Consider the following 288,358-nt stretch of genomic DNA (forward strand, 5'->3'; position numbering starts at 1 on the left):
TTAAAGGAGTCCTGAAGACTGGAGTCTAACTTACTCACTGCTAACTTATTTATAGACTTTTTTCCTAAATTTCTTTGTGACGTTTAGTAATACATAAAATGAAGTTTTCCTATCTAAATAAAACGGATCACTACTGCCGGCTATATCAAAGAGAACTATTAAACTGTGAATCTTTGCAAAGAGGGGGAGCATTGAGAGCCTGGACATGCAAAACAACATCTAATATTGCATGCTATGAGCAACCAAACACATCTGGGAAAAGAAACCCACTGCCGCTTAAAATACCTGCTCTATTCTCTAGCACATCTGTGGTGCAATTAAAGGACCCGGTGCACAATTAAAATTCAGGTCAGCACACAGCAACAATGGGGCTCTTTGATGTGAGGTCAGCTTTGGTCATTCTCATATACTCATTAAACAGGTTAATCAACTTAGTGCAGGATATAGGACAGGAGTGACCGAAAATCTATTTAATCACCATTACCCTGAAAGCATTGGCAGAAAGATCTGTTTTATTTGACAGAGCAACTACTGTTTCATCGTCACTGCGTGCTTGAGCTAAAGGTGCCACTTCTGGAATCGTGGGCTTTGTTTCCAGCTAACGAAATGCAGATAAAACACAAATATTTGTTTGCATTTATGATTAATATATTATAAAAGCAGATGGTTTGGTGTATGCCTTTCCTTTTTCCGCCTGTCCATTTTTCTCTCTTGGTTAAAGTAAAGCGTGAGTTAAATTTGTGGAGTAGTCTCATGTTCTTTCCATCTGTCTGCCTTACCTTGAGTCAAGAAAGTGCTAATGTGACATATCCAGTCTGGATGAGTAAACTAGATTCGCCTTCTCCTAATGGGTTTTACGCAGCCCCTGCAAGTAAGAACAGGTAATATGAACAAGTAGTGTCTATTGTGAATGCTTTAGTAGAAAGACCTGGACTTTCGGTCAAATAGACTGGGATTTGAATCCAGCTCCCTGATCTGTACTCACTGATGAAATGAGGACAATAAGATCACTCTGCAGCATTGTGGTGATGATACAATAAAATAATGTAATAATGTGTTCAGTGCAGTGTTTGGAATGTGGTAGAACTTAATGGTGACTATTTTTATCATTAAGAAAATGCTTTAGTCACTGAGGAATCTACAACATCATTAATCAGGGTACAATTTTCTTTTCCTTCCTAAAAACAGTGTTCAGTGCATCTCGAAACAAACTAGGTTTTTTAATATTTATTCTTTTCTCAGTAATCTCTACACCCAACATGGGGCTCAAACCCGTGACCGCAAGATCAAGAGTTGTACACTCTTCCAACTGAGCCAGCCAGGCACCCCAACCAGTTTTTTTTTTCAATAATAAAACTGAACATACAATATATAATGTTAAAGGAAATAATAAAAATCCTTCACTAGACTTTCAAATAACAGGATCTAAATGACTTCAAGAGGAAGGCGCTGTGATTAAGTGACATGGGCATCCAAATGCTTCTTGCATCACGCCCAAATAAGATATAGGGAGTCCCATCTTTGGGGAGCAGGAGCTGACATGGAAACACTCAAGTTTAAAAAATCACAAGTAGCCCCAATAATGTATTCCTTAGGAAAGTACTCGTGGTAGTTACGTTCTATAAAGTCGTTATTCGTGGTAGTTACGTTAATGTATTCCTTAGGAAAGTACNAGTCGTTATTCGTGGTAGTTACGTTCTATAAAGTCACTACAAACACTGAATTAGCAAATACTGAGCCATCATTCCCAGGGGGAAATACAGGGTTAGGTTCCTATGAGCCTCTTGTCACAACATTTTTGTCAAGAGATCAATACATAACCTTGTTTTGTGTGTACTTCTGTTTAAAGACACCTTATTTAATATGTACTGTCAGGGCACCTGGGTGGCTCAGTCGGTTGAGCATCAGCCTTCGGCTCAGGTCATGATCTCAGGGTCCTGGGATCCCTCCCACCCCAATCAGGCTCCCTGCTCAGCAGGGAGTCTGTTTCTCCCCCTCCCTCTCCCACCTCATGCTTTCTTGCTAACACTCTGTATCTGAAATAAATAAATAAAATCTTTAAAAAAAAAAAAGAAAAAATATGTACTGGTGATTCATTAACATTGAACTCACAGCCAACAGCACTTCAATTCATGTCTGAACGAAGCTTATCCAATACACGTAGTTTCTCCATAAGGCATGGTAACAGCCCCTTGCACATGGACAGTAATTCAGCATTGTGCTTGGGGGCCATTTTAAATGGCAGAAATACCAACAAAAAGCAAGGCACTAAAATGACCACAAAAGGACACTTTTTTACTGACTGCAAGCAGAAACAAGAATGCAGAGTGTTGCACTGTTCAGCCTCAGCTGAGAAACTTGTGCATTGGGCAACACGAATTTTTCACCCTTCCACCCATGTCTGTGAATGCACATGAAAGTACCACCAATATTGAATTGGGGAGTATAAATAAATTTTAACAAGTAGGTGACCACAAATATAGAATCCATGAATTATGAGGCTTAACTATGTCAACTTGAAAATCAATGTGTCTCCTCTCAATAAGCCCAACATAGCAAGTCTTTTCTTTGGTATTTGATGGAAAGCTCTTTCTTCAGGAAATTACCAGATAAAAGCCATTAGCTTGCATTTGGGGGGCACATTGCATGAAAAACAGTAAAACAAAACTTTAAACACTAGAATCAAAGTCTGGGGAGTTTCAGAGCAAGGAGATCTAACACTATGAGAAGCAAGAGTGAACTGAGCCCCACTGAAGGACCAGTAGGGTTAGGTCTCCCAACACCTATTTATTATGGAATAGATAAATAAAAGAATAACCACAAAGAATGATCATAACTATGTCATGTTCATTATGTGCCAAGTGTAAGTCTAAGTTTAGTTTATTAATTAAATATATATTAATACAGTTATTTGTTAAATACTTTTACTATTATTATTTAATGGTTCAGGTTGTCGTTTCCTCTATTTTTTTCTTTAGAAGAGTTGGTTTGGGTGCCCTGGGAAGGAAGCCATCCCAGGTGGCTGGAAGCAGAAAAGTGTACCGGTAGGAAGCCTAGAAGCCATAGATTTCTTTTTTTTTTTTTTTTTAAGATTTTATCCATTTATTCGACAGAGATAGAGACAGCCAGCAAGAGAGGGAACACAAGCAGGGGGAGAGGGAGAGGGAGAGGGAGAGGAAGAAGCAGGCTCATAGCGGAGGAGCCTGACGTGGGGCTCGATCCCATAACGCCGGGATCACGCCCTGAGCCAAAGGCAGACGCTTAACCGCTGTGCCACCCAGGTGCCCCAGAAGCCATAGATTTCTAGAAGTGTTTTCTCACCCCACCCCTTACATAAGAGCATCCCTTGATTCATGCCGAAAGTAACCACTACTAGGTTCAACAGGGTCAGCCAAGTGGAATCTTCTTCAGACAGCTGGATAATTCTTAGGATGACAAAGTGTTAGACCTGGATGGGAGCCTAATAGTCACCTAACTGAACCTCTTCTTCAGCAGAGAAAAATGAAGCTCACAGATGTTAAGTGATAGATCTAGTTAATAATATGCCTCTGAATTGATCATTTAGGAAAATCATCTGACCATAACAATAAATGGTGAAAGTAACTTGATGAAACCCCATTACTAATTCAGAAGAAGAGAAATGAGGATGGGCACTTGCCCTCTTACAAACTAAAATATGTTATAAAAGCACATTATTTTTAAAAATGTGGCACTGAAGAAGAGATATGAGGACAGACCAGTGGAGTGAAATACATGGCCCACAAATAAAATACTTATATGGATGTATGGGTAACCATCTATAGCATCATTTGAAATTACTTACCAAAATAAGTTATAAAGAACTAAATATTTGTATGAACTAGAAAATACAGATATAGGTTGATTAATTTTACAATACTGGAAGAAATTACAGAAGAAAATATCTACTACCTAAAATATTTAATCCTCTGTTTAAGGAAAGTGACTATAAATTAAAGTAAACAAAATGATGGTTGCCTACCCAATACCCATTCTTTCCTATTTACTTACTAACAGAGCTCCAGTTTTGGCAAAAGAGCAAGGTGTCCAACTAAAAATCCTATGTTGGACATCTTTGCAGCAAGGGGTGCTATGCGAGAAGTCCGGAAAGAAGGAATGCATTGGAGACGTTAAAGAGGGCATCCAGAGAAACTTCATAAGAGAGACAAACTGTAGCAAATGCTTTGTGCTCCACCCAGATCCCCTCAGAAACCCTTTTTCTGCTCTGTGTGCCCACACCCTTGTTTCTGTGGGCTCTGATCCTGACAGCTGGAACCTGTTACTTTCTTTAGCTACCTTTGAGCTATTAGACCATCTTTGTCGCCGTGACTGGGGCAGGAGTCTGAACGTGGGAGCTTCTGGGCCTTGAGAGGGCACAGACCGACCTGATTTATGCTCAGAGTCCAGGGTCAGGCTGCAGCACTCCCTTCCTTGGCTTTACTTTCTTCTCTATGCTACCTCCATTACTCTCTTTATCAATTTCTCCTAGAAATGCTTCCTGAGTAAATCACTAACACAAGAACAGGCCAAGGCCTGCTTCCGGGGAATCTGACCTAAGACATACTCTCAGCTGGCCTACCCATTCATCTTTTGCTCCTTCACACCGCCACTTTTTTCCCTTTTTGGAGCATGAATGAAATGCCTGGAGGTCCTGCAGCCATCTGGCAACTACGAGGCAATAAGCACCAAGTTACAGATCCAGACACTAGGGATGATAGAACAGAAAGATGGAAAAAAGCCAGAATACCTGATGGTTTAATTAAGTTGTCATGTCCTGGAATGACATCCCTAGACTTATTTTTGCATAAAACAAGTAACTACTTTATTTGTCGATATGCCCGGTGTGGCATATAATAACATCCCCCCAAAGATGTCCACATCCTAATGCCTCAGACCTGTAGCTATGCCACGTTACATGACAAAGAGGAATTAAGGGTGCAGATGGAATCAAGGTTGCTACTCTGCTAACCTTAAAGCAGGGAGAGTATCCTGGATTATCCAGGTGGGCCCAGTGTAATCACGAGAGTCTTTAAAAGTGCAAACGGGAAGCAGAAGAGAGATCAGAGCCAAAGATGTGACAGGGGACACCCGGGTGGCTCAGTTGGTTCAGAGTCTGCCTTCAGCTCAGGTCATGATCTCTGGGTCCTGAGATCAAGTCCCAGGCTCCTTGCTCCTTGCTTCTTCCTCTGCCTGCCCTGCCTGCCTCTCCCCCTGCTTGTGCTCTCTCTCTTTCTCTGACAAATACACAAACAAACAAACAAATAGATAAAAGAAGATGTGATGGTGAAAGCAGAGGTGGGAGTGACAGGATGTGAGAACGACCACCCGCCTCTGCGGGCTGTGAAGACGGAGGAAGGGTCACCAGCCAAGGGACGCAGGCAGCCTCTGGAAGCTGAACAAGGCAAGGAAACAGACTCTTTCTCCTACAGCCTCCAGAAGGGAACATAGCCCTGCCAATGCCTTGATTTTACCCCAGGGAGACTCTTTTCGACCTCTGACGTCCAGAACCGTAAGAGAATAAATTTGTGTGGTTTAAGCCCAAGCGTGGTAATTTGTTACAACAACAAGAGAAAACGAATACAGCCGAGCATAAATGATCTCTGCTGAGAGAGTAGATCTTAAGCATTCTCTTCCAAAAACAGGTAACAACGTGAGGTGATGAATACATTAATTAACTTGATTGTGGTAATGATTTCACAACGTATGCATGTACCAAGTCATCGTGTTGTACACTTCTAATATATACAATTTTGTTTATCAATTATTCCTAATAAAGCTGCGGAGGGGGGAAGAAAATTAATATGCCAGGATTTCTGTTATTCATGGACTAATTTAGTCCTAAATGATATTTTTATTTGAAAACAGGTATCTTTTTTTCAAAATTTTATTTAAATTCAAGTTAATTCACATATAGTGCAGTAATAGTTTCAGGGGTAGATTTAGTGATTCATCAGTTGCAAGTAATATTTTTTATATAAGAAAATCTTACACAAATAAAAAACACGGAACCAAGAAGTTGATGGGCAAATAACCCACGTAAACAAAACCCACGGATGAGAAACTGTAGGTGCTAAGAAACAACATGGAAATAGGTTTCCCACAAATATATACGAAATATTTTTAAACATCCAGAAAAAATCATTATGTTATAATATTACATAAAAAGCAAGACACGGAATTTATATCGTGTGTTTGCAAGTATATCTTTAAAATAAGCACTGAAAAAAGACTGAAAGCGAAGAATAAAAGGAAAGATTTTGAGATAGTGAGATTTGAGGTGTCTTTTCCTTCTATTACTTTTTCATATAGACCATACCTAAATGTCTAGCTCTCTCACTTTATTCAGTTCTCTTTAATAGGAAAAAGAAAATAAACTTTGCCTTAAAAAATGATTACAACACAAATACAAAGTAACTACAACCCCAAATGCGATTTGTCATAATACATGGAAGGAAGGGTAAGGCCAAGTGCGGGCACAAAGGAGGGGTGAGGCTTTGTCTGGGAGTCCTGGGAAGGCCTCACAGAGGGGCGGGCAGTTGAGTGGGGTGTCACACAGGCCCACAAGGGGAGAAGAGCACTGCAGACAGAGGAACGCACAAGCCCAAGTGTTGAGTAAGCTGCCAACAGCTGTGACGGCTGGAAGGCAGAGCAGGAAGGAGAGAGCAGTGGAAGATTAGGTCCAACAGGTAGAAGCCCCACCTGAAAGGGTTTACATCCTAAATCCTAGAGTTTGACCTTTACTCTAATGGGGAAGTAACTCTTGGCAGGAAAGAGCCATGATCGTATTGGTATTTTGTATGGATTTTTCTGCCACAGTGTGAGGACTGACAGGGGACCGAAGGCAGTGGAAGGAGTTCGCTCTATTGCAATTGTCTGGTAAGAGGTCTGAACTGAATGCCCCAGACAACTTGAGGAGTTTATGGGCCAAGGGGAATGAGTCAGAGGAAGAAAGGAGGCTGACTCCCACTGTTGACTGAGCCTCTTTCTACTAATATTTCCCTGGTTTTTTAAATGAGAGCTAACATGCATACAGCAAGCCACGGATATAAATGCATGGCATGTACAGCTCCACGGATTATCACAAAGGGAGCCCACTCATGTAATCACCATGCAATGGATCATAGCAGGGACTAGAGGGGGCTCAAAGAAAGGCCCACTTGCTTGGGCCAAAAACCTAGAAGTCATCTTTTATTCTTTTCTACCCCTTATATCACACATCTAAGCCATCAGCAAATCCTGTCAGCTCTGCCTTCAAAATACATCCAGAACTCAACCTGTTCTCACCATCTCCACCGCTGTTCCCCTACTGCGAGCCACTGTCATTTCCAGCCTGGACTGTTGCCATAGCCTCCTGCCTGTTCTCTTACTCCGTTCTTGCTCCCCATGGTCTATTGTCCACACAGCTACTGGCATGGTCCTTTTAATATGGGGTTCACCTCACGTTACTCCCTGTGTCAGATCACCTTTTGTGACCCTAATTCTTCACCCCTCTCTGCACTGATGCCCTTTGCCAAGTAACTTGGGAGTGAACTGCCTCACCCCCTTTAATTCTGGGCTCAGCTTTGTGTTTTGCGGAGTAGATATGACATAAGTCGATGCTTCAACTGGGTTTAAGCATTAAGGTTTTTTTCTTTTGCAAAACTGTGCCAAAGTCAATGCGTCTCCCAACTTAAGTCAGGTCTCTTAAATTGAAGTCTCACAAGATGCATCAATCGGGAGAACCTAATTCACATCCAGAACTCCAGCTATTATGGTGTCTATGATTAGTGGGTTCTGCAACATAGGAAGGAGCCAAAAATCAGATTACCATCAACGGGGAAGGATGACTTCATGGTATCACCATATCACTCTGCTCCGATGTGCCTTTCCGGATTGCCTTGCACAGTCATGCCCCTGTACTTGCCCGTCACCCCAGGCTCCCCTGCTTTACACTCTGGCTAAGGGTCCTGGTCAGAATCCCACCTTTCCCCTGTGCCCTTCCCCATCCTCACTGGCTCGTGTTGGTCTCCGTCCCACCCTGCACAGTGAGTTTTAGCAATCTCTTCCCAAACTCCACAATTGGCATCAGATAAAAGGGAATCTCTGGTCTCGCTCACTGTGCACCTGTCCCCCTTCCTTCCCACTGCACTCTGGACTTTATTCAGCTGCCCATTCCATCTTTGCCTTGTCCTGGAAACTGACCACTTAGCATCATCTTTTTGGCTAACTTCGAATCCCCAGAGTCATAGTTCAGATCAAAACAATCTCTTTCTCCTGATTTTTTTTCTCACTGTATCACTTATTTGGAAACAGGACCAACTTATCCACAAGGTACTTCATAGTATCTATAGGCCCACAAAAATGTTTTAATGTTACTTTTTTTTCTTTTATTATCTTATGTTAGTCACATATTGTACATCATTAGTTTTTGATGCGGTGTTCCATGATTCATTGTTTGTGTATAACACCCAGTGCTCCATGCAATACGTGCCCTCCTTACTACCCTTCACCGGGCTAGCCCATCCCCCACTCCCCTTCCCTCTAAAACCCTCAGTTTGTTTCCCAGAGTCCATAGTCTCTCATGATTCATCTCCCTCTCTGACTTCTTTTAAAAATAGAAGAAAGGGGTATCGGGGTGGCTCAATCGGTTAAGCATCTGCCTTCAGCTCAGGTCATGATCTCTGGGTCCTGGGATCAAGCTCCACATCAGGCTCCCTACTCAGCAAGGAGTCTGCTACTGTCTCTCTCTCTCTCTCTCCCTCTGCCCCTCCCCCCTCCTCACTCTCTCACCCTCTCTCTCTCTCAAATAAATAAANTCAGCAAGGAGTCTGCTACTGTCTCTCTCTCTCTCTCTCCCTCTGCCCCTCCCCCCTCCTCACTCTCTCACCTTCTCTCTCTCAAATAAATAAAATCTTTTTTTTTTAAAGATTTTTATTTATTTATTCGACAGAGATAGAGACAGCCAGCGAGAGAGGGAACACAAGCAGGGAGATTGGGAGAGGAAGAAGCAGGCTCATAGTGGAGGAGCCTGATGTGGGGCTCGATCCCATAATGCTGGGATCACGCCCTGAGCCAAGGCAGACACTTAACTGCTGTGCCACCCAGGTGCCCCCAAATAAATAAAATCCTTAAAAATAAATAAAATTAGAAGAAAAAAGAAAATAATAATAATGAAGATATACTAATCCAACCTGTATTATATTCATCTTTGTACCCTTTATTTGCAAAATTTCATACCATATTTTTTATCTTATTTTATTTCATTTTATTACTTTTAAGTGAAGGAAGGGATCCACAAAGGTGAAAGCTGCTAAGGTCAGCAAGAGTCATAATAGGATCCTGGCTGCTTTTGAGTATGTTGCTATCTTTTGTGGGTATATATGTGCTTCAACTTAACTATAAACTCCTTCAAATTTTGTATAATCTTTTTTACATATTTATTTTCCCTAGAGAAACTGTCTCTTTTTAGAAACCTGTTTTGGGGCGCCTGGGTGGCTCAGTCAGTTAAGTGGCTGGCTCTTGATTTCCGCTCAGGTCATGATCTCAGAGTCTTGGGATTGAGCCCCTCAGGCTCAGTAGGGAGTTGGCTTCAGGATTCCCCCTCTCCCCCCCACGCCCTCCGCCATAAATATGCTCCTGTGCACACTCTCTCTCTCTCCCCCTCTGAAATAAATAAATACATCTTTAAAAAAAAAGAAATTTGTTTTAATTGGCTGACCAAGTGTAGCATGCTCCCCACAATACAAAAAGCTCAGTAGTTGCATTTTTCTTTCTCCATTGTAGGGTCAAAGTCACAGATGGTAGACTGAGTGAGGCCCACAGAGTTNTCCCCCTCCCCCCCCCACGCCCCCCCCCATAAACATGCTCCTGTGCACACTCTCTCTCTCTCTCTCTTTCTCTCCCCCTCTGAAATAAATAAATACATCTTAAAAAAAAAAGAAATTTGTTTTAATTGGCTGACCAAGTGTAGCATGCTCCCCACAATACAAAAAGCTCAGTAGTTGCATTTTTCTTTCTCCATTGTAGGGTCAAAGTCACAGATGGTAGACTGAGTGAGGCCCACAGAGTTTCTTAATCTACATGAAGACAGTAGAGATGATCCATTGTCTTTCAATCTATTGTCTTTCTTTTTTGTTTTTTGTTTTGTTTTTTTAAAGTTTTTATTTATTTATTTGTCAGAGAGAGAGGGTGAGAGCAAGCACAAGCAGGGGGAGCAGTAGAGGGAGAAGCAGGCTCCCTACTGAGCAGGGAGCCTGATGTGGGGCTTGATCCCAGGACCCTGGTCTCTTGACCTGAGCCAAAGGCAGCTGCTTAACTGACTGAGCCACCCAGGGGTCCCTCTACTGTCTTTCAAACACTCTTGTGATTGAAAGCTCACGATTAGGTAAGCATTCCCACAGGTTATTGGAGGCAAATGAGAGGAAGCAGTACGTTTTGCTCATTCTCTGATTCATTTGTTCATATAGTGGAATTCTGGCTCCTTTTCTCACACTAGTTACGTGCCCTTGGCAAGTAGTTTGAACTCTCTCTGCCTCAGCTTTCTGTTCTAGAAACTGGAAAATAAATAACTACTAGCTTCAGAGAGCCATGATGAAGAATAAATGAGATCATCTACACCCAGACCTACAATGGCACCTGATAAGCACTTTAGAAATGGTGGCTGTCAAAAATTTGAGTGCCAATATATTTATTGAATTGACAAAAATTTGAGTGCCAATATATTTATTGAATTGATGCATATCAATGGAATGAACCAATAGTNAATGGCACCTGATAAGCACTTTAGAAATGGTGGCTGTCAAAAATTTGAGTGCCAATATATTTATTGAATTGATGCATATCAATGGAATGAACCAATAGTGATCAAACATCCAAGGGCCTTGTCTCTGGGTTCTGTTTCTCCCCAGCTCTCCTCTGGTGAGCACACAGGCTACTGAAACCTTAGCTCATTCTCACCCAGCTGCATAAATCAAGCACATTTGTCTTCACTGGCCTTTGGTTGGAATGTAGGCACCGCAAACGTATCTTACCCTGCCCGGTGTTGGCTGACCAATGAGAGCATTTGTCAGCATCCCTATGGGGTCACAAAAGAAGCCACCCTCTGGTCTCCCCAGTCCCACTTTTGCCTCCACTTAACAGACATTCTCCACAGAGCAGCAGACCAATCTTTTTGAAGCCATGCATTAAATCACATCACTTCCCTGATTATCTCTTTAAAGGCATCTCTTTGAGTTTAAAGTACAAACTCAATGGCTTGGCAAGCCCTCCCCTCCACATCATCGTTTCCATTGACCCTCCAAAGCCACACTCTAGACTTGACCTTAGTTTTTCAGTTCCTTAAGCAGCATGTTCTCTTCATTCCACAGACTTCCTACCTGCCTCCCCTTTGGAGTTCCCTCTGCCAATAGCCATTTTCTCTTTTCTCTTCATTGGCTAAATCCCACCCTACCACTGGGAAATGACTCTGACCCCTATAGCAGATTAGATCCCGTGGCTTTGCTCTCCTGTAGCACCTAAGGTTTCCCCAAACAGCACTGGAGTCTATTGTGATTATCTGTTTAATGTCTGCTTTCCCCAACAGAGTGTAAGCTTTTTTTTTTTTTTTTTAAGATTTTATTTATTTGTCAGAGAGAGAGAGCGCGCACACACAAGCAGGGGAAGCGGCAGGCAGAGAGAGAAGCAGGACCCTGGGATCATGACCTGAGCTGAAGGCAGACTTTTTTTTTTTTTTTAAGATTTTATTTATTTATTTGACAGAGAGAGACAGCAAGAGAGGGAACACAAGCAGGGGGAGTGTGAGAGGGAAAAGCAGGCTTCCTGTCTAGCAGGGAGCCCAATGTGGGGCTGGATCCCAGGACCTTGGGATCATGACCTGAGTCGAAGGCAGACGCTTAACCAACTGAGCCATCCAGGCGTCCCATAAGCTTTTTTTTTTTTTTCGTAATATTTGACTTTTTTTAGGTCATCTCTACACCCAACGTGGGGCTCAAACTCATAACCCCAAGATCAAAAGTCACATGCTGCACCAACTGAGCCACTGCTCAGCATGTAGCCTTTATGGGGCCACTGTTACACCTGTCTTGTTCATGACTGTATCCTCAGCACCTAACCCTGGGCTTGGTCCATAGTATCTCTGAACACAGAACTGCTGACTGAAAGAAAGAATTAACAAATTAAAGAATAAAGTCCCAAGGGAGCAAAACAAAAATGAATCTCAATGCCAAGAATCAGCCTGCATCCATTAAAGCAACATAAGGTTGGGGCCAGAGAATAAGAGAGGTATATGAGTAAGCCCTCTATACCTCAGTTTCCTCATCTGTAAATCAGGGCTACTAAAAAGCCTATCTTAGGGATTATGAGGATTAAGTGAGTTAATAGAAATAAAGCTGCCATTGCATGTGATTATTATTTTTACTATTCACAAGGGCATGTTTCCTGGGTAATGTACCTCATTCCACACAGTGAAGACAGAGGCAGTTTATTGAAACAAGCCTGCTCAGGAAGGGATGTTTGTAGCCTGGCAATGAATGTCCAGGGCCCCATCCTAGAAGGGCATACAGCAAGAATGGCTGAGGTTGCTACTCCCTGGAGGGTCCTGTTATCTACAACGCGATACAAATTAGAAAGTTATGACCCTGCTCTGTGGAAATGCATATAACCCACCGCTGCATTTTCAGCCCGTCTGGAGAACTAGGCCCAATGAGTATTCCATCTTTATCCTCTCTAGTCCTCGAGAATAACACATCAAAGAGCACGTTTGCATCCCTGCAACAGATAACAGCACTGCCATAAGCTTCAGGGTCCACACATGCTACAGATAGAATGAATTAATAATTCCACATATTTATAAAATATGAATTAATCTAAGAAATATATAACTCCAAGTAAAATTTCTGCTTTTTAAAACCGAGCAGAGAAAGACACTTTGATAAATGAAAGGCTAGTACATTTCATTATATAGTATCACCAAATTGCCATTTATCACAAGAAACACATCACTCGGATCTACAGATGTTGACACCAGAGAAGCGTCAGGTTATTGTAGGGGCGGGGGCAGGGGAGAATCCGGACAACGGACTTTTTAAATTATATTTGATTATTATTTTTTTTTTAGCAATAGAAAAGCAGGTAATATGATCAGTAAGAATTCTAGAGGCTCCTGTGCATTCATATAAGCACAGTAAATTACACAAAAAGACCGTGGAGAATTTACCTTCGTCTTGTGTACTATCCCATGTCTGTGTGGAAGCCGGTTCGCTTTGACGGGGCACAGCTATTCTCTCTGAAACCCTGCCTTCTCTCGCTCTGCTCCTTGTTGAGAGCTTCCCTTAATAGCCTAACTGGTTTTCCTGGAAGAAGAAAAAGAAAGCAGTGTGAGAAATGTATGTGTTACACTTCTTCCTTTTCCATAATACTGTAGTGATCATTTACATTCATATTCAAAGGTGGAAAGATCCATACATCAGCTTTGTAAACAAGTGGTAAAAATGTAAAGCAGTATCCTATATTAAAAATACCACAGCGAAGGAAAAATTTGCCGGTCTACTCTACAAGGACATAATATACTAAAAATCGACCTTCTTTCTCCTCATGTCTTTGATCCTGAAACAGTACCTATATCTGCAAGAATGCTGTAAGCATAGTGGATTATTTATTACTGGGTTTGGGCATTATTTTGTTGCTAAATAGGCTTGAGGAGGGCTATGTATTATCTATGAGATGTTTCCAAACATTATTAAGGACACGCCGTTAGAAAAGAGAGCAACTTTGTACCTTAGTGTTCTACTACCTTATAATTTTCCAATCAGAACCTGAAATACTATATTATTATATATAATAATCCACACATATAAATATATATAAGTATATGTAAATACACACACACACACACTCAGGATCTATAACCACAATAGAAAAAATAAGATTTTAAAAAGAAGAAAGTATTAGCATTACCCCAGGTAAAGAAATATGTGAGTTGAGATGGAAGGCCTTTATATGCAAAGCCAAGAATACGTATTTCCATATTGCAAAATGTGTCAAGTTTTGCAGAGGTAATAGCACTGGCTGAAAAATGTTAATTACCATAAATCTCCCAGAAACTCTCTGACAAGAATCTCTCTCTCTAGTTCAGGATGGTCTGTAGAGCAGACCAGGGAGCTGGCTCCTGCCTTCCTCTCCTGTCCTCTAGCCTTTTCTGAATGCTCCCAAGTAAACTAAAAAATTTCCTTGTGGCATCTAGAAGGACCCAAAGTTACCCTTAGTGGAAACTCCCTAAGGACCCCCGCAGCCACAGCCTTGAACAACCAGTCAGAGCTTCACCCAGAATCAGCCTTGAGAGCTCCGTCACAGCTGGCCTCTTGGCAATGCCCCCCTGGGCAGACACTCGAGTGCTGCACCCACACACAGAGCCACCTGAGAGAAGGGATGAGATTCTTCCTGCTCCGCACTCCTCCAACCTCCACGTGGATCTGAGCCAATTTCACTAGCACACTTGGGGAAAACGTGTTGCGTACAGAATAAAACAGCAGCGCATAGAAAGAGGAGAGGCTGGAACCGTGTGTGGTATTGGTACTTGCCAGAACCCTTATTACTGAAACCTCTTCCATACCTGTTCTTTCACAGCATCAAGAATTACATTGCTGAATTCCCAGCTACGATCCTGAAGGGTATGTTGCATATAAAGCTTATCTGAAAACAGGGAGGAAAGGGAGATGGCCAATGTATAAAAACTACCTTGAAAAAAAATAAAAAATAGAAACTACCTTTTATTAGAAATTTCTATTGTCCTAAGGGCTCTGCATGCATTATCTCTAGAAGTTTCTATGATCCTTCCATTCTACAGAGGATGAAACTGAAGCTCAGCAACATTAAATAACTTGCCTAAGATTACATAGCTGGTAACATCTGAGTTAGGTTTGAAACCAGATTTTTAAGACCCCATGCTTTTAATCACTAAACCAAACCATACTGCTTATCTTTACAGATTAGGCAAATGTGGATGGTATGAAAAAGAACCAATTTATTGATTTAACAAGCAAGACTTTTTATCAAAATACATGACAAGCTTATCAATAGTGTTTGAAGGAAAACATTACCAAGGCATAAAGAAATGTTAGTTTCTCTCTATATAGTACACACACAAACATACACGTGGTTAAATTAATGGAACAGTGCAAATACAGGAAGGCACATGTAGGGCAGAAAGGCTGTATCATGTGATCAAATGATCTGATTCTGTGGTCATCAGGGTTTTCCTCCAGCCATATGACAAGAACCTACATGGTTAACCCCAGAGGCGGCAAAGAGCAAGGTTGCTGCCTCCTTCTGCGGGTTAATCAAAGAGCAATACTAAGTGCAGTGTAGTTTGGATCCGAGAACAGAAAAATGACATGAATGGGAAAACTAGTGAGACCTGAGTTTAGCTAGAAGTAACGTAACCAATGTTAATTCCTCAGTTTTGACAAATGCCCATGGTTATTTAAAATATTAACATTAGGACAAACTGGGTGAAGGGAACACAGGAACATTATACTATCTTTGGAATTCTTCCATAAATCTAAAATTCCTTCAAAATAAAAAATTTTGTTTAAAAGCTAAGTAAAATTTAAATGTAAAAATAAGAGAGAAAGAGTGAGCACAATGCTAGAGGACAGGAAATCATCTTTTCCCGTCATATCCAAACAGAAAAACCATGCAGGATAATTTTGCAAATGTTACTAATATGGTCACACAGATGCAAAATTATTGGCTGTATATTTAAATAGAGAGAAGATGATTCTCAAAGATTAGAAATATGTATCAGTTAAGCCAAAAATCTTGCTTTATCTGAGTAACTCTCTGGCAAGCTTACCCTCTTGCTAGTACTTCGCTAGGAGAGATTCTCTTTACTGGAGTAAGTGTTAAAAGAATCTGCTACTAGACACAAAAGAAGACTGGAAGAAAATAGCAAAAATTACCATGTTCTTGGTCAAAGACTTAATATCCTAAAATTCAATTCTCCCTATGTCAATCTGTAAACTTGACATGTTTCCAACAAAAAAAAATTAACTATTTTTGTGGGGGAACTGGACAAGCTGGTTTCAATGTCCATAAGCAAGAGAATAGCTATGAAAATCTGGGGGTAAAAGAGTACTCAGAGAGTGAGAACAAGCCAGATTTTAAAATACATTGTAAAACTATAGTTTTAATTTTTCTTTTCTTTTTTTTTTTTTAAGATTTTATTTATTTATTTGACAGAGAGAGAGGCAGCCAGCGAGAGAGGGAACACAAGCAGGGGGAGTGGGAGAGGAAGAAGCAGGCTCATAGCGGAGAAGCCTGATGTGGGGCTTCATCCCAGAACTCCAGGATCACACCCTGAGCCGAAGGCAGATGCTTAACGACTGAGCCACCCAGGCGCCCTATAGAGTTTTAATTTTTCTTAAGTAGGCTCCACACCCAGCGTGGAGTCCAACATGGGACTTGAACTCAGGACCCTGAGATCAAGACCTGAGCTGAGATCAAGAGTCAGACACTTGACTGACTGAGCCACCCAGGCGCCCCTAAAAGTATAGTTTTAAAAACAAAGTGGTACTGGTGCACGATAGGTCAAACTGATCAATGAAATAAAACAACGTTCATAAAAGACTTAAATTCTTGGGGTGCCTGGGTGGCTCAGTCAGTTAAGCAGCTGCCTTCGCTCAGGTCATGATCCTGGAGTCCCTGGATCAAGCCCCCACCGGCCTCCCCACTCAGCGGGGAGCCTGCTTCTCCCTCTGCTCCTCCCCTGCTCCTCCCCTGCTCCTCCCCTGCTCGTGCTTGCTTGTGCTCACTCTCTCTCTCAAATAAATAAATAAATAAATAAAATCTTTTTTGAGAAAAGACCTAAATTCTTGAGGTAAGTTAATACATAACACTAACTCTTCAAACCATTAATGAAAGGATGTATCACTCAATAAACGGCACGGAGGCAAGCAAGTGGCCATGTGGAAAATGTTAGTAAGGCTGGTCTTTTACCTTGTACCTCCCAACAGAAATAAACTCCCAGATGTATCAAATATGAACTAATAAGCAAATAGATGAAAACCTGGAAGGATTTTTTAAATAACCTATTTTGGGGAAAGCCTCTTATAAAATAAAATCTCTAAGACATAAAAGGTAAAAACCTGGATATTTGACTACATAAAAATAAAATTTTCTGCGTGGGGTAGGGAGTGAAGAGACGAAATTAAATAAAACACGAACAGCAAACTGGTAAATATGTGTGATTCCTATCTCAGGAAAAAAGACTAGCATTATTAATATATAAAGATCTATAAGAAATCAATAAGAAAAAGAATAAAACCCAGTAGAAAAGTGGGCAAAGGATGTGAACACACAGTTCACAGAATAAGAAATATGAACAGCTCTTTAAACTTAAGCTAAGACGTTCATCCTTACCAACAAGATAGGTATACATTAAACTACACAAAGGCACTATTTCATCTCCCAAACCGGCAAAGATCCAGACGTTTGACGTCACACTGTGTTCCCAAGGATGTGAGGAAACAGGCATTCTCATGTACGGCTGGCGCGGGTGTACATTGATATGATTGTTATGGGAAGCAAGCAAATACAATTTCAAACAAAACCACCAGCGCTCGGACCTCCCAACCTAGCAATTCCAATTCGAGTTATTTACCCTCCAGGCACACTCGCACACTTGCAAAATCCCACAACTACGAGAATATTAATAGCCACATTGTTGTTGGTAGCAAAATATTAGTAATCACCTAAATACCATCAAGAGCCGACAGGTGAAATAAACCAGGTAACATCTGTGTAATGGAATACTGTGCCACAGATGCACTATAGGGGCTGAGAGGGGAAGTCCTCCAGATCCACTGAGTAAAAAAGGGAACAATGAATAACATGCCGTCATGTGGGGGGGTGTTTATACATGGATATAGGGGCACAGTTGGCGGAGGGTACCAATGGAGGAAGAGACTTGGGGGCAGAATTTTGTAGGTTTTCTCCGTTGGCCTCACTATTTTATAATGAACATCAATTCCATTTTAAATAAGGAAAATAAGGAAAGTTAATTTTATAAGAAACTCAATCAAATGTTGTGTGGCTACTCAAAATCATTTCTGAGAAAAAGTGAAAATAAATAAAACCACCTGGTTCTTGAGGCCCCTCTCGCTGATCCAGAGCAGTCCCCACCCTCTCCCTAGGAAAACAATGCAGTGTTAAACCCTCAAAGCCTAGCAGCTCAGTTGTTAAGGTAATTGTGTTTACTCTTTTCCAAACAAAGTAATTTGAATCAGAAAAGTAAATGTGCTGGGTCTTCAAGCTCTTTGATGTCATCTTCCTCCTTGCCCTAGAGTGTGAGACACCGCCCACAACACGGCTGCCCAGAGCATGACACACAAATTCTATAAGCATTGCCATAGCTACACCATTTTGCTTGTGATAATGATGTAAAACAAATAAAACATAAGGAAAATCACATTTGAAATAAAATAATAGGCCTGAAAAAACACAAGCTGTGGGTTTTTCCTGCCCTTTGAACACTTGTGGAGATGATGAAACTTTGGAGTACTTTTAAATTTCAGAACAATTTTTAGTGTCGCAGAGTCCCAGATACAAGACTATTTTCTTTCCTGAAAATAACGTCTGATCAAGGCAAATGGTATGTTTGAAACATTGAGAGCCGGCATCAGTAGCTTGGGAGCCTGTCAGTTGCTTTCGCTGTAGATGACCCCTGTTAAACATCACACCAGCTCTAAATGTGATTTTAGGATTTTAGGTTTCTAAGACTCTGAAGCTGGTGGCTGTTTAGTCATGCAGGCTGGAACTCTGCAGGCCAAGGACAGAGCCATCCATGCTGTATTAGATGAACTATCCGAGTCATCCAAATAAAATCCTCTCGCCAATGAGACACCTACCATCTCCTCCACCCCAAAGCGCTCAGCTATCAGTCCTCTCTGCTCACGTTGTGGAGTCCTGGGTCTACTAGCCTGGAGCTCCAGTTTCTTTTAACTGTTCTTTTTCCCCCCTTTTCCTTATAAAAACAAATCTGAAGTTGGAAGGTATTTAAGAAGAAAAAAGAATAGAAAAAGGTTCAAAAGAAATCTGCTAGAATATCCTTTGCTCATTTAACACTCTAAGGTTAAGCTTCTCTAATGGCATTTAAATCCTTGGGTTTGGGTTGTTTTTTTTTTTTTCTTTTTTTCATTACTTTATGTACTTGCAATAAAAACATTCTTTAGACTTTAGAAATTCTAAATAAAACAAGAACAAAAGAGTGTTCCTTCTTTTCAGCTCTCCACCCAAATGTTACCATTATAAATCAAGGTAAGAAAGTAAATTAACTGCTGGCATTTAAATGTTTGCTGTCCCAAATATTTATTCCTTTCCACTCCCCTAAATTTGTTTCATACAAAACAATGCTCATAAAAACAATAAATATTCATTCTTTATCTACTAAAATTTTTAGATCAAAGTACTGTGCGGCCCAAATCCTCAATAGCAAAAAAGTAGCATGTTTGTTCAGCAGGAAGCCTTCAACTTCCCAATAGCAACCTGACCAAGTGTGGTTCCCATTTATCTCTTAAGTGCTGCTGGGCTACGTACAGACATAATAATATGATTTCAAATCCATATTTGCATATACACTTTGCAAATAGAATTTCACTTACCCTTTAAATGCACACTGCGCTAGCCGGCCTGCCCATGGTTGCACACACCACACCAAGCTGTCTTTCTGTTTGCATGTTTGCTTCCCGCTGCTAGAGTGTAAACTCTAGGGAGGAAGTCAGTCTCTTCTACCACTGGAGCCTCAGGGCAGGTTATGCCTTCTGGAGGGTTACGGGGGAGTCCTTCACAGAAGAGGAGACACAACCTGAGTCTTGAAGAACGTTCTAGCACAGGGAAACCACATGACCAAAGGCCTAGAAAACTGCACAAAGTTCAGAATACTGGACTCCCTCATACTGGAGCCTACAGTATGAACTTGGGCCATAGGGCGTAAGACTGCTGTACGGAAGAAGAAAGTCCTAGGGACAGTCCACGGTGGAGCACAGGGGCTTTTGTCCCCTGCTGTAAGAAACAGGGGGTGTTCACTGAACATGTTTTCCTCTTGAAAGTCTTTATCTTTATTCACGTGAATTGGGAAAAAAAAAAAAATCAAACCCGTATTTCATTGTTAAGAAAAACCAAGTAGTAAAAAAGTGCATAGAATAAAAAGCAAATGATCCTGTCCCATTCCACAGAAGTAACACTTTAGTGTTTATCATAGACTTGGACTTTTCATTGAAGTGTGTTTTAAGTAAAAAAGTGTTATGATCAGATTTTGTACCAAAAAAATCACTTTGGATATAAGGTAGTGTAACTGAAGGCAGGGAGACTCTCCGAGTGACCGGGGCAGTTCTTTCAGAGAGAATGAGAGCCAGCACAGGGGCAGTGCCAAGGGGTGGAGACAAGGACAGTTAGGTCCTCATCATTCACAAGGGTGACTAAGGGGGGGAGTCAAGGTAACACCTTGATTTTGTCTTCAGCTACTGAGTTGGGAAATACAGAAGAAACGCGAGTTTGTGGGAGGAAAGTAGGAGTATAATTTTGGACCTGATGAGTTTGATGTGGCCGTGGGCCAGCCAGGAAAGGATGTCCTGGATCTGGGGCTGAGGAGAGAGATACGGAGTAAATTTTGTGTGATGGTGAGATCACTCAGGTACAACCATGGGAAGGCCTGTATTTAAGAAACAAGCAGAGATGGGGGCCTTTACAAGGAGATGGAGAAGGAGCAGACCTAGAGGGGAAGAAAGGAGAATAGAGTCACAGTCAATAAGGCAGGACAGAACTTCAGGAAGGATCAGCAGTGTCAAATGTGGTGGCGGGAACAAGAAATTTGACTCAAGTGAACACAAGATTTGTTCTTAGCGGTCATCGGGGAGCTTAATGGGAAGGGTTCAGCACATCATTTATATACATTATTAGAAAAGGACAGGAAGGAAATATAACAACACAATGTTAATAGTAATTATTTGTGGGCATTGAGATTATGGGTGATTGATACTTCCTTCTGTTCCTAGAAAAGAGCTGAGGGGTCAAGAGAGGAAGAAGAAGGTGCAACATTCCAAAAAGAAAAACATTTAAAAATTATATGGATGAAACAAAATTATTTAACATGTTCAAACTTTTACAGGCCCAAGGGGAGATACCAAGTTTATAGGGAAGATGGCATAAAATAACATTGCTGCTACGTATCACTGCTTGCTGTTGTACAATGGTGCCACAGGAAGCGGAGTGGGAAACTCTCTGCTCTCCCCAGAGACCCCACAAAGCCAGCTCAGGAACCCATAGCAGCACGTTCCCCAAACTTCGCTAATTATGTCCATGACTTTACCACCATCCTGTTATTTAGTAAACATTATATTTAAACCAACTCACTTTTTAAATTTAAAGGGATCCATTTATATCACAACCGTAAATGGAAAATCATTATCATAGTAAATGGAAAGTAACTGAAAAAGAAGTATAATGAAAATAAAACCACTGCCAGTGAGTCTGGCAAGATGATTTCAACAACCCAAAGTTTCCAGCCTGAGGCCTGAACTGGCTCTGTGGTAGGAAGGAAGCTCTAGAAGCACTAGAAGGAGTTAAAGCCTTACTGGTATTGTTTTAGTGTGGATTTCGCCAGAAGCAAACCCTGTAACAAGAATTCAGTCGCAAGTCGCAAGTCGTTTACTTCAAAAGGTGGAGGAAACAGAACACAAATCAGAGGGTTGGGAAGTGAGATAGAAAAGGGAAGAAAGCCAATAAATGATATGCTATCAAGCCAGCAATCACTCTGGACAACTGAAGCTTAATTCCTCTGGGGAAACTCTGGAAGCCAGTGCAGAAGACACCTCGGAATTAGCTCACACAAAGCACGAGAGAGTTGGGGTATTGATACACCAGCCGTTGTTGAAGGCTGATCCTGGGCACGTTAATTCCCCAACAATCCTGGGCCACTTTGTGGGCATCACAGCAGGCCCCAGAGGAAAGAGAAGACCTCAGGCAAAGAACACCAATGCTGCAGTTGCAAGGCTGGCAGGAGTACACTGGCTTGATAAAGGCTAAGAGACTCACAGAGTTTGCTAGATACTAGACTGGGATTGAAAGAGAACAGAAAATGAAATAGCTTTCTCCTTATTTGAGTCAAGGGAATTTATTCTGGGCCTGTCAATCACTCAAAATCCTCTCCCATACAACCAAGCTAAGGTTCCAGCACCCTGGGAAACTTTCAGATACCCTGGGAGGCCCGGAGGGGCACAGGAGGGGCAGAGTCTAACCCCACAACTATCCTGAGGGGCCTGGCTGAGTCTCATCCAAACCTGGCCACTGAAAAACAGATCCTTTAAACTATGTTAAAATTTAAAGTATTTTCCTCCTTGTCAATTCGAAATGGCCTCATCGTATCTGCTTGCCTAATAGAGTCATCAAAGATTCCTCCCTATGGAAGAAAGCCATTACAATAAAATTGACCACATAGACAAATGAGAATATGAATGGTCATCTTAAAAAGGAATTTTTACTCTTATAAAAGAACCATCAAATTCCTCCAAGTAATAGCTTCCCTGATTCACTTAAAATACGGTTTATTTACAAATATCAAACTATCCACCCACCCATAGCTCACAACTATTATAATGGATAACGTATACAGGTACCATGTGCTACCAAACTGTGTGTAGGTATTTTTCTTAGATGTTCTTTCATTCAACAAATATTTATTGGACTATATATGAGAAACCATTCTAGGTGCATTGAGATATAGCAGTGAAGGAAACAAAAATCCCTTCCCTTCAGGGAACTACATTCTGGTGGGGAAGACAGGCAATAAATAAATAAAAGGTACAGGATGTCAGCTGGCAAGAAGTGATACAACTAAAGCAGGAAAGGAGGACAGGGAGTACCAATGGCTGCAGAGGGGTTATCATTTTAAAGAGGGTGATCAGAGGAGACCTTCCTGACAAGGGATATTTGGAAAGACCCAGAGAAGGTGAGGGAGTAAGCCATGCAAAGAACTAGAGAAAGATTACTACAGTGAGAGGAAATAGCCTGTGTAAAGATCCTGGGGCAGAGGCATGTCTGAGATTTGAGAAGCAGCAAGGAAACTTCAGGTGAGGCTGATATAGAGTAAGCAAGGGGAAAAGCAGGAGTGAGGCCAGAAAGTCAGGGGTGAGCTCAGATCATGAAGAATCATGTAGGCCATTGTGAAATGGAGCATTCTGAGCAGAAGAAAGACTGGAACTGACTTGGGCTTCAGGGGATCATTCTGGCAGTTTTGGAGACAGCAGGCAGTTGAAGCAAAGGCAGAAATAGGGGGACCAGTTGGGAGGCTATAGTCAAAATCCGGATGAATGATGACAGCAGCTTGAACAGGGTTGGTGAATAGTTGGCTCTGGTTGTATTTTGCAGGTAAAGGATTTGTAGATAGATTAGATGTGGGGAGTAAGAGAAAAAGAAGGGTTAATGATGGCTCAAAGGTTTTTAGCCTGAGTGGCAGACGAACAGACCTCCCATTTCCTGAGATAGAGAACACTACAGAGGTGCAGACTTGGGGGGAAGATCAGAAGTTGGATTTTCAACACCTTAAGTTTCAGATAACAACTAGACATCCAAATGGAAAGGTCTGTAAGCAATTGGATATGCAAGATGGTATGCCAGACTTTCAGCCAAGGGTAGAGATAGAACTCTGGGAGTTGTTAGCACCTACAGTGTGTTTAAGGGCATGAGACCAGATGAGGTCATCAAGGGAACAAATAGAAGAGAAAGGCTGAGAGGCTGAGCGTAGGAGCACTCCAGCAACTAGCAGTCAGGGTAAAGACGGCAACAAGCAAAGGTAACTGAGGGGTGGCCCAGGAGACCGGGAAAGAACCAGAAGTTAATGACATCCTGGAAGCAAGGGAAGAAAGTGTTTGAAGAAAGAGTAATGAACTGTGACAAATGCTGATGATGGGTGAAATAAAAAGACTGAGAATTGACCACCAGATTTAGCAGTTTGTGGGGAGAGCTAGGACCAAAAGCCTGTCCAGAGCGTGTTCAAGAAAAAACAAGAGAAGAGGAACGTACGCTGCTTCCTTTGAGTGGGTGATTTTAGCATTGTTTGGAACCTGATATCTGATTTTTTTAAGATTTTATGTATTTGAGAGAGAGAGAGTGTTCATGTGTGCGTGAGTGCAGGGACAGGCAGAGGGAGAAGGAGAAGCAGACTCCCTGCTGAGCAGGGAGCCCCCAGCGCAGAACTCAGTCCCAGACGTTGGGATCATGACCTGAGCCGAAGGCAGACACTTAACCAACTGAGCCACCCAGGGACCCCTCTGATTTTTATCCCCAACAAAATAACATATAATTGAATATTAGTTTTGTTTAATTGATTAACTGATTAATTCGGGTTTAAAAAACCAAATTTTTTTTGGTTTCCTTTTTTTCTTTTGCCAAAGGTATGTAATGATTGGTTTAATTTCTGCTTTACTTTTTACCTGAACAAAATATGCTACAAACTATAACATGTATAATATATATGATGAGTATTCTGCATATGTAGTCTCTGTAGTGACTTGTAGTACATAAGCCAGTAAGTTTCTCCTTCTCTCTTTTCCCTCTGGTGAAGTACCAATGATCTGGAAGATAGGAAAAAGGAGATAGTTGAAGAAAAAGAGGAGCAAGCTGATGATGGAGTTGGTTCCATTTAAATCCAGTTATCAACGTAATGAACACAAATTCACATTCGTCAGTGTTCTCAGTAAGGCTGGCAGCATAATTATTGACTCATGTACAATGAGAAATGAGTTACCAAAATAAAAAGAGAAGTTGCTCCTCTTTCCTTTTTTTTTTAAAGATTTTATTTATTTATTTGACAGAGACAGCCAGCGAGAGAGGGAACATAAGCAGGGGGAGTGAGAGAGGAAGAAGCAGGCTCCCAGCAGAGGAGCCTGATGTGGGGCTCGATCCCAGAACGCGGGGATCATGCCCTGAGCCGAAGGCAGACGCTTAAGACTGCACTACCCAGGCACCCCTCCTCTTTCCTTTTAAATTAAATCTTGTGTCATGCTGATCTGAATACAATCCTGAGTTTTTAACTATATAAATTAGTTGTAATGTCTGCAGTACCATTTTTATTTGATTGTAAATTCCTGAGACTAGAAGAAACTGAGGAAATAGGATATCACTTACCCTCATGCATAACCAGAGTGAGGGCAGTTTTATCCAAAGGATCATAGTCTTAGGCCAGAAATATAATTATTGTTGTTTTATTTATTTTTCATCTCCTTTTTTTTCCCCTTCAGTAAAAAAGGAACAGAAAAGAGACAGTACAGCTGAAATAGAGTTATTTCCGTGAAATGTTTCTTCCATAGTGCTGGGAACCCTAAGATAACAGTTTTGTATTCAAATGTGAGAGGCAGAAAATGTAATTTACTTGAAGCATTACGTGAAACAGAATAGACTTTTTTTAATCAACCATAGTAAGTGGAATACTCACCGTATGTAATGTACAATGTCTATTTGATTTTCAACCTTTTTTCACTTTTAGTAATCAAAAAATAGATGCAATGACAATGATTATCATTTAAAAATCATTTTTGCTGTTACTGTTGTTGGACTTATGCATATAATTAATTATAAGCATTAGCTCTTGCCCGGAAAACAAGCAAATAAATACCACCTTGGTTTGCAAGTGAAGGGGAGAGACTAAAGAAAATAGTTATTAAGTAAACTTCCTCTCTTGCTTCTTTTTCTCAGATTATAATTTAACTTTTATTATTGTTCTCTGTCCAACTGGCCTTCTCATAGAAATAAATCTTTTTTATAATCTTACTTTTCAGCTCACTTATTATTTCTTACCTAAATAGCCACAATGCAAGAGTGTTTCTTACCTAGGTGAGTTTTTCTAGTGACCAGTTCACCACCTTGGGCACCAAATCATCTTTCCTACCAGTTCTTAATTCCCTTCATTTTCAGGGGTCAAACTATGAAATTCTCATAGCTCACCAGTGGAAACAGTTTATCAAGTGATTTCACACCCCACATGCTTCAGGGTCCATGAAGAAAGGGGGACAGATGAAAGGCATCAGGGAGCAAGACAGCAGCTCAGAAGCGTTTTGCCGTCCATACTTGGAGTAAATTCTGAATGTTGTTTTCACATTACTGTTTTTATTTCGCTCACAGCATGCAATGTCTTTCTGGACTACCAGGATAGCAATCCAAGAAGTTCTGACACTTAGCTAAGAAATCATCTGACCTGAACCATACTGCAATCCATTCCACAGTCCTCTTTTGGACAATTCTGACCTGCTTATTGATCAGATTGTTCTGGCATGGGCCTTTGTACCCATATTTAAGTTGGTTAAATTTTCCCCTTCCTGGAAGTCCTGGTTTGTCTTCATGTTAGAGGCAAAGAGACAGAGAGACAGAGAAAAGACAAGAACGTCAACTATTTCACAATTAGGGGAAAAAACATCAGACTACATCCCGTCTGTATTTTTTAGCACTTCCCATAAGAGAAATCCAGGAAATGTTGTGTTGTTGTTTTTTTTTTTTCCACATTGAGTACAATTTTGTGCTACAGCCAGAAGCCCCTCCTGTTTGCTGTATTCAACTGTATGTATGCAGTAGACTGCATCAGATGAGCCCAGAAGAATGTGAAAAGCCCAGGAGGCATGTGCTGGAGGCATGCACATATCCTCTGTGTTGCTCTCCTGTGTTTCTACACCCACCAAAGATCCTCACATTCCCCAGTCTCTGGGATGCAGCTGTCTAGGGAAATCACCCATCACTTCCTTCTCAGTTTACCCCCTGTGGCTCCTCCCCCCCAAACATCCCTGTCTGTAGCAACCAAGACCTCTCCTGAGGTTTGTTGAGACCACAGACATCACTTCATCTACAACACTGAAAAAAATTTACAATACAAATATTTCACTGAATTTACTTGGTTGGTGTTCCAATTCAACTCTTCAATAGCTAACCCAATACTATGAGTTCCATTTCTGCTCTTCCGATAAAGTACATTACTAGCACGTTTTCTGGAAAGGCATATTTTAATCTGACAGGTTTTTCAGATGGAAAAATTAAACCACAGAAACCTTAAGGGACATAACCAAAGCAGCGGGTAAGAAAAGAACAATCTAACAGCACATGACATTTCACCGAAAGTGTAGCTGAAAAAGTTGCTTCAAAATAAGTTCATTCTCTAGGGGAACTTCCAGGGTAATTGAAATGTTCTGTATTTTGATTGGAGTGACTGTTTCACAGGTGTATGTATGTATCAAAACTTACAATAAAGACGTTTCTAAAAAGTACTTGCAAGTTGCATTCAATACAGTGTTCCTTTAGTGAACGGAAGTGATACTCATTCTGTAATGCATGTAATGAAATGTTTTTAAAAATTGTTGACTTATACACTTGGGACCTGTGCATTTCACTGTGTTTAAACTTTGCCTTAAAATTAAAAAGTCTTTTTTAAAAAAAATTTTTTTTAAGATTTGAGAGAGAGAACACACCTGAGCATTGGAGGGAGGGGGAAAGGGAGAAGGAGAGGGACTCCGTGCTGAGCAAAGAGTCTGATGTGCAGCTCAATCTCACGACCTTGAGATCACAACCCTGAGATCACCACCTGTACTGAAACCAAGAGTAGGACAGTTAACCCACTGACTGCATCACCCAGGCATCCCAAAAGCCCCCTGCCTTTTTTATAAATTGCTAAAAATGGTCAGAGCCCCTTTGTATTAACTTCTCCATGCCCACAATTTCAGTGGGCCCTGAAATTGTGTCTGCTGTGATGCATTGGCTCCAACACTGCCACTAGTGCCTCATCCTCTTCTTTTCCTTGGTGATTTATTAATTTCTTTTGGTTGTTGCTGTTACTATTGTTAAAATTTCCTAGCACCAGCTCTTTTATTTCTTAAATCTTTTTTTTATCATATTACATGTTAACATTTTTTATCTTCGTCCTTTAATGTTGATTCATTGCATATAAATGTTTTTAAAAGCCCAAAGTTGAAACTAAAAACCACCCAAGCCTCCACTACCCAGAGAAAACTACTATCCACATTTTAGTGTCTATCTTTCTACATATATTGAAAGATATTGACTGAGTGACCACTTTGTGGCAGGAGTTGTTCTAGGTACAGGGTAAACTGTAGTAAACAAGACAGTGCCCTTGCCCTCATAGAGCTTACATGCTAATAAATGCTATGGAGATGAGGATTTGTTTTTTAATGAGGCAGGACTGTATTTGCTCTTTTATAATCTGCTTTTCCCACTTTTTTCTACATAGCACTAATATCTTTTCTTCCAGTGAATAAAAATAATTATATGATTTCATTTCATATCTGCATTGTGCACCACTGTATGGCTTTTTAGAATGTATTTAATAAAGCCCCTAGTTTAAATGACCAGACCTTTCACCTCAATGAACATCTCATTGACAGTCTTTTGAATATATTTTTATTTATTTATTTTTTTAAGAGTGAATTTTTTAACCAGGGACACCTGGGTGGCTCAGCCAGTTAAGCATCCGCCTTCCCCTCAGGTCATGATCCCAGGGTTCTGGGATCAAGTCCCACATCGGGCTCCTTACTGGGTGGGGAACCTGCTTCTCCCTCTGTCTGCTCTGCCTGCCATTCCCCCTACTTGTCCTCTCTCTGTCAAATAAACAAATAAATTCTTTAAAAAAAAAAAAAAAGATTTTATCCAATCATCTGTCAGAGAGAAAGAGTGAGACAGAGAGAGAGCCGAAGGTGGGGAGTGGCAGGCAGAGGGAGAAGCTGGCTCTCGGTTGAGCAAGGAGCTTGATGCAGGAGCGATTCCAGGGCCCTGGGTTCGTGACCTGAGCTGAAGGTAGAGGCTTAACTGATTGAGCCACCCAGGCATCCCGTTAAATATATTTTTGGTGATCTCCTCGCTGGCAAAATAATTTCAGTTTACTTTCTTTATTGCATCAGGGTTTAAATCTCTGAAATGGGTGAAATGATTCTGCAGCTGTAAAGCATCTGCTTAAGACTAAGTCCTCATTAAGGTATTTTGGTTGAAAGCTCCAGGCTGAAGACAGAGATTTCGTACCTGGCCCATGAGTGGTTGAAAAGCAGTTGAGGAAGTGTAGCTGACAATGAAGTCGGGGTGGGAGTGGGAGCTCTCCCTGTTATCTATCTCCTGAGAAGCCTGTGATCTTAGGTGACTTGTAGGGAACTCTGAGCCGAGCAGCTTGGCCAGGGAGGAGAGAGTTATTCAAGAAGATCTGCTTCAAGGAATCTTCAGCTTCTCTATTTCCTAAAGTTCAGTGGTAAATCCACTATGTAGAATGTGAAAACACACTGAAAGAAACAATTCAACAATACACTCGAACCACAACTATTTGTTGAACCCCTCTTATGTGCAAAGCACTATTACAATGTATTTAGAGTGACAATTACAATCTCCAGCTAGTTCAGCCTTATTTCACTCTCCAGTAAAGTTGAAAATCTGTATTTGCCATGAAAAATGGTATATAACAACATATAGTTATGATACTCTTTGATGCATTTTTCATCGCCTACCATGGTAAGGGAATTGTGCAAGGTACTATGGTAGCAAGGGGGCTACCAAGATGAATCAAACAAACTCTCGCCACTAAAGAGTTGAGCGAAATACGGCTACAGAGTCTAATATGGTGGCCCTTAGCCACACGTGCTGCTGGGCCCTCAAATTGGGGCTGGTCTGCACTGCCAGTGCTGTAAATAAACAAAACACCAAATTTCAAAGAGTTAATATCAAATACAGAACGTGAAACCTTCCATTAATAAGTTTTTATAATGATTACATGTTAAAATGGTAATATTTTGGGTATTTGGGTTAAATAAAATAGATTATTACAATTAATTTAACCTTTCCCTTTCCAGCTTCTTAATTTAAAATGACCTATGGGACTTGCACTGTGTTTCTATTGGCAGTGCTGGTCTCCACAGCTATAGTTACTACCTACTCAGTGCACCAGGGCATTTTATAGCAAATATATGTAATCTTCCACAAAGGAAGCATTACATTTAAGGAAACCGAGGGTTCAAAAGCTGTATTAATTCATTATTCGACATGTTTCTCGTAGATTTTCTGTGCACCAAGGACTGTTGTAGGCAGTAGGGATATAAGAAAACAAAGTGCCCACTCTCGTGGAATTTATGCTCTAGAGGGAGAGGAAGGTAACAAATAAATAAGTATTAAAAAAAAAAAAGTCAGGAAGTGACAGGTGAGGAAAGATAAACCTGTAGAAGAATAGACAGTGCCCAGACCTGGGATGAGGTGGCAGTGAGAAAGCACTGTCATCTCAGCAGGGACATGAAGAATGAGTCCTATGAATATCTACCCAGCCAGGAGTTTCTGGGCAGAGTCAGCAGCAAATAAAGGACTGCGGTGTGTGTGTGTGTGTGTGTGTGTGTGTGTGTGTGAGAGAGAGAGAGAGAGCACGTGCACTTTACACACTGGAGGAACAGCAGGAAAGCCAGGTGCTGGAGAGCCGTGAAGAGGAGTAGGAGAGGAAGCCAGGAACCAGTCCACATAGCAACTTGGAAGCCTCCTCCCCACACTAGGAACTGTTCGAGGATGACTTTGACTGCCTCATGATGCGTGGACTGTTGTGGGGTATGCATGGAACCCAGCAAGAATGGAAGCCAGACACCAGCTGGAGGCTGCTGAAGTCGTACATGAGAGATCTTACAAGGTCTGTGTGACTCAGCCCCTGGAGATTTGCTGTTCCTGCAATGTAAAGTAAAATAATCTAAAAATTATTCAGAGAATTTGAACAGCAAAGGTCAAATGTCTGGATAATTCAAGCCACAAACTATATTTGGGATTCCGTACAGTTATCTGAACTAGCAGTCAGAAATCATTGTCTAACTTCATAGCACCGTCATTTATCTCTGCCCCTTGCTTTCTGCCAATTTAACCTAAGGCAAGTGGACTTGAGATCTGTAATTGGCAGAGTGGGATTGTAGGACCTTTAAATCAAACTCAGATCAGGCAAATTAGCTTTATTTCTACCAGAGAAAAGTGTTCAGTTGAGCCAAATGACAATTTTGTAGCCTAAACTATTTGCATTGGCTCTGCCTACCTTCTGAATTACTCCCATAATTGCTAATTCTCGGTTTAAGCATAACTGCGCATGCAAGACAGAGGTAAGAACTAGAAGTTGTGTCTTGGATAACTGTATATGTTAGCCTGGATAACTCCACTCAATGAGTCTGTTTTTATGGGCAGAAGTACTTCAAAAAAGAAAGCATCCCCAAGGTCAAATGTTACATAGGCCAAGTCCCTTCTCCTCTGAGGCAAATGAAGGTTTAAAGTAGGGACACAGTTTCAAATGGAAACAAATACAAATCAATCACAAGGACCCCTAAAAGTCATATCATGACAAAAAGGAAGCTCCATCCTGACCCTCCAGGTTGGTTTATTTACTTTGATGAAACTCCCTGGAAAATTGCTCAACGTGCTTCATTGTGCCTGTGTAGATGTGTTTTCTGGGCTTTGGATGTCGTTCCTGTCAGTCAGGTACTTCCCTGGAGCACCAAAATGTATAGATTACACTCAATCAAAGACAGACTGCCCCCACTGTAGCAGACATTTACACAAATCTGTGCTGTGAGTAACTGGATCAACAACAAGACTAACGACCTTGTTCTGCATTAATCTCCATATGGCTCTGTTGGTACTGCCCTTGCCTTCAGGCAAGAAGGTTGTAGCTTTGGCTTCTCGCCTCAGACCAGGGATTAGACTCTGGCTCAATGCTGACAGAGCCCAGGGCCCTGCTTCTACAGTCCAGGAGGCCTGAGCAGGCTACACAGGCCATCCGTCTGATGAGGTGAATTTACCTCAATTCAAGAAACACCTTGTTATCACGTCCACTGAGGAAATAGGTTTATAAAAGTAAGGAAAATCCTTTAACCATACCTCCCCATTTGGAAAGTTTATTTTCTCCCACAGAGGACCCCAAGTTTTGAGTATTTTCAGGCCCTCCCCGCTGCCCTCCAAAACAAGACAAAACCCTCACTGCCTTGGTCCATGTTCTTTTTCCAGCCGAAAATAAATTTCAAAATGGCTGCATCTATAAAGAAGGGTGAAAGGAAGGACTGAAGTTGACAGTGAACTTGATCAGCCTTCACTTCTAACCTGGGGCATCTCAGGAAAGATAAATTAAAAATAGAAGGTACTCCCTAAGTGCCCCCCCATTGCTATAGAGTCCCTTCAACACCATCTGTAAAATCTGAGTGTTGCTGCTAGCAGGAGGCAGCCAAAAGAGATGGAGCGTCTCAGGAAGGCTACCTGGGCAGCCTTGGGCCACAGTAGAAGGAGACTGCACCAGAACCCTGGAAACTACCCCCTACTCCTGCTTTCACCACTTTGTACACAGGTCTCACTGAAAAGCTTATACCGGGAGGTGGAGCCCAGGAAATGACTCCATCCAAGGAGTTACCTTAAGTTAGAAAGGATCACACATGAAGCACCTCAGCTCAATGTCCAAAATGCTACACATGTGGCAGCCCCGTCACTTCACACCCAGCCCTAGCCATAACCTTTATTGCCTTGTAAACTTGAGATGCCTCAGCCTGAGATATGTAATAGCATTCTATTCTGAAACATAAATTCTGATGGTATTTACAGTCCCAAGAAACTCCTTACACACCTTTCTAGTCACTCCCTGCTGTGTTAACATTGTTGTTGTTTGAGTGTTTTATCTGTATACACTACATGTTAACCCTTTCATAGGGTTCTCAGGTTCTCATCCTACTACTAAGGCTGTTATTACAAGCTGCGTCAAATGCCTCACAAAATAATATTCTATTTTCAGTGTCATTTTTCTACATTCATTTATCTGTTCTTTAAGATCCCACCATAAGGGTGCCTGGGTGGCTCAGTCAGTTAAGCATCTGCCTTCGGCTCAGGTCAGGATTCCAGAGTCCTGGGATCAAGTCTCAGGTCAGTCTCCACAGGGAGTCTGCTTCTCCCTCTGCCCCTCTCCCCACTTGTTCTCTCAATCTCTCTGTCTGTCTCTCTCTCTCTCAAAGAAATAAAATCTTAAAAAAAAAAAAAAAAGAAAGAAAGAGCCCATCATAAGCATGAGGCAGAATTAAGGCACATTCCTTCTCTCCCTGGTATGTTTTTTTTCTCATCAGACTCTAGGGCTAACAAATGCTAAGATATGATTTCTGACACAACTGTTGCAGACCTGGTGATGGTCGTAGCACGTGTGCGTGTGTGGAATCATCCCCATTTACTCCTGTGGTAGAGTTCCTAGTGCCTCGGAAGTTTTGTTTTGCCACTTACAGGTCTCCTGCAGAATCACCTTTGTTTCACGGACTAATAATACCTTACATTTGTACATACTTTCACATGCATTATCTCACTGAATTCTTACAACAATCTTGTCAAGGAGACCACTATTACACCCATTCTGCAGAAAGGAAACTGAGTCTGGGAGAGTTTAAATGGCTTGCCCGAGGTCAGCGCAGCATGACAGGAGCGGCAGAGCCCACCTCAGACCCAGGATTTCCGACTCTGCATTACACTATTTCAAAGCGGTGTCTTCATATCGGTTGCTTGTGAAACAACAGAATACTGCTCTAGAAATGGATTCCGAAGGGGCCTTGTGGTTTTCTAAACTATAAAGACAAAATTTCTAGCCAGGCGCCTGTAGGAAAAGATTTCAGAATTCTGTCAATAAGAGGATTTCAAACCATAGACACCAGATAGTGAGTGCTTTGATAACAAATAATATTAACGCTGGTTTTGCAGGATCTGACTTCTGCGGGAGAAAATATGCGGTGCACCACATCGCGCGTAGCAAAAGCAGCACTATACGCAGTGAACACACACGCGTGTGTCAACGTTCTCTTCCCAAATGCGGCTACAAAAGAAAGTGTGAAGCATACTGAAATAAGACAATATTTATGGCTCAAGAAATTCGGCTTCACATAACAGTAATTATGAACAAGATACTTTCCCTAATAAAATTACTGCAAGACAAAATCTGGAGGAACTAAGTGTTTCCCTATGTCCTCTTTATTTTATTCCATGCTCAAGAATGGTTGCGGGAAAGAAAGGGAGAGAAGAGTAAAAAAGAGCAGAAGGAGAAAGAGAGTCATAGCGAGACGGCCTCTGCTAAGGGTTGGTTTTGCTTTAGAAACTGGAATGTGTCCAGGCTTGATTTTTATTTTCAATTCGCATTTCAGATCCAGCTCCCCAAACTCTTTGATCTTTCTCCCTGTCTCCTTACCCGGAAGAGAACCCTTGGCCTTCTCAGCTGGGAGCTGGGAGCACACGTGGAAACACTGGCTCGGATCCATATTCTTGCCAAATTTAGTCACACAAAGGGGCCTGCAAGGGAAAAAAGAAAGGATGAAAGCTGCAGCCGCCTGGACTTCAAAGGCCACGCCGCCGAGCAGGGCCCTGCGCAGGCGCCGCCCTCCGAGGATATAAGGCGCGGCCGCCCCGCGCGCGTCCCCGGCCCGAGAGCGGGTGAGGGGGAACCAGCTGCGGAAGGAGGGGTCGAAGGGGCGGGCCGCCGCGTCCCTGCGATCCGCCGGCGGCCGGAGGCCGGTCCCCACGCCAAGTTAAGGCTCCTGAGAAAAGTTTTCAGACAGGAGGGAAAGGAATTTTACGTCCAGCCCATTAGGCGAGCTGCCCCGTGGCCTGCAGATTTATCCAAGGTCGCACATGCATTCCACTCCATTCTAGGGATTCCGCCTTCCAGACGCAGCGCCGGCTCGGAAGCCGGGGTCCCCGTGGCTGGGGGAGGGAGGGTTGACAGGGGTTCCCGTCGCGGAGCCCAGCCGTGAGGATGGGTGGCGGGGCTCTTTCTGGCCCATTCTGCCCCTCCGAACGCGCCCCTCGTCCCACGGTTCCTGTCCGCAATCACCCCGGCTGGACTCCTCTCGCTCTGGGAGGCCCCGGGATGGGAGCCCTCGCTTCCCGGTTGACAGAGAATCGGCTGGTCCCAGATGGGATGGGATGTGGCCCTCCTTCGCCGGCCGTGGGAGGACGCAGCCCCCTGAACGGGCGCGCCTCGGGCCCCCAATCAGCCAGCTGCGGGCGCCGAGCTCCGCCCGCACCCGCGCGAGCGCGGGAGAAGCCACCGGAGGGCTCCGTGGGCAACCCCGCGAGGCTGTCTGTGCAGAGCTGAGGATGCCGACGGGCGCCGGCCCCGCGGAAGCCCGGCGTCTGCACGCGGCGGAATTTGGGAACGACATTTTCACGGTGCTAGGAGTTCTGTTACCTCGGCGAGTAGGGGGTTGAGTTTGTTTGTCTTAGGAGACAAGAAGAGGCGGAAGAACCCCTGGGACACAAACTGCCATTTACCTCCCCCCTTCTCTTGTCTGTGAAGTCCGTTAACCGAAGGTGCCCACAGCTTTAGTCTCCTGGCGAAGCTGGGGTGGGAAATGGAGGGTGCCGGAGTTCTGTCCGTCTCTGCAATCAACATTATTCGTTTTGCTAGTTCTTCAGCCTTCTTGCTCTGTCCTCCAGCATCCTCTTGCGTAGGCCCCCGCCACCTCCTTCCTTTGGGATCCCACCAAAGTTGTAGCTGGAGGAGAGTCCAGGCCACACAAAGGGGAAGACCCGGAGTCTGGGCGGGGGGTTAGGACCGAGGGGGCGGAGAGGGCTCTGAAGGGCACCGCACTTTTCTCTCCTCCCTGTAATTAAGGACTCACTTGAGTGTCTGTAGCCGAGTCGACTTGGCAGCAAAATCGCCGGGGGGAGGGGTCTCTGCAGGGGGTGGAGGTCATTCTCCTAGTTCCCCTGCCCGCACCCGCGGGGGGCTGGGCCCCGTTTACCCTGCGGACTGCGAGGCCCGTCTCCGCTCCCCCCTCCTCGGTTCCGGCTCGGGGTGGGCGCCTGGTCCCCCACGCGCAGCGCCGGCGACGGCGCCCGGCACTGAGGGAAGTGTTGATATAAAACAAGTCTCTGTTCGCTCCCAAACTAAACCCAAACCAACCAAAGCCACCAAGAGGGGAAAAACCAACAGCAATCCAGCCAGCCCCTAGCAATTGTTTCACGGTCGGAATTAAATCACATCAAAACGCCCCCTGAAACCCACATCCTGAAGGAGTGAACCTGCAACAGCCAACCTCCAGTCGTTCGCTCGAGTTCACACGAACAACCCGCCTCAACATCCGAAGGAAGGGGGCGGCGGGCGGCGGCGTTTCTCCCGCGCCGCACCCACCACATCCCGGACTGGGCACCCAAAGAGGCGGCTGCATATGTAATAGCAGCCCCCACATGATTTCGAAAAGACCTCCCGGCGACAGAGATGCCTTTGCCTGGAACATCGCCGAACCTGTCAAAGAAGAAGGAACGTCTTCCCAGGGTTACTTCACCCCTCCCGAGTGCCCCTGCTTCCCAACCTCCCTCCCCGCTCTCCCTCCCCACCCCGGTAAAGACAGACTTCACGTGGAAATGTCAACCTCCTTCCCAGACAAAGCTCTAAATAAACTTGGGTGAATGTTTTCTCGCCTCGTAAAGCCCCCTTTAAGTTCAGCCCATCTCAAGATTTGCAACAATGCTGAGGATAATCAGTCAACACCCGCAAGCCACGAGGAGGACGCAGAAACAGAGCAAAGCGCTGGTGATTTCGTTAGAAAGTGTTTCCACAGGAGAGGGTTACCGAAAAATACCAAACATAGCCACCTACCCTCGGCCCTTCTAGTGAACAGTTCCTACTAGTTATTATTCCCCAAATTCCCATCTTCTCCAGCTCCTAATCTCCAGGACACCTGGAGCTGAGCTCCAAAAGACTCCGGGAGTCCAGATAATTAACATGAAGGAGAAAATGGGATTCGAATTAGTTGTAACACTTAAACAGGGAGATGTATGAGTTGTCATTTAATCTCCTTTTGGCTTCCAGAAAATATTCTCTGGCAGTTCTGTGTGCCCCCCCATTCCTCTCCCCCCCTCAACATTTTGATGAAAAGGAACCTTTACTCCGGCTACCTTGGTGAAACTGCATTTCCCAGTTCTTTTCCTATCAGCCAAACTGGCACATTTATGGGAGGACTTTTGACTTTGCTTTCCCATATTTCTTTTAGAACAGAGGGTATTAATGTCTAACATAGCTATATGCTCACATGGCTAGTACTTTACACTCACATTGGTACATAACTTCAGGGGAAGTTGACTCCTGCCACCAATAAAAAAAAAATTGGTTTCTTTCCAATCTTTTTAGTATTGTCTTATAGACACATTGTAGCAGAATATTCTTTTTGTTTTTCTTCTCTAAAGCTTTGCTGTGGGCTATTTAAAATGTATTTAATGTTTTACTCTTCCTGGCTTCCATCACTAGATCCTTAATTTTGCTCCAATCTCCCAGATAGAATATGTGTGACAACTGACCATGAGGCATGTGACCAACTGAACTCTCTGATAGTTTTTTAATTGCTTTTTAGTAAATTTCCCGACCCTAGCCAAAGCATTAAGTGCTCATTCGGAGCACAGTTAAGGTCTTTACTTATAGAATGCCCAGCAGCATGCAATTTTTTTCCCTAGGAAAAGAGGGATCTTTGCATGACTATTCCTATAAAATAGAGCTAAAGTCTGATTCTGTAGAGTTTTCCTTATTTTCAATTTAAGGTAGATGGAGACACATTTTTCCTGCCTCTTGTTTACTGTTCTGAGGTTTTACAGATGGCTAGTGTATTAGGTATAATAATTTTGCCTGGATTTTTAACTGAGGGGGTTTAGAGCCAAGGAACAAAATGTAATGTGTTTTCAAACTTCAGCTTCGCTTATACTGTAACTTTCACAAAGCATCTCCTTAAAAGTCCTGTCCTTGTACAAAATGCATCAAAGAGATGGTGGAGGCTGGGGAATTTTTGAGGTTGGTTTCGGATTTGCATCTTCAAGGGTCCCTTTGAGTGCACAGTCCCAGGTGCCAGAGACTGCCCGGTCCTCCCTCCCTCTACTGGCATCCCTCTCCTGGGTCTTTTTGCCTTCTTCTCTCTCCCTCCTTGGGTTGATTTTTCATTCTCAATGAGGTTCCCATACATCGTGGCGTATATCTCCTAAAATCCACGAGAGACCTAGAGCAACTTTCTCTGTACATTCCATGGTGAGGATGTACAGAAAGAGATCTTTTTTAAAAAGGCGGTAATTAAGACCCAGTCTTCAGTTTTTTCTTCTTTGTCCTATTTTTCTCGGTGAGACTGGAGATTTAATTTTTGCTAGCATGTGCTCCCTTGTCCTTTGACATTATATTTTAGGGAAGCCACAACTCTTTTCCTTGTCCTTCTTGTTTCCGTTTTCTTAGTTGAGCAATCTGTTATATTTTCCCCTTTTCCTTCTCTCTGTCCCCAATTCCCGCCTCATCCGCTCTGTCAGAGCATCTATCAATGTGGTGTCGATCACAGCTGCGGCGGCTTCTCTTTCATCTTCGTTGCCCAGCCAAAGGGAGGGAGGGAGGGAGAGAGAGAGGGAGGCGGGAAGGGGGGGGCGGGAGAGACTGGCAGAAGAAGGTGTGGGGGGTACAAGAGAAGAGATACTTAGATGATGAAGTTAAACCATTCCGGCAGTTTCTTGTCAATTTCACGCGGGCAAAGGGCGCTTCTCCGTGGGTTACAGGAAGCGCCCGGTCCTTCCTTCTCTCAGCGAGTTGCTTGATCCTTTCCTCTAGGCGCGCGCGCACACACACACACACACACACACACACACACACACACACACACACACACACACACACACCACACACACACACAACTAGGACCCGTCCTACAGGCTCTGGGAAAAGAAAAAAAAAGTCCTCAATCACCACCTCCTTCTTGCCGCGCCCCCCCCCCAGCGGGCGGCCAAGGAGAGCTGGAGGCGGGGGAGGGGAGGGGGAGGAGAAGCGACGCAAGTGGGTAGCTTTTCAGCGCCAGCGAGGCGCGGGAGGAGGAGAAGCGGTGGGGAGGCGCAGCCGCTCACCTGCGGGGCAGGGTGCGGAGGAGGGACCTGGGCTGAGCACTCCGGTCCGAGGAGCCGGGACGCGCCCGGAGCCTCGAACGCGGCCAAGCTCGGGGCACCACCCCCTCCCCACGGCCAGGCGAACCCGAAGGGTGCAGCTCTTTGCTTTGACAGAGCGGCCCGGCGGAGGCGTGGAGAGCGGCGAGCAAGAGCGCCAGGCTGAGAAACTCGAGCTGGGAACAAAGAGGGGTCGGGCTGTGTGTGTGTGTCGGCTAGAGCTCCCCGCAGAAGCATTTGGGTCCGAGGCCCCTGCTGTGACTCCCCGAGACCCCGCCGTACCCTCCACTGCCGACTCCCAGCGCTCGCCGGCACAAACTTTATTCTTGGCAAACTTCTTCTCTTTCTCTTCCCTCCTCCTCCTCCCCCACCTTCTCCTCCTTCTCCAGCAGATTAAACGCGCCTGGAGAAGGAAAACTGAAGCGAAAGGAAGGAAATAAGAAGCTCTAAAACGGACATCTCAACCCGGGTGGCTCTTTAATTTTTTTTTTTTTACCCTCCAGGAAGTGGACATTTCGTTATTTTCTGATTCTCCTTGCACCTTCTCTGCTGAGGCAAACGGACCCTTTTTGCCCAGCTTGCCTCCTTTCTCGGAAAACTAACTCCCAAATCGGCCACCGGGGAAGTTAGGGTGGAGAGGTTTGCGTAGAGACGCGCCGACGGACCCTCCTCTGCACTTGGGAGAGTCGTGCCTCCTCCGGAACCGGCGTCCTCCGCGCGCAGACCCTGGAGACGCTGGAGGCGTGGGGTGGCCGCCGGGGCAGCCTAGCCTAGCACGCGCCTCGCAGCTCAGACGCCCCCAGAGGCGCCGGCTGTGGCGGCCTTAGCAGCCCCGTGCCCTTCGGCCTCGAGGGCGGACGCCGGCGCCGGTCTCCGCGGAGAGGGAAGGCGCGGGCGGCTGCCTGGGCTCGGGCACCGCCGCAGCTGCTCGGGCCGCGGGCCGCTGGCCCGGTTTCCGCCTGCTCTTCTCCCTCACGCATCCTTCCAGTTCTCCTTTTCCTCCTCCCTCTATCGTTGACCCCCTGTCTTTCCTGCTGTCGCCTCGGGTGCTCCTCCAGCGGAGCGGAGATTATAGAGTGGTCGGGATGCCCCAACTCTCCGGGGCCGGCGGCGGCGGTGGGGGAGACCCGGAACTCTGCGCCACCGACGAGATGATCCCCTTCAAAGATGAGGGCGATCCTCAGAAGGAGAAAATCTTCGCAGAAATCAGTCACCCTGAAGAGGAAGGCGACTTAGCCGACATCAAGTCTTCCTTGGTTAACGAGTCTGAAATCATCCCGGCCAGCAACGGACACGAGGTGAGCGGGCCGCTGCCCGGAGGTCGGAGAGGCGTGGCGGGCCCCGGGGAAGAGCAGAGAAGGAGGGAAGACGCCGGGGAGCCTCGACTGACGGGTCCGGAGCAGGTCCCTCGGTTGCTGGGGTGGGGGTGGGGGGAGTTGGATGGGCCCCCGGTCAACATTTTTCCTGAGTGTGTGCCTGCGCGCGTGTGTGTGTTGGTGTCGGTGGGAGGTGGGGTGTGCAGGGAAGGTTATTCCAAGTGGATCAGTTCTGAGGTTCGATGACTGAATTGTTGGTTTGTGGGTAGAAGCCGCCCTTAACCCATAACGTTTCGCCTGCGGACTTTTTAGTGGGGTTGAGAGGGCGCGACGCATTAAAGTCAGGATGTTTGAACAACACTGAGAAGTCCTTCCGTGGAACGGAAAACAAAGCGCACCCGCTATCTCTCTCGGTAGATGTCTCTGCGAAAGTGTGTTAAACCACCAAAGGCTTAGGTAGAGAGCAGCAGCGCGGCTGGCTGAGAGGAAGGGGAGGCGGGCGTGGGCCGGGGCAGGCGGGGCGGTCCCAACCGCCGCGGAGCGGGGTTCGCGCGGAGCCGGCCAGCCGAGGGGCGCGCGCCGGATCTCTGCGGCTGCCAGAGTCCCAGCGCGCGGGCGGGCCGCTGGGAGCCGTGGGCGCACCGAGCCGAGCCACCCCCTGGGGGGGGGGTGCCCTCCGGGTCCCGCCGGCAACGCTAGTTTTCTCCAACCCCGGCCGCTAAAAGTAAAAAAGCGCTTGTATTTGGGGTAGGTTTGGGCTGGGATCAGGCCTTAAATCTTTGCAGAAGAAAGGAGAGTCGGAGTGGAGGTGTGGCGGAAGCCAGGGCACCCACTCAGGGGAGGGTGGAAAGCGCTTTATCTGATCTCCTGGCCGGCTGCGGGCGATAGCGCAGGTAACCCAAGCAGAGTAAATAGAGACACGTGCGTGCCGGCGAGAGAAAGCTGCCAGCAGGACCGCGCGGAAGGGCTATTTCAGGCGGTGGAGAGTTTCGGGGGGGGGGGGAGGTGGGCGGATGGACCCTGATACCCGACACTCCACTGGCCACCCTCCTTTAACAACTGGGAAACGCTTTGGAAGAAATCCGGTAGAAAAGTCCTGACGCTCAAATGATTTCACCAACGCTTTTTCCCTCCAAAGAAACTTGGAGGGTATACCCTTTTCCCTTAAATGGCATCCTTCTGCCCCCAAAAAGAAAGCGTGTGGTTTTGGGGGCGGGGACATTTTGGGTTTTAAACAACATGTTTAAGAACACTTCAGAGTTACCTTCTTTATACCAATGGCAGGGGTGAGTACACATTTGGAAGGCTGGGGGCCTGGGTTCTAAGGAGAACACACGGGTGTTCGTTATCCTCGAATCTTTCATCCCAACGTGCCAATTTGAAGGGGACTGGGGTGGGGGGGCTAGGGTGCACCCAAACCCACTTAAAAGGTTTGTGAATATGTATTGGGGGGAGGAGGTTACCTGGAGGACCTATGTCCAAGGAACCAAATAGCATCCAAAACAGAGGCCAAACTCTTACATTTGTACAGCGGCCTCTTTTTCTTCTCATTTTGCTTGTCCTTCCTTATTCCGTAAATAAATTTGCCACCCACTTCACATTTTCCGTTTTTGCTCAGGGAAGAAGGGTCCTGCAGCTTGAAGCATAGAACCTAGGGATTAGGGCTCTGTTAATCTTTGCCGAGGTGGTAAGTGGGCATGGGGCAGACCAGGGAAGATAGTGAATGGGTAATACCACTGATTTGCACGTGGTTGAGTCTGGGTGGATGGTGGTTACCAGAACTGATATTAGCTTGGCTACCTTTTAGATGTTTATAACCCAACTCTCAAATTTTCCTCCCTTTAACCACAGAATAGTTCACTTTTTTTTGTCAGCTTGGGCCCAGCCAGCCATGGTAGGTTATAAGGAGGGGGATCCTGCTGGGACTGGCTTGGGACAGTTCCTTAAGACCCCTAAATTTAAAAAATGTAGTTTTTTATTTAAAATGTCCTTACAGTTACAAAGGGCTATTTCTGCCCGACTTTAATCATCGCTGGTTGACCGTGAACAGTGGTTTAAAGGAGCTATCAAAATGATAAACCCCATTAAATCAAACTCCTATCATACTAGGTATCCAAGTAGCCTTGCAGCATTGTAGCGATCAGCAGTCAGAACAGCGCGTGGATATTTCCCAAATTTACTATACTGTTATTGTTTTTGTTGTTATTTATGCTATCTAGTCCTGGGTACGTAAGAATCACTCAAAAGTACATGTTGAAAAGAAAAAGCAAAAGATTTCCAGGTTCTCAACCCTAGCCTACCCCTCTTAGATTAATAAAATAGGTAGACTGAGTTGCACCCAGTCCTCGTCCTTTGAATTACCAGTGGACATACACTTAGTCACAAACTCAAAGTTGATTTTCTTTCTTTCGGGGATGGGGATTCTTGCTGTTAGGTGGCCAGACAAGCACAAACCTCCCAGGAGTCCTACCACGACAAGGCCAGAGAACACCCTGATGACGGTAAGACGCTAATTCTATTTCTCCCAAGTTTATCACTTCATATGTACAGTTTGCGAATATAGGTATATTTATGATTTTTATTTGAGTCCAAGAAATGGGGATCAGATGTGATAAGACCGTGTCGACTACTTTAACAAGATGGGAAAGAAAACTCAGGAAACTTACTGCCTATTTCTCTTGTATATTTACATAATTTAAAAACTGTCTTTGAATGTGTTAGGGGCCTTTGGATTTTAGTTGGCTTCCAGATTCTATGTGGAAGAGGAAATGTCTATAATAAGTTTTCCTCGTTTCCTTATTTTAGCCCAAGTTCTAATTGGCTTAGACCTTTAGTATTTTTTTCTGCATTGTTACAGAGCGACAGTCTACACCAATTTATTTTCCAACAAGAATAGTTTCAAATGGATTTTCATTTGTAAAGTTCCTGTTTCTTACTGTAGTGAGAAGGCAGGCAGTGAGTGCACAGACTAAATATGACTCAGTAAATCAGAATCTAATTTGTAAAAGTATAAAACTTTATTTTTTTTATTTTTTTTTTTTTAAAGATTTTATTTATTTATTCGACAGAGATAGAGACAGCCAGCGAGAAAGGGAACACAAGCAGGGGGGAGTGGGAGAGGAAGAAGCAGGCTCATAGCAGAGGAGCCTGATGTGGGGCTCGATCCTATAACGCCGGGATCACGCCCTGAGCTGAAGGCAGATGCTTAACCGCTGTGCCGCCCAGGCGCCCCATAAAACTTTATTCTTAAAATTAGGAACTTTACATATGGAAAACGATAGACTTTCTCCCCATTTCTAATTCTTGCTCAAAACTTTAAAAATTGCATATATTATGTAGATTTAAGTAGAACTCCCTGTGACTTTAAAATAATCAAATAATCTGTAGGGTTTTCTTGTCGAATCGTCTGCATTTCTGTTCTCCTTTACTTACAATTGGCTTGACCAGAATGAAGTATTCATACATACCTACAATATGTCAGCCAGGAGAAGAAGGGAAGAGGACTATAGTATCAGACTTCCTTCTGAGCTGCAAAGTAGTTATACAGGTTAAAGAGAAGAAAGGTATATATTAAACACACAAATTTCTTTGGCAGAATGGTATAGTATGTAAAATTAAGTCTCCTGCAGTTAATTCTTCATAAATGTGGTCGTTGCCCATATATACTAGATACAACTCTTACCCTCGGTAAAATCTAGAAATTTTCTGGAAATCTAGAAGCACAGGTAGAATTTTTGAGTTTGCTGATAAGGTGGAGCATAACTTCAGGTGTGTAAATATGTATGAGCGTGAGTATAGCTAGATGGCCTAATATGTTTATAATATAGTGTTAGGTTTGTGTGTGTTCTTTCATGTGTCTGTACTTCTTGGTCCAGTTTGTTAGTTTTAGAACAAATTAAGTTAGATGAATAACACTTATTTCTGTAAAAACACCACTCAGTAGTGGAAGTAAATTGAACCACATGTTTCTGAAACATCTGTTTCACTGCTAAGCCATTTAAGAGAATAAATACTGTCAATCCAAAATAGAGCATAATAATTCAGTTACAGTATTTTGTAAACAAATCTTTTATGTAAGGTCTGATTTGTAATGGAACTTAGATTTTCAGATGAAAAATGCAGTGATATAAAAAGGAAGTCAATGCATCATTGATCGTTGTTTGGGTTCTCCCAGGAAAGCATCCAGATGGCGGCCTCTACAATAAGGGACCCTCCTACTCGAGTTATTCCGGGTACATAATGATGCCAAATATGAATAATGACCCATACATGTCAAATGGATCTCTCTCTCCACCCATCCCAAGAACAGTGAGTAACACGCTGATGGTGGCAAATTATTTTCAGAAGTGCAAGTTAATTTCTGTTGTAGCAAAATAGTTGTTTTTTAGAACACATCGGAAATATTTTCATTATATGTAACCAGTCATTACTAAATAAGACCTGCTGTGAGGAATGGCTGCCTTAGAAGAGTGCTACCTTTGATGTCTTACACTTGGAATTTAGCTTTTGGCTTATTGGTTAAGATTAATAAATAACAGATCATCAGTTATGAAATCAAGCAAAGTCAACAAATTCATGATTTTATGAGTATTGTGCTGTTCATGCTGATGAGAGGAAAAAATTGATTTAATTTTTCAGTTAACTAAGTGTTGTATAGCTTTCACTGCCCACAAGCTATCTAGAATCAGAACTACTTTACCTAATTTGGGGCTGAACATTTAGAATGTTACTTAAGCTTTTAAGACCGGGTCTTGTTTTATTGTATTACCTGATGTTTTTTATAAATCAGTTGCTTGTGGGGTGGGAGTGCCTGGGTGGCTCAGTCAGTTAAGGGACTGACTGGTGGTTTCACCTCAGGGTCATGAGACGGAGCCCTTCGTCAGGCTCTGTGCTTAGTACAGAATCTGCTTGGGACTCTCCCTCTGCCCTGCTTTCTCTCGCTCGCTCTCTCTCTCAAATAAATAAATCTTATAAAAAAATCAGTTGAGGGGAGTTGGGGATGAGTTATTTTTACTTTATTGTCAATTGTTGAGGAAATATCACTTCAAGATAGCCCTAATGAAAATTGTTCTTTTTATCTCATGGCTCAGTTAACTTTTAAAGTTCTCAAAAGGCAGTGGCAACATAACGCCATCATCCAAATGTTTAGCACTGTTTCAGCCTTTTTCTCCCTCTACCATCTCACCCCCAGTGAAGAACATGTATGTATGCAGGGTCTTGGGGATTAGGGTTTCAGTCTGACTGCCCTTTAGGGAGACAAATCCAGGATTGTGAAGATGGAACCTATGGTCTTTGACGTATTAGCCCAGTGCTTCCACTAAGTGGAAAAAAAAAAAAAAATCAGTCACAGTCATCTGGGGAAAGTACTGTCATTAATACCTCAATGAACGGAATCTGGATCTAGAAGATTCACCACAGTAGCAGAGAGGAGTTGATTATGAACAAGAGTATTTGTGTGATTCTTTGTAGTCTTCAACTGTTAGAATGATAGGTTTAGGAAATATAATCACTTTATGTGGGCACTGTGATTTAGAAGTTCCTGTAATTATTTTTCCATAAATTTCAAAAAGATATTTGAACTTTCAAGTAGGGAATGAGATATTTCTGATTTTCATGTAGCAGTTAAAATGGTGATCTTGGAGGTCTTATGATGGTTGTTATAGAAAATAGCCTTTTCACATTTTATTTTAAAAGGCTTTTCAGATATTTAATGATAGAGATATCTGTGTGGTACATAGGAATCGCCTGCCTAAAAAGTGATTAATCAAAGCAAATACAGTTTAATATTTAGGGACTACCCCCAAATAAATGCTTCTGAGTTTTCAAATTTGTAGATTTTTATATTTTTTGAACTAAATATGCAAACATCTCAGATACTTCTTTTATAGTTGGGCTGTTTTGTTGGGGTTTTTTTTTAATGGTGAGGAGGAGAGTCTGTTTTAGATAAGGAATAATTGAAGATTTCTGTTGAAAGGCTTTTGAGAACAACAAATAATCTTTCTAACAAATCTAAATTATAGTCTCTGACTTGGTAACAATAGAAAATAACCCCTAAAACGATCTTAAACACTTTTCAGCTGTAAACACAGTTAATGCTTAATAAGTATTTGTGGGATTTATTCCTTAGTTCAGCCACTTCTCCTTTCAAAACAATAATTTATTAAAAGTCAATGTAATAAAAATCTGGTATTCGTATATTATCCCTAAGCATCTTGAAAATTAAGCATCTCTTTTTTAAATCAGCATTTGTCTCTCCAGCCACGCCCCCCAATACTAATCATTTTGAAATTTTGATAGAATAGAAGGTATTTATTGTTAGTACATATATTAAAATTTTGAGGTCAGTGCATTGAACAGTCACTCATTGTTTAGGAAAGATTTGTGGCCACAGAATAAATGTTGGTGGGTGTAGAGTGGAGGAAAGGGGTGTGGTCAGGAAACAGTTACCTTACCCTGTTATCTGCTGCTTTGGTTTATTCTGTTACATTTTAGGATGTATTTATTTTAGACATATTTTCTTGCGATATTTTGCAGTTTGCACAATTACAGAAGCTTTTCAGTTTTTAACTACAAGGCTATGTCCATTTTTCTTTTTAAGGGTCCGACTGAAGTAAGTTGCGGTGTTTGGTTTTTAATACCCAACAGCTGTCTTTAATGTGTCTGAGATCCAAAACACTTTAACCGGAAGGCAGCCTCTCTCTTTTTCACCCCTAACCATGCTTATGCCTTCTTGCTCTTTAACTCTGTCCTTAGCAGGACTTAGTGTTTGTGTAACTGACATCCTCAGTGATAAGTTTTCGTCTAAGGTGTCAGGAGCAGGGTGACCATTTGTGTTTGAGCTTAAGGTGGGAGCAGCCCCGAGGAATCCTTGTTACTTGAATTTGCATTACAGACAACTGCTTGTTTACTGCATCTGTTGCCCGCAGGTGTTAGAACTAGAAAAACATCTGGGGGTGGGGGAGGGCCCTGACCTCCCCTTCCTCACAAAGAATCTTCCCTTTGTATGTAACTGCATATAAATTCAGCAACCTGCAGCTCGGGCCAACCGGCATGCACAGAAATGTTTCCTTTGGTAGCTCATTTTAACAATTCTACATGCTTTTGCTCTGCTTTAGACAAACCCTGACGTGTGCTTGCCCAGCTTTTACCTATTACCTACTCAAGAGAACCGAACCACCTTTGCCAATCCAGCTATTTTCCTTCTGAAGGGAAATTTTAATTGGCTAATTACATCCTTCAGAACTGGAATTCTTAGAGGTGTGTTTATACCGGAAATTTTATGAATGAGTGTCTCACAGAATTTTAAATAAGAATTCTTAGTTCAGATAAATCAGGCCTAACAAGAAAGCTCCTGTAATAATAACACATTTGGTGTCAGTTCCTAAGGCACAGTGAAGCTTGGCTTGAGTTGGAGTAAGAAGATGCCGAAGCTTGTTAAATATTTCAGAGCAAGGACCCTAGAGAGTTTATTTAAAAGCATCCTCCCAAGCCTTTCTTTCTGTGAATCTTATTTGTTGTCAGTCCCTGTTGGCCAATGGTAAAGTATTAAAAGAAAAAAATAGTTTGTTACTGCCATTGGATCCTGGCACTTGGGTGCCTGAATACCCTGTGAGCCGTGAGTTTGTCTGGCTTCAACATAGTGAAAGTTCCCACTGGCCTAATGCGCTGTGGTTGTTAATCTTAGGCGTCAAACTTACATCTGTCCTTTAGGCAACCCAAGTTTTTAACACCTCTGAAGAGAAACATCTCATTTCTCTTCAGATGCTCGGGGAGGGCAGAGCAGCCGACTTGGTGCAGGAAGCTACAGCAAACGTTGCAGCTGGGTCACGGCGACCGCAGTGACACCTGGTCAGCATGGTGCTGCTGACTTCATCGTGTTTGCTGCTTTGTGCTCTTTCTCAGGATGGCTTTTTAGGTGGGAAAGGAAGACGCTTGTATTTCATCTTCCCTTTTTTCCTTATTTTTAGTAGACATTGCTATTTAGATGTTTCAAGGGTTCTTTTTTCGTTATTTTGAGCATCTCAGTTCTACTGTATGGTTTTTACCTTAAGGGAATCATCATTTTGATTTCTGATGAACAGAATTATACCTATTATAACTTCGTCTTAATCTACCCCCGTGTTTGTATTTGCTTACAAACAGCTTAAATTTGATATTTGCCATTGTCACATCTCGCATTAGGAACTAAGTATGCTTACGCTTATCAGTAAGCTTATTTTTATACCAGTGCACATCACACCGCTGCATAGCTTTGAAAATACAGAAATAATAATTCAAGAGTAGAGGGAGACTATGGCTTATATTTTGAGCAAGATTTTTAAGATGGAGTGTGTTCACCTTTCTACAAGAAGGTACTTAACTTGACTTAGTGATAAATTATTTTAAATTTTCTAGTCTAACTTGCATACTTCCTGAAGCTAAGTATATTAAAATTTTCCTCTTTACCCCAAGTGCAGGAGAACCTAAATTTTAGAAGGTATGTTTTATCTCAAATTTGAATGTGGCTATCAGGAGAACGTGTGGGGAAATTCCTCAGGGCCCTCAAACTCTCTGTTTGATTCATTTTTAATTGTGCTGCTATAAAGTTGGGAAGGATCTCAGTCAGAATAATTGGAAGCTGTTGCCACCCCTTCTCCCCCAATTTCATATATCTCAGGTATCTCATGACCAAACGGTTTGCTTATTCACGTGTCCTGGGGAGCCATACTACCTACATAGGACCTTTCAGGAGCTAACACTGAACTTGCATGACTTGTGCGGCCAAAGTATGATCCTTATTCAGCTATGTTTTTTTTTGAAATGACTCTAGAAATTTCTTGTTCGTTCATAAAAACATGAGTATAACCCAGTTTCACAAAAACAAGACCATTGAGCCAATCTGCAGAAAATCTTACTCTTTGAAGTACCCTCCCCCTGCTCCCATACGGGTCCGGTACTTGCTCTCATCAACCCCAGTATTTTGATCCAGTTTCTGTTGTGGTCAAAGACTCCTGTGATTTAATAGGACAGAGATAGGACCTCACGGATGGGTTCATCTGGACTTGAACTTGTAGCGTCACATGTATTCTTTCGTAATATCAGTTGAGAAAAATTTCCAGCTTTTGAGTCTTGTTTTGTTGTTGTATGTTTTTAACTAATCTTGTTAGGTCTTTGAGCAGAACCATTTTTGGTTAATGTGACTGACATTTCTTTAGTCAAATCATTCGGTTCCTGTCTGACTCCTTTGTTCCTCATTTATGTATTATAGACATGATTGGAATTTTATAAAACTGTTTTCCCTTTGATTTCAAGATAGACTCAGAATTTAAAGCGAATATAAGCCAGCACTCTCCATAGGTTAGCAGAAAACCGCATGTTTTATTCCCAGGCCAAAGTAGAGCTCAGCATTATATAGGCGCTGCTGTCATGGGAGTCAAGTTTTTTAAAAAGAAGAAATTCATTTAAAACTTGTGTATCTTTAAAATTATTACTTTAGGGGCACCTGGGTGGCTTAGTCTATTAAGCAACCTACTTTTGATCTTAGCTCAGGTCTTGATCTCAGAGTTGTGAGTTCAAGCCCCCGGCTACTTAAATAAAATAAAATGATTACTTAAGTGATTATGCCAAACTGAGAGAGTCTATAGAAAGCTAATACTGTAGTAATCAAGAAACTTGTACTGCTTTGTACTGTCCTGACATGTCCTTACTCATTTGGAAAAGGCAGCCATTGGACTTTGTTTAAATAATTTAAAAAATATATTTGAGATCATGATTACTTTTTCCTTTTCTTTTTTTCTTAATTTTTTAAAAAAAGATTTTATTTATTTATTTGACAGAGAGAAAGGGAACACAAGCAGGGGGAATGAGAAAGGGAGAGGCAGGCTTCCCACTAAGCGGGGAGCCTGAAGCGGCCGGGGCTCCATCCCAGGACTCTGGGATCAAGACCTGAGCCAAAGGCAGACGCTTAGCGACTGAGCCACCCAGGCACCTCAGTCATGATTACTTTTTCAATATTAATTATGACCTTATGAAGTCACAGCATAAGACCTGTAGGCTTTGCTACAAGCTCTTAAGTCATTTTAGGCACATAGATGATTCAATCTTTATCATATTTGGAGATGCAAAGCCAGAAAATGACCTAGAGACCAACCACAAAGGTTGAGTGGGATGTAGGGATAGACAAGTAGAAGTATTAAAATACACTGAAGGGGAGAATGGGGAGTTGAGTGGAGGATGAATAGGAAATAGGGATTGCTAATTCCAGAGATCTGATAATGTAGACAGTCTAGCCGGGACTATTTGCAGAGTATTAATGGGATGTTCAGGGGATTTTAAAGTCTCTGTGAAATGACACATTTACACACAATACCCACTCCAGCTAAATTTGTAAACCTGCTGAAATTAGCTGCTTGCTGTATGTAGATCAGTCATAAAGCTCACTGAGAATTTGCGTTGGGAATGTTGCAAGGGCATTACAGAGCAAACAAGAATTTTGCTTACCTGTCCCGTTTTTCCCATCTGTAGGAGAAATATGACTGGAAGAGATGTTGCATCACAGAGAGCCTAGAAATGTCTTTTATTTTTGTAGCTAACTAGGGGCAAGTAGACTCCAAAAAAGTTTGATTGTTGACCATTGTTTCTAGTTATGCCCACAAATAATTCTGTGTGCAACTCGATGATAGTTTTTCAGAATCAGGTTTTGATCTTCATCACAGTAATTCATTGTTGATGTCATGTTCACTTTAAGAAAGAGGCCTATTGCTTCTTTCCTCTACAAAGAGAAAGGTTGTATGAGGGTTAGATAAAGGGAAGTCTCTGTAATATAAAAAGAAGAGTGGCTCTGGTGTAGCTTTAATTTTCCTTTATTATTGTCAACTTTTGAATGAAACGGTTACCAAAACAAAACAAAAAAATTTTTTTTAAGTGGGCTCCACACTATGCAGGGCTTGAACTCAAGACTCTGAGATCAAGACCTGAGCTGAGATCGAGAGTCAGATGCATAACAGACTGAGCCACCCAGGTGCCCACCAAAACAAATTTTTAAATCCTGACAACTAAGATATTTTTATAAGTCCTTTTTTTTTTCAATCCTGCAAAATTTTACAGTAAAACCTATCAACTGTTGATGATAGTTGATCATCTGGTCAATTGATCAGGGCTTACTGATGAATTTTGAGACAGTTCCATTCAACCTAGCACAGAACAGACACTTCAGTAGATTTGCTGAGTAAAAAATGTACTAGAAATTTTTCATGTATGTTTTTTGGGCATTTCCAAGTGATCCCTCTTTATCAAACCAAATGCTATGTGAAAAGCAAAATCTGACAGTGTCTGCTAAATAATCTTAGTATTTTATTATTTTACTTTTTCTCCGATTTGTTGCATCAGTGAAAAGAGAGAGAGAACATTAGACTAGAGTCTTTAATGAGAAAGTCAAAGTTGCTCCTTACAGACTGTTACGTTTCCAAATAACAGGTAAAAACAGTCAGCCAGGTGCTCGCTGCAATAATGAAAAAAGAACAGGACTGGACCCTCATATGAGGACTGGTTATAAGAAGTACTTTCTTTCTTAGTCCTAGAAACCTGACTGAAGAAAAGGAGGTGATAGAAACACTGTCTTCCAAAGGGTGCTTGCGATGCAAATATAATAGTAATAAAAAGAAAACCACTTTCTATTATGTTTTAGTATCATATGGTTAATGCTTTTCAGTTTATTTTTATTCTTTTCCAAATAGAAAGGACATTTTTTTTTCCAGTAACATGAGATATTTTCAGCTATTAAAAAATTCTTTGTGTTCTAAGTAGATGTGGCAATATCAGTGCTGACTTTTCTAGGCCAATGTGTACTATAAATTGTGTCCCTCCGCAGTGTTGAGAGCATGTTTGAGTCCTGGGTAGGTGGAGTAGGCAGTCCCCTGTGATGGGGAGCCTGTGGAGAAGAGCAGTACTGAGTGAGATGTCAGAGACCTGGGGCTAGTCCCTAAGTCCATCATTCTTCCTCAAAGCTATAGGGAGGTATTTAACTTCCATCAGCCTTTGTTTCCTCATTTATAAGATAGCCTATTAATATCTCACTTGCATACTTTACATGGTGGATGTGAAATTCAGATGGCACGAAGCCTGTAAAAGTATTCCGTTTTCTAGCTTAGGGAGCAAAGCACAAGTGTCAGATGGTGTGAGCCAGTGTGCGGCCCCCACCTGGTGGGAATTGTGTAACCACAAGAGGTGTTTGGCTCTACCCAGAGAACTACTGAGAAAGGGAAGAAGGTTTTGGTATTTACTGTGCCATCATGCTGACCTGGATTTTGGACGCTGTGTGAAGGCCTTACATTCACCTTTAGAAAGTACTTGCACAAATTAGTTTGGAGATTGTCATTACGTCCTTTACAGAGGTGGCTTTCTTCTCTCGAGCTCCTTTTTCTCTCCAGTCATGTTAGGAGAGACCTGATTTTTCTCCTTAGCACCATAGGGAATGAGATGTGTGAAGGAATAGATTTCTAAATCTCATATTCGTGAAAAATCTCATGTCCTTCTAATACTTGATATGAAATTGCCAGATGACTCTTAACTCCTTGGCTGGAGGTAAGAATATTTGTTTTGTTAGGAGACTTTTCTCCTTAATCCTTTAGGAGCCGAGCCTCTTCTCTCCACTGCAAAAATTATATAGACAGGAGCTCCAAGAGCCATGTGAACGTAGAGGATGACAGGCAAGTTATTTTTGCCCCCTTTGAATTTTCTTCTAACTTTAATCTTTCCAGCTTTTCTGGCACCTACAAGGATCAGGTCCAAGGGGTATGTTGGCCCAGCAGCAAGGAGAAATCAGTGGTTTTCTAGCTTTGTGGAAAATTCCAGGTTCCATCCTTTCAAGACTTCACTTTTTCTCTCAATAAAACCCAGTGAATGTTAAATATATTTCAATATGGAGTCAACTTTCTTGGCAAAGAATTCTTCCATTTTAAACAGTATGTATATATCTCATAATAATTATGATCACCTATCATCCTGGTGCACTGGTTCAGATGACTTGGATCCAGAAAATGTACTGTGATCTTATCTCAAGTGTGCTAGACTTTGTCTTTGACTCCAACACTTAGATTTTTTAAAAGTCTGGAATAAACCCAAAAGTAGTGAAGTAAAAAATTGTTTACTGTTTACTGCAAATTGAGCTAGCCAGTTAGCTGGCTGGCAGGGTTGGGAAAAGAATTAAGTCTCCCAAACATTGCTTGAATTGGTTTTTGCTCATTTGTGTGTATGCATTAAAACTCAAGATTTTGTTTTTTTGAAAGGGAAAACAACTACCTTTTTTATTTATTTTTTTTAAGAAACTACTACTTCGAGCTAGATACTGTTCCTTAATTTAATCCTAACTGAAAACTGTGGGTGAGTTTTATAGTCCCCATGTTAGAGATAAGAGGCCATCGCCAGGGACAGCAGTAACCTGCCTCAGTTTCATAAGTTGTAGAGTTAGTGCCCTTCCTTAACGCATAAAGATGTGTTTATTTTCATTAAAAATAACCACATTTGCCATTCAGAACATAAAACACTAAATGAATCATAATGTTGATTAAAATGTAAAACAGAAAAGTAGTCATTATTTTGATGATTTTGTTAGAAATCTCAGTAATGCTTAACTATTTTTGTGAAAATAAAAAGAATACTTTTATTTTAAAAAGTAATACATGGTCACTAGAGAAATTAGAAAACTCAGATAAGCAAGAGGAATAACTGTCAGAGATGATCACTCCTAAAACTAGCTATGTAGCCTTTTAGACCTCTTCCTATGCACATACAGAAATATACATAAGTATACATTTTATACATTCATAGCAATGGGAACACGATACACCATTACATAACTTGATTTTTTTCCCACCAAGATACAGTGGATATCTCTTTCACTCTTTTGTAACATCATTTTTAATGATTGCCTAACTTATGTAATCAGTCTTTTGTTGAAGACATTCAGATGAAGTCACATTTTTCCCTGTCTTAGGCAACGTTGTGATAAAATGCATATTTTATAACTAAATCTTTGCACAGATTCTATTTCCTTGGAATAAATTGCTAGAAGTAGAATTTGCAGAGTCAAAGGCAGTAAATGACCTTATTTTTAAGTTGGGATTAACCCAACATTGCAATTTAACCTTTAAAAAAAACACATTTATTTAAAATCAGTATTTAAAAGTATGTACTTGACAAACGTTCAAGTTTGGTTATGGTTGGTGTTTTAAGACTGATAATTTTCATGCCTCTCCAGTCAAGAATCAGTCCAGCGCTAGAGAAGAAGTCAGACAGATGGAGAGCAGAGTATCAGTTTATTTATTAATGAGGCTGGATTGAAGAATGTCGCTTGAACCATGACATGAATTTGGACTTCTTTGACTTCCCCAAAATGAACACATCAGCAAGCCACAGGCTTCCCCAGCAGAGGTAGGGAACTTACATCCTGGAGAACTGGAGGTGAGAACAAATCCATGCTTGGACAAGCTGGCCCCCAAAGAGAGAACAAAGAGTCAGTCTATCCTTGCTCATTTTCTTCTCCAAATCACCAGAGATGAGTAGCTCTCCCTTGTGAAGAGTGAATGAGGGGAGGGGAGAGGAAAAGGCTACAGCAGCTGCCCGGAGACCAGAAGTTGTACTTTATTGGCCAAGCTAGGGAGGAGGGCAGAAGGACAGAGTGGCTGTCCCCTTAGTCATAATCCTTGATGGACTGCTCAGACTGTGGGCCAGAGACAGTAATGGTAAAATACAGACACACACCCGATGGGAGTCGCGGCACAGTGCTGCTGGGGGAGTCTGAAGATCTAGACCCCAGTGGTCTGTAACTGGCTGTCTGTGTGTTCTTCAGCCAGTTACTTATTCTTTCTGGACCTTGGTTTGTTCACCTATAACATAGATGGCCACCTGTTCTATTTGCAGAAATACACAGTACTCTGTGTTAGAGCAAGTGTTCCTAGAACAGGGGCTGACTTCATCGGAATTACTAGTGTTCTTGTTAAAAAGACAGATAACCTGGGCCCCTCAGATGTCCTGAACCAGAAGCCACAGGCAGGTCATGCTTATAGACTTTTCACATGCTACTTTATTGATTCTTACCTAAAGTAAGGTTTGGAAGAATCCTGACCCGGTAGGTGCTTAATAATTTAACTGGGATTCAGAATACCTCTGTGACTTGCACAGGTCTCAAACCAAGAAAGCAGTAGAGCGCTCTGGGCACTTCAGCCCCAGAGCTCACATTCTCTCCGCTCAGCCCTGTCTAGCCCTATCCTCTGTAGAGACCACTGGCACTCAGTTCCCTTCTAGTCAGCTCAGGTTTCCTCCTCGAGTGCCCTGCTCCATTGGCTATGGAATAAAACCCACATTCTTTAGCATTACTTTCAAAGCTTTCCACAGTATGGAACCATCTACCTTTCAAGGTTTGTCTCCTCACTGCCCTACCCTGCAGCTTACCATTCAGCTGCATTTCCAGACCTGCACCCTAAACCCTTTCCCAAATCTCCCATCTTCAGTTTCTTATCTTGGTCTCCCTGAAATGCCCTGCTCCCTCTTCCCTGCCAGCACGATCTTGTTCATCCTGAAAGGTCCAGGCTAAATGATACCTCCTTCGTGAAGCCCCTCCTGATTCTACCACCAGATAAAACTAAGTGCTGTCTCCTGAGGGTTCCCACAGGACTTTCGTAACATTACCATGTCTTATAATAGTTGGTTGTCTCTGTGTCTGTATTTCTCTCTAGTGGTTAGTTCCTTCAGGGTAGGGCACATGTTTTATTCGTCTCTGTTGCCCAGAACCTGTTACACTACCTGGCATAGGGAAGGTTACTTCCCAGATGATTAAAATTCAGAAAATTTTAATTTCCACCAACACAGGGCAATAATATCAGATGTCATTCCATATTTAAATGGAGACTCTTAAAAAAAATAAGCTCATACATATCACAGAGCTGGAACTGCGCTTAGAAATTCTCTGAGCTTTCAACATGGAGTCTATAGACTAGACATTAGCTATCAGTTTTGAGTATATCCTACATAGAAACTGTTCTAAGTAGTTTGTATGTATTTGCTCATCCTCAGAAAAACCTGATAATATTCCTAATATCCCAGTTTTACAAATGAGACTGGGGCATAAAGAGGGTTGAGAAACTGAGGCATAGAGGCTGTAGACAGGACTAAGGACCACTGTAAAACAGATCAAGAAGTGGGAAGTCAAAGTAGGACATTTGCTCCGATCACACAGCTAGTAAGTAGTGGTACCATAATTGGGGCCCAGGTCTTGACTCCTACTGCTGGGTACCTTCTGTACCTCCAGTGTCTTATTATCATCACTGCCACTGGCACACAGAAGATGCCAGGGGACCGTGCAATCAGTCAGCTGCTCACCAGTAAGATGTAGCTGATTCTTATAAAGGTTTTGTGAATATACAATGAGATCATATATGAAATTATAAATTTCTTTAACGGTATATTTAGCTGCTGTGCTAATGGAGAACATGGAATTCAGAGGAAAACCAGTTAGCTGCCCCGGGAGGGGATATGTATAAAAGATGGCAAAAGTTCTAGCTCGATGATGAGGGGACAGCATTAGTGGAAATAATCAATTTAGAAAGAGCAGCAAGTTTCAGGACAGACATTCCTGAGTTTGGCTTAAGGATTATCCTGTGTTTCTCTTGCATGCTAAGAAAACAAAAATTAACCAATATCTGGAACCAAAGATTTTATATTATGGCCATCATTTTGGTCTGTGATTGATTGATTTTTTTTAAAGGATTTATTTATTTGACAGAAAGAGAAAGCTTGCACTAGTGAGAGGGGCAGAGGGGGAGGGAGAGAGAATCTCAGGCAGACTCCATGCTGAGTGCTGAGCCTGATGTGGGGCTCGATGCCAGGACCCTGAGATCATGACCTGAGCCAAAACCAAGAGTTGGACGCTTAACCCCTGTGCCACCCAGGCGCCCCTTGGTCCATGATTTATTTAAATCAGCAGTGCCTCACAAAATCATTTCATTTACTCTGAAGCTGCCTGGATTTTGACCAGAAGCCTCTGTAGGATTATGAGACATAGAACTGCATTTTGCCCAGAGGTGAGGATAGTAGTAGTATTAATATACTAGTATGTATGTGATATCTAATGAATGCATTTACATGCATTTTTCTTATTAAATCCTTGAAGTGACTATTACTAGTCTTTCCAAGTTTCCAGTAAAGAAACTGGGGCACAGAGAAGTTATTTGATTGCTGTAGTCACAAAGTTTAGTAAGTGGTAGAACTTGGATTCAAAGCCAGGTATCCCTGATTCAGGAGCCGGGACCCAATCCATAAATTAGTTACTCGCTTGGAAATGTATTGAGAAGAATCCGTAGTCAATGTCAGTAAACTACTTTGAGGATTAAAATGTCTGTTATACGTGTGTTTTATTAAACAGTGGAAACAGTTCAACTTTAGTGGTGGCTTAAATAACAGGTTCCCAGAATACTTAGAAATTGTCTTCTGGTTCATTCAACATATAACCATGTGATTGCTTTAATGTGTTCTTGAAAATTCCTGGGAAATATTTGTTCTTTGGGTGTATCAGACTCATTTTGATAAATGTCTCATTTTTATGGGAATACTTATTGCTCACTTCTGGGGCCCAGTGTCCCCAAGTCTGAGGGACTAAACAGATTAATCAGTAGCTGGGTGGCCAAGGGTTTTGTGACTCTTGGAATCTCTTTGATAAATGATGTTGCCTCTTTATTGCGTAAGAACTGAGCATTTACAGGCAAAAATCTACTGCTAAAATGTTCTTTGCACAATAAGCAATTAAAATGTGGTATGAGCTTCATTTTTAGGAGCTGTTAGTGGTGATTTTGTGATATCATGATGTTAGGTTAAGTAAGAGAAATTAGTTTAGAATTAACTGGAATGGTGATCGTTCCTGAGAAGTTGCAACAGTGGGTTTCCTTTAAAAAGTGAAGAAACTTTTCTTATTATGGAGATACTTATTAGGAGTAATCTTTTCTCTCAAAAAAAAATGTCTTTTATTTCTTGGTTGTTTTTTAAAAAGTAATATTTTTTTTCTTAAAAAATTGTGGGAACTCATTAAAGAATAGAAAAAAGTAAAACTATCATCATTCAGATACAATGGTTTGTTTATATATATGTACACATACATACATTCAGATTTCTTTCTGCATTTATACTTAGAATACAAATGATTTTTATAAATGGGCTCATAAGATTATTTTTTTATTGTAATCATATGCTCATCTTTTCATGTGAGTAAATATAGGTTTGTATCATAGGTTGTTATGGTTGGATGCTATCCAGTTATAAGAATATTTCAATTTTTTTATTATATCCTCAGTTAAGGATGTTAAAGTATTTTGTTTTTGTTTTAAACAATGCTAAAATGAAACCCTCTTAAAAATACACATAAGCAGGGGCGCCTGGGTGGCTCAGGTGTTAAGCATCTGCCTTTGGCTCAGGGCGTGATCCCAGGGTTCTGGGATCGAGCCCCACATCAGGCTCCTCCGCTGGAAGCCTGCTTCTTCCTCTCCCACTCCCCCTGCTTGTGTTCCTTCTCTCACTGGCTGTCTCTCTCTCTCTGTCAAATAAATAAATAAAATCTTAAAAAAAAAAATACACATAAGCGGGTGCCTGGGTGGCTCAGTCGGTTAAGTGTCTGCCTTCAGCTCAGGTCCTGATCCCAGAGTCCCGCATCAGGCTCCCTGCTCAGTGGGGAGTCTGCTTCTCCTTCTACCCCTCACCCCTGCTCTCTCTCTCTCTCTCTTTCACTCTCTTTCAAATAAATAAATAAAATCTTTAAAAAAATTACACATGACCTATAATCTACTTTTTATAGGTTATCTAGATTTAAGTAGATTTCTAAGGTTAGGTTTTCTCTGGTTATATAGATTTAAATAAAAATCTAATTAAATAGATTATAGATAAATATGTATTTACATATTTATGTTTATATGTCTATATATTTATGTGGTTTACATGTTTATGTGAATTGCTTATTCATACCCTGATGGATTTATGGGAGCTTTTTATATACAAAGCATGTTAATTATTTTGATCAACTACTCTTGAAATAATAATGGTTCAAAATAATTCACCAAAATTATGAGTATTTTTCTGTTTCTTCATAACCACACAGTTAAGATCTACCCGCTGATTATTGTATGAACAACTAGCTATTTCATTAAAGAAAATGCTTTCCAGCATTAGCTTGGCTCATTTCTTGTATTTTATTTCAGGAAAGGAGATGCTATTAAAACTCTTTTGTCCCTGGTATGATGGTACAATAACCAAAAAGGACATTTTATCTCATCTCAGTATTCAGAAGAAGATATCTGTTGTTTTACCTGTCTTAGTTGTCTCTGAACTAACCCTCAAATTTAGGGTTAAGCAAGCATCCTGGTAGAATGAAGACAGACACCAGAGAATGTTTATTTCAGGAGTGATTTATCATTCATCCTACGAGTATTCATTGAAGGTATACTTATTTTGAAAGTCATTGTGCTGAGCCGTACTGTGGGTATACGTCCATGAAGACGGTCAGCACCCTTAGGGAGCTTACGGTTTAAGTAAACTTGCACAGACACCTACAGCTTAACACAGAGAGTGAGCGGGATCAACATGAGTGGGACAGACCCTGGGGTAAAGGCGGGGCAAGAACGAGCCAGGTCTCCCGGAGGGGTGCTGCTAGTCTTAGTAGAGCGGTTCCACATGACTGCGCTGTTTGCATGTGCCATTCTTTCTTTACCTGCTTGCAGTTCAACGTGGCCCATTCCAAGTGTGATAGTATTTGGTTTACGTGTTTAAAAATGGTTGCGTAGACAGCTCTGTTCTGATCAGGCCAGGAAAGTTACTTAATAAATACTTCTTAAATTAAAAGGTCATGCTTATGAAGTAACCTAGACAAAGAAGTATTTCTAGAGCCCTTTATTTTTTAAATTTATTTTGAAAGTAAATTTAGTTTAACACATCCATCCTAAAACATTTTAAATGAAAGGGTTTATAAGACACAGCTGCCAAGTGAACTGGTGATTGGCAGGAACGAAGGCTAGACCTTCTTCTGTTTCACGTCCTTGGTACTGTGGCACCGGAAACCTTCACTTGTAAGACATTTGCTCTGTGTGCTCTTTCACCATATTTTCAATAGTAATTGTCAGATTTGACTACAGTTGGAATTAGGCAAACAGAATCTCATGAAAATAGACAGGTTTCCATTTATTTATATCATGTAGTGATAATCCAAGATCAACCGCTTGCTAGGTGTCTAATGGGAAAATTACTCATAAGTTTTGTTTTGTTTCTGTTTCTTTATTCACGATTTGAAACATTGCATGATGGTTGCAAACACAGCTTTGAAAATGATGTCACCTAGTTAATGTAGGAAATATTTGGTCAAAATCTATGGTGGGGAATCACTGCCTGCTAGGAATAAGGTGCTAAGATATATCTGTGCATTGTAAGCCTAAGGATGTTTGTTTTCATGCCTTATACGCCATTTATCACATAATTCTAAGCTAAAAACCAAAATTAAATAAAGCAAGACCACGTTAACTAGATTTTATGAGGGATACTTATGTATCTAATTGGGGAGATTAGAGATTAAATTTTTCAGAAAGAAACGTTTCCTCCCAAGATGGCTGGGTATCAGAAAAGAACAGAGGTCTCTGTGTAGTGGCAAGAGAAATAAGACCGTTAACTTACAAATGAGAAAACAGTTAATAATTCAGGGACATCTGAGATGTTTATTTTGTGTTTAATACAGAGGGAGAGGGAGAAGCAGGCTCCCCGCTGAGCAAGGAGCCTGATGTAGGACTCGATTCCAGGACCCTGAGATCATGACCTGAGCCAAAGGCAGACAGTTAACCGACTGAGCCACCCAGGCGTCCCTGTTTACTAGTTTGTTGTTGTTGTTGTTTTTAAGATTTTATTTATTTGAGATAGAGCAAGTATGTGAGTGAGAGAGAGAGAGAGAACAAGCAGGGGGAGCAGCAGGCAGAGGGAGAAGAAAGCTCTCCACTAAGCAGGAAGCCTGACACGAGGCTCGATCCCAGGACTCCAGGACCATGACCCGAGCAGAAGGCAGACGCTTGACTGACTGAGCCACCCAGGTGCCCACGTTTAATAGTTTTTGAGAGAACTCAATAATGTGTATGCAATGTGAGGTTTGAAAATACTTGGCTACCTGAGGAAAAACGAATTTTAGAGGGCTTTTTATTTTTTTTTAAGTTTCGTTGATAATTGCATGGTGGGGCAAAATTACTGATGTGGAGTTAGACAAGTCATTCACTAGCTCTGTGTCTTTAAACATGTCCCTAATGCACTCAAGCATTAGTTTTCTTGTCTGGAAGTGGTAATAACTAATTGTCGTGTGGACTAAAGGCACAGTCATGTTAGTGAGCTTTCCTGGTTTAAAAGCTCCGGGGCCACTTGGTGCCAGACCTTTGAGCTGGAGCAGAGACGGAAGCGCATTTGCATTTCTCTCTAGTTGTTTTATCAGTACTGAAAGCCTCTGAATTGACTTCATTGCTTTGGCAAAGGAGGTTTTTCTGCTGTAGGAGTAAAGCAAGGTCTGATGATATGAGAAAGGTAGAAAACTAGCCCAGTACTGCTTTTGCCTGGCCCTGGGAGGGCATCTTGTGTGATAGTAACTTTTCGGGGCACTGCAGACTTAATTACCAGGTGAGATCTGGACATCGAACTTGAGTAAATCCTTGGGTTGAGTTGTTTACCATGAAAGGGCCACCTTCCGAGAACCAGCCCCTACCTGTGTTTTGCTTTCCTCCTCTGCTCACACCCCAACAGATGTCTAGAATTCCTTGCACACAGTTGTCATCCAGATGCCGCATCTTCACGCGTAAACATTTTGTTGTTTCAAAGTCACAGGGTACCCTGTGGACAAGGACTAAGCCAAACAGTAGTTTTGCTTGGGGAGATCACATCCAGGAGGCTTTTCCCCTGATTTTTTTTTTTTAAACTGTCTTCGGCAGGGGGTATTTATTTATTCAGCAAACATTTATTCAGTGGTCATGTATCTTTTAAATGGCTTTATTGAGATATAACTCATGTTACCATACAGTTCACCCATTTAAAGCGTACAGTTTAATGGTTTTTAGTACCTTCATGGATGTGTGCAACCATAACCACAGTCCGTTTTGGAACATTTTCATTACCTCAGAGAGTAACCTCATACCCTTGAGCTCTCACCCCCACGTCTCCCCATTCCCTCACCTCCACCCCAGATCTAAGCCCCTTCTGATCTGTTGTTTGTCTCAGTAGATTTACCTGTTTGGGACATTTTATAAGAATGGAATCATAATATGTGGTCCTTTGCAACTGACTTCTTTCACTTACTATTTTCAAGGTTCCTCCATGTTGTAGTATCGCTACTTTGGTCCTTCTTCCTTCTGGCTTTTCATAGCTCTGTCTTACCTCCCTAAGGTTAGATCCTTTCCCTGATGCAGGTACAAGCATCAATGCAGTGAGAAAAGGAGTTGGGTTAGTCTATTTGGAGAGGAAGGAAAGTCAAAGTTAATTGATAATTCAGATATATAAATCAGTGGTGAGAATTTTTTTGATTGCAGGTCCCTATCAGCTAACAAATGTGACCATTTTATAATTATTTATGGATTAAATACCCAAATTACGTAATTATCTACCATCTCAGATTACCGTGTACACTTAGGGTGATGTTTATGGTCATTGATGGAAGCTGCAAATCCTCATATCAAATAAAATTGATAATTTCTCATTATTTCGGTCAGCTCCATATTAGATCTTACAGATTTTAGCTCTAATGCAAGCTCTTAAAGAGTTGGTATTAGAAGGAGGATAACTGTTTTGCCATTTTCTTGATGTTTGCTTGTGGTTGCATTATTAGCATTATTTTCAATCCACTTGGCACTCTTGCCTATCTGACATACAGAGCAAATGGGGGGGGGTCCCAGTGACAATCTGTATGTTAAATATTTTTGTAAAACTTTAACTTTTTAACATACAAACATATATTGACATTGTAGTGTTTTCTTCCTATAACCCAGTGGATGATGCTGTGTACTCTCTGTACAGTACGTTAGGACCCACTGCTGTAGATGGATGGGGAAAGTAAATTGGAACTACATTCCTATTTGTTCCAATAAGATACTTCTGACAAACTGGCTGCTGTGTGTTTCATGTGAAGGTTTTTATGAGACCAGCAGATTATGCAGCACTATGAAAATACTTCTCTTTTTGTCTGGTTGTGTCAGTTCTTTGCTATGTAGGTTACTTGCAGACTGCCCAGAATCACCTGGATTTGCTGCACGCCCGGCTCTGGGCTGAGGCTGTGTGTGACCCTGGTGTGGCCCAGCTAAATTACATCATTTGAGGTTGTGCTTCATGCTGACCTTGTGTTGTCTCCTGCTTACCCTTCTTGTGGCCCTGCCCTCCAGCAGCTGTGTGGGAATTCTGCTGCCTTCCTTTCCCTAGATTAGATGTCTGTGCTAGGGTGTTTGCTATTTTAAACCAAAAATGCACTATGTGTGCAAGTGATGAAACCGCTTGGAAAGAAAGCTCTGTGCTGAGACAGTTCTCAGGCCTGACAAGCAGGTTAAAAATTGGGTACTGTCCAAATCTTGACAAATTCTTGTGGATCTTGACGGCAGACCTCTTTGCTAGTCCCCACAGAGATTTGCCTGATAAGAAGCTGGTCATTTGACTTGGAGAAGGCAGGAGGGCAGTTTGAAACCTCTTAGTAGAAGACTGTTTCTTCAGCACAAGTTTGTGACCAGCTTTGTTCTTTGCTGAAGAAATATCCAAAGGAGATGGGCTTAAATTGTTGAAAGAATTTAGGTTGGAAGTATTACTTTAGAGGGAGGGATTAATAAACATTGGAATGGTTTATCAAAGGAAAGCATGGAATCTGATTATTTAAGGTTTGAAGAATAAATGTTTATTTGTATGAAGCGATTTAAATGCGTCACCTGGAGGGATCCCAGCCCTTGGGCTGTGCCTGTTGGTCCTTTTTCTTACGCAGCTCCCCCTACCCCCTCCAAGTCCTCACTTCTGAGGCAGTTTGATTTTCTTTTCAGTAAGCAGCATATAAACCCTCCAGGTCCTGGAAGAGATTATAGTCCTTCCTGAAGGGAAAAATAAATAGGCCAGCATATAGATTATGCTATATAACGAGTCTCCTGTGTATTATTATAGTGTTGTCACCGCAATTCTCAATTATGGCAATTTTTGCTGAGGGGTAGTCTTCGGAGCATGTGGGGCCCAGGGCTAGTGAGGCTGCTGAGATTCCGTATGCTTCCATGTGTGTCTGCCTCACCGCCGAGGTGTCTGTCTGGAGGTTGGTGGCTGAGCACATGGTGCTGCTGTATTACCTCGCACAGTTCACACGACTGAAAGTCTAAAAGTCCAAATTCAGGTTTTTCTGAGGAGGCTCTTGGAGAATGTTGCCCTCACTGGAACTGAGCCAAAGAGGAACGCTTGTCTGTGAGGAGGGGGCCTGGGTTCAGTGAGCCTCGACTGTACTGACTTGCTAGGTGTGAGTGAGAAGCCTGGGATGCTTCCGGTGGTGGTTTCACTTGTCAGTTTGCTGGGGAAGGCTCGTGATAGAATCATGAAAGAAAGGGCTTTTGCCTGATAATCTCACATTCGGTTGGGGCCCTGGGATATGGAAAATGTGATAAGCTTATTAGGAATGCAACCTAGAGAAAAATATTTAATAACTGGAACTTATTTCTGGCATTTTCTGAAAATGGTAAAATTAAGGAAAGACAGCATTTTTCTAAAAGAAAAAAAAATCTAGACTCTGAAATGTTATTATTCCTATTTTCTTGCCAAATTTTGCTGTTGCAATTCCAAATTCATGTAGTTGGCACCCCTTCCTCCAAAACAAAAACAACAACAAAATGAATCCTAAATAAAACAGATATTGGAACTGTAATACAGTAAACTGAGGTAGGCAAGCTGTTCAGTTTTCCAGGTCAGCACAGTTTCAGACAAATTTTTCCGAGAAAACTTACAGTTTGGTACCTTACAGCCAGGCCTGTTGATTCAAAATCCTATTGAACAGACAAAGGCAGCTTTTGTTCACCAATTACTTGGTGTTTCAGAACTAAGAGATTTTGTACAAAATGAAGAGAGGCAGTTCTTTCAGAATCAGTTCTTCGATGTCAGTGAATTTCAGAACTTTGTAGACGAGGACAAGTAAAAAACTGATAGTTCATTGACTAATATTTATATACGCAATATTAAATCTTTGTGAAAAGGGGCTTTAATAAATGTGATGCATTCAATTTCGTAGATTCTTTAAAAATTCTTCTGTGTTCCCAGTCTCTTCATCTTAAAGCCTTGTCGTTTATTAATTTGGAGTTTCTGTATAGAGCTACATTATTAATTGGGGCAGACATTTTCAAAAATAAGCAGTGTAAGTGTTGGAATTGGAATATCGGAGGGTCTTCTGATAGCTAGGGAGCGCAGATCACTTGACATACATAGCACTGTATGTAACCCTAGAGATGCAGTATAATGATACATAGTTGACCTGCTTGCTTTCTGTGATTTTTAAATGCAATATTGGATATATTTACACAATGTGCTTAACAATAGCAACCAAAATGTCTTTTATTTATTTATTTATTTTTTGATATCAGAAATACCTTCATTCTTATTTGCTATTTTAAGAAAGAGTAGTATATTGGCACTGATATATTTAGGCTACTGTATCCTTAAGAATTTTTCTGCCTTCTTTGGTGACTTCAGGTTTTGATTGAACTATCAGGGCATACTGAGTTGTGCCTGTGTGTCTGGGGCTGGAATTAAAAACCTCTTTTGACTTTTCTGTTCTTGCCTCTCTTATTAATAAGGAATTTTGCATTTGCAATTTCCCAAATAGCCTGTGATTTATTACAAATGCAAATTTTAGCTCTGCTTAATTGACTGAAAGGGCGGGGGTGGGGGTGGGGGGATGTTCTTGAGCGGCAACACCAGTGGCTCACCTTGCATCAGGTGTCTGCAAAGTCTTCAGACTGAAAGCATGTTAGAGTCCCTTTCCCAATTGGAATCACTTACCCCATCATTTTCGTTTTACCCTTTAGGCTTGAAAAAGTGTGTATTTAACCATCAGTTCATTTTGTGTGGTCTGAGTTATAAAAATGCCCCTGCTGGTTTTTCCATATGAAAGACATGTTTTTCATTTGTGGAAACTTATATAATTTTTTTTTTTTTTTTGCTGGCTTTCTTTTGTGCTGCTTTAAATTAAAAGCAAATGTACTTCCCTCCCCTTCATTCTTGCTTCCCCACCCCCATCTTTGCATGTTCCAATTACAGAGTTGTGAAAATAAGTCATCTTTCGGCTTTTGTTACTTTAAAACAGCTATCGGTGATGTCAGAGTCAATACTAAAAGCATTAAGAATGCTGGCAGAATGTAATGCAGCTGCAATCCAACATGATGCTGGAAATGGGGTTGAGAGCATAAAGGCTTTCCATATTCCCAGGGCGCACAACTGCTTGCGGCCTTGGCTTTGATCTCTTCAAAGGCTGCTGCCTCCTCCTAGATGGAGAGACTTGGCTGCCACTCGCATGCATTGAAAAAAGGCAGAGGTCTCTATTCAGGCAGAAATCAATCACTGTGCAGAAACAATTATGTGTAATTCAACCATCATGAAAACAGGACGAGATTACGGGTTTGTTACCTGAGTGACTGTGTGGAGACGGGGAGCAGAGAACACTGGAGTCCTGCTGACATGCCACATCTCGATGACAATTATAGACATATGAATGATGTGGCAGGCGGGGGAGGCATGATGACAAATGCTGGTCACGCTGTCCAGCAGAGCAGAAAATGAGGTTACAATTGGGAGATAATGTTTGCATATGTAACCATATTTCAGCAAGCTGAACAACTTCAGGGAACAGACCCTCAGAAACTCTTGTGGGTATTTGTATCTATCTATGTATACTAGCATTTGAATTTGATATTAGCTGAATTAAGGCAAAAATAATCCTAGTGATTTGATAATTATACTGGAAGAGAGAAAGACCGTGAACTTCTGGTTAATACATTTGCTAATTTGGAGTATAACCTCCTGACACCAAACTGAAAGCACAAAGTTTCTACCCTCAGATGTGGGAGTCTTTCTAAACATCTTCTGGTTCAAGAGTAACGTTTTTGTCTTGAGTTCATTAATCTGCCTCAAAAAAAATTGTTTTTGTCATCTTGATTTAAGCCCTTTGGAAAAATGATTTTGTCAGTTGTACTATCTTCCCTTGTTTTCAAATGTTATTTTTCTAAAGCAAGCTTCTGAAATGCGTTGAAGTTTCCTTTCATTGTGCATAAAAGCAGGGCCTTTTTTCTAGGTAGGAAATAACTTTTTGCTTTAAGTAGAAGTGTATTTAATCTCAGAGCCCTGGCACGCAAAGCTGTCGAGGCATTTATTTTTATTTTAACTTGCTCTTGTCACCTAACAAAGGCATAGGAGTAACCTCACACTTTGCCAGCTAGCCTGGCTACGGGGGTGGAGGGGGGGGCAGGCAAAATAAGATGAAAACCTAGATGGCTGATTATAAAATGGTATTGCTGCCGCTCAGCTTGCTATCCAGGCCTGGGTTTACCTTTCATGCTGCTCCAGCGTAGACATCAGAGGCGTGAGAGCTGCTTTGAGTTACAGATCTTCAAACAATAAGTCAAAACAAAAAATCAATCCCCTCCGGTCCCTGGGTGCAGTTATCGAAAGATAAAAGAGAAAAATAAAGTTATGCTAAAGCAGATAGAGGAAAGGAGCAGAGATGCCAAGGAAACTCGGAGGACAAGTGCAGAGTCGAAGTGGGCCTCATGTGAGCCGACATCAATGGATTTTTATCTTATCAAAAAGTTTTAGGGTTGCCAGTTCTTTTCAGACTGGATCCAGTCTGCTCCAGGGCTGCCCAGCATGGGCTTCAATAAAGTTGCCCCCCCCCCAATATAACCACATAGGAATTAGATTGCATTTCACTCAAGGTATAAAACTTGCCACAGACTTCAACAGCAAATTAGAGGTTTCAATAATCCCTCGATATTTTGAATATAAATTGAGGAGAGGGTTTTTTTTTTTAATGTTTATTGAAAGCTGTAGATTTACATGAAAAGTAAGGCAAATCTCGATAGTGTGTGTTCTTTCTTCAAGCCAAATTTCTAAGGAGAGCAGGAAAACCCCCAGGAATTCTTTTTGAGGTAAGAAATCTGTGCTTTTCCCTCTGTTTCTTGTGGGTAATGTCAGATATTTTTGGAGATTAACCTTAACTATCTGTCTGAAGCATTTTTGTTAGCATTTTGATATATGAGCCAGCATGCATTTTTATGAATCCAAGTTACAGAAAAAAATGGGGGGTCGTGCTTTTAGATATTTGTTACTGTGAACATTTTTTAGATTATTCAAGATCTGTTTCCTTCATTAGCTTCCCTAGAGGTCTTTCATAAAATGGCAGCTCAGCTCTCATTCTTACCCTTCCCTTGCTTTCTCCTTATTTTCCTCACTGATCGTGTGCCTGGGCTTCTGTCGAGGGAGGCTGCTTGGACATCCATCCCCCTAACCACTGTGCAGCCCAGTCTGCCCCTTCCTGGGTAATCAGTTTCCACATTTGAAAGGAGAAGGGGTAGTTAGCTTGGCATGGTAGAACTGGACACCCTGCTATTTAAAGAAACTTGTTTTATGTATAAACTATAGTTAATCATTTGAGTAAAACCATCATAGCTTTCATTTGCATAGTTCAGATGACTCACTGTTTTGAAAATTAAATAAACTCAAATGGAAAACAACCGCACACTGTGGGTTGCAACTTTTATTTCCTAGTAGAGAGTTAATGAGCAGAAAGACGGCGGAGCCGTTTCCACACATCTAAGGCTAAATTTTTTTTTGAACTATTAATGAATGTACTCTATTATAAACATTGAAGCTTAGGGTGTGTGCTGCAGACCCTGAGAGAAGAAGTGGAATGAAGATTCTTTCTAGTTTCTGGTAATTAAGCAATGGTAGAAAATCACACTCTGTATTTTTAGGCCTTTGTCCTCTGACTCTCCTTCAGGCTGGGTTCAGCTAGCATTTCCACTCCAGTCTCTCTCTCTGCCATTTCCTATCTTTAATCCCTCCTTGTCATCCTTCCAGGCGACTTAGAGGATGTAGTTAGAAGTGGCTTCATGTTTACATCCGAGGAAGGAAAGAAGGCAGGGGAGGAAAATGGGGCAAGGTGGTGAATGCCACACAGAGGTACCGTGCCCCAGCAAGCTCCGGTCTGGCCTGCGTGGAAGAACCTTTGAATTCCTGGGATCCCAGCCCTACCTTCTGAACTCTTTTACTCTCATACAGCCAGCAGCAGCTGCGAGGGCTTTGTTGGGAAGTGGGGTGGCCGGGGGGGGGGGCAGCCTCCATAATCTCCAGCAATAATATCCTTCACCACCCCAAATAAATACCTACGCTAAGTAAAACATTCTTCAGGATAGAACCTCTAATCTTTTCTTCCAACCAGATTGCTGTTCCTAAACCCCTTTTACTTAGAAATATATATGCTAGGTGAACTGTCAGGCGTATTCACCCGTGCGTGGACACCTGTCTCTCTGGTGCAGTGTATCCGGCTCATGAGTCTGACCGCTTGGGTTTGAATCCTAGCTCCACCACTCAATGGCTGTGGGACCTTAAGCACGTTGCTGTTCCAATCCTCCTTTTCCTTATGTGTATAAGGAGAGTAAGAGCAGTAGGTACCTACGAGCTCTGTGTAAAGGCAATGCCAATGAAAAGCAGACTGGACATTCAGGTGCTAATAAATGTTAGCTGTTATTGTTGTTGCCGGAAAAGAACAGTCTGTTCTGCACTAAATTAAAACATTATTTGCATTTTCTTACTAACTTTTGAGATGTACTGTGTTACCTATTTATGCACTTTTGATATTTGAATTTCTACATGTCCCGTTCCCGGAGTAGAGTCCAGGCTCTGGAGGGAAATGTTGAGTCCAGCCTGTTTTATCTAAGGCTCAGTTTCTGATGCAAAAATAGGAGGTTTTGGTGTGCTGGTCTTAAGGGCTGCATAATTGTGGCAGAAAATATATGGTTAATAATTCCTTAAACTCTAGGTATCATGTAATTTGGAATTTAGGGAAAAAATAATTTATATTTTTCTAGACTTTTTAATATACTAAAGGAAAATGCTTATCTCTTTCAAAGGAAGAAAATTTTTAAATTTCATGAGTGGCGTATCCTATTTAGTTGGATATATTCTGTAGGACAATATTAAGTTATTATAAAGTATGTGTATATGTAATTCACTAGCATTTGGAATGGTAAAAAGGAAAGCCATATTTCAAATATTTTGAATCAAAATATGGGTTAAGGATCTAAAATTTATCATCTCCAGGGATATGGTGGATGCCACAAGCAGGATTCAGGTTACTAGATGGGTACAGTCCTTCAGGATAAAAGCAGACTCTGGGCAGTGTAGTAAGTAACTAATATCTCCCCTTCCTACGTTCACACTGCTCCCCTTCCCTGCCAGCACACCCATCTCACGCCATCAGACAGGCCATGCCACTTTACCGTTCTCTCCTCAGGTCTTCAAGGGCAGTTTTATCACATGCAAACTCCAAACTGAAAATCTGAGTAGTAGCATGAAGATAACTTGGTTATATAAACTATTACTTGGCACTCCTATTGTAATAGGAAATTTCTAAGTTTGAGATGCTTTGTGTTGTTTTTGTAAAAATAGTTTTAAAAAACCCATTTAACTAATTTGCCCCTTTCTGCACTGTTTGAAGAATAATTATTTAGAGGAGGGACACCAAAATATATTTTAATGAGTATTAATTAAAGTTAATGTAAAAGTATTTAAAGTGAAAACACTGAAATTTTGACAAGCCAAAAGAAACTTGCTCTAAGTAGCTTTTTCCTTAGTAGAAATGATCAGATAACTTTTTCAGATTTTTTCCCAGCTTTATTGAGGTAGAATTGACAAATAATTACATATATTGAAGGTGTACAATGTGATATTTTAATCAACCTTTTAGAACTTTAAAGGAACACACAGAGCTCTTATTGGGGGCTATTTAATTTTCAGTTATTACATACTCTGGATAGATAACTTCATAAAAATTATTGGAAAGTATCTCTCATTTTACTCTTGGCTATTTGGAGTTAGAACCTTATTTCAAAATCTTACAAGCAAAGTAAATAATCACAAACATTTATGCTTTTGAAAGAAAAAATATTAATCTTATTGGAGGGCACATGACAATGATTTTCAGGCATGATAAAATATACGTCATAAAATATGTAAATCGTAATTCTAATTCTGCAGGTATGAGTCCTCGAAGGCACATTGCCGGCATTCCATCCTATATGCAGTGCTGAGCTCTGGAGATTTGTGTGGGGTATCCAAACCTAGAATGTTATGATGTGGCATAAGTATCTAAAGGTTAAAAACAGAAACGGGTGCCTGGGTGGCACAGTCGTTAAGCGTCTGCCTTCGGCTCAGGGCGTGATCCCAGCGTTCTGGGATCGAGCCCCACATCAGGCTCCTCCGCTAGGAGCCTGCTTCTCCCTCTTCCACTCCCCCTGCTTGTGTTCCCTCTCTCGCTGGCTGTCTCTGTCAAATAAATAAATAAAATCTTTAAAAAAAAAAAACAAAACCAGAAACAGGCTTAACTGGCTGGCTCAGCAGCTAGAGCATGTGACGCTTGGTCTTGGGGTTGTGAGTTTGAGCCCCATGTTGGCTGTAGAGTTGGGTTGTAGAGATTACATAAAAATAAAAACCTTTAAAAAAGCTTATAAAAGCAAAACCAAAAAAAAAAAAAAAGAAAATTCAAGGAGATACATTTCATTAGATGTATTTGAACTGGCAATTTAGCATAGGCATATTTCCATAAAGATTAATCCTTTGATTTTAGAATACCTGGTTGGATAGCCAGTGCAACTGAAGTATTGAAGGCTCGGGGGGGGATATATAGTAGAAGACCAAAGCAGAAATGATAGAAAGATATAAATTTTATAAAAGGCTAAGCTAACATCATACGGAAATTTTAAAGAGTTCTTCATAGTATTTGTAGTACTTATGCATCTTAGAAAAGATGAACTGTGCTTTATAATTTTTAAGTTTTTAATATAATCCTCTGGAAATTATTTTGCATTTCAGTTCAGAGGGGTTTTTTTTCCCCTCCTCTTGTCTATCATGTTTTGTCTTTCTACCTGAATTTTAACCTTTGAAAGATTTAATTAATTCTTTTTGCCTCAGATCCTCACTTTCCTATGAGCGGTTGCCCTGCTTCTACGTAAAATGAAGCCAATTTTTGTTCAGTTTGCCTATTTGTCTAATAATTTTGTGACTGGTTTTCTTTATGGATGGGTAAAGAAGAAGTCAGCCTAAGGAATTTTAAAGGATGTATTTAATCACACATATTGTTTTGATGTACATTTGGGGGTTGGAGGTGGCTTGTGATGAAGCCAAAAAGAAGAGATTCCTTGGAGTGGGTTGGGGTGAGTGGGAGGAGGGCAGAAGGAATTGCAGGCTCCAAGCTGGGTTAGCCCCTGAAGGATTCAGAATAGATAATTACCTACACTGTAGGGCTTGAGGAGGGCTACAAGTCAGTGCTTGCCTAAAAATCTCTCCCCTGCTGGCAGTCCATTGAAGTGTCACTCAGCCAGCCTTCTTGTTCCCAATTCCCTCTGTTAGAGGTTTTCTACAAAGGAGGGGCGTTGTTGCCTACAGGCCCCTGTTCAAGGCCTGTAACGTAGACACTGGGAGGGGGGAGGCTGTAGAGGGGGCCTGGCCTAACTTTCTGGCTGGTAGACACAGCATTGTAGCTTTCCCCAGGTGAGGCCAACCTTCTGCAGGAGTAATTCCCGCACTTCTCACTCTCCCACCATCCTCCCACCCCTGATGGGAGGGGCCCCTGCAATTAAGGGCCATCACTGAAAATAAATGGAATCACTCTTTCATATGTATTTGATACTGCTGTGATTGCCTTCCTCCCACCCCTTTTTTACTCTTCCAGGGACCCAAACACCTCATTCGTCAGGCCTTTGGTTTTGAAAGTTTTGCCCTTCTGATCCCCCTTATCCCCCTCCTATTACATGTTTTGCTTTGATTCCATAAAGGCTTGAGGTTCGAACCACTCGGTACTTCAGATTGGGTTTGACTGCTACAACATGGCGATGAGGATCTGTGTGGCATCTTTCCTTCTGGATGTCAGAGTCCTATTAACGTAGCCACAGGTTTTAGAGTTTTAATCACCTCTTGACACCTGGACTCAAAGTTAATTTTGAACAACTGAAACTTCTGTCTTCTTCCAACATGTTGGTGTCAGAACCTATCAATTTGCAAAGTTTTACATTAAATCTCCTCAATGTCACTTGAACATTTTTAGCCACTTTAGATCCAGTGATCACATCTTTTTTTTTTTTTTTAGATTTTATGTATTTATTTGTCAGAGAGAGAGAGCACACAAGCAGGGGGAGTGGCAAGCAGAGGCAGAAGCAGGCTCCCAGCTGAGCAAGGAGCCTGATTGCAGGTCTCCATCCCAGGACCCCAAGATCATGACCTGAGCTGAAGGCAGACACTTAACCAACTGAGACACCCAGGCGCCCCGGATCCCATCTTTTTTATTCTTCCCATCTCCTTGTCTTACTGGAATATGCAAGGCAGGCATCTTCATCCTCCCTAAAGTCATCAATTAAAATGTACGTAGAGGCAGGGCTAAGGACAGACTTACTGAGCGGTTTGGGTATTTTGGAAGTATCTTGTTTAGACTTGGAATCTTGGTTTTACTGTTGGCTTGCTGTATGACCTTGAGTAATTCAACTTCTCAAGGTGTTAATTCCTTCATATATAAAACGATGATACCTCCTACTTTGTAGAGCATTGGAAGGTTTGGAGATCAGGTATGTAAATCCTCAAAAATAGTGCCCAACACATAAGTTGTGATCCACAAAGATAAGTTCTCCTCTTTGCTTTGGAATTACAGAGGTAAAATTTAATCCTTCAACCCTATATCTTGAATTAATTGAATCATCTCGCCCATCAGCTTCACAAATCTTTTCTTCTAAAATTGAGTGCCATTTCTCTTGACTGCTCCTCCTGTGCTCTCCATGACTGCACATTTGAACTTTAAAGAACAAAGTAAGGCTGCTTTGGGTTGACTTTTCCCCTACTCCTCTTTCATTACACTGAATTAATTTATCAGTTGATAATTTAGAAGACGGCGACATGGAGGAGGAGGAGGCACAGTGAGCGAGGGGAATGGGATAGTGGTCTTCAGATCGTTGAAGGACCACCTACTGTGGAAGAAGAAGTAGACGTGCTTTGTGTAATCACAGAGAACAAAATTATACAGGTCCACAGTCCTTTATTCATAAAGTTGGAATTGAAAAATATCTGAAAATTGAGATTTTTGGTAAACTTGGTGGCAAAATTTGGCCCTAATGTGAAGTTATTTATAGTCTTTAATCCACTAAGCATGAATATTCATGTGCCTCACTAAAAAAATAAAAATGTGTTTGATTATAGAGTACTGCCCTGGACCCCACCGAAGGAAATATGTCACATACAGTGTGTGTCCTATATTATTTTTCTACTTCTGAAAAATTAAGTTATAAAATATATGGCCCCAAGAGATTGTGGGCCTCTACCAGTGGGAAGATAGAAGTCTTGGAAAGACAAATACCAGCCTACTTTAAGGAAGGCTTTTTCACATAGTTGATGATAAAGTGAGATTATTTTTCACCGTAATGACATCTCAAACACAGATCATTTATGGTGGGGGTGGGGAGGTGCTATGCCACCATTTCTTAAGGATGTTGTCAGAGGAGTTTATTGAATAGAAGACTGGACCTCTGAAGCCTCTTTCAACTCTACATCAACTCTACCTTTATTAACTTAAAAGACACAGTTGAGGGGTGCCTGGCTGGCTCAGTCAGAAGAGCATGCGACTCTTGATCTTGGTTCGGGGTTCTGAGTTTGAGCTGCATGCTGGGTGTGGAGATTACTAAAGAAGATAAACTTAAAGAAGACACAGTTGATTTACCCTTAGGAGGATGAGTTCCAACAGAAGTTTCTCTGGGAGAATGAGCCCGTAGCCCCAGCTCATTCTGCGAATTAGGATGTCAGCTAATGGGGTGCCATGCCATGAGCACAGGCACTGATGACAGAGGAGACTGAAATTGCTTTACATTTATTGCTTATGTCTCATGATTACATAGAGTGCTATAGTCATTGTAAGGTTTAAATTATAAATAAAAGTTGTATGATAAACTTCTTTTTCATGAGGTTGAGCCAACCCAGAGGTTTTCAAAGTGTGGTCCCTGGATTGGTAGCATCAGCATCATTTGAAAACTTTTTAGAAATGTTAAATTTCTACTCCCACATCTACTGAGAACTCTTTACATGAGGTCCAGAAACCTGTTTTTATTAAGCCCTCCAGGTGATTTAGATGCATGCTAATCAGTAAACATCACTGAGTATTTTTCATGAAGAAAACACCTGGAAGAGACCATGGTGTGTGCACTCTAGGCCTCAAAGTATGGTTGATAGATCCATGTTACTCTATGCCAAGGTACTATTTTAGAAGGACTGTAAATGAAACTCAAAATGCAGAAGGAGAATAGGGGAGGAGTGAAGGGATTCTAACTGGGGCAGTGAAAAAATCTCAATGGGAACAGTGTGCTTTGAGACAGGTATAAGACTTGGTGCTATAGAGTGGGATAGCGTTCCTGGCAGGGGAAAGAACAGTTAACCTCCCTATTGAGGAACTCATTTATCTCTAGAATGTCAGTAGAGATATAGCACCAACAAAGAAGAATTAAGACAACACCATCAGCCAGACTACTGGATTACATTTTTCACATACTTTGGATATGAAATAAATTCTTTTTGGACCCAACTGCCTTACCTTACTTATCCTTGTTAAATTTCATCTTGCTTGAATAGGCACATCAGTCTAGTCCTATAATGTTTTGGATTCCTGAATCTGTCAACCCCATTACCTAATTAAATCATCATCCAAGTCATCAATAAAAACTTTAAACTTGCATTTGAAATTTCTCTCCCATTAGACCTAAATCTTAACGCCATTTCAGTGCGCTTTCTGAACTAGAAAGAAATAATCCTGATTTCTTGTGTGGTTTGTAAAAAAAAAAAGTCTCACTCTGTCATCATACCATATACAAAACACCCCTTTATTTTTTTTGCTGGGAACTTTTTACATCTTAAGCTTTTTGTAAGATATGCTTTATATGATAAACTGTACAAGGGCAGGATTTGTCTGATTTTTAGCCTGTCAGAAATTTTAAAATTTTATTTATGTTCCCAAAAAGCCCATGCCCACAGAATCCATAATTGTGACTCGTAGCATATATTGGCTTTTGCCAGAATACCACCCAAAACAAAGGGTCAGTCTTCAACAATCTCCTTTTTTAGACCACTTAGGCAATTTGTGGAAATAGACTTGGTGCTGTTGCTTGAGAAATCAGTGTGTCCAAATGTCTTTCTTTTGACCAAAATTATGTCTAATGATATATGGAAGTCTATTTTTATGATAGCCTCATGCATAATTGTGTAGGCATTGCCTAGGGAATTTGAATGGTTTAAATTAGGGAAGACGATTTCTATATAGCACCCACCACCACCATGTAATACTTTAATATTGTTTAAGATTTAAAAAATGTATACCTTATTAATTTTCTTTTCTTCATTAGCTAGGGACGAGGCTAAATTCCAGGAAGCAACTTGGGAAGGGTGAGGAAGGGAACATGTTATTTTTACTTCATAGAAAATTAACTGGAAAGCCTTTTGATGAACTGTAAAGAGTTAATATAATCCTAGGCTGACAACACAGCATTATAGGACTGTCCAGTAACATAAAAGAGTATTCTTTGCCTTTAAGGATCTCATCAGCATTATCCAGAGAGATAGTTATCTGTCAAGCTCTTAATGGCTTCATTTAAAGAGAATCATATAAGCAGTCTTAATAACTGGTTCTGGTCACCTGTGTTTCAGGCTGTCCTTCCTCTTTTCTTAACCTGAATTCCAGCTGTGCTCTAAAAATCCTTGTATGAAGGGAGAGATTTGAAGGACTATTTCAACTCAAAGGAAAGCGTGTGAAGTACTGTTTTTCTGTAAATGATCATTGGGACTGATGATGTTATGGAAGAAAGAAATGGAAAATGGGATCACCGTTGAATAAATTGGTGACTCCTCACTCTGGAAATAGCATTACCTCCCATAACATGGCTTACAAGAACCATATTTTTTTCCTAAATAGATACTATTTATTATCAGTACTTCAGACAGGCTAAGAAAATTATTCACAACGAATACACAATGTTGACTCCTAGGGTTGTACACTAGTAAGTAACCAATGTTGACATGACATTTTTGTGCCTCGGATTTGCAACTAGTTTTTACTAAAATAAAATTAAGTATTTCTAACTTTATGAAAGAATTAGAATACCAAGATACGACCTGAATTAATTGGGAATATTTTGTTGTTGCATAGACTTATGGAGAATGAGGAGAAAAGCCATACATAGTTTTGTTGTTTGTTTCTTAGGTGGAACACCCAGGGTAGGGTTTGTTCTATATCTGGAACTTCCTCAGAATCTAGAAAAATGCTGTTTTACTTAGATTGTTCTCTCTCCTTCTGCCTCTCTATTATTCATGAACGGCCATGTTTTTCAGAACAGACCATTCAAAATTCATGCAATCCATATGTGGTTTGAACTTCTAACTACTCCTTACCAAAAAAAGTTATGATTCTGAGGCTTAGAGAAACTATGATTCAGAGATATTTTTTCCTCCAAAAATTATATAACTTTCTTTGGAATTCTAGTGCTCTTAGAATGTTAGAGGCAAAGAGAGCATTTTAATTGACCAGTGGTCCTTGGGAATGGAAAAGGTTTGTATGTTTCTTTTTCTTTCTAGCCAGCTGGTTGGCTAATCTAAACAGTTTGGAATTGACCGGAGTTCCATATGATCAGCAAGACTCTGACGTGGCCAGAATCCTGTAAAGGTGTTCAGGAAACTTGGTTTTCTGCCTTCTCTTCTTTTTCCCTTAGGAGTAGCAGGTTTGGTAATGTCAGGAATTAGTGAAAGAGCAGAAGCAGAAGAAACGTCCTGATTCCCTTTTGAGGGGTTGGAGGAGGAGGGAGTGGTGAAGATGGAACCCAGGTTTTACCTGGCCTTATTTTCCAAAATGAAAGTGTTGTGTATGATTTAGTAGTTTTGGAAGTGCTCATTTATTTTTATCTGTGATAATATTTATGTGATTGCTATAAACAACCTTTAATGATAGGCGTTTTTATGGATTTTCTCTTTTTAATTTCAATCTGTATTAAAGCAACAACAAAAGAAATAAATGAGCTAAGTTATACACAGCCTTACCACCCTAATAAATAACTTTTTATTATTCATGATCTTTTCTAGTCCTTGCCCATACACATGCGTATCTTTTACATTTTTGTAATCTCATCTCTTTAGATATTTATACGTGTACGTGCTGTATCTTAACTGTATATTTTTTATTTAAAGTGAACATACCTCCTAATTTATAAAAGGACTTCTTTAGAGTCAGCTTTAAAATAAGTAATATCTTTCCAAAGGGTAAAAAAAAAGTCTTAACTCTACTTTCAGTCATCAGTTTATCCTTTAAAAAAAAAAAAAAGAAAAACCCGTCTTTTTTTAATCCTTCCTTGATTTTCTAACAGTGACTGATCTCTTGCCAAGCTTTTATGGATACAGTTTTTTAAAAGACAACTAAATACTTTTGCTTATATTTTAAACATTGATATTTAGAGGTCCTGCTCCAGTTCCGTTCATCTTTTTACTCTTTTTCTTGAACCTTTCACTTGTCTTTGGAGAGCTACACTCCAGGTCTTTGTGAAGGTCCTGACTGCTGGTCTCTGTCTCCATTTAGTAGAAGCTCCTTTGTGGGAATTTCACAACAGGTGAATAAGCTCACTTTTGTAATACGGTTTGCATACGTGTTGATTTTTGAAAGTGGTACTCCCTCCTCAGAATGGTACATGATTCATTTGCTGTTTTTTCCCCCTGCAGTTATATATTATGAGAATAGTCTTTGCATGTGTTACATTAGCAAACCTCCAGTGACTGGAGAATTAGAGAAATAAGGTATGTGGGATTGAAATGTCCAACACAGAACCCACAGAGCTAAGATTCAGGGCCAAGGTGGATGTCTCCAGAAAAAAGAGATGAAAGGACACACACCCAGTCTTTGACCTGGTTCTCTTTGCTTGACTCAAAACACCTGAAACCTTAATTTCTGTTTCCTACCAGGCAGCCTTTACTATCTTATACAAGTTATACTTCCTATATCCATAAGTTCTCTGTGACTTGCTTTTTCACCACTGTTTATATTCCTAAAATCTCTGGTTCCTTATAGTGGCAAAGTGCTATAATTTTCTGCTCAAATAGGTGAGATGTGCTGCAAGACCAGCTGAGGAGACTACCTACTGTAGTCTCACTGAGGTGGTCCGACAGGTAGTTTTCAAACACATGGAAAGAAAGAGAACAAAAAATTTGTGACAACACAGTAGTGATCATAAATAATTTCTTATCATTAGTGAACTCCTGAGCTTGCTTCTTTCCAGCCACCATTCCCTTCTGCTCTGCAGCCTACCTCTCTCTGGAGGATCACATAAGATTTAGCGTCAGCGATTTATATAGCAGTCCTCAAGTGGTCAACATTTGCTTAGGAACACAGCTTTATAAGTGAAATAAGTAATTTTTAGATATCTTCCATTTCTTTAATAGTCCCTCAAATTTAGAGGGCTTTGAAATAACAAGGATAGGATAGGATTTCCCAAAAAATTGACTTGTCAGGTGGGAAGTCCCAAGTGTAGTTGTGAGCCTATCCCGGGTTTCAGCGTGCTGTTCTGGATGCTTCTTGTGCTATTCTTTTTGTCAAAATGCTCCCCCCACAAGGAAAACTTCTACTGGGCCACTGACTCAACTTATATGTCACCTTCCCCAAAAAGCCCTCTGAGCCCTAGTTGGCCTTAATTACTCCTGTAGTATTTTTCTCATACCTCAATTAATAGCACTTTCCACATTGTGTTAAGAGTTACTAATTCACATCTCATCCTCCTCATTAGACCGTGCACAAGTTCTTCAAGTCTGGGGCCACCTTTATATGAGTAGCTCCGAAAATAGGGCCCCCTATAAACAAATCAGTGAAAAATGGAGTAAATAAATGGCACTTTCTACCTCTTTTTTTTTTTAAGATTAAAAAATCAGGAGATAAATATGCTAAGAAACTATTAAAATGCAGTCATGATTATCTATTTGTGATTTGTCTTAAATTTGATCTTTTTACCCACTTTGCTTCACCCCTATCATCCCTTTATGTACATACCAAAAGGTACAGGAAGGTCAGATTCAAACTAATCAGTTTAAAATCCTGGTTAGGAACTTAGATGAAAAATATTGACTAGGGGAATTGACATCAGTGACTAAAATAACTTCTGACCACTTACTAAAAATATTCATGATATCTGGGGGTTTTTTGTTGTCAGAATTCTAGAATTCTTAGTGGAAATGCGAGAGTTTCAGAACATAGTTAAGACCAGTGGACTCTGGGATAGGAACATTTCTTGAAACAAACAACAAAAAGTACCTCATTCCAGTAAGGTGGTTTTATGTCCATCTAAGAACTTAAACATTCAAACTTGGTAGATTATGGGTAGCGTTGTGGGTTTTGGTGGTAAAAATAAATGATCAGTGTTCACACTGTTATTTTCATAACTTTTTGAACTTACAGTTTTAAGTAATACAACATAATACATTTAGGCTCATCTCACACATGAATCACAATGGATTTGACCAACCTTTATGAATTACATTGAATTCAAGTCTGGCAAGTCATGGCCTCTCTTCTTTGGTCGAAGACCGCACATTCATACTGCTGCTCCTGAAACATCTGTTGTGGGTCAGTTGTTTCCCAAATTTGACTACTATTTTCTAAACTCAGGTGCTTTAAAAAAAAAAAAAAAAAAGAGTCTAATGTATTCAGTAGTAAACAAATGATTTTTTGGGAAAGCCTCAAAGTTTCAAAATCTCACTAATACCATATGAATTATCAATAATGTCTGCATATCTCCTGAACTTACACAAATTTTCACTAGTTTATCAAGTAAATTCTAAGATTAAACATTGCACCTGTAACAGTGGAAATTTAAAAATGGTAACGTGTGGAGGGACATATTTAAAAGCACTGAAGTCTTACCATTGTAAGTAGTTTTGGCCTGATAATGGCTGAGTTATATTGAATTGATAAGTGCAATGAATACTCAGTGAACTAGTCCAGAGAAAAATAAGTGCCGGTCTATAATGAGAAAATAAGTTAGTGTGTTAGAATTCTAAGTTGGGAGGAGCTAAATTCTATATGATTAGCCTTCAGTAAAGAATTCATTTCAGATTTAACAAGTAAAAATTAATGTTTCCCACAGTTTGGTACCAGTAATGCTACATTAAAGTATATGGAAAAATCTGGTGATACCTAAAAAGGGATCACCTAGAAAGGTAAAAAACCTAGGTTTTAATCCTAGGTCCAAGTTGGACTCTGGACTCTGGATGAGCTCACAGATAAAAGAATGTGGAAATCTGAAAAGGATCTGAACTCTGAAAATGTTTTCATAGCCAAAGCTGAACAACATTGTTGTGAGACTTTTTATAGCCTTTATCTACCCACTCAGTATGACTCTTGTTGAGTTTTGTTGAAGAAAATGTTCATGTATCTGGTTAAAGGGTGCTGCCCCAGACTCTGCTGGGGCTGTTATATATTGTGCAGTATTCATCCTACGGTACTTTTCATACACATGAAAATTCTGAAAACCCAAAAACGTTTGACCCCACAGGTTTTATATAAGTAGTACATTGTGGACGATTACCTCATGTAAATTAAGGTGATAATAGCATACTATTTTGCTAACAGAACAGATTTTGATGTTAGACCCAGATTTGAATCTAGGTCTGCCTCTTATTGTGAGACCAAGGACAGGTTATTTAACCTCTAAAAGGATAATTCTTAGTTTGTAGGGTTGTTTTGAAAGTTTCTAAAACACTCTGTTTGATAGGTGATAAATCAAGATACTCCATAAATGGTGGCTTTGGTTAGTAATGTTATATTTAAAACTGATGTTAGGCATCTTCAAAATTGGTGTGGTCTTCTAATTCTGGCATCATGGTAGATGAGATACTCTAACCCTTCTATGAAATGAGCTGAAATTATAAAGATGTGTTTTACTTAAACACACTCGTATACACAAATATGTGTACCTTCATAATATATGCACACAAACGTGCACATACACATCCAGTCTGTAAAAGTTTTTTAAAAGTATCCATTTTGAATGCATCCTTGAGTGACCAGAAACTTAGGGGATACAATGAGACCAGTCAAAAGTATAAGTGGGTTGGGAACCCAGTGATGTAAGAGGCTCATGGAAGCTGGCTTTTGTTGAATGTAGTGAATCAAGCTTCATTTTACATCTTGCAAGGTTCACAGGACAAAGAGTAGAGTCTAATAGGAGAAAAATCCCAACCATAGCAGAAAGCTGGATCCCAAAGGCTGTATCTTCAGTGTAAAGTTGAACTAGAAATAATCCCAATTTCCCAGGGAACTGCAAAGAAAATTTGTCATCTCAAATACTGGCACTGACTAGAAGAGGATAAACACCCTGCCTGAGAATTGTAACCACAGCTGGCTTTCACTGAGTTCACATTATCCAGGTGGACTGAAAGATCTTAAATATATAAAGGAGTCCTAATACAATGCTTCCCAATACATGGCAGAAGCAAAGACAGATCCCCTCTGGAAGCACTTACCTTCAATATAGGCCTCAAAGAATTTCTGTAGATAAATTTATAAGAAATGGACTCTCACAGTAGAAGAAAGAAAAGAAAGAAAGAAAGTCACAACACTTAGGGAAACATGGGTCCGTCCATGAGTCATAGTCAACAGATTCAGTTGAGTCAGACACCAGAGTCTTTAAATCAGTGTTGTTGCATGTGTTATCCAATGTGGTAGTCACTTAGCTGTGCGTGGCTTTCAAGCATTTAACTAGTGCAACTGAGAAACTGGATTTTTCCTTTAATTTAAATTTAAGTAGCCACGTAAAAGTAGTGACTACTATATTGGACAGTACAGCTTTAGAAAATAGAATTATTACACACTTAGTTTAATATGTTTAGGAAGTAGGAAAGGGAACTAAAAAATATAAGTAAAGATCAAGAGAATATATAAAAATGATAACATAGTTTTTTTTTTAAAAAGATTTTGTTTCTTTTGAGAGAGAGTGTGTGTGTGTGCATGAGCCAGTGGCGGGGCGGGGGGGCAGTGGGCAGAGGGAGAGAGAGCATGGAGCCCAACGTGGGGCTCAGTCCCACAACCCTAAGATCATGACCTGAGCCAAAATCAAGAGTTGGTCACTTAACCAACTGAGGCACCCAAGCACCCTGATAACATAGTTTTGAAAAAGAATCAAATGATTTCTAGAAAGGAAAAAGAATATTTCAAGTCAAAAAGCTAAAATGGAGGGGCGCCTGAGTGGCTCAGTCATTTAAGTGTCTGCCTTTGGCTCAGGTCATCACTTCAGGGTCCTGGGATTGAGACCTGTGTCAGGCTCTCTGCTCAACAGGGAGTGTGCTTCTCCCTCTCACTCTCCCTCTGTGCTTGCTCTCTCTCTCTTTCTCTATCTCAAATAAATAAGATCTTTTAAAAAAAAAATAGCTAAAATGGATGTGTTTAAGAACAGCTTAGATTTAGCTGCAGGTGGAATTAATGAAATGGAAGAACGATCTGAAGAAATTTTACAGAATATATATGGAAAGACAAAAAAGAAAATTATGACAGTAAGGGTATGAAAAATACATTACATGCAAAGACCAATCCAGAATAAGCTGATGGAACTATGATAATATCAGACAAAGGAAAGTAGAATTCTAAGCTGTTATGTTTATAATATAGCTCCAAAATCCATAAAGGAAAAACTGAGCACAAGGAAACATAAACAGACTTACATTCTAGTAAAGGATTTCAACATATCCAGGTGGTTGATAAATCACTAGACACTCCCTTTCTGCCCAAAATAATTAATCTATAAAATATTTGAATAACGCAATTAACAAGCTTGTTCAAATGGATTATGTGGATTATATTCAGCAACTCCACATTATAAAATATTGGGCCAAGAACCAAGTGTTACCAAACTTTAGAGGATTAATTATCATACAAATGTATTCTCTGATTACAAAGACATTAATTTAGAAGAAGATAAATAAGAAAAACTCTCTTTTATCAATAAGGAAAACTTTTTAAAATTCCTCAAGGGTCAAAGACGTATTTAAGACTGAATAGTAATAAAAAGTTTACATATAAAAATCAGTGGTGTGCAGCCAAAAGGACACTTAGAAGGAAATTTGTGGCCTTAAATGCTAATAAGAGCAAACAAAAACTAAAGATACAGTAAGTATGTGGTGAATCAAAGAATGAGGCATGAGAAATGATTTAACACAGTATAGGCAGAAGGCTACTCATCTGCTAGCAGTCATTAACACCTATATTCATAACTTTATTAGAAGTCTTCTAAGATCTCAGCCAGAAAATGTTATACAGGTTATAGGAAATAGATTGTCTAGAGGGAGAAAAAGGGGAAGTGGTAACTCTGTAATGCCTAAAAGTACTAGGGCATGCTTGGTTATGCTTTGGTATTTCTGTTCTTTGCCCAGAGCAAACATAAAACCAGCTCCTTTACTTGAGTGGATCATATCAGCAGGTTTGGTTCTCAACTCATCAGCAGTAGATAGGTTCTCAAAGTAAGGTCTCTGAACCCTTGAGTCATTAAGGTACTTTGGAGGAATCCAGGAGATCAAAACTGTTTCCATGATAATATTGTCTTTTTTTTTTTTTTCCTGTTTTCACTGTTACATTTGCACCAGTGGTATGAAAGCAATGGTGAGTAAAATTGGTGGCAACTTAGGATAAGTCAAGACGTTGGAATCCACTGTACTAGAAGTCATTATATTCTTTACTATCATGTACTTGGTTAATAAAATGCCAGTGTCACTTGATAAAGCAGTTAAAAGTTATTTTATTAAATTTAAGCCCTTGAGTACATGTCTTTCTAATATTCAGGTGATGAAAATGACTATGTGATTAAGTGTTTACTTTATAGAATAATTGACAGGACAAATATGGCTCTTCAGACTTGGTTATTTGGTAAACCTTTTATCAAAACTAAATGAAGTGAGCCTGTCACTTGAATGAAAAAAACTGTATTTGTTACCAATGATAAAATTCAGACTTTCTGGGGAAATTAGAATCTTAGAAATCTTGTTTCCCTCACCATAAGATTGAAGCTTGAATCCTTAAAGACTGTTGATGAGATCATTGGTCATTTTGATGTGATTTTGATATTGTATAAGAAATGTGTCATGTTTGGAAGATCTGCATAACTCAGTAAACTGGCATTCTCCAAATTGTCGGTGCTTGTTACAAAATCATACATAAGTGAAAGATCCATTCATTCAGTTTGTAAGATAAACTTTTAATAGAACAGCAAAGTTTACTGATATGATTTCAAATTCCATATTGCAGCTATACTTTAAGGAACCATCATTGTGTCCAGTGCAGTATCAAGAGAGAACAGTCATAATTATCTCTAATGGCTATTAAAATAATTCTCTTTTCTGGCTATATATCTGTGTGAGGCCAGGTTTTCTGCATAAATTAAAATAAAACAACATATCATGGGGACGCCTAGGTGGCTCAGTCGGTTAAGTGTCTGCCTTCTGCTCAGGTTATGACCTCAGGGTGCTGGGGTTGACACCTGCATCGGGCTCCCTGCTCAGTGGGGAGCCTGCTTCTCCCTTTCCCTCTGCTTGCTGCTCCCTCTGCTTGTGCTCTCTCTCCCAAATAAATAAATAAAATCTTAAATAAATAAATAAATAAATAAAACACATTACAGATTTTATGTAGAAGCAGATATGAGAATACAGCTGTTTTCTACTAAAAGCCAGATGCTAAAAGGATTTTCAAAAATGCAGAGTAGTACTACTAATTTTCCATAAAAATATGATTTATGTTCCTATATACTGAATTTACTGTGGTTTTTATAAATTAATAAATGTTCTCAGTTTTCATTTCTAATATGGTAAATGTTGATAGATATATTCCATATAAACAAAAGCTCTTTGGGATTCTCAATAACTATTAAGAGTAAAGAGACCCAGAAAACAAAAATCTGAGAACCATTTACTTATTAGTAAGTCAAACTTTTAGGCTGTTTCATAGGAAAGGCTTGAGACTGCCAAATGGAGAGCACAGATACATACATAGTGTTTTTGTAACAGGCTATTAATGATGAACCACACCATTCAACATAATCCCAGATACAGTACGGTACAAAAGATTGTAAGACCTTTTATTGAGCATTTGAGTTATTTTGTGTGTGTGTTATGGTGGGATTTTGTTTAAAAGTATGGGTAATTCTCAGTGTTATTTTGTACATGACTGTAATATTCTTAAATGACATTTTGACCACCATAAATCTGAACCCTACTACATACTTAAAGGAGACTCAGCTTCCCTGGGTGAAAGTTTATGATGAGAATTGGTCATGTCCTTAGCTTTTACTTAATTATAATAAAACAAAACTTCAGTATATGTGTTCAGAGTAGATCAAGAATAGAAATGATCTATTCTAAATGAAAGAAAAAGAGAACTTACCCGTGATAACAGAAAACGGAGACAAAAGATTTAGAACCCAAACACTTGCTTTTTTTCCTCCGTCTGTGGTGTTTGAGCCTTCATCCCTAATGTGGGAGTTGGCCTTCTCCTCTTTACGACAGAGCTGTGATCACAACCTTTCCTCTTGGCCTTTAGACCTCAGAATTCCACAAGCACAATTAAGAGAGAGGGGAGGAGTGGGAGAGAAAGAAACCATCTTGCCATGTTTCCATGCAGTATTCCAGAAAGTGGAAAAGAGAAACTCACCCTTCTGCAGTTTGCGCCTCTGAACTACATAGCCGACCTACTGGGAAGGCAGTGAAATTGAATAAAGTCCTCCTTTTAAAAGTTTACTTTTTCTTTGTTTGGTAGAGGTTACTTCAGTGTATTTGACCACAGACCTCATGCCGTGCAGTGTAGCTCCCTCACAAAGATGCGTAGCTGTCCTGTATGTGTTTGAAAAATACGGAGTTACAATTTTCTTTCAACCAAAAAGCAGCTCAAGAACAGATTAGAACCATCACGACAAATGTATGTCAAACAAAACCCAGAAGACAGGTCGGGTGGATGTTGTGTTATACTGTCTCATTAAAGAAAATGAGTCAAGATTGATCTAATTAACTCACACGGACTCAGCACATTTACCCACTAGCCGGGGCTGCAGTGGCCGGCTCCTGCCACAGCTGTTTGTTTAAATTACTCGCATGAGTCATTCTGAGAAGAGACTCTGCCTTTTAAAAAATAAGTAAACAAACTATTTGAAATCTTTGTCTCCTACCTGATAATCATCTAAGAGAAGCATTGTAATTATGTACTTGGGAGAGTCCCTGGCCTGAGGCCTTTCCAAGCCTGAAATGGCCTCACAGAGAAATTTAGAAGAAATGTCTTTTTATTCGTCATTCACTGGAGCCATGGTGTTTATCAAGTCTGTCACCTTCCTGCTAGTTAACCGTCCCTTTATCATTGGCACTACTTACGTAGCCTAAACTTGACACTCAAGCAGTTATCAAAACCATTATCCTATAAACTATGTGGAAGTTGACTACCAGCAAATTGATCTGTTGAGTGTTTCTATGTCACTGTTTAGCAAATGCAGAAAGTAGATTTGTGAAAAGGTGACTAGAGAAATGAAAACATGAATTCTTTGCCACCTTCTAAATTAGCAGGGAGTACTAATAAGCCCATCTTTTAAAAGACAGTGCAGTAGAACTAAAAATCATTATTCACTTTTACAGCGTGCTTGGAAGGAGCCTGTACGGTGGTGTCAGATCTAGATTTGACTCTCTACCTCTACTCTGTACTAGCTGTGGGATCTTGGGCAACTAAGTTGGCCTTTCCAACCCTCATCACTCCCCCCTCCCTAAGATGGGGATAATTATAGCAATCTCACAGGGTTGTTGTTGGGATTAAACATTTGTTTTAGCACAGTACCTGGTGCATAGTAAATGTTCCAACTGGTAGTAATTGTGGCTGTTATCATTGCTAATATTAAGTTGTATTTCACAAGTCTAATTAAGTCCTGTTATCTTCTGAGCTTTGGTTCTCTTATCTCTAAAATGGGGAGTTGGTAGGTGAGCTCCAAGAATCTTCCAGCTAGACATTCTGAGTTGTGTTCTGGACGTTGGCGAGCTGCCCATTGGAGGGTCCTCCCCTCCGCCCCTGCTCCCCTCCCCCATCTTCCTTCCCTCCCTGCGGCCACCCTGGCCAGTTAGCGCCTGGCAGGAGGTTGCTAGATCAAAGCCCTGGGAAAGGTCAGGCATTCCTGGAGCAGAGAGACGCTCAGCTGGCTGAAGGACTGCCCTTTCCTAATCTAGCACCGCAGTGCTCCAGCCCCTAAATGGAGAGGCTTTTCTAGAAGCCACTTTCTGAACATGGGGGGTTCAGCTGAGCTGGGAAGAAACTTAAAGGAGAATACATGTTTCGTGTTTCGGGGTTGCCATCAAAAGCTTTCATTGTTGTGCTTTTGTTTTCTTTTGGGATGCATGAAAGGTGACAGTAGGAAGGTGGAGGTCAAGTCTCTTGATAAAGACTCTACCAAGTGGTACGTTACAGTGTAGTGCAACAGTGCGACCATTGAAAATGGTGTCGTAAAACCTATAATCAACAAGGAGAAATAGTCCCGATATAGTGAGTAAAAAACTAGATTAAAACATCATAGGTTTTTTTAAATGTGTATGTGTGAAACTGTAATAGAGAAAAAAGTTTGGAAAGAAATTCATCTCAAAGTTTTTCTCTGGGTGGCCGTTACCAGGTAATTTTTTGTTTAACTTTTATTTGGATTTTCTGAATGTTTTACATGAGTTAAGAATCTTATAAGGAGAAACAAAGCTGGTTTATTTTAAAGAAAGAAACCAAATCGTCTTTCAAATGAAAAGGTTAACCGTTTCAGAGAAAAGACGATGTGTGAATGTGAATTGTGTGTAGTGACTGACGCCTTGAAGTGACTGTAGCCCGTGTTCACATGTTGCCACCCTCAGAGGCTTGTGGGCTTGAAGCCAGGGAATGTAACCAGTGCCTTTATTGGTGAGCACGCATGCAGTGCTTACCGCATGCCGGCCCTGCTCCCAGCACTCATGAAGTCCGTTAACTGCACGGAGTAGATCCCGTTGTCCTTCTGTGGGAAGCTGAGCTCGGGGAGGTCAGCGCAGCCTGGCTCCCACAGACGGCGAGGGGGAGAGCCGACCTCAGAATCCCACTTCAGCCGCACGCTGTTGCGGTCGCCCTGAGCTGAGACTCTGACAGCCATCCTGGCAAGCAGTTTCCAAGTCAGAGCTTATACGTGCAGCCACGGGGAGGTGAACTGCCGTGCTGGGGACAAATTCATGCATAGGTGGGTGCAGAGGGCGCCTTGGACCCTTTTCTCTTGCTGCTGCTTTCTCCTGTCAGCTGAGGCCAGCCCATGTCCCTTTGCCCTCCTCACTGGGTCCCAGTCTTAATCCCTCACAACCCCGGTCATCAGGTTCCACTACTTACTTTACTTGAGAGTCAAAATCGTCCCTGAGTGTGAGCCAGTAGTGAGTCTGTAGCTTCCCTCAGAATTGAAACGACCGTTTCTTTTCCTTCTGCCGTGGTGGCTTCTATTGTCCCTACAAAAATAACTTTTCCGTAACTGCTTCTCAGTAGAGGGAGGAAAGCAAGGTAGAGAGGAAAGTGCACCCTTAGCCTGGGGTCTTCAAACCGCAGGAATGCCTAAGCCGTCTCTGCGTGTGAGGTAGACCCCTTAACCTCTCTGGGCCCCAGTTTCCCGATTGGAAAAATGCAACGACAGAATTAAAGTACTTTCAAGGTCTCTCACTGCTATGATTCTTTGAAAAGCTTCTGTACAATCTTTCAACATTTTCTGTTACAGATTGTTTTTTTCTAGCATATTCCAGAAGCAGAGAGATTAGAGTCATAGAGTGTATTTCTACAAGAGCCACAGAACTCTTTTCTCTCTGACTTCGTCCAGTGTGATTAGTACCGCAGCTGCGCCCTATTGATTCCATAGCAGTTAGCTGTACTGTGGCATTTGTTACTAATTCACTTTTTGATGAAGAGCTCAGTTACCAATTCTTGGGCATTAGCAAAACTCTTTCTTGAAAGTCCATTATCTCTTCAAAGTGAATCACTTTAAACTAATATTTATGTAATAAATTAATATTTATTTACATATTTTTAAAATAATATTTAAATAGGTTATAAAGCAGAGGAATGACATGGGCTCACCATAGCCACTAAGAGAGGAGATAGTTTAAATATTAAGCCAATTCTATCTAAGTTCTCTTTATCAGGTCAGCATAGTGTTTCTACTTACTCCTGGTTCTTGTGCTCAGGTTGGCCCTTGTGTTAAGCTGTGCCTATTGGACTGATGTATTTGGACAGCTCATTTCTGATATATAAAATTGGGTGTTCACACAGCCAGTAGAGACCTTCTGTCTCTAGCAGAGCAATGTACCAGTTATAGCAGTGCGTTTATGTATGTGAATGATCCGTTCCATTCAGACCCTGGATGGGCTCTTCTCTCAAATATTGTAGATGGGCTTCAGTTTGCTGTCATTCGAGGTGACAAATTATATGTCTCATGACATGTGCCTCTGACAGTGGTCCTAACTTCTCCCCTTCTCTGTTTTTTTAAAGATTTTATTTATTTATTAGAGAGAGGGAGAAAGAGCACAAGGAGAGGGAGAAGCAGACCCCTCGCTCAGCAGGGAGCCTGATGCAGGGCTCAGTCTTGGGACTCCAGGATCATGACCTGAGCCAAAGGCAGACGCTTAACTGACTGAGCCACCCAGGCGCTCCGTTTCTCCCCTTTTTCTAGAATGCAAGGTGTTTTCCTTGCCCTTCGGCTGCTGCTCACTATATTCCGTTTTCTCCCTAAATGTTAAATCTCATCTCTTCAGCTCATGGTGTTTGCTCACCAAAATCATCTCCACATTTCATACTACTTTGCACTGTTTATCCAAACTGCGTATCTTTTCACCTCTGTACCATTGCTGCTCTCATTTTGACCTTTCCCCTTTAGTGCAGGACCCTCAGGGTGGTAGTGGTGATGAAAGTCTTCTTTCTGCAATAACCACTTTCTGGAAGGGCTCAGTTGATAATACTTTTCATCTGCTGTATCAACAACAGCGACAATGACGACGACGATGACGATAGCAGCATTCGTAGGCCCTTGGTCTACAGAATGCTCTAGATCTGTCATTGAGGCAAGCCTGGTCCTCCTCCCTGGCTTCTTTTTACGGATTTCTTTGCTTAACTCTGAAAATATTTTTTAGGTTAGTTTGCTTACCAAATGGGTAAAGGAGAGAGAAACTCTCTGAAGGACAGTTTTTCTTCATGCTTCTTGTTTTGCTTGAATGCTAAATACTCTGGGCTATTTGGAGTCCAGAGTCTTTGAATGCTTGTGATTACCTAAATATGCTAAATTTCTACAATGAAAAAAATGGAATTTCGATAACTTTTAATGAAATAGGTGAAGTTTTGAGTAATTGAAACTTCCTAAAGTTTTCCTAACATATTTGCCTTTAAAAAAAAAAAAAAGAAATTCAGATTGCTTTAAACTTGTTGCCTTTCTTTTATTCTTTGTCTTCACGTAGTGGTTTTTAATGAGTTTAGTGTCCAGAGCTAAATCTTTTAGAACTGAAAGTTGAATAAACCAGCTTTCAGTTTGAATCTGTCCTGTCTTTTATTCAAAATGATGATTATAAGCAATGAGGACAATGGCTGGCCAAATGGTAGAAATAGCTATATATTTCTTTGTCTTCCCTGCCTCCTCTTCTCTCTCAACACACATACCTGCAGTTTATTCATGGCCTCAACCTCCCAACATGGTTATTACTGTTTTGCATTTGCCCTCCCTCCCATTTTAAAGAGTGCCAGGGAAATCTTGTTGAATTCTTCGAAGAGCAGATTTGTAGATGTCTTATGTTTTGATATTTTGATAGCGCTAGGTGCAGGGTTGGGTTTAAGGTGCTTGTGATCTGCGGCAAAAACAGGATGTTTTAGGTGAGCCTGACTGTAGAGGCGGTAGGCTTGTGGCAGGGTGGGTGCTCCCTGACTTGGTCCCCGTTTCCCCCTCCACACCCACAACAATTCTATATCTTCGGTGCATATTAGTTTCAGGGACCTGTCAAGGGGCAGTCATTCAGCAGATGCTCCCTTCTCCCTTTTAACACAGCTCCACTGGTGCCCCGTTCCCTGATGCGAGCCCAATGGCTTTCTTCCCCTTCTCTTGGTCAACAACAGCAACACCAAGCCCTGTGGACCTCTTTTACCTGCCTTCTTTCGGCCTTCACCAGAACCTCTCTGACCCATGTACTTTCTAATTTTTAAATTGAAAATTCTTGGTTACTGGATTTACTGGCTTACTGTATTTTTTAAAAGATTTTATTTATTTATTTAAGAGAGCATAAGCAGGGGGAGCAGGAGAGGGAGAAACAGGCTCCCCGCTGAGCAGGGAGCCCAAAGTGGGGCTCGATCCCAGGACCCTGGGATCATGACCTGAGTCGAAGTCAGACACTCAACTGACTGAGCCACCCAGGCACCCCTGGCTTAATGTATTTATTCCTCTCTGGTCATATATGACATTAAACAAAGAGCATGGTTCACTGGGTGTTATACGCAACTAATGGAGCATCGAACTTTACATCGGAATCCGGGGATGTACTGTAAGGTGACTAACATAATATAATAAAAAATCATTAAAAAAAAAAAGCATGGTTTCCATTGGTGTCATTAATTTAACACATGGTATATTTTTCACTTCAATAGTATCTCAACTTTGGATAGCATTCTCTGGTTACAGAATCCTGGCTATGGCAGCACCATGCTTGCATTTCTGGGCTCCTGCCTCTTCTAGTGTTGCTTCCACTCCAACAAGGCAGTTTCTGACCATGCTTTCTTGATGTTACCTAATGATATACTTTATGGGTCGTTGGGGGACATCTTAGGGACAGAGAACACTTTACCCTGTGGAGTGAGACCCTGCCTTGACCCTGCCTTTTTTTTTTTTTTTTTTTTTTTTTTTTTTTTTTACTTTAGAAGGGAATAGTATTTATTTATTTTTTTTTTATTTAATGATTTTTTTTTATTATATTATGTTGGTCACCATACAGTACATCCCCGGATTCCGATGCAAAGTTCAATGCTTCATTAGTTGCACATAACACCCAGTGCACCATGCAATACGTGCCCTCCTTACTACCCATCACCAGCCTATCCCATTCCCCCACCCCCGCCCCTCTTAAGTCTTCAGTTTGCTTCTCATAGTCCATAGTCTCTCGTGTTTCATTCCCCCTTCTTACTACCCCCCCTTTCTTTATCCCTTTCTTCCCCTACCGATCATCCTAGTTCTTACGTTCCATAGATGAGAGAAATCATATGATAATTGTCTTTCTCTGCTTGACTTATTTCACTTAGCATTATCTCCTCCAGTGCCGTCCATGTTGCAGCAAATGTTGAGAATTCGTTCTTTCTTATAGCTGAGTAATATTCCATTGTATATATGGACCACAGCTTCTTAATCCTTGACTCTGCCTTTTTTGAGAGGGCTAGTTCTCTGAAAGGATTTAGGTTTAAAATGAGAAGCACATATTAATCATATTCATGCTAAGACATTTGTACGAGGCACAAATGACATTTGTTGACTGTGAAGCAGCTATTGATTTATTTTTACATTTTTACGAGCCAGGTACTGGATCAAAAACTTAACTAACAGTAGCTCACTTAATCCTTAACCCTATGAACAAGAACTTGTTATCATGATCCTTATTTTCAAATGAGGGACAGAGAGACAAGTAACTTGCCCAGAGTCATATAATAAGTGGCAGCGTTGAGATTCAGACTTTGGCAGTCTGCTTTAGACACTGTCCCTTTCATCACTATTCTACTATGGCTGTGAGCCTCCAGGTGGTGGAGTGGCCAACATAGTCCTGGGTACCATTTCAAGAGACACATCCTCTTTGCCTGTGAGAAACCGAGATCAGAATACTCTATATGGAGGATTGGGGCACGCGGTGAAAAACTGACCCTCAGTCCAGGGAGCTCTTTGTGCTGGCATTGGCCCTTCTTGGGCCTCTTCTCATGGAGTAGATATCTCAGGCTCTCATCTGACCACACCAAAACTATCATAGGCTCACAGAGTAGGGCTCTAAAGATGAGAGTTTCTAAAGCCCCAACAGCTATACATTGCATACCAGTTCCTGACATGTCAACATGGTCTAGGTTGGCTGGTGCCAATCCACTATTCCAGCACACTGAGCCACTGTTTCACGTATATCTCCATACAACCCAGCTTTTTGCCTACTCTGACCACTAGCTGCTGACCTCTGAAGGGGGAGTTAGGGCGCGGCTTGATTTCGTGGATGAGAAGATATAGCATGAACGGTCCTCGTTAGGCTGTCCGCCACTCCGGCATGCCAACAAGTGTCTTGCTCATCTTGTTTTCTTCCACTTCATCCTTTCTTAATGTGCCTGCTTCTAAAGAAGGTGGTGGGGGTAAATGACAGAGTCAGGGCTAATAATTTATGTGGTAGTTGCAAAAGGGAAGGAATCTCTTTTTGTAGCCTCTCTTGTTTTTTCCTCCTCTCCTCCCCTCCAGCAGGAGTTTTGGGACTGTACAGCATGGCCTGGTTGATGCAAGGCAACTTAGACAACAGTGCAGTTCGCCAGCTGGGTCCCCAAGCACACTCAGCAGGTGGGGCTTTCAGAAACTAGTTATAATCTGGTGTGCTGGGAATTGTGATGAAGATACATATCTTGTGAAGTCATCAAAGCTTTCAATACATTTAGGAGAAAACAGTGGGAATGGAAGGAAGGTAAAGAGTCCTGTCTGCATGGGTGCATCTCACAGGGGAGCGTTCTTCATTTACCTTCATAGGGGTTCCATTCAGATTATGATCATGAATAATCTTCTTCCTTTTGTGACTCACGTGTTCTTTTTTTTTTTAAGATTTTGTTTATTTGAGATAAAGAGAACAGTGGGCAGAGGGGCAGAGGGAGAGGGAGGGGGAGAAGCAGACTCCCCGCTGAGCAGGGAGCCCAACACAGGGCTCTATCCCAGGACCCTGGGATCATGACCTGTCCAAAGGCAGATGCTTAACCAACTGAGGCACCCAGGCGCCCCCACAACTCACATTCTTTGGTGTATTATGAGGAAATATTGAGGCGAGGGGGAGGTGAGGTGTTAACAAGCCATATATTCTGCTTAGGAGAAACTTGGAGGAAATTATTTGCCTGAATATGTCCAGTTGTTAGGAAACTGGGCATATAAAATGATGATCCATCTTTCTCTCAATTTAACAAATGCTCGGTCCAGACATTTCAGAGACCGTATGGTTAGAGGACCCATCCAAGGTTTGAAACAATATGAAAGATGGCCATGTACTTAGCAGCCACTAGGACCATGAATTCTATATATTGTCCCCTAAGCCTTACTATAACGCCTTACTATAACGCAATATTAACATTTCCATTTTATAGTAGAAAAAACAGAGAGATTAAGCAAGTAGACCAGAATTATGAAGGGTGCAGAGTCAAGATTCGAATCCAGATCTGTCAGTCTTGCACTGTACCAGGAGACCTGCATGGAGAGCCTATGCTAGAGGAGGGGCATAGATGAGCCGGGATGATTTCCTGAGAGAAGCGGAAGGGGGAGCATTCTTAGGAGGGTGAAGACATAAAGGACATTGATGTGTCTCTCTCTTTGTTGGAAAATAACCTCCTGTGTTGTTTTGTTATAAAATGTCGGTAGCACAAGTGTCAATCTCAAAGACAATTATAATCATCCTATTAGCAACCTTCTAGGCAACAGACAAATCCTTGTATCACCAGGGACAGATTGAAGCTATTAAACTGTAGAGATAGCAAATGCCTACACTGTATGATGTTTGGAAGAAATTCTGACTTCAGAGAAATGAGTATAAAATAATGAAATGTGTTAATTTTAGAAAGTGAAAACAGGCCCCATAAGGAAATGATTAGAATACTTAGTGACCCCTGTTGCTGTACTCAAAATAGCAGACAGAAAAATTTAACAAGTATTGTTTGGAGGATGTTAATTTTCTACCTGGAATACTGTTTAGCCAACATTGCCATCTGCCTTTCTTCCCCATCTCCCCTCCCCGTTGGAGGCTACTTGCCCTTGCTGAATACAAACAATTGAAGGGAAAAGCAGTTCTAATACAAATCCTCATTACTTTCTCTTTCACACCCCTCCCCCACTAGACTTTAAAAGTGATAATTGCTTGAAATACTGGGAGAAAGTAATTTGTATTGTTAAAGCTCCGGTGAACTTCAAACAAATCTGTGTTCTGTAATGGTGACTTCTTTTTAATTATGGGGCTGGGCAGATGGGTATTTCTGTGGCCCTACTGCACCTGACCCCCCTCCCCATCCCAAAGCTTGGGGTTTGATGATGCAAGCTAACTTATCTGGATTTTTAAAAATCTGTGTGCATACAACAGGAGGTCATAGTTTAGAACCTCAGGGAATGTCTTTGTATTCAGGACCCTAAACGTTTGGGCTCTGTTTTCTAGATTAAGATTTATATTAGATAAGAGTAATGATACCTAATATTTATCGGCCACCATTCTAAGCATGTCACGTACATTTATTTTTGTCTAACACTTACATAGTACTTACAGTGTGCCAAGCACTCTTCTAAGTGGTTTGCAGATATTAACACCTGTCTCCCCACATAGTCCTTCAAGGGTACTCCTGTTCTTCCCCATTGTTCAAAAGAGGAATCTGGGGCACATGCTGCTGGAGTGAACTTGCCAAAGTCATCCAGCTGGTAAGTGGTAGGAGTGACATTCAAACCCAGGCAACCTAGGCAGTCTGGCTCCAGAGTTCATGCCTAATCATCAGACTCTCCTGGAAGACAACTTGTGCCCTCTTTGGAGACAGGTCTAGATGACAGCCTCCAGCAAGTCAACAACATTTAGTTTTCATCTGTTAATCATTGAAACAAATTGAGGAAGTGCTCAGGCTAAAACACTAAGGAGGGAGAGTGGATGGCCTTACAGGAAATGGATTTTTCTTTCATTGAATTTAATTAGTTCTTCCACACAGGTACTAACTCAAATATGCTAAAAGATGGCATGCCCACAGCAGATAAGTAGCTTCTAGAAGATTTAACGAATTTCCTTTTGTCTGCCAAGCCCCTTTGTTATCAAAACATCCCTAGGTAGAAATGTAAGTTTTTACAGATCAAAGTTTGCCTCCTAAACTGGGGACAAGGAAGGACCTATTGAATTTGATGCTCCGTCTGGGTCCAATCCTGTATTCCTGGTTGCAGATAGAGAATGAAAAACACACATAAGTCAGCTCTAATTATTAGTAAGATCTTTACTCCAGATCCTTTTAATGTAATTAAGAGGGTTAATAGGGGCATGAGTGCAGCTCAACAGGAAGGGCTTGTTTGCTTGTTTTCTGTTTATTTTTAAACCCAATATTTAACTGTTAATCCTGACCTCATGCAAGTGTACCTTATAAATAAGGAAATTGAGAAGGTAGTGATTTGTATGGGTTTCATGGGTGATCCTGTTTACCTCCTAGAAATGATCTGGTAGGATGAAGTGGGACACCTTTCCAGCACTTGACCTCAGTTTCTCCTGACCATGTGGCTGCTTGTATTTTGCTGAAAGTGTTGCCAGGTCCAAGACCATTGGGTATTTCCTTTGTTTTAATATGATTGATTGTACACATTCAGAAGGGAAATACCGATTTTTATGCTTGTCATTGCTTTAATTCGGATAGGAAAAAACCAAGTCCAGTGAAACGTCAGTGCTGCGTCCCTTAACCAGGTCAGGTTGCAAGGAGAAAGGGTATACTATGAGTGAGTCAAATCTAGAAGAAGCCGAAAGTAAGAAAGAGGTGCTATGGCAAACTGATCACAGATAAGAAGACCTTTTCATTACCAGCACAATGTTATGGCTTGTTACAAAACTGTCATCTCTTGCAAAGTACCTGAAGGTTGATGTGGAAAATCTGAGCCATTTGGAGAGGAAACCTCAAAGTTGAAGCACACTGTTATAAAGCCACATATCAAGTTTGAGGTCCCTTGCAGCTGTACACTTTCCAAAATGATTGAAGATATGGTTGGGCCTTGCTGATACGTCTGTCTGTCTCTTGAGTTCAACCGAAGAGTTTCATTTCATGGCTTTCATCTCTGCCCAGAGGACCTGCCCCTTTCTAGCCAGCTTTGTGCTGTGGGTATCTGGCTATGGGTCATCAGAGTGGTGTTTTCTGAGGATATCCGGGCTCCCGTTGTAAGACCTTCATGTGTTAATTGTCCCCCACGAGATATGTGCCTGTACTAGGTTTTCTGTGTCTTGGTCCTTCCTCCATGATGGGAGAAATGGCACTGAGGCAGCAGAGTGGACTTGGGTAAAGAGTGTTGTACTCGCTCATGGAGGGCACGATGCCCAGATGTTCTGCCTCAGTGGACCTAATAAAATGTTATCAAAGTGTGTGTGTGTGTGTGTGTGTGTGTGTGTGAAGATAATCATTTACTTGGTGGAAACATAGGGGGAAATTTTGTAAAAAACCTAAAAATTTATGTGTGAGCCTGACTTCAGTGGCTGCCTGAAATAAAATTCATAACATACAACTTCCTTCATACTAGAGAGCTCAAGTAGCACTAAAATTTCCCTTTTTTATAGAGTAAAATTTTTCTTTGATTTTAAGGCTAATGTATAACATTCTTGGTAAAAATTTTGGAATATACGGAAAAGCACTAGAGACAAAAATCACCTCCAGTCTTACAAGTTAACATAGTGGTTAACATTTCAGTGCATATATTTACATTCTTTTCTGTTTGTAGACATTATATGAAATTTCATTTTTCCCAGAACTGAGACTGCTACATCTATGTGATCTTTTCAGAAAATGCTTTTCCCTTTCTGTGCCTGTGAACTCCATCATGTTTAACTGCAGAGGTCACTGACCTCAATCCTTCTTCCAGGCATGAGTGTGTAAACTTTCATGCAGAATAAAAATGGTGAAGGGCAGAGGGAGGAGGCTGTTTAAAGACCTAGTCAGCCTGTCCACCAATACCAATGGGCCTTTCATCTTACAAGGCATGAGAAATGTGGGGTTGGTTTTTTTCCTATTTTCCAGTGGGACTCAAGTTACCAGCCCACCGTTGGGCTCTGGGTGACACACTATCTCTGGTGGCCTGCTGTCTGATTTCTACTTGTCCCTTTGCCATTACCCATTTCTCAGCCTGTCTACTTCCTCACCTACATGCGTTTCCTCTCAGCATTCACAAAAATCGAAAGAGAATAGAAATATGTATAAACTGACTTTCGTCGTTGGGTGTTTTTTTGATGATCATGTGATGTCACTTTTTCTTATATAGTTTTTACCAGTATGACTGGGCTTTGGAAAAATAATTTCTCTTTCTGCAACCGATCTTTAAAGCTTACCCATGGTAAGAGGTAGCATTATGGAGTCCGCAGGATGGCCAGAAGGGACCTGGGGTCTGCAGGCACCAAAAGAAGTCAGGCCTTGGAGTCTGGCGTGAGCTCTGCAACTTTCTAGCCCAGTAACCTCCTGTAGGTCACTTTGTTCATTGTGTTGCACAAAACAACAACAGAAATAACCCTGGTCAGTGCTTGAATGTGTGGCATTATACTGTTGCGGTTTGTTTTCAGCAAAAGCGGGGAACCTGGCCTGTTACCATTCCTCGTCCACCTCCCTTTCCCGCTCTGGCCCACAAAGGCAGCCTCATGCTCTCTGAGTCTTCTGTAGTTTGGAAATCTTTAAGTGTTTGTCTCCTGGCCCTTCTCTTCACCCCCACACCCCGTCTGTCACCCCAGTCAGCTCATTGTCCTCTGCCTCCCCTACAGCACTCCCATTTGGGACCATTCCCTCTGTCACTGCCATCCCTCATCCTGCCGCTGGACTTGGTCCTCTCCCGTCCGGTGTAGTATTGCTTTGAACATTCCGTGTTCTAGTTACTTGCGTGTGTGCCTTACCCCCTGAGTTAGATACGAAGGTCCTTGAGCCCAGTGATGAGCTGCTACTTATCTCTGTCCCCGCGGCCATGCTTCCTTGCCTGGCCCTGTGCCAGCACGGGAGGTGCTCACCGGAAAGTTTAATGAAGGGAACTGAATCGATTGGATTGTTTAATCTCTCAGAGCCAGACTTGGGCTCACTTTTGAGCACTTTTGCCAAACCTGGTAGTAGCACTGTGTCTGAGGTGGAGCCCTGGATCCCAGAGCGGGAAGATCCGCAGTCTGGCTGCAAATGAGCAGCTACCTAACTTCTCTGGAAGTTGCTTTCCTCATTGGACCCTGAGCGTAGTCAGACTCATGGGCCCTCAGGCTCCTTCCAGCTCTCAAATTCCACGTTCATAAACTGCTTTGCACTCGATCACTTTGAAGTGGCAATTTTCCCCCTCTTGTATGAGATAAAATGAATATTTCATCTCAAGCCCAGAAGTCATTTTGCACATTCCCTAGGATGAGAGGCTAATGAAACCCTGATAGAGACTTTGCAAGAGATGGGATCGTTGTCACTGCTCTATCATAAGAATTTGGCCAGATCTTCTATAGAGAAATGAAATAGAAGGCTTAAAAAGTTCATTCATAACAGTAAAAATCGTCTTTTGAAACATTATTGAAGTTAATTTTGAAACCCGTTGGGAAAATGGAGATATTTGGAGTAAAAACCATGTTTAAAATTCTGAGAGAGTAGCCTTTAAGCTTTTTATTCCAACCGTTGTAGTTCTCTTAAGGAGTAGACATCAAATTGAGGTTGACTCTCCAGGTACTTCTAAGTCTTAAAAATTGTTGCGTTTTTAAATATAGAAAAAAATATAAAGCACAGTAGCACTCCAAGTTAAGTATGGATAGTTTTCAGGTTATTGGTAACTAAAAACCTGGCTTGGTGACTGGGCCAGCAGAATGCCCTTGAGCCTTTCCGCGCATGCCTTGCTTCAGAGGCTAAGGAACGGTCCCCTTAGCTCCCGTGGCACCTGCCCGTCTGTCCATCTGGCAGCCGAGAGCAAGCCGACAGGGCCAGTTCCCAGAAGGTTTGTGCACCCTAATCTTCTCCCGCGGGTTGGAGAGTACCTGAAAAGGCACATCTCCAGTTCACAACTGTCTGTTCACTGGCAGTGCCCACAGAAAATCGGACCGATGCTGTTTGTGGAACAACTCCAGAGAGCACTCCTGGAAGCGCAAGGGCAGAGAAGGGCTAATAACAGCCTTAGTGCCGTCACTGTGACATAGGCCGGGGATTGTGTCTGTGTGGGAAGGTGGGAGGCTAGCTGCTAGTTAGGTCTTAATATGATAATGTGGTATCGTCCGTGTCCCTAAATACACACAGTATGTCATTCTTTTGCTGTGGGCTGGGCTTTGGTTATATATAATCCCAAGTTTGGCCTTCTGAGATTCCCCTGCCATGGCTGCCAGCAAAATTACTAGGTTCAGAGATACAAAAGACATACACAGTAGGATTTCACTTCAATTTGCCTTACATACGAAGTAAAATTAGCTTCCATTCAGTGCAAATCAGTTTTTGTGCCTTTAGTTTGTTTTTTAAATTTAAAGCGTAATTCAGATAACATAAAATTCAACATTTAAATTATACAGTTCAGTGGTTTTTAGTATATTCACTAAGCTGTGGAACTATCACTCCTAATTCCAGAACTTTTCTATCACTCCCAAAAGAAACCCTTTACCTATTAGCAGTTAGTCCCAAATTTCCCTCTCCCATCAGGTTCTTAAAACCACTCATCTACCTTCTGTCTTCATGGATTTGCCAATTCTGGACATCTCATACAAATGGAATCCTACAATATGTTACCTTTTTTGGTCTGGTTTATTTCACTTAGCATCGTTTTTAAGGTTCATCCATGTTCTAGCACGTATCAGTTCATTCCTTTTTATGGCTGGATGATGTTGCACTGTAGGGATATTCCATACTCTAGTTATCCATTCATCAGTTGATAGGCATTTGGGTTGTTTTCAGTTTTTAGCTATTATGAGTAATGCTGCTGTGAACATTTGTGTACAAGTATTTATGTGAACACACACTTTCAGTTCTCTTGGGTGTAATACTCGGGAGTGGAATTGCTAGGTCATGTGATAATTCTCTGTTTAGCTTTTTGAGGAACTGAAAAGCTATTTTCCTATTTCTTTTAAATACTTTTAAAGCCCTAAGTTTTACCTCGTTAAAAATTTTAGAGAGAGGTAGCAGTTAAACAGAACGTATTTAGTTAGAGAAAACACAACTGAATTAGTAATAAACTGAGGAGGAAAATTCCCGGTTTTGTTAAAAAAAATGTGTTATTTACAATGATTTATGTTATCTGCACATTTAGACATTAAAATGGGCTTAAATAGGGTTGGAGAAAATGGAAATGACCGTTACTGACATAAACTGGAAAATTAAAGGGAAAGTAAAAAATAGCACGTAGATTTCTCAAAATGATGATTCTTTGTTCTATGGATAGGAATTCTCTAAATAGAATGATAGTTTTACATTCCTTCTTGACATTCCATTCATCAGCTTTGCTTGGGAATCATGACACTTGTGAATAATTTATTGATTATACTATTCGTTAGCATGTTAAGATGATTTCAAAAACATGAATACAGATGATGATAGCAATGAGAGCATTTTAAGAGGAAGGGAATGTTCTGCGGTGGTTTCTTGTTTGGCTGTGCATTTCTAGTTTGACATTTCTCATGCCTGCCTCTGAGACCCTGTTGGCTGCTCCAGGTCAACTTTTCAGACCAACCTAAGAGGGGCTGTTGGCCACTGAATAGTGAGAAAATGGCTGGGTAAGACAATACAGAAAATGGAAATATATATACTGGGCCGCCACATCAAGGTTTGGTAAAAGGAAACAGGAATGAGTCCAGCCTTTTCTACTTCCTGTGTGGTGTTGGATTTTCCGGAGCTTTTGTGTCCTTACCTGAAACATGGGGTTGTTGACAGTACTTTCCTTGCAGGGGAGTGGTGAGGCCCAAATGAGATAAGGAATGTGAAAACACTTTGTAAACTAATGTTAATTTGGTTTTGTTATAGTTCAATTCTGGCTTTCCCCCCCAAGACCTCAGCCTTTCCTGGAGTGGCTTATGCATAGCTGGACCAGACTGCCAACGCTGCATCCCCTGGAGTGCCGTACTCCAGGGAGACCTGGAAGTGAGACTCCCGAAATAAAGCTGACTCTTCTTCCACATCTGCTGTTGTGTAGGACCATAGCTCCGTCATCATGCAAGTCATAGAGCCAGGGGCACCCGGGTGGCTCAGTCGGTTAAGCGTCTGTCTTCGGCTCAGGTCATGATCCCAGGGTCCTGGGATGGAGCCCCACATCAGGCCGTCTTCCTCAGTGGGAAGCCTGCTTCTCCCTCTCCCTCTGTGATCTCTCTCTCCTTCTCTCCAGTAAATAAAATCTTAAAAAAAAGAATTCGTAGAGCTACAAGTACTAAGGGTTAGCTCACTTGTCAGTGGAGACGTTGGGCAGACCTTCTTGTGTGTGTTCAGTAAACTCTAGGTGGCTGCAATCTTCCTACCCTTCTGGTAGGGGAGTGCCACCTCCCTGACCACAGACTTGTCCACTTGGGTTTGTCTCTGTAGGTTAATTTAGTGTTGGAGATTCAAGGTAGATTTGGGGTACAGGAATACCCAGGAGATCCAGGCTTTGCTGCAGAAAGGGAGAAGCCCTTAATGGAGTTTTGGCAGTATGACCCATCGTCTCATCTGGGGGTTTTGTCCTGAGATCATGATTAGCACAACCTTACAGGTCCTTGCACTGGGAGAAAGGTTTAAGGACAACTCAAACGCTCCTGCTTTCTGTAAGCTTTATTGGTGTTCCTTGGCAGTATGCTGCCATTGAACTGCACCCCATCAGCAGCGTGGCAGTCTAATGTCTTTAAAATGTCCAGGTAAATAAGTCATCTCTAGTTGTGCACAGGTCTTTTTTTGTTCTGTTTTGTTTTGTTTTTTGCCTTCCTTTTTTTTTTCCCATAGCTGCTACTAGAAAAATCATAAGTACAGGATATTAGACTATTGGAATTCAAAACTTTAGAACCTTTGGGATCACGAGGTCATCCTTGCTGGAAAGGGCATTGGATATAGTCAGGCCCACGTGTTTATCATTTGTTGATGGCAGGAATCCAACCCTCAAGGTCACATTCAAGTTGTTAGACTAAGGTTCTGGCCTACCCACTCCTCTCCCTTGCATTTACCTTTCTCCCTGCTTCCTGTGTTTGTGGACCATCTGTGGTGCTTCCTGGCTGCCCCGTATGTATATTTCCATTTTCTGTATTGTCTCACCCAGGCAATCACTCCTTCATCTGTCTTCACTCAAACATCATTCAAATGTTGGTATTCAGATGGAGCAGGCGGTACATACTAAGAAGTTGAATTAAAATATCCTCCATGGGGTGCCTGGGTGGCTCAGTCAGTTAAGCGTCTGCCTTTAGCTCAGTTCAAGATCCCAGAGTCCTGGGATCAAGCCCCACATTGGGTTCTCTGCTCAGCAGGGAGTCTGCTTCTTTTTTTTCTCTCTCTCTCCCTCTGCCCCTCCCTACCGCGTGTTCTCTCTCTCTCAAATAAATAAAATCTTTTAAAAAATAAAATATCCTCCATGCATTTAGGTGAACTATATTGCAACATATTTGCATCATAGAAAAAACATTCTTAGGTGAAGACATTATCCTAGGAGGGCTACAAGTAGAGGCTACAAAGCAGTAGTGAAACAGTGACTGAGAGGATGCTTTGAGGCCATTACCGTTTCAGCAAATTTCAACGTTAGCTTTATTTGGTTTTCACCGAACTCGTACGTGTTGGTTCGGGTAATAACTTTCTCAGTGTAGGAAATGAGCGTAATGACTTCGTTATCCCAAAGTGGAATTAATATGGTGTTTACATGGTGTTTTACTATTTGCAAAGTGTTTTTCTGTGCATGATCTCATCTGATTCTTACACAGACTTAGCCAGGGAAAATATTAACCTCATTTAATAAGGAATCTGAAACAGAGAAGGGGTAAGTCTTTTGCCTAAGTTCACACAGCAGATAGCAGGTAGAACGAGGAATATTAAGTAACTAGGCCTTTTGACTTCAAATCCAATATGTTATTATTTTTGCCTGAGAACTGACCCCTACTGACAACCTTGGTATCAAAACTTGGGCAAAAGCATTGTTAATGCAAAAGGTTGAGTGTCTTAAAGGATGTTCGTTAATTAGCCCTTTAATTATTTTTGCTTCTTTATAACTCTCCCTAAAATTCATAATTATTTTCAGATATCCCTGCAAGAATTTATGTCACATTTCCTGAATGTATGTGCCGCAAGGATGGCAGCCACTCATCTCCTTTTTTAATATTTAGTCCCACGCCTGATTCTGTGCGGGTGGCCTGGATAATTGCACTCTGATATACCACCCTCCTGTCAAAAGCTGCATCCTTTGATGCATATATGGCATAGTTTCAATTGTTTCCTTTTCTGCATAAGATTCATTTGTTATGCAAAACTATAAAAAATAAGTATATTAAGCATTTTTACACTTTTTTGAATACATTAATTGTTTCCTTGAGAAGAGGGGGGAAAATGCTCGTGAATCTTCCACAAGTCTCTTCTCATTTCTGTGCAGTGGAGCTCCTTCAATCTAGTGACTCAGACCCTGTGCTGTTGAGGCCCAGACGTAAGGAACCAGGCCGAGTAATTAATGACCACATGATGGCCACACGTTCCCCTGGTGTTAGCAGGACCTGGTTGGGAGCATGGATCAGGTCATCCTAGATCATGTCAAAGGATGCTCTTATGAAATTTCTTATTCTGGAATGGTTTCAGACAAAGATCAAAATTGTGTTCCTGTTGTTTGTCAAAGAGAAATAAAGGAAGAAAAGTTTGTTTCACCTGGTAATTTAGGAAGGGTTTCAGTGTTTGCTGGTGGTGTGCTGTTACATGTTTAACAACCAGCTTCAGGGGAAGTGACACTGATTTTTCACATTTGCCAATTTCCATGGTGTAAATAATCCCACCATGGCCAATCCCTAGCTACCAACATATTACCAGGCTCTCAAAATTCCTGAAAATGTAGCAATTCGCTCTAGAGAGTTAGTACAAGTCAGCTCCAACATACTACTGTAAATTAAAGGCAACCAAGTTGCTCTTAGGAAGGATTTGTAGATGGGGCTTTCAGTATCTGCCCTGAGTTCATCAGCACGCACCCTCCCCCGAAAAGAGGCAAAAAAAATTCAGGGAGAAATTTCCTATTCACAATAAATGGTACAAAATGGAGTTTATCTTTGATTTTATGTTTGCAGAAGTATCCTTTTTCGCTGGTGGAGAATAGCCGTTTCCATCTTCGCTGCTATGATTTCCCAGTAGCTATAGAACGCTTCTATTTCATTATATACAAGTAGAATGGAGAGTCTTTTCAAAGGTCTTTACGTTTTCCTTCCTCACATTGAAGCCAATGTTTTCAAGGAAAGTTTTCTATTCTAGTTTGACTTACTTGGAGCTTTAAGATGAATCAGAATGTGCAGAATTACATAAAACCTAATTTGTGTAATCTGTATTTGTCATTTAAGTCTGCTGCCTCCATTCTGCCGCAACTCATTTCAGGATTTTGTTTTTAAATCCAAAACAAAAGGTTCTTTTTCCTTGACTCATACAAGTATATCCTATGCATAGTGATGTCTGTGGCATCATTTCACTCAAGATAAGCCGTGGGGCTTTTTCAGGCAGTCTGCTCTGATGTGAGATGGAAAAGATGGTTACCCATCAAGGAATGAGTTGATCATTAACTTGTAATGAATCTGAAAATGTGTATTAGGTGTTTTAAAAAGTAATCTGAACTGACTGACAAGCTGAAGAAGTTATATAAAACTGCTGTGCAATAAAACCATTTATTCAGAAGGCTCACTCTAGCCTATGAAAGATGTAATTTAATAATTTTTTCATACCATTATATGAAATACTAGAGTTTTATACTACTTATCATGTAAATATTTGGTGTTAAACTTCACCTGGCCCTCAGTATGGGATATTGAAATCTAATGTTGGCCAGCTCCTCCACTAAACTTCTCTGATTTTCAGTTTCCTTATCTATAAGTTTCCTTTTCCAAAAGGAACTTTTCTCAGTCAATATGCCTACTCTTTTGTTGTTTAAGTCAAATTGGAGTATAGTAGGAAAAAGGGCAATCTTAGGTAAAGATTTTCAAACTCTAAAGCAGACCTGCCTGATAGAGATATAATGTGAGTCACAAATGCAAATGATATATATAATTTTGAATTTTCTAGTAGCCACATGAAAAAAGTAAGGAGAAAGAGGTAAAGTTAATTTTAGTAATAACTTTATTTAATGCAAGACAAAGTGTTATTTCAACCTGTAGTCAGTATTAAGAAAGAGATACTAAGATTTTTTACATTGTTTGAAATTCAGTGTATGTTTCACACTTACAGCATTTACAGCCACATTTCAAGGGCTCAAAGCCAGTGACTAAAGGCTACCGTTTTGGACAGCACAGCTCTGTAGAAAAGCTTTAGTGCTTATATTACGGAGCAGACACCACATTTATACATTCATAGGAAATGACTTGAATTTCCTAATAAACTTTACCTCAGAGTTTTAGTGTTAGTAGCTGAATGCAAAATAATTTATTCATTGTATTTTTCTCTTCGTTTCTGAAAGAGTCTTAAGTAAAATCTGTAGAAAAATGAGGATCCCCACAAACATAGATGCTACTCCTTTCACTTTTTAAAGCACCCAGTTTTTTGTTTTTGTTTTCGGGTTTGTTTTTTTTTTTAAGAGTGTGAGTGGGGGGTGGGGGTGTTGGGTAGGGGCAGAGGGGGAGAGAGAGAGAGAATGAGAATCCCAAGTAGGCTCCATGCCCAGTTCAGAGACCCATGCAGGGATCGATCCCAGGCCCTGAGATCATGACCTGAGCCGAAACCAAGAGTTGGACATTCAACCGACTGAGCCACCCAGGAGCCCCTGAAACACCCAGTTTTAAGCAGAGACTCTTTTTATACTTATGACATTTATTAAAATCAGAGATAGCGTGCTGGGACAAATTGGCACAGAAGCCTTCTTATTACTGTTTTGTGATTGCTTCACACCTGATCTTGAAATAAAAATCGATTTTATTTAAGATAAGGCAGATTCTTTGCATAGTTACTAAGTGTGAAAGGTGCCTTTCCAATATGAAATTATTAGGTTTAAGTCTGTTGCCTTTGCTCCTGTAGAATTGTGCACCATGCATTTGCAGTCTGAACATATAAACAGCTCATCCACACTCCCCCTCCTGGTAGCTGTGGGACTTCCCTGATCTTGACCCCAAGCAGGCTCCAGTCACCCCCCACCCCGAGGGGAGAGCTACATTCATCCAGTTTCTTGGGTCATTGAACATCCTGGGTGCCAAGGGGAGATCTCTGAGCCCTCTGAAACTGGGTAGTAGAGAGGTGCTGCTGTGGTGGCCGCGGGCAGACTTTGCCTCTCTTCAGGTATGCCGTCCCCGGGCAGGGGGTTGAGAGAGCCCTTCTAACCAACATGTGCCCAGACGACCATCAGAAAACCTGATTGAATCTTTTCAGGAATAATGGCCGATAAGATTCAGAGGAGAATGTCTGGGAATCCATTCACCCCAAAGCAGTGAACTCCCTCTGTTGTTCTGGAGCTCCTGGAGAGACCTCATTCTGTCCTTTTCTATTGCCCATTGTCATCACACAGCCTTGTCACTGGGTTATAGAGGAAGATGGAGCCTGCTGCCGCTGCTCTGAGCTCCTCGTGGCTAGACGAAGAAGGCTCTTGCTGACTTTTCACCCAGCTTCGCTGACTTGTTTACCTTCCATTATTTCCCAGTGACCTACACAAATACTACTTTGGACAAGCAGATTAAACTCCAGCTTATTAATAATAATATTATGCAGTGATTGCTTAAGCTCTTCATTCTTGGAAAACGGCCGCAGTTTTTAATAGAGTCCAGAACCATTGGAATCTTGCCCTACCCCATGTCCTTCTACTGTAAAATTTTACATACATAGGGCGCCTGGGTGGCACAGTCAGTTAAGCCGCTGGCTCTTGGTTTCTGCTGGAGTCATGATATCAGGGTGGTGAGATCAAGCCCTGCATCAGGCTCCATGCTCAGCACAGAGTCTGCTTGAGACTCTCTGCCCCTCCTCCACACTCGTATTTTCTCTCTCTCCTTCTCTCTCAAATAAAATAAATGAGTCTTTTAAAAAATTTTACATACACATATGTCCCCCAGAGAACCTGCACTCGTACAGCTGGTGGTCCAGGCAGACTCATTCTCCTCCTGTCCTGCCTCCTGGGTGTCTAGGGAGCCTTTCTTTCACTTAGGCCTTTATTTGACCTAATTCACCACTGTATGACCTGATTTGTAATATTTCACCACTAGCCCAGTATATCTCAAACCTGTTTGTTTTGTTCTTCGGTTTGTTAATCTTGAATGTCTCTGGTTCTTTCTCTTCACTTTCAAAGGACCGTCTTAACATGGACAAAGAACAGTCTTTAACACAAAAAATAAAAATGCACACACGTGGGGGATTAGGGATGTTGTAAAGGTATGATATCAATCAGATAATAGGATGTGGCAACTTTACATAATTAGAAGTCATTTTCCCTTTTACTCTGATCTTCTCTCAGCTTCCAGTCTCAACCCCAGTCCCTCTTATCTAGGGACACTAGTTACTGAAAAGTGTAGGTCTCCTTTTGGCTCCCAGAATGAGTTACTCCCTTTTGTTGCCATTCTTTTTAGCCATTCACAGTGAAAAGTTTAGCTCTTTGGGATAGAACAACTCTGTATTTGATCCACATTCAACCATCACAGGCTAGCCTGTGTGACCTGGGGCAAAACTTGGCCTGTCTGAGCCTTCGTTTGTGTCCTCATTTGAAAATGGGGAAATAAATTTGAGCACAAGTGTAAAAGCAATCGCTCATAGTTTCTAGAATATAGTAATTACTCAGTGAACGTCCCTTCTCTTGTCTTTCTCACTCAGGCATCCAGGTTTTAGCTGTTGCAGCCTATACTTTCTCTCTTTTTAATGATCTTTTCTTGATTTATTTCACTTTTACCATGTTTGTTTCATACAGCATTTAGTGCATTACTAATGATTAATAAATGGTAAGACAATTATATGACTCTTTAGTCACCCTAAAGGGTGAGATAATTAAGTTAAAATAAAGCTACATAACCTTGTAATGGAAGAGTTGCACTTAAATATAAATTGATTTTTCTAAAAGTTTTCTTAAAAGGTAAATGATTGGCCAAAATCTGACCTGTTGATTTTGGAGAGAAAACAAAATCTCTTTTAAATTTCTTCAAAATAAATTTATTTACACCCTCAATTCTGTTTAGTGATTGCCCTTTTCCATTTCTTAAGCCGTGACCCTGTAGTTAATGTGGAACTTTCCTTGCACATAGTTCTCTCTGATTTCCCTGATAGTAGGAGGAGGAAAGGGGAGGATGTGTTAATCCTAACTCTTGCCCCTTCCCTGATGAACAGCAACAGCTGTCAATTCTGATATGTGTGAGTAACATACTCTTGTCACTGTGGCTCCTGGATTAAAAAAAAAAGAAAAGAAAAACACAAAACTAACTGAACCTCGGAACTTTACAGTGTAATCGGAATAACTATAACAACAAATAATGTTTGTAAAGACACTTCATTTTTATTTGCTGAAGATTAATTGGCAATAATGTTTTGTAAACAAGAGGAAAAATGAGGTTAAATGGGTTATCTTTGTCTTAATGGATGATACAGGCCTGGCAACACCCTGAGCTTATCCTAGCTGCCCCTCCAGCCTCTCCCACTCTCACTGGTCACTTGAGGAAACAGATTATGAGCCCTTAAAAAGCAGAAAGGTTTCTCCACTGCATAGGAGAGGAAGTCAGAGATTCAAAACAAGAAACATTTAGGATGCCTGGGTGGCTCAGTTGGTTAAGCTTCTGCCTTCAGCTCAGGTCATGATCTCTCAGGGTCCTGGCATTGAGTCCCATATCGGGCTCCTTGCTTCTCCCTCTGCCTGCCGCTCCCCCTGATTCTCTCTCTCTCTGACAAATAAATAAAATCTTTAAAAAAAAGAAACAAACAGACATTTGATGCAGCATTGCTGGCTTGAAGATGGGGGCGGGTACTTGTCAGGGAATGTGAGTGGTCCCCACCTGACAACTAGCAAGGAAATGGGGACAACTGCAAGGAACTGAAGTCTACTAAACACAAAAGTGAGCTTGCCGAGTCTGCAGACAGGAGTTCAGTCCAGCCTGAACTGTGAGATCCTGAGCAGAGAACCCGGTGCCACCTTGCTGGAACCCTGTCCCGTGGAGACTGTGAGATAATAAATTGTGGTATGTCAAGCTGCTGAAAGCTTTGTGGTAATTTTTCATGCAGCAGTAGAAAATGCAAGGATCAATTCCTGTTTAAAATGTAAGGGTATGAACTCTTTCTTGAAAGGAGTTGACTTCTTAGGTTGAAATGCCTCATTCAGACAGTTAGCTATAGGAAATAGGCACTGACTATCTCTGCTTTGCTGGGACCTGCGCTAGATGCTGGGGAGAATCACCAAGGTGTGAGCTCTAGTGAGAGAAAACAGATGCTTCTCTCAAATGAACAGTAATGGTACAGTGTGATAAGTACATAAAGAGTCAGACCCTACGGGCTGTAAGTACAGTGCGAACAATGAGTGTAACTGAGGGAAGAAGAAGGCTTCTTAGCACCAAAGGGTGCAAATCCATATTCCTAGCTACTGTATATCTAGAATCCCTTTGAAGAAAATAATTCAAAATTGATGAAAGAGCCCAAGTCTGGGGTTCTATACTGGGAGTCAAAGGAGTTTAAAAATTTTTAAATATAATTTAAAAGGATGTGGCGTACATTATTTTTGTTTGCTTTTCAAATTTCTCTTGATTTGGTACATTTAGAATACTAGCAAATGAGGAAAATGATAGCTTAGTATATCACAAAAGCATTCCATATTTATAAGCCATAAATCAATTTCTCTCTGCATTCAACTTAGTTGAAATAATACTCTTCACTTTATTAGCCTCAATCGTCTACAGTCAACGACTATTTCTGTAGTATTCTTTACTCTAGGCAGCGGTTCTCAAAGTGTAGTCTGTGGGCCCTTGGGACTCCCTGAGATAGTTTGACACATAAGGTCAAAAGTATTCTCACGATGACACTAACACATTATTTGTCTTTTCCTCTGTGTTGACGTTTGCATTAATGGTGAAGAAGCAATGGTGGTTAAGCTAGTACTTGTAAGTATTGAATGCTGTACCACAACATCCTCCCATGGGGAAGAAAAATGGCAGTGTCATCTAAGAATATCCTGACGTAGCAGGAAAAATTAATAATTTTTTAAATCTTGACCCTTGATCACATACCTGACAAACTATGGTTCTTCCGACTTTGGTATTTGGCAGGTATTTTCTCACAAATGAGCAAAATGAGTCTGTCTTTAGTGAAAACAATTGACTGTTGCCAGTTATAGAATTTGAGCTTTTGAGGAAGAATTAGAATTTTAGAAAACTTGCATCTACTACTATGGGCCAGTTAGCTTCCCAAATCCTTAAAGCTTTTCTAATGAGATCGGTGATGATATTAATGAATGTGATTTTTATATTATGTAACAAAATACATCAACTCAGTTAACCAGTATTTTCTAAATAGCCAGGTTAAATTCAAAATTCAATATAGATCAGTGGATTTTATTGTGGGAGTAGGAAAAGTATCTTGGTACTGTTTTTGACTGTACATTGCAGCTAGCCTCTTTTTTTTTTTTTAAGATTTTATTTTTTAGTAATCTCTGCATTCAACATGGGGCTCAAATTTATAACCCCAAGATCAAGAGTCACCTTTCCACCAACTAAGCCAGCCAGGAGCCCTAACATTGCAATTATCCTTTAGGAAATTACCACTTGTCAAGTTTTGGTATAATACCAAAGAAGAAGTTCCACAATAATCTGAAAAAAACCACTAAAATAATCCTCCCCTTTCAAAAACAAATCTGTGTGAGATTGGATTTTCTTCATGTACTTCAACCAAAATAACATAACAAAATGAAGATTTGAATGCAAAAACAGATCAGAGAATCCAGTTGTCTTCTGTTAAACCAGATGCTAAAGAGATTTGCAAAAAAATGTAAAACAATGCCACCCTTATTTTTTTGTAAATTAGAAAATGGTCACTTTTCATAAGAATGCTTTTTATGTTAACGTGCAACAAACTTGGGTTTGTTGTTTTTAAATGAATTCATAAATACTTTTAAATTTCTCATTTTAATTTCTTATGTGGTGAGTATAGATAAACCTACACAAACAAAAACTCAGTGGGATCTTCAGTGATTTTTAAGAGTGTTAAGTGCCCTGAAAGCAGAAGTTTGAGAACTAGTGCTGTGAGAGATTTTTCAAATGCAGGAACTAAGATTATATAGTCTATAAGTCATAATCTAGAAGGGGAAATAAAGCAAGCACATAGAAAACCTGTGTGTACATGTATGCCCCAGCAAGGTCCAAGCCAGGCTAAACTCTAAAGTTTACTGTGTTGTAGAGATGAGCAATTTGAGCTTTTGGGAGCCAGAGTCATTCATTTATTGGGCCTTTTTTTCCTTTCTTCTTTCCTTTATCCATTCCACAAATATTTATTGAACATATATTACATTCCAGGATCTGATGTTTTATTTGCATTGTTCACTAATCCTCACCTTAATTCTGTGAGGTATTATTTCCACCCATTTTACATATGAGGAAACTGAGATTCTGAGTAATTAAGTGAATTACCTAAGCATAGCAACTAAGTGCGTATGAATGTTTGGCATCTGAGCTCTGTGTCTCCACGGCCCATGTACTTGAATATTAAATTATAGGAGTACTCATCTCTTCCGCTTGGAAACCAGAGGATGGCAGGACTGTCCGCTTTTGGGTCTTTGGGATACAAGCTGTGGACTTGAGAGTCGCCACTGTGGGTTCCAGTCCTGTCTGTGCTACTTATCCTGTGTGATCTTATACGGATTACTTAACGCTCTCAAAAGCTTGGTTTTCTTCTCGGTAAAACAGAAATTATAACACCTAATTTAGGGTGATTTCAGGATTACGTGATGTAACGTATGGAAATCATCACTGTAAAGAGAACCAGGAGCACAGTGGGTGCAGACCTGCTGGTGACATCAGGGTTCTCCAAGTGGCCAGTGGTTCCTGTCCAGATGCTTCATTGCAGTGGAGCCCATGGCAGGCCGCACTCGCCTGCAGAGCGGTTTGGAACAGAGGTGGGGAGAGGAGCTGAGGAGCGAGCAGCGTGGACCAGGAGGAGCAGAGACTTGGGTGTCAAACTAATGCCAGCACAAGTCCTTTCTCAGCTAATTATTACTTAGCTCTCTGTCCGAAAGAACTCTGCCTTCTCATCCATAAATATAGAGGTGATACTGCCCACGTATGTGGATGAGTGCCAGAGAATATAAAGGCATGGCCATAATGACTAGCACTTACTGGGTGTCTAATCCATATTAATTCCTTTCCCTATGACACGTTCCTTCTGCTCTTAGGAAAACATTCTGGGTGTCCAATAGAGACCATCCCTTTGCCTCCAGACGTAGGCTCAGAATATTTGTCCTGCAAACCTTAGAATCGATCAGTTCCTGCTCAGGAAGTCTTCAGAGCCTAGGCTGCAATTGTTTTGTTAAAAAGCTGCTACGTCACAGCTGGTGGTGGTCTTTGGTTTGAAGGCCACATCAGACCAGAATCAGGTATTTAGCTTTGGTGGATCTCAGGAGATTTCCAGTACAAAATGTTATTTTTGAGGTCTAGTTGGTACAAGAATCATTCTATCTTTTCGGAGTAAATTAAATCTGCTCCTCTTCGTGGGAAGGCTTGAGAAGCTCAGATTCTCAGAAGAGGAGGGGAAGACACAATATAAAATTACATGGCTTCTCTTTCATGAGTACCGGATTCCTAAGAGTTTAATAAAAAGTAAAATGGCACCGTAAAAATTGAGGCCAGATGAACTTCCTCATCTCAGTGAGTTGTGGAGTGTTAATATTCCCTGGATTTGGTTGTTACAGGGAGGATTACTGATAAAATGCACAGCCAGTTGAAATGGAACTCAAGGCCTTTATGCGCAGCCAGACCCTGCACTGTGGGTGTAGCTGGAATCTGGAGATGTGCAGGATGGGGACTAGCTAATAGACCAGCAGGTTTCTCCCCCAATTACTGCACTTAGCAGCAGGCCCATGGCCTTAGACAGGAGGGCGCTGAACCGCTTTTTAGTCCTTCCCAGAACCACATCCTTGGAGGCTGACAACATTCATGACAGCTGGAATTACTGCCAGCGGTGAGTGGATCATTTCTGGGAACTCTGCTTCAGGGGTGGCTCTCAGGATCCCTAAGTGGCACCCACTTGGTGTCCACAGGAGGTGTGGGTTTTATTGGCTGTGATGCTAAAGAGGTCCTTACCTGCAGGGACCAGCCTGGGTGGCAGCCAAGCTAGCTTCCTTGGGATGTTTTCCAGGCCTGCAGAGAAAGGCGCCAGTTGAGTCTCTGCAGCTCTAACCACTTCTGCTGAGGTGCCTCTTTGTCTAATGTGATTCCTGTGCCTGGGACAGAGACCACACAGTCATTTCATCGATGTCACATACTGTCAGGTATGGCCCAGATGGTCAACTCAGTGCCCAAGATTTTATGAACTTGGCTTTTCAGGGAGGCTGCATGGTATGCTGGTAATGAATGTGGTCTCCAGAGCGAGAGTTTGCATTAGAACCTAGCTTTGCCACTTACTAGCTCTGTGCCTTTGGGAAAGTTACTTGACTTCTCCATGCCTCAGTTTCCTCATCTGTAAAAGGAGGATAATAATAGTACCTGCCTCAAAGGTACTATAAAATGCTGAGCACACACTAAGCCCTTGGTAAGTCTTAGTTGCTATAATTATTATGCACCATGTGGGTAGGGTGGCCTGATGCCTTTTCAAGCTTGGGAAAAGATTGCAGGCTTCCTACTGAATAGCCATGTGTGGGTGCTGAGTTGTAGATGATAGGGTGTCCTCTAGAGTCTACCCCCCCCTTATATTTTCTGTCCCTCTTCGAGTACCTGCTCTTTCCATCTTTCTTACTTTTTCTTTGCTCACCTGCCTGAGATTAAAGAATATAGAGTTGCAAGATCAGGGTCTGTGGTCTGGCTCAGCCACTTACTGCCACGTGAGCTTAGATAAGTCTCTGAACCTCTCTGAGCAGCAGTGAAAGATTTGGGATGTGTTAAGGCTGTCAGGCATCTCATAAAAGTAGAATAATAGTGGGCGCTATCACCCTGGGATAATGAAACAAGGTACACACATTGGGAATACCTCATGATTCTCCACTGGAAGCTAAGACTGCACCTGTGAATGTGCCTGTGTACCAGTGACTGCACCTGTGAATGTGCCTGTGTACCAGTGACTGCACCTGTGAATGTGCCTGTGTACCAATGACCGCACCTGTGAATGTGCCTGTGTACCAATGACTGCACCTGTGAATGTGCCTGTGTACCAATGACTGCACCTGTGAATGTACTTGGCTGTGTGTATGAATGAAAAAAGAATCAATGTGATTTTTACCAACTTCCTCTCTCCCTTATGGGGAGATATGTAGTAGGGAAAAGCATGAGAATGGGAGTCAGGAGACTTGGGTTCTGTTAAGTGAGGTACTGGGTGTCCAATAGGAGCCAAAAAGATGTATTTCTCTACTTGGTTCCACTGTATTGAGTCACCCCGGGGGTTTTCATTCCCATTTTATCCGCAGTGACCCCGTATCACCGGAGTTGCGCAGTGAGCAGGCTGTGTTAGCAGAAGTGCTGGCAGCAGTCACGGTGTGACCATCCATTTCCTGGTGACTCTGTTTCTCAGCTTCCTGTTTTAGAAAACAAGAATCTTAAACTAAATGAAATTTCAGTGTCTTATAGCTTTAATGGGATAGGAAGGCATATAATTAGATACACACTTTCTCTCCTATCAGCCAGTTCCTTTTCTTTTTTCTTTTTTTTTTTTTTTAAAGATTTTTTATTTATTTGACAGAGATAGAGACAGCCAGCGAGAGAGGGAACACAAGCAGGGGGAGTGGGAGAGGAAGAAGCAGGCTCATAGCAGAGGAGCCCGATGTGGGGCTCGATCCCAGAACGCTGGGATCACGCCCTGAGCCGAAGGCAGACGCTTAACCGCTGTGCCACCCAGGCGCCCCATCCAGTTCCTTTTCTTCATAGTACCTGATGCCATCGTTTTGTTTTGGTTTGGTTTTTGTTTTTTTACATACTTATTCTCTGTCTTCAATACTCCCATCACACTTCCAGGACCCTCGAAAGGAAACTACGTGAGAATAGGGACCTTGTCTGTTTTGGCCTTCAGTGCTAGAAGAGTGCTTGGCGCATTTTCGGTGTCTAATGAATATATACATATGCCCTCATATACAGGTATAATTGTGCATTATAATGTAATTACATAAATTTGTCCATGGTAGACACATTTGACCAGGTAGTCAGTTGGTTGTTCCTCCCCTCCCCTACTCCCCACCACAACATATACCACACTGTTATTTGGAGATTAAAGGACTAGAACTAAGAATGGTTATATTGTCTGTCATAAAAATTACACAAAGGAGCAGTGCCTAGGTTCTTGCCTTGTGTGTGCGTATAATATCAAAGGACAATAAATCCTGATCTCAAAGGAAGCCCACAGTTTAGGGCTGCAGCCACTTGGCCACTTGACCATGATGGCCACGAATGGGTAGCATAGGGTTGGATACGTTTATATACATAGTGGAGGTGGTTGGCAGGAGGCAAAATATAAACCTCAGAATTGGGCTCATACATATTATTGAGATTTCAGATTGCTTTTATTATTTGGCCACAAAAATGGACATAATCCTTGTTGGCTTTAACACTCCTACTAGTACTGCTTTCAGTATCCATCTTGCAGAATATAAGACAAGGCCAGAGCTTAAATTAAAATCCTCAGCTTCTTATCTCCTTCCCACAGGAAAGCAAATCTGTGTTGAAAACCGTAAAATTAAGAGGAGAGCAAGGATAGCATAATTTAGCAAAAATTCATGGCACCAGATTCTGAGCTATATGACTGGAGGGATAGGTCAGACATTAAGAAGATGCTGCCTGCTAATGCAGTTTCCTTAAGGTGGTGCTCTGGAAATAAGAAAGGCATGTGAAATATATATGTATTTCCAGAAGGTTTCTGCGATGCTTACTCTTTATAAGCACTCTAAGAAAATACCTTTGTAGATTGCTTGGCAGTTATGCTTCTTATGAGACTTTTGAAATGAAACTCAAAGCAGTTTAGTGGAGTTGATATATATTCATTTTAGCATTTGGGTGTTGAGATTTTTGTTTCCATTTTAAAAAGGGTTTGTAGTAATATCCTCCTATCCCCACCCCCACCCCCACCTCCTCTAGCATTCTAAATTCCTTGTATTTAAGAAGCTCATTCTGTGTATTTGGCAAACTGCGTCATTAACACGTGAAAAGCATTGAAACATTTTTTTAACCTTTTAGACATTTATATGCATAGATGTCTGTGCTGAGGTATATAGAGAAAAGGCTGGGGCTCTGATAATGGTGCTCTGTTTAATAAATGCCCGGGGCTATATGAGCTGTGCAAGTTCTGCCATTAGAGAGGAGCTGATCATTATTAAAAGAGGGAAAATCTAGTATGGAAATTATATCATTGTCTTAAAAAGGATGATTTTGTTCCCCTTCCTTTTTTTTTTTTTTTTAATAAGTTTTTTGGGTAGAGGCTGTAATGATAGGGTATAGAGAATTAGTATTACTAGCTGTAAAGAGAATTAAGTGTTACTAGGATAATTGTTCCTAATTTTCCTGAGGGTAGTCCTACCCATTGGAGCAACAGACTTTTTATATCTAATTCGTAAAGAAAAAAAAATCAAATTTAAATTAGAATGTATGTCATGGGTGCCACCACCAATACACAAGAGTGTTACAGGGCCCTCAACCATTCAGATATGGACCTACATTTTAAGCAGTTTATACTGTGCAGATGTCAGGTACTTCCTCTTTTTTTTTTTTTTTTTAATACAGATATTTGCTTCTGGAAAAACAGATTTCACAAGCATTTTAGTTTATAGCACAGTAAAAGTCTCACTAATTCAAACTAATTATGGTGAAGACATTTCTAAACTAGTTAATTAGTGAATATTCAAAATTCATTGTATTTTATTCTTTCTAAATTCACAAGTTAACTTATTACTGTAGTGTTTGTAAATAGAGATCTACCTGGGACTGCTGTAATTAGTAGGTGAGTTTAAAATCAGATACATATTTTGCATGTATATAATTGTGTTGAATTTACTTTCTTTTTGCAGGGGGGGAGTGTAGAGTTTATAAAAAACAATCTCCCTAATCGGGTTAAACTGCCTGAGTCTTGTTTATGTTACTTGATTTGCTTAGCAACCACTTTTGGGGGGTAGAAGGGAGAAAAAAATTCAACTTTAACCAAATTAAGAGATTCTGGATTTCAGATTGATAAAGTCTAAAAAATATAACCTGAACCTTTAAAAGTACTATTATTATGTAATTTTAGACTTCCAAATTCAATAATAAAATTTGTGTTTAAACTAATATAAGACCTATAAAATGTCAAAATATATAAAATGTTAACAACTTAAAGTGTTTTTACGAGCCATATTTCATATAATGCAGTTAAACTCAAGATTAGAAATTCCTTTTTATCAGTTAAGACTTCTAGAAACTAGAGAACCTGAAGATGAACTGAGTAGTGCTAAAGCATAATGGATGGTCATGTTTGATTGACAAAGCTATAAGACATGGAAAAAAAATGCTGTAACATGGTTCTTAAAGATGTACAACTATAGAATTACGAATTCTATAAGGGGATATCAGTAGAGCAGATTTCTATTTATTGGGTTGTTTAAAAATTTGACCTTCAAATTGGTAATATTCATTCATTTGTTCATTGAACAGTTAAATAAATGCCTTTTTATTGCCAGACATATGTAATGAATAAAAAGAGCTTATAAAATATTTGTAACTTTTGCTCCAGTAACTCCTGGTTGAACATAACTTGAGGAGATAATCCAAAAGGAAGTATAAATATGTACGTACAATCGTTCATGTCATATGAAATAATAGTAATCAACCTAAATCTCCAAAGGACACTGATTAAATAACTGATAGTCTCTTGTTGGGCTATTCATGTACTTGAGGAGTATTTAACATGGAAAAATTCTGAAGATGTAATGAGTATAGCAGATGAGTTCAGTTTTCCAGGTGTAGAGATGATTCTTGGGTTATGCCAATGTCCAGTTACTGCTATTGTGTGACTTTTTCTTTGGGAGAGTAGACAGGAACGGGATGTTCCTATTAACCATTGACCTTGTGGTTACTTTGCAGTCAAATAAGGTGCCCGTGGTGCAGCCATCGCATGCAGTCCATCCTCTCACCCCCCTCATCACGTACAGCGACGAGCACTTTTCTCCAGGATCACATCCCTCACACCTCCCATCAGATGTCAACTCCAAACAAGGTGAGAGATCCTGCCTTCCTAGGCCTTTCTCAATAAGTGAGGAGCTACATCTCATCAGTCTGATGCCTTTACGGGTGTCTTTGCTGTATGTCACTGTGTGGATCAAAATGTATTTGTAGGAAATGAGTAATTGATAGCAGTTTTTTATAAGCCCACAAGAACTGTTGTTGCTTCTCTTATTTCTCAGGATTTACCAAAAAAAAAAAAAAAAAAAGAAGAAGAAGAAAAATATTAAATGGTTATTTTCAAAGTGACAGCTTTGAAAATCTAGGATCCACAGTATAAACCAGTATGTTGTACAGATACACTAAAAATTCAACCCTCAGGGGCGCCTGGGTGGCACAGCGGTTAAGTGTCTGCCTTCGGCTCAGGGCGTGATCCCGGCGTTATGGGATCGATGCTGTATGTCACTGTGTGGATCAAAATGTATTTGTAGGAAATCCCACTCCCCCTGCTTGTGTTCCCTCTCTCACTGGCTATCTCTATCTCTGTTGAATAAATAAATAAAATCTTAAAAAAAAAAAATTCAACCCTCAGTGCCCCCTACAATCTTCATTTATTGCATGCATGAAGTGTTGATGGTAGTGGTAGCAAAATGTTAGAAAAGGGAAAACATAGGAGATTTTTACTTTAGAGATTTTTGTGATTTCTTTTCATTTCAGTCCTTATGGTTTATCCTCTTTTTGTTATTTACCAACACCAACTTAGATATAATAATAATTAAAGTACAAAACCATCTCTGTTTAAAGTCAAAGTAACATGAATCCTATTTTACTTCTCTTCATTATTACTCAGTTCTTCTTCTTTATCATTTACAGAAGAACATATAGCATAAGAGGTCTGAAAAATCAAAATGCCCGGTTTCTCTAACCTGATGGGTATGGGTGTGGGTTGGTTGTGGGACTCAGAGCCCAGGTTCTCCAAGCCTTCTGGTCCATTCTGCTTACAGCACACTTTGAGGATGAGTTTGTTCACAGGATGGTCTTTTTTCTTTCCATGTACATACACACTTCGACCTCAACAGGATCTTTAGAAGTTCAAAATAAAAGATCCTATAGACCTGTGTGAAGTCAGATAATGTAAAGGTGTAAAATCTGTCATCACCAGCATTTCACCCTTTTGTCCAGCCCTATCTTTGACCTACAGCGGACAATAAAATTTTCAAATGTAAAAAAAGAGTAGAGTTCAGAGGCTGGGTGTTTTTTCCACTACCGTGAGCTCTTGTAGGTTAAATCCATGATGCCTTCCTCTCCATCCGTTGTTGAAGCAGATAGCTTATTTAAGGACTTCGTCACTGTTGGACTTTGGCTTGAGTGGAGCTATGTACCTTTACGTAGGGAAGGTGAGAATCACCTGTGCGGAAATGTCTAGGTTTGCCTCTGTCTCATTCCTCATTCCCAGTCCTTCCTCTGCTTCCCTATTATTGAGGGTCTCCAAAGAATAAAAAATATCGAAGACAGATCAGAGGACATATGGTGAGAAGGGGAACTAAGATAAGGTATTTAGGACGAAGATGCAGTTTGAGAGTGAAGATCATGACCTTGGTGATTTTGATTTCAAGTGCCTCATAGATATCCGGAGGGAGAGAAGGGGTAGATAATTTACGGGTCACCGTCCCAGAGCAGTATCTCAGCTAGAGTTACATATCTGGGAAAATTAAAACTGTAGATGACAGTTAAAGATAGATATAAAAGCCTCAAACAAGCTATTAGCAAAAAGAATTTAAGAGTGTTTTTTACTTGTTTTTAAACGTTTAATAATTGCATAGTGCTTTCTATGCCCTAGGCCCTGTTCTAAGCACTTTGAAAAAATAACCCATGATGGTTCAGGAGTTTTTTCTTTCAAGAATTCTAGGACGGTTCTATTTTTTAAAAAGACAAGTTTTTGACTAGCTACCAATTACATTTGTATTTTCTCTTCTATTTCCATCTCTTCTGCTGCCCTACCTTGTTTTGCCTTGCTAATTATAAGGCAATTAGTTCTTGCTTCTCAAAAAAAAATTTTTTTTCTTAATTTTTAAACAAACTCTCTAGAACTAGAGAAAGAACAAGTGGGCTTGATCAGAAAATTGCATATTCTTTGAAGTCCTTATTTTGTCCTAAAAACTTGTGTGATTATTCCATTCTACTATGTTTGTTTTAATATAAAGTCCTGTTTTTAATTACCTTTTTAATTACCTTTTTTAAACAAAGACTTTACATACCTTGTCACCATTTATCTCTGGGGATATGTAAACCTTGGTTTGAAAAGAACTAATTTACATGATTTGGGGTTTATGTCATTCCACTTGGTCATATTCATCACCAAAAAATAAGTAAAAAGCTCACTAGGTCTCGTGCTTTTACTCTCTTTCCCTCTTACTGGGGCCTTTTTAGTTATATCGTGTAGCTAAACTAGTAAGAACGTGGTGGTACTGAGGTCAGAGTTACTAATTTCAAAGTTCCTAGGAGGCTGGTTAGTTTTATTTTTAAAAAATGGTATCATGTCCATACTCTGATGGTAGATAGAACTATTGAATAAATGTAAACTGTCAGCAGAGCTCATTCTCATTTGTAGGAAGATAACTAGGTTGATTTCACAGTAGGCGGCCCATTCATTTTTACCTTCCTCCCAGTGTGTTGGTGGGAGGTATGTGTGCAGGTGTAGGAAAGGGAAAGGAAGCTAATGCCAATCATTTTCTTCTCATTATGGTCTGATAAAAATATTAAAAATAAAGAGCTTTTAGGAAATACTAGGTTTATATATTTGTTTATGTCTTTGTATTACCCAGTATATCCTTATAAATAACCACAAACACACAGCACTTTTCTGTATTACATGTATTATTGCATTTATTCCTCACAACAACCCCATTCCATTTTTATACTGATTTTAAAGAACAGTAATGATTAAGTAGCTTCCTCAAAGAGATGTAGCTTGTGAGTGGCAGAATTGATAGAAACATACAAGTCTGACTCCAGAATCATTTCATCCATAATTATCAAAGTTACTTATAAAAGCTTAAAAATCGTTAAGGCTGTGCTGTGTCTAGCCTCTAGTACATAGTAAGTATTCAGTAAGTACTAGTTAAATGAATGATGTGAAACGTGTCTTCAGTAGCATAGCAGTTGGTGGAGAAGCACCCGCTTCTAGGATCTTAATGTAACAATAAGCCATGTAAAAAACACAGATCCATTTTCTGCTCATGTCGTGACGTAAGCCACATAACGTACTTGTATGTACATGCAAGTATATACATGCAAAATGGCTGGTGATATTGACCCAGAATGAAGAATGGGGCTGTTTAAACACTTGTAATTCACTCATTCATTTGTTCAGTCATTCAAAAGTATGTATTGAGAACCTCTTGTGGAGACAACCATAGTTCGATAACCAGACTGGTAAAACTTAGTCTCTTTTTTCCAAGCAGTATATAAGCTCATGCAGGAAATCATTTGCACAAACTGACTATAAAACCAAATGAAGAACATCTTAAGTACCGTGTTAAAAGTACAAATAAAACACTGTAGATTCAAACAAGGAAGAAGGAACTCTCAGAGCCATAAGCATTAGAGAAGAGTATGTGAAATGTGAGTAGAAATTTATTTAATAGAAACTGTCAGACTAAACAGCCAGCGTAGGAACTGGAACGTAGCAGGTGCTAAGTAGATGGTAGTTTCCTCTTTCCTCGTTGAGCAGTAAAACCAACTCCAGCTAGTTTGTTTGTGTTCCGATGTATCACTCCTGCTCCGGCTCCTGCCCAGAACCACTGCTACAGGATTCCAGGCTTACCTGGAACACAGACGAGAGTGGAGAGCAAGATTTTAGGCTTGTCTGCATCGATATGTGATTGCAATCAAGTTACCTGGCTGTGTCCCAGTGATAAAACTCCAGGAAAATACATATTTTCTGTGTACCCAGACAGGATGCCCGAGTAGTCACTTAATCATTCCAGACCTTGGTTTCTCCATTTGCAAAACAAAGGGATTAAAGTAGACCAATTTTGGTAGTCTGTGACCTGTAGTCACAGTTTTCAAATTCAAATTTCCAAGTTCCCAAAGTTCTTCGAGTTAGTCTGGTTTTTCTTTTTAAACTGAGCAGTCTCCCTGCAGACCCTGAGGTTTGGGGAGGTTTCTCAATCTCAAAGGTAGGGGAGGCAGCAGGTTGGCCCCAGTGATTCTGGTATGTCAAGAATCATTACTGTAAGCTCCCTTAGACTCACCCCTACTGCCCAAACCTCCCCAGACCCAAGAAAAAAAATCCCAGATTATGAAATTTGGGGTCCACTGTGACCCAAAAGTAGTGGTATTTCTAGCCAAAAAGACAGGGGAGGGGATTTGAGACAATCTTTTAAAAACAGCAAAACATGAGTTAATCTCATGTAAGCTCTCTCTTGGGAGATTAAAACCCTTCATCCTACCTGCTTCCTATGAGAGTTGAGTGATAGTTCGTCCTAACTTCAGAGTCGAATTAACACCAACTTTGAAGGCCACACTTCTTAAGTCATTCCCATATGTTCAAGACCTTAAATATAAGACCCAGATGAACCCATAGGCATTTTAAACAGTAAGAAAGCAGAATTACTAAAGAACATCTTTCATAGGCTCACTTGATTCCACATACTGGTCAGTATATAATCATTGAATGCATATTTCAGGTGTAAACCTGGAAATGCGTGCTCATATATGGAAGTTATATGGAAGTGGCCTTTTAAGGCCAGATTAGCTATATAAGGAAACTTTGTGGCTTTTTTCTAATCATAATCACTTTCCCCCAAATCTAAGTTTTTGTATTTTCCATTTATATGCATGTGTCCCTTCTTTTCTGTACCCAAGGTAAAATATAAACAGAGAGATGCATTTGGGACTAGGATTAGGTATAATCTTTAGGTGGTTTTTACAGTTATAGGGCAGTGTGCCCCAGGGAGTGTGAGCTCAAGAAACAATTTGGTGGCATTCTCATTTTCTGTGGAATACAACTAATCCAGAACAGCTTGACCTTGGAGCCCAGAGGACTCAACTTGATGAAGAGCTTAGTTGGAGCTGAAGTGGCAGAGACCAAATGAATCATATCAAGTGTGACCATTATGGGGCTGAAGATGATTCCTAATTAATCTTTGATCCTCTGAGGTATCATATTTCCCAAATCTATGTGTCCATGAGGGAGCCAGTGAAAATATGAAAGTGGCAGTTTACCTAATCCTTGAGCACCATGGCAGGCCATCTACTTATGAAGTCTGTCATTTTCCATTCTACACAAAAACAACTGTCTACCATTTTCTTTTTTTTTTTTTTTAAGATTTTATTTATTTATTTGACAGAGACAGACAGCCAGCGAGAGGGAACACAAGCAGGGGGAGTGGGAGAGGAAGAAGCAGGCTCCCAGCGGAGGAGCCTGATGTGGGGCTGGATCCCAGAATGCTGGGATCACACCCTGAGCCAAAGGCAGACGCTTAATGACTGAGCCACCCAGGCGCCCCTGTCTACCATTTTCTTAACCAAAGTGAAATAATGAGGGCAAACTAAATAATTTAAAAATCTTACTATGGTCATTGTTTTACTAGCGGCATATTTACTCTTTTAAGAGTTCTTCAAGATGTCCAAAGACCTATTTTTTCATATTTTGAAATCTTGAGAAAGACTAACAAACTGACTGCAGTTAAATGCATCCAATAACATTGTTTCATGCTAGACCTTAAGTATTAATGGCATAAAACATTCTACTGCTTTTATTTTCTGCTTATAGTCCGATGTCCTGTGAATCTGAAAACTCTGCTTCTCCATTGTTCTTTTGAACAGGCATGTCCAGACATCCTCCAGCTCCTGAGATCCCCACCTTTTATCCCCTGTCTCCAGGTGGTGTTGGACAGATTACCCCACCTCTTGGCTGGTAAGATCCTTCCTGCAGCCTTCAGTCAGGCATTTGAGCATATGTTCTTCTTTCCATTCATAGAAATTAGCTTTATGAATGATAACACTTGTGGAGTTGAAGAAATTTCACATCAACAAGCAAGGTGCTAACTTTATTTCATTTCAGTTTGAAAGATTAAAAAATATACAGACTTTGAAATGGATTGAATCCCTTTGCTAATATGTGTAGAAACTGTGCAGCATTTGCTCTGAAGCTTATAGTCTTACGGATTCAGTTCGTGGCTTTGGGCATTTGCTCTGCCCATACAGAATGCTCAGTGTGGTTCTTGTCTAGTTTTTTATGAACAACTTATTCTTGAAACAAACCGAAACACACTGCTTATAAAATGAGCAAGTGAAGGAAATGACAACTAGAAATTCAAAAATACAAAGCATCCTTTGAATGTTAATAAAGTAAGCACCAGTTTGAGTTCAGACAGGTGGAAACCTGATGTTTGAGCTTCCTTTCTTCAGAATCCAAACACTCTCTATTTTGTTGTTTGTTTCTAAAAAAAATTCTTACCACAGTTTTGAAATCTTTTTAAATTATAAAGGTAAAGGAAAGGAAATATATTTTTGGAAGAAAGACTTACATAGTGCAGCCTATTTTTATCATGTTATTGTTAGCACACAGTTTACCCCCATCCCACTCCCATTCCTTCTCCAGCCCTCCCTCCCCACTGCTCACTCCATGGAAACACTGCTTCAGCTTTAGCAGAGGACCCGTCTTTCTTTATCTGGCCCTCTGTCCCCAGAGTCCCCTATCACGGCCCCACTCTCCCTACCTTGTCATCCTTACATTATCTCTTCTTCAACTCTCTCTCTCTCTCTCTCTCTCACTTAATCTCCCAGCCAACTGTTTGAGTTTAATTGATTATGCATACACTTTCAAATCTATATCAATTATTCCGTCTGAACTTAGTACTTAGGGGCAGTAATCCTGTGCTGAGTGGCAGCTGGAAATAGATTGTGTAAATGAGAAATGTGAGATGTAGGGAAAAACAGAGAGAGATGGAATTCTCAGAGCGGAGACGGAGTAATTCCAATGAATTGATCTTTTATTTCTTGACTATAGCATGGGTATATAAAGGGGTGGGGGAATGCAGCATTTTTAAAAATATTTGTTCATTTTTATGTAAATTTGTTTCCCTTCTATCTTTCCTTCCCCGAAGTTCTCAAAGATTCTGAAAGGAGTATTTCAGCATTCTCATGGTTCTGTTATATTCAGTACACATGTGTTATATGCCTATTTTGCTCAAAGCGTTAGTGGGGTCAGGAGAGAGGAAGGGATAAAAGGGAATTCATGGGCTGGTTTGCTTTTCAAGTTGAGGGTGGGAGATTTTTTTCCAGGTAAATGGTGCTTTGATTGGGTGGAGGGTAAGAAGGGAGGCAGTTGGATAACTGAAGAAATCCTGTGCTCTGTAATTACCCCCACGCAGTTCCTTTTGAATACCTCCCTCTTCTCCCCTCATCAAACTCTTATTGCTGGTTGGTAACTCGTGTTTCGTCATTGATGGCTTCCTTTCTTCTGTGACCTCAGGCAAGGTCAGCCTGTCTATCCCATCACGGGAGGATTCAGGCAACCCTATCCATCCTCACTGTCAGTCGACACTTCCATGTCCAGGTAGGTGGAGGTGGAAACCGGGCACCCAGGACAAGCTGCCCCTCTTGCGCTTGCATTTTGTGCGACACTGCTTGCCTCTCGGTGGGCTAGGAGGGTGCATAACTCAGCCACGCGTCTGTCTGTGCAGTGTGCCTGGCTCCCACACTAGGTGTCGCAGAGATTCCTGGGCAGGAGCCAAACGCTGCACCCCAGCAGGCCCAGCCCCAGCCCTCAGGGAGGTGGACTCGGCCACCCCCCGGAGACTGCATCCAAAAGAACTCACTGCCACCCGACTGTGGGATGTGAAATGCCCCGAGAGCAGACATTCTGAGAAGAGCTTGTTTGACTCACACTATGCCGGGAGTGGGGTGCAGGGGAGGGTAAAGACTGGTTTGGTCTGAGTTCTGTCATCTGCTTTCTTTGAGGAAGGTTGTATCCGTTTAATGCGACAGTGTTTGAAAATGCCCGGATAGTCGAGAGCCTTCCTGGACCAAGGCTGTCAGAAGAGAAAGACGGTGCTGCTTGGCTGTCAGGCCCCGCGGGGGGTGTGTCCTAGTGTGTGAATCAGGCCCTGTGTGGACACGTGTTAGTTGGAGCGAAGCTCTGTGAGAGCGGCCGTGCCACACTGCTCTGTGTCATGCTTTTGCTTCTGGAGAGGATGGCCCTGTGCTTGACGTACACACACATTTGTTGTGCGTCACCTGTGTGTTCGGTGTGGCTTCTTCGAGGGGGCTAGCGTCATCGTGCTGCAAGTCCAACTGTCGGGCTAGTGATTGCTTGTGAATCTTCACTTTTTATTACATAGCTATGAAATTTGCAATTTCTGTGGAGAATTTCAGCTTTTAAAAAAATCATTATGTGCTCAGCAAATTGTAAATCTAGCTGGTTGGAGGGGATGAAATTAATATCCTTCCCCCGAAATATATTTTTGCACCTTTGAACACTGTGAGAACCCTCGGGTGACAGGATTTTGTCCCATGCAAATGTAACCAGCATCACGTATCTTTGCAAGCGGTGCATGTGGCAGAGCTTCATTACGTGATCAGCATAGCTGCATTTTTCCCATGCCTCCTTAATTTTTAAAAATTTGTCTCTGATCCAAGCAGAGTTCCTTCTTTCCTTCTCAGGTGAAGGAATTAATTGTGCTGGCTATGATAAAAGACCTGAGAACATTGTTGTTGCTGAATTAAATGTTCACTTTAAAACAGTTTGAAAAGCAGGGCACCTGGTTGGCCCAGTCAGTAAAGCACACAACTCTTGATCTCAGGGTCGTGAGTTCAAGCCCCTCGTTGGGCATGGAGCTTGCTAATAAGTAAATAAGTAAGTAAATAAGTAAGTAAAACCATTTGAAAAGCACAGATTTCTAAAGCATATTCAAATTTATCCAAAGCATTTATTGAAAGTACTTTTATTTTTCTTGCATGGCAGTTGCCCTCCTTTGTGTTGTATGGTGGTGGATATTTTAAGATTTTTTTTAATGCTCTACCAAGTGTACTCGGGAGAAAAGCCTTTAGCGTGTGTGGTTTTTACCTGGTGCAGAACTGTACCCTTCCCTTAATTTTATTATCAGTTTTCCATAAGACTAGATCTTTCAAGTAGTACTTTCTTTCTGTATAAATTATTTTAGAAGATACTGATGGCAGCTTTATTAAATTGGGGACTGAAAACAAACTTCCTGTCCCTTATTTTCGAAATTGTTCTCTCCAGATATCAATAAAGAAGGCAACCGTATGAGAAGACTTAATATGACGGTGTGCTTAGGGATGTAGGCAGAGATATTTTAATGTGGTGTCTTTAGCTTTCATTTAAAAATCATTTAAAAAGCTAAATCCTAATAAAGTGTTATGTTTCCAGCAATTACACTTGTTGAAATTCTTCTTTGAAAACTGCTTTGCAAGAAAATTGACTTTTTTTTTTAATTCTACGACCTAGAGCCCTCCCAGTAAAAATGTCTGATTCTGTTAGTTGAAAAAAATTCTGTTATACACGGAATAAGTATAAATATTTCCACTTGCAAACAGAGAGAAATTAATTATTGGCCACTCGAATTCCTAGTTAATGTTCCCGTGTGTAAAAATGTGTTTTCACTTTCAGCCAATAGCAGTTAGTGGATTGTTTCAGAATTCTGCCTCCTTTTGCTACACCGCCACTAGTACATATGTTTTCCTTTCTTTCCTTCTTCAGGTTTTCCCATCATATGATTCCTGGTCCTCCTGGTCCCCACACAACTGGCATCCCTCATCCAGCTATCGTAACGCCTCAGGTCAAACAGGAGCACCCCCACACTGACAGTGACCTAATGCACGTGTGAGTCTGCAGTCTGGTTTCACCTGGGAGTGCCTTAACGAACTGAGGATTTAACACAGTTTCTTCTTGCTGTTGTTGAACATTACCTCTCTCTCTTTTATTATGAAAATCACTGTGTCTCTGCCTTGAAAGTTCTGCCCCTGAGGACTTTAAGCAGCTTGATTCTCACTGCACTGATTTTAAGATTGGAATGGAGCACAGGCCTCAAAAGATCAAGGGAGCCTCACCAAAACGGAGTAATCTTCAAAGTGTGGGCATGGAATAATCTTGAGCCGTTTAGCAATTCACTACGAGGTTTTAATTGGGTTCTCATTGTTGCACTGATGGTCCCTGAGGGCAATAGACTGGAGGGCCCATGCATTTCCTTCTGGACATGCACTTCACCCTGCTCCAAGCTTCAGAAACACAGAATCCAAGGGAAAGGGACAAACCAACCCTATCAGGCCAGGGTTGTCTCAGGCTGTTACAGCAGGACTAAATTCCCTGAAGAGATTCGTAATTGAATTCCTTAATCTAGGGTCTGTAGCCTGGGACGGGAGGATGGGGAAGCAGGGAGCATGTGACAGTGCGTGAAACCCCTGCACATTCAGGCAAAGCCAACATGCATTTGTTTGGGGGGGGGGGTCTAAAGTTTCATTAGCTTCTCCAAGGGGGCCTTGACCCAAAGCGTTAACCTCAGTTCTGAAAGAGGAATAACCACCCTACTATGTGTTCGGCTTTTCCTAAGGTAACCAAGGAGCTCAGGCTCAGGGCCCGTTTTGTGTCAAACACTTCTATAGCTATCGGTAAACTTCCTCAAACCAAAGGGACCTTACTGCTCCTGAGTTGTTTTTCTAATCTGATGCTGTTCTGGGAGCTCCTGGAGGGTTGTCCGGGCCTGAGTTTGGTGACATGAACGCATGCTCTGCTTCTCTCCTCCCATGTCCTCCTTCCCCTGTCCCTCCCTCCCCCACCCCACACCATCCCAACCACCTTTTAGGAAGCCTCAGCATGAACAGAGAAAGGAACAGGAGCCAAAAAGACCTCACATTAAGAAGCCTCTGAATGCTTTTATGTTATACATGAAAGAAATGAGAGCGAATGTCGTAGCTGAGTGTACTTTAAAAGAAAGTGCAGCTATCAACCAGATTCTAGGCAGAAGGGTAAGTAGTGGGGTGGGATGTAAATGTTTACGGTGACCTTGGAACTGTTTCATTAAAGGTGATCATAGAATGTGTTTGTATAATCACCAGCCACTTTGGGAAGTAACAGAAGATAGGATAATAATCTTTAGGAGGATTAAATGATAGAATGCATTGTTAACAACTTAGATTGTACCTAGCAATAGAAAACCTCCTGTAAATGTTAACTGTTTTCCCTGTTATCATTTTTTGGGTTTCTTTTATGTGCCAGGTACTCTGGTAGGCATTAGATAATAATTGCTGAATAAAATAGGGTCCTTGTCTTCATGGAGCTTAACGTTTTGTGACAGGATACAGATGCTAGACAGATAACTACCCAGTGTATAATTAAAATTGTGATAAATACTGTGAATGTAAAGAGTAAGATTCTGTGAGAAAGAATCACAGGGGGCCAGGGAAGGGCCTCTCTAAGAAAATGGTATTTAAGCTGAGACCTGAATGAGTAGAAATTAACCACGTGATTAGTGGGAAGAGGTGGCTCCTCCCCAGATGGAGTGACAGGTGTGTGCACTCATGTCTGAAGCAAGAAAGCGCTTAGCCCACATAGGGACCTATAGAAAGGCCTTGCAGTACCAGCCACGCTTATGGAAGAAGCCAGGCAAACACAGTAGCCACTCCTTCCGAGACAGAAGTAGATCTGTTCTACTCAGAAACTTTAACTGGAAGAATTTAGATGGGCCAGAGAAGTCTTTATTCTAGAGAAATTGCTCTCTGGGTCTTTCTTAAAGTGTATTATGTGCATGGTTTCTGCATGACCCCTTTCCTTTTCGTTCCTTCTTTTACTCATGCCAAGATACTTTTCTGATCACCTACTATATATCAGGCACTAGGCTACAACTAGGACAGACACTCCAAGATTTCTTTATCCAGCCACCAGCCCAGAGGCTAGGAAGTCTGTCCAGGTGCTTTTCTCAGGATTGAAATAGTTTTAAAACATTAGGTATCTGAGGAGTGGTGGAAAAAATTGGAATTTTTCTAATATTACATTATAATTTTAGAAATGCTACATTTTAATTTGTTGATAGTCTTCATATATGTGTGATAGGTACTTAAATTATGATCTTATGTATTTGTTTTTGCAACCTCTCAAATTCATGATTTGTAAATGAACATTTAGGCAAGGAAGGTCTAACAACCTTTGTAAAACTTAGATGATCATGTTTTAGCTGTTGTGGGTAATTTTTACCATGTTTGATACAAACTTAATAAATTTCAACATTCGTAATGGAAGACATGCAGGAGATTTCCAGGCCATGTGAACAGATGAAGGGAAGTAAGCTTTCTCACATTATCGATTCCTGTTGGATAGAATAAAAATGCAGTTATTTCCAACTGCAGGACACCGGGGTTTCAGGGGTGGGGTGTGGTGGCAGATTATAGCTCTCTTGGTGCCCCATGTACAATACTCTCCTTCCCTGTGGATTCTTAAACACTTAATAACAATAATTACAGTGATTTCCCAAGCAGAGCATAGCAGATAAATGATTCCCATCATCTTTGGGGAACTTCGCCTTAAAAGCTTAAAGGCTGGTGACCATTCTCCCTGACCCTTTAAAAGAAGAAACCAGAGGGAAAGAAGGGTTGATGCTCTTTTTTCAGTTTATATAAAACTCTTAGCTTTTTTCCTTTTTTGAGTTAAAGGTCCTCTGGCCCTCCAGTGGGAATTATTTTCCTGCTCAAGAGAGTAAGTAAGGATATGATACGGAGATATGCTTCCTATTTTTAATGCACGTTTCCAACAATTGCTACTTTCTCAGCTCCCTTAATGATCCCCAGATCAGAGCGTGTGTCCTAAAAGATGGTTCTCATTTGGGATCTCTCTCTGTCTTTGATTTGGACACCTGTTTCTATTTATAGGTCTCTGAGATCTTTGATTAAGATCAGGTTTTCTGTCCTTTCATAACTCCCCTCTGGCAGGGTAGTCCTTGCTAGTTCTTTAAAGTTCCTGCTTTAAAATCACGAAGTTTTACACCAGGATATTTAGAATTCTTTAAAGTAGACCTTAAATCCATTCTGGAACATTTTATCTTTTTTATTTTATTCGTCTATACTGTATCTCTGAAAAGAAATGTTCAGTCTTATGAATTAATAGTTTTCTCCTTCATGTTACAAATAATAACAGCACAGATCTTACTTGAAAAGAAGACTTTTCAGACCTTCCAGGCTGTTAAAGTCCATTTGTCGCAAATTTACTGTCAGAATTTTTTTTGTCCTGGACCGTATATGTTTTCTAAAGTTAAATTGGTATTTTCCCAACAACTTGGGAAATGTTGACAATGAAATCTGATTAAAAAGAAAAAAAAATTCAGTTTTCAGTAAGCAAGAGATAGAAAAGTTGTTTAAAAGCCCATTGTGTTTCAGAAATTCCTATAAAGAGGGGCGCCTGGGTGGCACAGCGGTTAAGCGTCTGCCTTTGGCTCAGGGCGTGATCCCGGTGTTGTGGGATCGAGCCCCACATCAGGCTCCTCCGCTATGAGCCTGCTTCTTCCTCTCCCACTCCCCCTGCTTGTGTTCCCTCTCTCGCTGGCTGTCTCTATCTCTGTTGAATAAATAAATAAAATCTTTAAAAAAAAAAAAAAAAAGAAATTCCTATAAAGAAAGACCATCTTTCTAGTTTGTACCAGACTCTTTGTTCTCATTTACAAGGCTATAATACCATTGTTTTACCTACTGTTTTACTCTGGTAAATGGTCTTTTATTTGTGGGTAGATTTTGTGCATTAGAAATATCAGGGAACTAAAAGCAATTTAAAATTCAAGTAAATAGATTGCGGCCCGCTTTTTCTCCTTGCATTTTGCTCAGTTTTGTTAGCTGGGATCATTTTGTCAACCTAAATGTCCCATTTTAACTCAAAAATAACTGGTTGTTTGGGCAGAAGACCTAACCTCCATACATATTTTGAGAGATAAGTTTTATAAAACTTACTGCAGGTTTTCTCAGCAAATTATAAAGCTGCCAGAAACTATGTAAAATTATACCGTTGAGTATCGCATTAGTTTAAGAGAGCTCCGACTTGTCCAATGAATAAACACATTTACAAAAGTCATAATTCTTTTTTTTTTCCTTTTTATCTCCCTGCTTGTTCCTTTTTGGTGACATTTCGCCTGTTGCCGATCACATTTAGCACCAGAAGTGTGTAAATATTAATGATCAGTCTTTTCTTAAAAAACAAAACAAAAAACCCAAACAAGCAAACAAGCGCATCTTTTCCACTGTGTCCAGCTTGTTTCCCGCCCTGTGGCAGTCTCTAGCACTGGGTCAGTGTTCCAGATTGAGGGAGGCCAGTGGTTAGCAGAAGCCTGGTTTAAACTCTCAGTACTGGGGCGCCTGGGTGGCACAGCGGTTAAGCGTCTGCCTTCGGCTCAGGGCGTGATCCCGGTGTTATGGGTTCGAGCCCCACATCAGGCTCCGCTGCTATGAGCCTGCTTCTTCCTCTCCCACTCCCCCTGCTTGTGTTCCCTCTCTTGCTGGCTGTCTCTATCTCTGTCAAATAAATAAATAAATAAATAAATAAAATCTTTAAAAAAAAAATTTTTTTTTAAATAAAAAAATAAAAAAAAAAATAAACTCTCAGTACTGCCCCAGACATGCCTCCTTCTTAGGCTTGATTTCCCTGATTGTGTTCCCTCTGCGGGTACAAAGCACTGTCTCTCAGGTAACTTTCTTCAGGGTTTTTTTTCCTGCCACCTCCCCAGTGTCTGCCCCCCCCCCATCATTTTTTAAAAGAAAAGCATATTGCCTGATTAGCCTTCAGTTCAGACCTGAGTCCTGCTGTGGCGTGCCCTGCTTCTTAACTACTTGATACTCTGCACTTCTAAAGCGATTTAAACACAGGCCCTCTGTCCTACCCCGCGTAGAGGCCCGGGCCGTTCCGGGACTTTGGGAGGAGCTGAACCCGCTGCCCTGCCCTTGGGCACTGCCTGTGCTGGAAGCTGCAGTCAGAGGGCGGGGTGTGACCGCTCTCCTTGAGATCAGGTCCCTTGCCCTGGAACAAATGGGGGCAGCAGGGGTCTGTGTCCTTGAGGAAAGCTGCCTAGCCATACCTCAGGAGCCTCCCCCAGGAGAACTTTTTCTCTCTCATCATCTCTCTCCCTCACTCCTCTGTCCTTTCTCCACCCCAGTTCAGTCACACCTTTCTTTTCTTTTCCTTATTTTGTAAAACTAGGACAGGGAAATTAAAATCAATTAGGCAGCGCAGCCAGGAATGAGCAGGAGTCTCCTAGCACCCTAGAGCTGGGGCAAGCAGGAGTGGGCAGGTGGGAGCCGACCCAGAGTGTGGGAGTTCGTGTGGTGTGGGTCAGGTCTGCCCCTCCCATGGCTGGGCCTCCGTGCCAACCCCTCTGGCTAGTTGGTCCCCCAGAGTCCAGCTAGTTCTCCTGGAAGGTTCCTAGCATTGAAGAAGTGGGGAAAATACTTGAAAACCGCCTGTTAGGGCACCTAGAGCGAGTCCTGTGCAAACCTATGCAAAACAATGTGCAAATGTAAGCTGCTTAAATTCCCAAATGGATGCCTTGCGTACATAAGCTATTTTGCTGTATATGCGACATAATTTGTGTCCGTTATTAAAAGGGAAATGGAAAGTTCGCAGGGTATCAGCCACTGCATTCTCCAGATTAGATACTACAGGCCCAGATTCTAGATGGCAAAATAAACCTAGACCACGTTCCTTGCTTTCCATCCGAAGGAAGCTAAAAACCATAGCCATAAAGAGTGCACGTGTGATTAGACAGTGTTGTCGGTGTGCTCCCTCTAGACACGTAGCGTGAGGGGAGGGTGATGGGACTGAGACAGACTGACTTGAGGTCTTGCTTTATAGACAGAATCATAGGAAGAAGGTTTCAGACTCTTCATGTGACAGAGTGGGAGACTGTCCATGTGAGGTGAGGACGCATCTGTATGGAAAAGACATCTGGAAATGATCCCATTTTGCATAAAAAAATGGTGCTTGGTCTCAAATATCAGAATATGGTACAGACTGAAAAAGCACTAAGTTGGGTGTTGAGGTTCACCAGCGAAAGTTCTGTCTAATTTCTACTGGAAAAGAGAAAGGGTGGGTGACAGATCATTTTACTTCGGGTATTTGATTGCCTTTGACGTGTTCATGCGATATGGGAGACCAGGACAGAGACCGACGTCTGAGCTTCACTCTCGCTGCCAGGCTCCGAGTGGATTTCTGCGGCGCTCGCTCCTCTGCGTTTAGAAATAAGTCAGTGCTTACGTGCTTAATATTTTCATTCCTTAATGTTTGAAACATGAAGTCTGTAATATTGTTGCTCTTTTGCGGACGTGGATTTGACTTGTTTTCCTCCCTCTGCCTGTTTTAGTGGCATGCCCTCTCCCGTGAAGAGCAGGCAAAATACTACGAATTAGCCCGGAAGGAAAGACAGCTACATATGCAGCTCTACCCAGGCTGGTCGGCAAGAGACAATTACGTAAGCTCCTTCCGCGTCCCAACAGCTCTCTCCTTTCGCTCAGTCTTTCTTTCTGTTACTTTCTTTCTGTTACTTTTGTTTTGTTTTGTTTTGGTTAAGATTTTATTTATTTCTTTGACAGCAGGGGGTGTGTCAGGTAGAAGGAGAGGGAGAAGCAGACTCCCTGCTGAGCAGGGAGCCCAATGTGGGGCTCGATCCCAGGACCCCAGGATCATGACCTGAGCCGAAGGCAGACGCTTAACCAACTGAGCCACCCAGGCGCCCTCTTTCTGCTACTTTTCTGCTTTAGAGGACAGTAGCTTCCATCCTCCCTCATTCACTGGGGATACGTTTCAGGACTCCCAGTGGATTCCTGAAACCAGCCATAGTACTGAACCCTATATGCACTGTTTTTTCCTGTTCGTACATACCTATGATAAAGTTTATAAAGTGGACACCCTAAGCGTAACAACAACAATATAGAACAGTCATAACAATATACTGTACCAAAAGTTATGTCAATGTAGTCTGTCTCTCTCAAAATATCTTATGGTACTGTACTCACCTCTCTTTGTGATGCTGTGAGATGATAACATGATGGCATGAAGTGAGGTGACTGACTGACGTAGGCACTGTGATTCTGTGTTAGGCTGTTGGTTACCTCCTGACACCATGTCAGGGGGAGGATTGTCTGCTTCCAGACCCTGGTTGACCAAAGGTAACTGAAACTGTGGAAAACAAAGTTACGGATAAGGGAGGACTATTGTATATGTAATGCTGGTGTGATTTCCTATTTTTGGAAGTTAATGAACTTTATAATAGATTTCATGGATATATTGCATTTTGAAAGCTCTGAGCTGTCATAATTTTTTTCCTCTGATTATATAATACCTTTTTTAGGTAAAACTTTAATCCAAAAAAATCCATTAAAATGTTGGCAAAAAATTTCTTTAAAAAGCCTGTAGTCTTGGGGCATCTGCGTGGTCCAGTCAGCTAAGCAGCCAACTCTTGATTTCAGCGTGGGTCATGGTCTCAGAGTGGTGGGATCAAGCCCTGAATTGTGCTCTGTGCTCAGCAGGGAGTCGGCTTGAGGTTCTCCCTCCTGCTCTTTCTCTCTCTCTCATATAAGTACATCTTTAAAAATTAAAAGCCCCTAATCTCATCATGTAAAGGTGACTAGTAATAACTAGTTACATTATCTTCCAGGTATTTTTTCTTTGTATATGGTTTTTTAACTTGGATGTATGTGATGTGTGTGTGTATACATAGACTTTTGTGTCATGCTCTTATATATAAGCATTTTTCTGTTATGGCATAGTGTTTCTATACATCAATTTTAATGGCTATATTATAGTATTTTGAGTGAATGTCACAATTAACCATTTTTTTCTTGTTTTTTAGACATTTAAGTTACTTTTTTTTTTTTTTACAATTGGAAATAATCCTACAATGAAGATATTGATGCATAACAATTTTTTTTTCTGTGTTTAGGGCTATTACTTCTGTAGGATAGATTCACGGTAGTGGAATTGAGTTAAAGGATGTCAGTATTATAAAGGCTCTTTGATACTTACTGTCAGATTTCTTTCTGAAAGGATATTATCTAACTCTTTAAATTTTTTTTTTAAAGATTTTATTTATTTATTTGACAGAGATAGAGACAGCCAGCGAGAGAGGGAACACAAGCAGGGGGAGTGGGAGAGGAAGAAGCAGGCTCCCAGCGGAGGAGCCTGATGTGGGGCTCGATCCCATAACGCCGGGATCACGCCCTGAGCCGAAGGCAGACGCTTAAACGCTGTGCCACCCATGCGCCCCTATCTAACTCTGAAAAAAAGAATGCATTCGAGTGACTGTTTTGCCACAGACTAATTAAAGCTGGATTTAAAAATTTGTTTCATGTTACTGTACCTTGATGTCTGTTATGTGTTTTATTCAGATGGAGTAGGTATTATATTTTTTAAGTTGTACTAATTGGCCAGAATACCCCACTTATAAGGCCCATTATTTTATTACTTTAGAATTTGTAGATTTTACTAACGTGGTCTTGATACAGCAAAGACTATTACTGAGAAAAAGTGTATTATAAATTATATATTTCACTTTTATATTTTATGGAAGAAACAATGTTGATTATTTAAGCTGCTAATTTAAAATTTAAAGATCATTTTCAGTGTTCCGTGCGCACCTGGCATTAGAAAAGCCAACTTAGGGGCGCCTGGGTGGCATAGCGGTTAAGCGTCTGCCTTCGGCTCAGGGCGTGATCCCAGCGTCATGGGATCGAGCCCCACATCAGGCTCCTCTGCTATGAGCCTGCTTCTTCCTCTCCCACTCCCCCTGCTTGTGTTCCCTCTCTCGCTGGCTGTCTCTATCTCTGTCAAATAAATAAATAAAATCTTTAAAAAAAAAAAAAAAGAAAAAAGAAAAGCCAACTTAGGGCAGCCTCAGTATTAGGTGGAATCGTCCCTTTTAAAAAGGGCGAGGGCGACGCCATTAATCAATATATAATTTAGTGTGTGACCACTGCTGTTGATGGTCCTGTGGGGCCCCGCGTCTGAGTTCCTACATCCCATATAATGGAACACCAGGACGTTTGGAACACATTTGTTTCCTGTAACGTGCTCTGAAGAAAGTCGTTACTGGTCAGGGTTTGAAGCTTGAACTCTGGCCACAACTACGGCACAGGAAGGAGGAGCCAAGGGTGCCGGCTGGGGAGCAGCAGCTCTTGGACTCTCCTGAGCTCTTGTTTGGTTGTTTTAATAACTACCACATGCCTATTGTCAAGAGCTGTCTTAAATGTTTTCTGTGGTATTTTCTAATCTTTGTAATAATTTAGGGTCATAAATAGTATTATTGCATTTTAATGCAATATCGGGGAAATGGAGGGGTCAGGCAGATTAGGTAATTAGTCCAAGGCCATGTAGTGGCTAAATGGCAGTTGTACCCGGGTCTCCCTGACTTTCAAAGTCTGTGCAGTTCGCCTTCTCTGCAGCAGACTAGCACAGTCTTTCCAGCACCTTCTTAAGCAGACTGCTTTAATTCAAGAGTTTTCTCCCTTGAGCTGTGCTTCTGTTCTCTGGGCAATAATTAGCATCTTTCTGGATAGATTTGACCCATGGAAGAGATGTGCTGTGCATTTGTAGAGACAGATTTAGCATTGCTTGTTGAATGTCTCTGAGGGAAGTTTCTGTTTCTGAATCTTAGATAGAGGATAAAACTTTAAAAAGAGCTAAACACATATTCTGTCCCCCTCTCCTTTTCTCCATGTGGGAAGAGGAGAACAAAGTTTCGAGGAAAGCCAGTATAATGTGAATTTACCTTTAAAGATGTTCTTCTGCACAATTTTTAAAGGAAATCGTTTTGCGTAACTTGATTGTGGAAGCCCCTGGAATGAAGGGAAAACCCAGCTTTGTCACATATGATTTTTATAACAACAAAAAAAGCCTATTAATTACTAAGGCAAACAGAAGTCAATCAAGTGATAGCACTTTAGCAAAAGAGATTATTCTTAAAGTAACCGCATAGGAATGGAGTCTAAACAAGATACATGCCTTGTATCTTAGCAGTTAGTGTCAGATCGCTATTCTTAGCCTCATCATATTAAATATTACATCTCAATTATTTAATATTAAAATGCTCCATTCTGTAGCATCATAGATTTTATAACTTCGGTTCTTATCATTTTTATTTTTTATAACTTTTATAACCGAAGTTTTCATAAATCAACAGTACACATTTTCTTAGGTGAGATCAGCCAGATATTTGTATTATTAGAGATTTTAAAATTTAATGCTTAATATCCCCAGTATTACATATAATTGTAATGAAGAATATTTTTGTATTTACCACACACAAATGAGTTTTTGGTCTAAGTTGACATCAGTACATCCAAACTACTTAGGTCTTTTTTTGTCTACCATAAAATGTTGGTTCTCTTGAAACGCTGGTTCATACCTAGAGTATAATGCAGGTTATTTCACAAAGGCACTAGCGGTCCAACACGTCAGGTCACGGTCACGTATGCTGGGCATGCACAAAGTGGCAGAGATGTGCTGAGAGGCTCAGGCCGTGCTCTTAGGAGCCGAGGGCCATGTGGTGAGGGGCTCAGGGACACAGCCTGCTTACAGCAGCGGGGAGGAGTTGGGTTCTGGCGGTGAGGTCGGCCTGAGAGTGGGGTGGGGAAGGACCCAGCCGTAGGGGATGGGAGGTGAGTGGGGCTGAGAAGGTTCCTGGAAGAGCAGGCACTTGAGATGAGTGTTGAAGGGCAAGTGGGAGCTAGGAGGAGAAAGTGAGGAGAAGTTCATGACACATGAAACAACCTCATAGCATGTTCTGAAAACCACAGTTATGCCATTTGAAAGGAAGATAGGGGAAGCCCTTGAGAAGCACGCTCTCCCTCTGTCTGCTTCCCTCCCCCCAGGGTGCTTTTAATAGTAGTGTTGAAGATGGCTCCATTCTCTTTGATATGCCATTTCCCAGGGTCAAGGATATCTGCTGTTTGGGAGGATAGTTTAAGTCAACCTTCCAAAGCTTTAAAGCTTCAGCGGTCAGGTCATGTGACATGTAGAAAAGCTATTCTGAGGTGCATAAAAATAGAGACTTTTATATATTCACACAGTATCTTCAATGTCATCATATAGTTTGTGTTTTGTTCTTTGTTAATGTGATTATTACAGCAGACATAAGATAGAACTATTGGGTGTGATATGTGTTCTGTTATAGTTATTTAAAAATACCGTCCTAGGGGCGCCTGGGTGGCACAGCAGTTGAGCGTCTGCCTTTGGCTCAGGGCGTGATCCCGGTGTTATGGGATCGAGCCCCACATCAGGCTCCTCTGCTATGAGCCTGCTTCTTCCTCTCCCACTCCCCCTGCTTGTGTTCCCTCTCTCACTGGCTGTCTCTATCTCTGTCAAATAAATAAATAAAATCTTAAAAAATAAATAAAATAAAAAATAAAAATACTGTCCTAATCCAGGTCGGCCATTTACTAAACATATAAACTGAATATGTACTGTGTCTATGCCCTATTATAATTATTTTTTAGGGGAAATTATGAAGAAAAATAGAAAATTAGACCACTGTAAACGGGACTTAAAATTATAAATCTGTGCTAGAGTTGATTTTGAGATGTGTGTAAGATAGCATGAGTATTCGTGTTATTGTGTGTTTTAGGAAGTAAAGTCCAAATTTGCCAGAAATGTCTTTGAAATTACCTTTCAGTTTCTCAGGTTCAATCTTACCTTTCTGCCGCTATCCTTGATGATGTCATGCCTGTGCCATGGGGGCTAAGAGTCTTCACCTACTATCGTGAATTTTTAATTACATGGTGGAATTGACAGGAAGGAAGGTTTATCATGAACCCTACCAGAAGTGGGTCTAAGCATGGGGGTTGATAACAGAATGCCTCCATAAGTGGGCTTGGTTTGAACAGGCATCCATGGCCACAGGTCTAGGACATCCTTACCCTAGTGTGTGTGTGGGAGACCACTTCCACTGCCAGTACTGACCGTAAAGTGTGCAGCGGTAGAGACAAAGGTCTCTTTCTCTCGCTCTGTTTCTGGGTATAGATGGTAAAGAGAGCGAGAACGAGGCCCTTCTCTTTGTTGCCTGCCTGCGTTTTGTACTGTTGCGTCACACTCATGCCTGTGTTCACAGTCCAGTCTGTAACGTGACCACGTGCCCATCGTCTTCCAGGGTAAGAAGAAGAAGAGGAAGAGAGAGAAACTCCAGGAGTCGACATCAGGTAGGCACCACGGGACTTGCGGTTGGTTCTGCTGCTTGTGATAAACACCTTTAAAGTAGCCTGCACCTCATTCTGCAACTATAACCTGTGATTTCCTAAACTCTGATTTCCTTCCTGAGATTCTTTAAAAATATTTAAAAGACCTTTCTTTTAAATGTGACTATGTGAAGGTATGTCTGAACACTCTTTGCCTAACCCTGTCCCCTGGACTCCTGGTTGTTAACTGGTGGTTTTTGTCTTGTTTTTGCTTTCGTGGTCTGTATCCTCTGTAACACGTCTGCTGTGCTTGTGTCTGCACAATTCCTCACAGTAACAATGCCTATTCTGATTTGATAATATGCAACCTTATGTGTCCTTGAGAATCTTTTCTGTGGTTTGGGTTTTCTGAAAATAGAAAACATGGCAATAGGGTTTATCTTTCCTGGACATTAATTCAAGGCATCAACCAGTGAGGTCCTATTTATTTTCCCTTTTTCTTTCATTAAAAGCAAGGCCACTACTTGTACTGCACAAATAAAAACGGCTGGTATAAGAACCATGAAAAGTAAAGCAAACAAGTCCACGTGATGTTGTAGCTACTACGTATTTGGAATGTACAAAAACCTCTTCAATAAAAATTTGTTAAAGACACAATTTTCTGCAGGTACAGGTCCAAGAATGACAGCTGCCTACATCTGAAACATGGTAAGAACGACTCTCTGGTCCTACTGCTGACATTAGTTATGAACAGAGGCAACTTGCTTGTGAATCTTCTTGCTCATGCTGATGCATTCAACTGCTCCTTTAAAGAGGAAACTCCACCAAAATCAAATTAGTGCTTTAAAAAAATCGGATGGTTTTTATACCGGCTATGTTTTTGCAATCTAGTATGCGTTTTTCTCTTTTCCTTCCTTCCCCTTTTGCCCCTTTAATATTCCTTCTTTCCCTTTCTCCTAACTCTTCTCAACCATTCCCTACTGACCAGTCACAAATCTGCCTGCTGAAGAAACAAATGAGAAAGTCAGCGAGCAAAGCGCCCTCTTAACTCTGCAGGCCCAGGGCTTGCGCGTGAGGCGCCCAGGCCCGTTCCAGCCCAGGACTCGGAAGTTTTTGCTCCGTAGAGACGTCTTCTCAGTAGAGATGATATGTAGATACTTACAAGTAATCTATTTCTAGTGAGAAAGTGGGGCTTGACGTACTTTTTTCTGTTATTTAAAAATCAGTATGGCCTGGGACTTGATTACTGCATCCTGCTATCAGGCTCTTGTCTTTACAAGTAACCATTGCTAGATCCCAGTCAAGTGTTTATGGGTGATGTTTAGTTGTTGCTGTTGTTGTTTTACTGTAGTGACCGTGGTTTTGGCCAATTGGCCACCAGCCCTGGTGGGAGTCTGGCTTTGTAAGTTGACTTAGTTTAGCTAAGCTTTGAATTCACAGTGCACTGACATCTTTCCCAGTGACAACCTGTTTCCAAAGGGGCTACCTCTGTTCCGCTCCCTCTCCAGCAGCCCACGTCCAGGTCCCATCAGGTCTGTCCTCTGTGGCCTGTGTGGGTTGAATCTTTCCTCTCATCATGGCCACAGCCCGCGCTCAGAGGCTCAGACTTTCTCTGGATTATTGGAATAGCCTTTGGATAGTTTTCCCACCTCCAGCTGCTTTTCTGCCCGTTGATCCTCCGTGTTGCTCCCAGAGGGATTTGCTAAAATACAATCGATTGTGCCACCTCCCAACTTAAAAACAGTGGGTGCTTTTTGTTGTCTGGAAAGTAAAATGCAAACCACTTAGTGTGGATCTATCTACCTGTCAGCTCTCCTGGGCTCTCCCTTCGGTCTGGTCTTTCTTGCTCGCCTCCATCCTCACCCTTAGGAGTCCTGCTGTCACTCCAAGCAAGATTATGAGCAGTTCCCCCCCCACACCACGGCCGCCACCCATGCCGTTCCCCTGCTTGCAAAGCCCGTTTCCTCTGCCGAGGAAGGAGGGGGTAGGGTAGGTCTTTGGTGTTTCTCGGTAGACAGCATAGCCTGCAGATCATTTATTTGGTTCTTAGCTAGAACCAGACGACCCTGCTTAATATTTTAGAACTTCGTTTTGGTGCTGAAATTTCAATGGACTTTCCCAGAGAAGCCTGTAGACATTTTGGTACCAGATAGTTAGGAATTTTCAATCAGCTGTTTGCCTGAGCAGTCTACCTAAGCTTTTCACTCTTCGCTTTCCTCAGCTGTGAAACGGGAGTGACACCCCCCACCTACGGTTGTTTGTGTAACATATGCCTTCCTTCTTCCCTCCACCCCTCCCTGAGACCTGACCTAGTTGCCCTCTCATCTGTGAAACTTTCCTGATCTTTATTCAGATTGCCCAAGTTCTTCAAAATGCCATCGTTATAATTTTATGATATCAGAAGTCTTCTAAACTGAGTGGCAGCCTCTTCTATGGTGACAAGAGGACCCTCCCTTCATACAGATGACCGACAAGATACCTGAAAGCTGGTATCACAGACGGTATCCATGTTTAAGGCAATTTAATGGCTACTAATGGAGGACCTCTTCTGAGCTGGCCTCCTGGATGGGTCATTAGGAACACAGAGGGGACAGTCACAGGCCCTGCATCGCAGAAGTAATTCTAGTAGCAAGCATGTACACGTGCTTTTGTATTTGATTCTTGCATTGTTTTTTTTTAAACAATGTCCTTTTAATTACTGAACGCTTAGGTGTGGACAGCAGCTGGCGGGCTCCGCCTCTCCGTGGAAACCCTCGCAAGTGCAGCACGCTTAGGACCCACATCCATTGATATACTCTGTCTTCTGTTTGCTCCAAAATCTTTAACACGATTTCTGCTAAAAATCATGCAGAAACATGTTTCTGTACTTCAGAGTTTGGCATTTGGTTTTGTGTTCTTAATGACCAATGTTATGTAGTGTTTCAGACTAGAAGATAAGGCGAAGTGTATTTTTGTCCTATAATGTATCTCAAACATCTTTTTTTAATGTCACAGCCATCATTGTGCTTTGTCACTTACGTTTTTCCTGAAAGTCAAGGTGTTTTTTCTACCCTATCCCAGAAAGACAAAGTGTCTCGCCCTGTGCTCCCCGCCCCCCCGCCGATCTCAACAGCTGCCCCAGTTGGTTGGTGTCCTTCACTTTATCAGAGTCTGTAGTGCTTCTCTCGCTGTCATGGCTGGCTGATGCTGCAGCCTTTGAAGTCCCTGGCCTCCGTTCCGAGGGCAGCACTGGCAGCCCTTTGATAAGAACTGCGGAGAGGAGCTTCTGATCTGCATTCATACAACTTTCCGTGAACTAGGAGTGGTTCCTGACATCTCCCCTCCCCTTTGTGTTGGGAATTCAGGAACTTCTGTACATACGGTAGTTGATTGTCCCGCCTGTTCGGCACTGAGCACCTGACAGATGCCAGGCAGCGTCGTAGGACCTGGAAACGCGGTGCTGAGTGAGGCCCGGAAAGTCTCTGCTGTTGTGGCGCTACCCTGGCCGCGGGCGGTCACCACATACACAGGACAGCGTGAGTGCGGTAGTAAGAACGGGACAGAACAGGGGCTGACTTGGGGGTCTGCTGTAGGTGGGGTGGTCAGGAAAGGCCCTTCTGAGAAAGTGACATCGGTAGCAGCCGGTTATCCCTGAAAAACAGAGTATTCTGTGTATGGTTCTGGAACAGAGAAGGTGGCAGAGAAACAAAAGACAGTGAAAGACGTGGGGAGCCGAGCCTTGTGCTGCGGAAAGCGCTTAGACTGGGAACAAGGCCACGCAGGCTCTCGGGTGTCCCTCTCCGCCCTCCCCAACCACGCGTGGCCTAGGGTAGGTCCTTTAAAACCGGGAGACCTCAGGTTCCTCGCACCAGTGAAAGAGCTGGGTCCTGAGGCCTCTGAGATCCCCCCTGCCTGCACCCTACTTCCTGGGCTGCTTAGCTCTCCCGTGGTCTGCACTGCCTCCCAGTGTTGTCAGAGAGACTCAAGTCTCTTTTGTATTTACTGATTTGTGGTCCTCGTTCTGCGAGTGGTTCCGTAGGACTATGCAAGCACCAGTATGATCTGGAAAATGACATGTGGACAGTGTGGCTGTTCTTCAGTTCCAGTATAGATCATCGCCTGCCTCCCCTTCTCCCCGCCGGCACAGGCGCCTCGGAAGCACTGCCTCTAGTTTGGGGATTGGATTCCCCACTGCTGTGAGCATACAGTTCCTTGTTTGCCAGACTGCAGCCACACTAGTGCTGGCTTCGCCTTAGAGACAAGCCAACCACAGATGAAATGTTCGATTAGAGCTGATCCTGCCAACAACGGGGAGTGGAATCTCCCACGGCTGGTTTCAGTTCTGGAGGGAAGTGGCTGAGGATTAGCTGAATCCCTCCCGATCTCCTCCTCCGGGAGCTAGAGCCAATGGAACCTCATGCCCAGGAGGGGAAGATACCATGACCCCAACATAAAGAGATTTTGTGAGAGGGTTTATTTCTCTGCGTACACAATGAAACCTGATACTGTCTTGTGCCCTATGAGAAAAGTCCACTTGCATTAGCTCTTTGAGCTCAGACGGCCACGCACGTAGCACAAAGGCTAGAGAATTCTCATTCCTCTGAACTAGTGTAGGACGAGTCACAGTAAGGAAAATAACCCCCATTTGATAAGGAAAGGCTCTCCTCGGTGAACAAAAACGCCCTCTAAAAACTTGTATTTCTGCTCCTTAAAAGATACATGTTTCATCTAATGCTTTCATTTTTTGGGTGGGAAATACCACTGCAGGTGCCTCATGCAGCCGAACATAGAAACTAGCCCGTAACAGTTCCTCATACGCCCAGCAGTGTTCCTGTCTCTCCGTATGTTTCCACCTCCACGCTTATAAACATACCCGCTCTGAAATCCGGTTGGAACAGATGAGCAGTACCCTGGTCCCAGCACTCCGCACCAGCTTTCGGAGCATCAGAAATGGGCTCCGTAAAAGACATTCTTTCAGGTTAGAGATTCCCAAGCTGTGCGGTCTTTCAAGAAAGCCACATTCATCCTGAGCTTTTAGGACTAACTTGTCACCTGTCGGAATGCTGGAAGCCCGGGGCCCTGGGGAAGGAGCCTGCACACATTTTCGGTGTCGGCCTGGAAGGCCACTATTGTGAATGCCAGTCATTTCTCTCTTGGTTCTTCAAACATCCATGGGAACCATGTGCAAGTCAGGAACTGCACGAGGCTTTGGGGGTACTTGTTCAGTGGACTCTGTCCATGGACTTTTCCTGGAGCAGCTTTCAATTTAAGAATATAAAGACATAAAAATAGGTAATTATAAAATAGTACATTTTATGCTATAAAGCAGAGGGATGCATTTTGTTAAAATAGAAGTATCTAAATCAGAAAGAGATCAAGGATGTCTTCCTGGAGTAACACTTGAGCTGTCTAGTCATGAGGGGAATTCTTGGGTTTGATAGAACAGTGATCAAGTTGCTGGGAGTTTCCAGTGTCTCAGTATAAGTTTATTTGGAATATGAAATATCTCAAGAGTTTGTCAGAAGTCCGAGATCGTCATCAAATACTGAACTTTCCTTTCTTCTTGACTTAATCAAGATTTATAAGGAGTTAAAGAAGCAAAGAATTAGAGTTTTTGAAAAGCTGGAGAGAATTATCACTCCCAAGTTTATAACTTAAAAACATAACTGGCTTATTGATATTTACGTTAAAACAAATACAAAAATCCCATCTTAAAATTACATAGACTGAAAAGATATTTTTATGGCCTCTCAACATATTTCTTTTGATTATATAACATCAATGAGCCAGTTTAAAAGAAAGAACGAGCTGTCTAAAATACAAACCTTTAGTTATACACACAGGCACCCACATACAAACATACTTGCAAAAACATAGGTTTTTGACTTTGGGGTAAGCTCTACCTTGTGTACTTGATAAACTGAGAAAAACGTGTTTTTTACTTCAGCTTTACTTCCCTGGGGCCAGGAGGTGCGTGGGAGAGGTCATGTCTGGGGCAGTACAGAATGCAGTCCATTGTGCAGTCTTGGATTTACATCTTCTAAAAAACTCTGACTTCCCATTTGAGGGTGATGTTGGGGAGCCCGAGGAGCTCTTCATTCAGGGCTGGGGACCTGGGGCCGGGGGCTGAGGCAGCCTCCCTACAGAGCTTCGGAGTGGGGCTGGAGCCGCCTTCAGCACTGTCCAGGGGACTGAGGCCTGAAGAAGGTCTTCCAGAACGCGTGCCCTATTGGAGTCAGGGAGCGGGCTGTGTTCGGTAGTCTCACTGAGAAGAATGTTTCATACGGTTTTTGATGCTCACCCTGGTGAGGTCGCCGCTTCTGCTCATCGTTGCTCTGAATTCTGTGCCACAAGAGCGGATGTAGTCATTAGGTATCAGTAAGCCTCCAGGTATCTGCTTCTGGTTGACCCCTCCAGCTCTTACAAAATACTGAGGTCAGAAACAGAGGAATCTTAGCCTTGTCCAAGTCTCAAAGTAAAATTAAGGCTTTGAAAATAGGAAAGTGAAAAAATGACATCCTGCTTTCCATATTTCTTCTCTTTGTCACACGCTTAGGTACCAAGTCTGTCAAGCACTTAGAATTGTCACTGAACAAGCAGGAGAAATGCAGGGGTTAAGGGCTCTGAGGAAGGGAGCTGAAGGCCTGGAGGTGGGTGGCTGTCGGATCGGGAAGACCCCCGTAGGACACAGCAGCAGTGGCAGGGCATGGCTGTGCCGCCTCCATTGGGCCCCAGGCGGCACCCTGCTCACGCTGGCCCTATGCTCCCCTGCAGCAGGCCCGGCCCAGCAAGGGGGGGCGCGGAAGACCTCCTGCCTGACGTTTTGCCAAGCGGCCACTGGTGTGACATTTGTCTTGTCAGGGTTGGCAGGCTGCTGTCCTAGGAGATGGAGATCTTGGCGGCCTGGAGAGGCTCCCACATGGCACCTTCTCTGTCGGAGGCAGTGGCCTTCTCGTGACTTCCTTCCTTGTAGGTTTGTCCACAAATTCTTGCTAAATGTGTCACAGATTTGTAGAAACCTTGCAGAGGATTCACAAGGCAACGACACTTGATTACAACGTCTCTTACTAGGAACTCTGTAGTAAGAACATTCAGGAAGGAAAATCCAGACGTCTTGCAGGAGGGGCAGGCTGGGGCACATTGTCCTGAAGAGAGCGATGGCGGCATGATGACACTGTGGCTAGACTAACTGGTGTGTGGAATGCAGGTTTTCAAATTCTAACCATTCTCCAGCTACTTTACACTGACTCATGACGGGAGCCTTTGATGGCAAGAAGAGAGAGCCCATGTTGGAGTAAGGAGAATGGGGACGTCCACTTTAAGGATATAGGAGCATCTTGAGGGACCAAAGACAACAGTGCGCATGGCCCCAGGAGAGGACTGGAAGATGGCCTTTTCCTGTTCTTACATCTGTCCCCCAAAATTGCGTCCTTCTCCTTTCTGTAGACTGACTTTCTCAGTTTTTTGAGCCACATATCCAGAACTCCCAAGCTTACACATTGTTTGTGTCAGTGTCCCAAAGAGAGGATTCAAATTCCAGAGAAGGGACTCCGGTCAGCCCAGCATGGGTCACACTTTGGCCTTAGCCCATAATCAGCTGTGGCCACAGGGGACGGTCGTGCCGTACAAAATCACTACTGGGACACATCACTCTCATTGTGGGCATATTGGCGTGGGGACAGTCAAGAGGGGAGCAACCTAACGTGTCTGCTACTGCTCACCAGGAAGCGGCTGGCTGGGGCCTGTTAGAGCAGCAGACAGGGTGACGGTCTCTGGCCACCGTGCCTTAGTGAAGACACAGGTGAAAGCTTGTAAAATCTCTCCTGTGCCACAGTGTCCTTCCTGTCACTTCCTTTCCCCTCTTTAATGGTCAGAAGAGCTAGAATTGTGTTTAAGTTGCCTTGGGAAACTGAAACAGGGCTTTGGACCCTTAGCTACGAAGGCTGATCGTGCGCCATTAACAGTAAGAGGGAGAGGCTCGTTTCAACCCTCTTGAGACGTGCACTATTTAGTATTGTTCATGAAAGAGCATGAAATTGAATTGAGATCAGTGCACTTAAGAACAGTTTATAGAATAAGAAAATTATTTTGGACAAATTTGGTTTAAAAAGAATGTTCTTCTCAGTGAGCCATCTGGAACTGTTGAGGAAATGAGCCCTTCTGGATAATGGTTTCCCAGAGAACTCTAGGTTTACTTCTTTAAGTTTGAAAACATGTCATCTGTTTAACTCTTGGGTGCAACCTCCATCTCTTTCAACAGAGTACACGCAAATTAAGTATGTCTTGCTATTCCGTTATTCTACAGAGCGTATGGTATATGCTAACAGGGAATGGGTGCTGTTTGCCACCGTGCTCAATGACCCCAAGTAACGTGGGATTTCAAGAAATCCGCTCTTTGTAATTTCTGTGTCTTCGTTATACGTCAGGGACTGTGCCCTCCCCTAAAGTAATATGTCCTTCTGGTCTGTTGTGTAGGTTCAGGAACCAGGAAAAGCAGCTTATTTGCATAATTTGTAAGTTAAAAGTGAATGGGCTCCGAGCTGGTATGTAGGGCAAGTGCCCTTCTAAGGAAGGCTCAGACTCGCTGGTTTGCGCATGAATGTCTTGACGGCAGTGTCATAGCTGAGGCTTTTTTTGCTTTCTTCTCCTGCCGTCGTAATCGTTAGAACTGAGGCGATCCCGCCTTACTCCATCGGTGAGCTTTGTTCTTTTTGGCAGAATGAGAGGGAAGTGAGAGCATTTCAGTGGGACAGTACTGCTCACCTTTTTGCTTAAGTTTTTAATTCATACTAGCCTGAAACTTTCTACAATTTTAGGCATGTTCTTCAAAAATATAACAAATTTGTGCTGCCCTTTTGGGATTACTTTTCTCAACTGTGTTGCTGGAGGTACTCTGTTCCATAAGAGATTCTGCAGAATTCTCTACTGGTCTTAATTTTCCGCCAGCAGTTCTATAAATAGTATGACTCGTGCTTGCCACCTCAAACATGTTGAGGTTGGAGCAGCAGAAGGGGAACGGACATTTCTGGACCACATACTGTGTCCTAGGTGATCTGCTTGGGGTACTTTGTGCTGCTCTTGGGGGAGCCCTGGGCAGGGTAGAGCTCTGGCCTGTAGGCCGGGTGAGAAAACACCAGGAACTCGTCCCAGGTCATGTGGCTGCGTGCAGCAGGGTCACACACTGGGTCTGTCTGTAACTCCCAGTCTCCAGCTGCAGTAACCAACCTTTATGTCCTTCAGGTCCCGGGCACTTGGCCGTTCACCACACACGTGATCTCCTTTTTTCCCCTCGACACACTTTATGAGGGGTGGGAACTTATTATTTCCATTTTGCAGATAAGGAACCTGGGGTTTGGTAGATTCCAGTACCTTGAGCAAGATGACCCTGGTAGTCCGAGGGAGCCGGTGTTCAGCCCCAGCCTCGAGCTGTCCTCGGAGCTCTGCTCTGAGCCCACAACGCGCTGTGCCTCCCCGTACCCCCTGTGCTGAGACACCCAGACGCACGCACACACGCACAGGTGTTTAACAGGGAAAATCTGGGTTTGAAAAGAAAAGCAAGGATGGGCTGCTCCTGTTGCTTCATGTTTAGAAGGTGAAAGCATCTTTGTGGTGTGGGAGAATTTAGAGAAATGTGAATTGGGTAAAGAATTTGGAGATGGGGGGCGCCTGGGTGGCACAGCGGTTAAGCGTCTGCCTTCGGCTCAGGGCGTGATCCCGATGTTATGGGATCGAGCCCCACATCAGGCTCCTCTGCTGAGAGCCTGCTTCTTCCTCTCCCACTCCCTCTGCTTGTGTTCCCTCTCTCGCTGGCTGTCTCTCTCTCTGTCAAATAAATAAATAAAATCTTTAAAAAAAAAAAAAAAAAAAAGAATTTGGAGATGGGTGGATAAGGTGGGCCTATGTAGTTACTGTCTTCCTGAAGCACTTCAGTTGATAGAACTAAAATGAAATTTTGAGGCTCTCCTACTCCACCCCTTCTTCGAGAATATTTCTGTATTGTTTCCAGAAGTAGCAAGGCTCTGGTGGACCTGCCCCCAGAGGAGGCACAAAGGGGAACGGATCGCAGTAACTAGAGGCTAGAAATCCCCCTAGAGCAAGTTAGTTATGGTTCCAGGCCTGCCTCAGAGGGCTCTCAACATCGCCAAAGTCGGCTTTCACGGAGAACTCACTTTGAATAACCCAGGGGAGGCAACCGCATGGATTCAGTACCCCTGCCTCCGTCTCTAGAACCTGGATCAAGCATGGGCCCAAACACCCCTCCTCGCACTGATCCCTTCCTCCAACCCCTTCCTCCGGGCTCTGGGAATCGGCCCGCTTCAGACCTTGTGGCAGGCAGACTGACTGGCCTCCGACGCTGGGACTGGAGCCGACCTCAGCTGCAGGAAGGACACTCCGTGCCAGCCTCTCATCATGCATTATCATTCTCCCTTTCTCCAAAACCCGGGCAGTGTTTGCTTGCAGGGAGCTGGAGTTGGCTTTTGTAGGCTCTCCTTTCCATCTCAGAGGAGATTGAAATTTCAGAGTTAACTTCTTATGCCTTTTGTTCTCTTTAGCGTCCTGATTTCTAGCAGAGCGGAGTGTCTTGGGGTGGGCAGTGGTCTCCGTGTGGACCACCTCCGCAGGGTTGTGGACTGGGGATGGACGGATGGTTGGAAGGTAGGCAGGAGAGAAGAAGAAAGTGAATGATAATTTAGCTCCAGGATATGGTACAGAGAACATATGTTTAGGGCTGAAAAGCGAATCCTGCCATCCATAGGTTGGGTGACCTTAGGCCAGTTGTTGAACCTCACACGGTCCCCGATTTCCTTATCTGTGAACAGGCGGGAATTCAGGGAGCCGTTGTGATGACGTGACGCTGTGTGCGCCCGGTACGTGTCCTAGCGCCTGGCACATCAGGGCTCAGCGGACGTCGCTTTTCTCCCTTCTCCCTCACCAGCTTGCAGACAAGGCCACCTCCAAGTTAGGAGAAGAGTCATGAGGCTGTGACCCGCGTGGAAGCAGGAGGCACGGGTACTCTCTAGAGGCCACCTTGGACCGATCACTTAATGACCCCGTGCCTCCGTGTCCTCTGCGCTCCTAGGGCCAGATGAGCTCGGGCCTGCTGGCGTCGCGCTCTAGCAGTCCGTGCCTCTCTCCTTCCCAGACACGACAGTGTGCGACAGAAGAGCTCGCGCCCTGGAGGAACAGGCTGCTGTCAGTTTGCCCCGAGGCCAGACTGCTGGCGTGAGGTGTGCGGCCTGCTGCTCTGAGACAGCTTTTGCAATTAAAGTCTACCTCTGTTCACCTCTTGCAAAACTTACCTCTGATATTCTCTCCTCACATTTCATGTAATAACTAAAAACGTTTTAAAGTCTTGCTCCTTACTAGTAACATTTGGGAGGGGGAGGAAAGAAGGATCTAGAATTCCAGCCCATCTTTTTGGGTTCCTCAGCATTTCTGAACAAGGAAATGAGATCCCTTGATACACAGGGGGTGGGGTGGGGTCTTCCCTGTTGTTCCTACAGGCCAGCTCAGCTACCCCCAGCTTGGCTGCCCCCAGCTGCCCCCAGCTTGGCCCGGACAGCTTGGCCCAACGCTCCTGTCCTCCAGCTCGGCCTGACTAAAGGGTTTGTTTCCTTGGCCTCTCCTGTGGGGGGACAGCCTGGGGCAGCAGGGCTGGGCTGTGCACCCCCAGGACGGGACTGGTGAAGCACACAGCTTCCAGTAGCATCTACGTTTGAGCTTATGGAGAAGGAATCTCCCTCCTGCCCTCCCTTCACTACTTTGGCATCAAGGCCTAGACATTCCTAATGCCTCGGCGTTAGTGCTGTTTTCCTCCCAGAAACAGATCTATTCATGAAGTTGTCTTCAGCTCCCCTTTCTGCTTGGGCTCTTCATAGGTGACTCTGCCCATTTGAGTTCCAGGTTCCATTTGGCTGGTGGAATATTTTTGTCAAGGTTGGAGCTTGGTCCAAGAGAACTTCACAGGTTGCAGCTGGATGGTAGGGGCGGGTGGCAGAGGGAGTGTCTTATGCCACCTCCAAACCACTCTATGACTGGGCCACGCAGTGACTGCTGGCAGAGGGAGCCCAAGCCTTCCCATGTGTAAGCTGGGCCTCGCTGTGCTGCCTTTGAAGCGGGAGCCGTAATTGCCGGCTTTGATTGCACGGACCTCACTGGTGGGTTGGGCTGCGCTGGGGCTCGCCCGGCCCAGCCACAGCCCCCCAGTGAAGCCTTAGATGTGGGAAGTCTCCAGTCTCCGGAGCCTCATGCCTGTGGTTTCTTGAAAAGAATCTTGACTTGACCTGTTTTATATCTCTAGAGCAACTCTGTCAGGCCCCCAGTTTTCCCATTTGGAGGTGAGCCTTGGTCGGCGTGATGGTCCTGTATTTTAAAGAAGCAACCACGTTTGGTCTGTCTTGTGTGATAGACAAATTCTTTGCCAATTTATTTTAATGCTAGTCATGCTATTAGGATTTGTAAGAGGACGCTGAAATAATGAAATAACAGTGGGAAGATGGGAGGCTGTAGGAAGAAATGGCTTTATTAGGAGATGCGGAGATACTCCCCAGGGAATCCATGCAGTAAACCGCCACTCCGGACAGGCAGGTTTGGTTAGTGATCACGTGACTGCTCAGTTCAGGAAAGCGGGAGGGAAGGACAGGACAGCTTGGAGAGCCAGAGGTGCCGGCCTGCTAGAGCGTGGGGGCCGCGGTCCTCGGCTCACGCCCGAGAGGCAGCCTGCAGCAGGGGCTCCCTCAGCAAGCAGTCCGCTCTGATCACAGCGCTCGTCTGCAGCTGCCGGGCGCTCCGAGCCCAGGCCTCAAGGCCATTCCTCAGCCGAAGAGCAGCCGGGACCAAACTTTGAAAATCTGTGCTGCAAAAGTACACGTACATAGAGAACCCGGGGTGCCTTCCACACTGGTCCAGGCTTTGCTCCCTTGTGCTTGGAAAGGTAGGGTCCTCCTCGGCTTTGATTCTCCTGTGTGAAGGCTCTATCCCGACCCCCCCACCCAGTGCTGTAGCAGGTGAGTCCCTGCTAAACAGGGAAAGGTTAGTTTTACAGACACTAGGAATTGGAATCCGCATTGCAGGCCTCCTCAGTCGACAGCATTTTGTGGCTGATCTGCTCCCGTTCTGTTTTTTTCAGTAGTAGCAGCCTACGTACATAGATCATTTCTTCACGGTTCCCATCAGCCCTCTCAAGGGACAGTGTCGAGAGTAGTTGCGTTAACCCTAAGAATAGCTGCGGGTCACTGGACTGCTGACGGCCCTAACCCTGCTCGGCACGCACCAAGCCCGTTCTCAGCGCCCGAGGGTTAAACACGTCCCCCATCCTCATGCACACACATATGTGCCTGGAACCAAAGCAAACTGTGAGTGAGCTAAGACTTACTCTCTAACACAGTCCAAGGATTTGGGGCCACCATGGGGCTACCATTTTAGCCATCACCACATCAACAAAGCGGACTGTTACATGCAGAGATCTTAAGACACGTGCTGTGTGCCGGAGAGGCTGAAGGCCTATGACAAAGGCACATTAACAACATTTCATTTGTTCCTTCTTGAGGTGGAAAACGAAGCTCCTTCCCAACGTGCAAAGCCAAGGCAGCGACCCCGGGACCTCTGCTGGAGATGGAAGCTTGTTGAAAACCCAGACCGTCTCCAGGGCTTGCCCAGTCGACCCCAGTGGAGAACTGACACCGCCTTCACCCTGAGGTCAATGCTAGAGACGCTGATCCATAAAGACAATCACTGCCAAACCCCCTTTCATCTACTGCGAGAGCCAAGTTCCAAAATAACGCATAAAGGTTTCCTCCAGGAGAAGTACAAAGCCCCTGCGAATGCTAGCAGGCCGAGCCGCTCCTCCCTCCTCTCCGCGTGCACTTCCCAGAGCGTCTTGCGTCCATACCTGTAACCTTTCGGCAAGGACAGTGACTTGGCTACGTTCGCCTGCCAGGAGCAGCCGGAGCCGGCAGCGGGCACATCGGCCATCAGCATCCCGGTGGGGGACTTTGGGGAAGAGATCCCTCTTTGTTTCTGTCTTCATTTTTCCCCCTCCTCCTTTCTCCTAAAGCTTTTATTTAACAGTGCAAAAGGATCAATCTTATGTTTGCTTTTTTTTTTTAAACTTGAATTTTTTAAATTTTCCCTTTTTAGTTTAAACTTTCTTGTTGTATATTTTGCTAGCTATGAGCTTTTGAGTAAAATTCAAAGATCTGGAAAAGAAGTTTGAAATAAAAAATGAAAAGAAGCCGCCCTTTTTGAGCGGTATCTTGTCGGACAAGTGGCTTCTCTGTGAATTACTTGTAACAAACAGTAGGCTCTCGTCTTTGTAAGGTGTTTGATTGCTAGAGCTGAGTAAATGGGACAGCCGGACCCGCCCTGTTGGCCGCAGTTGGCAGTCCTATCTCATTTTATTTTTCTTCTGATCTCCTTTGTTTAACGGTAAACCTTAACCCGTACTTTCAGCAGGCCGGTTTGCAGTGAATTTTCATTTCTTTCCTTTTCACCCCCTTGTTGTAAAAAGCCCAGCACTTGAATTGTTATTACTTTAAATGTTCTGTATTTGTATCTGTTTTTATTAGCCAATTAGTGGGATTTTATGCCAGTTGTTAAAATGAGCATTGATGTACCCATTTTTTTTTTTTAAGTAACAAGGCACAGCCTTTGCCCCAAACTGCCATCTAACGTTTGTCATTCCAGTTTGAGTTAACGTGCTGAGCATTTTTTAAAAGAAGCTTTGTAATAAAACATTTTAAAACAACACGTCCTTGCTTTAAAGAGTGAAGTTCTTGATACTCCGGAGCTGGGGGTGGCGAACCAAATCCACGGGCGGGCGCCAGCTGGCCTGGCCACGTGGGGGGCCACCATGCAGCCCTCTCCGGCACCTGCTGTGGAAGGGTGACTCCCCCTGTCGCCAGGCCATGTGGGCCTCAAAGGTGTAGACAGAAAAGGGGGCCGGTGGGAAGAAGACTGTCACCAGGATTCAGATAGGAATGAGTCTCTTCTTCCCCAGCACCGCAGAGCGGCCTCGTGGGCTCCAGCTGTCAGCAGGCATGTGGGCCCTTCTCCGTCGTCAGAGCTCATCCATTCTCAAAACGGGGCTCCCCAAAGCCAGGTGTCCCTGTGCTGGAGGTAGGTTTTAACTCCCACTCATCTCCCGAAAGTCAACATTTTCCCAATTTTCAGTTTATGTTCCATAATTTTCTCTTAAGCTTTTATGAGGCTAGTATATGTCAGTATCTGATTTAGCAAAAAGTATATTCTAAGTTTAAAAACCCATATTTTATGGGTTTCCATCTCTTGAACTAGTTTGAGAACCATTGATACCCCTGGTCTAACTTAAATCTCTTGCTGAAATTGTAGTCGGTTTCCCTTTCCCAATCTCCGGTACAGCTGGGGAACAGCTGGCTGCCATACTTGTAATAACCCTCCACGGACTGTACTTGAAGATTGCCATTAAATCACCCCTCCAATTTCTCTTCTCCAGGCTAAGTGATCCCAACTCCTTGAACCTTTCATCATCAGTCCTTTAATCAATCATTTTCATTACTATCCTCTGGAGCCTCTCCAATTCCTCATCATTTAATCCTAAACTTGAACCAGGGAAAACTATTATGTTCAGGAGACCTACTTGTTAGAAAGGTTTCATATTCATTTGAAAATCATCTGACTTTTCATAATGTACATGAGCCAAACCTTCGAACGCTGCCATTCAAGCTCTTTCTGGGAGTTAACTAGAAAATCCAAACAAAATGGTATAGGGGGTGATAGTTATGTGTTACTTTTGGGGGAGGGAGAAAAAGCTTCTACCAACACAGTGATCGGCTCCCCTGGATCTTAGAAGGAAACTGATTATAGTCTCTTCAAAAAAAAAGATAAAAGTAAGAATCTGTTCACCAGGTATGAGCAAGGACAGGAAGCTGAGAATGGAAGGCCACCAACGCCCACTCAAGTCCTCTCTCCCTCAGTGGTTCTACATTTTCATGACCTAAAACATGAGCACACAATGTTGAAGAAAGGAATTGTTTGGGTCTTTGGGTCCTCTGAGCCAGTCATTCCTTCTACCAACTTGGTTCCCGTCTAGTTTTTTTATGCTCCTTCTAGAATAACAGGCTTCTCCCAGGTATCTTAGACGTCACAGCTCGGTGCTCATGCCTGGCCCCCTCTACCGAAATGCGGCCTTGGGCAGGCAGCAGTGTGGGCAAGGAGAGTTAGGAGTCCCCGAGGGGTGCAGCCCAAGGGAAGTCATCCTGGGGCATCTCTGGGCCGGACGATGTGCGTCTGGCTCCCCGTCGTTTGATCTGGGAGCGATTTGGCTCTGTTCCCCACAAGCTCAGAGCCGAACTGTGTGCCAAGAGGAGGAGGATGGGTCAGCCTCCCTCGAAGCCCAGCCTTGCTCCGAGGTCACAGCTGACACGCTGGTCCTTCTGAAGGGGTGTTTTCCTCCTGGTTTTAGTTCGGGTGTTTGCTAAGGCTGCTGGCAACGACCTGCTGCGCCGTTCAGAGGGGCCTGCGAACTGCTTCGTGACTACAGCTGTCCTAAGTACAATAATTTTTCCCTCCAGAGTTTGGTCTCAGGCTGCGACAACATGGAAACCTCTAATCAAGGGCCTGTGAGCAATAACAAGATGTCAGTGTGGCTTTCCTTTTAAAGGAGAAAAATGCTGAGGGAGTAATGCGTGGTTCTGACAGAGAAGAGAAACTGGAATGTTCTACATGACATAGTCGTTCTACAAATTACATTACTGCTTCTGCCACAGGAGATTAGCTTCCATACATAAAAACCTGGGCAATGTCAAGAGCTGCCCTGTGAAACCTAATTTCTGACTTCTTATGAAGGGTCACTATCCAAACTATATAAAGAACTCTTACAAGGCTATAGGAAAAAAACCCAAACACTCTGATTAAAAAACAGGCAGAGTATCTGAATAGGCATTTTCCAAAGAAGACATACAAATGGCCGACAGGTCCACGAGAAGATGCTATCATCACTCGTCAGGGAAATGCGGATCAAACCACAAAGATACCACGTCACACCTGTTAGAATGGGGGGTATCAAAGAGACAAGAAATCACACTTTGGTAAGGATGTGGAGCCCTCGTGCACTGTTGGCGGGAATGTAATTTGGCGCAGCCACTGTGGAAAACGGTGTGGACGTTCCTCAAAAAATTAAACGAAGAACTACCAGACTGGATCTGGCAGTTCCACTTCTGGGTATTTATCTAAAGATGACAAAAACAAAAAAAAATACATGCACCCCCATATCCATTGCAGCACTACTTACAATAACCCACCTATGAAAGCAACTGAACCATCCATCGATGGAGACGTGAAGAAAATATGGCATAATATACACAACGGAATACTAGTCAACCGTAAGAAAAAGTGAAGTCCTGACATTTGCAACAGCTTGGACAGAACCTGTGAGGGCATTATGCTAACGGAAAGAAGTCAGACAATTACTGCATGGTCTCACTTATATGTGGAATCTCAAACAAAACCAAGAAGAGCTCACAGGTACGGAGAACGGACTGGTGGTTGCCTGGGGATGGGGAGGAGGCGAGGGATGGTGGCAAGAAGGGGTGAAGAGGGTCAAAAGGTACAGTTATAAGTCCTGGGTGGGGGGGACACCGGGTGGCTCAGTCGGTAAAGCATCTGCCTTTGGCTCAAGTCATGGGATTCAGCCCCACCTCGGCTCCTGCTTCTCCCTCTCCCCCTGCTTGTGCTCTCCAATAAATAAAATCTGCAAAAAAGTAAGCCCTGGGGATGCAAAGTACAGCATGGTGACTACAGTTACTCACACTGCATTGCATATTTGAAAGTTGCTAAGAAAGTCTTAAAAGTTCCCAAGAAAGTCTTAAAAGTTCCCATAGGAAAAAAAAACTTTTGTAACTATGGGGATGGTGATGTGAACTAGGCTTATGGTGATCATCTCACAATATATACATAGATCATTATACACACAACAATAATCCGTTACGTGTTAATTATATTTCAAAAAAACCCCACCTGAGTTCTTGGGACACATGCATACACAAAAATCTGAACTGCTTTTTAGTGAAAACTGAATAGTTTGACCACAGCTGAGCATCTTAATATGAATAGAAAGCTGTGATTCTAGATCTTTTGTGGCGGAAGAAGATCCTTGGCGGGTGGGCCGTCCCTGAGCAGGCACCGTCTGGGAAGCGGCTGTTCCACCCCGGGGCCACTCGGTCGGAGAGCTGCTACGGGAGATACGCGGTGCTGGCGTGAATCCACCAAGCGAAGGCAATACGGTTGGTCATTTTTAGTCAAACTTGAGTGAAAACCGGCTGTTGACTTGCTCTTGACAAACCGCGCTAATGGTATCGTCAGCGGGCCTGTGGGCGGCAGTGATAACCTGGTAGGACAAAGAAATGATCGATGCGCCCGTTGCAACGCATCCTTCCTGAGCCCCTGCCGATGGGCGAGGCGGTAGAAACGAGGTTTTGCACTTGGTAAGGCTGTTGGGCACCCGCAGGTGTTCCCCTGCTCTCAGGTACAAGCGTCCTCTCCTGGAGTGGCGATCTGGACTTTACAAAACAAGTTTTGTTTTGTTTTTTTCCTCTTGTTTGTTCTCAGATGTGAACACGCAGGGGTGCATGTGATCATTTATCTCAATGTCTGGTTCTCTCATCTTCACCTTCTCGAAGGACTTACTGAAGGAAGGGAAAGGACATAATGACCGTCGGGGGCCCTCAGGCAACTTCACAGGTGGCCTCTCGGGGCTGCCCTGACAAGGGGCGCGTTAGTCAGGAAAGCCCCCGTTGCTGACTGCCGAGCGTTCTAGCAGCTCCAGCCCCGCGGATGGGATCGCACCCATGGCGAGGAAACAGGGTCTCCCACTGGGACAGAGGGGGCCCGGCAGGGGAAGCCTGGCCTGGACCACGAGGTCGCTGACCTCCACAGGCTACGGGGCCGGGGGCCGGAAATGAGCGCGCCGCCTGGCCTGCACACAGGAAATGACTCACCCATGCATTTGCCTTTGAATGGGCTGAGAATTTGTTATTAAATATGTTTGGTCCGGTACGAAGTATGTTTTTGGATCCCCTGTAGCCATAGAACATGCAAGCATTATTTGCTGCTTTCGGTGGAAGCCGTCGGTAACCAGGATTAACCAATCCTGTCTTGGACCAAAGATCAAGAAAATACTTCTCCCCGAAGGGCAGAATCTGGATGGTACTGGGCCATCCGCACTGACGGGCTCAGTCAGCACTGCTCTTCACCTGTCAGAGCTTGAGAGGTGACCGGCTGCATTAAGTTTCTGCACCCTCTTACTGCATGGAGGGTATCGGTAGGGAAGGTCTTCCTTGCCACATGGAACGAGAACACTGCATCCAAGTAGCAGACTTAGTCTCACAACTGCTTTTTCTTTGTGGTCACAGTGGAATTTGTAGATGAGTCACTGTCTTCTCCATCTGCAGCCTGTCCCAGTATTTGAACTCACGGAATCACTGAATCACGTTCTATGCTGTAATGGTATTTTCTACCATAGAAAGAAGGCATGAGGCAACCCAAGTAAAATGGAGTCCTACAAATTGGCCTGTTTGCTGTTATAGGATTTTTTTTCCCCAAGAATTTATTTATTTGAGAGCGAGCGAGCATGAGCACATGAGCGGTGGCGAGGGGCAGAGGGACAAGCAGACCCTCCCTGAGCAGGGAGCCCTGACGCAGGACTCGATCCCAGGACCCTGAGACCATGACCTGAGCCGAAGGCAGACACTTAACTGACTGAGCCACCCAGGGCTTTTTAAGATTTTCTTTTTGAACCATCTCTACACCCAACATGGGCCTCGAACTCACAACCCAGAGACCAAGAGTCACACACTCCACGGACTGAGCCAGCCAGGCGCCCCTGTTGTTGCAGGTCTGTTCAGTTAGCTCAGATACACGTGCCCACGCGGTTTTAACATCTAGCTCGCCCTCCGTGCCCAGCTCTGGAGAGACCCCTCGTGCCCCCGCAGGGGCGCACAAAAGCCCGAAGTGCCTGACAGTCCCAGCTCTTTTCCGCATGCTGGCGTCCGGCACACGCCCCACCTGCGTTCAGACTCCAGGGAGCCAGGACTCTTCCCCCCTCGGGGTCTGGTCCAAGGGAACGCGAACCCTCCAGGCAGCCCTTGCCAAAGTGGGCCCGTTTCCGTGAGCTTTCAACCTGAATTCCACACTCAATACCACGGCCATTCCAACGTATCGAGACTTTAGGGTGACGGGCTCAGTTCTTTCCTTCAGGCTTCCCACCCCGCACCAGCGGCTCCATCAGCAGGCCAGGGGATCGCAAGGGGTAGTCAGAGACCCTGGAACGCAGAGGCCCAAGGAGGCTGCGCTTCACTGGGGGGGGGGCCTGCAAACTACAAGTCTCGGGAGGGAGGTGTGCTGTCCCTCCCTGGCCTCCCAGCATTTGGGATGAGCTGTGATTTTTAAAAAAGGCCACTGTCAACTAGTTCTCTCCCAGCAAAAGGCAACCCCCAACACACCCCACCCTTAACAAGAAAGGNCGGGGGGGGGGGGGGGGGCGGGGCCTGCAAACTACAAGTCTCGGGAGGGAGGTGTGCTGTCCCTCCCTGGCCTCCCAGCATTTGGGATGAGCTGTGATTTTTAAAAAAGGCCACTGTCAACTAGTTCTCTCCCAGCAAAAGGCAACCCCCAACACACCCCACCCTTAACAAGAAAGGGAGGACAACAGAGAAAATCGAGATACAAGCATGAATGGCCTACCATAGGCCGAGGACTCAAGAGCGCCGTGCCAGCTACCGGCAGAATCTACCCTGAGACGGTGCTGAAAGGGGCAGGTGTCCCCTGGACCTGCCCACACGCCGCTGGTTCCCGGCCCAGGCCGTGTGTGTGTGTGTGTGTGTGTGTGTGTGTGTGTGTGTGTAAGCTCCAGCGGCCGCCAGCCATGCGGACTTCAAGGGCGGGGGCAGCCCTGGGCTGTTCCCCTCCCCTGCGCCTCACACCCCCACCTGACGCGAGTTAAGCCGGAGCGGCTCACGTGTTGGAGCCTCAGGCTGTCCCCCGGGGCTCGAACCAGAGTGGGGCTGGGCAGCACCCGACAGTGACTTCCCACCCCGCCTGCCGGCCCCACCACCGGTCCATGCGCAGAGGGGACGCTTGCTCTGCACCCTCTCCCTTCTCCAGAACTGTACCACTGACACTAAAAGGCTCTGGAAATCTGCCTTCCCACAAGTATATGCCAAAACCTCCACGCGGCTCCAGAAGGAGGCATTTAGGGCTCAGTCCTTCCAACCGCCCCAAGCAGAAGATTTCGTTCACACATGGTCTTCCTCCCCCCAGGACTGTTTTTGGAGACTTCTGCGTTTTCTGGCGTCTACACCTGGGATTTCTGAGTCCAGTGGCTGTTGACAAGGAGGTAGCAGGAAGCGCTTCTTATTCTGGGCTTTCCTTCCTAATATCCACCTGCCCAAGAACGGCTGACATTTTCTGGCGGAACATTCCAGTAAGTGCATCTACAGAAATGAGACTGAGGTGTCACGCTGAGAAACACCCAGAAAAAAATACCCCCCACACTCAGGTTACGTTAAGTACAGCGGAGCCCAGCACCAGAACCCAAGTCCGCTTAATCCGCAAACCCAGGGTACTCGTCATTTACCCCGACTCGCTCTGCAAGGGCTGCGGGGGTGAGACCCACAGGCGGAGGCCTGCTCGTGACTCCGGCCTGCGGAGGGGCTCTGCCAGGACAACCCACACGATGGTAGGGCGGAGCGCAAGTTCTCTCCCGTTCGTCCGCCACGGCTTCTCCACCGCGAGCGTTAGGAGAACCTTGGGCACTCTCTCCGGGGCACTTGGCTTTTTTTCTGGGACTTAAGTCACCGGCGGCCTCTCGCTTCCACGGTAAAACGGAACTTACCTGAGCGGCAGCCGCCTCCCCCAGGTCGCCGGACGCTTCCCCACGTGCTCCTGCCTCCGAGCGGCCACGACCGGCCGGCGCCTGTCCCAGGGCCTGAAAAGGCCTCCCGGAGCGGCCGAGGGCGGAGTATGGGGCTCCGACCCTCGTCTTTTTACCCAGGTGGCCCAGCAGCTTAACTGCCAAAAGAATTGGGCCTGTTCTCAGTCTCCAGCCCTCTCCCCCCAGGTGTAAAATGTTCAGGACTCTGTATGCCAATCGGTTTTCAGGAACTTTCCCTTCCAATCGGTCAGAAAGGAGGGAGGCGGGTCACAATTAGCCTATCTGCCAGGTGCAGTGCTTGACATTTGCAATCCACCATCGATGCATTTAGTCCTCAACCCCCCCCCCCCCNNAACCCCCCCCCCCCCAGTTCCATCCCTTTGCCGGTCCTACCAGATACGCCCAGGAGACAAATTCCTCCCCCCACCGCCGGGTCACCCAGGTGAAGCAGGGTGGGGCTGAGCACTAGAACCCAAGTCTGTTTAACCCCAAAGCCCATGCTAGTCATCATTTATGCTGATCAATTCTGCAACAGATACTGTTGGTGATTTTAAATAAAACACGTAATAGAATTAGTATTCCTGATGGGATTTTCTGTCTTTCAGTAGTTGAAATCTGTTCTGCCATAGACTGATTTTAAAAATAGAATTTACACAACCAAATGCGTTGGGAGCACAGCAATGCTTCCATTGTTCAAAGCTTTAGATTACTATTGGTGTGGCATCAATACCTATTGCCAAGAAAACGAGCCCCACAGAATTACAGCCGCACCTTGTACCACTGGTAGACTTAGTTGGTTCCTTAGGTTGAAATGTTATGGGGATTAAAATCGAGGTGAGACAAGACAAAAGCTTATTTCAAATGTGTCAAAAGTATACCTCGCAGCCCAAGAGAGAAAGCGTACTTAGCACGTGCCGTCTGTGCCGTCTGAGCCGGGGCCTCACAGTAGTGCTACCCTCTCCCAGGGTGAGTGGCTAAGCCTCCAGTGAGCGTCTGGAAGCTGACATGTGACAGAGCCAGAAAGCTCACCGTACGACAGCGCCCGGGGGGCCATTGTTTTGTACCGCCGGGATCAAGGACAGAAGTTTCTCAGTTCCCAGGTCCGGTCCCAGCTCTCCCTCATACCCGCCATTCAACAGCCCCGGACTGGAAACATACCTTAGGGTGATGGCCAAGAGTTCGCCAACCGTCCCCGACCCCCCGCGAGATTAACAGTGAATCTTACAGACGGTAAAGGGCCACGGCTTGGACTTTACGAAGACCTCCTCCATACGCGCGGCAACTCCGTCCCGCTGCACGGAGCGGCCGGCCAGGCTGGCGGCTAAGCTCCGCGCGCTGAGGCTCTTCTCGGCCGCCATTGCATCCACCGTGCGCTTTTCTTTCTCATCTCACATGTTCATTTCTAGTGTAGGAATGAAAATATCACTAGGAGGGGTACAGGAGAGAGGGGGAAACAAGCCTCCCCTTGACCACAAACCTGGTGGCTCCTTTCCAGATGCCATCAGAGGTCCCTGCTTGCTGAGTGGAGGAAGGGCCGGGCCCTGCGGCTCCCCCCGGACTCGGCCCCTGTCCCACACATGTGCGGCCAAGCAGCAGAGGCCACGCTTGACGCCCGGGTCCCCGCGGAGGCGCAGGCTGGAAGCATGGTGGGCGCCGGGAGGCAGAGAACCCCGAGCACGGCGGCTGGGCCAGCGGGGGGACCCGGAGACAGGAGCCCCAGCCTGAGGCAGCGGTCCTGCCCGCCACGGTCCCCGGGATGCTCACAGCTCCTGCCCGGCCCCAGACGTGACGGAGAGAGCGGCCAAGCCTGCGGACGTTTTGGTAAAGCTCAAAGTGCGCTTAAACAAACACCTCTGCCGGGGAAAGACGTCCGGCAGGGCGGTGAGCACATCAGGGGCTTCTCTCTCCCCGGGAATTCCATGCTGGGGAGCGAGCCCTGCGGCCCCCCCGACAAGGGCCCCAGAGCTCGGGCACTGCAGTCAGAGCGGGAAGGAAACAGTGCCCTGCTGGGCCCAGGGCTCCCAGCAGAGGTCAAGCGGCAGCCTGACGGGAGCAGGGCCCGTGCGACCACAAGCGGACTGGGTGATGCTGGCCTCACAGGTGCTTCCTTTCTTTCGTTAGGAAATGTTTTATAAGAATAACCTAAAAGTTTCCTAACCCAGGTTCTATGTGGGGTAGAAATGTAACGTATTTCCTTATTTTCCCAGGATGCTATAGTTAGAGTCAGTAAGAAGGTTAACAAGCTCCCTTTTATCCACCATGACATGGGAGGGGGGAATCTCTCCACCATTTAAACTGCGACCCAGGACACCACACAAGGATGGCCGTGTTGGGGACAGTCCTGTGTGAAAGTTCGGCTCGGAGATGCTCTGTGTGCTATTTTGCTCTGACCCGGTTCGGCTCCCTTGGGCGCGTCACTTAAGCGCTCGGTTCCTGCACCCGCTGGACTTGGAGGCTTCCGATGTCTTTCCTGCTTCAAAATTCTATCTTGGAAGACACTTTCTCCAGCCAATGATTAAAAGAAGCTTATGTTACACTATTTCTCTTTGTTGGCAAAGAAGAAACAGATGTCCCTTAGAAATTGTTTTCTGTGCCCTTATGACTGCTCTACTGGTGAGAAGCCTACGGAGTGCCAGTGCAGACTGGCTCTACAGAAATGCCTCCCGCCGCTGCCACCTCAGAAAAGTAACAACAGGCCGAAGAAGATGGGGCGCGGCTTTTGCCTAAATTACCAACCTTTACTTCTGCAACCATTCAAGCATGTGACACTTTTAAATTATACACGTTTATTTCAGTTCAAATTTTCACAGATTAAAAGATTGCATTTTATTAGAATCCATTTACAGGCAGTCTGCAGCATGATTTCTCATGGGGGAAAAAAAAGAGAAACAGACAATCATCACTGAGATTCTGGATGTGAATGAAACCTCTTCCTGCAAACCGAGCACGTGGAGATAGGCCCACCAACAGCCTGAGCTCAATTAAGTCATGACACGACAGGTCGCGCCCCAGACGTAGGGTAAGGCTTGAAGCTGCAGGGAGCAAATGTTCTCAGCAAGGCGAGACGCAGGCACCGCTCACCGTGGCACTTCCCTGACACGCCACCGACGTGGCCGACGGCTCGCCACTCTCCCGTGTGGCCGAGACGAACGCAGCCGTACTCGCAGCAGATGCTGGCCCCTTCACAAGTGAATGAATCCAGACAATTCATTATGAAAATGGTAAGGTTCAAAAGATGTGTTTGCTCCAAGGCACCAAGGGTGTAAAGCTTTTTAGAAAATACAGAAAAATGAACAGACTAAAACAGGGAAATTAGTTCTCAATGAGGAATCTGGCATTCTGATAACTATGTAAGTAATTACTTCAGAGAGGTTACAATCAAAATGCACATGGAACAGACGGAGCTGTGTGAGGGCACGTCCGACCACAGAACGGTCCCGTGGGCACTTGGGGGAGCTGCTGGTGCGTGCCTACGGGGGCCCCTGCCGGAGCAGGGAAGCCGCGCCTCACTTGTACTTGTAATAGCCTTCTCCGGTCTTCTTGCCCAGCTTGTTCTCCGCCACCAGCTTATTCAAGGACGGGATGGGCTGAAACAGGGGGTTCTTCGCATCCATTTCATACCACCCTACAGAGAGGAGGGAAAAGGTTTAGGATGAAGTGCTGGCATTATTCCCACACCTCAGCATTCCCAGGGCAAGGCGGGGGGGGCCCAGCTCAGGACAGGGGTCCCCACTAGGATGGGCCAGAGGCAGGAGGCAGCTGAGCCGACGCGGCCGGACGGGCCCTACAGCGGACAAGCCGTTGCACCAGCGGCTCCCCCGCAGCCCGGCTCCCCCGCGGCCTGCCCCGCTCATCCAGTCTCCTCCTCGAAACAGCTATGCCAGTGGTCCAAGGACGAAAACAGAACCAGTTCACCTGCCGGCTGGACCCTCCGTGGCACCGTGAAACGACGTTTGGAACACATGTTAAAAATCTGAATTTGCTGCCACTGGTACTTTGCATCCTCATAAAATACAAAAGTTCAGGCTTCATTTAGAACCCTCTTTGCTCCCCACAAATACTTAGGTATTCCTTGTGAAACGTGGAAGCATGAGCTATACTCAACTTCAGGAGTCCGATTTTCCTAACTATCTTTACTGTCCTCAGAGCCACGAAGTAAACTAGACACATTACTATCTTTAAAGGGCTGCAGATCTCCACTAACGCGGAGGTTACACAAGTCCGCACTTATGACGGAATGACGCAGTGTACCAATGTCCGCTTCCAGTGTGACCCTGTCCTGCGGAACCATTAGGCAAAACCACATAAGCGGCACACAGGACCAGTCTGTGCTGTATTCGAAACTTCCGATGAATCTACAATGACTTCAAAACAAAAAGTTTTAAAAATAAGTTACCCTGTGAGCACACTGTTCCTGTTAACTTGAATCTTTAAGCTGGAAGGTCTACTAAGACCCCTTGAGGTTTCGGTTTTTTGTTTTTTGTTTTTGTTTTTTTTTTTTAAAGATTTTATTTATTTATTCGACAGAGATAGAGACAGCCAGCAAGAGAGGGAACACAAGCAGGGGGAGTGGGAGAGGAAGAAGCAGGCTCATAGCGGAAGAGCCTGATGTGGGGCTCGATTCCAGAACGCCGGGATCACGCCCTGAGCTGAAGGCAGATGCTTAACCGCTGTGCCACCCAGGCGCCCCTGAAGTTTCGGTTTTAAACGGGTCGTAATGCATAGTTAAAAGAGACTACCTCAAGTCCACTACAGAAAGACGAGAGAGAAGTCCAATTCCTACCGTCTAAGATGAACTTCGTAGTATCCAGCCCCACGTAATCGAGAAGCTCAAATGGGCCCATGGGGTACCCAGCTCCCAGCTTCATGGCGGTGTCGATGTCTTCCTTGGATGCATCACCTGAGGACAAGAGGGCAGCACGGAGCCGTCACCGTCTTCCCCGCGGTTCTCCTGCTCATACTGTCAGTCCCAGAATTCAGAGTTTTACAAATTTGCACATTCAAAAACCATCCAGAGTCAGGATTTCTGGCTATGGTTAGATTGCATCTCAGAGGTACATGCCAAATATACTACAAGATTTTCAAAGCTATTCCACCAAGCTATCCTGTGAGGTGAATTCTAGAGCACTGCTACGGTGTTCGTGTAGAGAGAAGGCCCCAGTGGCCTGGAAACATTAGTTATTTTTAATGGGTTGGGATTTTCCAACTCTGGAATAATTTATTACATCACTTAAAGCCAGAGTATATTTTTTATTGATAAATAAGACTTTTTTAAAACAGAAAAAAAATAAGCTTTGTATTTTTATATGTATTGTATACATATTTTTCCTTTCCAGCTTTCTTGGTTTTACAAGTAATGAGTATTCCTCTGGAATTGCACTCACATCAACCCTTTAGTCAAGATAAAATTTAAAAAGAAGCCCAAATCTGATTTAGAACTGCCACTCAAGTTTCAAAGTGTGCTTAGTAGATTAAGACAAAAGCAAATGTGCTCTTTCCCTGGAATTTTACCCTTAACTATTATGGTCCTTGGGCCATAAGAAGTCTTTCAGAGAACCTATTCCCTTTCTCCACATCAGGAATGGGAATAGTCTACGACAGGTGATCATCTAGAATTTTGTTCCAAAGTATAAAGAAATGGTCAATCACACCAAAGCTAAATAAAAGGAGAAAAACGTTCAAATACTCAAAGAGAATTTTATACCTAAACATGTTTCAGATTTTTAGGCATGAGGAATAGGAACTACTTAAACATCTATAAAGACCATATATATATATGGTCTTTTTTTTTTTTTTTTAAAGATTCGTTTATTTACTTGAGAGAGAGAAAGAGTGCAGTGGGAGAGGGAAAGAGAATGAGAATCCCAAGCAGGGGGCTCTGTGCTGAGCACGGAGCCCAACGCGGGCCTTGATCTCATGACCCTGAGATCACAACCTGAGCTGAGAGAGTCGAATACTTAACCGACTGCACCACCCAGGTGCCCCAAGACTGTATGTTTAAAAAGTATATGAAGTACAGTTGACGGTGATTAAAATACGGATTATTTCTACGGGAGATATTATTCGTGCTTTCCTAATTAGTCAACCAGGGGATGCTGGGAATCGCAGCTTGGAGTTTTAGGCCATAAGAAAGCAAAAAAGCAAAAATCACCTGCATCAGCCTCAGGCGGCATCCTTCCCTCACTCAACTAGTAGTGTATCTGTTCCATACCACGCACCGGAGACTTAGAATGAGACAGAGAAAAACCAAACAAGCCCTCAAGTACTCACGAAACAGTGGGAGGACTCAGGATGTGTAAAACAAAAAATTCACCAGCCACTGCTGAAGATTCATGAAGACTGACACGCCTCTGTGCGTGCAAGGCGGAGAGACTTACAGTGCCAACATTTCACCAACACCCACCCACTGAGGCCCAGGTCCTGAAGGATAAAGAGAATCCCAAGGGACGAACGGCCAGGAAGGGCATGCCAGGCAGCAGGAACAGTGTGTGCAAAGGAGAAATGAGCAGGACCATAGCAGCTGATAAATGGATTCTGCTCAGAGGCCTTCATCTGACCCTGAGGCTTCTCTGGTGTTAGAAACAGACGGCTAACTGACCTCCCACCCACCCTCCAGTCCAGCACCTGCTGCCCCCTGGGCTTGGTGCCCCGCCCCCTCCCACATCTGACATCTGCTTCCCGCAGGCCTCTGCTCAGATGTCCTCTCATCAGAGCACCCTGCCCCCTCCCTGCACATAAACTAGCAACTGTAACAACTCCAGGCTAGGCCTCCCGCCACCCTCTTCACTTTGTCTTTCTCCGGATTACTGGTCACCACCTAACGCAGTATCTACTGTTTCATTCACTGTGGACGCCTCCCTTCATTAGAATATCGGCTCCTGGGGACAGAAATCTCATAGCATAACGGTTAAAAATGACCTAAAGCCATTTAATCAAATCTATATTCAAAGACAAATAATGAGCCCTAGAGGCAGTTCTGTAATTCCAGATTCAGCAACTCACTTGAAGACTATTTTATTTCAAAAAATAATACGAAAATAAAGCATATCAAAGAAAAAAATCTAACTGTTACAAAGTCAGCAACTCTAAAAATTCTCAGTAATACAGAGCAAAAGAGGCAAAAAGAGGGAGAAGTAAAACACGCAGACTGGTGCGCCAAGCGGGAGGTAAATATGGAACTGTGTTCTAGACCAGTAACTCCGGAACTTGTAAAGAGTCAAGCACTCCACCGAGAACAGGACACCTGCCCCAAATAAGACGCACCCACAAAACCTGACATCCACTTCAGGAGGTTCATGGGGCCTCCCACCTCTCCCCGGTTAAGAACCCCTAACTCTAGACAAGCAACAATGAAAAGCTTCCTCCTGCAGACGGGGACCTGGGAGCGGCCCACTTGTTTCTCTGGCTGGCTCGTCAGCGCCACCTACCAACCATTCTGGGCACTGACGACAAGCCCGTCGCCAGCAACACCACACAGCCCCGCTCCTTTCATCAACAGCTCCCGAGTGCCTGTCCTGTCCCGTACAAGCACTCAGGGGAGGATGAAGAAGAGACACTTCCCAGACACTGCAAGGAAAACAGTGTCACAGCAACAGAAGGACACGCCCTGCCACGGGGAGGAGAGCCGAAGCATAAAGAGGGTTAAATTAACACACATGCGTCCAGCTGGGAACACTGCGGACATTAGGCGGGGCCTTGTAATAGCAGGGGGAGTAATGTCTGTGGCGATGGCAGCAGGGGCAGAGGGGAAGATGAGGGCGGCTTCCCTGGGAAGGGAACTGTATTCCGTAGTGTACAACAGAAACACTGAAAAGGTCTTGAGCAGAGGAATGACAGGGTGCAGGATGTCACACAGTGATGGGGGACAGGCAGTGACACTCCCAGGGCCTGCCACCAGCCCAGCCCTCCCAGAAGAGCTGCCTGGGACCTGTTGGGAGGGCTGGGGGGGGGGGCATCTGACAGGTGTGGTGGTCTGCTACTGGGCGCCAGCCTGCTCAAAGATCTGGAGAGAAAGCCACAGGGATGAGGGGGACCAACTGCACCCACCAGGCTCCCATTAAGAGCGTGAACAAATGGGAGCCACACAGCAAGGATGGAAGCTGAGGACTGAGAAGGCAAGCCCACAGCGAAGCCATGAGGCCGAAAGCATCAGAGCAGTGGCGAGGGGGCAATGCAGTGTCAGCAGGTGCCCCGGGGAGCTGGCAAGCAGCACCGGTGCGGGGCCCCCAGTCACCCAGGGGGCCCGAGTGGTGATGACGGAGATGACTCTGCTCTAATGTCAACACATCGTCCCGATGGGCCTCCCCTGCTCGGGGCGGCACTTGGCCAAGCTCTGCGTGTAGCACGCACACCCTGGGCTGACAGGGTTTGTGAGGGACCGAATGTGTGTGTCCCCAGAGTTCGTGTTAACACCCCCCCCGACATGTAGGGTTAGATGAGGTCATGAGGGCAGAGGCCCAGGCGGGATGAGAGCCCTCCCAAGAGTCAGGAGAGCTTTTCTCCCCTCTCTGCTCCCCGCCACGTGAAGATACGAGAAGTCAGCCGTGTGCCTCCGGGAAAAGGCCCTCACCAGAATCCCAGCATCGGGCACCCTGGCCTTGGACTTGCAGCCTCCAGAACTGTGAGAAATACATGGCTGCTGTTTATACGCCACCCAGTCTGTGGTATTTGTGTCACCGGAGCCCACACGGTCAAGATGGTATCGCACAGAGAAGTTCTCCCCAGAGAAGGCTGGAAGAGGCTGAGCAAACCAAAGTCACAGTGTGTCTTCACTGCACGCCTCTGCTGCCGGGTCCGAGACTCCCCCCGCCGTGTGGGAGCATGAACAGTATGCAGCGTCTCCTCACCGTCCTGGACAGCACGACAAACGGACAGACAGACAGGGCAGGCAAGAGAGGAAGAATCCAAACCAGCTTCAGGTTTCACGGTGGAACTGCCGCGGCTCAGCCAGCTGCTGAGAGCGGCCCATGGAGACACGGTGGCGGGGGGCACGTAAGCACCCCTCAGTGGGCCAGAATGGGGGAGGGGCGGCGACGCGGCAAGGGACATGGTGAGCAGCCCGAGGTATGACATGTGGAGTCCGGACCGCAGTGCGCTGGCTGGGCCACGACACCCACCCCAGACACGACAGCTGCCCCCAAGGCCAAGGCTCCAGCTCCCAGGCTCCGAGCAGTGGGGAGAGAGGCCACGGGACGAGCAGTGGGGGGAGAGGCCACGGGGCGAGCAGTGGGCTGCCGTCCAGGCCAGCGCCGTGGGCAGCCTCCAAGAACAACCCCCGGCGCTCAGACCCTCTCTCCGGCCTCACCTCACAGGGGGCGCACGATGGGGAGGGCCAAAGGGACCCCTGCCGGGGGAGGGGAGCAAAAGACAAGAAAAGGCCTTTCCCACTTACAATCAGATACAAGGTACATCTGAAAATATATCAACGTGACAGGATGTTTCAGTGAGGAAAAAACATGAAGAGGTGCATTACCCAATGCGACATTCTACGACGTTACATTAAAACAAAACCAAAAACCTGCCTTTCAAAGTAGGGTAAAACGCTTCACGCATTCTTTGAGGTGTAATTAGGCATATTTGTTGATAGATAAACACAGAAGTGTTGGTTTGATCTTGGAGCAAAAGTGTGGCAAATGCTTCCATAAAACAGAGAAAAGTTTTAATATTTAAAGCAGATTTTGAGGAAGCAAATGTGCTTTCATCTCTCTGGAAGAGCTGGTGTAAATATTTTGTTTCAAAAATGACATTCTCAGGAGCAAGCATTTGTGAATGAAGTAACTGAAAACAATTACACTTGCTTTTTATCCAGTCCTATTAAGGCCTATTTGCCTTTGAAGCAGACAGATAGTTACCTTTCCAGAAATGTGGTAGGAAAGGGAGGCAGGAGGATGCACGCCAGTTTATAACCTTGGACCATGTCCCAAGTTTTGTAATTTTACAACAGGGGAAATCATTCTTTGTAAATCAACAAGTATCAAGAAAAGCATTTGAAACCATTCTTAAGGTTTAAAAAAAAAAATTATCATGGCATCATTTAGTAAGGATGGGGAAGGCTCTTAGAAATAGTCATCGTCCCCTATCAGCCTTGTCACTTACCTCCCATCACCTGTCACAGACTCACAAATTTTAGAACTTTAAGGAACTTTAGAGGTCCCTTAGTCCAGTGATTTTTACATTGTTACTATTTTAAGCAGGAAACTCTTTCATCAAAAGCAGGGATTCAGGATATATATCTGGGCTGGCCATGCGACTGCTCTGGCTGAGACCTTAATTGGGTGTGGGGGAAGGCGGGGGAGGGAGTTCCAGAGCCCCATCTCGGAAGCTCGGAGGCCTCACAGGGAACCCAGGGGACCAGGGGACACAATGACAAAGGTCTCAAGGTCCAGGGTGAGGCTGATTCACAAAGCTAAAACAACAGAAGCTCCTCCTGTAATCTGCACGGCCCAGCCATTCCTACAGGGCCTGCTCGAGGACCACTGAGCAGTGCCAAGAACTAAGACTTGGCGTTCCCAGCCCAGGTCAGGACAGCTACCTCGTTCATACAGCCTGACCGCTTCCAGAAGGTACGGCACCAGGAGACGGTTCACAATAAACCCCGGAGTGTCCTGTTTTAAGAGAGAAAAAAACAAGACAAGTGAATTTTCGCTGAACTCCATCTGTGAAGTCACCAGACTGCCCCTTCTCACTCTGCATCGTATCACCCACACTGATTTATGCAGCTCTGCGTTTTCAAGATTTCTTCTGAAGTTCCAGCACAGCTCTGCTTCTATGGCACGTGACAATCTGTCCAACAACTGTAATACTCAAAAAAAATCCAATCCAATCAAACCTAGATGCCCCCACTGCAGGAATCCTGAACTAAAAGGAAGACCGAGGCAGAGAGGTCACTGGAAAGAACACAGCTTTGAGGGCAGGCAGTCCGGGCTCAAATTCCAATAGTTTCTGACATTGTGACATTCTGAAACCAGGTTCATCACTGGTGAAATGAGGGTAATAAATCCACAAGTTGTGAAGACAACTCAGAAACACACAACATGCTGTGTACATAGCCCGACACTCAAAGGGTAGCCTTTACTCCTCCTCCCACACCTCTTTCAGGGATCTGGAACAAGCGCACTCTACCTTGACCCATCTTCACTGCCCGGGCGCCCTGGAGCCGTTTCTGGGCTACTCGGGACGTTCTCACGTTCCAGTGCACAGTGTAGGGCGGTCCAACTGGGGCCAGGGGCAGAGCAGGTCCCTGCACCCCAGATGACCCCCTCGTACTGCACACCCCTTTCATCGATTTCATCCTCGTTACCACGCTTCATTGTCTCTCCTGGAGGCCTCCTGTGGGATTTCGATTCTACCGACTGGTCGTTCTGGGGGAATTTGTGGGGTAGGCTGGCTTGGTGATTTTTTTTGCTGGTATTTATGTGAAGCTGATTTCCGCTAAGTAAATGGCGTAAATTTCAACAAAAGGCTGTGATGTCCCTGCAGGCAGAACCCCTCACTCTAGCCCTGGGCCTGTGTCCCTTTCTAGCACACACAAGCCCTCCCTAAACATACGAATGAAAGCCGGCCTGCCCCCTGCGTTACTCCTACAGCTACCCTGAGTGCACGCTGTGTGAACTGGGCAATAAAGCCATGGGATCTGTACCTCCCTTGACTCTGGACAAGCAGAAACCATGTCCTACTCCTAGCTCCCCAGGAACACAGAGATGAGCAAAACAGCTTTATCAGCTTAACCACAAATGTATTAATGAAATGACGCTGACTTTGTAAGTAGGGCAAAAGTGCTTTTCAACTTCAAAAAGTTTATCATAAAAACTCAGGACAGGGTAGGTGAAACACACATATACAAGGTTAGAAGTCAGAAAGTACTCTGGGGAAAATATTTGCTCCAATCAGAATACACGGAGTTTTACACAGTTAGTATCATCCACATAAAGAGGTCACAGAGCTCAGCAATGAAAAAGTGCTAAACTCACAAAAAAACTCACTCGTAATCAAAGTACTCATCAGAATAAAATAGCATTTTGCCAATAAGATTAGTGGCAAATAGGTTTTTTCTCCATTATACTAATATTCAATGCTATTGATGGTTCAGAGACACACGTACTCTCATGATGTTGGTATGTAAATTGTGATGTAAAGAGCACAGTCCCTTAATAAAGCAATGTAATTTTATGTAATTGTATACCTTACACTACTACACTCATTTACCAATATACTTTATTTACTGTACTGTGCCAAGCACCGTTCTATGTACTCTACAAACATTAGTCCATTTACTCCTTATGATAACCCCGTGAGACAAGCACTATCATCACCTTCACAGCGGGGAGAGGACACGGGCCAGATGGGGTAAGTAACTTGCCCAAGATCACAAAGCTAATGAGTGCCAGAGCCAGGATGTGGTCCCAATCACGCTGGCTCCAGGGTCCCCGGTCTCACCCTTCTCAGACCGCGCTCTCCTCAAGAAGTCTCGCCGTGAAGAGAGTCGCGTTCCGGGCGCCTCAGTGTCATCTGCTGTGCGGCATGCTGGCCACTGCAATCCTACAGGCCGAATCCAGCCCCCCGGCTTCTGCACTGCTCCATGACCGCGGCCCCCCACCAACAGGAGGGCCAAGCAGTTAAAGCAGACCGGACACCCAAAAACACGGACTATCTGGCCTTCTACAGGACAGCGTGCTGACCCCTGTTCTTTGTGCTTGCCTTACATCATCCGGACGCTTCATCAAGAGCCTGAAAAACTGACCCACGAAGCTAGTATGAGCCAGGAGAGGGTTCCAAAATGATGTAGCAAGGCAGTTTTATGAGGTCAGGGAGTCCCCACTCCTGCCTGTGCTGGGACCACGCCAGTGCAAGAAGGGATCCGACCCTCTGTGAAGGAATGATCACACAGCTAAGACCACCGCCCGTCCCCGCATTTCCACCTGTGCTGGGACCACGCCAGTGCAAGAAGGGATCCGACCCTCTGTGAATGAACGATCATGCAGCTAAGACCGCCGCCCGTCCCCCATTTCTGCCTTCTTATCCAGCTCGTGATTCGCTACACACAGACGCTCTTTCTCGAGCCATCACTATGTTCTGCCGAACAAAACATAACCCAGGGAGAAAGTGCAACATCTGGTTATTAATGTGACTTTTTAAAAAATCCAGACAATTTAAAACCACAAAACAAAACAAAGAAAAGAATGAGCGCTAAAAAAAGAGACTTCCTCCAACACCACCCTCCTGGACCGGGGGGATCGGCACGTGAGTCTGCTCTCTCCAGCTATGGGGGCCGCGCCGACACGTGACTTAGAGGATTCCTGAGCAACAGGCGTTTCCACAGTTACTACAATATATTGAGTTCAAGCTGAAGAACATTTTAGAAAGCAAAAGCATACTGTAAGGAGAACCACAATGATAGAAAAGATTATGGTCAAAAAAGTAGATGCATACTTAGAAAAATTTGTAACGGTATCGCACAGCTGCCCATTTAGAAAAACTGCCAAGTCACACAGAAGTGTGGTCCTAAGTTTTGGGAGGACTGAAGAGGAGCGACAGCCAACGGAGACTGAAGGAGAGCAACACCATAGGTGACAGCAGCTGGGGTCACTTCACATAAAATATCGCAGTATCACAAGAAGGGAAGAAAGCCGGGAGGCATGCTTCCCAATGGGCCATGCTTCTCAATGAAAACCAAGACACAAAACAAAACCACAAGGCCGCACTCGCTGAGAAACAGCTTCACTAATCCCACCTGGGGAAGTGGGCTCCTCCCCTCTCTCATCACTTCCCCAGCCACCTGTTGTGCTCTTTCCCAAAGTGAGGTGCTGGTTTTCAGCTCGGCACGCACGTGTCTACCACGTTGTCCCTGACACGCAGGCTCCCTGGCTCCCCCAGGCCCAGCAGAGGCTAAAGCCAACGGGGTCACAAAAACTATGGAAACACAGCAGCCCATCAACAGACAAAAGCCAAGACCCGTAGAGAAGTTCTCTACTCAGCTGAAGTTCTGGCTCTCTTCAGATCTCGAAGGATCCACCTGATAGCCTTGGGCAAGGCTTAGGGTCTGGCTCCCCAGCCGGCGGCCCCCAGACAGGTGTGAGGTGAGAGTGCCCCATCTCTCACGTCTTTCTACAGAAGAATTCTACCCCAAATACATCCATTCTAAGGAAAACCACCCCCTCCCCAAGGTACCTATACTCTACCTTGCAAGAAACAGGATGCTTTCCCAGAGCTTTGGTGAAGTCTATCAGAGATTCGTAAGTCTTCTGGCTGGTCATTGGTGTTTTAATGACCTGGAAATGTAAAGCAGAGAATTATGACCAGAGAGTCAGCAAACAATTGCAACAGAACGATTCAAGAAAACACTGATGTAAAGTGTCTACACAGAAGGTGGCAAAAATAGTTTTAGTTCCAGAATACACGAATCTCAAGCCAGAAACAAAGAGTTTACCAAAATGTCCACTTTAAGACAGTGAAGTACTAGGGGCGCCTGGGGGGCTCAGTCAGTTATGCATCTGCCTTCGGCTCAGGTCATGAGCCCAGAGTCCTGGGATCGAGTCCCACATGGGGCTCCCTGCTCAGCGGGAAGCCTGCTCTCCCTCTCCTTCTGCTCATGTGCTCTCTCTCTCCCTCACTCTCTCTCCTTCAAATAAATAAAATCTTAAAAAAAAAAAAAAAAGACAATGAAGAATGTACAAAATCAAAGCTTAAAATATAAATGTGTACGTGTGTAGGAGAGCTTTACAGGCTTTCTCCCTGAGACGGACCTGTGTTCAAACGTCCCTCACACCACTTAATGGCTCTGGGACCCTGGGCACGTTTCTTGAAACCACAGTGACACTGAACTCACTCTCCCCACCTCGAGCAGCTGAGGTGACAGCGGAATTCGAGGAGGAGGCGAAGCATTAAATGCAGCTGCTAGAGGTACGACGTGCTCAGTAAACGCGGGCTCCTGTTACTGTTTTACTTGCTGCTGTTCCTTTACTTCAGGGAGGTAACTGGATGTCTACTGATGACAACTGCCCTTGAAGTACTCTGCCTGGAGTGCCACCTTCTCCTGGCCCAGATGAGGAGAATGTGTCCCCGGAAAACAGGGTGACTTGCCCAAGTCACAGGTCTCTTGGACACTGAGATGAGGATCCCGATACTCTGCCCTCCCCCACACAGATGCCCCAAAGCCCACCGGCTCCCTTCGCATCAGAACAGGCTTATCCCACAGAGGAAGGTTTTCATTTCCAGCACACGGGGGCCCCAGGCTGGGCCTACCACCTGCCAGGCACCTGGGGAAGGCTCCTGGCAGCCCGACGGACCCATGAGGAGCGTGCAAGCAAGCAAGGGGCCAGCTGCTACCCCGCTCACGGAGGCCCGCTGGCACTCCACTCGCACGAAGCACCTCGCCTGGCAGCCCCCAGGACACACACAGTTCACCTGTCGGGAACCAGATCTGGCAAATGGATAGAGACCCAGGTGAACTGAAACTAGAATTTAAATGCCAGTTAAGGCACTTCAATGAGAGCAAAGCAAACAGGCTTGGCTTCTACAGTAGACCCTTTATATGAGGTTAGACAACTCCATCCACCTCCGTGCCTCACCTCTCTACTATGAAATGGGGATAATGATACTCGACACGTCCTCCGTCTTGCGAGAGGGCCGTGGGGCTTAATGAGCTAGGGTCTGTGCAGGATGAAAGGTGCGGTATACATGCAGAGAATTATCATCCTCCGTCTTTCAATGTGACCACGGTTTGGGGTGTGGTAGTATGTGACGACACTAAGGGAAGTGAATGAGTAGCGCCGAAAAAAGCACGATGTAGACGGGGATGAGGAATGGGAGGAGATGGACCAGAAACCAGAAACTGCTCCGCGAACACCATAAATAAAGAGCAATCCAAGAGTTACTCAAAAGGAAGTGTGAAAAGGTCTCCAGCAGAACCCCACAGATTGAACGAGGACAAAGGCTGCTAATTATAGAGTTTCAAACATAATTTGTTGATTTAAAGGAGTCAACAGTAAAGATTTTTTAACAGGAGGATGGACGTTTATTCATCCATTCAACAAAGAGCAACGTGCTACAGATACTCTGTTTATAGTTCCAATAGTCTGAAAACAACACGCGCACACCTATGCATGGAGTCCCGTCCCAAGCAAGCAAAGGAGAGCTGCTCAACGTAGGACACGACCCACTTTCGTGCTCACTGCCAGCGACACATGTGAACACCCACGAATAAAAACTGAATAAAGAGTACTTTTATAAAACATTTTCTAGAAAATGGTAATATTTACTAAGCATTAGCTGTTAACAACCAACACGCTGCCTTTCCAAAGACAGAGACGGACCCTGCTATGTAAACGCAGTGAAAGAGCAGCAGTCTGAAGTAGGCGTGTACCGTGTGTCCTTCTCTCCACACACAGGTACCTGACACAGTCACCAGGGGAAGCGATTAGTCCTCAAGCGCTGAAATGTTGAAAATGCCATTCCACTCCTCGCTCTTTTCTGCATAAGGAAACATGTGGTTTCTTTTATTCCCGCCCCCCTCCGCTCCTCAACTTCTTCGAAAACACCCTTAGGACGCGAGAGTACAGCGGAAGAAGCTGGGACGCAGTGTTAGCCGAACAGATAAACTCCCACCTCAGCCGGGTCAGAGCTGTCTTTGAGAGAAAACTACGGAAACACAGTCATCATTCAACTAGAGGTGAGTGCGTACGCGGTGGGATGGGGGTAAGGGCATGTGAGAGGTAGGACAGAAAGAGCTGGCGGAAGGCACCAGTGGAGAAAGCAAACCCCGAGACTCTCCGGGAGCCCCGGCCAACCCCCGGAGGTCTGCCTGGCTCCGCGTCCCCCACACTTCCCATGGCAATAACTCTTCAAGCCCAGAACAAATGCTACTTTAATAGCGGCTGCTCCTCAGACCCTGTAATTAGCCCCCTGTAAAAGGCAAGTTGCCACATTTCAGGTGCAAATTGTCTACTGTGACTCGTCTCCCTATACGCAAGTCTCCAAGCAAGCAAGCAAGCGAGCGGAAGCGACCCAAACAGGATTACTGGGGGCCTGCTCCCCTCCATCTCAAAGGTCTGCGCTCAGGACGCGCAGGCTACGGGGAGCTGCTTTAACAGCTGGGATCAAAACCCACGGGACATGTGCTCATCTGGGGACAATAGTAAGGCCCGGTTACCTGGGCCAGAATTCACCCCAGCGAGTGGACAAGGGGGTACAGTGGCTCCTGTGTAAAACCAGGCTGATAAAATTCCATTTACAGCCTGGAGCACACTGACCTCACCGAGACCGTATAACACGTGTGGCTATGCCCTCTGCGGTCTCAGCGAGCCAGTGGTCTGCAGTGCTGCCTTCCCAGTCAGATGCCTCTCTCTGCACTGCCTGTCCCACATGGCACAAATAAGTAAATGACATTCCACAGACTGAGCAGCCGTCCTGCCCATCACCGGTCAGACCACTGGGCTGCGAAGAAACAAAGCACGACGCCTCCCTAGACGTCAGGTGCTCCTTCTTCTGGCTCCGAAGGACAGACTGTGGCCCGAGAAACCTCGCACCCTCCCGTTAAAATCCACCCAGAGCACCCCCTGATGGCAGCAGCAGTATGAGTCAGACAGCAGGACTGGCAGAGCTGATCGGGCAAGCAGACACCCACTGACCTCCACCAGCTTCATCAAGGGCACTGGGTTGAAGAAATGGAGCCCGGCGAATCGGTCCTGTCTTGTGGTGGCGTTGGCTATGTTTGTGATCTGCAGAGACGAAGTGTTGCTGGCAAAGATTGTGTGTCTGCGGAGAGAAAGACGGTGGAGTATCGGCATGAGTCCCATCTTTAGAAACAAACAGGACTGCCCTCGGTGCAGCGCACGAGGCGCCCGCCTGCTGCCCAGGTCTGTTGTCCAGAGCTCTGCAGGAGGTCAGGGGAGAGAGCTTCACGCGAGAAGCCGAAATAAGTGACCAGTTTCATCTCAAGTTTGAAACTTTAAATTCGACAATTTAAACTTACCTGTTTCAAAGGTGTATTTGATCTTTACCAATCTTTCATTTACTTCCAGCAGGAACATTTCTCTGTCCACTTGTATTAGTTAATTTTCATGGTATGTGGGGGAACACTGAGGTTAAGTACCAGCCTCCACCACAAAATGAAACCTAAGTGAGCGAGACTAATGACGGTAAGGATACGCCACAGACGCTCAAAGTCAACAAAATACTGTAAAGAACTAAGATCTTTTCCCCTCAATGAAAAGCTTTAATTTTCCACTGAATGGGAATTAAAATGAAAACAGAAGAAAACCAACATGGTCCAAAAAGAGTTTTAAGCTTACATAGGCAGGTCTGGGGAAGGAAGGACACACGTGCATCTACGATAAATGTAGTTCAAGGTATTCTGCTTATAAAATCTCCTTAAAAAGCAGGGCACCTGGGTGGCTCAGCCGGTTGAGCGTCCGACTCTTGATTTCAGCTCAGGTCATGATCTCAGGTTGTGAGATTGAGCCCCACATGGAGGTTAAAGATTCTCCCCCTCTGTCCCTTTCCTCCAGCCACTCAAAAGAGGAAAGAAAAGAAAAGAAAGGAAAGGGAAAAGGGAAAAGAAATTTCCTAAAGAACCGTACCATCTTTGTGTGTGTGTATAATATTAATTCTTAAAAATCCATATTGACTTAAACCAAGTTCAATTTTTAAAGACCATCATAGGCGCCTGAGTGGCTCAGTCTTTAAGCGTCTGCCTTCAGCTCAGGGCGTGATCCCGGCATTATGGGATCGAGCCCCACATCAGGCTCCTCCACTAGGAGCCTGCTTCTTCCTCTCCCACTCCCCCTGCTTGTGTTCCCTCTCTCGCTGGCTGTCTCTCTCTCTGTTCTCTGTCAGATAAATAAATAAAATCTTTAAAAAAAAAATTAAAAAAAAAAAAGACCACCATAACATGGGGTGCCAAAGACATTACGGCAAATCTTTAAGCAAAGACAAGCAAGACTTCTAGGCTTTCCTATAGCGCCACCTTGTGGGTACACATACATAAAAGTAAATGACATATAGCCTAATGCTAGTTAGAACCATAATGGCCCAGTCGGTGCAGGAAGCAGAGTCCCTTACTGATCAGATTTGGGGGTTCTAGCTTACCCAAAAGGCAATACTACAATCTGAGTGAAATGAGGGGTGAGTGGGAGAGGAGGGGTTGGGAGAAGAAACGTGAGTGTGGCTGACACAAGCACCGTTAGGCTGCACACCACGAACCCCAGCAGCAGGGCCATGGCGCCCCACAGCTGTGCTGGCAGGGGCTGCTGCACTCATAATGCGCTACCATCTTATAGGACAAAGGAAGGGCGACCTGCCTGCAGAAAGGACAGATGGAAGCACTCTGGAGAGCACATTTTGTCACAGGGTGAAGTTACATCAGAGCCCTGTCCCGAGTGTCTCCAGTCCAAGGTGCTCCCAGCGAACATTCTACCGGCAGGGGAAAGATGCGTCTTCCTCACAGACCTCCGCCTGCCCCTCTCCCAGTCGGCTGGGCTGGCTCTGCTCCTAACAGCTCTCACACTGCCTTCTTTCGACACAAACACCACGTGCTGACATATTCAGCTTACGGGGTGCCTTACCTTCCACAAAAAAGTACACCCTCACGTCTTCCTGGGAACACTGGACTCTCGGACACGCTTTGGTTTTTCCCTTTCTGACACTCAGGTACCCCAAACACTATTTTCCTCTTAAATGTACCAACAGAAAATCGGCACACCCCAAGCCCTGGTGCAGAAAAGACAAGAGGGGGTGGTGGGGCCCGTGGTGACTGGAGAGGGGGAGGACAGGACTCGGCTGGGGCTCCCCGAGGGCTGTGGCCACCTCGTCATCTGCACTTCTTACACCACAGCCGAGGCGGTCGTGCTCTTTTCCAGGGTGCATCGGGCGCCACTGGGACCTTCGCCACTAGAACACATTCTCCTCTCCTGTTACAGGAGTCACTGCAGAACTTCAGAGTCAAGGATATCTGATTCGAGCTACTTAGAAAAACAAAACACAAAACTTAGTGGGTGTTCAATAAAGGTGGTGATCTAAAATGAAAACAAGACTGTAGAGAAGGCCAGCCGATGGCCAGAAGCAAGGTCACATCTACGATGTGCCTCCTCCGAAGTGCCTTTCCACGTGTCGCATCTGTGGGATATGAACCTAAGTGAAAGAGCCCAGTACGGTGCCTGACACACAGGAGGCAATCGGGAAACTGAGCCAAATTAAATTAATACCCTAATCAACCCTCTGCTATAGGTACCACTACCCCTACTTTGCAGATTACTAGGGAAACTAGTCTTCAGAGAGTTAGAACTGGGAAGGTCTTGGAAATGACTTACTCCTAATCCCTCAGTCCAATTACAGATGATAAAAACCGAGGACCAGAAAGGCTTCATGACTGTCCAAAGACAGAGAGGGAAGAGGGTGACATAGCCCCAGGCCACCTGACTTTGCCCTAACAGTCCTTCCGTGACTCACACTGACGGGAGAGGGCAATCAGACCTGTCACTGTCCCTGAGAATGACCAGCATCTCGGTAAAGGCCAAACTACCTGGGGTGGGGGGGTTATTATTTCCGAGGGCTCCCCGCTCACTCGGGAGCCAAGCCCTGCACCAGAGTCTCTTCCACCTCTGCAGGCCCTAACCATCAGCACAAAGGGCGTGAGCACACTCCACAGCAGAGTGACGTCCAGGCGACAGACAGGGCTCTCCTCTCTGGCAGGGGCAGGGTTTCTCCGGCACTAGGGCTGATGTTCAGCATGCTGGCGTGCCAGCGTCCCTCTTCAGCCACTGCCCACTGGCTAAGAATTACTTCTGTCCTATCATCTCATTCTGACTTTCAATTCTAACCAGAAAGGGTGAAGCGTGGCCACACAAGCCCCAGGGAGAGCAGGAATAAGTCAGCCAGGTGTCACATTGGCCAAAAGCCAAACACGAATGAAGGTTCCAGGTTCTGAGAAAGAGAGCTGACTGTGTGCAAAAGCTTGCTGACGCTCGTTGGCACTGCCAGTCCCAAGCCCCAGGCACGCATATGCCTGACCTGCGTGGGGCTGACTCCCCCTCCCGCCCTGTGCCAAGACGCCTGGTAAGAACTCAATGCTCCTGTGGTGCTCCCAGTGTTTTGACTTATCCACATAAAGCTCCAAACAGGAAGCCCAGGGAACTTTGTGCAGACAGACAGGCACTCCCTTCAACTGCACCATTCTGTATGTTCCACTCAAAAAAAGGGGGACACACAAACAACTCTGAGATTCCTCAGCAGACATCTGAGGATGCAGCCCAAGCCTCTTCATCCTCTGGCCCGGGAGGGCCCATGGCTCAGACACTGCAAGAGACAGAGGACTGTCCATGAAAGGACCTTCCCCTTTACGGTGGGAAATCCCACCACCATTTGGGGACAAAGATCAGACAAAGGCAGCCCAAGCCTTGGGAAGCAGACTGGGAGTGGGAGGAGGGAGGACAGCGGAAACAGTGCCAGGTCTTCTGGAATCAGCTTTGGGGTAGTAGAAAGAGAAGCGGGCTTGCTGTCACAAGACTCCCTCCTGGGAGAAGAGCCCACGTCCAGGGTGGGAGCCCTCAGACCCAACAAGAACAGCCACGGTCACATACTCAGAGGCAAACTTGTCCAGCCTCGTGAAGAGCTCGCTCTTCACCTTCAGGTTCTCCACGATGGCCTCCACCACCAGGTCCGTGCTGTGGACTACGGATGCTGCGTCCGTGCTGGTCGATATGCTGCTCAGGGTCTTCTCCACAAACTCGTCGCCCGCCTGACAGGGGGAGGAAGGAGAAGAGAGCGTTCACTGGACCCACCGGAAAACAGTGTGTGATCGGCCACTGAGACAGGAGGAGACAGGAGGGTGAGGACAGGTGCACTGGCAACCTGAATACGCCCGGGAATTCTAAGCAATAAAACTCCCTTCACGTCTGCTTAGGGACGATGGCATCTCAGGAACTTCTAGACACCAGCGCAAGAATCAGCCTGGGACCATGCCAACCGCTGGTCAACAATCACTGTGGTGTGCGGGTCGTGGCCCTTCACGCAGCCCATCGGCTCTGCTCAGTTACCACGCGGCCCTCTCGCAGCACCTGTCTGGGCCTGCTGTCTCTCTGTTCTTGCCGTGAGCAGACTGCCATGCACTGTGGCAGGAAACAGGTCCTGAGATACGACCTTCCGGAGAAGAGGACAAGGCCAGCTCAGCACCATTCATTAGTCTGAGGGGTGCTGCTGACTGTTCATCGCTAACAGAGGCAGAGAAGAGCTGAGAAAGGGCAAGAGAGGGTAAGCGCACCGGACTTAGTCGTCCTGCAAGTAATCAGCGCCCATCACAGGCCAGCTTACTGGGGTTGCACAAACACGCCAGACACAGCCTCTGCTCACGAACAGCTCGCAGTCCCACCTTCGTCTCATCTGTGCCTCCAGGTTTCCACAAACAGACCTCAGTTAGGGCCGAAGGCAGCGCCTCTATCAACTACCATTTTTTTTTAAAGATTTTATTTATTTATTCGACAGAGAAAGAGACAGCCAGCGAGAGAGGGAACACAAGCAGGGGGAATGGGAAAGGAAGAAGCAGGCTCACAGCAGAAGAGCCTGATGTGGGGCTCGATCCCAGAACGCCGGGATCACGCCCTGAGCCGAAGGCAGACGCTTAACCGCTGTGACCCAGGCGCCCCTATCAACTACCATTTTATCTCAAGACCGACTGTCCCTGGGGCATCAAAGTGGTCACAATCAGCGAAGGCGTCCAAAACCACCAGGAATAAAACACCTCTCAGAGCTGTTCCACAGAAACACACTGCGAGAGGACAGGCGATTTTCAATTTTCTATTGGCTGCGTTATAAAAAGTGAACAGGTAAAATTAATTTTGTCTAACCCAATCCATCTAAAGTATTATCATCTCAACCTGTAATCAATATAGAAAGCACTGAGATGTCTTATATTCTTTTCTCCTAGTAAGTCTTTGAATTCCAGGGTCTGTCTCACACAGCGTGCCCCACATCACGCGCTCCCCGGCCCCTCCTGGCCCACGGCCGCTGTGCCGATCGGCGCCGGTCAGGCCCAGAGAAGTGGACACGTCCCTCCTCCACGCACCTGCCGGGCGCAGATGAGAAACCCCAAGCGCCGAGCCCCCGAGGACTCACTCAGCAGGAGCCGTGCATCTTGAGCACAAGCACCTTGGTTTGTTTGTTTTTGACCCTCTGAGTGGGGCCCAGAGCCTGTGCACAAAGGGGACAAGCAGCACAAGTTTACAGAGTAAACACATGAAAAATGCAGATTACCTGGGTTCACACTCACTCTGTCCTCGACTCCGACCTCCAGCCCAGGGCTCTTAAAATCCCGCCTGCCTCGTCACAACAAGCCCTATCTCAGGTCCCCCCCGTCGTGGAGAATATGGGGGACAGGTGACAGAGATGTTAATCTGCCTGGGATGTTTACTGTTAGGATTTCTTCAGGGGGAGGGTGAAAATCAACTCCACTCCTGCCCCTCCCCTCTGAGTCCTGAAAGGAGACTACGTGATAAGAAAACACAAGCCAAAACCACAGCGAGGTACCACCTCACCCCTCCTGTGACGACTACGAAGAAGAAATGGAAAACCAAAGTGCTGGCCGGGGTGTGGAGAAACTGGAACGTTCATACACTGCCTGCAGGAATGTAAGATGGTTTAGCCACGATGGAAAACAGTTTGGTGGTTCCTCAAAAAGCCAAACACAGGACGGTCTCATGACCCAGCAGCTCTACTGCCAGCACATACACGGAAGAGCTGAAGAAGGACCGGGACAGACGGTGTATCAACGTTCACTGCAGCATCATTCACAAGGAGCAGAACGTGAGAACGACCCAAGTATCACTGACAGATGAATGGCTAAACAAAATGTGGTCTATACACACAGTGGAATATTATTCAGTCAGGAAAAAGAATGAAGTTCTGACACGTGCTGCCACCTGGATGAACCCTGAAGACAGTAGACCAAAGGAAATTAATCCGTCACAAAAGGACAAATATCCTATGATTCCACTTACATGCAGTCCCTAGAAGAGGCAAATTTAGAGACACAGAAAGTAGATTTGAGGTCACCAGGGGTTGGAAGGAGGAGAGGATGAGGAGTTACTGCTTAACGGGTACAGTTTCTCTTTGGAAAGATGAAAAAGTTTTGTAAAGAGTGGTGACGATGGGGCGCCTGGATGGCTCAGCCATTAAGCATCTGCCTTCAGCTCCGGTCATGATCCCAGGGGCCTGGGATGGAGCCCTGTATCGGGTTCCCTGCTCCCTGGGAACCTGCTTCTCCCTCTCCTGCTCCCCCTGCTTGTGCCCCTTCTCTCTCTCTCTCTGACAAATAAATAAATAAAATCTTAAAAAAAAAAGTGGTGATGTCTGCACAATAGCGTCAATGTAGTCACGAAATCGTACCCTTATAAACAGTTAAAATGGCAAATTTTATGTTACATATATTTTACTATACAAAATTCCAAAAGGGAAGAGCCACACCACTGTACATGCCGAGGTGACAAACACAACAAAAGCCCCCCTTGCCCTCTTCTCTGCCCGTATATGAAGTGAAATTCCATCCAAGCCCTGAAGAGATCGATCTTAAGCAACTTTAAGAAGGTGGCAAAGGTAAACAAAAATTCACTTGAGTGCTTCCTGCAGTATTTCTAAATAAACGTGAAGGTCCAAGGAGAAAGGGTCAGTAAACCAGAGTTCTGGGCGTACTAGGAGTTCCTCAAGCTCTCGTACCCCCCTCTGTGGCTGGGAAGTGAGAACAACACTCTCTGTATCTTTCTCTCCAGTAACTATATTATAAATGTGCCTAAGATATTACCTAAGCAATCAAGATTTTCTACCTAAATGCAATGTTTATTACATCATTCTCTTTTTAACTTGCAAGTACCAAAATTCTCTTCCTGTTTTGGTCTCTGCCATCCGTATGTCAGAATAGGTGTTTGTCAATTAGGTGGACAAAACAGGTGGACAGAATGAGTTCACCACCTGCAGAAACCTTCTCCCCAATCTCCAAACCTACCCGATAATATGGTTATTTACTTCTCCTGTTTTGTACTCAGTCCTCACCGAACGTTCAGCGATTATGTCATTTATATTGGTCTAAAGTTATGGGAAAATGAGCTTTACTCAACAAATAAAAAAGCAAGCAAAGGCCACCAAATGTATTATGTTCAGAGGACAGGTCTTGAGGTATATAAAACAAAACATTACCTTGGGGTTTTCTGCAAACTTCTTCTTGGCCACTTTCCTAAGGCTTTCCTCAATCCCCTTTTTAGATTTTGCCAGTATGTCCTCTGTCTGGTCTACCAACACTACTGTGTGGCCAGTTGCAGCAGCGACCTAGGGCAAAGAAAGAAAGAAAGAAAGGAAACATAAAAGTTAAAAAAGAGTTCCATATGAACTCTGCCACCATTCTCTTCAAAATACCCAGTAAACATCCTAATAAGGCGGCATCAACTAAACACACCCTTCCTGCCAGGCACTGCTCTAAAGCCTGTACACGGACGGTGAACGATGAATTCTCAGAAACACCTTAGTAGGTTAAGAAGTATGTGCACCATCACAAGACAGGCAGGCAGCGGAGCTGAGACGCGCATCAAGGCTCCGAAGGCCACCCCAGAGCTACTTCCCAACCGACCCACAAGGCAGTCACCGAACACAGGTGGCTATTTAAATAAACTGAAACTGAATAAAATGAAAAACGCACTTCCTCAATGGCACTAGCCATGTTCCAAGCGCTCCACAGCCCATTCACAGAGCACTTACTCCCCACCCACCATCTTTTTTCCTTAGAATTGGAGAATCCTGTGCAGCTCAACTGCTTAGCTCACCTCTTCTGTAGTCCTTAAATCAGTAACAAGACCTTCAAAATGGTAGCAAAAAGATTCCAAGGGCCAGGACGCCTGGGGGCTCAGTTGGTTAGGTGTCAGACTCTTGGTTTTGGGTCAAGTCATGATCTCACGGTTGTGAGATCGAGCCCCATGTAGGGCTTCACGTGGAGTCTGCCTGAGATTCTCTCTCTCCCCCTCTGCCCCGCCCCCCACTCATGCATGTGCTCACTCTCACACGCTCTCTCTCTCAAATAAATTAATTTAAAAAAAAAAAAGATTCTGAGGGCTATTTAAAGACACGGCTCCCGTGAAAGCAGATCTCTGGTACCCAGCCAATTTAGGAGGGCAATTCCCATCCCACCTTGGCTGAAATTCAGACGGTACATTTAGTGCAGCTGCCCCAAAGTCCACCTGGAGCCAGCTTAGTTTAGCCACGGTGACAAATCAATCCCTTTTTCATCACGATTTGCCAATATCTTTTACAAGGGCTGTGGAACAGGTAAGTGTGGCTAAAAGTAGGTCACTGGGTCACATTACAGGTAGGCATTGTACTCAGTTCAAGCCACAAGCAAGAGGACATGCGGCCTACCACAAACATAAGTGATACAAGATGCCAGCATGACTGAGATGTCCCTCGGGGTCCGAGAAGGCCCCTGCGCAATCACCGCTCTGGAATGTCTGTGGGTCAGCAGTGTGTAGGAGAGGGGACAGTTAGCTGACATGAACCTGCCAGTAAGAACAGTTCTAACCCAACGTCATGATGCAAGGTTTTTGAAACTGGGCAACTAAAATCCCAAACTGAAAGCCGAGAGGAATAGTAACCCAAGAGCAAAACGCGAAGGCAAAGAGGTCCAAACCCGAGCCAAGATTCCCAAAGAACACGGTAAAAAATGGTAAGACAGGTTTGGAATGGAAGTTAATTACAAGGGCACCTCAGGCTTGTCCCTGAGCGAGCTTCCGACAGAGGCTGCAAGCCTGAGCCTGCCGGACCTGTGGGCAGGAGAGGCAAGGCTGCCGGCGCCCCAAGCCTACCTGGGGACCTGGACAAGGAAGCACTGCCAGGACAGGAAGGTCTGATCAGCCCTGCTGGGTAACGGCGGTAACAAGAGCTATCCTGATAAAAGGACAGAGGCAAGCAGTGACCTTGCCCTGCTGGCGGAAACACAGGCTGCAGGCAGGCAGCGCAGCCCAAGAACAACACCCAGGCTTTCTCCGTGAAGAACGAGAGACCGAGACTCAGCTTGCCAACATCTCAAATCACGTGACACGAGTTGGGCCCTCTCACGCATTCAGAGTAAAAAAAGCAAGAGCACATTAGAAATTGAGCAGAAAAGGCAACCCAGCAGGCCCCTGGCTGGCCCCTGGAAACTCAGCCTCGTTGAGAGCCCCCATCCTTCCCTGAGAAGAATGGCTCGCTGTGCCTGAACTGCTTAGGCGCTGTGGTCTCTGCTGCACACCTGCTTTCCTCGGAGGGGGCAGGAATTTGGGTATGTGCCAGGCAGAGGGTACCTGTGTGACCAACCCCAAGAAAAGCCCAGGGCCCTGGGTCTCCGACGAGTGTCCCTCGTAGACCCTTCACATGTGTCATCACAACTTGCTGCCGGAGGAACTGTGTGTGTCCTGTGTGACTGCACACGGAGGGGACTCTGGAAACGGTCCCTGCTCTCCTCCGGACTTTGCCCCTTGCCCCTTTCCCTCTGTTGCTTTTGTTTTGCACCCTTTTGCTGAAATAAACTGTAGCCATGACTATCATTACATACTGAGTCTTGTGACTACATCACCAAGCCTGGAGGAGTGGGGGGAGGACTTGATGGAGGATCCTGACACAGAAACTAAGAAAATAGGGGCGCCTGGGTGGCACAGCGGTTGAGCGTCTGCCTTCGGCTCAGGGCGTGATCCCGGCGTTATGGGATCGGAGCCCCACATCAGGCTCCTCTGCTATGAGCCTGCTTCTTCCTCTCCCACTCCCCTTGCTTGTGTTCCCTCTCTCGCTGGCTGTCTCTATCTCTGTCAAGTAAATAAATAAAATCTTAAAAAAAAAAAAAAAAGAAACTAAGAAAATAAATCTCAAAGTCCAGATGCAGTTGGAGATGAAATTACTTTGTGGCAGGCACCCCTGGGCAGCAGCAGCTGAAGGGCGGCGTGATGACCACTGATGGGGCACCCTGCCTGCAAGGCAGGGGCGAGCAGAGGCGCTAGCTTTAGGGACCTTCCATTTTCATTCTGGCTCCTCTGAGAGTCCCTCTGGAATGACACAAATATTTTCACTTTGTCCCTCTTAACCTCTGACCTAGATTGTCCTTCAAATAGGCCAGAAAGGACCCCCCAGATTTCTACCTGACTAGGTCCCGATCTGCTTTCCCCCTCTTCAGCTCCAGCAGGCATCACTTGGATTTTTCTGCTCCTCAAGGAGTTGGAGAAGAAAATTCAAGTATATTTGCACAAGATAATACCAAAGCTGAAGGGAACAGAGATAAAGAAAAATGAGGGCAGTGTCCTTTTGCTTAGGTACTTTATAATCACACAGAGAATACACAGGGGAGAAAACTAAGTACATAAGGTTCCATACGTGGGAAGTCAAATTAAAAAAAAAAAAACTGCCATCGTGAAGAATCCTGTCAGGCACTGAACTCAGAAGGCTGGATAAAAGGAGGACATCTAGAATGGGCCAACTTTCCAAGGAATAAAGGATTAACCATAGAGAAGTGAGGGGTGAGGGACAAGTGAGGAATGATTTCACACCTTTTCTCTAGAAACCCACTTTCAAAGGTATTATAGTACCGCTTGATTGTGATAGTCATGGGGCATTTTTGGTTATATAACAGATAAGCCACAATGCTTTCCTTAGACAGCTGACCCCTGAACAACTTGGGGTTAGGGGTGCTGACCCCCACTCCCTGCACTATTGAAAATCCACATACAACTTTTTGGTTTGTTTTGTTTTGGTTTTGGCTTTTTTAAAAATTTTTTATTATGTTACGTTAGTCACCATACAGTACACATCATTAGTTTTTGATGTAGTCCACATACAACTTTTGACTCCCTCAAAACTTAACTATTAATAGCCTACTGTTGACCACAGGCCTTACCAATAACAATGAATTCATACGTATATTGTATGCTTCATGTATTATAAACTGTATTCTTAAAATAAAGCAAGCTAAAGAAAATGTTAAGAAAATCATAAGGAAAATATATTTACAATACTGTAAAAAATAGGGGCGCCTGGGTGGCTCAATCAGTTAAGCATCTGACTCTTGATTTCAGCTCAGGTCATGATCTCAGGGTCGTGAGATCAAGCCCCACGTCAGGCTCCAGTCTCAGCATGGAGTCTGCTGGAGATTCTCTCTCTCCCTCTTCCCCTACCGCTGCTTACTCACTCTCTCTCTCTCTCAAAATAAATAAAATCTTTTTTAAAAAAATACTGTAAAAAAATCCGTGTATAAGTGGATCCCCACAGTTCAAGCCCATGTTATTCAAGGATCAACTATAACTGCTTTTTTTTTAAACTCCAAGCAGAACCAAACCTAGAGGGGAAGTGCCCCCAAATACTCAACCCAGAGACATATGTGTTACAAAAACACTAAAATTCAACCAGGAAAAACCATGGCCAGAAAAGCATTTTCAGCCTTCATGCTGACCTTGTCTCATCCAAAGTCCTCCCATAAACTCCCCCAGCCACTCCCTGCCCCCATTGCAAGAAGTCACTGGGCAATCGGTCCCTGCCTTGCTTCAGCCGGGTTTCTGACTGAGCACACTGGAGACAACACGTGTGTAGACATTGGCCAAAAACAGCTGTTGAGACAAGGCTCTCCAGACGACGCTCCAGGACAGCAAAGCATGCATGTCAAATGACCGTATCAAAGTGACTAAGTGTGTCCCATTTAGCTTCCCTCCCCCAGAAGACGCAGGAGGTGCAAGGCGGGGCCAAACCTGACAGAGGAAGAACACAGATCTCTCCCCGTGTGTTCTTGATCATATTCTCGCTCGGCAAAATTTCCCTCAGCTCCACCGTGCCCCACTGGTCTCAAAAAGCTCAATGTCATCTCTCTCCTTCAAGTGACTAGAGCATTTTCTATGCTCCAAAATGCCTCTACCAGTATTTCTGGTCCAGTGAGAAGGCAACAATTGTATACTCTAAACAGTTATCGCCAGCAGTCTTGTTTTGTTTGTTTTTGTAGATACTTTCTACTTCAGCTTTTCCTTCTTTGATTAATTCACAAACTTCAGGAAAATATGAAGGCAATCTTATGGTAGAGACACAGGTAGAAAGGACATTCCCACTTAAACCCAAGTGGGTATGGTTAGGTCCGAATAAAGGAAATACAGGCAAAAAAGAGACAATTAAACTCTCCTTGAAATATTTTCCATTTTATAAAGAAGCTCTTTAGAGCAGGTCACATTTGCGCAGGAACAAATGAACGTTACAACATAACCTGGGTGATTTCAAGTTACGGCAACATTTTCATTCTACCCACCCGCAGAGAGCAACCCATCCAATGCTCTAGTTCCTTGCAATCATGTCTTGCAGAAATAGAAATACCCTAGGGACACCAGGTCAGCAATCTCTTGAGGGTACTTCAAGCCCTATTTGTCTTTGCACCCCAAAGTGCCTGGCCCACAGCCAGCACTCAATGTTTACTTGTTAAATAAATGAACAAACAGGTGCTTAGCAGAATTTCCACGGGATGAGTCCAGTGTTCTCTGACTGTATTAATCTACTCCTCCTGCTGTGTGTCTCAAGTGTCCAGCACTGGGACGGACTCAGGATGCAAGCGGTCTGTCCCCTGTCCCATGCATTCCATGTCAGGCTCACTTCCCTGCTGCCTGACCCTCATCCCAGATTGGCTCCGTAAGCTGAGGCAGTCTTAAGCATGGCTAGACAGCCACAGGCCACTTAATAAAGGCCAGCTTGCTTCTTTCTAAATTATGAATGCACTTGTCTTATTTCTCCTATGAGATCCCTAAGAGCTGGGAGAGCTAAATGAGGCAAAATTAAGAAAGGCAATGTACTGAGCATTTACTATGTGCCAGGCACACACTCTGCGTTTTCCAAGACTACTTCTGATCAATCCAACAACCTTGCTGAAGCAGACATCATCCCTGTTTTGCAAAAAAAAAAAAAAAAAAGGAATGATGAGGTTGAGTCACTCGGCCCAGTATCACTCAGCTGCTAAGCTGTGAAGCCAGAGTTCAAATTCCAAGGCTGCCTGGCTCCGGAACTTTTCTTGTAATCTAGTTAGAGGAGTACAAGGAAAGCTATCCTATTTGCTGAGACAACCAGCTTTCCAGATACAGTAAATACTATCATTTTACAAAAATTTCATGCTATTGACCTTTTGTACTCTCTGTCCCCCATGCCTTCCTTAGTAACTATTATGGACTTGGTGACATCTACAAAAATTCCTCTTAAATCACACGTCAGTTCTTCCCCGAACCGGAGTCCTAACACACGTTCACAGCACACAGGAAATCGGCAGCACCATTGCACTTTGTAGATGAGGTACACTGGGGCTGACGGAGGTTCCGTGACGTGTACACTGCCCCGTGGTGAGGGCTATTAGCAAGGGCTCTAACAACACACAGAAGCAGCTTCAGTTCAATCAAATCACAGTCCATTCACAGCATATAGGGCTTGATAACCAAGAACATCTTTCCAGACAAATGACATCTGCCATGTGAGCAGGAAAGCCTCAAAAGACACCTGAAACAGCCTGTGGTTCCAGGACAGCCGTTCTCAAGCTGTGGGGCCTGGACCGGCAGCATCAACCTCATCTGGGGACTTGTCAGAAATACGAATTCTCAGACTCCACTCCCAGCCCAATAAATCAGAAACTCTGGGTTGGGGCCAGAATGTTAACAAAGCCTTCCTGGTGATTCTGACGCTCTAAGATCTGTGCTCAAATCGGGCTGCAGGTTAGAATCACCTGGGCAACACTTCAACGGACCAACGTCCAAACCGCATCTGAGAGACTCTGATTTATTCAGTCTGAAGGCACTGGCATTTTAAAAACAACCCAAAATGATCTTTTTTTAAGATTTATTTATGTGAGAGAGAGAGAGAAAGAGAGGGAAGGGGAAAAAGGAGAGGGAGAAAAAGAGTCTTAAACAGACTCTCAGCTGAGTGCAGAGCCCAACAAGGAGCTCGATCTCACAACCCTGGTATCATGACCTGAGCCAAAACCAAGACTCGGACGCTTAACTGACTGAGCCACCCAGACGACCTACCCCCTCCCCGCTTTTTAAGATTTATTTATTTTAAGAGAGAAAGAGAGAGAGAAAGAGAAACATCCCCAGGCGACTCTAATGTGCAGCCCAAATACTAAAGCATCACTCAAAAATAAAGAACCTGTCTGCCCTGATTACTATCCAACCTACTCCAGCCCTTCTGGGTTGCCAATTATCTCAAACCACTGAGAGGCCAGCAAATCCCTGTCCCAAAATCAGTAGGGTTCCTATGTCTTCCTGCTGTCCTGTGTTCATGAGAAAGTTCTGGAGGTTATCTAGAAGATACTACCTGGAAGACTCCTCTCCTCTAAATTCTCCCCAAATTCCTCAATGAAAAGTCAGGCCCCACCAAGCCCCTACTTCTGCCCAGGCCTCTTGAACATCAAGGTCTTGCTATAGCTCCCCTAAAGAGAACTTGCTTCTTAATTCCTTTCTTGAAAGTCAGGCCCCGCACACGTGTGTCCCAGTTATGTTCCAGTCCCTTCCCTTGATATGGCTGTCTTCTGGCCTTGATCTCTGCCCACATTTGCATCTATACTGATCTTTGACTATTTACTGCTGGCTCCTGGCTAACCCCTAACAACCTTAAGCTAGCCACTCCCTTTCTTTCTTCTCCACAGGTCACAATGCCAGGAAAAATCCTGAGCTCCCTAGAGAAGAAATCCCTTGAAAAACTCCACAACAAACTGAAACCCGAGTCCCCAGAGGTTTGCCATCCCTAGTAACAACTACAGTTTAAAGTACTTCCTATGTGCCAGACATCGGGCCTATCTCATTCAATTTTATTTAACCAATTCTCAAGTATTATCAAATGCCAATTTTAATGTGTCACTTTACAGTTCTGTAGTTCATTCTCTTGCAGACGATGAGATTAAAACCTGCAATAAAAGAGCATATAATTATTTATTATTTTTATTACTTTTGACGTCTGGAACAGGAAAATTCATTACGCAGTTAACACTACTCCCACAGCTAATCACTGGTCCCAGGACAGGATCCGGGTAATACAAGAATCTATACCGTGAGCACCATGGTACCCGCTGGGAGGCTCGTCGGCTCTTCAGCATTCAGAGTTCCTACATCTTTACCAAGTGTCAGGAACTGTTCTAGTCTCCCATTTCTTTTCTTTCTTCAATTTACAGCAAAAGGTTCTTGGAGGAGGTACTGTGTCTTCCCTTGGCACGAATTAACATTATGAATGTAAATGTACACACTGGCATTGATGCCTCAGGTCTCATCGATGATACAATAAAAACACTCACATCATCCAGAAGATGCTGAAAACTGCAGGATCTTCAATGAGACGAAAACACAGAATTTTTTAAATTTCTTATAGAACTCTCAGAGCCTCAAAATCCTCTTTTCATAAAGACTTTAGTTGGAAAAACAATGACCTCATTTAATCTTTCTGGTAACCAGAAGATCAAATGTTAAGAAGGTGTGTATGCTGAGTTACGAGGATCAGAAAAAAAAAAAAAAAGCCACACACTTAAACTGAAACACAGTGCTGACACTTGGTTCAACAGCATTCCTCTTTGAGTCCCACATAATCACACACTAGTGTAGGGACACACACTTCAACAGCAAAAGCCTCCCAACTGAGTTTCCCCACATTAAGCTCATCTCTCCCAACCTTAACAGATGTTTGTTTCATTTTCTTACAGTGCAAGTCAGAAGTCTCCATGTGGTCACATTCCTTCCTCCAGTAACCACCCAGGTCTAAAAATGTCAATATCAGAACTCCTAAGACCATCCTACACAGTTCTTTAGTTTCTTCTTTTTGAACTTAAAATCTCTTTCCCATCTAATTTCTCACTTTCTTCACTTTTTCTTGCAAGCATCATACCTAACTGCTGCTGAGGCCCACTTCTCTCCTATGATAGAGATGGTGGCTCATGGTTATGGCTTTTGGGTGACTCCTCCCCAGTGAAATCCAGAGTCCTTCAAGTGGTTGGGTCTTCATTCATGGCTTTCTGTTACACTCTGGTTTGAAGGCTAAGAGCAGAACAAGATCACTGTGCTGTTCTTGGAAGCCAAATAATTGTACTGGGCTTCACAATCTGGACAGTGGGGAAGCCTTTGAGAACAGTTTGGGTAAAAAATGCAGGGATTGGGGCGCCTGGGTGGCGCAGTCCTTAAGCGTCTGCCTTCGGCTCAGGGCGTGATCCTGGATCGAGCCCCGCATCAGGCTCCTCCGCTGGGAGCCTGCTTCTTCCTCTCCCACTCCCCCTGCTTGTGGTCCCTCTCTCCCTGGCTGTCTTTCTGTCAAATAAATAAATAAAATCTTAAAAAAAAAAAAAAACGCAGGTATTTTTAGAAAATGCTTCCAACAAATGATCAAAAGTCACAGACAAAACCTTGGNAAAAAAAAAACCTTGGCTTCTTAGAAGCGAGCATTCTTGATCCCCTCCCCAACCCCTGTGCTCCCCTATGAATGGAGGGGAACTACCACTTAGAGTATCATGCTGGCCACATCTCTACATTCATTCCTTCAACTTCTGCCTACCACTAACTCAACATCTATGTCCTTCGTGCCTCTTCCAGGGTCTGGGATGAGGTAGTGAACAAAACAAACCCCCTGCTCTCAGAGAGCGTTCACTCCTCATAGATTACCCAATTACATCTTCATAATAGCCTCTGGGGGAGGCGCTGTAACAATAAGCTATCTGAAGGTCTGGAGATGACTCGGATTTGAAGGTAGGGCTGTCTGCCTCTGGAGCTCATGTGCTGGCTATTCTTGACCCAAAAGGCATGGCTGGGTCTGAGGGGAACAGCCAAGACCATTCTGAGCTGGGCAAGAGCTAGCCCACCTGGAGCTCAATTACCAGCCGTGAGATGGGAAACATTCCATGACCTCTGTGGGCCATGGGGAGCAGCAGGTTGCTGAAAGGATTAAACAAGTTAATACATGTTAAACGCCCACAGTGGTGCCTGGCATGTCACAGAGCTTATAATTTTTATTCTAGGCAGCTCCCTTCCTCCTTGTTTGAGGGTCTGAGGCCTGATACTGGATCCGGGTACAGCCTCCTAAGGTAAATCATTTTATTTTGCTTTTGTTCTTACACCTTCTGATCCCAACACTTGTTCCCTTTCTGGTTTTCATTTTCAGGTTTTCCTTTCTTTGATCTTCCATTTTTACAGACTGGGATCTATCTTCATTTAAAAAGAAAGTAAGGGGCACCTGGGAGGCTCAGTCGGTTAAGCATCCGACTCTTGGTTTCGGCTCAGGTCATGGTCTCAGTGCTGTGGGACTGAGTCCAGCATCAGGAACCACGCTCACAGAGCGTCTGCTGAAGATTTTGTCTCTCTTCCCCTCCCTACCACTTGTGAGTGTGAGCTCTCTCTCTCTCTCTAAAATAAATCTTTTTAAAAAGTAAGGAAAAGGTGAGGAGGGGGCACCCACAAACTTCCTTAACTGCCTGAAGCTGGCCTTCGCTTCACCACTAAAGTCCTTCGATTACTGTGTGGCAGAGTGGTATGCGGAACACCCCGGCTTAGCCACTTACTGCATGACTTCGGGCAAGTTATGCAGCCTTTCTGCCTATGGTTTTCTGATGTGTTACAAGGGATAACACAGTTCCCATCTCACTGGATTGCTGTGAAGACTAAAGAAGCGAATGTCTTTCAAGTGCTTACCAATGCCAGGCACATAGGCGGTGCAATGGTGCTTGTTAGATGACACTCTGGTCACCGCGCTTGGTGCTTCCACTCTCTGCCCGGCCACGCAGTTCCTAAACCCTAGCAATATGGTTTCGTCCACCAGCACTGCTGTGGGGTCACGCGTAACTTCTCCGTGGTCCTCCGACTGCTAATGCCAGCGCCTGATCTTTGACTTCCTCTTCTGCTTTTCCTCAGCCGGGCACACCGCCAACTAGAGCTCACTTTTTTGAAACTCTCTCTTCAATTTCTTATCTCTATTTCTTATCTCTGCTCTCCTAGCCATGCTGACTTTTTTTTAAGATTATTTATGTATTTATTTGTCCGAGAGAGAGAGCGCACACGCATGCGTGCACAAGCAAGGGGAGCAGCAGGCAGAAGGAGAAGCAGACTCCTCCCCGAGCAATGAGCCCGACTCGGGACTTGATGCCAGGACCCTGGGGTCATGACCCCAGCCAAAGGCAGACACTTAACCAACTGAGCCACCTAGGCGTCCCCATATTGACTTCTCTGAGTCTTCTCAACCTCTAAACAAAGGTATCCTTCAAAATTCTGCTTTCAATATTCTTTTCTTCTGTCTCTGTATCTTTTTCTTCTGGATTCTCAATCATTCTCATAATTCCAACTGTGCCTGAAACTAACATATTCCGTCCTCAGTCATCATCTTGATGTCCTCAGTCATCATCTCGACCCTAAAACCAGTTCTCTTTGACCTTCATTATGGTACCACTATTCCGATGGTCACAATTTGCTACACAACACTTTTTTCTTAATCTTAACCCTTCATTTCTGTGCAAAAAAAATCCTACCCATTATCCAAGACCCACTTTAAATGCTACCCTCTCCATGAAGCCTTTTTCAAAATGAATGTGCTCTTTTCTCTGTTTTGAAACCTCAGAGCCAGATTTTTACTGGTCTTATTCTGCTACTTTACATCAAAGTAAACTGTATCATTTGGCTCTTTGTCTAGCAACCTCTACTCCCGGACTTAAATTCCTTATGGCACAGAGGCGCCTGGGTGGCGCAGTCGTTAAGCACCTGCCTTCGGCTCAGGGCGTGATCCCGGCGTTATGAGATGGAGCCCCACTTCAGGCTCCTCCGCTGGGAGCCTGCTTCTTCCTCTCCCACTCCCCCTGCTTGTGTTCCCTCTCTCGCTGGCTGTCAGTCTCTGTCAAATAAATAAATAAAATCTTAAAAATAAATAAATAAATAAATTCCTTATGGCATAAACTGATTTGATCTTTATATCTTCTAGTACTTAGCACATGCCTTGCACATGGCGGCTGTCCCCTAAGTAACTGCTAAATACCAAATGCTTCGGAGCACAGTAACCTGAGCCTGTGCTCTTCTCCAGCCACACCCCGCTTCCTCCTCCTCCATACCACTTCCCAACTTCACACCCCAGCCCAGGTGGTTCCCTCCACCAGGAAGCCCCTTCTCCCTCACTGTTGCTTGGGGGACTCCAATCATCTTTTAGAATTCAACACAGAGGCCACTTCTCCTTTAGTGAAATCTCTCCCAACCTTTAACAGAGGTGGTCACTTCTTGGCACCTCTACTCATTTTACAGATACAAAAAATCTTTCATAAGGGATCTAAATACTGAAGGAAAAAAAATAGGGCTGGTGTGAGCCACTAGCTATCACTGGCTGCCCCATTATGTAATGGCAGTGCAATCACCAGCATATGAACACAACAGATGAATCAAAAACAAATTGGTCATAGGCTATTTTATGTTGTAAAAATCTCACAAATTCAGAATAGTCACTAACCAATCAGTATGTAGAAGAAAGTCAAGGTCTGAAAGATAAAAGATAAATTAGACATGGGAAAGTTGACCAACACCAACTTTTAAAGATGAACGCAAGATAACACCTAGAGACCTTTCCAAAAGAGCTGTTGCATCATCCACTTCGGAGTCTGAATTTGCTGTTACCCCAAATACCAACACAGGGTGGTCCCGACACACTCTTAGTTGCTGTCCAAGCAGAATTTCCAGTAGGGGCACTGGGAGGCTCAGCTGGTTAAGCGCCTGACTCTCGATTTCAGCTCAGGCTGTGATCTCAAGATCTTGAGCAGGCCCCATGTCAGGCTCCATGCTCAGAGAGATGTCTGCTTGAGATTCTCTCTCTCCTCCCTCTGCCCCTCCACCTGCTTGCTCTCTAAATAAAGTCTTTGAAAAAACTTTCCAGTAAATATAAATTGCATATACATACAGGTAGTACAATATATACATATGTCTTTTTTTTTTTTTTTAAGAGCAAAAGAATGTGCAAGCTGAGGGCTGGAAGAAACAGAGGGACAGACTCTGAAGCAGGCTCCATGCCCAGCATGGAGCGCAACTCAGGGCTTGATTTCACGACCCTGAGATCACGACCTGAGCCGAAATCAAGAGTCAGACGCTTAACTGACTGAGCCACCCAGGCGCCCCCATACATATGCTTTTTTACATACACCTTTTAAATGTCCCTTTTTCCTTAATGTGTGATAGAGCATATAGATCAGATCAGATCTTATGTATTTAGAAGTCTTACCTTAAGGTATTTTTTTAAGATTTATTTATTTCAGAGAGAGAACTTGCGCACAAGCAAGCAATGAGCGGGGTGAGGGGCAGAGGGAGAAGCAGACTCCCAGGTGAGCGGGGACCCCTCCATGTGCAGCCTGACCCCAAGACCCCGAGATCATGACCTGAGCCAAAACCAAGAGTCAGACGCTTAACCAACTGAGGCACTCAGGTGCCCCCCTGACCTTAAGGTATTTAAACCACCAAAATTTTCATCTGTAGGTCGCATCCCAGATAACTGCCTTTATTAGTTAGTTGTTTATGCTTATATTTCCTTCTCTGGACAATGAACTCCTCAAGGGCAGCAACCACACATTACCTTCTACCCACCCCAATACCCAGCATACACAAGACACTTAATATTTGTGAAAAGAACACGTGAATAATAGATTTCTAAAAAGCCTTAGTTTGTAAATTATTTTTGGACAGAGTTCTCAAGAAGTCATGACTATACAGAGTGGCTAAAATTAACAACACAGGAAACAAGATGTTGGCAAGGATGCAGAGAAAGGGGAACCCTCCTACACCACTGGTGGGAATGCAAACTGGTGCAGCCACTCTGGAGAACTGTGTGGAGGTTCCTTAAAGTTAAAAATAGAGCTACCCTATGATCCAGCAGTTGCACTACCAGGTATTTACCCAAAGGACACAAAAATACAGACTCGAAAGAATATATGCACACCAATGTTTACAGCACCATATCAACGATAGCCAAATTATGGAAAGAGCCCAAACATCCACTGACTGATGAATGGATAAAGATGTTGTGTGTGTGTGTGAATACATATATACATATACATACACACATACACATACATACATACAATGGAATATTACTCAGCCATAAAAAAAGAATGAAATCTTGCCATTTGCAATGGTGTGGATGGAGCCAGAGGGTATTATGCTAAGCAAAATAAATCAGAGAAAGACAAATACCATATGATTTCACTCATGTGGAATTTAAGAAACAAAACACATGAACATGGGGGGGAAGAGAGGCAAACCAGGAAACAGACTCTTAATCATAGAGAACAAACTGAGGGTTGCTGGAGGGGAGGTGGTGGGAGATGGGCTAGATGGGTGATGGGGATTAAGGAGGGCACTTGTGATGAGCACAGGGTGTTGTATGTAAGTGATGAATCGTTAAAGTCTACGCCTGAAAGTAATATTACACTGTATGTTCACTGGAATTCAATAAAAACTTGAAAAAGAAAAAAAAAGAAGTCATGACTACAACTAGAAACTATAACAAATTTTATGTAACTTTCAAGTTAGTTTAGAATTATGAAAAATCACATTACTTTGAAAAGTACAGTAACAACAACAACAAAAAGAGCTAATAAGCAGAATCCTTTAGTCAATTACCAAAGGGGAAAAAATGCTACAGAAGTCTCTGCTATGTGGGCAAGCAGATTAACTGTTTTCCGGCCCTGGTGGTTAAGATGCAGGCAGAAGCGGAGCTGAAGGACAGCTGCTCTGCGATATGAGCACCCTGTGATTTCAAAAATGAACTTACACTTAATTTCCTCCAGCATATGACTAGGTCTTGTACCCTTTTATCAAAGGGGCTGTGCGCAAGGCTAGAGTCATGCAAGCCCTGTATTTGTGACCATCTGTGAGGAGCACATGTGTGAGCCAGGTCACGGATGGCCACAGACACACAACAAGCTCACTCCCTCCAACACACTGGGGAGCTAAGGCACCTTAGCTTCTCAACTACCGCAAGGTCAGAGGTCAGCAAAAGCATTTACTGTTCATGTTTATCAGCTACAGATGACCAAGATCTCTGATTTTTAGAGCAGAAAGGTACCCTGAAGATCATTCAGTGCAATGGCTTTCAAACTTTTTTTACCCATAAAATCCTTCTTTATAGGCATGCATATAGAAGAGCAATATATAAAACGGAGGTCAGGGAAGAGAGGTTTGGAACCACCATGGAGATTCACAGAACCCTTAAAGAACATCAGAGCTTTAGTGTAATAATCTCTAATCTAGTCACATCCATTAGGATGACTATGACAGAAACAAACAAAAAACAGAAAATAAGTACCGGCAAAGATATGGAGAAATCGGCACCTTTGCACACTGCTGGTGAAAATGTAAAATGTTGCAGCTGCTATTGAATACGTTATAGCAATTCCTCAAAGATGGAAAACTAATTACGTATCGTCCAGCAACCCTACTTCTAGGTATATACCCAAAAGAACTGAAAGCAAGGGCTCTCGATAGTCCTTGTTAGTCCTATGTATACCCACACTCACAGCAGTGTGGCTATTCACAGTAACCAAAAAGTGCAAGCAACCCAAGCGTCCCAAGACGTGCAAATGGACAGACAAAATGTGGTATATACACTACTCCATTAAAAATATTCCAGTGAAGGGCACCTGAGGGGCTGTCGGTTAAGTGTCTGCCTTTGGCTCAGGACATGATCCCAGAGTCCTGGGATCGAGCCCAACATCGGGCTCCCTGCTCAGCGGGGAGCCTGCTTCTCCCTCTGCCTCTGCAGCTCCCCCTACCTGTGTGTGAGTGTGCGCTCTCAAATAAATAACATCTTTAAAAAAAATATTCCAGTGAACTATTATTCCTTAAAAAGGAAGGAAACTCGGACACATGGTATAACATGGATGAAACTTGAAGATATAATATTAAGTGAAATAAGCTAGTTAGAAAAGGAAGAATACTGTATGATTCAACTTTTGTACCTAGAACAGTCAAATTCAGAGACAGAAAGTAGAATGGTGGCTTCTAAGGGCTGGGGAGGGGTGGGGGGACGTCATCGTTCAATGGGTACAAAACTTCGGTTTTGCAAGATGCAGAGTTCTGGAGAGAGATGATGGTTTTGCGACAATGTGTATACACCTGAATGCCACTGCACTGCACACAGTTCCCCCCACTATCCAGAGGTAGAGCACGCCTATGAAAACTTTCGTGAGCCAAAATGGTATAAAACAAAGAAGCAATTACCATTAATTTATATGGAAAAATTTTGAGCCTCCTCAGACCCAAAAAATAACCTCTCTGAGCCTTTTCGGCTACCTTAGGACACATCTTGCCAATGGATACACAAAATAAACTGAGATACAGCACAGGTGCTCGCAGACACAGTTCAGAGCGGTGGTGGCTTGAGGCTGAGTGTAGCTAGTTCCTAGGAAAGGAGTCGCTGACAGACAAGTGCTGAATGCTGTTTTGGCTTTTCACCTGTTTTCACAAAAGCAAAAATCCTTCATGGGTTCTTTCAGTTATCGAAAACAGAGACTAGTATAGATCTTTCATAAAAGCAAAATGGCATAATGCAAGCTCTTGGAAAGCGCGGGACACCTGCATTTAAAAATGGCTACAGAGGCGCCTGGGTGGCTCAGTCGTTAAGCGTCTGCCTTCGGCTCACGGCGTGATCCCAGAACGCCGGGATCGAGCCCCACATCAGGCTCCTCCGCTGGGAGCCTGCTTCTTCCTCTCCCACTCCCCCTGCTTGTGTTCCCTCTCTCACTGGCTGTCTCTATCTCTATCAAATAAATAAAAACTCTTTAAAAAAAATAAATAAAAATGGCTACAATGATCGATTGTAATGTTACGCATATTTTACCACAATGAAGAAAAAAAAAACTTTTGTTCTAATCCAACACAACACTTTCACTTTACTGAGGAAAGAAACAGAACTAAAGCAGAGAAACTATTCACTTAAGATCACATACAGGCAGCAGTGTTCTACCTAAAACTAACTGTGTAAAAGGTACTTCTGTCTATAGTACTCACTCCATCAAACTCTCCAATGGCCCCCAGTGACCAAAGAATAAAACTTCAGTTCCCACATACAGCATGCAGAGCCCTCCAGTCACCTCCTCTCCAGACACACTGCTCACGGACACTGAACACTTCAACACCACCTCGAGGCCCACAGCCTCCACATCTACCACTGTCTCACCTTCCGGCCTCTGCACTGTCCACGCCTTCTCCCCAGCGTCCCCTCACTAAGCCTGCGTATCATACATACTAAGTACCGACGATCACACATACTAAGTAAGATCACTTCCAGACCTTACAGCCCAAGATCATCCCAGCTCTGGGCAGGTATCCTTCCTGCACTCCTGTAACAGCCCTGCACCCACCACACTGCTATGACCGTCTGTTTCAGCCTTGTCTTCCCTACTTCCCTACTGCAGGCTCCCGTCAGTCATCTCTGCCCACTGAGCACCGAGACCCAACCTGGCTGCGGGGCCCCCAGGCAATACTGACTGAACAGAAACAGCTGGTAGGAAAGCCAGATGAGATCAGACCTCCTGAAGGTCCAGGGGTCTTTTCATCGGTGTAGCTGAGGGCCCCCTCACAATGTGAAAATAATTCTACTACTGAAGGCTCTTACTTAGAGAAGAATTTCACGTGTCCTGGGTACAAAAAAACCACACTCATTCTTCTTGAATTGTGCAACAATACCCCCCAAGTTATTCCCAGCTTTCTGAGGAGATGGCAGTGGAGAAATGGAACACAAAAAGAAAGTTCTTTTGTTCCCCCTCCCATCTGTTGCTTTTACAATAAGGAGGGCTCCTCCTGGCACTTTAACTTGAGTGACCATAATTTAAATCAACCCATTAAGAACTGTTGTTTTAAGTTACAGTACCTACCCACTGTAAGATCTTGAGGACAAGCAATCTGTAATGGAAAAAAAATTTATTTGAAGGCTATGTCCTCATTGCTCCATGACTTGCCTAGCCTTGGTGCAAGGCAGGCTTAGCCAGAGAGAAATATTTTTAGACCAGGGTGCTTCAGAGCTGTAAAAATAGGCCAGGTGAAGAGCAAACTTGTCAAAGCCGTGAGTACTCCAGCCACAGGGCCAAGTAAACATGCCAAGCAAAAGCGTGGTGGCTTTATATATTTTTGCAAACATATCACCAGATTGGAAGCAGCTTCTCGGAAGCATGACCTGAATGGTAAATGCGTGAGAATTCCATCCCCCCGTACATCCCCCCTGGTACAGCGAGCTGCCCTGTGGGACCCTGCACTATAGGAGGACTGCGGGGCATCGGCATTACATTCCCTCAGAAAACTGTCCTGACTTCCTGCCAATTCCCAGAATAAGTGCCCTGAGTGCACGCTCATGGCGCTGACGTACCCCAGACGCTGCTGTTCTCTGCACCGAGGCCTGCCCTTGAGCGCATGATTGGATCCAGGGAGGACAAGTCATAAATCAGACACGTCTCTCAGACCAGCCAATTCTGGGCTTATGATTATCTCTGATTGTGCAATTCCTTCAACTCTGCCATCAGCACGGCTTGTCTTCACGAACTTCGACAATCAAAAAACGGCATTCCGTTGAGGCTTGCAACCACTACCGCCAGCATAACCAGCTGGTCTGTTCTTAAAACAGTTCAAGTCATGAGCTGTCTTTTTTAACTTAGATTTTTATATCTCTAAAAGCATTTCTAAAAAGCCAAAGAAATGGGCCTCCATTTTCAGATGAGAAGTCTGTCAAGTACATATTTTTTTGAAAATTCAGTAAGCATCTGGATTTGGTAATGTAGAGAAAAATAACTCCTCTCCCAGGACTCTCCCCTCCCATCTCCCACCAATTCCAGGACATGTCACTAGCATCAACAAACTCTTGGCTGTAGTTATCTATCTCTCCAAGATGTTGCCATGATGAATACTTTCTGAGTGGAAGAGATAGTTACCAATCCAAACTGCTCTCTAGGAAGATTAGTATGGCAATGTTTGCTAGAATGAGTGGGGTTTTGCTGAAAAGGACCAATTAAGAGGCTCCCAGAACAATTCAAGTATCAATGCCTGGTCCAGGAATTACAAAGACTCCTCACAGAGAAAAGCCTCAGAGCCTTCTGCAGCACAGAGGAGACTGTGACCATGACCCCAACTTCGGAGTGTATGTGGCTGGAAGAACAACAGTGGTAATGACAGAGGGAAGAAAGTCACAGGGAAAGCTGGAGGGGACCAAGGAAGGGAACATGATGAATAATTAAATCTTGGCAAGTGAGTTTGAGTCTATTCTCGGCAGAAAGATGGCATCAGAGCAGCCAAAGAGAGCTCACCAGAGTGATTCCAACTTTGAGCCTAGAGCTAAGAAGAGGTCAAGCTGTTATCTGTTGATTCCAGATACCCACCAAAGACCCCCTTGCCCATGGAGACCACACTTCTCTCCACAAGACAGCAGAGGCCAGAGGGGCAGGCAGAATTGTGCTTAATTCAGCTACGGGGATCAAACATCTTCAAAGACAGTGAAGAGAATTTAGAATTAAAGAAGTCATCACCGGATTGATCTCACAAATCTACATGAAAGCATCATTTACTGAACAGTTAACCATTGAACACGCTAGCTGAGTCTCTCCAGCTCTTTGCGTGGTTAGCTCTCACAGCACCGTGAGCCACGTATCCTTGTTTGCAGATAAGGAAAGAGGCAGAGAGGGGTTAAGTGAATCGCCTAAGGTTCCTACAGCCAGGACACGTAGGGCTGGGTGCCAGGGTCTGGGAGGCACCTCATACTCGGCTCACTTTCAAGTGTCAGACCACCACTCACCAGAAACTACTGTATTGTTAGGGTACCCCAGGCAGACACAGGACAGAGAGCAGCAGGATAATCGCCCTGCAGGCCCAGGAGAGCTAGGCACTGAGGGGTGTGCCTAAGGCAGATATGGGGAGAAGACAGAAGTGGGAGGAAAGGAAATTAGAAACTCAAGCAAGGGGCAGGAAGAGTGAGGCTGGATCCAGGACATGGCGGAGAAAACCCAAAACCTGGCTGAGATGCCATTTCTGCTCTACAGTGTTCAAATGTACTCTTTGGCATTCTTTTTTTTTTTTTTTTTTTTNTTTTTTTTTTGCCTGTTAGCCCCACCTCTTCTACAGCTTCTCCAGCCCCACCCCAAATCCAATGATAACATGCTGACAGGGGCTGGTTTTGCTGCCCCTAGTATATCATGAAGATCAAAGAAGAGCCCAGGAAAGAAGTGAGTAATTACACAAGAAAGGAGGGAAGAGCTTCATAACAAATGCATCTCATACCCTCAAGGAGGAAGTTAACACCAGAATAAAAACATTCCCTCCATAAAGAACACTCAAAAGGAGAGCTTATAGCCAGGTAACTGTGCCAGTCTCCTGTGATCCAGAAACTTTTCCCAGGCCACTGCACTGTTTTCAAACACAGTTCAACCAAGACGTATTCACTGTGTGTGGGGGGGGGTAAATAAAGTTAAACAATCCAGGGGCTCCTGGGTGGCACAGCAGTTAAGCGTCTGCCTTCGGCTCAGGGCGTGATCCCGGCGTTATGGGATCGAGCCCCACATCAGGCTCCTCCGCTATGAGCCTGCTTCTTCCTCTCCCACTCCCCCTGCTTGTTCCCTCTCTCGCTGGCTGTCTCTATCTCTGTCAAATAAATAAATAAAATCTTTAAAAAAAAAAAATCCAGAGCAATTGTGTTCTCTCTTCTATTCAGCATCAGAATATTCAGAGTTTGGGGGCAGAGAGAAGAGACGGATGAACAAATTCAGTGGCTGGGGAGTAAAAAAGCTCTCAGGTCCACCTGAGTCCTTATCAAGCACCACAAGGTAACAGATGTTGGGGAAACATTCATCTGTAGCTTAGAATGCTCTCCCCCCCAAACCCCAACTTTGTTTTAATAGTCTAAGGAGCCCTCCCCAGAAGAAATGTGTACCTTTTGCTTTTTAACAGGGGGGGAAAAAAAAAACAACTTTGGGTGAGAAGAATCAGGCCCCAAACCCCATCCAAACTTTCTCTCTTCCTCAAAGAAGTACAGTGCGCTAAAAGGAAGGTTGTACCAGGAGCCCTGAAGAATCCAGCTTCTGGGCCACTTCCAGGGAGCCCAATGTCTCTCCCGCCCCTGCCCAGCAACTTATCAAGAAAGCTACGAGCTCTCTGGGTTCCTCAGATGAAAGAAAGGCAACAAACAAAGCAAAGTTCAGCAAGGACTCATTCAATAAACTGAAGAAATGCACAGCTAGTAGCTTTCTTCCTTCTGTCCCCTCCTTTACAGAACAAAAAACAACCCATCCCTCACTCAAGGGTCATTTAATGCTATAAGCTTCTTTGCTGGCCTAAGTATTCAGCTAAAGCTAAGCTGGTCATCAGAACCATGTCAGAAGTCTGGAATGGACAAACACACAAGTTAACCTTACTAAATATTAACCTGCAGCCTAAGGGATTTTTTTTCTAATTTAAAACAAACAAAAAAATGACAGGCAAAGTCGATGCTCTAGGAGAATACACATGTACAAATGGCCTGTGCTCTGATCAAATGACATGAAGCACAAACCTCACTTACTGAAACTGCTGAATTGCTTGAGAAACGTATCAGGCTCCCACAAACCTATGAAAAAAAATTTTTTTATCCTGCTCAGTATGAAGTGGAACATATGGCAAAATGATACATTTTACAAAAAGTTAAAATTGTAAATGGAACTACACCCTGAATAAAATTCAGACTACTCCAGCAAGGGTTCAGGGAAGTGAAGATCAACACAGAGCTCAGATGCTAGTTTGTGCCTGAGCTTCTAAGGCTTCACTGAGATCTACCATGGGAGGGGGGTGGGTAAAAAGCACCTTCCCTCTTTTCAGAGGTCGGTGAACAAACCAACCACAGTATCAACTGGACTTGTATTCACGATTAAGCAAGTTGGAACAGAATCATGACCAATATTCTCCATCTGAATAATACAGTCCTACCTCTGCAGCAACAGAGTTGGGAGTGGATATGAGGGGAGGAGGTCATATGGAAAAGGGTTACTGCAGTGAAGATAATAACTGTAAAGGCAGGTAACATTTTGTGAGCTCTTACTAGGTGCCAGATACTGTGCTAAGTGCTTGACGTATGCTAATTCATTCAATTCTCTCCACAGTCCTACCAGACTAGTATTGGTATTAGTCCTACCTTAGAAATAAGTAAATTGAGGCCAGAGGCTAAGTAACTTTCCCATGTTAACACAGCCAGCACGTGAAGCAGAACCAGCATCAAAACTATCCAATTCCCCATAATGAACCGGAGTCAATCTATATTCAAAACACATCAACTAATTTGTCAGTGGCACTCAATCAGCAAAAGGGATTTACCCAATGCCAAAAACCGTAGGTCAAGGAGCATGAAGAATGAGGTGACACTGCCTAGAACTGTATGCCGCGGGGTAGACTGCAAACACAGATCAACTAAACCACCCAAGCCATCAGCGAAACCAACCAGGGGCCAGAGATGTTCTGAAGGAGAGCATGGTTTCCCTCCACAGGATTAAAGTTGTCACCTGAAGTGGGTGAGGCTCTTTTAAACCTTGTTATGTAAGAATGGAACTATGTTCCTTATGAATGTCCACTACTTAGACTTCTGGTCTTTTTTTTTTTTTCCCCCCGAGCCCCACACCCAACGTGGGGCTGGAACGCACGACCCCAAGATCAAGAGTTGTGCTCCGCTGACTGAGCCAGTCAGGCACCCCTAGACTAATGGTGTTTATCAACTTTCAAATGACAATTCCATTACGTTTCCAACTAGTGGGGTAAATAACATTCCCCCCCCTTAACTCTGAAAAGGCATTCCCTGCTCCAACTACTCAAGGGTTTGACCCACACGTATGTGTTCCTACCAATGTCAGTCATTTCTCCCCACTCCTTTCTCAAGTGAATGCTCCATTACCATACCCATAATTTTAGGGGCTACCTCTGTGCCTCTTCATGCAACATAACACCCTTTTTCATGGTATCCAATAATGGATGCAGCATTCCAAGAACTGAGCAATCCCATTTTGTATAAAAGGTGAGGTGATGCTTTTTACATAGTTCCTAATCTTCCACTAATGTCTCCAAGGTGCTGTCCATTTCCTATACTGGTATTGGAGGCTAAAGCCCTAATAACTTGTCACCAAGATGCTGTTTAAGTGTTTTTAAGCCAATACATTATTTTACACCTGCCCACAATAAATCTCACTCTCCTACCCTTGGGAGACTCTGGTGAAGCAGGAAGATTATAAGTACACTCAAGTTAAGCTCTCTCTGAGTATCACGTAGTATAATGTAAGGAACTTTTGGATTAAAGGGTCTTACTCCTCCTCACATATAACAGATTACAGGAACACCATAACCTAGCAGCCACGGTATCCATACAACAAAAAGGGCAATGTATGTCCAAAAACATGATCTCAGAAAAAAAAAAAAGACTGTAAGAAGCCAGATGGATAAAAACATTTTTAAAAATACTGATTTTAAGAGAAAATGCAATTAAATTAACATGCTGCAAAAAAAATCTGCAGGGAGGAGAATTAAGATATACAGTAATAATAAAAGATTTTTTTAGAGAGAGAGAAAGAAGGAGAGAGGGAGGGGAAGGAGAGGAGGAGGGAGAGGGAGAAAGAGAATCCTAAGCCGGCTCCCTGCTCAGCGCCCGGTGGGGCTTGATCCCACAACCCTGAGAGATCATGACCCCAGCCAAAATCCAGAGTCAAAATCCAGAGTCTGACTTAACCTCCTGAACCACCCAGATGCCCCCAAAAGATTTTTTTAAAAAAGCAAGCATGGAAGTGTGGACTTGGTTGCAAACAGACACTGAAAGAATTAAACCTTCTTGACTGTGGCCACCGCAGTCCAGTACTCCCTGAAGAAAAACTTGGTAACTGCCTCCCCCCTCAACAGCGTAAATTGCAAACGGCTGAAAAGCCAAGAATAAAGTCAGCTAAGAAAATCACAGTTCTTCAATGAGCTGGAATGTAACCGTTAAAATAAATTAATTAAAATAAATTAAAATAAAATACAAGTATCACAGTATCCAGGTAATCAGTTGCACAACTGACCCCGTACCACAGCTCAGGTGGAACAGGGCAGAGTTCTTAAAATGAACAATGAGATTAGAGACACTGCCTGGGCCCTCTGCCACTCTACTCCCACTCTCCTCAGACCCTAAACCGCGCTCTTCTCTGCAAAAAGGGTAATGGGTCAAAGCTGCCTAGCCAACGCTATTGCAGTTGGAGGAGTCCCAGAGCCTCACAAGCTCCAATTAGGTAACTTTACAAAGTGTTACCAGAAGGATGACTATTATTATTCTTTGTAAACCACAACCGAAGGAAACACATGGCGAGGGCGGGGAAGAGAGATCATTCAGAAGAGCAGAAAACGGCTCCGACAGAGGCTGTAGAATTATAAAAGAATTGATTAAAAACAAAACTGATTGCAGTCCAGGTCTCTGGAAGCAAATTCGGTCTAAGCCGAGCCGCGAGCGCGCATGCTATCCCTCAGGACTGTGCACATACAACACTACCCTCTCTGCACGGCCCGATTCCAAAGCGCATCCAGAAACACCTTCCACAGAGCCTTCATCGGACCGTGGGGGCGGCTGGAATTTGGAGACGAGGAACCTGAGGTTCAACCCAAGGACATTCGTTCTTCGGGGCAGTGGAGGAGACTCAGGCCCAGACTCGAGACTTTCCAACTGCACGGCTGCGGGGCGGGGTGGCATTTCCCCCAGTTTCCCGCGGACGCTGGCCTCCCGGCGCCGAGTCTCCGCGGGCCAGCGCCTGCACAGAAGCGCGCGCAGCACATCGAGCGGGGAACGCTGCCCGCCCGGCGGCTCACCTGCGCTATGCCCGCGCCCATCAGCCCGCCGCCGATAACCGTCACGTGCTTGACGATGATTTTCTTCGCCGACGCCGAGGCAGCGGACGAGGAGGACACAGAGCGCACGAACTGCCGGGTTACGAAAGCCATGGTGCAGGGACAAAGGCGGCGACGGCGGCACGACCCAGCGAAGTTACCGCGGCGCAGACACCCGCAGCGAGCTGACCTCTGGGGGCCGAGGGCCTAGGCCGCCCCTCCGCCCCGCCCGCCCTCGCGCTCCGTGGCGTCATCGACGGCGGGGGTGGAGACTCGAGGTGCGCCCCGCCCATTGGCCCGGCCCGCGAGGGACCGCGTTCGAACAGCGGAGCGCGGCTGCCGGGCCCACGTGGGTGGGCGCGGTTACCGCCTACTGGCCGGGAAAGGGGCGTGGTCACGCGGCGTGGGGGCGGGGAGGGAGCGCGCGGGGGCGAGGGGAGGTGGGCTCGCAGCGGTCGCGGGCTGGGGCCTGCGCTCCTGAGCCGCGCAGGCCTCTCCGCGGAACAGGCAGGAGCCACTCCTGAGATGGAGGACGTGCCTTGTGAAATCCTCGCCCCTGATGCCTGTGCGTATTTCGGAGCTGAACGCGTGTATGCTCTTTGGCTGTGCTGATTATTGTAATGGAGTGGATATTGATTGTTTCTGCTAAAACGGAAGGAAACAGACAGCTCACACCCAAAACAAATGGCTAAGGACCCATGAGTTGCAATGCAGAGAACAGGCCCACCGGAGGGGAAGGGAGTTGACCTTTAGTTACCGGCTTCAACATCAGACATCTATCAGTGCAGTGAAAGTGGACGAAGGTCAAAAAGCAACGTATAGCGTACATGGAAAGCATGGGAAAGGATGTCTTTCCAAGTAATGGAAGATTTGGATACCAGTTGGGTCAATCTTGTTATTCATGTGAATAATTTCTGGTTACTGTACTTTAGTGATACAGAATCTTTATTATTTTTAAATACATAGTAAGAACCCACAAACACACCATCCAAACAAAAGTCGCCCTCTCCTATCAGAAGTAACCCACATAGCGAATCTTGTGCTCACCGTTCCTTTGCTTTGATCTCATTTTTCTATCTAATTCTGTGAAAATATGGGAGAAGTGCTATTGCTCAGCGCTCCATTAGGACTGGAACAATACTAGGATCGCTACTGGTTAAGGAGACAGTGTTACATCCAAGTAACTAAAGTCCATTGAGTGCTAGAATGTAGCAAATGCAAAAGCCAGTGGGACTAGAAATGGAAAAGAAAGATTACACAGAGAAACCTAGGGACTTGAACAATGAAGAAGAGAGAATTCGAGGCCGAGGAAGCAGCACATGCAAAAGCAGAAACAGAAGAAAATACTGCCAGGGGAGAACAGAGAGGAATCAGGAGCGGTCAGCAGTGAGGCTGGGATGGTCGCTGAGGATGCCCGGATGATTCTTGAGGTGGATTTTAACTTTCTGTTCTCGTGTACAAGTTGTGTCTAATGCAAGGCCAGACATCCAAACATACTCTCGTTAGTGTCGTCACAGTAAACATTTTCTAATTAAAACGTGTGTAATGTAAAACAGTGCCTGAGGACACTGCGCTTTCAGATCTGTGACCTGTTTTCCTCTGGAAAGAATACCCGCTGCCGTGTTTTCAGTGGCTGTCAAATCTGAAGCTGTCTGTGTTATCTAAAGCTGTGACATAAGGAAAGAGCACAGCAGTGGGAGTTAGGAGTGCTGGCTCTGTCGCTTGTATGACCCTTGCAACACTTGTCTCCCTGGGCTCCTTATCTATCAAAGGAAGTGGCTGGATACCTTTCCAGCTGTTCCATACTAAGACTCTACCCCCAGTTTATAGTCTTCTTGATGTGGGAAACAAAGGGAGAAGAGAAATTATTGAATTCCCTTACTACCTACACCCCATGAACAAGTCCGGAGTGACATTCCTCTAAGGGTTCAACTGCCTCGATGTTGATACTTTGCTAAGGGCAAAAGGCAACCTTAGCCCAGTTCCCAGGATCCTGTGAGTCTACTTTAACATGTAAAAATTCCTTTAGAACTTTCCTTTATCTCTAAACCCTCCAAGGTACATGTTGGCAATCATCCCCCTAGCCTACGGCCCTCCATATGCATCTGCAGGGTCTCATGACTCAGGTTTTATTAGACAGTAATAAATGACCATTTCCCGACAATAGCTAGCCCCCTCAAGGTTCTGGAAACCTTGCTTCCAAATTCCTTCGAGATTTACACTAACCCTAACCCCTCGCAACTTGAAAGTATATAATGGGCCATTCCTCACGAACCCAGTGCAGCTCCTTCTGCCACGGGTCCTGTCCCTGTGCTTTAATAAAATCATCTTTTTGTACGAAAGACGTCTCAAGAATTCTTTCCTTGGCCATCAGCTTCAAACCCTAACATCTTTCCTACGTCACTCTGAGGCTGGAGGGCCACCCTACCTGCCCCTCCACTCTTGCCCAGTCCTGATCAAATGACAGTTACAATAGAACCATTCTTCTGCCACCGAGACTGCAAGTCTTCTCCCAAGTGTGCCCTTGGTCTTTCAGGCATCCAGGAATAGTTTCTGTGGTCCCTGACTGGCACCTTCACCCTGTTCTTGAGGTCCTGCTTCATTTCTCTCTACAGAAAGAGAGGGGTACTGGGAAGCATGACCCTGGTCACAGAACCAATTCAGAGACAGCAAAGGGAAGGACTTGCACAGAGAATGGAGTATGTCTGAGACTTGCTTCACAATAAATCAATGCAGAATGGGGATGATGGAAAGTGGGTTGGGTGTAGATGAAACAAGACCTGTGCTTAGGGGCGCCTGGGTGGCTCAGTCGTTGGGCATCTGCCTTTGGCCCAAGGCATGATCCCAGGGTACTGGGATGGAGCCCCACATCAGGCTCCCTGCTCCACTGGGAGCCTGCTTCTTCCTCCCCCACTCCTCCTGCTTGTGTTCCCTCTCTCGCTGGCTGTCTCTCTCTGTCAAATAAATAAAATCTTTAAAAAAAAAAAAAAAACAAACCTGTGCTTAACTTCTGTAGGTATTGTCCATAATAAATGTCCATAATAAAAAAATAAAAAGAGGAAAACTGCATACAGTATTGAAATGTGTACAATTTTGGTCACTACTTTTATTTGTTGCTTTGTGAAATATGGTTTTAAAATTTCATCTTGGTTCCTAGATAAAATCATTTTAATTATCCTTTATCTCAAACACAATGTTTGGCCTAAATGTTAAAAATATTTTAACATAGAGATTATTTATTATTTAAAAAAAACATGGTTTGCATCCTTGTTTATGGACTCCTCTTCAATGAAATACCATTGAGTCAATTTGTTACGTTCCTATTATATTTCAGGTTATCATGCTAGTTGTTGGGAAAGAGATTTATTTCACATATCACACAGTTCAAGTGTGCAATTCAGCAACTTTTATCAATGCTGCAACCATCACCATAAATTAGTTTTAAAACTTTTCCATCCTCCCAGTAAGATCCCTAATGCCCTTTTAAAGTTAACCCTCATTCTTACTCCCAGCCCCAAGCAATCACTCATCTACTTTCTGTTTCTATATATTTACCTTTTACAAAACACTCAAATAAATGGAATCATTTAATACATTGTCTCAGAAAAATGTTTTTTAACCGTGGTTTATCTGTGGGATACTGTGTGTCAGTGGTTTGTTCCTTTTCGTTATTGAATAGTATTTCATTGCATGGATCTACCATATTTTGTCTATTCAGTCACCAGTTGATAGACATTTAGCTTGCCTCCAGTTTAGGGCTATAATGAATCATGCTGATAGGAACATTCTCCCCTAATTGTTTGTTTTCATTTCTCTTTCAGAGATACCTGGGAATGGAATTGCTGAGAAGTAGGATAGCTTTATGTTTAACTTTTTGAAAAGCCACAAAACTGTTTCCAAAGTGATGGTAATATTTGCTATAACCACCATCAATATACAGTGATTTTCATTTCTCCACATCTTCACCAATATGTGTTATTTTCTGCTGATTCATTATGGTCATTTATTATAGTCTATATTTTCTGTCTTACTTCTCACTCTAGTGTGAAACGGTATCTCCATGGTTTTATTTTGGATTTCCCTAATGATGAACATTTTATTTTGGATTTCCCTAATGATGAACATCTTTTCATGTGCTTATTAGCCATTTATGTATCTTCTTTTTTAAAGTATCTGTTCAGGGGCACCTGGGTGGCGCAGTTGTTAAGCATCTGTCTTCGGCTCAGGGCGTGATCCCAGAGTCCTGGGATGGAGCCCCACATCAGGCTCCTCCCCTGGGAGCCTGCTTCTTCCTCTCCCACTCCACCTGCTTGTGTTCCCTCTATCTCTGTCAAATAAATAAACAAAATCTTTTAAAAAAAAATAAGTATCTGTTCATATCTTTTATCTACTTTTTCATTGCTTTTATTATCAGTTTGGACTCGCAAATTTCTTATCTTTCCAAAGGTGTATAATTCATTGCTGGATTTAATTATTTTGAGGTTCAAATTATTCCAGATTGGGCCAGTGGGAACCTTCCTTGTGACATTCCCCCTTCCTTTAGACATTCTTTTCTCAACACCTCCTAACTTTTTGGCGTAACAAGGCTCATCTTGTACCTACTCTGCCCTAGTTCTAGAAATAGTCATTTTGTGATGAGCTCCAGTTCCTTTTAATGGGAATGATATTGGAGACCGAGGTCTGCGCACAACTACACTTTAAAGAGATTAGTCTGGAGGCTGTCTGGAGGGGTATATTCGTTCTGTATTGCTATGTGACAAGTTATCTTAAAATGTAGTGGCTAGGGGCGCCTGGGTGACTCAGTCATTAAGCGTCTGCCTTCGGCTCAGGGCGTGATCCTGGAGTCCTGGGATCGAGCCCCACATCAGGCTCCTCTGCTGGGAGCCTGCTTCTTCCTCTCCCACTCCCCCTGCTGTGTTCTCTCTCTTGCCGGCTGTCTCTCTCTCTCTCTCTCTGTCAAGTAAATAAATAAATAAAATCTTAAAAAAAAAAAAAAAAAGAAAGAAAACCTTAGTGGCTAAGAAAAAATGATCTCGTGGTTTTTGTGGGTCAGAGAATCAGGAGCAGCTTAGCTGGGTGGTTCTAGATAATGATTCTTCATAGGATATAGTCAAGATGTCGTGTAAGGCTACAGCCATCTAAAGGCTTGACTGGGGCAGGGATGTCTGTTTCCAAAATGGCTCACTTACATGGCTATTGGCAGGATGTGCCAGATTCTTGCTGACTATTAGTAGGAGGCCTCGGTTCCTTGACGTACGGGCATCTCCAGAGAGTGGCGTGTGTGTCCTGACAATGTGGCAGCTGGCTTCTCCTGGAACAAGTGATCCAAAAGAGAACAAAGCAGAAGCCACAATGTTTTTTATGACCTAGCTTCAAAAGCTGCACCCCAGTAGCCTAGAGGTCACATGAGTTGGCCATATTCAGTGTGGAAGGGAACTACAGAAAGAATCAGTAAGGGTGACGTATGACCTCAAAATCATAAAGACACTTTTCTATGTTATTTTTAAGATTCTTGTTTTACTTTTCACATCTAGGCCTACCGCCCTCTAGGTTGTTTTTTGTATGTGGTGTGAGGTAAGGAGTCAGTGTTCATTTATTCCCGTATGTTGACATCCAACTGATGGAACACCAGTTATGGAAAATTCCACCTGTTCCCCCACTGTATTACAGTGGCATCTTTGTCACAAGTCAGGTGCCCTTATGAGTGTGAGTCTGCTTCACTGGTCTGTTTGACTTTGTGCTTATCCCACCACTGTCTTGCTTACTGTAGCTTTATAAGGAGACTCAACATCTTGGTATCATGATTGTTTTGGCTATTCTGGCCCTTTACTTTTGCAAATACTTTTTTTTTTTTTTTTTTTTTTTTCTNTTTTTTTTTTTTTTTAGCTTTCGCAACCTTTTGTAACTGCTGATGTCCTTGCCCAGCCCTGGTAAGATTCTGATTTAACTGGTCTGGCGTGGAGCCTTTGCATCAGCATTTTTACCAAACTCCCCAGGTGAGTCTCAGATACTGCCAGAGCTGAGACTTACTGATCTAGTTGAACTCTCTTCTGTGACAGCAGGGAAAAGCAAGGCCCAAAGAAGTTAAATGCTTACCAAAAGTTACCCAGAGAAGGTAATTGCAGAATCAGGGCTCCAACCCAGGTGCTATCTTCCAGTCTGGTCCTCTTTCCACCACCTAGAGTTATTCCTGGATGTGCCCACTGTAGATGAAAGCAGACAAGCAGGGAGGAGAAAGATGTCCAGAAACTTTGCAATTCCCTATTTGGGCGGGGGGGTGGGGAATATTAGGTTAATAGTTCATGGACACAGCCAAGATGCTCAATGTCTCATCTCACTATTAAGGATGGGATAAGAAAGCTGTGCAGAGTCCTGAGAGATCCTCTCTCCAAATGAGGAAACTGAGGCCCAAAGAGGCCATATGGTCAGTTCCTGGCAGGGACACTTGTGTCTGAAGTGTACCATGCCTCCTGTGCTGTCCTCACTTTCCCACTATGTCTGGTTTTCTACCCGGGTATGCTCACCATCACCAACAACTTGAGCTCTGGTCCCTTAGAAGTTTTTGTCTACAACTTACCTCTGCATATGTCATGGGATGATTTCCTGAAAGAGGCAAAGCCTTATTGTTTTCTACACAATTACATGTCTAATTAACAGAGCAGAAAGAACTTACCACTCACATGGCTAAATGGTATTAAGCTAATCTCAGGCCCGCAGAGAAATTATCTTTAATTTCCAATATGTAACTCCTGCCTTTAAGATTTTTACTACGAAGATCTTTATTTCCCCACAATGGGGCAGCAAAGAGCTTTTTCAATTCACAGTTAACACTGTGTTGAAAATCTGATGGTGGCCGTACTTTTAATTTTTAAAGAAACTTCCTTAAGCTCTTTTTTTTTCCCTTAAGTGTGAAGGCAAGGAACTACAAGCATAGCTTTTCATTTAGACCAAATTCTTCTTAAAGTTTTTACCAGAGCTTGGCATATACTAGCCATTGAAGATATTTCTTAAATAAGAGAATAGCTTAAAATAGATGAATACTTGAAAACAATACCATTTAGGGGCACCTGGGTGGCTGAGTTGGTTAAGCATCTGCCTTTGGCTCAGGTCATGATCCCAGGGTCCTGGGATGGAGCCTGGCCTCAGGCTCCTCACTCAGTGGGGAGTCTGCCTTTCCCCCTCCCTCTGCCCCTCCCCCTGCTCCTGCTCTCTCTCTCTCTTTCTCTCTCAAATAAATAAATAAAATCTTTTTAAAAAATACCATTTAACTTAGGTGCTTGAAATGATAGGAAATAGAAACCCTACCTTGATGTTTTAGGTAAGCCCTTAAAATTTGGCACCTTGCTCTCAATTTTCTTTGACCATATGGTGGAATCAGACCAGGTATCTGAATATGTGGGTTCTGGTTCTGGATCTAAGAGTCCTCAGGCTGGTCATTTCACTACTGATCCTTCCATCTCCTCATCTACTGGGAGACCAAATGAAATCATTTCTAAACCTCCTTTCAGCTCTAAAGTTCTGTCGTATAAAAACCCTAGCCTGGCAACCTTTTAGGCTAAAGGAGTTTCAATTAAAAATGCTCAGTATGCTTTCAGAGCTACAAAAGCTTTCATTTTACAGATGAATATTAAAGTATCTTGAACCAAATAGGCTCAATGCTGTAAGAAATCACAATCATAGCTCAATTGATTACATGTGAGCAATTTGTAATCTGGTAGACATTATTCATTCATTTACTTTTAAAGGAAAAGATGTTCATTACAGAAAGATTGAGAAACCTAGAAGAGTTGAGAGCAAAACAAAACCGTAATTTTACTATTCAAAGTTCTGTCAGTCTATAATTTTAGAAGAAGGGATCATAGTGTATTTAGGTTTATGTCTTCCTTTTAAAATTATATTATAATATTTTGAGCAATTTTGATGCTGTTAAAAGTTATTAAGAATAACATTTGTTAGATAAAACTCCATTATTCCACCCTTGCCCCTATTCTGATTATTCTTAACACAGTAGCCAGAGAGAATCCATTCAATTCAAAGTCACATCTTGTCCCTTCTCTATTCAAAACCCTCTATGGCTCCCATCTCGCTCAGATTGAGCCATCGTCTGTATCATATGCCCTCCCTTCCAAGTTTATCATTTCCTCTCCTATTACCATTCTTTCTTGTTCACTCTGCTCTAGGTGCTCTGTTCCTCCAACATTTCGGACGAGATGGGGCGCATTCAGGGTGGTATGGCCATAGACTGTTCCTCCAACGTTTCAGACACACCCCTGCATTGAGGCCTGTGGACTTAGTATTCTTTCTGCCTAGATGCCCCCAGGGTGCGCTCTTTGCTTCCCTGGGTCTTCGATCAAACGTCAGCTTCCCAGCGAGGCTTTCTCTGTCCTCTGCACCTGAAAGTGCAGCATCCCCCTGGCTTTTTGCATCCCTTCTGTGGTTTTATTTTGGTCTTTAACATTTATGAATAATAACTATACATATTATTTATCTTATCCACTGTCATTTTTTCCTCTTTTGGAGATTAAGCTCTTTCATGTCAGAGATCTTCATTTTGGTTGCTTCTATGCCCCAATATCTAGAACGGATCTCATAATTATTTTATGTGTGAATGAGCATGGCTATTACATTACCGATAGTGTTGAGCATTCGGATTGCTTGTCGTTTCTTTCCTTTTCTCTTTTGCTATCAAGTATATCACTACAATGAATAACGAATAATTTATCCACAACTATTTTTATCTCTCACTGTTACCCATAGTTGTATCTTAGAGGTAGAAGTGATTGAGCCGAATGGGATGAATACTTACTTACGAAAACTTCTGGGAGGAATGAGTTTTGGTTAACGGAAGAGTTGTAAAGATAGTGCAGAGAGCTCATGAACTCCCTTCACCCGGCTTCCCCTAATTTTGACATCTTACGTATCCATAGTACACTTGCCAAAAATGAAGACATTAACACTGAAGACAATGCTATTAACTAAACTCCAGACTTCCCTGGGATTCTTGGGTTTATCCGTTAATGTAGCATTCTATCCCAGAATCCAACGTAGGATACCACTCTGCATTTAGGAGCAAATACTTCAAAAACCTTCATACATATTCTTAAATTTTCTCCAGAAATGTAGCTTCAGTCTAAATTGCCAACAGCAGTGAATGAATGCTTCTCTCTTATCCATAATTGGTATTTTCCTTTTAAGATGTATCTTTAAAATTTGATGGATAAAAAATGGTATCTTACTGTTTTAATTACATTTTCAATGAATTTAAACATTCTTTCATACGTTGGCCTTTTGTATTTTCAAAATTTTGTATGTCTTTCACCAATTTGTATTTATTTTTTTTAGTAGGCTCCATGCCCAATGTGAGGCTTGAACTCCCAAGCCTGAGATCAAGAGTCTCGTGCTCTATCCACCAACCCAGCCAGGAAACCGCCCCCCCCCCCCCCCCCNCCGCCCCCCCCCCGCCATTTTTAAAACTGGGTGTTTTACTCATTCAATTATAAGCACTCTATATATTAAGAATATTAAATTTTTGTCAAGACTGATACAATTATTTTTCATGATTTTCCAACTGTCATTTTAGAACAGGGGAGTTTTCTGTTCTTATGTCATCAAATCTATTGTGCTTTACATTTGTGATTGAATCTATTACTTTTTTATGCTTAGAAAAATAGCTCCCATTTCCATATTAAATGTTTCATAGATGGATACTTACATATATAGAATATACATACATACAATATTATTTCTATTTTTTAGAACTAACAGATTTGGGTATATGAAAAGAGAGAAAATGTGGGGTTTTTTTTTTTTCGTTTTTATGTAATCGGCCTCCTTCGAGCTGTTCTCATTTTCTTTTAAAAGTTTTATTTATTTGACAGAGACAGAGAGCACAAGCAGGGGGAGCGGCAGGCAGAGGCAGAAGTGCTCCCCGCTGAGCAAGGAGCTCCACATGGGACTCGATCCCAGGACTCTGGGGTCACGACCTGAGCTGAAGGCAGATGCTTAACTGACTGAGCCACCCAGATACCTGAAAATGTGTTATTTTATTTTTTTAAATAATTAACAAATTGCCCTAGCACTTTCTAAAAATGATATTATTTTCTGTCCCTTCATGGCATGATGCCACTTTTATACTAGGGGGTATGGGTTTATTATCTCTATTGTGTTTCACTGATTTATCTGAATATTCTAATGTTAGTATAAAACTGTTCAGTGATTCATTATTTTATTTTTTTAAGATTTTATTTATTTGAGAGAGAGACAGAGAGAGCATGAGCAGGGGGAAGGGCAGATGGAGAGGCAGAATCCCCCCTGATCATGGAGCCGCCTTTGGAGCTCAATCCCAGGACCCCAAGATCATGACCTGAGCTGAAGTTAGACCCTTAACCAACTGGGCCACCCAGGCGCCCCTAGAAATTCATTACTGTAAAGGATAGTATTGACCCAGAAATATAAAGCTCCTATATATGGTCAAATAACTTCCAACAAGGGTACCAAGACCATTCAGCAGGGAAAAGATAGTCTCTCCAACAAATGGTGCTGGGGAAACTGTAGCAACATGCAGAAGAATGAAGTTAGACCTTACTTTACACCACATACAAAAACTGGCTCAAAATGGATCAAAGACCTAAACAAAAAAGCTGAAACTGTAAAATTCTTAGAAGAAAACGGGAAGAGTTTTGTGACATTGGATTTGACAATGATTTCTTGATAGGACACCAAACATACGGGCAACAAAAGAAAAAATAGACACATTGGACTTCATTAAAATTAAAAACTTGTGCATCAATGTTTTTAAACTGGCAGGAGGTGGAGCAGATTGTAGGAGCTGAGAGTTTAAGTAAATAGAGTAAGAGTAACCACAAATAGAAAGGAGGGCTTGGAGGGACTGGGTGATGATGAGATGGGGGAGCGTCGTGTGGCTGCTGGAACAAAAATACCAGACTGGCTGTCCTATAAATAACAGAAGTGTATTTCTTACAGTTCTGGAGGCTGGAAGTCCAAGATCAGGGCAGATCGGGATCTGCTGAGAGCCTACTTCCCGGCTCACAGACGGCTGTCTTCACGTTGCTCCTCCTGTGGCGGCTCTCAGGAGCTCCTTTCAAAACAACACTCATCCCGGGCGCCTGGGTGGCTCAGATGGTCAAGCGTCTGCCTTCGGCTCAGGTCATGATCTCAGGGTCCTGGGGTTGAGTCCCACATCGGGCTGCCTGCTCAGCGGGGGGTCTGCTTCTCCCTCTCCCTCTGCTTGTTGCTCTGCCAGCTTGTCCCCTCTCTCTCTTTCTCAAATGAAAAAAAAAGAACACTAATCCCTTCACGAGGGCTCCACCATCATCATCCAGTCACCTCCTCAAGGTCCCACTCCAAACACCATCACATTGGGATTAGGTTTGAATATGAGAATTTAGGGGGGACACAAACATTTAATGTATAGCAGGGAGTCCTCTTGAAAGGCCACTTTAGATTAGAGGTGACCTCTGAGCTATGACGACAGGAGGAAGAGTGGGACATGGGAAAAGCCAGCTCATTTGTAGGCAAAATTCACCGGTTGAGGTATTTACCAAAACTCTTCTCCCAGAGCTGAGAGGTGTAAGAGAGACAGGGACTCAATACTTTGCCACAATGGTCTCTTGTCGGTTCACCCCTCCCTCAAATAAGGCTGGATTTGGGCGTGGGAAGTCAGAAACCCGAGTCCTGAGAAAACTGCGAATTATCCTCCAGTTTAAAACCATGCTTCTGTTACATTGTGACCCTCTCTCTCTCTCTTTGGAGGTCGGCTCCCTCTTCCATTTCCTAACTTGACGTGTAGTTTAAAAAATTGTTTTGTTTAGCAGTTAAAACAAACAACAAATAACCAGACATGATAGTATTTCAGTTAAAACTAAAAGTTTAATAAAAGCACCAAAAATTATGCTAAAGATGAGGATTAAAAATTAGGTATTAGGAAGATAAATAAAACTAAGTACTATTATTTTTACGCTTCAAATAAATCATAAGGTACAAAATCATAAAACTCCAACATATACAAGGAAAGCATTAACAGTCCTTTCAGTGGCTTACCACATAGAGATGTTTTTAAAGTGCTACAGTCTGAGGCATTATGTTTAAAAGTTTAATGAACATCTGATTTCAACAAAATCTCACAGAACAGGGTTTTTTTGGTTGTTTTTTTTTTCAAGTAAGCTGCAACTAGTTAGGAATGTTGAGGATGTATGCATAAATTAAGGAGTAATAAACTTGCTAATGCCAAATTATTAGTGCACCTCAAAAGCCTATAAAATTCCAGATGAGGAACAAACTGTCCCGCTCAAGGTACAGTGTAACCACACCTGCGTCATCACCAATCTAGACAACAGCCGCTCAATTTGCTCACAATTCCTGGGCCTTAGTTTATTTGTTTTGTTTTTGTTGTTGCTGCTGCTGTTTTTTTAGTTGACAAAAATCCTCAAGGCACCTAGAGATTTGTCTGTACTTCACCCATCGGCACTGAAAACGCCGAGTAGTCTCCCGTGGGATCGGGTGGTGGCAGGAGAGAGCAGCATTCAGACAGAACTCTCCAGTCACAAGGACGGGTAGGTCTGAAATGACAGCGGGACCTTCTGACTAGGTACCTTCACTTCTCTGACGCTCAGCTCTACCAGCTGCAAAATAACATCTTAGTCGAGTTTCTGTAAGAACTGTGTAGGCACACAAGGAAAGCACTAAGTTTGGGGCCAGCAGGAGGAAGGCTCAAACTGCAGGGGGGAATCTTATTATCGTGGTCACTTCTCTCTCAGGAGCGCTACGGGAGAATCCAGGAGCGGGCTGGTCATTCTTCGGAGCATGCGCTCCCTGGGGAAAATACTGGCAGTTGGCAGGATTATTCCTCCTGGTACAGGTCTGCTCACTTAGCATCCTGGCCGCACAGCAGCAAAAGGCCAATAGCTCCCTTGTCATTGTGATAACCAAAGATGCACTTACACATTTCCAAATACCCCCTGAAAGGGGTCAGCGCCTTTTTTGAGAACTGCTCTTCTGAAGGGACCTTTATTAAGGACGGATGTACTTCTCTTAACAAGGCTAAGAATGCCTCTCTGTCTGAGAAGTGCTAAGGTGAGACACACGAAGCCAGTGGAAGAGAGAACAAGAAAGGGATGTTTGGCACAGTCTGAATCCTTCCCTGAGGAATCCCAGTATCAGCATTCCCAAGCTCACTATTCAGGGCTCAGGTCGAAAGGGCGACGGCTCTCCAAGCAACTCAGCAGAGCAACTCTGAGCCATGAAGCCACCTCTTCAGCCAGCCTCCCTGTTCCTGCAGCTGAAACAGAAGGCCGACATGTACATTCAAACAACAGCCTTGAGCCCACGTCTACAAAATGTAAAAAACTAAATCACAAAGGAAAAGATAAAAGTAACAAAACGAGCCTCCCCCCTCCCAAGACTGACGTAGGATCTCTGCAGAGAAAAGCTCTAACTCATCATGGCCGAAACCCACATCTTCTCTGGCAAAGCGCTCAAGTAGGAACCCCACTTTCGTGTTGTCACAGGCCTTAAGCTGGCGGGTCTTCCTTTGGCTTCTGAATTTGTTCTTCAGTACTTAACAGTGTATTGGTGATGTCGGGAAAGACATGCGGCATTTGACCTTCCTTAGCGCTGAGAGAGGGAGAGAAGGCACGTTTTCTGAACCTCGTTTCACACACGGAATGACGGAGGCACTGAGTGATGGGGAGGAATGTTCGCTGCTGGAAGCCACGGGGGATAAAATCCAGATCTCCTGCTTCCCGGCCCAGCCCCCAGGTCACAGACGGGCATTAGTAAAGTGACAGACATGTCCTACTGAGGAACCTTCCAAGAGGCAAGGTCTACCCATGTCTGGTCCTCCTCTCACCTGAGCCTAACCCGGGCGCTGCGTCGTCGCTGGGTGGGTTCTCAGCTGCAGAAGGAAGAAATCTGTCAAGGAGGAAATGTATTTACATTCTCTTCTCAGACTTGTTCTTTATCTCTTTGAAATGATGATACTGAATGGGTGTGGGGCTAGAGTCAGACCGTATCTGCCAGTCAGAAGGGGCTTCTTAGAATCCTCCGGCAAAGCAAACGTGAAACTCTGCATTAGGCTCACAAACATCAGAAATAATTCCATCTTTGCCAGCTGTTCGCCCATACATACCCGCTTCCCTAAAAATGAGATCAGAAGAAAAAGTTGGGATTATCATGCCACGGCTCTTCCTATCTCAAGAAGAGCAATTTTATCTGAAATATCTCAATTAAGTGTTTTAAATGGAGATATAGAGAGCTTTAAAACAAAATGGCTACATATACCTCAGGGCTTCCCAAAGTATATGCTGATCAGAATTTTTATGTACGAAGTTCACATTTTAATTCCTGCTCACGAAAACCTATCCTCATTCTAGACTGTAACTAGAGACCGACACAGGCTTCTCTGTCTCCTCTGTACCTACTTATCTCTTTCCTTCGCTCTTACCTGGAGGATTAAAGAGAGAACGAGTCAGATGAGATCTCTGGAGCATTCCTTTTTTATAGAAAGAATCCTACATGTGCTCATGCAGGTGTCTAAAAGAGGGCCTGGTGAGATTCGAGAACCCAGCCTCTCAGCGACCAGCCCAGCAGAAGGTCACAAGATGCTCTTAACACCAACCATTTCCTGGGACTCAAATAATCACTTGGGCATCTCAGAAAGGGAGATTTCTAGTCATATTTAAGGATTTAAAACCAATTGCTTTCATTTTGTTTTTAAAATCTGAAATGAATATAGTGGGGCTGCATTAACTGGATTATTTACCTCTTCTCTTACGTTTGCTTGCTAAGAAAGAAATGTTTCTAAAGATTTTATTTATTTATTTTAGAGAGAGAGAGAGAGAGAGAGAGCATGAGTTGGGCGGGAGGGGCAGCAGGAGAGGAAGAGAGAGAATCTTAAGCAGGCTCCTCTCTGAGCTCAGAGCCCAAGGCAGGGCTCGATCTCACAACCCTGAGATCGTGATCTGAGCCGAAATCAAGAGTCAGATGTTTAACCGACTGAGCCATCCAGGCTCCCCAAGAAAAAAATATTTTTAAAACAGTATCATGAAATAATAAAAGATTCTTTTAGTTCTACCTCTTTAATTATACCATAAAGAAATAAAAGTTTAACTGACCTATCCCAAAAGGAATAAATGTTTCTTTTTTAATAAGTTGTCCTTGATCATCCAGAAATCGATTAGGGTAGAAATCATCTGGTTTCTCCCAAATGGCTGGGTCTCTGTGTACTGACCACAAGTTGGGTAACACCACCGTGCCTTTAGGAATGGTATATCCTTGGAGCACTAAAACAAACAAACAAAAAAACCCAGTGTCATTCAACACGTTCTTACTAGTAGTTCTCCCTAAACATCACTATCTGAAAAAAAATCTAGTTACATACCTAGCTACTTAATTTGTGGAGACTAAACATTGAGAAGCTGGAAGGTAGGGGCAGACCTTATCAACTGGCATCCTCTCCACAGCTCCCAGGACCTAACCCGAGATAAGGCACAGAAGCTGCTTTAACAGATGTTGAATTAATGAATTAAATCAAACCAGAAAAACATTACAATTAAGAGAAAACCCTGAAACAGAAGTCATAGAACATTCTGGGTAAACTTTCCAAAGAATTACAAATTTTATATTTTAAAAAAATCATAAGAAAATATATTTACAACATGGTAGTGTAAAAAATTTGCACATAAGAGGACCCACATGGTTCAAACTCATGTTGTTCAAGAGTTGGCTGTACTTTATGGTAGTAAATGGTTGATTAAATTATATCTACATATATATTTTATGCATTCATAATAGACCTTTTTCTTAATTTCTTCGATATTTCTAGACTACACAGTTCATCTGTGAGTTTTTTCAAATTGTCACAAATCTCCAAAAATTTTTCCATTATTTTAATTGAAAAAAGCCTGCATATAAGTGGACCCAGAGTTCACACCTGTGTTGTCCAAGGGTCAACAGCACAGGGAAGTCAACACTGGCTCTTAGCAGCTGCCAAGTTCATATGCACTTTAAAAAGTGTCCAAAAGATACTGCACACATAGTTCATCTAATTTGGACCAAAGAAAAGATGAAGTGATCCAATATCATTTATAAGTTATTGCTTCCTACAACTGTCTTATAAGTATATTTAAGCCTGTTATATCAGGGGCTGTCTCTAGAAGAGGTAAGTTCCTTCTTATGAGGGATTTTACATGGAGTCTGGGTGCTTATGTGTCAAGGACATGACAAAATGGACCCATTTCAGTGTGGGTGAGAAGTTGCAACAGGTGCCCTTCGACTCACAAGGGCTCTCCTAATTAATATTGGTGTTTCGGTTGTACAACTGTAAAAGGTGAAGTAGGATAATTCCCAGTTAAAATCCTTAATACCATATTTCCGCGAGCTCTTCTGACCCTCCAAGAAGACTAAGAGGTGCCTTTGTTAATTCTGGCGTCTTTCCTGCCAGTACAGCGGTCTTAAATGGCTGCAGAATTTGCTTGACAGTGCAAGTGCGCATGCTCGGAAGTCTAGCGCGCTCTGTATAAAATGAGCCGGGAGGGACTGCCAGGACCTGAATAACGGACAACCGAAACGTTCCCTGGACATTTGATTATCCACGACGCGATGTTAAACCCTCAGAATGGTCGGCTCGCCGTCCCTTCAACTCCTTTGGATCCAGGGGCTGGGCTCCCCTCAAGGGCACTCAAAGGAGAAAGATCCTGGACTTGCCTGTTTTCTCCGAGGTCATGTGAGGAATGGCAAGTGGCACCACCACCGTCAGCCTCTGCACCTCCATGATGGTGGCTTCTGTGTAGGGCATCCGGGCCTTGTCAGTGAGGGAAGGGACTCTGTCAGCACCAATGACCCTTTCAATTTCTTCCTGAACCTTTTCTATTAAAAAAAAAAAAAAAACAGGAAAGAATAGCAAATAGTCAGCCAGAAGATAAGCCGGGAGAATTGCGACTGCCGTCCTATGCGTACTTGCCATCACAGCATACCCACAACTGCTAAGCTGACAGCTCAGACCGGACCCAGCCTCGGAGAAGTGAAGCACTGGTGTCATATTCCAAGTAGAGGCAGCTGGTCCCAGGGACCTGGTACCATCTTGTGACTTTGAAATAGCAGAACAGATAGATGGGTAAAGGAGAAAGCATTCTGGATTCGGGAGTCCTCTCAGTCATTCTCTCATACGAACAGTGGACTGACTCTCTCAGCTTTTATGTGACAACGTGAGGTAGCCCAGTGTGGCCCCCAATGATCCCTGACTCTCGGTGTTCACATCCTTGTACGGTCCCCTCCCACCCTGTACCACGCTGGTCTGTGTGACCAACAGAATAAAGGAGAAGTGATGGCGTGTCCCTTCTGAGCTTAGGCTATAATAGACACTGTGGCTCCTGTCTCGGTACTCGCTCTCTCTTGGGTCAATCATTTTTGGGGAAGACAGCTGCCAAGTCAGGCGGCCTTATGGAAAAATCCAACTGGTAAGGCCTGCAGCCAACAGTCAAGTGGACAAGCCATCTTAGAAGTGGATCCTTCAGTCCCCGTCAGGTCTGCAGATGGCTGCAGCTCCTGCCAACAGCTTGACAAGTTCATGAGAAATCCTAAGTCAGACGAACCGGGCAAAGCTGCCCTGGGATCCCTACGTGAGATAGTAAACAGTGGTTGCTTTAAGCTGCTAAATTTGGGGATAATTTGTTACTCATCAATAGTTAACTAATGCAGTAAGCATAATCTCATTTATAATAGAAAATGGCCCCTCAGGGACGCCCACACCCCGAACCCCTGGAACCTATGAATATGTTACTTTATGTGGCAAAAAAAGACCTTGCAGGTGATTTGATTAAGAGTCTTGAGGTGGGGAGATGATTCTGGATTTTCTGGGTGTGCACTAATTACATGGGTTTTCAAACTAAAGAACTTTTCCCAGTTTAGCGTCAGAGGGAGACGTGAGTAAAAGAAAATGGTCCGAACAGCTGCAACATCCTTGGCTTTGAAGATAGAGGAAGGGGACCCAGAGCCAAGGAAGCTGGAAATGGATCCTCCCCGAGCCTCCAGAAAGGAATGCCGCCCTGCCGACATTTTGATTTTAGCCCAGGGAGACACGGACCTTTAAGATGACAAATCTGTGTTGATTTAAGTCACTAAGTTTGTGGTGATTTGTTACAGGAGGAATTGAAAAGTAGTACACCATCCTCCTTCGTGGTCTTCTACTGTGAACTGCCAGACACTCACTACCTATCGGTATTGATGTGGTGGAAGGAGCTCTGTGATCTCGGGAAAGTCACATAACTTCTCTGGGTCTCTGGTCTCCATTTTCAAAACAAGATGACTGGGTTCAGAAAATCACTGTAACTCCCGTTAGCTTCAAATTGTCTTTCTTTTCTAAAAGCCTTCCTCTAGCACACATTTCACACAGAGTCAGATTCACCTGCAGAGATTTAAAGCAGGGGCAAGCAAATAGGACATTAGTCCCACCGTCTAGAAGCTTGGGAGTTTCGCTGTTAACACCTTCCCAGTTCTCTATGGGATTCAAGTATTTCCACTTTGTTTTTGGGCCTGAAGACACTGCTTCGTGTTAGGAGACACAGGATCGCCCAAGATGCTGGTACTGACTTAAATAACCTGGCTTTGCTTGGATAAAGGAAACATTGGTTAATTACCTTGTATGTCGGGGTTCAGTGACATATACAGAAGGCACCAAAGCAAGGAGTTAGTTGTGGTATCAGTCCCAGCAATGAAGAGATCACCAATGATATAAAATAAGTAATCTTCATTAAAGCTACTATTGCTATTATTTTTTCTCTCCTCCTCCACGTGGAGAAGGTACATGTCTATGAAGTCCTGAGGGTTCTCGACATCCAGAGACTCTCGATGGTCTTTGATGATTTTTTTAAGGAAAGTGGTAATATCCTTTTCGATTTGTCTTAATTCCTTAAATGGTCCAAAAGGAAGATAATAAAGCCAGGAGCATATGTTAACCAGGAGGAGCTGGGTGTTCAGACAGATTTCCAATGCTCGTGACATAAGATTGAGCATTTTCTTAAACTCACTATTGGTGTAATCAAAGCGCTGGCCAAAGCACAGGGAGCAAATGATGTTAGAGACGGCATTGTTGACAATGGGGAAAGGGTCGAAGGGGTTTTCTCCATGCTTCTGCATTTCCTCTTTCACATATTTAAACTCCTCAATAATCTTGGGCTCCAAGCTCAGCTTTCCCAAGCCAAAATGACGAAGAGTTGAATGAGAGAACTTCCTCTGTTGTCTCCAGACTGGACCATAATGTGCAAATACAATCCCTGGAAAAGGACAGCGAGAAAAGAAGGTGAGGGAGAGCAATGCCCGATCCTACTGAGCAGGACCCACGACGAGGCGTGCTCTGTGTTTGTCAACTCCCTTGTGCAAAATTCAGCTACAGGTAGAGATCACCAGCCAAGAAGAGTGATGAGCAAGGCTGAATTATCAAGATAGTATATGTTACTAATAACAAAAATCCTATCTGATAAAGCTTATTATGATAGGTAGGAACTCCTGGTGAAATGAAAAGCAATGAATTTCAATTTCTAGAGTCAGTGTAAATTTCCAAATCTTAGGCTTTGTAAGAATAAATCCAGGCTTAAAAAATGCTTCAGGCTGGATATCCCCATATTCTCAGCATTCTGAATAGGAGGAGGGCAGGACATGATCAGACTGTGCTGACCATTAAGATCCCAGCTTCTGGCATTATTCTGGGGATACAGGAGGAGCTTGTTAAATATTAACTGAATAAATCAACAGCCCAATTGGATTAAAGCTCTGGCTACTAGTTTGGAACCGAATAACTGGCAGGTACTCTAAAATGTCTGTTGCTGGCAACAGCCCTAATTTAAAAACATCTTCACAGCTCTACCTTATTTGATTCTCACTTATGTTATACATCTTCCACTACCAAAACCCAATAGAGCTGTTCCCTGATGTATCAAATTGTTTTCAAACATTCCTTGTTTCCCATCACCTATTTCACCCCCTTATTTTCCATGGCGCCCTTTATTGTTCCAGCCAGTTCTCCTTCCCCATTTTTAATTGACTTCATTTCTGCCACTTTTGAGGACATGCTTCACATAGCTAACAAGTATTTCTGAATGCCGACTGTGTGCCTGGCACTGAGATGGGGTACATACAGACCCTTCTCTGTGGTTAAACCTCACAATCTTTAATACCTCCATAAAATGCCCTTCAAAATAGACAACCATGTGGTCAAAAGAATCAGACAAGCTATCAGTTTAGCTTTTCTCCTTGGGCTCTGCCACATATCTGCTCAAATCCACAGCAGGTGCCTTTCCAGATCTTCTGTTCAGGTGTTTGGTGACTTCTGTGTGGCATTATTTAGGAATTTTCTTAGACTCTCCTGTGTTGAACTCATTTCCCGGATTCTATTTCTTCCTCCTTATTTCCTTCCCTGATTTTGCTACAGCAAAAGTGCATGGGAGGCAAATTTCTAAAGATTTTTTAGAAAATATATTTATTCTACCTTTTCTATTTCCTCAGAATTTTGAAGACATTGCTAAGAGTGGATTGATGAGTCATAAAATATGCACATCTCCAATGTACAGAACACTTGCCAAGTTACGCTATGAAGCACTTAAAGCACATCGTTTTAATTACTGTTACTTTTTCAGATATAAATAAACTTCATAGTAAGTCTTAACATCTAATAGGGAAGTCCCCCCCTCCTTGTTCTCTTTCAAAAACATTTTTTATTATTATTCTTGGCTCCTCACTCTTTTGTAAAACTTTAAAGTCGGCTTGTCAAGTTCTATTTAAAAAAAACTTTTGGGTTTTTCACTGGAATTGCATTTAATTTATAGATTTGAAAACTGCCTTCTTTCTGAGAATTGAACCTGCTTGCAATGCAAGAATAAATCCAGTTTTGGTTATAGTGCTTTTATGGTCTTAATGTTGGATTTGGTTTCCTAATATATTTTTTAAAGATTTGTTTATTTATTTTAGAGAGAGAGCCCAAGTGGTAAGAGCAGAGGTAGAGGGAGAGAGAATCCAAAGCAGACTCCGCGCTGAGCGTGGAACCTGACACAGGGCTCCATCGCACAACCTTGAGATCACAACCTGAGCTAAAACCAAGAGTCAGACACTTAACTGACTGTGCCACCCAGGCACCCCCCCCCAGTGTTTTTTTAAATTCATACTCACAAATGAAAATGGCCAATAAATTTCCACTCTCATAATACACTTGTCTGAATATACTGACCTCCTAAAATGAGCCAGGGTATATTCTTTCTCTCTGGAAGAATTTGTCTAAAATTATAATGGTATGTTCCTTTTTTTCTTTTATGCTTTTATTTTTTTCCAGATATATACAGTTGGTCATCTAACTCACTAGTTTTCAGACCTTTATCCTAATAAATAACTTTAAGACTCTATTTTTGCCTCTGAGTACCACATGAGTTATAGTCCACAGGTATTGTTTGCATGTATTTTCATTATAATCTTATTTAAAATTTTTTGTTATGATTTTTTTGCTACCTAAATTGTCTTATACTGATTTTTGACACTAATGAGGTTTGCTTTTTAGCCTAGTATGTGATCAACTTTAATAAAATTTCCAATAAAATTGAGAAGAATTTTTGTTTAAATCAATTGTTGGATACAGGGTTCTCTATATGTCCTATAGGAAAAGCCTGGTAAATGTTGGAATCAAATCTTTTGTATCCTTAGCAAATTTTTATCTTCCTGCTCTCTCAATTATTCAAATACTTATGTTAAACTATTTTGGTATATGGTACATTAATCAACTACTCTTTGCAGTTCTGCAAGTTTTGCTACATTATATTGCGATATAGCTATTTATATCTATGTATCTTTGTTCCTAGGTACATATGTATTGTTAGGTACATGCAAGTTTAAAATTATTATATCTTCCTGGGGCGCCTGGGTGGCACAGCGGTTAAGTGTCTGCCTTCGGCTCAGGGTGTGATCCCGGCATTGTGGGATCGAGCCCCACATCAGGCTCTTCCGCTATGAGCCTGCTTCTTCCTCTCCCATTCCCCCTGCTTGTGTTCCCTCTCTCGCTGGCTGTCTCTATCTCTGTCAAATAAATAAATAAAATCTTTAAAAAAAATTATTATATCTTCCTGGCTTAATAAAAAGCTTCCTTTTATCATCATTTAATTCACTACTTCTCAACAATGAAGTTTGACTTAAAGTATACATTGTCAAAAAGACATCAGCTTTTCTTTTTAAAGTATTATCTCGGTATAACATTTTCCTTTTATTTTGAATTTTAATGTACCCTTATGTATGTCTCTTTTTCACAGGAGGGTATATCTCTTTCAAAATAACATACATTTGGGGACACCTGGTTGGCTCAGCCAGTTTCAGCTTGGTTTTGGCTCAGGTTGTGATCTCATGGGTCATTGAGATCAGCAGGGTCAGACTCCATGCTCAGTGGGAATCTGCCTGGGAATTCTCTCCTGCTCTTTCCCCTGCGCACACGCTCATGCGTGTTCTCTTTCTCTCTCAAATAAATAAATCTTCTTATAAATTAATTAACATACATTTGATTTTTAAAAAATCCATTCTAACAACAACAAAAAAAAATCCATTCTAGCAATCTTTTAGCCAGTCAATTTTTTCCATTTACATTTAATATAATTACTAATTTATTTCTATTATTTTGAACTTAGTCCTACTGCATCTATTCTTTTTTCCCTTTCCTTTCTCACCTTTTTTTGCATTAGAGAAACAGAGTGAATCCTCACCCTTAAATTTTTAACACATTTATTTAAAGTCTAGATTAACAATCAGCAAACTTCAGCCCATAGGTCAAATTCAGCTGCTGCCTTTTTTTATATGGCCAGTCAGCAAAGATTAGTTTTAGTAGTTTTAAATGGTTGGAAAAAATCAAAACAATATGTCATAATATACAAAAACCATGAAATTCAAATTTCAGGGTTTATAAATAAAGGTTACTAGAACACAGCCAGTTAATGAGCCACTGTAATTTATTTGCATATAGTATGTGACTGCTTTTGCACTAAAATGGCAGGGCTAGTTGCAGCAGGGATTGGAGGTAGGAGAGAACATTTTCTTTACCAGGGTCCAAGCCAAGAAAGACAAATTTCCTTCTTTTCTTTTGCTAGTGGCCAGGTTTGCTGGGTGTTCTCTGTCGAATTCAATCTTTCACTCCAAGTGAAGCTCTTCAAGAGTCCTCTCTTTACCTAGAGGCGACTTTTCATCTTGTGTGATACAAGGTCGTATCTCTCTGCCCTCACTCCACCCACTCCACATCCTTGTCCAAGAGGTCACTAAAACCCAAGACTGTCCAAAGCATCTAATTTCTGTTTTCTGAGGGAGTGGTTGTGGTGATAAGAAACTGGTCTAACTATATTTTATATGCGTTTCAAACTCAGTGGCTCATCCCTGTCTCCTGTAATCACTGGTACCTCCAATTCCTGAGACTTTCTGGGGTTCCACAGGGTAAACTGTCTCACACTCCACTAGTACACCCCCTCCCCCTTGTAGACACTTGAGAGTGGTCATCCTCCACTCCATGAAGTCATTTTCCAATCCTAGGTCTACTTTTTCTCTTCAAATGTTGTGGCACAGGATTGTAGATTCATTTCACCATGGATGGAGCGTGTGCTTCTGTTAAAAGTCCCTTTGGTTTGGTGTGTGATTATCAAGACAAAGAAGAAATGGAAACGTCTTCACCATTCCTGAAACGAGAACTCTCCCTTTATTCAATAAAGCCCCATAAACCATTTCCTAGACAACCACAGCTTAGCCACTCCTACTGCATTTAACCATGGCCATGTCTTGCAGCATTCAGCATTCAGACATAAGTGTTGTTGGGCCCCCTTCTTTTTCCTAACTTCAGGATTTGATACTAATTTTAACTGCCATCTAATTTAAGATATCACAAATGATATCTCTGCTTTGTCCTATTTCTCAAGAAACTTTTTCTTTTATTAGGTCCTCAGTCTGTATTATCTACTCACCATCTTTCAAACTATGCACTCGTATTTTAGACATATTTTATCTAGTAAAATGCCTCTTTCCTAACAGTTTTTCCAATATTTATTTAGAGTCCCCTGTGTGCCAGTTACTAAGGGCATATAGATTAAAAAGACACAATCCCTCTTTTTAAGATGTTAGTCTTTTGAGGAACTAGATCAACCAACAATCCATATACACTGTTGCATGCTGGACTGTATTGAAGTTGCATGTTGTATTGAATGCTGTATGTTGGATTGGAATGGAGTTGCAGACTTGGAATACATGCTATTGAATGCGGCATTGTTGGGATGTGTTTTATTGAATGTGTGATGTTGGACTGTACTGGAGTTGTATAGTAGGAGTGCACAGTATTGAATGTGAGATGTTGGACTGTATTGAATGTTGCACTTTTAGGATGTATTGATTGAACTGTAATGCAGACGAAGGAGCACCATGTCAGCTGAGGGAAGGTAGCACTTCTCCGAAGAGAGGGCATATGAGCGGATGTTGCATTTGTAAATAAAGATGTGTATGAAGGCATATTTTAGAAAAATAAATAACTTGAGCAAAGTTAAAGGGGATGTTTCAAGAAGAGCTAAATTACCTTTAGAGGGAACTCAGTTTTAGATAAGGCAAGGAGATGGAGAGAACCTTCTCAGAAGTGGCTAATAGTTGAGGTTCGGGACATCTGACAACAAGTGGACAGGTAGGAAGTCCAAGACAAAAGATGTGACCAAAGAGACCATGCCCGAGAATGGTAGGATGAGAGGCATGGACAGCATTAATGGCCTCATGGTTCCAAACTTTACAAAACACTCGTATTTTGGAGTCAGAATGACTTAAGGTCTTAGGAATGTCTTAGAGAGGTTCAGCTGTTGACCTCTCCATTCATAGCCCTGAAAAGCAATGGTATTCATGGATATATATAAGGGCTTCATTTCTAGGAAGGTAATAACACTAAAACATAAAAATGGCTCCAAAGCAAAAATCAGGACTCTTTTTGTTGGGAATGACAAAAATATATCCTTAAGTAGGTTGGGCAGAAAGGCCAGTTAGGCTGTGGAACCAAAAACAGGAAGAGCTGGGTGTTATCAGCTCAGAGAAGACTAAACACCACACAACTCTTTCTCCCTGCATCTGTTTTTCACTACTTTCTGCCTGGCTTCATTTTTTCCTACTGCAAACCAGCTTTTCCAAGCATCAGGAGCTATCTTGGGATCCCTAATCTCCTGTTTTCCCCTGAGAGAGAAAAGGCCAGATCCAAGTTGAAAAATGCTGGAGTAGGATACAATGCTTCAGTCAGGTGTCCTATGATGATACCAGTTTAGAACACTTTAAGTTTATTTTGTGACTTGAGACTTCCAGACTATGCCGTGAATATAAATTTTTTAGTTCTGTGCCCAGCTTACAGACTACCCACTGGTACAGAGAGGTAAGATATTCTGATCAAGTCATCTTTGATCAGGGTCTATCCCTTGACCAGTCACTGTGGCCAGAGAAGGGAGTTCATATAAAGATAGGGTATCTCATGTTCCAACCACAGTTAGTGGGTACAAACGGGTGGTGAGGACAAAGAGTTCCTCAAAGGGGAGTGCTTATCAGAGGAACAGGTGGTAGACAGTTGAAACAAAAATCCACTTCAAACCAAAGGCAGGATAGGCTAAATTGACTGTGATACATTCTCACAAAGGAATGTTATACAGCTCTTATGATCTTTGCAGGAGAATATTAAATAATAGGGAAACATACTCAGAAAATTTAAGTGATATGGGGCGCCTGGGTGGCACAGCGGTTGAGCGTCTGCCTTCGGCTCAGGACGTGATCCCGGCGTTATGGGATCGAGCCCCACATCAGGCTCTTCCACTATGAGCCTGCTTCTTCCTCTCCCACTCCCCCTGCTTGTGTTCCCTCTCTCGCTGGCTGTCTCTATCTCTGTCGAATAAATAAATAAAATCTTTAAAAAAAAAAAAGAAAATTTAAGTGATAAAAACAATTTTAAAGAGTGTGAATATGATTTCATTTGACAGAAGCAAATACACTTTTTAAAAATACATGTACAAAGTGATAAGCACTGGGTGTTACACACAACTGATGAATTATCGAACACCACACGTGAAACTAATGATGTACTATATGTTGGCTAATTGAATCTACGTTTTTAAAAAAGGGGAAAAAATACATGTACAAATAGAAAAAATACTGGAAGGTTGCCACAGGCTGAATGTTTGTGTCCCCCTCCAAATTCATATGTTAAATCCTAATGTCCAACGTGATGGTATCTGAAGTGAGGTCTTTGGGAGGTGATTTAGGTCACAAAGGTGGAACCCTCTCACGAATGAGATCAGTATCCTTATAAAAATCTCCCTTGCCCCCCCCCCACCATGTGAGGTTACACATGGCCATCTGGGAACTAGGAAGTGGGCCCCCACCAGACACCGAGTCCGCTGGGGCCTTGATCTTGCATTTCCCAGCCTCCAGAACCATAAGAAACAAATTCTGTTGTTTATAAGCCACCGAGGCTATGGTACTCTGTTAAAACAGGTCCAATCGCCTGAGACAAAGGCAATACATAAAAATGTCGGTAATGGCTATCTCAAAACGACAGGGATCACAGATGATTTTCAATTCTTTTTGGAAAGAATGGAAAGGAATTCTTCTTTTCCTTTTCCATGTTTTAATGTTTTATAGTAATAAACATACGCTAAGGTAAAAATACTTAAATTACATTAAATCTGATGCAATTTACATTTACCACACATACGTTTTTTTCCTCCTGAAGCAGAGAAGGTGCTATCCATCCACTGATTATATTCGTCCTTTCTTTCCCTGGGGTCATAGAAGTGTTCCTCTTAGTGGGAATTCAGGCCGTCTTGATATGAGTACGTAAGAATTTCAAATACCTATTTTACTGAACTTACTACAAAATATGGTTATCCTGCTTTCCTCATTCATTTTTAAATTCCCCAGATGAACTTTCATTTTCTTCCTTCATTTCCTAATTTCATTTTGCATCACGTTCCCCTTTCAAGTAGGGAACACTGACTGGTCTATACCCTGCTTTTAAACTTCTTCCAAATTTCCTTTTACTTTCCATTTTTATGGCTCTACAGCTTGCTTTCACTTTTGTTCGAAGCCTCTAGCAATCTTTTAAAATTAGAAAGGATCTAATTTCTATCAACAAGGAAATAGATAAATCAACAAACAAAAACTGGAAGTAGAAAGATACATTAGAGGCGCCTGGGTGGCTCAGTCAGCTGAGCATCCAACTCCTGACTTCAGCTGAGGTCATGATCTCAGGGTTGTGAGATCGAGCCCCCGCACAGGGCTCCATGCTGTTCGTGGAGCCTGTTTAAGATTCTTCCCCTCTCCCCCCTACCCCCATCTCACGTGCACTCTCTCAAATAAACAAACAAATAAATAACATATGTCAGTTTTTAAAAAACATACCAAATGAAGCTATGTATTGTTTATGAATCTGAAGCAAATCTGAATGGTAGATAAATGAATTTACATTCTTCTCTGAACTTCATACTTGAAATATTTTATAATAAAAATGTGATGTGCACAAACCGTTTAGAAGAAATAGACCACACTTAGAGTAAAGCACTCTTTTGGTAGCCTTGGCTCTGACTTTGTAACTTTGTTTTCTATTCCTGCTCGGGAAAAGAACGAGATAGATTCATGAGTAGGATGACATGGCTAATGTGAAATATCTTAATGGTCTATCTAGTTCACTACAGCTTTTTGGGCTTAAAAAAACCCATCAACTTGTCTAAGCATGATGCTTTGAAAAATTCAAATATAATAAATAAAATAAACAACCTCCCACATTCTAGAACTTTTTGGCAATGTGTTGTCAACTATTTCAAGCCTGCCTGTGCACATTACTGTTTACGAAACATTCACTTCTCTGCTAGTCTCGCCAACTTAGGCAGCAACATTCTCCAAAAATATCTTGTAATAAATAATGTTACTGACCTCTAATTCCTGAGACCATTTCCCTTTCTCCTATACTCTGCACATCTCTTTCCTAGGCAACTTCACATTTTACAACAGTAGCCGGAGGTAGCTGGGGCACTCCCCAAATCCTGCTGAGCTGAGCAGCTCAGCCTTTAGCCCCCATGGCTTTTCTTCTTCAGGCTGGTAACTGCAGGCTACCCATTTCTCAATCTATAAAGTCTGCTCAGAATTTGTCTGGTCCTTCACCCTTTGAGGGACATCTTGAAATAAACTCACATTCTCCCCCTTTTATTCTTCACCCTAGAAAAAGTTCCATTACAAAAATTCCTCAGTTATCTACATTTTCCTATTCAGATGATCTGTTCTCTACTCTAAATTAACCCCACAGCATTTCCTTTGTGGCCTATGGTTCTTCCTTCACCTTCTCTTGTCAATCACCTTCACCAGACACAGTATTTTTCTCAATTCATAGCACATGACCCAACACACATCCATTAGACCATCTGAGCAGTATCACCTAAAAAATCCTAATGGTTTCTTGGGGGAATGGATGTTTTGGGATGCTGAAACACCAAGTTACCCCAGGTACCCAGTCCTTTCCTACATAAAGGATCTAATAATAAGTTGTGACCCAACTAATACTTAGAAACTGTTTATTACAGATTTTTGAGCAAACCATAAACCCACCAAGGACCACAAAGAAGAAAATCTAACTCATACCTTAAAAAAAAAATCCAGAGGAAACGATAGACATGCAAAAAAAATTACAATGTAATGTGGTAAGTGCATCAGACAAGCAAAAAAAAATTTACAATATAATGTAGTAAGTACATCAACAGACGCTTGTATGCACATATTCTCTCATTTCTTGATTACCTACTTGTACCGATAAGTGGCGAAACAGTGGTTCACAAGATGAACCAAATCTCTGCCCTCACAGAGTTTATATTCCATTGATAGGTGGAGCTGGTTGTAGCCTAAGTATTTTCAAGGCGTTTAATGAGTGAAATATGAATGAGATAAAATAAGTTGTGATACTGGGCAGTGTCTAAAATAGGACTGAAAGGTGACAATTGGCCTGAGAGAGGATAAGGAGTCAGTCAAGTGAAAAGTTATTCCATGTCAAAGGACAACAAACCAAGCAGACTGAAACAGTCACAAGCTTGGCAGGAATCTGCTTAATTTTTCTAGAGCAGGTTGAAATGAACAAGTAAAGGCAGGATGAAAAGAGCTAAAGTCAGAAAGGCAGGCAGGGGCCAGGTCCTTCGGAGCGCAGGAGGTCAAGGACACAGAGGCAGCTGGTTTCAGCTGGGGAGCAACATAGCTTGATTCACGGTTTTTAAAAAGAGATCCCTTTGGCTGCTGTCTGCAAAAAAACTGGAGTGGAAGCAAGCAGGCTAGTTAAGAGTATTCAACTATCAGATGAAAAATGATGGTACTGATTGAGGTGTTGACAATGGAGATGGAAAGAAGTGGATGGATGCAGAACTGTATCTGCAGGAGGAAGGGAGGAGATGTGCTGACTGACCGGCAGGGGGTGGGTGGGGAGGAGAGTTTAAAATGAAACAGTGGTATCATGGAGAAAACGTAGCTCACCTCTCCCTGGTGGTGTAGAGAGCCTGTCAGGGAACACATTCTCAACGAGGTGACAGACAAGCAGGTATGAAGAAATGGAAAATAACAAGTGTGGGTGAAGATGTGGACAGATTGGAACCTTGTTCATTGCCACCAGAGAATGTAAAATGGCGCACCCACCATGGAAAACAGTAAGACAGTTACTCAAAAAATTAAATATAGAATTGCCACATGATCAAGCAATTCTATTTCTGGGTTTCTACCCAAAAGAATTGAAAGGAGGGACTCACATGGATGTGTGCCAAGTTCCTAGCAGCATTTTTCACAATACCTAAACGGCAGAAGTCCCCAAGTTCCATCAGCAGACAAAAGGATAAACAAAATGTGTTATAGACATTTAATGGAATAGTATTCAGACTTAACAAGGGAGGCAATTTTCACACAAGCTACAACATGGAAGAACCTTATAACATGATGCTAAGTGAAATATGTCAGTCACAAAAGGACAAATATGGGATGATACCACTTATATCAAGTACCTAGTATAGTCACATTTGTAGAGGCAGAAAATAGAAGAGTGGTTGCCAGGGGCTAGAGAGGAAGGAAGGGTTTTTTTTTGTTTTTTTTGTTTTTTTTGTTTTTAATTTTAAGTAATCCCTATCCCCAACGTGGGGCTTGAACTCATGACCCCAAGATCAAGAGTTGAATGCTCAACCAACTGAGCCAGCCATGTGCCCCAAGGAAGGAGCTTTTTTAATGTTTGTTTAATGGTTATGATGTTTCAGTTTTCCAAGATAAAAAGTGTTCTGCAGATAGTCGTAATGGTTTCACAACAATGTGAATGACTTAATGTCACTGAACTTAAAAATGGTTAAGATGGCAAATCTTATGATGTGTATCTCACTACAATTTTTTTTTTTTTTTATAAAAAGGGAGAGAAAAGCAAAGCAAAGCAAACAGGAGTTCTCTAGCCAGCCATGAGATGGGAAGAAAAGCAGCAGTGATGTGTGAAGGCATGGAAATGGTGTATTATGGCTGGTGACATTTGTTTTTCAGGGGGACATTAAAACATTTTGATCATTACTATTCATTTAAAATCATGATCCAAACTCTGGCTTAATCAGACTCTAAAAAGCCTGGATCTCTTTATGCCGCATTCCACATTCTCCTAAACGTCAGTCTAGGGGTGAAGACCCACATCCAGTTACTAAATAACGGAGCCCCAGTTTTGTTAAGTGCAGTAAAGGAAAAGCAATCGTGCGTAGAGAAATTGGTTCCAAAAGGGAGCCTAAATTGGAGAGGAAGTGAGAAAAAGTTTCTGGAGGGAAAGACATTTAGATTTAACACCTGATTGATTAAAGGCAATTAAATTAACATCTGACTCAGTCAGTAAAACAAAGGGTAAGCCTGATAAACAAGGGGGGGTGGAGTTAAGGAAAGGGTAAATATGATCTTTTATTGCAGATGATAATATGTTTCCCAACCTTCAAAACTGCCCAACTTGGATTTCCAGAAGCTGAAATCAGAGGCTACAAACCCAGTAAATGAGGTTTGCTAGTAGGCTTCTAAAGTGTTTTCTGGACCTTATATCTTATGGAAAATATCTTTTTAAACTCTCACTCAGAACTCAGAAGGTGTAAAGAATATCCCTGCCTCCTTCTAACAAGGCCAAAGTTTCCCCTGGGGACACAGCGTTGAGAATGAGGCCTTATTCTGGGAAGGACAGAATATCCCTGGAAAGGTAGAGTCTGGCTTTTGCACATTGCTTCCCCCCCCCCCCCCCCCCCCCNCCCCCGCACCCCTGTCCCCATTACCCTTCCTCAACTTTCTGGTGGGTTTCCTACTTCTGATCTTGGACTATGAAGGAGTGACCCATCCAGCAGCTGGAGGCGATCTTAAAGGCACCGTTAAAGGGACGCGTCGCCGTCGCCCTCCCTTTTCGGGGCTGGATGCAGGTGGCTAGGTGCGCGGGCTGGAAAGGGCGCAGGAACCTCAGCCCCGCGCACCGGGAGCCCCGGGCGCCGCATTGCGCGTCCACGCGGCCCGCGACCCCCAAGGCTCCGGCTCACCCTTCTCCTTGGTTACGAGGGAAACGAGCGGCACCCGCGGGCGGTCGCTAAAGATCTCGGCCTGCTGCACCAGCGCCTCGCGCACGCTGTGGAAGTCGCTGAGGACCACCACCAGGTAGTGGCCGATGAAGAAGCTGAAGACGTTGCCGTACACGCGAGCCAGGTCGGCCAGGAGCAGCTGCGGGCCCAGGGCCGAGGGCTCCATCCCTGCGGCCCTCGCCCGGCGGTGCAGCCAGCTCTTCCGTCGGAGGAACGGAGGCAGCAGCACGAAGCCGAAGTTGCCCACCACGGGCCAGGGCGTGGGGCCGGGGGGGATGCCCCGCGCCCGGTGCCGCCACAGCCAGCTCCAGCCGAGCAGCGCCGCGAGGCTGAGCAGCAACAGCGCGCCGCCCGTGGGGTCCAGCCGCAGCAGCTCTGGAGGCGCGTGCAGCAGGCGCAGAGGCCAGGGCGAGCCCTCGGCGGGGGGCTGTGGCAGCCCGGGCGAGGCCATGGCCTGGGCGCCCGCGTCCGCAGCCTCGGCCTCCTCCCGCCGAGCCCTGGAGACCGCGAGCTGCCAGCGGCGCGGCTCACTGCGCCGCAAGGAGGGGGGCGGGGAGAAGAGCGGCGGAGGGCGCCCCGGATTGGCTGCGCCCACCGCATGCTCCCCCCGCCTCCAATCAGCTGCGCCCGAGCGGAAACGGGGACGCGCTCGCACCGAGGCAGCAGCGGTCCTCTGGCAGGCGGGGCGCGCGGTCTGAAAGTTTGACCCCGAAGTCCTGTTGCGCCTCTCCTCGGGGTTGGGCAAGGCGGTTGTTGCCCCTGACACAAACATGCTTGCATTCTGATTGGGTGTCGATTTCCTCGTGTTCCCCGTGTGTCATTTTAGTGTATAAACCGTGCCTGATGAACAGGCCGCCGACATGACTCGGCCTCAGCACCAGCACCTCTACCCTAAGGGTCCCCGCCCTCACCTCGGTAGCAAAGACAAGGGGTTGCTGCTTTATCTAAACCGGGATTCAGAGGAAGAAGGCACAGTTTCCTCCGCTCAGAGACAGGAGGACGATGGGAAAGCAACGTGCAGAATTTGCAGGTGCAGGAGGCTGACGCTGCGGGAGGGGTGGGGGGGTGAGGTGGGGGAGTAAAGCTCTCAGAGCTAGCCTCTGGCAGGAAAACTCTATTCGGAGAGTGAAAGCTCAGCGTTTATTTCAGCATGTAGCCTGGGTAAAGCACCAAGACGAATCCAGGAATAGATAAAGAAGAATAGACTTGGTAGATTAAAGTAGCTAATACTATAAAAAGAAAATTAATCGGGTGTAGAGGGATGACAATATTATTATTGGTATGAGACCAAACCTGAAATGCTGAGACTGAGATATTAAGTATGAATTGTAAAAGACGTTTAAGACAAAGCCCTTTAGGGGCGCCTGGGTGCTTCTTCCTCTCCCACTCTCCCTGCTTGTGTTCCCTCTCTCGCTGGCTGTCTCTATCTCTATCAAATAAATAAATAAAATCTTAAAAAAAAAAAAAGACAAAGCCCTTTAATCTTCCGTGATAATGGCTCCTGGGAGCTTTCCTGTCCATCGTCTATAGGCTAAATCCTCTGATTTCTCTTTAATGTTGACACATAGAATTGTCGATGTCAGATGACTTTTTATCTACTGAAAGGTCAGTTTCTTACGAATCAGTTTAATTGATCATAGCAAACAATCTGTTCTTTTTCCAATTTCGGATCCTTTTCATTCTTCCCCCCCCCACACACACACTAAAAGTTTGAACACCACTCTGTACTTATAAAAGTGTGACCAAAGTGTAGTGAGTCCTTTCCATACATTCTATGATCCATTCTAATTTTTCTACAGGCAAGTGATGCCAGCAGGATATGTTAAATTTCAAGTCCACTCTGTTCTGAGACTATTTTTGCCATGCTCTCCATATGTTATTTTAAACTTAAGGACAACAACGAAAGCCCTACACCTCATATGCTCTATAATTAATTATTGTTAGCTTTCTGATTTTTTTGAACTTTGAGAATTTCTAAAAATTTAACTACTTGTTTGTAGATATGATCTTCAACATGTCCTGATTCTCTTCATATTCTTGCTCTCTAAAATAGTAGCTATGACATCTTCCCATACAACCAACTTAAGTTCAAAAACGATTTTAAAATAGTTGAAATGTGACTAATTTAACAACCCTAACAAACACCCTCTTGGACAGGATATTTTTGCATTTATAGCATTTTCCGGAATATTCTCTAATTTTGTTGGGTTAACAACTCTATGATGCAGATAGGAAGTGTTATGGACTGAATCATGTTTTCTCAAAATTCGTATGTTGGAGTCCTAAACTCAGCCCCTCAGAATGCGACTGTATTTGAGATCGGGGATTTTAAGAGGTAATGAGGGTAAAATGAAGATAAAATGAGCAGACCCTAAACCAATATGTTTGGTGTCATTTGCAAAGAGGAGATTAGGACACAAACACCGGAGGAAGAGCACGTGAAAACATGGGGAGAAGGTGGCCGTCTGAAGTCCAAGAGAGAGGCCTCGGAAGAGACCAACCCTGCCAACACCTTGATCTTGGACTTCTAGCTCCCAAAACTGTGAGACAATAGGTTTCTGCTGTTTATATTTTATTTATTTTTTTTTAAGATTTTATTTATTTATTTTAACAGAGAGAGGCAGCGAGAGAGGGAACACAAGCAGGGGGAGTGGGAGAGGAAGAAGCAGGCTCGCAGTGGAGGAGCCTGATGTGGGGCTCGATCCCAGAACGCTGGGATCACACCCTGAGCCGACTGAGCCACCCAGGCGCCCCTGCTGTTTAAATACCCATGTGTAGCACTTTGTTACAGCAGCCCTCACAAACTAATACAGGAAGCTAATTGTTCATAACACCATGGAGAAACCTTTTTTAAATTTTTTAAAAGATTTTATTTCTAAGTAATCTCTACACCCAACGTGAGGCTCGAACTTACAGCCCCAAGTTCAAGAGCTGCATGCTTTACCAACTGAGTCACCCAGGTGCCCCTGGATAAACTATTTTAAACATCAAACCACATAGATCATCCAGGGAGGGTTAAATTTCCCCAAATTATATTCAAGGCTTTCTTGCCAGAAAAAGGAATACTTTCTGCTCCACTCCTCTTATTTTAAATATGTGAATAAAATATAATCAGTAGCAGTTAAGAGAATACTAAAAGATCTTTGGGGTAGGGAGCGAGGGGAAGGAAGACAAGGAGAGTGCTGAGGGGAAAAAATCATTTTTTATTGAATCCCCGAGGATAATTTTACACCAGCCGCTTTCCCACTGAAATCCTTTTTGATTTACAGGAATTTTGGTCAGAAGTGTTGGTAACAGTATATCTAAAATATCTAAGTACTTACTATTTTGTTTCCAAGGGTGGTATTAAATTACTCTGTTTGTGAAGCTACAATTGTCCGGCTGGTTTGTAATTCCTCGGGAAGTAAATGCCACACACTGCACCCACCCAGTCAGCGAGCATGAACAGAGAGGGCTTATGGTTTAAGCAGAGTTTGCAAAATGCTAATGAAAAGAGAGAGTAGAAATGCTATTTATACAATTTAGTTGCCCAACTCCACAAAGCACTTAAAAATTAACCGCTGCATTTCCTTTGAGTTTCTATGATTTCCTTCGTATATACTCATTTGAGTGTGTCCTATGTATAGTGCTAACGGACTTTTTTCTGTACTTTCGGAGCATCTGTGTGCCGTACATGAAATTGGGATAATAAATGTACTGGCCTCAAGCATAAGAATTGGACGGAATAATTAGCACAATGCCTAGCCTTTGGTTGCAGCTTGGTAAGCACAAGCTATAATTATAAGAATTATCACTGGGGCCCTAATAACGGTTTAAACTTTATAGGGTGGTACTCCTACTGCCCTTTTATCACCCTTTGCAGCTTTTCCTACCCTTTCCAGAATCTGATTGTGAGACTGCACAGAATATTAACTTGTTTTCTATATTCAGCCTTTATGCCTCATGTGAATAAATAAACTTGCCAATCTTCAACGTTACCCACTTCATTCCTCTCCAGTTGCATGTATGTGCTATGGTTTTCCTGCAGAGGGATAAAGGGAGGGAGGTCCCTGAAAAATCTAAATATCAGCAGAAAGCAGAATCTCAAAAGTAACAAAATCCAATTCCCAAAACTTCTTTTTTTGCTTGGATAAAGTGGTGCCAGGACTGGAACAAAATTTTTTATTTGGAAATAGTCCAGGTGTCCTTCAACAAAAGAAAGGAGGACACTGTGGTGCATTTATAAAAGACTAGTACTCGGCAAGAGAACGGGGATAGGTTATGGCACACTCCGTGACGTTTCTCAGAAAACATTATGTTGCGTGAAAACTCCAGACACGAAGGACTGCGTCAGCAGCGCACTATGAAGTCGGACGCACGAGCTGTCTCCCACGGTTTCCATCAATCCTAAAGCAAGGTTTGCACGATTAAAAGCAGGTTCAGGATTCCGAACTCAATGACATTTCACCATGTGATTAAACTTGGCTTCTTACACAGCGCGCAGAGCAGGGCCTAAGACAAGCCACACAACAAGCAAGATAACGGAAGGGTGCAGCGGGTGAACGACCCCAACTCGGAAGTCCGTCTGTGGGCACACAGTTGAGATGAGGCCTTGTCCCCGCTGAGTCAGCTCTCAGCGCTAACTGCTTATTACGTTCAAGCAGTGGAGGAGATCCGTCGGGCAGAGCCTTTGGCGGCAGCTGCCCTTTCCGAGTGGGCAGACAGAGAGAAGTCACGTCTGAAGAGTCTGGCAGTTTGCTGCAAACATCCTCTCCTTTTTAAAGGGATTTACTCAGCCTCGGGCCCCTGCAGACCTCTTCTGGTTCTGCTTGTTATCAGTCCTGGGGTGTCAGCTGATGGTGGTCCTGGGGATATCTTGTAGCTGCAGTACCTTTCGCTGCTTGTGTCCCCTGCTTGACGCAGGCCCCTGCTTGACACGAGTGGCTCCATCTTGTTCTCTACAGAGTGCATGCTGAATCATTGCATTAAGTGAAGTCTCAGCACAGGCTTTACGCATCTGTGGTAAGAAATCAGACCGGGAGGTGGGATTGACTAGGGAGGGACATGAGAAATTATTCTGGGGTGGTAGGTAAGTTCTCCATCTTGACGGAGTGTTCGTTACTTGGGTGTATGCATTTGTCAACACCAAACTGTGTATTTCCCTGTAGCAAATTGTATCTCAGTAGGACAAAATTTTTTTTGAAAATGCAGTATCTTGGGAGAAAAGACATGGTGAAGTAAGAAGACTTAGTGACCAGCTGTGAATGCCAGCAGTAACAGGCACATGATACATTGTTGTTATAACAGTGACCAGTGGGTTAGTATGTAAATAAAGAGGAATAGCAGAGGAGCTCCTGGGTGGCTCCTTTGGTTAAGCCTCTGACTCTTGGTTTCTGCTCAGGTCATGATCTCAGGGTCTTGAGATCGAGCCCTGGATGGGGCTCTGTGCTCAGTAGAGTCTGATTGTCCCTGTCCCTCCCCCTCCAAATGTGTATGCTGTCTCTCTCAAATAAATAAAATCTTAATTTAAAAAAAAAAAAAGAGGAATAACAGAAAAGGTGGTTAAAGAGTGACACACCTCTTAAAAATTAAACATTCCCTTACTTTAGTTAGCCTGGCTGTAGCTGTTAAGGGTTCCTGGTGTTCGATTTTTGTAGGTTGAAGCATTGCCAAAATCCCTGTTGTTCTTTTCTTCTCCCCCATTTACTTGCGTTTATTATGCGTAAGTCATTGTGGAAACCACACAGGAGCTCTGACCAAACCTAATTGGGTTGCCATGGACAAGCTGTTAACCTTCTGACTTATTTTCTTCTCATGGTAAAATGAGGGAGCTGTAACATCAGGAGTCTAAAGATTCCTGCAGTCCCTGATGTTCGCCCTCTGGATCAGATTGTCAGGACTTTGAACTTGGCCCTGCTTAATAACGACACGAACAGTCAATAAAATCTGAAAAAATAAAGTGTATTTACAAGGTAAAGTATAAGGTGGTTGCCTAACAAAACTGGGCATTGTGACTCCTGAGGCAGGTGGCATGCTTGGCCCTTTGCCTGATAACGAAGCCTCATTTCTAAGGGTCTTGAAGAATCACATTTTAGGAAGGACACTGAAAATTATCTATTCTTTCCAGGACGCCTGGCTGGCTCCATCAGAAGAGCATGCAACTCTTGATCTTGGGGTCATGACGTTGAGTCCCACGTTTGGTGTAGAGATTACTTTAAAAAAGCCTTTTTTTTTTTTTAAGTTACCTATTCCTTCCTTTAGTCAAGAATATACTCACAGGAAACCAGATATTTGAAAGTCAATCTTTTATTCTGATTTAAAAAAGAGTAATACATAAGTATTTTTAGAAAATTTGAAAATGCAGGAAACCATAAAAAAAGGAAATAATCACCTTTTGATTTTTTCCACTTAGGTAATTTGTAACATTTCTGTGTATTTCCAATATTCCCCCCCTGTGTATCTATGATATTTTAAATCAGATAAATATTTCTATTTATCATATCCACATATTTAATAAACATGTGAACAAATATATTCCATTAACATTTCCATGTTGTTTTCCCACGAATACATTTTAATTACTATATTCTAGTCCAGGGGGTCAGCAACGTTTTCCTGTAAAGGAAATATTTGGGGTTTTGCAAGCCACAGGGTCTCTGTGACAACTACACGACTCAGCCCTGGGAGTGGGAAAGCAGCCGGAGACAATATGTGGAGGGAGGGGCATGGCTATATTTCAATAATACTTTACTTATTAAAAAAAAAAAAGGCAGCTGCTGGACTAACCTGCAGGCCATTATTTGCTAATCTCTAGATTAAAAAGAAGTTCATTGCATAGAAGTATCTTGAAATTTATCTGACCAACACCCTGTTGTCAACACATAGGCTATGTCAGGGTTTGTTTTGTTTGTTTTGTTTTGTTTGCCATTGTGAACAAAACTGAGATATACATCTGTATTTCAGTAGGATAAATACCGAGAAATAGACCTGGGACTAAGGCTGTTCCCACATAAGGCAAAGCACACACACACACACACACACACACACACACACACACACACACTTCGCCTTTCTACTCTCAGAGCTAACCCCTGTTAAGTGTGACACATACCCTTTCAGATTTTTTCCCTGCTATGGCTTCCCCTCCCCCGTCAATGTCATCACACTGTGCCTTTGGTTCACTCACCGGCCCTTTTCACATGACAGTGTATTTTGAGGATCCTGCCGTGTCAGAGAGTATTGATTTATGTCACCTTTTTTTTTTTTTTAAAGATTTTATTTATTTATTTGACAGAGAGAGAGACAGCCAGTGAGAGAGGGAACACAAGCGGGGGGAGTGGGAGAGGAAGAAGAAGGCTCCCAGTGGAGGAGCCTGATGTGGGGCTCGATCCCAGAACACCAGGATCACGCCCTGAGCCGAAGGCAGACGCTCAACAACTGCACCACCCAGGCGCCCCTGATTTATGTCACCTTTTTAAAACAGCTGTTGGGTATTTTATTAAATGGATTTATTCTCTCAATAAATATTTACGGAGCACTGAGTGTCATCATACATTGTTCTCAGCACTGAGAATACCTGTGAACAAAACAAAGCACTTACCCCTCAAGGAGCTTACTTTCTAGGGAAGAAGGTCAAAGATGAACAAATGTATGGTGTCTGTTGGTGACAAATACCATGGAGGAGATAAAGCCCACTGGGATTGCTGTCTTTGTGTGGGGGGGGGTGGCTGGGGAAGGTTGTTATCTCATATGAGGGATTCAGGGAAATCTCTTTTGCACAGACAGCTGGTCACCTGATGAAAGGTTTGTAGGTACTTGGGGAAAGAGCATGCCAAACAGAGGAAGCAGCAAGTGCAAAGGCCCTGAAGGTAAGTAAAGTAATCTGGGAGTTTTAAGGAACAAGGAGGCCATATGGCTGGAGTGAAGGAGGTAACGGGGAAAGCACAAGCAGGGAGAGCAGCAGGCAGAGGAAGAAGCAGGCTCCCCGCTGAACAGAGAGCCTGATGTGGGACTCGATCCCAGGACCCCAGGATCATGACCTGAGCTGAAGGCAGACTCTTAACCGACTGAGCCACCTGGGCGCCCTCTCCCATTTTGTGATTGTCTTTTTACTCTCTTGTTATTGTCCTTTGCACAAGGTTTTTAATTTTGATTAAGTCCAGTTTATCTAATTTTTTCTTTCCTGTGCTTTTGGTGTCATACTTAGGAAATGATTGCCTAGGGGTGCCTGGGTAGTTTGACTTCTATAATTAAGAGTCTCTTTCTTGGTTTGTCTCTTTTCCCTTTGCTTGTTTTGTTTCTTAAATTCCACATGAGTGAAATCATACGGTATTTGTTTTTCTCTGACTTATTTTGCTTAGCATTGTACTCTCTAGGTCCATTTAGGTCATTGCAAATGGCAAAATTTCATTATTTTTTATTCCATTGTGTGTGTGTGTATCACATCTTTTTTATCCATTCATCAATTGATGGACGTGTGGACTGCTTCCATAATTTGGGTATTGTAAATAATGCTGCCATAAACATGTGGATTTAAGTATCCCTTTGAATTAGTGTTCTTGTGTTCTTTGGGTAAATATCCAGTAGTGCAATTGCTGGATCGTAGGCTAGTTATAAATTTTTGAGGACCCTCCATACTGCTCTCCACAGTGGTTGCACTAGTTTGCATTCCCACCAATAGTGCACTAGGGTTCTTTTTTCTCCACACACTTGCCAACACCTGTTGTTTCTTGTGTTGCTGATTTTAGGCCTTCTGACAGGTGTGAGATGATATTTCCTTGCAGTTTTGATTTGCATTTCACCGATGGTAAGTGATGAACATTTTTTCATTTGTCTGTCAGCCATCTGGATGTCTTCTTTGAAGAAATGTCGTTCATGTCTTTTGCTCATTTTTAAATTGGATTATTTGGTTTTTGGTATGGAGTTGCATAAATTCTTTAATATTTATGTATTTTATACACACACACACACTCCTTATAGGGTATGTCATTTGCAAATATCTTCTTCTATTCTGCAGGCTGCCTTTTAGTTTTGTTGATAGTTTCCTTTGCTGTGCAGAAGCTTTCTATTTTGATGAAGTCCCAACAGTTATTTGTGCTTCTGTTTCCCTTGACTCGGGAGACGGATCTAGAAAAAAGTTGCTACAGCCAATGTCAAAAAGGTTACTGCCTATGTTGTAGGATTTTTATGGTTTCAGGTTTCACATTTAGGTCTTTAATCCATTTTGAATTTATTTTTGTGTGTGGTGTAAGAAAGTGGGTCTAGTTTCTTTTTCATGTTGCTGTCCAGTTTCCCCAATACCATTTGTTGAACTAATAGTCTTTGTGTGTGTTGTGCGTGTGTGGAATCCTTCGAGTTTTCTGCATATAAGGCCATATTGCTTGTAAATAGAATTAATTTACTTCCTTTCCAATTTGGGTGCTTTTTCTTTCTTCTTCTTACCTAAGTCTTCTGGCTAGAAGCTCCAATACTGTTATTGAGTGGAAGTGGCAAGACTGCGGACATCTTTGTCTTCTTTCTGATCTTAGAGGAAAAACGCCGCATGTGGTGTTAGCTGTGGGGTTTTCATACGTGGACTTTATTATGTTGAGGTAGTTTCCTTTCATTCCTAGTTGAGTGTTTTTATCAGGAAAGGGTGTTGAATTTTGTCAAATGCTTTTTCTTCATCAATTGAAACAATTGGGTTTTCTTCCTCCTTCATTCTGTTGATTTTCAGGTTAAATCACTCATGCGTTCCAGGTCTAAGTCCTCTTGGTTATAGTCTATAATCCTTTAAATGTGCTGCCAAATTCAGTTTTGCTGGTATTTTGTCGGGGATTTTTGCATCAGTATTCATAAGGGATGTTGGTCTGAAGTTTTCTTCTTGTAGTGTTTTTGTCTGATTTGGTGTCACAGTCCTTCTGGCCTCATAGAGTAAGTTAGGAAGGGTTCCCTTCTCTGCAATTTGCTGTAAGAGCTTGAGAAAAAATGGCATCCTTTTTTTTCCCCCTTAGAGAGAAAGGGAGAAGGGGCAGAGGGAGAGGGAGAGAATACCAGCCCCAATGTGGGGTTCAATCTCACAACCCTGGGATCATGACCTAAGCAGAAATCAAGAGTCAGACGCTTAACCAACTGAGCCACCCAGATGCCCCTCGTGTTAATTCTCTAAATAACTGGCAGACTCACCAGGGAAACTTTCTTTGTTGGGAGGGTTTTGATTACTGATTCAGTCTCCTTATTAGTTGTAGGTCTATTCAGATACTTTGTCTTCATGATTCAGCACTGGTTGGTTTTATGCTTCTAGAAATTTGTCCATTTCATATAGGTTATCAATTTGCAATTACTCGTAGTACTGTTATAACCTTTATTTCTGTTAAATCAATAGTAATGTCCCCACTTTCATTCTTAGTAATTTAAACCTTCTCACTCTTTTGCATAGTCATTCCAGTGAAATTTTATCAATCCCGTAGCTCTTTTCAAAGAACCAACTTTTGGTTCCATTGATTTCTCTGTTTTTCTCTTCCTATCTCTGCTCCGCTCTTTTCTTTCTCTCCACTTGCTAGCTCTGAATTGAGTTTGCTCTTCTTCTTTCAGGTCTTTATTGATTTAAGATCTTTCTTTTATAATGCATGCATTCACAGCTATAAATTTCCTTCTTTCACTGTATCCCATAAATTTTGGTATGCTGTGTTTTCATTGTCTTTTGTCTCAAGGTTATTTTCAAATTTCCCTTGTGATTTCTTCTTTGACCCATTGGTTAAGAATGTCTTGGTTTCCATATTGTGAATTTTAATGTTTGAGCAATTTCATTTTAAACAGTTCCAGCAGTCGATTCCTTGTTTCCCCTGGGAAGGTTGTTGATAGCAAAACAGCCTTTAATGACTTTTTTGCTTTTGAGTTTAACTCTAATATAACTTAATCTCAAGGCTGTTTGGGAATTGCCCAAATTCTGGTGTTCCCCCCAATATCTAGGCAGGTCATGTAGAACTCAGCACACTAGATTAGTTGCTGGTGAAATCTAGTAACTTTGTTGGCAGCACGGACACTGTGCCAAACGTTGATCCCACCGTAATGAACCGGCTGTAGCTACACGTGACTAAGATAAAATGATCACTCTTCATTTCATGGTCAAGGGCAGTAGGGCCAGCGTGAGCCATGGATTATTTTATTGAATGCATCATTTTTATTAGAAAATAAGAAAAATAATTATTTTTTTCTAACAAAAAATAATTCCACATCAGCAATTCACCACTCATTTTTTTCTGGACGTTTCTGGAGAGATAGAAACAATTTATGTGTCTGATTAGTGTACAAAATGTGGGGAAAGCAGGGAGAGTGGGCCCTTTGGAAATAAGTTTAACCGCCTGGCATGTTCTCAATTGAAATCCAAAAGCTTGCGTAACACGACAAGTATTTGTATCTTGTACGAAGTAGAAAATGTTTCATTTTTAAGTTCTTACAATTTAAAGAACCCTCATGTTTACGATAAAATTAAAAATATTTTAAAATTCCATGAATTATATTTTCCAATTAGACTTTATTGTATATTAATTTGAGTCAAGTATCAAGTGCTTTATATAAACACCTCTGACCCTCAGCATGACATGGAGATTAAAGTTCTTCACTCTTACTGTATAGAAGGGATGTGATGGTCCAGAAGGATAAGGTAACTTGGCCGAGGTTAGATGGCTGGGAAGCAACACCTTAGGCATCATAGGGGTCAAGTCCAAAGTCTTTGGATTTTCCACTTCAATCTTTATTTTTCAATCCATATTTTTGACCAAAATATTACAAAATACATATGATATGATGGCTACTGAAAGAATTCCAAGTTATAAACATTTTGGTGGGTTGGCAAATGTTCCTGTCATTTGAAGAGCAACTTATTTGGTGGCACGATGGGCAATTTCCTTTTCAATGAATCTTTATGAATTCTGTTAATTCAAATACACAAGAAGACATTTTAAAAATTCATTCAGCGAGTATTTGCTATCTTGTACGTGATGAGAACTTTATTTGGTACTGAAATGAATACTAAGACTCCTTTTTTAAATTTGGTATGGAAATGGGATTTATTTAAAAAAACCCCACCTTACAGCAGTGATTTTAGCAATTAGCTTATATGTGCATTTTAGGGAAGAATTCAGAGAATGTGAAGATAAAGCTGAAGTTTCAGGCTGGCATGACCCGGATAAACGTTAATAATTTCAGTGCCGGAATCATGGTGCCTAAAACACTTGTTAATTGAATATAGTTAACACTTACTAAACGTGTACCTTATAATTAGTTTTTCATTTAGTCCTTCCAACAGCTCTGTGAGAAATGGACTATTTATTATTTTGGTCCTACAGATAGAGACTGAGCACAGAGGTTAGGCAACCTGTCGAACTTTTTCTAACATACGGCCCATTCTGGAAGAACTGAGACTTGAACCCAGGCAGCACGGGACCACCGTGGCATGCTGCCTTCTGTGGGAAGTGGCGGATATTCCGGGTGGGGGAGCACATTGTGCAGTAGGACTGAGCACCGCCGTGCAGAGGCTGGGGATGACTGGAGGAGCGGCCAGACCAGGCAGAAGGCACTGTTCGTTGACAACTGTGGGAAAGTACCACCCACGGACGGGGCTCACAGGACAGAAGAGCGATGGGACCCAAAACACTTAAGATTTTGTGCTTTGAGCAGTGCACTGTGCTTTAAAAAGATGGGTTTCTATATTTAAGAAACCCAGGTGTTACAGACCACATGTTCGTGTCCCTAAAATCTTGATGTTGAAACCCTAACCCCAGCGGATGGTATTAGAAGGTGAGGTGTTTGGGAAGTCACTCGGTTTAGATGAAGTCAGGAGGGGAGGGGCCCCATGATGGGACCAGTGTCATCGTAAGAAGAGGTAGCGGAGAGCTTTCTCTCTCCTCACCCACTCCCCACCCCCAGCATGTGAGAGAACCAGAAGGTCCTCACCGGAACCCAAACATGCCAGCACCTGGGACTTGCACTTCCCAACCTCCAGAACTGTGAGGGATAAACGTGTGGTTTAAGTCACCTCGTTCACAGTAGGCTGTTACAGCAGCCCAAGCGGACCAAGATAACCAGGGCAGTGGTCTTTTTCCCAGTGTCCCATGTCAAACGTCCCTTCAAACATGGCCTGGGAAACTGGATAGAATACAAAATATGTTCAAAAGTGCCATCTCCTGGGGCGCCTGGGTGGCACAGCGGTTGGGCGTCTGCCTTCGGCTCAGGGCGTGATCTCTGTGTTATGGGATCGAGCCCCACATCAGGCTCCTCCACTGGGAGCCTGCTTCTTCCTCTCCCACTCCCCCTGCTTGTGTTCCCTCTCTCGGTGGCTGTCTCTATCTCTGTCTAATAAATAAATAAAATCTTAAAAAAAAAAAGTGCCATCTCCTCCCAGCAAGGAGCTGCATGCCTGGGGGTCTTGGGTGTGTTCTGGGGGTGTCTCCATGCAGGCCCAGAGCCCCTCTGCCATCGGCCTCAAGCAGGTGTGAGATGGAAGGAGGGGGATGGGGGCAAGAGGGTTTTGCCCCATTCACCACATCAGTGGTCAAAATGTGGGTGAAAGATGTTTACACGGCCCATTCTCAAGAACTCCTCGACTCTGCTCTCAACAGCACAAAACCTGGTTGTCGAAAGATTTCTGGAAGAGGTTTTCTTTTCCAGAATTCCTCACACAAGGGTGGCTCTTCTGTTACTTTGGAGCAAGAGGAAAGTTAATTATGGGTTTTGGCATTCCTGGGCTTTTTGTGCTCCTTGCCCCCTATTTACCTGAGTTCCCTCAATTAAAGAGGGAGCGTGAGGAGACGCCCCGGTGCGCACTGTGAGCGTTAAGTACCAGTAAACGAACCAGCGGCGCCTGCCACATGGCGGCTAACTCAAGAGGGGGTTCTCTTCATGCAAAGCAATACATGATTAAGGGAACTTTGAAAGAAAAAGAGATAAATGCTTGGATTTAAGCACTGAAGTCATGCACCCAGAAACCTGTCCAGAAACAAGCACACATGTTGGCTTGGGCCGATTTTTAGAACAGAGAACTCATCAGTTCATGGCAGGACCAAAAATTCCTATGGCTTCACTTTGGTCCTCGGGGGAGTCTGGCATCAACGCAGACTCCAATGACGCCCAAGAACCCTGTTCCGTTTCCTCAGACTGTTGCTGTCCTCTGAAAGCGGTCCTCCCATCTCTCCTCCTTTTGACATTCTTTTGGGAATATTCCCGAGAGAGTCACAGAGATAAAGCCCTTACGCACTTTGTTGTTCCCCGTGTTACCCTGTTCACGACACAAGTGTAAAATAATGTGGTATCCTGTAAGCGATACGGTGAGTCTGCGGTCATCCAGCAAACCTGTGAGCTCAAACACTTGGGGGTTCCTCTGCATTCAGGTGTTTAGCGCTGAATTTTCTCCCCTCCGATATGAATACACTGCCGAGTATAAGAAAAAGTCGTAGCATTTCACACACACACAAAACTGTTCCAAGGACCAGTTTCCCTCTTAACAAACGAACTGGCTAATAAGGGAATAAACTCCCCCCTCAAAACAAAAACCAAACAAACACACACGCACCTCTAACAAATGGTAATGGGGGGCCAGGTAATTACCGTAATTACGACAGGAAGGCAGCAGAAGAGAGAAAACAAAACTCAAGTGCCAGCTCTGACACTGAAGAGCTCTTTCATCTCACAAAATGGGGTCACCGCTCCTTTCCTTACCTACTTCACAGGCTTTCGTGAAGATTAAAGAATGTATGTCAAGCATAAAGTAACCGAAATGCTATGCCTCATTCCAGGCGCCGCCCAGGAATGAAATCTGCTTTGTGCGGACGCGGTAGTCCGCACGCATTCCTAGTCTAACTCACATTAGTGAGTGAGCCGGTGTTCTGCTTCTGGCAGTCTCCTCTATTAGAAGAAAAGGAAACGTCAGAGGTCAAGGCTTGTAGAGCATGGCGTCAGGTCCTCGTGGACTGCCCTCTACATGAGGCCGGTCTTCGAGCCGGCGGCCACCAAAACCTGCAGGCCCATGTTTCACGCAGAACGGGATCATCAGTGAAATTAGCTTTCCATCCGAGGCTCAGGGGCAGGTGGCAGAAAGACTATTCTGATCTGTACTCTATCGTGCCCAGATCATCTAAGGAAAAAACCTGAACTATATCCAACATCTTAACCTTTGAACCATATGATCCTACTCCCCTTGGCCCACTGAACTGCTTTTACTAAGCCTCTCCTCAGGGGTCAAGCCGTCATCTTTCCTCAGGGCTCCAAAAACCACTGGCTGCCCTCCGCAGAGGCAGGGATGGTGGCAGGTCTAGAAGAGGACATCACCCCACGGCCCCACTAGGGAAGGCATGAGGATGACATTGCCTCCAGAACCCAGGAACAGAAAGGACTCTGCTTTCCTTGAAGCATTAATGATTTTGTCCTTTTGCGGGAACAGAACAGTGGAAATCAGAATCATGGAGTGTGTACCCGATTTTTTACTTCTCCACGAATGACCTTATATTACCCTGAATTATTTTTCACCTTAAGTCCGAGGGTGGGAAAATAACACATTCCAGTTTACTTACAGTCCTATTAATTAAAGGTTATCACCTTATTTTTAAAATAGTGCTTGGAGAAAATAATCCTCTTATGGTTTTAATAAGTACTTAAAACCAAACAAAAATTTAAAACCTTAAAAAAAAACATCTTTTTTAACTAGAAAGAAACAGTAATACTAATTTTGAAAAGACTGTTGATGTCACTGTGGTTTATTGGTGAATACAAAGTGTAGGCTCTTGCTATTTTGTTTTTTAAAGCAAAGCCAAAGAGATTAGAAACCAAGTACACATATCCTCTTTAGAGTAAAAACATAAATTAGTTTTTAACAATTAGGCACTTAAAATGTAAATGTAAAATGGCATTTTTAGAAGTATAAACTATAGTTCCACTCCTAAATTCCTCCTGAAATGTTTTTACACACACAAAAGCACAATCAAGGAAAATATTTCTAAACAAAGATAATTTCCTCTTTAAAAAATAACAACAAACCTGAACGCAAATCCCATATGATAGACCAATGATTAAGGTACTGGGGGTAGGAGAAAAGAGCTTCTGAAATTTACATGTTTGATTAAAATAGAAGCATTTAATAAAACTATTACAATAGCATACAGTATATATTATAATGAAAAATATGTCAGGAAAATAATGAATTCTAGACTTAAAATTTTACTTTACAACAAGGCACTTAACACATTGAAACAGTACAGTAAATTTCTGAAAGAATGCAACTGGCTACTTCTCACACCTTGTAATGATATTTCTTTTATGAATATACTGTAACATAACCATACATTTTGCAGCATTAATCATTGCATAGGAGGTAAATTAAATAATGAATTCCAACTTGGCGACTAGATTAGCTTATGTTTACAGTTTCTTCTTTTTTTTTCTTTTAAAGGACAGTTTAAAATAATTCCATAATAAAGAACTATTCTCATTCATGATTCCTTTAGAACACAGCATAGTTAGATTAATAATAAAATAAATCAGAACTTATAAGGTGTGTATCTGTATAAAAACTTATCTTTGGGTACCTTTGACATGATTTTCAGTGTTTAGGTATTGAAGTCAAGAGCACTTCTTAATAGAAGAAATATTTTTAGCAAGTTATTCAAAGGAGTTAAATTATTGCAACACAATGACATTTAAAAAAATACCAGAAATCTTTATACATACAAAGAGAAAAGCCTTCAACACATGGCATATTACTTATAATATGCTCAATTTAAAACTTGTAAACTCATTTATCAAGAAATTCCTTCTCACACTTCCTTGCAGTACACAAGTGAGTATGTTAAGACCGGCTTAAATTCTTAAACAGTTTTACAGTGCAAAACAAAAACGACAAACAAATAAAAAGGAAATGCTTAAAATATTGAAGAAACAAGATATGAACTTTTAATTAAAAAAGAAACTGCATGAGCTCTAGCATGTAAAAAAAAATACAAACATAAAATAAGAAAGACTGCCAACCTGGTGTTTCAAAGTAAACAAAGTATGGGTAGTTATAAAGGGAGACATTAATGATTGTGATAATGAGAGGTAAAATGGTCTGCAAATTTTCTTTGATCGAATGGACAAAGGATTAGAATTGCAACACCCTGGGATCTAAGCACATTTTCCCTTTGGGAAAGGTTTAAAAGACCTTTAAGATAATCCCTTTTGCATGATGCTTTCAGATTATTGGCAAAAAACAAACGAATGAACAAACAACAAACAAACAAACAATCACCAGACCAACGCCTTTTAAAAACTTGAAAATACACTTAAAAAAGTGGCAAGTTTGAGTTCCAAGTCATAGTACATATTTCCACTAGGGGGCACTGCTATACAGCAAGGAACCTTACTCATGGTCCTCATTACACCAGACCGGGGCTTGGGCTTGCTCAAAACAGCCTTCTTTCCTCAGCACAACTTGTTTCCCAAGATGCCAGTAAATTAAGTAACAAATTTAAAATCACTCTGGGCAGAATCAGGAGCAATGCTTTATTTTCAGAGCTGTGGAGGAGCTCAAAAAATAGAATCTGAGAGGAACCCATCTCCATTTGAAAGAATTTAGAAAAAAATATGCCATAATTTATGGGAATCCTATGTTATAGATATTGCACAGAAGGACTAAATTCCAAGAAAAGCTTCAAACGGGAGCACTGGTTCACAAAAACAAGGATAATGGATAAGATCTCATATCGTAATTGGCAAGGAAAAGGAGCTCCCAAAATTCACGGTTTCAAAGGCAAGATCATAATTGTTTAAGTTTTCTATCCCAAAGGGGCATGGTAGGTTAGGCCTCAAGTTTGCTTTGCTAAATGTAAATGAGTTTCTCTATTTCTTTTATTTTCCCATCTTGAAACTTTGGTGTTTTCCCCTCCTTCTTTTCAAATCACATGCTTCCTCGGTGTCTATCAGACACCTGTGACACATACATGTAAGGAACACGTGAGCAATAATAGTGTCTTCGCACATGAGGTCAGAGAGGTTTTTAAAGTTCTTTAAAAGGTGATGGTATTTTTTTTAAAAAAACTGCATCACTTGACTAAAATGCAAGTTACTGTTTCAAGGGTCTCTAACAATCAACACACCATGATTTTTAAATCTTAAATACTTTTCCTTATTTAAGTTGCAAAAAATTAGGTTATCCAAGACACTGCTGAATAAGGCTCTCAGGTCTATCCGGTTATGAATTAGATGCTCAAGGAATATACCAACGTCAGGAGCACAAAACCCAGCCTTCAGTGTCAGATGCTTTTTCCTAATAATCAGACAGCAGGAATTGAAACTCAGTGTTTGCAAGCACGACACCTTAAATATCACAAGTGTCAATATTTAGCAAATAAAAGACAGAATTCTGGCTTAAGCACATCCAGTAAGCTATAGATCTATTTCTTATTGGTTTATTTAATAACAAATACCAGAAAACTCCTTGCATTTCAAAGTCTGCCAAGGATATTCTGGATTTCCATTCTTGTTTTAAATAACTGGATGAAGAGTGTCTTTTTTCCTGCCTTTGAATTCAACTACCTTTCCTTTAGTGATTCTTGTATTACTCAGAGAAAGAGCCATCCTGAATACAGACACAGAGTTTTAGCACCAAAAATAATGACCCTTCTGAAAAGATTTGTATTGTGCTTCTCTCAAGCAATCTGAAGGTCAATTTTGTGTACCAAATCAAGGCAAACTAGTTTATAATGACAAATTTAGGGGTATTTTTCATTCCTAAGTGGAGGGAAATTTTCATCTTCAATATAAATGTCACTGCCCCCTTTCACCTCGCGGGCCTGTCTTCTGACGTAGTGTTGATGATTCTGTAATCATCAATCTCATTTTAGAGTAACTAGAAGGCTCAACAAATTAACCAACTCTGACAGCATTCATCTGATCTGATTTTTAAAAATCCATCTTCTTTTTGCATCACCTCAAAGAACTTTAGAAACGGTGATCCCCCTTTACTGAGTCGCTGTCACCGTCTAGAACAGACTGGTTCCAACAGCAGATGATAGTGCAGCACCGTGGTGTAATTTTAGGATCAAAGTAAAATGACTCAATTGTGGCGAATGTCCTTAAGACCAGTTTATAAGAAGCTGAGTCTCTTGCTAAAAGGCAAGGATACATTGCACTTTTGCACTCCGCCTTGGTGTTTCCATAAAGTACAACGCAACCAGGAAGAAAGTTTTCGGTGAAACGTGACCAACTGCATTGCTGAGTTCTGACGAGCAGCTGGAAAGCAGATCTCACACAGGCGGGACGGGAGGGAAGCGCAGGCTTGCTCACGTGCGTCCATTCACATACATGTGTGTTTTCAGCTCGTGCTGGAGCAGCTCCCTGCCCCGCGGGGACCGGGAGCAGATCTACCAGGCACGGAGCGTGTACCTGTGTACACGAGGACCACTTGTTTCACAGAAATCGCTCCATGTTTCCTGTGTATCTGTCGTAGAGACTTTGAAGTGAAATGTTTACACACACATAAAATCTGTGAGATGTGTCAAATACTTCCATAGTAGATCACCTTTCCTCTTTTTTTTTAATAAAATTATCAGCTTAAAAAAAAGTAAAAGGGATACATAGTGCAGTGGGCGGTAGCAGCGGGTGCACCTTCCCAGACCTGACCCTGACCTTCCCCAGGACAAGGTGGAAACAAAGTTCACCTCACGGTTACTGACAACCCATAGGCCTCCCCCTCATTAATCAGCCTAATGCTAAAACCGCTCTCAACATGAGGTTATTCTATTTACACAGTAGCTGTATATATCCAGATATTTTATTTAAAACATTAACAAATTCTTCTGACCTTGGAGGAAAAAAAAATCCTGAAAAAATTCTGTAGAGGGTTTTAGTGGAGAAAGAATAAGGAGAAGGAATAGTATGTTCTTTGGCACCTCTTTAACAAGCTCATTAGTAAAATCCCAGTTTGGGGGCTTGTCACCAATGAATGAAGAGCTGCAGGAGAATATACCTTTCTCAAGATGAATAAAAAACCAGTCAAAGGGTAATACTTCATTCATCTTTCTAATCACTTACATGAAATTTGGTCCATTTCTTCATTTACCAGTCAGTTCTTCTAAAATAAAAACCCACAACTATACCTTTGGTTACAGCGTTAACTGTTTTGGTGTAAGAGCTGATGCCTTTGTTTTGCTTCTCAGGTAGATTTCTCATTATCTTCACCGATCTTCTGAACCCGTGAATACTTTTTGCATGAAGATTTAAAGCAGCCAGGGGGCCAGGAGAGTGGCCAAGAGAAGCAGCAAGGAATTGAGCCTTGTACATTTTTCTCGAAAAAATAAAAGATGGGGAACCACCATGCTCGAGACAAGAAATTAGTCTGTGAAGAGACCTTCAAGTTCTGTAAAAAGTAAAAAAAAAAAAAAAAAAAAAAAAAAGAAAAANAAAAAAAAAAAAAAAAAAGGAAAATGAGACCTATTTTTCATGATTTGCATCCTATTTTTTTTTCTTAAATTGTCACTCATTGTACCATAACAGAGAAAGCAGCAGAATCAGGATCACAAGGCAATAATTGTCTTTGTTTTGTTTTTTTAAAAGATTTTATTTATTTATTTGTCAGAGAGAGAGAGAGCACAAGCAGGGGGAGCGGCAGGCAGAGGGAGAAGCAGGCTCCCCGCTGAACGAGGAGCCCCATGTGGGACTCAATCCCAGGACCCTGGGATCATGACCTGAGCCGAAGGCAGATGCCTAACCGACTGAGCCACCCAGGCATCCTGGCAGTAATTGTCTTTGTGCCTTTTCCCTGATTCTGACATGTTTCTGGTCCCAGGCCCTTTCCCCCGTTTCTAGCTCACACAAACTCTTCCACCTGAAATCCCAGTAAGAGACACAGGAATGGATGTGACAGTTGGCCAGCAGGAACAGGTCTCAGGATGTGTTAGCAGGTGGGTCTAGGCCGAGGAAGATGGAAGAGTGAAAGGCAAGCTCACGGTGTGGAACAGATTTAAGGTGAAAGGTGAAGATTTTGGTTTGATGGTGGTGTCAGGAGATATCCAGATGGAAGTATAAGAAGGAAAGCAGGTGGAATGGGAGTATACAAAATGGGACGGGAAGATATAGACACGAAATAACCCATAGAAAGGGCATCTTTCAGTGGGTACCACCAAATGAGAGTTGGATTTAGACCCTTTGGGAATGACATTTGCTCACAAATTATATGCATCGGACAATATGGCAAGCCTACCCACAGAGAAATCATGCTACACGGGCTCCCTCTGACACCAGGCACACACACCTAGACCAGGAAAACACAGAGAAGGGGAGGAATCATCCCATCTTGGGATGACAAGAAGGGAGCAAGAGCTAGGAAGCCTTCCCAGAAGACGTGGCCTTTGAGTTAGCTCTTTCAACATGAGCAGCAGGAGTAAAGAAGAGGTCATCTGGGGACAGAAGGCAGCAGTAACAAACAAGGAAGTATAAGAAGGGAAGCCAGAGAGCGCGGTATCACCAAAAGATGTACCAAACCCAGGAACCCGCGGACTGCTTATTTTGCTTGAAGTTTAAAAATAACTGCCGTCCTTTCCTCAAAATTAGGTTCTTTGAGGGCAGGGAGCATGTCTTCCCGAGCTGCACCACAATGCTTCTATAGGGAAGGTTCTCGTATTTTAAGCTGGCGTTTATACGTCTTCAGTTCTGGTACTGAGTAGTCAAATCAGGAAAACACCGTGCTCTATAATTACACAGCACTTTTGTCCTTAAATGTCATTTGCATTTGTGACATGATTTAGTTGAAGAGGCAGTCACGGGCACAGGTCTCAGTGAACTGCCCCGGACCATACCCGTGAGTGGCGACAGTGGTCATTCCCACGGACCACTGAAAGCTCTCTGAAACCCCGCTGTATGAGAAAAGGGCCACTGCGCTGAAAGAAAAGAAATTATCCAGGGATGACTTCACTGCTCTCACCTTTTCATTGGCCATTGAGTGGTACCACCAAAACAGCCGTGTTGTAATATAATAAGCGATGATCACGTCGACGGTATAGTGTTCGTGCGCTACGAGAATGCAGATGATCCCGGCGGCACTCAGCAGCCAGCAGATTAAATGGTACCACCAGAAGTGGCGGGGCGAGTCTAGACAGCAGAAAACGTAGAGAGTTAATAAGATGCCCAGAGACGAATTTAACGATTACAGTCTACACTAATGACCTCAAGTAGAATAATCTAAGATCAGGAAGTCACCAGAAGAAGAAAACAGATTAACCCCCAATGAGTCACCGTCAGCTGCCCAGGATTTGCTCAGGTAGGAAGGGAGCCTGGGGGGGGGCGGACCTGTGGTAGCAGGTCTCAGAGGCACTCAATGGGGAACAGTCATTCTCTAGACATTCTAGACCTTGCCCACTGCTAAGCCATTCAACAAGGAAGAGAACAGAATTGTTTATTAGGTTGGCTGGAATTGGCTCATACTGGCTCACAGAAGGGATCCCACGGGAAAGAAAAGCAGTAGGGGTCAAAAGGGTAGTTGTCAAGGAAAATGTGGGGGGGAAATAAGAAAGCAAGAGTCATTTCAGGTCTTACATAAACTCACTCTGATTTCTCCAGGGGGAGAAAAACGGCATTGCGGCTAGCAATATTTTGCTTCTCAGCAGTTTTATACTGTTACTGCTAATAGCAACTATAAACGCTCCCTATATAAAGCTTAGGATCCTGGCTCATTCACATGTGGATTTTAGCCTTCCTAGCGAGTCCACTAAGAAGGTCATCATATGGATCGGCTGTGAGAGAGAACCAGAGCACGCCTCAGGTGAAACAGGATGGTACGCCCCACAGCCTGCCCACACAGGTGCTAATGACACAGGTAGAGATGCGATAGCTGTTGCCTGTCTTTCTCTTTAATAGCTGTTTTTTTTTTTCTATTTTAAAGCTTTATTAGCTCACGAGGTTAATAATCTCACAAACAAATTTACTGCCTCTTTACCTGTGTTTACCTTCACAGTGATGTTTAGTTCTGCGTACAGAACCATGGTGGAAGAGCAAGAGCATCCATTCCAGAAGGTTAGAGGAGATACCAAATCAGGTATCATTCAGAGGAACAATATTTTTTGGTGAAATGGCTGTTGCTCTTTTGGTCCCAAGTGGCACAGTAAGATAACAGACCTGTATTTGCATTTGAAACTCTGACTTTCCCATTTTGAATGTGCTCTAGATTCCTTCTCAGTGGGTTCATTCTGCCACTGAGTTCTAGCAGATAACTGACAGACTCCTAGAATTCTAAAGCTGGAAGAGGCCTTACCCTTTACAGCCTGGGTGACCAGATCCAGGCCCCATAACTGTTCTCTTAGGCTGAGACTACTAAAAATTGAGCCAACATTTAGAAATCTGGAGAGTAAAACTAAACATGCATTCTGCAGAACTCTGCCATTCCCCTGAAGTCTCTCACCAACCCAGCTTCCTTCGCTGATGGGTCACCTGATGCTTATTACCTTAGAAGTTAAAACTGGGCAAACCAGGACCATTTCGTATTTGTTTATCCACAAGAAGCAACGCTGAAGTAGACAAGGAGTAAAGAGGCAGGCTGAACGGTCCTTTTACTCCTTGTGGAATTGGGAATGAAGTCTTAGGAATGGCTGGAAATACTAATGCTGCTCTTTCACAAAAATGTATTCCCAATTACGCTGCCACATTGAGACCACTGCTCACTAAGAACACTGGCTGGCCCAAGGAAAAGATTTAATATAAATTATTTTGAAGTAGAAATGGGAAAATGGTAACCGTTTCCTACTTTCCCATTCTACCATAGGGATAATATCGAGCTAAAAGATGATGATACAAATATTAATCCACTCCACTTGTCTGTGTGGGATCCTAGCCCTAGTTGTCATTCAATAATCATACAGACAATAGACCTTCTGTGGTAGCAAGGTAAGAAAAAAAAAAAAAGAAAAGGAAAGGAAAGAAAAGAAAAGGAAAAAAAAGCAAGCAAGAAAAATTCCCTTCTTCTAGCAAGACGTTTGGTTCTAACTGCTAGGCTGACTTCTTCAGGCTAATTTTATAAGGAACCTAGGCCCCAGTGATAATATTTGCACGACTGTGTAAAGCCCCTCTGTGTAAAGCCCACGAAACGTTCCTGGTCCCATGTTTTCCTCTGTTCTCTTGACGACATTCAAATCTATTCACGACAACCGAGCAAACAAGGAAAGAGACCAAACAGATCAAAAGGCAGGAAACAAAAAATATAGGAAAGATGCATCTAATTCTAGAAGCAGACTGCTCAAAGAGACCACTGGAACCACTGCTTACTCAGAACAATAACACACGGTTATCATTTAGAAGGTGATGGTTTTTCCTAATTGCACAGGAAACGAGCACAAACATGGAATGCTCTGTTTATGTACAGAACCGACTCTAGAGCTGAGCTTGTATTAAGCATTACAGATTTGCCATTTCGTTTCTCACCAAAAATGAGAAAAAGCAGAATATAATTCTTTCACCGCTGTATGTAAACTTATAGTCTTAAAAACCTCAAGCCAAAATCATGGCATGGGAAGAAAATCTCTCCACGTACTGCAGAGCCTTCATTAAAGCATAAAAATAATCACAAGTTGCCTTGCTATTGCTCTGAAGTAAAAGAAAGAACAATAATGAGCAAGAGACCCAGACTGTTCCTTAGCAATTTTATAAGATCAGACAACTTGGGTTCCCAAATATTCTAAACAGAGCCAAGAAATTAATAGCATAACCTCGGGAGTCAGCCTGCTTGAGTTCGAATACCCCGTCTTCCAACTGCCAAATCGGGGACCGTGGGAAGTCATTCTCTCTATGTTTAAGTTTCCTCTCTGAAAAATGGGGAAAACAGTGCTTCTCTCATGGGGTGGCTGCAGGATGAAATGAGTTATTTTTGCATCAAGGGCTTAGAATAGTGCCTGACACAGAGTATTGGGTCTCTTTGCTATTGCTGTTAACATCACTTGGTCTTTGGTTATTTTATAAAATTGACCTTCAGTTTCCTGGGGTGCTTCTCTTCACTATCCTGAACCCACCATGGCTTTGCTCCAACACGCAACTCCTCCCCACCCTCGTCCACATCTTCTTCTCTAAGTTTCTTATGATTTTCCCATTAGGGAGAAGCGGCTGCACCTCAAGGGCACCTCTGGCCTGGGAGATAATCCATCTCACACACAGGTGGAACTCTTCCAACAGAAGTTAGAGTGAGAACCATAGAGCACACGGATCACTCTATTGGCTCACCAGAACCAATAAGTAGGTACTAGAACCAATAAGTGACTGACAATAAGGGGTAGAAGGAGGAGACAACCCTGATACTGGTGCAGAAACAGACTCAGGTTTCTTCCCATCACACGTCCCACAGTGTGAGGGTGAGGGCAGAACGAAGGGGAAAGGTCCAGAACGCCCTCCACCGTAAAGAAGTGAGGTACGATGAAGGCTGGACACTAACATGCTACTCTCTGTACCCTAAGTATACGGACCCCATGACAAAGGAGACATTACACTGGCCTTGAAAGCTGACAGGATACACAAGGATTTTGTATAATGGGAATTAAGTGTATAAATACGGAAAGATTCTTCACATTCTTGCCTCCATGTTGTTGTGTACAAAGAAATGATCAATACTGGCAAAATGGTCCTCGAAGATGCCTATTAAATCATAGAAGTCGGCTGGAAAATGGTGAAATTGGAACAGGACAAGAAAACATCTAAAAAAGGGGGAAAACATTAAATTCTTTGGAATGATGGGATGGAAGTTCCATACAATCGAAGATTCACTCGCAAGCCGCTTACATTCGGCTTTCCAGTGCACTGATTCTGTTTGCAATAAACTTAACACCGTGCTCATCTTAGTTGCAACACTAAAATAGCTTTTCATACCTTGAGAAGAGGAGGGAGACATTGTGGAGGCATGTTAAATGTTAGAGAATCCAGGGTCAAGTTTGAAGCCTCCAGTGTCCAAATCACATAGGACTAGTTGAAATGATTTAAATACACACACACACACACACACACACAGACACACACACACACAGAGACACACACAGGTGGACACCTGTCTCTTTCACAGTTATCAATCCCAATAGAATAAGGGTTCCCATCAGTTTCTGGGCTTTGGGGTCCCTCCCACTACAGTAATCAACAGAGGGGGAAGGAGTTAGTACTCACATTCTTTGATGAACAAATAAGTCAGTGTCAGCACAACGGTGTGACCGCTGAAGAGGAAGTCTCCACACAAGATATGGGACCCAGTTATGGACAATCCACCACCAGAAATCAGTCGTAGAATCCGTTGTATTTTTGCCTGAGAGTCTCCGTTGAGCTGAAAGACACAAGATCAGGAAGAAAATCTACCAGCCGATAAAAATCACACTTCAGCCTAATTTGTGTGATACTTAGAAAGGTTACCAGGTTGTGCTTTTTTCTTTTTAACTTAAAAAGTAAAAAAGAAGCAAAGGGGGTCAGCTCCTCAAATTGGGTTTTATTCGTTGTACTGGAGAGTTTTAGTGACATGTTTTAAATTATTCAGTGTGTTACTAATAATATGTTTTGGTGGTGGTGTGTCCTTGGGCAAAGATTTTAAAAATATTAATAACCAATGACTTCACCACAGCTATGCACTAAAAAGATCAAAGCTACTTTCTCTCCTCCTTGTAGGGGGAAGTTAGGGTTTTGGATGGTTAATATTTGATTCAGCTGAATACCACATTACTAATATTCTAAAGTGTATTCGGGGACCTTGTGTTAAGTGGGTAGCCTAAAGTGTGCATGGAGCTGCCTTAACATCTGATCCAGACATTTACAGTTAAGGAGTGGAGCTGCAACACATTACATAATTTAAATAGGTTTGCAATGGATCAGAGATGTGTTGGCAGCTTTAAAACTGAGTAGCTTTGATCAAGAAAAACATCCTCCATGGGGTGCCTGGGTGGCGCAGCGGTTAACCGTCTGCCTTCAGCTCAGGGCGTGATCCCGGCGTTATGGGATCGAGCCCCACATCAGGCTCCTCCGCTATGAGCCTGCTTCTTCCTCTCCCACTCCCCCTGCTTGTGTTCCCTCTCTCACTGGCTGTCTCTATCTCTGTCAAATAGATAAAATCTTTAAAAAAAAAAAGAAAGAAAGAAAGAAAAACATCCTCCAAGGAAATAATCTGTGTGCTGTTGCAGAGGGTCTCCCTTGGACAATGGTGTCGAAGCCCCTAGAAGCCACCATGGAGACACAGGAAACAATGATGGGCTAGGACAGGAGTTTGACCCAATAGTCAAAAGTTTACATCCCATTAAAACTGAAGCAAATAGGAAGGAGTAGTAGACTGAGTGGGTCAAAATGGTAGGCACGGAAAATTGGAATACGGAAATGCTCGGGAGCCAGAGAGGGTTTCAGATCAATCTAGTATCAGGTGAACAGGCTTAGAAAATCAAAGAATGATCCTCAGAAATATATTCAGGGAATAGTACACATGAGAAGAAAAATACTGAAAGACCACTAACGACTAGTCATTTGGGACCTGGGGGCCAGTTCTAGAACATGCTGCCTTTTATACTCAATAATGATCCTTCTGGGCAACTGGCCCCTGAAGCAAGCGCAGTCCAGCCATGATGGTGGTTAAACAGGTGGAGAAGACAGGTAGTATACTGCCCAAGTGGATGCAAGGGGGTGAAGGAGGGGAGGATGAGTACAGGTAGATGGAAGGAGGGTCTGGGAGTAGAGAAACTCAGCCTCCAAAGCAAGTGGAAAACCGTCCTGTCCAGTACAGTAGGAATCGGGGCAGGACTCCTTGCCTAAAACATCACTACTGGGGAGCCTGGAATCTTCCTGATTAAAAAAAAATTCATATGGATCTAGAAAGCTTTCTGGTATTCCGATGACCCATATAAAAAGTGCAAACACACCATGACTGGTTGGTAATTGAGAACAAAGCTCTGCAAGAGAAAACAGTGTAAACCAGGATGAGAGGGAAAGGTAAGAAATAACTTTCTTCAGAAGTTTGCTTGGGGTGAACCCAGGTGGCAAAGCCAGAACATAGATATTTTATCAAGACTTGATAGTCTTTGTGGAGCCTGGGTGGCTCAGTCAGTTAAGCGTCTGCCTTCGGCTCAGGTCATGATCTCAGGGTCTTGGGATCGAGCCCCATATCGGACTCCCTGCTCAGTGAAGAGTCTGCTTCTCCCTCTGCCTTTCCCCTCCGCTCTGGCTCCTTCTCTCTCAAATGAATAAATAAAATCTTTGAAAAAAAAAAAAAAGACTCGATAGTCCTTACACCAACATGCCAAGTAACAGGTGATCCTGCCTCGAAAAGATAGGATCTAGAAGGCAGCACAGAATCCGCACCTAAGGAAGGGGAAGCCCCGCTGACCGTTGCAGGACTCACTTGAGGGGCAGCCCAGGAGAGGTGTACTGAGAACTGCATGGAATAACGCGATGTGCCCTTGATGTGGAAGACAGACCTTAGCTGTGCTTTATCAGATCAATCACAGCCCCGCAGGAACTTCCTACCGCGTAGTTGGTACGAACAACTGTTAACACTGAGCTCAAATTAGTAAGTACATATGCTGCCCAACCACTGGGTTTCCAGGTTAAAAGGATACATTATTCCTCACTTCAAAACCCTAATATATATTTTTTATCTGCTCACCCATCCCAACTCAATACTCTAATTTTCTAAGGGCAGAAACACTTAAAGCCATCAGTCCCTTCACCCGGGATTAGATGGACCCAAAGGTCTAAGCAGACCAAGAGCTGAACTATTGTCACACTTGTCTTCTCCCCTCTTCCTTTCAGCAGCAAGGGCAAATGGAGATTTCTAAAAGCCCTGGATTCATTATGCCTTTACAGAACAGAGGAAGCACGCTTGCTTCTTGCTCGGTCTTTTCTCAGTTCTTAATTCCTCGATCCTCTCATTGCTATCTATCCTAGATGTCAATTCATGCTCAGTATAAATGCTAACTAGCACCTCAAGGAAGGGGGAGAAAAAGGAGGGTAGAAAGAAGATGGGGGAGAGTGGGGGAGGCCAATGGTGAGAGTTGGGATTAATGTTCTGTTTTGTTTCTAATTCTGTTTTGGTTTACTGGGACCCCCATTACTCACCAATTAAGACTCTATTTCCTACTAATTTCCTCATTTTTCAGACACCATTCCATGCCATGACTGGGTACAGAATGGAAGATGTAGCCGACTAGGAGGAGAGGCCTCGATCACAAGCACCAGAGCGGACAGGTGCTCCGCGCTGTTAAGGGCTCCTGGGGCTGTCACCTCCGCATGCCACCTTCCACAAGTACAAGACAGTCCAACCCGGCTGCTGCCTGGCCAGAAAACTCACCCTGCACACTGTCCCTTCAGTTCAGAAGAAAAGTCCTCTGGGCACCCAAGCCCAGGAAAGCTTTCTCAGGGAAGGGACTAGAGCTATCCCAGCCCAACATTCTTGCACGTGGCAACATGGGTTTGGAAAGCTCAATCATTTCATGCAAGCCCTAATAGCAGGGCCAAAATTTATTTCAACACACTTCTCCGAACACAGATTTTGTGACTGCAACCCAAAACTCGGACTGGTGGGCTGAAGCGAATTGTAAGCAAAAGACTGAAAGTGAGCCCCAGGACTAGACAGGGGAGAAGGCAGCTGGGAGAGCAAAAGCCAAGGGTTTCCCCGATCTTGTGAGATCACGGGTGGGGCCTGTCTCCACTGAGGAAAGAGCTGTATTAGGCAGAAGGACTATGACACCCTCCCACAGACAGTGGCTTCAGGACACACGGTCGCGGCATCACTCACAGCCTCGGAGGGCATTCTAGCGAGCCGGAACGGAGGAGGCAGGTAGATAACCTAATAGCCTCGCAACCGTAAAAATCTGAGGAGCACTCAAAGCCCGTGGCTGGACCACACATAGAGCACAATTCTGACTCCCATCTGTGACACCACATCGCCTCCAGGCAAAGTGATTTGTGTGTGTGTTTCACCGAACCCTTACTCAGGCACCCACAGCTGGCCCGCTTATGCGGCAGGAAGACGTCCTGACAACTGACCATGGGGGCTCATTAGTCAGGATGCTCCCAGAGCTCCCACTGTGAGTATGTGTAGCCTGGTTAGCCAGGGCCACGTTTACTGATGTGGCTTCTGAAAATCGCAACTCTTTCAGGGAGGATGATCTTTAATTTACTTTCTTTCTGTAATCATAGCAATTCATCTCTGCAAACCTCATCCATTACCGGGATGGGCTTGCCTTCTTTTCTGTGCCTACTTCTTCATTTAACACATAGCAATAACCCCTGAGAAGTGTTTATTACGTTTCTGAACTTCTCCCATGCCTTAAATTAGTTTCACTAAAAATCGGCCAATGTTTAAATTCAATATGTACACTGTTTTAATTAGAGATACTTTCTGCTTTGATGGCTTTGGAAAATTATAGCATCTCCAAACCACACCTATATTTGGTGAGGGAGACTGCTGACTTCCTTAGAACTACTCTATTTTTCCTTCCACCTTGGACATCTGCTTTGTGTTCAGTAAAATATGATGCTAGACTTCATTCCCTTGTCCAGAAAGCACATGATTTGTAAGTTTCCTTTTTTTTTTTTTTAATAAACGAGGGCATATTGGGGTCGAAGATGATGAACAGCTCTCTCAAGAAATGACTCTACCTGGAGAGGCTATAAATCCTGCTTCAGAGAGTTTCAGTATTCATTCCCACAACATATCCCCGCAAAAGGCTACTCTGTCTTTCCATTTGCTAAAAACTTTGGGGTCATCCTTGGCTTCTTTCTCTTACGCTCACATCCAACTTATCAGCACATCCTGTTGGCCTTCCCTTCAAAATGCATCCTGAATTGAATGACTTCTCCTCACTCCAGGGGGCCACAGGGGGCCTGGGGGGCCCACGGCCTGTGCCACCTCCACCCTTCCCACCTCTACTCAGCCACATGGGCCTCCTGCCATCCCTTCAGTCCACTGTCACTAAGCTGCTTCCTTGGCCTGGGGCTCCGCCCATCCCCAGGGCTCACTTGCTCACCCTGTATCTCATCCCAGGGCTTTCTTACTACAGAAGCCTTTCTGATCTCTCTCCGAAGTTGCACCTACCCTCGGTGTCCCCATTACCCTCACTTAGCTTTTCTGTTCTCCATCTGGTAGTGACCTGACTTATCATCCTGTTACAAGTGATGCATTTAGTTTTCGCTCATCATCCCTCAATAGAATAGAAACTCTCGAAGAAGAAGAACTTTGCTTTGGTCGTTGCTGTGGCTACAGTGCCTGGCCTGGCACATTAACAATAGCTTTAACACTTGTAGAATGAATGAACGCATGAATGAGTACATGAGAAGGCAAAAAAAGCTGAGCTGAACACCCCGCTGTAACTTTTAGTAGCAGAAAATGAATTTCTGAGGCACAAAGATACACATTTTATGAACATATTGGAGTGTCTTCCCTCCAAATCCAAAGAGAAACAAAAAGTATAGCGGACTGCAGTCAACAGCTAGGGAAGTGTGCAAAGAACTTGCCATGCAGTGAGCAGGTGTTCTCGAGTGTTTTCTCCATCCCCTCTACACGCTCACTCAGAGATGCTTACCTTTGGGGCACACTGGAAATGCATTCCAGGCACCGGGAGAGTAGTGACATACATTGTAATACAGCGGTACAGGTATAAAGTTCCAATGATAAAAAAGAATCTGCGTCCCACTATTGACCTAAAGGAAAAACAGGGATAGGTCTCTCATTTTCGGAAACAAGTTGACTCATTGTTCCTGCTCCTCATGCAATGTAAAACCAACATTTAGCAGAAAAAAAGAGTAATTAATACAGAGTGGCATTAACCGACCACAGTTTCACAGCTCACACACCGGCTTCTATGTGAACGGCCCACCCCCTACATTCCAGAAATGAAGGTTCAGCTATTGCAGTAAACTCAGGTGGGTTAGGACCCAAAAGGAATGTCTGTGGGGGGTGGGGAAGTTATAGCAGACTAAGGGTTCTAGACAACAACCTCTCCTAAAAATAGGTACTCTCTGCCGGAGAATTCAATGAACTGCTCTGTTTCCAGTCAACGCACTGCATTAATAAAACCTTCTCTTGAGAACATATCAAAGGTTTAAACGAGCCACAGTCACAGAGGAATTAACTAATGAGCTAAGGTGATATTACATAATTGGACACATAGGGAAATGGGGCAACTAATTTAACCTGAGTTACATAAGCAAGGTTTATTTGGAGACCGTCCAAAAGTATGGGCTGAACTTGGGCATGAACTATTTTGTCTATGACTATACAGATTTTCAGAGAACTAGATTTTGAAAACGTCCAAAGTACCCTTATGCCTTTATGCACATTTAACGGTGAAGCATTAACCTGATTAGTTTACCCTTATTTTATTCAACCTTGATCCAAAAAAGCAAAACAAAACAAAACAAATCCCACAAGCACTTTTATACTTTCTATCTTTTGGTGGAGACCGTGGTCTGGACTAACATTAGTACCTGTCCTATACCCCTGAGTCCTCACTCCAAGGCAGCGGTTTCCAGTGGTTTGACTTGGTGCACACTGTCCTCTGATGGGAAAGGCTCTGCCTGTTTGCACCACTGCCTCATGGGTGTCTGACTGGGTTTCAAGGGTTCTGACTCTCCTTATGTCCAGCGAAGATGACAACTCGTTTTCAGCTGTGTAATTAGGGGTGGGTCTATAAACTCTGGGCTCTGGGGAGTCAGAGATGGGGGAGCCCATAAAGCCCCTAGAATTGCTAGTTAACTTCCCTAGCACATAAACTATATTCCTATAGGTCTGTCATTTCAGAGCTCTCAAACTTTCAAAACTAATACCCATCAAAGACTTCTGGAAAACTAGGCAGTTTCAGGCATGTGGCATATTTTTAGCTTTCTCCAAGACTGTGGTCTGACGTGGATCAAAGTCTAATTCAGGTAACTGCTGGGACTTCTAATTTACAGAACTATGTACGAATATAATTTTAGTTGCCTGTTTCCAGTAGCTATTTTAAGAATATTCCAGAGTTTCTGGGGTCAAAATATAGAGTAGAAAACTACCTAGATTATTAAATGAGGGGCGCCTGGGTGGTTCAGTCACTTAAGTGTCTGCCTTTGGCTCAGGTCATGATCCCGGGGTCCTGGGATGGAGCCCCGTGTCAGGTTCCCTGCTCAGCGGGGAGTCTGCTTCTCCCTGACTCCCTGCTGCTCCCCCTGCTCTTGTCCACTTTCTCTCTCAAATAAATAAAATCTTTAAAAAATAGACTATTAGATGAAAGTATTTATCTAGTGCAAGACCATTTCTTTCAAAGGCTTGCGATACTAACTCTGCCTTTTCTAGCACTGAAAAGCAATGGGTGATAATCAACGCTGAGTCCCTCCATTTGGTTAAGTGAAAAACAATCCACTCTTTGCTTCAACCTCAGACCCAAAAAGAGTGTTGAACTGAGTGCTCCATGCTGTTAGACAAGGGGAAGTAATAAGCAGGAATTATTCTGAGTCAAGTGTATTCATTCCAGCATTCTGAGTTCAGCTGTACTCAAAACTGAAAATTAACTTAGAAGGTAAAATGTGCACTCTGCAACCTTATTTAGAAGAATGACTACTGCTAATGATTTTTTTCCTACAGCCTTGAAGGTGCTTTAACAAGAGAGAGCAAGTAGGATTTCTCATCCAGCTAGGATGTTCAAAGCAGGTTATAAGAATTATTCTACTAGTTACTAAAATGATACAATTCTACCTCAAAAGTTAAAAAAAATTTTTTTTTTAAATTTCCCCCAATGAATTTCTGATGGTGGGTTGTGACCAAAACAGTAGATATCATTAAAATGTGTGGCCAGCTATGTGACCACAAGTTTGTTTGTTTGTTTGTTTTTGGGGGGGGAAGGAAGGGGGAGAGTGAGAGGGTGAGAGAGAATCTCAAACAGGCTCCATGCCTAGTGCAGCCCGACCAGGGGCTCAATCTCATCACCCTGGGATCATGACCTGAGCCGAAATCAAGAGCTGGATGCTTAATTGATTGAGCCACCTAGGTGCCCCCCCCCCCCCCTTTNTTTGACATGGTAACACCTAAGGTACTCAGGGAGGGGCAGTTCATAACAGCTCTCTAGACGAAGATTCAAATAAATTGAGACTGTGCTTCTAGGTAGAAGCCAGCTACTTACCAGACCCCGGAAAAGGTCTCTTTTCACATATATATATGAATAAAACGTTGGTCTAAATTAAGGGAGAAAGCAAACCTTTTGGCCTAAGTAGGCTCTCTTAGTTCCAGTGTCAACTGTAGACACCAAAAAGAGAAACAGTAAAGCTCAAAAACCTATTGTTTGCTTTTGGCATAAAGCACACCATAACTCAACAACGTCGGCAGCAAAAAGTTCTAGTAAAAGACCGTTGATAGCGGCATTTTACTTACCCACACTAAGGAGAATGTTTAGGAATGACTTCAGTTTGTGGAACAAGCTTTCAAAACTGCAAACTTGAATTTGGGGAACTCTTGAGCAAAGAGAGATTGAGTTCTACTCTCAAAGCAACAAGCAATTGAAAGAACAGTAGAGCATAAATTCTCTCTTCTAAAAATGATCTTGTGGCATTAATGCAGAAATCCCATTTGTGAATTTTTGAACAGTATCGACTAAGTTAGTGCACATTACATTTTCAAAAGCCTCCGTTTATGGGCAATGTTTTGATCCAGCTTATATTTTAGTGATTTAATTGCTAGAATCTTAGTAGAGAACAAAACATCTGAAGGGTAAGTGAGATGAAAAGGGAATCGAGGGGCCTTGTTTTTATGGCCTAGCAGCCAGATTTCACAGGGAAGCAAAAATAACCACTCCAGAGCTATGGCCTATTTTTAAGCGTCTTTAAAGCAAAAGTACGTGGCTTTACTACCTCTGACTGCCCTAGTCCGAAACAGGGAGACTGGAACCCACGAACTGAGGCTCCTTTGTGGTGCTACAGCGAAACTGGACAGCACGTTTACTTTAGAAACCTAAAACCCAAACTGCATGGACCCACGTCTGAATTCAGTTTCTTCAACTCCTGTGACTCGCTTGCCAACAGGCAAAAGAAAAAGAAATGTACGATTTGCATACTCCTGAATAGAAACAAACCACAAAGAATGCTATTGACTATAGACCAATATAGTCATCACAGAATGAGTAATAGAGGAAAGTTCCCCAGCGACTCCATTCCCCACCTGTTAAAAGCCTAAAATAACAAAAGCATGATGAAGTGAATGTTATTCCTTTCTAAGCCTCTTGATTTGTCATGCAGATACCATAGCACCAAGTTGCTTGAAATCAGGAACTGCACCTTAAACTCTTCAACCTTGAATCACCAACCACGGGACATCTGTAGTGCCCTTATGGTTACCTCTCATACACAGTTGCTCAATCAATGCTTATTTCCTCAATACGGTAGCTCCTTCGGTTGCTTCCTGTCATCAAATGCCTGGATAGGACGGCATTTATCAGACAAAACTGAGGAAGACCATTTCAATTACACATCTACCCCCTTAAACACAAACGTACGGCAAGCCTCCCCCAAATGAGTAGACCTACTTACTTGTATCTCAGAAACAGCCACTGGGTGATCCATAATCCAACTAATATAATCCCATTTATTTCTGATACAGAAAATGCCCATTTTACCCGATCAATGTAATCAAAAAACTTGTCTGGTAGTGGGGGGCTGAGCTCCTTGGGGGGCACCCTTTCGTGTACAACTGTGATCATGACGGTTGTTAAGACGAGGTTGAAAAGAGCATACACGAAGGCAATGCCTGTTTTCCACCACTCCAGGGGAAATTTGTTCCTGGATTCAGTGGGCATAGCAATTTGGATATAGTCCGGGTACTTTTTGGTGCCCTTTCGCAACCCATTGGACAAGCTCTTAGGTTTACTGTTGCCATTTTTGTTTTCTTCTTCGACAGGCTCCGCAGGTCTTGTGTAAGTATTTGCAGGATCATGGGTTTGATTTTCCATATGTTCTTCAAGTTTTGCTGTCTCTATAATATCCATTGTCCCCCAGTCTTCAGATCAAAAAGGAGATGGTAAAGTTCTTGTTTTTTTGTGCAAACTTAACTTTTTGAAATCCTTCTATTTCTGAGATCCACATGGATTCCTATAACTGATTCTGTTTCCCAGCACAAAATGTAGAAGGTAGCCATCTGATTACTGTTCCTCCACGTAGCCGCCTGCGGTACGCTCGCCGCTTTCAAGGGAGGAAGCCAATTTTCTTTCTCCCAGACGTGTTGCTATCCCACCTGCAAAAAGAAAACAAAAACTGTGTTTCAGACTCTGCTTGTCCAATTGTCAACCATCCAAAACAAAAAACATTATCGAAATAAGGAAGCAAATACCAAAGCCATTTGCTTTATAAATACATCATCAGAACATGGTTAATGCAGTTGAGATGGAATGTATTTGTAAAATACGGAGTTGTTTTATCTTGGAATTCTTGTCTCTTTTTGAGCCGATGTCAGTATAAATAGGAACATTTTAATAATCAATTCCTTTAAAATTTCTTTAAATAAAAGTCAGGACCCAACTTTGCAAACCTTTCATCAGACACTATTCCTTGTTGTTAACCATGAAGTCATAGTAAGCTAGAACCTCTCCAGAGATCACATCACTCTTTCCCAAGACTGCAGCTTTCCTAGGAACCTGGAAGAACACAAGACCGGGACGAGTTGCTCACTGATTAACTGTCACTCTCCCCACTAGCCAACGAGTCCATTTTTTAATTTCCTCCCTTAAAAAACTGGAGTCTTTTTAAGCGACCACTTTCAGATTCAAGAACCAGACGTTCAAGATACTGAAAACCGCACTGCCACCGTTTACCCTTTGATACATAGACACACAGGCCTGACACCGGGAGAGCGGACAGCCTTCCAGATAACACAGTGAAAAGACACACACAGGCTGGGCTACGTCTCCTTGAGGGATCGCAGGCTACTTGTTGCTTGAAAGGTAGAATCCCGCAGTTGGCATGGCCAATCAGCGAGGAACAGTTTGAGACCCCCACCGCGACATCCACCAGGCAGCGGACACCCCGAGGACCAGCTCCCGGCACTCACGGCGACACCCACGAGGACAGGGCTTCAGCGGCACCAGCTCCACAGAGCCAAGGCTTCCTCGCCACAGGGCAGCAGCACCAAGCCTTTTATACTCGGCGGCAACAGGCCCCAGCTGTTCTCAATTTAGGAAAGCGGTATTTTCGCGTGTTGCAGAACCCAGCCACCTGAAGAAGGGTTCAAACCTCGTAATTAGTCCCCGCCCTGAGTACACTGCACAACTTGAGCAGAGTCCTCTACGTGGTAAGGCCGCCCTTTCAGAGGAGCGTCAGGAAAAAATAGGGAGGGGGAAAATTCAAAGTAAGCCTTTATTTAAAATGAAAGAAAAAGGGGAAAAGTAAGCCTTTATTTAACGAAAGCAAAAGGGGGAAGCTAACACGGCCCAGTCAGTAAGTCCAGGCGGGGTCTGCGGACAGTACGGACCGCGAACAGAGCGCCCACAAGGGTCGACCGCGCGCCTGGACAGCCCAGCGCCAGCGGGCGACGGGGCGGCGATTCAGTTTACAGGAACACCGCTGACCTGAACACCCCCCCAAAGAGCCTGCAGTCTAACTGAAGAGACAGAACTCAGGGGACAAAACTACTGCGGAGTGATCACTAGATAAAAATGTAGTTTTGGGGGCGCCTGGGTGGCACAGCTGGTTAAGTGTCCGGCTCTTGATTTTGGCTCAGGTCGTGGGCTCAGGTCATGATCTCTGGTCCTGAGATCGAGCCCTGAGTCAGGCTCTGCACTCAGTGTGGAGTCTGCTTGCAATTCTCTCGCTCTCCCTCCCTCTGCCCTTCCTACTCATTTTTTTCCCCTCTCTCTCTCTCTCAAATAAATCTTTTAGCAAAACAAAACAAAACAAAACGTAGTTTTAGTTGTATCCCTGTTCTCCTGACAAGATGTGTCTACAGAGAGGCACTGTCCTTTTCTGGGGAAGTGAAAGCCTGAGGAGAGTTGACCTGGAGAGAAATGGAGAGTCACTGGAGGATGGAGACGGGCTAAGGGGTATCGCTGAGAAGTAGACATCATACTTTTCTCCGGTCTCTGTGAAAAGCCACAGACACTAATACACGAGAGCAGGATGAGAAGGGACCAGGGCCCCTCTCACAAACCAGGATTGACAGAACTCTTTGTAGTACCCTAGCACAATGTTGTGGGAAGGGTAAGTATAGCAAAGACATGCCTCAGTAAGATACTCACAAAAACAAACCTTTGACACCATGGATCACCACTTCTAACAGAGATGCCAAAACACTAACCCGGCCATTGACTCTCATCACCAAGTGTAGGCTAACCCACGCACAGCATCTTACCAAACTCATCAAAATTCCCTCCAACTTTACTAGTCCACATCTGCTCCTCGCCTGGTGTTCGTATGTGAAAGAAGCCTGTGATTTTTGAAGCCCAGGTCCACTGGTGGACACACTGGCAGTCTTTATAAGGTAGCTATCCAGTTCTAGAACATAGAATCTAGAACAGAAGAAAATCCAATTAGTTACCTGTTTGGGTTTGTTTTTTTTTTTTTTTTCCCTAAGAGGAAGCACTCAGCCACCCACCTCATGGGACCACTGTGAGGATGACTGAAATAATTAATCATGAAGAGCTTTGTGCTCCGGGGAGCAAGAGCACTTTGTGAGTGCAAAGCCATTTATCGTCATTAGTAGCAGGGTTGATATTTTCCTTGGGATTTCATTAAGGAGACTGAATATACAAAGCACATTTATCCTGTGTCTACCAATCTTGGGCACAATGATTGTCATCAAGATGATGACTACAACATATTCATTCCTATGGTGATCCTTTCCTACCAGTAAGTATCTGGGAAAGTGACAAAAGCCACAGTAGTTTCTCTCGATGAATGGCAATCCCATTAGTTCATTTGTTTAGGGTACTAATGCCAGAGCACGAGGCAGATGAAAAGCTTTCCAAGTCCTCTTACATTGCAAAATACCAGAAGCTAATCTAGAGAATATTTTAAAAGTTAAAAGACCTCTATAGACTAATCTTCCTTTGAAGGCAAGTGCAAAAACTCCGACACTGTTAGTACACTGATATTGTTAGGTTTTCGGGGGGGGATGAAGGACCATGTATTCCAGAAATGCAAGGAAGGTTTCCAATTAGGAAAGGGCTGTAATAAAACACAAACATATGTAAATAGAAAAGATACGATTATCTTGAGTGAAGTCAAAAAAGGCATTTGATACAGATCAATATCCACTTGGATTTGGGGGGAGAAAGTATTCAATAAAGGGAATAGAAGTACCTATTTAGAGCCACATTCTTCAATGCCAATAGCATATCGCATGTGTGCCAATATCTAGTGGAAAGTCTTCCACTGTTACTCTTCTTTCCATCCCTAAATGAACTTTAGAATCTTTTTTGTCAAATTACAAGAAAACCATTATTAGTTTGTTTTATTTCTATCGCCTCTATTTCATAAAGGGTTTGATATTACCATATTCATACATATGTTAGTCATTTCCCCTTAATAATCTCAATAGCATTTTACCTGTTAATTTGACAAAATGATTCCAAGGTTCACAGTGTAGGCATTAGGCTATATTACCTTAAGTAATACTGGGGTAATGGTACCCAGTTATTCTATTTTGAGTATATCCAAAGGAAATAAGAAGGTACACAAAATATTCCTACGAGTATGTTTTCAACAGTCATTTATAAGAGAAATTGAAAATAATCTAATATCCAACAGGGGATTAGTTAAATGAATTATAGTTATAACATAAAATACTATGTTTTGATATAGTAACTATAAACGTATGAGACAAGTACATAAATACTACATAAGAAGGATGCATTATCCAATTAAATACAAATTTAGATCTGAATAGGAGATGAGGAATCTCAATAATTCACATCAGAGGTTATGGTTTTTAAAAAGTGGGAAAGGGGCCATGTAAGAGATACTCAGGCTGTCAGAAAAGGTACAGTGTGAAACCCCTCGGCAGTCCTGACCCAACGCTCACTGACGGCGTCCTGGACCAGAGATTGAGTGTAGACACGAGCTCCAGTCAAAGGGCTCAGAAGTGCTTTACTTGCTAGATTCATGTGCCAGCGTCATTGTGCATTTGCAAGTGGTTAAGAAGACATATTACATATGTAAATATAGTTTAAAAATCAAGGAAATTTATCTAAGTTTAAATATGGATTTTAATGTTTAAAAAGAGGTCATCTGGTGAAAAAAGAAGTTAGACACTGACGAAAGAAAATGTGTTTAACATTGCAAGTTGGAATTATGAATGAAAGAAATTTATATATGGAGCTTAAAAGCTTAGGAAAAACTAGGTCTTGAAACAATGTTATTGAATTGAAAATCAATGGAAACCAACACCTGGTAAGTTTCTTCACAGACATAAAAGCTTTCTCAGACTTAAAAACACTTAGTTGTCACCATAAAGCCATTGAAAAGTCAAGTTGTAGAATAAAACAGTCACACGTAGTTCTCAGAAAATACTGCTTATCTAATTAATCCTCATTATAACCCTAGGAAGTATTTTAAAGAAATGGAGATGAAGTGAGATGCTTGAGATCAGACAGGTAGAAAGAAGGAGCAGAGCCTAGACTGGAACAAGCAATCTGACCTCAGCAGCCCCTATTCTATTCCTCTTTTTTAAAGATTTAGTTAGTTAGTTAGTTAGTTAGTTAGTTAGTTAGTTAGTTAGTTAGAGAGAGGGGTTGCTGGTGGGGAAGGGCAGAGGGAGAGGGAGAATCTAGAGCAGATGCTGCACCGAGCGCGGAGCCCGACCTGGGGTTGATCTCACGACCCCGACATCACAACCTGAGCCGACATCAAGAGTCAGACCTTAACCAGCTGAGCCACCCAGGCGCCCCAGGAGCCCCTGTTCTTACTGGCACACCACCACCTCCAGTGGCATTACATGTAAGAGGTCAACAATATAGTCAGCAAATAAACAAATGACAATCATATATGAGCTTTCTTTTTAAAGAAGAGATATATAAATACATAGGAAAATCCCCTAGATAACATCAGAGGCATTTTTAAATCTTTGTAATTTTGCAAAAATTTGTATACACTTAGAAACAAATTTAATATATAATTCACCCCTCTTGTGGGAGGAGGAGAAGGGGAAAGGCGCCAATTAAGTACTTCCCATTACTCATGTCTACTGTTTAACTATAGTTATTGTTACCAATAAACTACCATTTAAGTTTATATCACTTTATATTAACAAGATCCATTTTAGCTAAGATACTGCATGCCCATAAAGTTTTTTCAGAGACCAAGACATCTTAGCTTTTCTTAATTAACAATCTTAGAGCTGGGGCGCCTGGTTGGCTCAGTCCTTAAGTGTCTGCCTTCGGCTCAGGGCGTGATCCCAGAGTCCGGAGATCGAGCCCCGCATCAGGCTCCTCCACTGGGAGCCTGCTTCTTCCCCTCCCACTCCCCCTGCCTGTGTTCCCTCTCTCACTGGCTGTCTTTCTCTCTGTCAAATAAATAAATAAAATCTTTAAAAAAAAAATCTTAGAGCTTAGCTTGCTTATAAAATTCCTCACCTAAAATGAGTAAGTACTAATGTGCTTGCAGATAACAAGGGCATCATTATCAATCATGGGGTTCTATTTCAAGCCCTCACAAAATTTGCTAAGTATTTTACTAACGAGTTCTTGAAAACCGAAAAGAATCTATAGCTTACTAACAAATTATCATGTATTTTTGTGAAATACTTTCCCAACAAAATAACATGAGTCCTTGTCAGACCTTTCTAGTAAGTTTTCATACTGCCACAAGGTGCCACATCTGTATAGGTATGGTGACAGACTTAAAACTAGGGAAATGGGCAGGCTTTGTAGGGTAACAACACTCTGGGAATAGATCTGAAAAAGAATTTTTTTTTTTTAAAGATTTTTGTTTATTTATTCGACAGAGATAGAAACAGCCAGCGAGAGAGGGAACACAAGCAGGGGGAGAGGGAGAGGAAGAAGCAGGCTCATAGCGGAG

At 43.3% G+C, this 288,358-nt stretch overlaps 4 protein-coding genes and 1 long non-coding RNA gene across 16 annotated transcripts in view; 1 reads left to right on the top strand and 4 right to left on the bottom strand.

Annotated features, from left to right (window-relative positions):
* Positions 1-504: 504 nt before the first annotated feature.
* Positions 505-36,365, bottom strand: LOC117804455. The gene is made up of 6 exons (XR_004628925.1): positions 35,670-36,365; positions 34,238-34,338; positions 19,653-19,832; positions 13,211-13,346; positions 12,661-12,762; positions 505-865 (listed from the first exon to the last, which is right to left on the bottom strand). It is a non-coding gene; the product is annotated as an uncharacterized LOC117804455 (long non-coding RNA).
* A 2,471-nt stretch (positions 36,366-38,836) lies between these two features.
* Positions 38,837-157,805, top strand: LEF1 (lymphoid enhancer binding factor 1). 7 transcript variants are annotated; one of them, XM_034671397.1, is made up of 12 exons: positions 38,840-40,247; positions 42,700-42,766; positions 44,440-44,573; positions 120,840-120,972; positions 126,750-126,840; positions 128,401-128,484; positions 130,648-130,770; positions 131,750-131,912; positions 137,276-137,383; positions 143,054-143,102; positions 143,746-143,786; positions 156,187-156,599. In XM_034671397.1, exons 1-11 carry the CDS (start codon positions 40,035-40,037, stop codon positions 143,778-143,780), a joined length of 1,200 nt encoding a protein of 399 aa, XP_034527288.1. In that variant the 5' UTR covers positions 38,840-40,034; the 3' UTR covers positions 143,781-143,786; positions 156,187-156,599. The 7 variants fall into 7 exon arrangements, with proteins under 7 accessions (XP_011220241.1, XP_034527288.1, XP_011220242.1 ...); XM_002916937.4 differs by lacking the exon at positions 156,187-156,599 and adding an exon at positions 156,607-157,805 and having other exon boundaries at positions 38,843-40,247; XM_011221942.3 differs by lacking the exons at positions 38,840-40,247; positions 156,187-156,599 and adding exons at positions 41,484-41,551; positions 156,607-157,805.
* Positions 157,806-167,730: 9,925 nt separating this feature from the next.
* On the bottom strand, positions 167,731-215,033 carry HADH (hydroxyacyl-CoA dehydrogenase). 2 transcript variants are annotated; one of them, XM_002916938.4, is made up of 8 exons: positions 214,773-215,033; positions 190,141-190,269; positions 186,537-186,694; positions 182,589-182,715; positions 179,142-179,231; positions 175,496-175,568; positions 169,748-169,864; positions 167,731-168,589 (listed from the first exon to the last, which is right to left on the bottom strand). In XM_002916938.4, the coding sequence occupies exons 1-8, from the start codon at positions 214,902-214,904 to the stop codon at positions 168,471-168,473; spliced, it is 945 nt and encodes a 314-aa protein (XP_002916984.1). In that variant the 5' UTR covers positions 214,905-215,033; the 3' UTR covers positions 167,731-168,470. The 2 variants fall into 2 exon arrangements, with proteins under 2 accessions (XP_002916984.1, XP_034527289.1); XM_034671398.1 differs by lacking the exon at positions 214,773-215,033 and adding an exon at positions 200,625-200,654.
* Positions 215,034-226,659: 11,626 nt separating this feature from the next.
* Positions 226,660-246,968, bottom strand: LOC100467730 (cytochrome P450 2U1). 2 transcript variants are annotated; one of them, XM_019797185.2, is made up of 5 exons: positions 246,377-246,964; positions 233,444-234,079; positions 231,513-231,674; positions 229,922-230,089; positions 226,660-228,944 (listed from the first exon to the last, which is right to left on the bottom strand). In XM_019797185.2, exons 1-5 carry the CDS (start codon positions 246,864-246,866, stop codon positions 228,766-228,768), a joined length of 1,635 nt encoding a protein of 544 aa, XP_019652744.2. In that variant the 5' UTR covers positions 246,867-246,964; the 3' UTR covers positions 226,660-228,765. The 2 variants fall into 2 exon arrangements, 1 of the variants encoding a protein (XP_019652744.2); XR_004628745.1 differs by lacking the exon at positions 226,660-228,944 and adding an exon at positions 230,188-230,279 and having other exon boundaries at positions 229,958-230,089; positions 246,377-246,968.
* A 15,127-nt stretch (positions 246,969-262,095) lies between these two features.
* SGMS2 (sphingomyelin synthase 2) overlaps positions 262,096-288,358 on the bottom strand; it is an 80,064-nt gene continuing 53,801 nt past the window's right edge. For all 4 annotated transcript variants that reach the window (XM_011221944.3, XM_034671399.1, XM_034671401.1 and 1 more), the window contains exons 2-6: positions 281,885-282,584; positions 277,918-278,035; positions 272,531-272,684; positions 268,323-268,489; positions 262,096-266,759 (exon numbers count right to left, since the gene is read on the bottom strand). In XM_011221944.3, coding sequence (XP_011220246.1) covers positions 266,556-266,759; positions 268,323-268,489; positions 272,531-272,684; positions 277,918-278,035; positions 281,885-282,339 — 1,098 coding nt within the window. In that variant the 5' untranslated portion in view covers positions 282,340-282,584 and the 3' untranslated portion in view covers positions 262,096-266,555. The remainder of the gene's footprint in view (positions 266,760-268,322; positions 268,490-272,530; positions 272,685-277,917; positions 278,036-281,884; positions 282,585-288,358) is intronic.

The sequence above is a fragment of the Ailuropoda melanoleuca genome, chromosome 11 (genome assembly GCF_002007445.2).
Source record: "Ailuropoda melanoleuca isolate Jingjing chromosome 11, ASM200744v2, whole genome shotgun sequence".
Lineage (NCBI taxonomy): Eukaryota > Metazoa > Chordata > Mammalia > Carnivora > Ursidae > Ailuropoda > Ailuropoda melanoleuca.

What these genes read in the sequence shown, in the direction of transcription:
- LOC100467730 (XM_019797185.2), bottom strand. Translation starts at nt 246,866, where the DNA reads ATGGCCTCGCCCGGGCTGCCACAGCCCCCCGCCGAGGGCTCGCCCTGG. An exon ending in ACTGAACCCCGACATACAAG is followed by an intron (nt 231,675 to 233,443) that starts GTAATTAACCAA and finishes TTTTTTTAATAG; the next exon opens with AAAAGGTTCAGGAAGAAATT. An exon ending in ATTTATTCCTTTTGGGATAG is followed by an intron (nt 228,945 to 229,921) that starts GTCAGTTAAACT and finishes TCTCATTTTTAG; the next exon opens with GGAAGCGGGTATGTATGGGC.
- LEF1 (XM_011221938.3), top strand. Translation starts at nt 40,035, where the DNA reads ATGCCCCAACTCTCCGGGGCCGGCGGCGGCGGTGGGGGAGACCCGGAA. An exon ending in AGATGTCAACTCCAAACAAG is followed by an intron (nt 120,973 to 126,749) that starts GTGAGAGATCCT and finishes TCTTTTGAACAG; the next exon opens with GCATGTCCAGACATCCTCCA. An exon ending in ACTCCAGGAGTCGACATCAG is followed by an intron (nt 143,103 to 156,606) that starts GTAGGCACCACG and finishes TTCCTTCTTGAG; the next exon opens with GTGGAAAACGAAGCTCCTTC.
- HADH (XM_002916938.4), bottom strand. Translation starts at nt 214,904, where the DNA reads ATGGCTTTCGTAACCCGGCAGTTCGTGCGCTCTGTGTCCTCCTCGTCC. An exon ending in TGGGCGCGGGCATAGCGCAG is followed by an intron (nt 190,270 to 214,772) that starts GTGAGCCGCCGG and finishes TCTTTGCCCTAG; the next exon opens with GTCGCTGCTGCAACTGGCCA. An exon ending in CTGGACAAGTTTGCCTCTGA is followed by an intron (nt 182,716 to 186,536) that starts GTATGTGACCGT and finishes TTCTCTCCGCAG; the next exon opens with ACACACAATCTTTGCCAGCA.